Source organism: Acanthaster planci, linkage group LG10 (assembly GCF_054643075.1).
Source record: "Acanthaster planci isolate LZ-2023a linkage group LG10, COTS_SCS, whole genome shotgun sequence".
In the NCBI taxonomy this organism is placed as follows: Eukaryota; Metazoa; Echinodermata; class Asteroidea; order Valvatida; family Acanthasteridae; genus Acanthaster; species Acanthaster planci.
This window is the reverse complement of record NC_141786.1, coordinates 3,910,721-4,150,704: the sequence shown is the minus strand read 5'-3', so window position 1 is coordinate 4,150,704 and position 239,984 is coordinate 3,910,721. Positions and strand designations below refer to the sequence as shown.

General features: G+C 42.1%; 11 protein-coding genes across 35 annotated transcripts; 7 read left to right on the top strand and 4 right to left on the bottom strand.

The window, feature by feature from the left end:
• Positions 1 to 4,215: 4,215 nt before the first annotated feature.
• LOC110986479 (neural cell adhesion molecule 1-like) lies at positions 4,216 to 39,197 on the top strand. Of its 12 annotated transcripts, none has more exons than XM_022248365.2 (21): positions 4,216 to 4,390; positions 9,177 to 9,326; positions 10,112 to 10,267; positions 11,142 to 11,282; positions 11,933 to 12,073; positions 12,761 to 12,981; positions 13,135 to 13,332; positions 13,962 to 14,136; positions 14,741 to 14,946; positions 16,406 to 16,499; positions 16,864 to 17,046; positions 17,742 to 17,846; positions 18,655 to 18,813; positions 19,507 to 19,629; positions 21,466 to 21,593; positions 22,850 to 23,081; positions 23,649 to 23,847; positions 24,393 to 24,476; positions 31,949 to 32,005; positions 33,717 to 33,773; positions 35,650 to 39,197. In XM_022248365.2, exons 1-21 carry the CDS (start codon positions 4,339 to 4,341, stop codon positions 35,777 to 35,779), a joined length of 2,991 nt encoding a protein of 996 aa, XP_022104057.2. In that variant the 5' UTR covers positions 4,216 to 4,338; the 3' UTR covers positions 35,780 to 39,197. The 12 variants fall into 12 exon arrangements, with proteins under 12 accessions (XP_022104057.2, XP_022104054.2, XP_022104052.2 ...); XM_022248362.2 differs by lacking the exon at positions 31,949 to 32,005 and adding an exon at positions 27,406 to 27,504; XM_022248360.2 differs by lacking the exons at positions 31,949 to 32,005; positions 33,717 to 33,773 and adding exons at positions 27,406 to 27,504; positions 29,915 to 30,167.
• A 1,226-nt stretch (positions 39,198 to 40,423) lies between these two features.
• LOC110986513 (uncharacterized) lies at positions 40,424 to 45,496 on the top strand. Of its 3 annotated transcripts, none has more exons than XM_022248428.2 (2): positions 40,424 to 40,716; positions 42,555 to 45,496. In XM_022248428.2, the coding sequence occupies exons 1-2, from the start codon at positions 40,710 to 40,712 to the stop codon at positions 43,499 to 43,501; spliced, it is 954 nt and encodes a 317-aa protein (XP_022104120.2). In that variant the 5' UTR covers positions 40,424 to 40,709; the 3' UTR covers positions 43,502 to 45,496. The 3 variants fall into 3 exon arrangements, with proteins under 3 accessions (XP_022104120.2, XP_022104119.2, XP_022104121.2); XM_022248427.2 differs by lacking the exon at positions 40,424 to 40,716 and adding an exon at positions 40,933 to 41,069; XM_022248429.2 differs by lacking the exon at positions 40,424 to 40,716 and adding an exon at positions 41,099 to 41,441.
• A 911-nt stretch (positions 45,497 to 46,407) lies between these two features.
• LOC110986505 (uncharacterized) lies at positions 46,408 to 57,175 on the bottom strand. The gene is made up of 11 exons (XM_087142294.1): positions 57,031 to 57,175; positions 54,874 to 55,014; positions 54,000 to 54,085; positions 53,630 to 53,691; positions 53,343 to 53,475; positions 52,828 to 52,895; positions 51,853 to 52,090; positions 51,073 to 51,170; positions 49,471 to 50,602; positions 48,973 to 49,057; positions 46,408 to 47,759 (listed from the first exon to the last, which is right to left on the bottom strand). The coding sequence occupies exons 1-11, from the start codon at positions 57,173 to 57,175 to the stop codon at positions 47,404 to 47,406; spliced, it is 2,544 nt and encodes an 847-aa protein (XP_086998420.1). The 3' UTR covers positions 46,408 to 47,403.
• Positions 57,128 to 67,160, top strand: vps26c (VPS26 endosomal protein sorting factor C). 2 transcript variants are annotated; one of them, XM_087142296.1, is made up of 7 exons: positions 57,128 to 57,232; positions 59,732 to 59,875; positions 61,644 to 61,793; positions 62,327 to 62,482; positions 63,592 to 63,769; positions 64,527 to 64,652; positions 65,753 to 67,160. In XM_087142296.1, exons 1-7 carry the CDS (start codon positions 57,128 to 57,130, stop codon positions 65,833 to 65,835), a joined length of 942 nt encoding a protein of 313 aa, XP_086998422.1. In that variant the 3' UTR covers positions 65,836 to 67,160. The 2 variants fall into 2 exon arrangements, with proteins under 2 accessions (XP_086998422.1, XP_022104118.2); XM_022248426.2 differs by lacking the exon at positions 57,128 to 57,232 and adding an exon at positions 58,226 to 58,357.
• A 9,644-nt stretch (positions 67,161 to 76,804) lies between these two features.
• On the top strand, positions 76,805 to 87,771 carry LOC110986497 (cystathionine beta-synthase-like protein). Its single transcript, XM_087142840.1, has 12 exons — positions 76,805 to 76,973; positions 77,458 to 77,573; positions 78,513 to 78,647; positions 79,430 to 79,714; positions 79,902 to 79,993; positions 81,640 to 81,853; positions 82,535 to 82,640; positions 83,814 to 83,900; positions 84,382 to 84,516; positions 84,896 to 85,004; positions 85,251 to 85,335; positions 86,338 to 87,771. The coding sequence occupies exons 1-12, from the start codon at positions 76,867 to 76,869 to the stop codon at positions 86,436 to 86,438; spliced, it is 1,572 nt and encodes a 523-aa protein (XP_086998966.1). The 5' UTR covers positions 76,805 to 76,866; the 3' UTR covers positions 86,439 to 87,771.
• A 7,561-nt stretch (positions 87,772 to 95,332) lies between these two features.
• On the top strand, positions 95,333 to 111,612 carry LOC110986504 (MAM and LDL-receptor class A domain-containing protein 1-like). Its single transcript, XM_087142461.1, has 12 exons — positions 95,333 to 95,467; positions 97,083 to 97,214; positions 98,821 to 98,961; positions 101,976 to 102,122; positions 102,318 to 102,536; positions 102,734 to 102,874; positions 103,852 to 104,007; positions 106,574 to 106,798; positions 108,708 to 108,848; positions 109,524 to 109,679; positions 110,252 to 110,470; positions 111,260 to 111,612. The coding sequence occupies exons 2-12, from the start codon at positions 97,157 to 97,159 to the stop codon at positions 111,610 to 111,612; spliced, it is 1,956 nt and encodes a 651-aa protein (XP_086998587.1). The 5' UTR covers positions 95,333 to 95,467; positions 97,083 to 97,156.
• A 321-nt stretch (positions 111,613 to 111,933) lies between these two features.
• Positions 111,934 to 168,223, top strand: LOC110986503 (nephrin-like). Of its 2 annotated transcripts, XR_015426668.1 has the most exons (19): positions 111,934 to 112,257; positions 112,906 to 113,235; positions 115,253 to 115,582; positions 116,065 to 116,394; positions 116,555 to 116,884; positions 117,290 to 117,619; positions 117,880 to 118,209; positions 119,172 to 119,504; positions 119,789 to 120,115; positions 120,806 to 121,108; positions 121,936 to 122,241; positions 122,663 to 122,947; positions 123,431 to 123,763; positions 124,070 to 124,273; positions 125,108 to 125,236; positions 125,523 to 125,553; positions 125,969 to 126,027; positions 126,520 to 127,441; positions 167,713 to 168,223. XR_015426668.1 is itself a non-coding variant. In XM_087142144.1 (18 exons), exons 1-18 carry the CDS (start codon positions 111,948 to 111,950, stop codon positions 126,549 to 126,551), a joined length of 4,632 nt encoding a protein of 1,543 aa, XP_086998270.1. In that variant the 5' UTR covers positions 111,934 to 111,947; the 3' UTR covers positions 126,552 to 128,300. The 2 variants fall into 2 exon arrangements, 1 of the variants encoding a protein (XP_086998270.1); XM_087142144.1 differs by lacking the exon at positions 167,713 to 168,223 and having other exon boundaries at positions 126,520 to 128,300.
• Positions 135,747 to 168,223, top strand: LOC110986480 (uncharacterized). Of its 2 annotated transcripts, none has more exons than XM_022248373.2 (32): positions 135,747 to 136,130; positions 136,404 to 136,805; positions 140,323 to 140,463; positions 141,675 to 141,821; positions 142,036 to 142,257; positions 142,440 to 142,580; positions 144,506 to 144,661; positions 146,225 to 146,449; positions 148,290 to 148,430; positions 148,823 to 148,978; positions 150,051 to 150,269; positions 150,760 to 151,092; positions 151,428 to 151,757; positions 152,123 to 152,452; positions 153,534 to 153,863; positions 155,350 to 155,679; positions 155,838 to 156,167; positions 156,503 to 156,832; positions 157,086 to 157,415; positions 157,847 to 158,179; positions 158,450 to 158,779; positions 159,121 to 159,423; positions 160,075 to 160,380; positions 160,788 to 161,072; positions 161,557 to 161,886; positions 162,393 to 162,608; positions 163,511 to 163,804; positions 164,676 to 164,765; positions 165,372 to 165,500; positions 165,792 to 165,822; positions 166,200 to 166,258; positions 166,751 to 168,223. In XM_022248373.2, exons 2-32 carry the CDS (start codon positions 136,748 to 136,750, stop codon positions 166,786 to 166,788), a joined length of 6,993 nt encoding a protein of 2,330 aa, XP_022104065.2. In that variant the 5' UTR covers positions 135,747 to 136,130; positions 136,404 to 136,747; the 3' UTR covers positions 166,789 to 168,223. The 2 variants fall into 2 exon arrangements, with proteins under 2 accessions (XP_022104065.2, XP_086998269.1); XM_087142143.1 differs by having other exon boundaries at positions 136,230 to 136,805.
• Positions 167,319 to 195,277, bottom strand: LOC110986482 (cystathionine beta-synthase-like). Of its 5 annotated transcripts, none has more exons than XM_087142145.1 (14): positions 195,091 to 195,277; positions 193,148 to 193,348; positions 187,709 to 187,824; positions 185,635 to 185,769; positions 184,111 to 184,395; positions 183,079 to 183,170; positions 181,949 to 182,162; positions 178,237 to 178,342; positions 176,570 to 176,653; positions 176,308 to 176,442; positions 175,487 to 175,595; positions 173,625 to 173,709; positions 172,326 to 172,361; positions 167,319 to 170,438 (listed from the first exon to the last, which is right to left on the bottom strand). In XM_087142145.1, exons 2-14 carry the CDS (start codon positions 193,258 to 193,260, stop codon positions 170,338 to 170,340), a joined length of 1,611 nt encoding a protein of 536 aa, XP_086998271.1. In that variant the 5' UTR covers positions 193,261 to 193,348; positions 195,091 to 195,277; the 3' UTR covers positions 167,319 to 170,337. The 5 variants fall into 5 exon arrangements, with proteins under 5 accessions (XP_086998271.1, XP_086998273.1, XP_022104066.1 ...); XM_087142147.1 differs by having other exon boundaries at positions 193,148 to 193,334; XM_022248374.2 differs by lacking the exon at positions 172,326 to 172,361 and having other exon boundaries at positions 195,091 to 195,275.
• Positions 195,278 to 197,449: 2,172 nt separating this feature from the next.
• Positions 197,450 to 221,118, bottom strand: LOC110986518 (synaptogenesis protein syg-2-like). 5 transcript variants are annotated; one of them, XM_087142766.1, is made up of 16 exons: positions 220,963 to 221,118; positions 219,904 to 220,041; positions 214,205 to 214,351; positions 213,076 to 213,288; positions 211,653 to 211,985; positions 210,772 to 211,101; positions 209,917 to 210,246; positions 208,420 to 208,746; positions 207,748 to 208,077; positions 206,796 to 207,125; positions 205,277 to 205,603; positions 204,816 to 204,848; positions 204,333 to 204,458; positions 203,770 to 203,794; positions 202,640 to 202,695; positions 197,450 to 198,893 (listed from the first exon to the last, which is right to left on the bottom strand). In XM_087142766.1, the coding sequence occupies exons 1-16, from the start codon at positions 221,018 to 221,020 to the stop codon at positions 198,832 to 198,834; spliced, it is 3,165 nt and encodes a 1,054-aa protein (XP_086998892.1). In that variant the 5' UTR covers positions 221,021 to 221,118; the 3' UTR covers positions 197,450 to 198,831. The 5 variants fall into 5 exon arrangements, 3 of the variants coding, with proteins under 3 accessions (XP_086998892.1, XP_086998894.1, XP_086998893.1); XR_015426918.1 differs by having other exon boundaries at positions 198,827 to 198,893; positions 203,770 to 203,858; XM_087142768.1 differs by lacking the exon at positions 204,333 to 204,458.
• A 1,348-nt stretch (positions 221,119 to 222,466) lies between these two features.
• On the bottom strand, positions 222,467 to 237,799 carry LOC110986514 (sulfotransferase 1C2-like). Its single transcript, XM_022248431.2, has 7 exons — positions 237,644 to 237,799; positions 231,099 to 231,260; positions 229,565 to 229,701; positions 228,551 to 228,785; positions 227,128 to 227,222; positions 225,797 to 225,974; positions 222,467 to 224,329 (listed from the first exon to the last, which is right to left on the bottom strand). The coding sequence occupies exons 1-7, from the start codon at positions 237,669 to 237,671 to the stop codon at positions 224,223 to 224,225; spliced, it is 942 nt and encodes a 313-aa protein (XP_022104123.2). The 5' UTR covers positions 237,672 to 237,799; the 3' UTR covers positions 222,467 to 224,222.
• Between the last annotated feature and the right edge of the window lie 2,185 nt (positions 237,800 to 239,984).

The window sequence follows — 239,984 nt, the reverse complement described above, 5'->3', positions numbered from 1 at the left end:
AAAGGCCGTTGGAAAATATTTGCTGGCATATCAATTTATAGGAACTGAAAAATTACTTGGCCTAAAAGAGAAATATCATGCCAAAAACTGCCATCAATATTCATTAATTACTCCATGATTAAAATATATGAAGAACAATGCAATTCGGCGGTCTCGTACGCAAAACGTTTATGGAATGAAACTGGTAGTCTGTCTATAAAAGTCAAATAAAAACAGTTCAAAATAAGCTCGCATATGTTTATTTATAAGGTAATAAACTACTTTTATACGAAAGATTCTAATATTTTATCTAATCTATACTGAAAAGAACTGCGTCATGTCAACTCAGCGGAATCTGGAACCCATCTACTGCAGGCAGGTAAATCTTTGCAACGTCGCGTTGCACAATCTCGCTTTCCTGTAAGCATGGGGAGTGAAAACAAATGTGCATGAACAAAGAGACCTATAACTAGGAATGAACTGCCAGGTGCGAAAGGTCGTTAGCCTAATGAAATTTTTTTACCCATTTCCAACTGATATTACTTGAGGAAGACAAGGGTAATACTCCAACATGAGTGTTTCATGTATGTCTGTTCAGTTCTTCCAAACTTATCGAATGTGATAGGACGGCCCCATGTAAAATCCCCATAGGCGGACCGCGCAAGGGTTTTTGAATCTCGCTCTGCGCGACCTTTTACTTTCAGGTTCCATTAGAAAGTTTGCGCACTATAATTTCAATTTTGCCAATGAATATATGCGATCGCACTTTGCACAAGTTTTGCAGGTATGCGCCAAGTTTCCACATTTGTGAGAGTGCTGTAGCATTCAAGTTTTACTGCCTTGAGTTCTCAACCAAGATTTTGAGAAGTGTTTGGGAGGTAAACCTTCTACCCAACTGATCAAGTGGTACAGTGGTTATTCCGTCCAAACATGTGGGGTGTGGTTGCGGCACGCGCTAGATGCGTTCAAGGGCAGTTGGAATCAATTTTTAATTAATACAGACCTTCAATGCACCTTTGTGTCTCAGATAACCTTATTGTTTGCTTTTGTTTCACAGTCCCAAAGAGTAGTTTGCTGCCGTTTTGGTTTTTGTGCTAATGAATCACAGCAGCAGCCCATTCACTTGTCCAGGAGAGCATAATTTCAAGTGTTTGAAAAAGTGTACTTTCAGTGCATTTAACCAAATGGGAATGCAAAAGAGTTTTCATCCATTGAAGACGAGTACAAAATTTCAGAAAAAAAATGTGTCTAAAAATTCATCGTGGCTGCACTAATTAATTGGATTTATGCAACCCACCTGACCCCCAAACACGATTTTCTTCAGTTTTCTTTGATTTATATGGTCAGCATTTCTCTGTGACTGCATTATACCGACAAATATTTCTTCGCTTTGTAAATTTTTGTCCACCATGTCCTTCAATGTTTTCAACAATTATCTCAAACACCGCCCAACACATAGAGTATCCCGGGTGTCACTGACTTTGCGGTCAAAGGTTTCTGAAAAAACCGTGCGCAATTGCCCGATTTTTTTCGGGGTCAAAATAAAGGCTTTTGAGATGAAAACTGCTTGCATGTGTGCGTATACGCACTCAAGTCTCCTTCCAAGTATTATTGTCATCCTTCAGGGTAATTAATTATATCGGCTTTACCGTCTCAGATTGATTGCATTTCAAATTTAAAGGAATATTTAGAATGAATAAAATAATTCAGGCCTAATAGAATGGCCATAATTCTTGGGAACATGGACCTCAGGAAGCAGACATTTTAACCCAATAAAAAAGTCAAGGCCGGAATCCGCCCCCTCGACATTTTTTTCTTGATATCGTAGCATTGCCCTTTCAGGAGTTAACCCCTTTAGGACTTTTTTGGAACCCTTTGCCGTAATTTTGACACAAATTTTGCAAAATCAGACATTCTGTTCTTGCGCAGCGCCCACTTGCTGAAACCTGCAGGTTAGCCAAAAATGTATTCTTTTCTGTGCGGTGCTTAATGCGGGCTGGCGCTCATATAGCCTTGAACTTGTAACATTAACAACAAAATCACAACATTGATTTACTTCAAACTTCACCTTTGTACTGATAAGGAGTGTTGCATGCTAAGTCTAAAAACATTGAGAGCGGTAAAGCCAAGTTCTGGAGCGGAATATCCCCCGGGTGTCTGAGATGGGCCGCTCTTTTAAGGTTAGGGGTTGTTTCATATCGATTAAAGAATGGTCCACCAAAAGAATGAAAATATTATTGCGAAACCTCCATATTCTTATGCTTCATAAGATGAATGTCAAAGTTTGTTGCGTGCATTTAGGAACGGGGTTAAAAAAAGAGAAAGAAATTGAAGTCGTTCCTTACCGGATTAAAATGTGTTAATGAGTAAATTAAGGTATTTCGTTCTCTCAGTAAAGCCATCTTTAAGCAAATGACCGGAAAACAGAGTCAAACTTGAATTTTCCTCACTAAGAGAGGCTATTTTGTTTCCTTTAAAACAACCCATTCCCATTCTTTCTCTCTTCATTTGTTCACAAACTAAGTTCTGCGACAATCATGGAAGATAATGCGATAGTCGAGACCCCCCCCCCGCCGCTTACTGAGCGTACCTGAACCGCAGACAAAATCTTTTCAAGGTAGAAAGTGAGAATTTAACAACTCAAAGGGCTAAGGTTAGTGTCAAGAACAGACCGCCAGAACTTGACCTACAGCTGTGCCATAGTCGGGACCAATTAATCGTAAAAAATATTTACATAAATAATGATAGTGACTTGTGGCTTGTAACTCGGGGTATTCCATTCACAAAAACTTCCAACCTAGCAATATAGAGGCGGCAAGTGCGCAGTTCTACGTAATAGTATAGGGGCGCTTTTTAACTCCCAAAGTGAAAGAGCAGAGCGAGAATAAGGAGATGACGTCGAAACGTACAAAGTGTCTAGCCCCCACCCCAAAAGAAATTGGTCTGAAAACTGCGCCTGACTGTTCCCCTACGTCTCAGAAGACTACGTTCGGGAAGGGAGCCAGTCTAACTCTCCCAAGCTAGCTATAGCACTCAGAGAGGCGGGCAGCTATATTCAGAATCTGAGCGCATACTTTCACTGCTGTTTGCCAGAGTTTTAGACTCGAGTCACTTGACTTTGACTCGAGTCGAACTCAAGTCACTATTTTCGTGACTCGTGACTCTCTTGTAACTGTCAGTTTTTGACTTGTGACCCGACTTGGACTTGCACATTAGTGACTTGTTTAATACCAACACAGGTCTGAAAACAACCCAATTGAACCCGGCAATTGGGCCAAAGTTTTAAATTAGGTCAGTCAACTTTCGCCCTGCAGTGCGTAAAATGATCAGCGCAGGATTTCATTTGGCTCGGCGACTTTTACTTTGGTCTTGTTTGCCCAGGGCCACGTCGGACTCAAGTTGGCTGAAGTCACAGATGACTCCACTGTGGCCGTTGCTGGCTACTTACTACGCCGACTCGTGCGTAAATTTCAGGCCACAAACCGTACGAAACTTCGGACGCAGCCCTTCGTCAGAGCCATCTTCCTAGCTCATCAACAGAGCTGACAGTCCTGTAGATCATGTAAAATGATGGCCAGCATCAGGTATCACAGTTGACTGTACATTGTACATGGCTGCATGTGTAGTATACATGTACATGTATCTATGTAGTACGTGGAAAATGTTATGAAGTGTAAATAGTACATGTACATGTAAGCAAGTTAAGTTTATCATAAAACTACGCCAAGTCTGAAGTTGTAGTCGTACATGTAGTTCAACAGCAGAAGCGAAAGTGAAAAGGTGACGTCACGTGCTGACGGTCTAGCCCTCCCACAAAAACAGCTCTTGAACTGCGGCTGTCAAGTTGATGCCCCACCCCGTTTATTTATTACAGCTAGGTAAAATAATGCGCGACTTGACTAGTAGTTGGACTAAAAGACTTGTGACTTGACTTGTTACTGGACCAAATGACTTGTGGCTCGACTTTGACTTGTCACTTCACTTGGACTTTCAAAAATTAATTGCCACCACCTGTTTGGAGCCATTTTGGGGGAAGGGTGAATAACAAAATTCGTGTGGTTAACCCTCATAAAAACTAAACTTCTAGCCCTAACCTTGAATTTTCAATGAAACGCGAGGCCAACCTCCATAGTTTAACTGTTTTTCTGATGTTTGTGAACTAGCGAACGCAAAGTAGGAATTTGCGCAGAACCAAGTTTGCGCGAATAACACTAGTCTAGTGCCGGCCGCCAGCGTTTAAGTTTGTACGTAGCACAGTCGAGTCGAGTGGTGACTTTTTTGTACGCCGTGTTTCTGTATAGAATGAGGAAATTTCATTCGTTTTGATCAGCTTTTGATGTCGCATCTTCCCCGAGAAACATGTTATCTTGGAAATTAGTACTCCTAGCTTTATATGCCGTTGGATTTTCAGGTAAATTTTACCGATTGAAAGTAACAAGATCGAGATGTGTGAAACTATCACTTGGTTGTCGGTTATGGGGAAGCGGTTGTGTCGTTCTTGTCAACTCGCGTCCACAAAGGCTATGCAGTATGGGCCTACCGTACATGTACATTGGCTCCCTGTCAAAATATGGCGGGCGTACCGCGCCGGGGCGGTTGACTCAGTTGAGTTTGCGTCATTGGTCAAACGTACGATCCACGTCAAATAGGTTCAAGTAAAAAGTGGGTCCTGGTTCTAGACACTCGTCAGATAAAGTCTCGGTTTACTTGAGAAAGTCACTTGAAATTGAATTGATCATCTGATCGTGTTGATTGCTTAAAAATTAATGTACCACTACCAATGCTTGAGCCTTGAATAGGCCATGTACAATGTAGTAGGGCCTAGTACCAGGGCCCAGTCATGCTGATATTCCGAAATCGCCCCTACTATTACTACTGAGTACTACTACTCGGTACTAGCCTAGCGAAACATGCCGGATAAATTATATCCATGTCATGCACACCGTGCTATCTCTGGCTAGTCTGGGAAAAGAGAAAAGGAAACTAGGCTATTACTTGGACATTGACACTTGACAGCAGAGACAGATTACAAGATCGTAGTCATGGCACTTACATTCTCCACAGAGGAAGTTTACTCTCAGAACTGTAAGCAAATGGGGCTAATCACAGTAGGCCTATGGCTTTCATCTGTGGGTGACAGGAAAACGAAAGGAAAAGATTGGAGTTGTGTTGGGATTGGTCAAGCTGTCACATAGCCAGCCGACAGTTATTGAGGGTACATGCTGCCATGGCTGCAGATTTTCTGTAGTGTGGATGGGCAAAGTACTCAAGAATTTCACCAATTTAATGAGGATATAAAAAGGTGAATAAACCTCCCCATCTGATCTGAGGTTTCACTACACCAAATACGCGGCCATAAAAACAGTGCAAAATCGGACTGAAATATGTATCGCCGCCTGGTGACTCTCGTGAAGAGGTTGGCCTCCGTTTTTTCACTGCAAATTGAAGATTCGTGGTCAGAAGATCACTTTCCGTTTCAATTTCATAGGGGTTAGCAGCAAAAATATTTTTTTCCGTCTTTGAATGAAGATAAATGTACCCCCAAAATAGCAGTAAAACTAAGTGCTCATTTCTGAATGTAACCGCCCGCCTCTATCCAAAATAGGTCTGCAATTTGGAGCTTTTAGTGAAAGAAATGCCCCGAACTGGAAACTGTCAGTCCTAAATTCGGGATTTATAGAAATATTTCTATGATGCCTCCTGATTATGGCATGTCTTATTTTAAAAACCGTGTGGGATCACAAAATATCAATGAGCTCGCGCACAGAAATACAACTGCACCCCTAACTTTACCAAGAAGGCATGTATGAAATTTGGTTGCACAAATAGCTGTGATGGAAGGGTAAGTTGGCACAATCAAAACAGCCAAAATGTTCTTTGCAGTGTGTGGGGGCAGCCGTCTTTCTTTTCTCTGCCATCCTCAAGAAAATAAGATGGCAGTCGGTCGGGCTGCACAAGCAGGCCCAACTTTGTCGCTCGAATTTCCAGGCTTAAATACCATTTGAGAAAAATATTATACATTGAATATGATATATAGGAGCCCGGTTAATATCATAAGTATAAAATTTTAGCATAAATATGCTTTATTAACTTCTGGACACTTTGTTGACGCTTGTTGACGCTAAATAGCATGACCCATGATTATTGACGCTGAATCAGCATGACAGCCTAGCGCCTATGGTAACTGCATACATGTACAACATACATACATATACATGTCGATGTGTAGGTCCTACCTGCCGTCCCACACCGGCCTGCATGTACAGTGTCCAATATTCTTACATTTGCCAGTAGGAGGCTTTAGGAAACAAAGTGGATGCAAATTCTCACCTGAAAACAAAACTTTTTAACAGGTGACGGAGGCCGTTATCTTCCTTTTCATACGTCGGTTGCGTGCAAAATTTCACCCTCAGCAGTCAGTTGAAATACAATGTAAATGTGATTAATTAGTTGTAGGATATGTACATGTACATGTACGGTAGGAGCCCACTTCATTTTTCTGACAATTTTGTCTGCATAAAAATGGTAGTATTTGTTGACACTTTCCTTGATGCTTAATTCTGCATGTACACACTGTACGTACTGGGGACATGTAAATACCGGTAAATGTACATGTATGGGTGTAAAAATGCGAGGCCTTAGGGGCCATCCATACTTTTCATCATTTTCACGAGCGTACATTACAAACCGTATGGGGGACGCGGGTTAAAACCCCGTGTATGCTTTTTCTGAATATGAAAAACGATGATCTGTCAACGTGCGAATCGGGAGTCACTTTCCAATTTTGTGGGTGTTGCTAGCTACTGGTAGCTCCGGGCTGCTTTCTTTATCCCACATATGCAAGTTATTCACTGCTTTTCAAGCCTTGACTTTTCAGGTGTTTTAAACAACGTTTTATTTGAAATTTATATTTCTGTGAACCACAAAACATTTACATGTACATGTACTTAGCCTACCGTACATGTACATCATTGTATCCCGGCAATAGGGGATTTCGCCAATGGAGCTCCCCATCCATCATCTTGTTTTGCCCGCTGATGTACACTTTGGAGGGGGTAGGGTAGTGAAAATTCTACTTTTTGTAAAATCGTGAAAATGATGAAAATTATGGATGGCAATTTGAGGGTAGTAAAAGTGTAGAATCGACCAATACTACCAAAAAGCAACAGCATAACAAAAGTGGTTGTGTGAATTTCAGGGAAAAGGCTGATAATCAGTGAAGTACCGCATGTTTGCACTCACCTCTGAGTGCACGCGTCGGTGCTTTGAAGAGGTTTTGGCATTTTTTTAATACCAGTATCTGCAACATTTAAATATGTATGGTATTCTCGTGATTTTGCCTCGGGAGATTTTAAGTTTGATTATGCGTTTTGTCCTACATACTTAGTGCTTGTCCCGAGGCTTGTAAAAAATTCACAAGCTTACTTGGATGGGACTCGAACCCATGACAATTGGATGATTTTCATTTTGGGTTGTCTAATTGATTTCTGAACAATATTGCTGTTGCATTTCAGTAGAAAGTGAAGTTTTTGAATATGTAGCATTTTAAAACATATAAATCTCATCAGTAAACGAGGACTCGGGAATATGACAAAGGATATGCAAAATGTATCCTGTGTTTGTAGAAACTGTCAGTACTCATCAAAATGACGCTGTCATATAAGGCATGCAGTGACACCTCGTAAATGTATTTATAAATCCATGAATGTACTTACATGTACATGTACATGCATGCCTATACATGTACCTGCATTGCACATACATGTAGCTTTAGCTTTCATATATGTGTTAAAAGACACTGGGTGTCCATTTTCTGTCTAATATTGTGCATGAAGAATTTTCTGGTTAATTCCTCTCCTACAATAATGTACATGTACATGTACAGTGTAACATGGTCTTTCATTAGATGCTTTTGTGTACTTGTACGTGTATACATTTGTGCAGTTTCATTTTGTTCTTTCGCAGCTTTTTTGTCTGGTTTCTATTTGGCACTGGCATTGAACCATTATGCTTGTGCACAATGCACTTTGGAGTTTGCTCCTAAGCATGGAAACCAAATATTGCATACAAAGGAGACAGCCTGTGACTGACCGCTGTCTCTGTGTGAGGCAGAATGCTTGTGTCAACACTTACCTATGCTAGTAATTCCCGAAAATAGGACATTTTTAAACCGTATTGGAGTAGCGGCCCCGGCCAATTAGTCAGTTTACACATGTACATGTAATGTACATGTATTGTACAGTGTGCATGTACGTACATGTAGGGAAAAAGGAATTGGTTGGTCAGGCTATGCATTTTGTTTGTTTTTAATGCACATGTGTACATGACATGCATGATGCACATTGTACATACTGCACTGTACATGAGGAAATATAATTAAACATGTTGAAATGGGTTGCACCCAACATGCCCAATGCCAATATTGTATAACTCTGCACATGTAACCAGTACATACATTAATGATGAATGTGTAGTATTACAGTAAATTCTGATTAGTCGATCCATGGCAGCAGGCAACGTGACTGTATTGCACAGTTCTCATCAAACCCCTGGTAATGCGCTATTCTAACCATTTCCACCATTCTAACCTAATTCATTAGGGATACATTGAAATGTCTCCCTAATGACCCATTTGTAAGAATACTGTAGTGCATGCGCATAGGATAAAGATAGTCTTTGCCAAAATTGAATATGTTTACTTGTACCGGTACACACATACATGTACATAACATACGCACCTGTACAATGTGTAGAGCACCGATACCTGTATGCTTCCAGGTACACAAAAATGTAATGATCCCCTGCAGAAAGGTTTATCATGCATACATACATGTACATTTATGCACCGGTACATGTAGGCCTTACTTTAATTTGAACAGTGTTCAGTGTGCGCGACATGAATGCTTATACCAGTGTGCTGTTTGTTGTTTGCTACATGTACATGTTGGTTTGCAGGGCGGTCATATTTCTGTGACACAAAAGCAAAGTTTAAAGCACCGTATTTAGACCAATAATCATTGTCTATTCATTTTGAAGCTTACAGTAAGTACTGTACATGTATATGTGTACATCTTAATGCACCCATCAACCATGTCAACCAACCACAAGCTACAAGCTTACCGATACTGGCTCATGTAGACATATTGTTATTGGTTCCCTTCTGACGGCCCCAGTGTTTTTTTGTTTTTTTTTTACAGATGCTGCCTTGAAGATCGAGCCCATCTATCCCACTTTTAATGTTCCTGAATATGGAAGTGCCACCACGACGTGCACCAATATGGACCTGTTTGGCACCCAGCCAGAATGGGTAGACCCCTACGGTCAAGTGGTCGGGCCAGCGGGTGGAGGTTGGTAGCATTAGTGATGACCATTTGTCAACCTTTGTTCAATTTTCCCTGGTAACCTGTTCGTAGACTATGGTATCGGTACACTGTGTACCTCATAACATGTCCTTAGTATCCGGCAACAATTGACCAGTAGTTGATTTTGAAAATGGTCATCGCTCGGATTTTGTCCTCTAGTTTTCAAGCTTCAGAAAGCATTAAGAACTGCGCTCACTATGCTTTGTAAGCCAAAAATTTACCCGGCACTCAAATGGTCCTAGCTAGAACACTGTTTATTACCTAAAAAATTGGAGAAATATATGTACGTGTACAAAAGATAAAGTCTTGTCTGCTTGTGGTTCTGCAGTACACATGGTACATGTACTAAGTTAAACTATGAATTTATATTTGCCGAATGGGCGTTGTTGGCCAAAGAAATTAACCCCCAACATGGCCGAATATTTTGATTTTAAGTTTTACACACCTTAGGGAGTTAGGGTTGAGGAAACTTTGGGTCACATTTCCCTTAAAAAAACCAAAGGAAGACAAGTACATGTACATTTGTGCAGTATTGAGCTGTGTACCGGTATTTAAAAATCTGCTCGACATGCTCGAGAACCTGACCTGGATGTTTTCGAGAAAAAGGGTCACCGATGTGTGACTGGGCGGTCACACGGATACTTTACTATCAATCTCGATGAGTTGCATGTTCAGGAAAGATGATCATCTTATAAATGGTACTTGTCTGAAAATACTCGAATCGATCTGAACATGGTAGGCCCTAACCTTATTTGGTTGTATCTGTACAGGTGGTTCTAACGACAAGCAGGTGAGTTTTCACACCAACCCTGACACGGGCCTGAAGTACACCAGGATGCATTTGAGCAACATTCTGAAGGCTGCTAGCGGCGGGTACGTGTGCCGCGCCGACGGGGAAACCCAGAGCATCAACATCAATGTCTACAGTGAGTTGCCCTCTTGAAATCTTCCCCCGAAAACCGACTGAGAGAATGGAGGTCATGTGTTGCTGGCATCTCCATGGTGTCTTAGAGGCTGTTTGGTTATTTTATTTTAGTCAACAAATTTACATAAGGTTTACTGGAGCCTATCCCAATGATATAAAGCTTTTGTCCTCTGTTACATAACTAGAGAGAGAATTTCCCGTTTGAATGTTTGCAAAAAATAAAACTGTGAAAATTGCTACTGATGATTTTGTTGGAACAACGAAAAAATATTTTTAAGTAGTGTGTTCTAGTATTCAAGGCATAAAAGTACAAGTAAACTATCTGTAGCTTATGGAAGGGAAAGTCATTTTATAATGGGTACCAGTTTCATGAACGGAAATTAAACAGCAATCTATATCTACTGCATGTTGTTGAGTTTTAGTATTCAAAGCATTAATGTACATGTAAAATATCTGTAAGTTACGGAAGACAAAAATTCATTTTATAATGGGTACGGTACCAATTTCATCAAGGGCAATTTATGAACAGCAGTCTACACGTATGTGGTATACGTAAGTGCACTGCATGCTGCTGAGTTTTGATTCACATGTACATGAAACTGGGAAAGTAGGCATGAATTCCCTGCAAGAATCAGATCTCAGATCTTTTTGTTGAATTTCAAATGTACATGTTGGAAACAATGTATATGTTGGAAACAATGTACATGTTGGAAACAATGTACATGTATACATACATGTATATAGTCAGAGTACATACATGTATGTTTGTTTTCTTTGAAACTTCCCGGGTTGGTTGAATGTCAGCTACGGATTGATAATCCAAAATAATATTGAATTTCAGGAATTGGTTTCCTTTGCCCTCTTTCCCTGTGTAGTACCCGTGACTTTGGTTAACGAGGATGCGGAGAAAAGCCAGTGGATGACCTACCATGAGTCGGGGAGTTTGTTGTGCACGATGCGTGGAGAGGCCAACACTGTGGTGTCATGGGACGGACCCAATGGGCCCATCACAGACGGCAAGTCAATTCCAGTCATAGGAACAGACGTAATAAATATCAGCTACATGAAGCTGCTATGACATACATCAAACTGTATTCTGACCGTGCTCTTAGAGTTGCAGAAGAATCCCAAGTCATTCAACCAACTTCCTACTTTAACTAGTGCTTATTTCCTCACCTGTTGACCTGTTGACCGAGATTTGCTGACTGGCTCAAATCCATTGCAGTGCCGACATCAGCATGAGAGCAAAACCTGATATGAAATGAACATCCCTACCCCGTGCAAAACCCACTGACGTCATTGACCACTAGCGGTATCCGCTGCTACATTGGATTCAAGCCAACCAACCAATCCCGGCAGACTGGGTGTGCTGGTTGGTCTAGTGGTTAAGACGTCTACACTAGTAAGCAGGAAGTCGTAGGTTCGAATCTCATCTGAGCAAGCTTGGGATTTTTTCCACAGCTCTTGGACCACATTGAAAATACTGTGTGAATATACATTGATTGTTACGTAGGCACATTGGCAAAACCTAAATATTGAAAATAAACATACATTGGCACAAGGCCAATTAATCTGATTTGTGACAATTTTGTTAGGTTGGTTCCCACGGAAAGTATCAGTTGTTCCCTTTTCTTACGGTCGTCCTTGGATTCTTAACCCTTTACAGGAGGTCGTTACCTCATCACAGACATGTATGGCTTGACCATTGATAATGTCACACTGAATGATGAGGGATCTTACAACTGTCGAGGCTCTATACCAGACATTGGCGTGGCCACTGTGCTCACCATCCAGGCAGACGTCTACAGTGAGTTGGATTGCGCATTTGTGTTATACTTCACCTCATTAAAACAACTTTTTTTTTAAAATATGAAATAGAATTGCTCTGTAGAGTGAGGGTTCTGTGACATAGTTATCAGGTTATGAAGGCGTTGACTGAAGTCAAAGTTGAGAATTTTTTTCACATATGATATCAAATTTATATAACGGGTTTTGCTCTTACCCAACGTACATATTAATAAGCACTGTACGCTCAGTGCTTGTCCGAGAGCTTGCGAAAAAAGTCACAAGCTTACTAAAAAAAAAATACATCTTGAAAATATGATATCAAAGTTCTTTCAACTGTGTGGCACAAGGGAGTTTACATTCCATTGCCTTTGAAAGATAGGTGATTTTTGGGGTACTGGGGAATTGTGTTTTAAAGTGCATTAGCTACATGTTCCACTGCAGAGTGCAAATGCCTATTAATACGTACATAACAGCTCTTGGTACATGTACATAAAACGGAAGGTGTTGAGTTGTCAAAGATCATGATTTTATGGCGGCAATTGTGATCCTTGCGGAGATCTACGAAGCTGTATGCGTGTGGTATATGTTTGAGCATACCGCAGTCCTTTTTTTATTTGGCAAAGTTACATTTGAAGATGAAACTTTTCAGCCAGGCTCTGAATTTTTTTGACATGTGTTTTTTTTTGTGTGTGTAAACCTCTTTCAGTGATACCGAAGATCAGGTATCCCCCGATCAACAAGAACGCCACAGAAGGGACGAGCGCCTTCTTCACCTGCGAGGCCATCGGGGAGCCCCAGCCCGACTACACCTGGTATGACGGCTCGGAGGCCCTGGAAGACCCCGCCAAGTACCTGATTGAGGAGGACGGCAAGCGCCTGACCATCCTCAACTTGGAGAAGGATGACCAGAAGCGCTACACCTGCCAGGTCCGTAGCGGGAGTTTTCACATTCTCAGCAGTGTCTGAAAGCCTGTGTGTGGAGAATTTTCAGTAATGTTATTTTCGACGGTCGGGTGTAAAATGAAATCATTTACATGGTTGTTCAACTGAGTAATAGAGTAATACTTGCCGTGCGCGCAGGTCTCCAACCCGGCGGGCTACGATCGGCGTGACGGCGTGCTGACGGTGGACATCCCACCCACCCCCACCCGGGCCGTCACCCAAGAGAAGGACGAGCGGGAGAGTGTCACGTTCTTCTGCGACATCATGCGCGGGGACCGGGAGAATCTGGCGCTGCAGTTCAAACGCTACGAGAAGTGGCTGCCCATGGGAGTACAGGTCAGTGCACGGGCCAAGAAATCGCGGGAGACCTTTGGGCTGCGTTGTGGGTGGAGGAAGATGTCTGGGCACTAGTCTTGCGCAGATCGACGCTAAAAGCGTCGCATTGGGATCCCTCTGTTACAGTTACAAATTAATTTTAAACGGTGGTAGTCACAGCAAACATAATTTTTTTTAAAGAACTGTTAAGGGTACACATGTGCCAATACACTTTTAGTACTTATCTGTAGGTTTTATTCGCGGCAATATATAAGTGAAACATCATGCTTGAAACCACAGAAGTAAAACCTTAATGTAAAACTTGTGCAACCTCCTGTTGAATTTATGCATTCTTTCCAAAGCTTGCAAGTGGACTTGTGGGATTGCTCAAGCTTTTACCCTAAGGTACCCAGAAAACCATGTTAAAAAGTGATCAAACCTTGTTAAACCCTTGTTACACCTTGTCAACTTTTAGTTACCTACTGTTGAATTCAGGCATTCTCCCTTAACCCTGCAAGTGAACTGGCACGTGTACATGTAGAAGTATCCTATGATATTCTTGTTAACCTTATACTTATTCTTGTTCAACCTTTAGGTACTTGTATAAACCTCTGTATTGTTTGCATTGTGTATGCTTCCCAACCTTGCAGGTGGACTCACGAATCGTGATACAGCAGGAGACAGGGACGGGCCCCGATGCCGGCCAGCCAGGTAGCCTGTCCCTCACCATCACTGACATCCACCGGGGCGACGAAGGTGACTATACCTGCTTTGCCCGCAATAACGGTGGCTACGCCATGTCGCATCACTTCCTACATGTCAGATGTGAGTACCCCCCTGAGACTTTTTAAGCAGTTCCACGTGAACTTTCGATGACCCTGTGTCTTTGGCATGAATTTTGTAGTTTGGTTGGCAGGATTTTGTTCGTTAAGACATGGGCGTAACAGCATCGTGCTAAGTGTAAAATCTTATTGGCTGTTCCTTATCTGCTCGAGCAGAAGTGCACCCCCATTCGGCGAAAAGACAGACAGGTGGTGACAGGCGGGTTCTTGCACACATTCTGCGTGTACACAAAGACCATACATGCTGGAGTAAATTAGTTACACGTACTCAGTGTGCTCCGCGTCAAACGGGCATATACTTGCGTGCCTCGTGGCGCTCCTAGGCAGTGAGTACCAAAAACACGCCCTCTTTGTTCACCTCAGAGCCGATTGGCTCTCCACTAGCTGCTCAGGTGTCTTCAGGCCTGCAAGCTACGATGCCCAGGGCGCTTTTGAGGAATCCTTGGTGTCATTACCAGAAATAGACCCTGTGCAAGTGTTTCCTGATGCCAATTTGACAGATTGGTCCATGCAACTAGTTTTTCTCCAAATTATACCCCAGTACTCCTCCGCACTTCCACTTTCATTTCTCTCTCCACTTTCCGCAGATGCACCGGTGATTAATCTGGACTACAGCACCAAGAAGGTGTATTCTTGGATCGGTCACCAGCTGAATCTCACCTGCCACTGGTATGGCTACCCGGTGCCCATCGTCTACTGGTTCGTCAACAGCCAACCCCTCGTCGGCACCATCGGAGACGTTGCCGGGAATGCCACCATTTACGACTTCAACAACGGTTCCAGCTCTCTGTTTGTAAGTTGAAGACTGCATCACTTCATGCAGGGCCTGTTTCTTTTCGCATGGATCTGGGTCTCCGTCAGTGGTCCCAATGCCGGTTTTCTCCAACCATTAGGCGGATTTTTGGTGTCAGTGATCCAACAACAGATTACTGGTTGAGATCTGATTCCGTGCAAAACAAACAGGCCCATTGCTGCGATATTTGAATCGATTCTGTTATATTCTGTTGTGTGTGGCGTTGTGGTTAACGTTCACAACTCCTGATCGTAGCGCTTGGGGTTCTAATCCAGCAATGGGGCATATTTACCTCTCTCCGCCAAGGAGTACTAGTGGATACCTGTGAGAGCACAGAGGTTATCTGTGAGTGATAAACCTGCTAGCACTTGAAATGATTGCACCAAAGGTTGGTATTTTCTATGGGGAGTCGGGATTGTTTCCGAGCCCAGCGAGTAAGGATCATATGGTGTAAAAGTGTCTTGAGTATCCGTCTGTTCTGAAATGATAGGGGGGTCGGCGGGTTTTACATTTTATCTCAGTAACAACCACAAGTCTGGTATCATTGGGAAGAACGACTTGAGAAGTTCACTGGTATGCACCAGTGAACTTCTCGAGTCGTTCTTTTTATCATTATTCTTATTATTTATTTACCCACACTTCGTGAGCAATAAGCCAAATTATATGTGAGCTTACAAAATAAAGAAACAAATTCACATAATTTAAAAGCCATTAAAAGTAAATACTTACACAGAAAAATATATAAAGACACTTAAAAACAAACAATAGGAATTTCTTTACATTAATCTATAAATACATATAACTTAAAACGATATAAATATTAAAAAGACAGCCACGTAACAAGGAAATGTGATCAGCTAAGAAAAATAGAAATTAAGGTTAAAACAGCTTGTAGTACAGTGGCGTTATGACTCGTTGAAACATTCTGGTAACTAAATTAGATTTTTCCACTCTGGTAAATAAAAAAGTTTTTCCACTCTGGTAAATAAAACAGTTTTTCCACTCTGGTAAATAAAACAGTTTTTCCACTCTGGTCAATAAAACAGTTTTTCCACTCTGGTCAATAAAACAGTTTTTCCACTCTGGTAAATAAAACAGTTTTTCCACTCTGGTAAATAAAACAGTTTTTCCACTCTGGTAAATAAAACAGTTTTTCCACTCTGGTCAATAAAACAGTTTTTCCACTCTGGTCAATAAAACAGTTTTTCCACTCTGGTCAATAAAACAGTTTTTCCACTCTGGTAAATAAAACAGTTTTTCCACTCTGGTAAATAAAACAGTTTTTCCACTCTGGTCAATAAAACAGTTTTTCCACTCTGGTAAAGTTTTCTGCTCTGGTAGATAAATTAGTTTTTGTAGGTGGAGAGTTTAGGAGGAAATAGCAAGTACCCAAATGCGCTTTATATAAATCTGTGATGTCATTCTTCGATTCTCTTGCATTTTTCCCGCTTCTGATCAGATTGACACGAAAGACAGCGACTTTCGGCCGTACCAGTGTGACGGAAGAAATAAGTTTGGACGTGTGAGACACCACATACAGTTTGAGCGTGCCTGTAAGTGACAATAAGGCATGACATTGTGTAATGTCAGTTCCTTTCCCGATTACCTGTTGAGGGCATTGATGTGGGATCTGAACGTGCGTGATGTGTCATTCCGGAGGTTTCCACCCACCTGTAAAATTTGTAATTTTGTGTCGTCTCCTCTGTCTACGTTCCTTCAGGCCTCAGCAGTGCCCTTCAGGCATTCACTCTTGAGGACCATTTGGTTTCCTCACCAGAAAATAATTTGGAGTGAAGAAAATAAACCCACCTAGACCAACCGTCGTACAGGATGAAGCTTTGTGATGACCTTTATACCTATCCTCAGACACCCTAGATAAAAGGGGTTCATAAAAATCCTGGTGTGATCTGTCCGTAGATCGCATGAAGAGACCGACCAATGTCCGAGCTATTTCGGCCTCCTCGACTGCCATCGAGATCTCCTTTGACAACCCCGTCGAGGTTGGGGCAGATTTCCCAGAGTACCTCAGGATCCTGGGCTACGTGATTGGCTACAGCGAATACCAACAGCCGACGGAGATGTACGAGATTATCCAAAACAGTAAGTGTCAGATGAATGATATCGAGAAAGGCTGCGTCTGAATAATGTGGCTACGGCTTAAAACTACACAGGAGTGGCTAAAGATGCTTCTCATAGAGTTGTGCATTGTTTCTAGCCGTAGCCAAATAATTCAGACACCTGCTTGTTCATTATCCACTTGTCAATACTATAATCTCCCATCCAACTTATCCCACATGCTTTATGGTACCGTTGCTCGTTTGCGCTAGGAAGTCGCCAGGCGGTATTGGTCATACCTGATGGGGCGGCAGTGTTTTTTAATGGTGTGTGTGAATGTCCGTCGGTGTACAAAATAACGGTATGGAGCCGTGTGCTCCCCAGGAAATGGAGTTGGTGTCTGGGCCCGATGAGCAGGGGTAATACTGACGTGACATTTGATCACCAGTATGGGTAAATACGTACCAAAGTCATTTCATTTAGCTGTGAACCATTTTCTGTATACCTGGGCAGGAGGCTAGGATTTTGCTCAAACTATTTCGCAATACTTGACGAATGTTGGACATGCGGATATACATTGACACGTGGAATTACAGAAACAAGAATTTTGACGTCACTAGTCTTTGTGATGACAACGCAAAAAAACTGGCACTGCAAATGAGACAAAAAGAGGACTTCTGGTGGACTAACCGACAAAGTCCAGTGTTGCATGTGACAGTCTGCCTTTCCTATCCCCACAGTGTGCGAGCCAACAGCGTTCCAGTGTGGACTCCTGTGCATTGAGAAAGAACGGCGCTGCGACAACTTCATGGATTGCTTGGACAACAGCGACGAAGAAAACTGCAGTAAGTGTCCAGGATAAAAACGGGCCCTGACCGGTGCAAAGTACATCGCACGTGAACATGACTGACAGAATAACAACACGTGGGCATCGTTTCAGTGCCCAGTTAAGACATACTGTTCAGTTTTGACTTACAAACGTGTCAAAATGTAAGTTGAAAGTGCTAAGATGTAAAACGATATGTGTTAAATGGAAGATGGTAAAATAAGGGACACTGGCTTGGGTCAGAACACAGCGATGGATGTTTCGTTTTGGACGAGCGTTAGACTTTACCGAAGTTTGTGCTCCTTCTCCACGGGAAGAGTACGGTGCATCGTGTGCCGCCAGATTGGGCCTACCTTTTGGCGGTAAGCCATTGCCAGCCACACAAGAAAACCAACACGTGTGCACACTTTTGCAAGCACAGTATAGGCCAGAGTCTTGCAAAACTTTACTCTAGTTTAGCAGGAAAAGGTGGCAGGATACGGAGGTGTTTTTAGCTATTGATGTTCGTTATTTGTAGCTGTTGTTAGTCAGATCTAGCAGGCAGGTATTTTAGCCACATTCACCGGTACTTCTGCACCTACTTTATCCACTGTCGGCATCTCCTGCTCTGGTCAGACATCCCACTGGTATTCCTGCTTTACCCGTTTCTGGCTTGATTGTTCTAGCTACATCCACAGTAGGTCAGGCTTGTGGCAGGACGATTAACCCCCCAAAATAAAATAATCATTTCACTTCTGGTCAGCAAGGTAATAGAGTTCGGTTTTTTGTGGCTTCCAATTGTAATGTCTGTCCTTGATGTATCACTTTTTTCTCTCATGACCTTGTAGATCCACAGGAGGACTGCCCCGGTGGTTTCAAGTGTCCAGTCCGTGATGGCAACCTTAACCCTTGCCTACCTCTTGCCTATGTCTGTGACCAGCAGGCGGACTGTGTCGATGGTGCTGATGAATCTGAAGAGTCCTGTAGTGCCTACTATCGGCCCATATGTGAGTCCTTGCGCTTGCTGACCCTGGGTTGTCGCAGCTGAGACCAGTTACAATTCCGGCCACAAGGCCACTCACAAGACCAGTCACAGAGCCAATCGCAAAACCAGTCACAAGACCCAGACACAAGGCCAGTCTTAAGACCCAGACACAAGGCCGTCCGCAAGACCAGTCAAAAGGCCAGTCACAGTGCCAATCACAAGACCAGTCACAAGACCAAGACACAGGGCCAGTCTTAAGACCTAGACTCAAGACCATTCGCAAGACCAGTCGCAAGACCAGTCACAAGGCCAGTCACAAGACCAGTCACAGGGCCAGTCACAAGACCCAGACACAAGGCCATTCACAAGACCCAGACACAAGGCCATTCACAAGACCTGTCACAAGTAGCAGGGTGAACAATACCAGAGGAATGCTTGTGTTGTAGGTCATTTGAGTAACTTGTGACTTGCATTCAGACTGGAGGCCTTGTCCTGCTCTTGTGATGGTCTTATGGGGTCACAACCACATTGCTACTGGTGCCTGGTGCTCTACCCAAGGGCCTTTCATCACTACTTCATGAGAAACTGACAAGTACTTGTAAAGTATGGTGAGGATTGGGGGGAGACCTGAATGCAGTGCCAAAGATGTGTCAACTTGAAGGATGAGGTAACCCGAACAGTCTAGCCAGGGTTTGAGAACCTTTCTCTCTTTCAGTTTACGATATGAGGTTGAAAGGACTGGCTCCAGACCGCATATACCAGTTCCGAGTTGCCGTTATGAATGAGGTCGGTTGGGGAGAGTGGTCGTTCAACACAACGGAGCGCACACTCGATTATGGTAAGCAACCTTTTTATTTTTTTTTCATGTACAGATGAGCATACAGAGGCAAGCTATGGAGCAAGTTCAGTCAGCGACAACTTGTCAACCAGTGGTCAATTTTGACTGGTAACCTATGCATTAAAAACAAATATATATAATGGACGCCAGGGAAAATCGACCGGTGGTTAGCAAATAGTCACTGATCGAACATGTCCGTGACTTTGGGATGCAGCCAAATGTAACCCAAACTGGCAAAGTGAGCAGCAAGTCATCAGAGCAACTTTCAAGTGACAAACCTTTGGAGTGTTCTTTCTCCACAGAAATCAGTAGTACATGTAACTATCAAATTTGACACCCGCACGATGCCCATTAGGCTATTATTGTTCTTTCTTTAATGTTTTTGATGGTTTTTATCGGATTGTACCGCACCCTGTGATATGTTTTTACCGGGTATGAAGGACACTTAAAAAGAAATTATTATTACAGTCCACTCTCGGTAATACGAGCTCGGGTAAGACGAGACTCTGGTTTGGATGAGTATATTAGCCTGTCCCCACTGAATTGTGCACTTTCCTATGAGGGAACAAATGTGTAATACGAGCTCAGATGTTACGAGGTTTCAGTTAAGACAAGCATTTTTTGCACACCGGCCGAGTGCAAATCTATTATCTGTCTATTTAGCACAAGCTTTTTTGAAGGCAACTTGTCAATCAGCCAGTCCAGTCAATTTTGAAAGGCGCTTCCATAATTTATGCGTGTACAGTAAAACAGCGCTGCGGTTTTCCCTTAGCAAATCAAGCCGTTTGTGTCCGGTGCTGCAAGAGAGACAAATAATGGGCGTTTGCGGTTCCTGTACCCAACGTAGAAATTCTTTGTGGTGGCTCTCGTGCCGCTTGAACACAAGCGAGTGCCGCCAACAGTGCTACAATATTTAGGACAGTGGTGAACAAAAGAAATCTTTGGTTTGATTCCCCCCCAAATTCCCCCAAGACCAAAGTCCCCCCAGGAAACTACCGTATTAAAAATTGTGTTCCGTGACCAGACACCCTGCCCCAGAAAATGCCCATCTCCCATCAAAAAATTGTAACCCGCTCCCCACCGTAACATGAAAATATCACCCTGATTTTGACATTTCTGATTTTGACATTTCTATAAATTCTCAATTGAAGAAAATCATGACTAAACCGTGGTTTTCAGTCCCAAAATAGCTGGTTTCCCTCATTTTTATGTGCAACAAGAGCAGCTTTGGTGTGGGTTATCAACTAAAATGTTAATGTCCTTACGTTACATGTGTGCATGTGGATCTCATCACGGCGTGCGGGGCCAGAGACGTGTGATACGGCATCACTCCGAATCAACGTGACTGGTGGAAATTCCACTTCCTCCATTCTTACATTTTATAATTTTTAATTTTAATTTTTTAATTTATTACAAGTCTTTATTCATTAAACTGCATTTCACTTTCATAAACAAACTTTTTAAAATCAAATTCATTTAATAGAACGTTTGTGCCTTTAAACAAAAAGTTATGCATACCTGTACACACGTACACTTTACCTACGGTCGATTGGTGATACCCACATCGAGCAGGACAGCAGCTTTCGCGTATGACGAGGTCCGGATAATACAAGCTAATTAATTAAATCCCATGGCCCTCGTATTAACGAGAGTCGACTGTATCATTCTATCTGGATGCCAAGCTGAGTGATTGATTGACACAAAGAAGTCAATTCGTCCTTTCAAATGCATGCTAAAACAGAGGGTCTGAAAGAACGGTCTCAAGATTTCAGTCTGTGGGATCAGATCACACTTGTGCTCAGTCCTTGACCCCTGCTTTCCTCCTTTTATACACAGGTCCACCCAGCGAGCCCATGATCTTCAATCGTGAGCCTGAGAGAAACACCATGTACGAAGTGGTCTGGTTGGAGCCCTATGATAACGGCGGTTCACCGATCCTCTCCTACGAGCTCACTTACTCTCGGGTATGTCAGGATGGACCATGTCTGAAGATTAGAAAAAGGCATTTTTGTTTTGTCTTTCCTTTGACTGTGGCCATCCACTCTACTTTTGGAGTGATAAAATTCTCAAGCCGTGGCCACACAATGGCCAATTCTAATGCAAGCCAGTGCCACAGAAAAAAACAAGAAGTAATTTGGAATTTTCACATGTAATTGAAGGAGGAAAGAAGCTGCCTAAAGTCACACACCAGGAAGACATTTTGGAGGCAGACAAACATGTAGCGCACCTGTAATATTAGTTTTTTTTCACAGGTCTTCGCAGATTAACTGCTTCAGTCTTCAGCAGCTGTTTACACAGCTATCATGAAATATACAGCTATTTTAAAGAGACATGTGACCTGTCACCACAAAATGGGGTGAATGACGGAATTTTCAAAAGTTGAGATATTGGCCTTTTTTAAATTCAGCAGAAAGAGAGCTTTCCTCAGGTATGCACATGGAAGACTTAGTGTAGAAGTATAAGATGACAGTGTGACATTACTCTGGCAGTTTTGAGTCTTTGTTCCCAGCATTGTTTCAACATTTCAGACCTGGCACAAATGATTCTATCATCAAAATTGCTGAGAAAATGACATTTTTAAATATGAGATTCTGTGCAATATTTGGAATTAAATAGGAGACGGGTTATTCTTTCCAAATATTACAAAAACCTCAAACTGACCTCCACTTCAGTGTGACTTTGAACCCTCAAAATTGGACAGAATGGGATGTGACTTTACGCTCATTTTGTCGTGACGGGTCACGTACAGTTATAATGAAAACATGAAGCTGTTTATTTGAAACATAGCTGTTGGCATGAAAGAGACAGCTGTCGGCATGGAAGAGACAGCTGTTGGCATGAAAGAGACAGCTGTTGGTATGAAATAGACAGCTGTTGGTATGAAATAGACAGCTGTTGGTATGAAATAGACAGCTGCTGGTATGAAATAGACAGCTGTTGGTATGAAATAGACAGCTGTTGGTATGAAATAGACAGCTGTTGGTATGAAATAGACAGCTGTTGGTATGAAATAGACAGCTGTTGGTATGAAATAGACAGCTGTTGGTATGAAATATACAGCTATTCATATGAAACTGTAAGGAAGAAATTTTGATATTGTTCACCTCGTGCTAGTGTGAAAATATTTGTAGCAGTACTCATGGTTATTAGTGTGGACTACTTAAGGAAAGTGCTTGAGAAAAAGATAACAAAACCATCTTTTACTATACTGCCCTCGCAGGTTGAGACAGCCGATGCCAAAGAACACGGCCGAGACCCGTTGACAGTGCCCGCTAGCAAAGAGAGTGAAACTGCACCCGTCTTCCGCCACACCCTGACCAACCTGGAGCGAGGAACCTTCTACTTCCTGGAGCTGCGGGCCGTCAGCACCTGGGGCAAGAGCAGTCCGGGCACGCTGAACTTCCGCATGCCGGGCGGCGCACCCATCCCGCCCCCATCCAATGAGCCGCTTGGTGAGTTATATCTGCTCTTATTCCGTTGATGGGTCGAAAACTGCCTTTAACCCTAAAAGAGCTGGGGGGGCCCGGACATTTTCCGATGTCACCGCTGTGCTTTTTTTTTTTTCAGGAGCCGAGTCTTTTGGAGTGTTTAGAGTATCTCTTTGAGGTCATTTTGACACCAGTTTTGTGAAAATCAAACATACTGTTCTATCGCAGAGTCCATTTTTTCGAGACAGGTCAGCCAAAAAATGTATACTTTTTCACGCGGGTTGGCACATTGAACCTTAGGCTTCAGCCTTGAACTTCAAATGGCTGTAACATCAAAACCATGCGTCTGATGGAGATTCAAACTTGACATTTGTAGTGATAAGGAGTGTCTTTAATACGTGCATGTCACATTTTAATAAAAATCGAGCGTAGCACAGCCGGAAATTATCCACACCATAAGCAATGTTAATGTTGCTATGTAAATCGGCAAATGGGCCGTCTCGCTCCATTCTCTCTCTGACCCAGGCCGGATTAAAATTCTCACCCGTACATTTCTGAACCTCCACTCCCCCCTCCCTTCCACCATTGTAGGTCCTGGGCTACGGATCGGCGACCTGCCCTTGGCGGCCTTCATCGGCATCGTGGTGGGCAGTTTCCTGGTCATCTTGATCCTGCTGGACTGCCTGTGCTACTGCACCAACAGCTGCGGCCTGACCATGTGCATCTGCGTGCACCTGTGCGGCAAGCAGTCGCCCGAGGCCAAGGAAGAGATGGAAGCCGTTGAATACAGGTGCCGCTGGAATGTTCTTGCTAGATAATAGGGACTGATTAATACGTACCACATGTTGCTATATGTATATGGTTCCAATTGTGCAAGTTCGAGTGACAACCAGTCGTTGACCCCCCAACAATTTTGCTCGGTACCCAATATCAATGTTGTGCACAGGTTACCATGGAAACAATTCGATCCAGCAACAGTTGTTGCTGAAACTTGCCCAAATATTTGAAAAATGGTCCTTGGAACTGTACCTGTGGTCAAAACCATTATGACCAGAGAGAGAACAGGTGGATCTAACATCAAATGCATTTATTCAACGGATATAAGATTTGGAGACTGATAACCAATGATTTTGTTGCCACTGATTCTAAGCCGCTTGGATGCGACTTATCTCATTGTATTCATCATTTTTCATGCAGTCATCAAAGGCTGTTTGTAGATTTACAATGTTTATGTGTCTTTATATTTCTCATCACCTCTAACTTTTCCAATATCTCAACTTTCTTTAACTGTGTGTTCATCTGCTTGCTAACGATTTGATTTTATGTGACATTTAGCACGGCCATGTCAACAGCGGGTAACCGGATGGCAATGCAGCGATTGAAGGATTTTGAGACAGAAAGCCACGCCGTGTCCGACGGGTCTGTTGTAACTCTCTTTTTCTGTCTTTTTTTTGGAAAGATGTCATCAAGCTCTTCAAAGGATAGCTTAATTGTTAACAATCTGCATTTTTTTCTTGATTTTGTTGCCATTTTATAATCCAGCTCTTCTAGATATTTTGAGTAGCTTCCTAATGCTTCAAACCTTTCCGCCGCGCTGCATCCCAGCAATCAATGCCGTAGTTGAGTTAATCCATGGTCCTGTCACAAGTCAGTGACAAGATCAGCCAGCAGTGGGTTGAACAAGGACACTGGAGTGCTTTGGTCACAGTCCATTTTAATAGAGGCTTTGCGGGAGTAGCCATCTTGTGGGGCAGTTCCTTGGTTCCACAGGGAAGCCTTTTTTGTGCCTACCCAGTGGAACAAAAGCACTGGCCTGCAAGATGGCAGGCGCGCAAACCCTCTGTGATTTAATTGGTCTCAGACTGGATGACTTGTGATGGGCTTGCAGGGTCTTGTGGTGGACTTGACCACCGCACACTCCCAGTGGTGCATGCTCTGTGTATTTAAACTTTTCTGAAGGGCACCAAGCCCACTGCGTAGTCGCCAAGCTCTGCATTTCCTTGTCCCTCACAATCCTGCTTGAGGTTCCTGGAGGATTTTTGAAGAATCTCAGAACCTTAGTTAAAAGTTGATGAATGTGTAACCCAGCATTAGATAGCTTGACTTGTGTCACTTAACAGGAGTGTAATATTTGCATGTTCAAATAGTCGTGCTTTTGAAGGTTTCGGAAGCGGTAAGGGGCTCTTGTTGAGTGTGCTACCCAATATCAGTCAAATCTGCTGCGGTATCCAGGAACAGAAAAATCGTTCTGGAAAAAGAGCTTAAAGTTATGACCAGTTCAGAACATTCTCGGGAACATGGCAGTTTTTTTTTTTCACAACCCTTGCCGATAAACTCAAGCAGGCTTGATTATGGATTTCATGGTTGCGTAAATTAACTTTCGCAGTTTGCTTGCAGTAATGAGCCGGCTGACCGACTGCGGCATGTTTGAGAACAAAAACTATGCTTATGTACATGCAGTCCTTCAAGAAACACTGCAGCACGGCGATCACGTTCAACGATCACGTTCAACGATCAAGTTCATGTACATGTTGCTGTTTAGTTTAAGCATCTCTTAACAATTACCATACATTACTAGCCATGCTTTACCAGAAGTAAATACGTTTGTGCGTGTGGAGGTTTTTCACTTGATGTAACATGACGGGCCAAGGTATTTCAGGAAGGGTACGACGGCCTTGCAGGTGCATGTATGTTTGAGTCTGCGTATTTCTATTGGCAGTTTCATGCACAAAAGTATGTTGAGAGACTTCAAAGGCAGGCGTGTTTCCGTGCACATCTGTGTAAATTGATACTGACCGTCAAAAATCGTGTGACTGAGAATCCTTTATACACCGTATTCACCGGAAAATAGAAAAAAGTCAACAGACATCTACCAGAGACCAGGGAGAAACCTGAATGCAAATCACTTAAAGTCCCTAACGTTTCTTGAAGTAAGTGGTGTATTTTAGAGAATAACTTCAAGGAAGAGATCTTGAGTGCTTCCAAAACAAAACAGACAAATGAACAAAATGACATCAAAGTTATGGGAAATTGGGAAGATTTGAGGTGCAATATTCACCATGGAAACTAAAAAACTGTCAAAGCGAAGGAAACTTTTCCCTCCCATTTTCTGATTTATAATCATAAATATTAATCTCTGCCAGAATGAAAGGCCTATGATCTGATTCATACAAAGATGTGACGTTTAAGAAACACGAGACTTCATTCTCAAATCCAGGGTTACATACATGTATATTTGGTAACATCATCTCTTGCCTGAAAATGTCCTGCTTTCATTAGAGGCTTTGCGTGGTAGCCAACTGCAGGGAAGTGTCTTTGTTCTACTGGGAAACCTCCTTTGTGCATACCCTGTGGAACAAAAGCACTGGCCTGCCACATGGCAGTCGTGCAAACCCTCTATAGTGTTGTGTGCAAGCACATTCTTTGATTGAAATTATAACATCTGTGGTTAGTACACATACACTTACCATTTTGTTCACCTTGTAACATCATGGAAAAGTTCATTTTTAAAATCTGTCCGTTATTCTGCTGTGCACTGCAGTGCACAATGTCATAGGCTTCGTCTGCCAGATTGCTAGCTCTGTGAAGCATCATTCATTTCAGTTTTTAATTGTAGATACCGTACACCAACTAACTCCTCCCAGAACTAATCTCAGAGTGGCTTTGCATCCATTAATGTGCAAGTTAATCGGTTCACATGATATTACTTGCAAGTTAACGTGAAAAGTAATTTGCGCATCCTGTGTGGTTTACAAAGTGCGTCAAATCTTCAGTATTCTGTGCACTCACACTGTTATGACCTCACTACCTTTATGATCCCTGAACTTTGCTGTTGTCTCCCATCTTGTACTGTATATTGTGCTGCAGGGATCACCTTGGAAGACCAGTCAATATACATGTACTCTGCAACGCCTTGTTAACTCTGGTTAAACGTACATTTTATTTCATACTGCACATGAGTTGGGACTTTGGCGGAGCATTCTCCACAGTAATGACATTGGCGTACTTTTGCTGTCTGTCTGAAAAGAATATGCAAATAATTACACTCATTCCAGCATCTGCGCCCAGCCCTGGCCCTCCCATCCCCACTACAGCTTCCACTTAACTGAAAATTCCAGGTTATAGTAACACGACATGTTGATTTCCTTTTGGGCACATTTGCCTACTCAACCATTTCGAATGTTTCGTGGGCTAACTTGTATTGGTCGCATGCATCTCCATAAAGAGGGTCGACATTTTTTATCAATCCATCTCAATTGGGATATACGTGCAGGTCATTCCTCCCGTTGGGGGTGTTTTTTTTTTTTTTTTTTCAACTGGTCCCCCTCTCTGGTTTCCCCCTCCGCAGAGCCAGCCAGTACCAGAGCTTGCACACTAGTCGCTTGCCGGACGACCGCTGGAGAGTGCCGACGCAAGCCCCTTACGAAGCCGACAGATTGTTGCAGGGGTTGGTAGTAACGACACAAACTTATAACCCGAGTCAAAACCGGTTGTGCGGCCCCATTCTCGTTAAATTCATCAGAAACCAAGAAATTACCGTAGGGAGGGAGGGATATCAGTAGGCCTATTACTGACTCAAACTTGTAATCCAAGTTGAAAGGTTAGTGGGCTTGTTACATATCCATCAGCATTGGCCTGGTGATGCTATGGTCAGCACTAGTACCTGACATACGATTACTGGAGTAAGTCTCATTTTGACGTAGCTTCAATCTTTAGGACGATTAGTACCAGCAAGTTGAAAGATCAATATCTAGTTGAATAATACGCAGGAGGATGGATGTATTTAGGATTGTAAGAAGTTAAGCTGCAGGGTAATTGTCATTGCAATATCTGTCACTGTTATTCTGGAGGATTGTGCGTGAAACTGTAGGGAAGGTGGCCAGCAGACACCAAGCCAGTGTTGGCTCTCATTGTAGCTGTCATTAGTTTCAATTGTGTCGCCCTCTCACTTCAAATAGGCCTCGTCAAACTGAAGCATAAATCATCATTCTGTCACTGCACCACAATCCTTCCTTCTCTATTTTCAACACGCTGCCCATGTCTCGTCGCTGATTGTTTTGTGTTTTTCCAGTCCTGCTCTCCCCTCTCTCATCTCTTTTTATTCTTCCAAGTTTCAAACACCTGTTCTGTGACTCTTTTCTTCTGCCCAGTAGAAAATTAACAAGACGCGGGTGTGGGATCTTGCATATTTTAATCTTGCTTCGGAAATTTCTAATGCATAATTCAAATAAGTTGTTCCTTCTGCTTATGATATCCTTTTATGAAAAGGATATTAATAAGCAGATGGAACAACCGAGTTCTCTTTTGAATTGTTTGGAAGCACTCAGACCTTTTTGGTTCTCAGCATTGATATCCTACGTCTTGAACTCAAATTTTGAGATCTTCTGAGGTCCTTTTTTGTGTCTAGCAGCATTTGTTGCAAAAACACCCCAACGTGTACTAAATACAGTGGGCTTGTTTGCAATTTCAGATCTGGAATCTGAACAACGCTGCTCAATAATGTCTGTCTGCATTTGTTTTCAGAGAATTCTCCAGAAGACAGCATTTACTAATTGCATTATTAACGTCACTGCTCTCATTAATTTGCGGGATCTGGCTTTGATTTCTAGCGTACAGAGAGGGAATTGAGCAGCGGAGCTGGCAATAGGCCAAGTGAATAGATCAACAAGTGTAATACATTGATCTGGGCCTGATGTTACAGAGCTGCAGTGGGAAGAGATTATTTGACACATTTGTGCAATGATTTGGAAAAAGAAAAATTCGCTCGGAACATGTCCAAGTTGCTTCCATTTGTGTGATAAAGCAGTTTGGCCGGTAACCTAGCTCTGGTATTCAAAACCAAAGCTTTTCAGATTCACGTGATTTTACTCATTGGGAAAACGTGGGTATATGCCCCCTCAATGGGTAATTCCAGAAATAAGGGGTCCAAAAGTGTGACATTTTCGTCTCCCTGTTACATGTACATCTGACTTTCGCTATTTGCGATGCAAATATCACTGGAATTGATTTCAAACTATTACAATTTGTTTGGCAGGTAATTTGCATCAATTCATCACTCTTGGAAATCAGAAAATGTATTCTGAACTAACAGGATCACATGTCAAATGTGACAGGGATACGAATAAAATGGACCCCTAATTTCTGGAATTACCCAAGACTGAATTTGAAGTGCACTAAAAACAGTTTCTTTTGCAGCTCCTTCAAATTGGCCCAGAGCATACTGAATAAACCTGATCACTGCCTGCCTTTCTACTTGTATTATTTAAACCTAATATTATAGTAGTGCTACATGTAGTCAGCTGTTCAGTTTAGACTTGTGTCATAGACAAATCTGGCAAATTAGAAGCCATTGCCGGGGGCCATCCTCTTCGCACACAGATGGTGCGCTTGCGTTCCATTCCTCTTCGACCAATAGGGTGTTGAGACTTGCCAAAGCGCCTGCACGCGCTCAAGTTAAGACATGGCATGAGTGCAGTGGCCCTGCGGGAATGGCGTCTCGTCGGATTTGTCTGTATCGCTCGGCCGTTGTTTCTTTATTTGGCCGCACGGGAGCATTAGTCTTTCAGAGTGTGAACAGTTTGTCCCGCAGTGCCCGGCGTAGCCGCTTGGAAATCTATACTAAACTGAATCTAACATTTGCAAGCAATTTCCTATACCATGTTACATTTCCTATCTGCAACCTTTAAGCACACGTAGTACATACATAAATCTTCGAGTGACTTGGAAATTGACTGACCTTGATTCAACAGACACAAGACAACGTCTAATTCGATTCTGGTCAAAACACAGAATTTCCCACTTGGTACGAGAAACCCTCGTTGACAAGACCTCGTTCATCTTGTTCCCCCAATCCCCAGCACCACGCACCCCCTTACAGACCTGTCAACGCTGCCCGCGCCCATCTATGGCGACCTCCAGCCCCCTTCTGTCCCCTCCATCTACAGCGGGATGTCGGCTTCAGCTAACCACCCTTCCTACAGGGGCTACATGTACCCGTCCAGCGAGCCCACCTACGCAAACTCGGACCTGTTTGACAACACGGACCCCCGCTACCGCAATGAAAAGATGGAACTAGAGAGAGACCTTAAGAACATATTCTCATAGCGTTGTGTAGGTTTGTGGATGTGTAGTTGTGGTGGATTTGTGTTCTGTGGCACTGCATTGGTGTGGTTTTTGTCTGAATCACAGATGACTTGCATTCGGAATATTTGGGCATTTGTACTTCTCTAGATGTGCCGTTTCTGGTGATGGCTGAAAAAGCATGCTACCCCACATGTATCCATCCATCTGCAGTTGTGATATCGCAGAAACGGGCAGATTTGAAGCTACACTCATTGCCTTGACCCCCCTCTGGGCAGAGTGTCTACCAGGAATATCACTAGACTGTTGAAAGCAACAGTCAACCTGGTCATGACATCGGTGTTACTGTTCAACCTTACCGACTGTACAAACATCGGTTTCTGTGATGCTACAAATATTCCATTGAACGTCATATTTGTGATTCAGACATAGGATGGTCGGCTCTCCCGCAGACCTCTAGCCGAGTCCAAAATGGACATTGTTATCGTGGGCTACAGCTTATGCACTTGTAGAGCACCAGTTGTAAAACTAAAGCCGTAGGCATAGCCTCAAGACAGTTGACTGGGATATGGCTGCTCCTCTCTGCATGTTTTGTCTTGTGGGGCTTCGTGCTGTGTGGTGTATACTGCTTCTAATGCGCACTAATGATGTGCATGCGTTTTACATGTGTACTCTTTACATGTGTCTAAAGTGTGTATTCCTTGTGCATAATTTTCTCCTTTTCCGTACTTCTTGTAACCATTTTCAGTTGTTTGCAGAATTTCGGAATGTTCTGATTTCCCAGGGCCTGGGTGTGTTTCAAGTTTAACCCTCACTTCTTAACCGTTTCCCTTTGCATTGCAGATGGAGTGCCTTCTTATTTCACTTTTCTTTGCAATAGCAATGCATGATTGACACTTTCAGCACAGTGCTTTTGACCTTTCTTTCCTTGTGCACTCTGCACAGAATGCATTGTGGAGGTCGGTTCATGTCCTGCAGGAAAGGGTGTACGTGCAAATGTGAATTTCACAACGTGAACAATTGTGGCAAATTTTTTCGCAAAATTTAAATGTGTTATAAAACTTTGGCAAATTTGCAATTCAAGTTCTTTTTGTGATGTCACAAATTTGTGACCGTACCTCGTTCACACGTTCATGAACCAGACTTGATGCTTCTGTGCTATTTCATGTTGCCTCGCAACAGTGGATGCATCATGACAAAATCAAACGTAAAGCAAATTTGCGCGGACAAGTGAGATCTGAGATTTCTATTGAATTCTTAAAAACCGAGCGTGTTCCAAGATTTCAGCTTGCTTGATGTTAAGCTACACAATGCTCGATGGCAACAAAAATTCTTTGCATATTTCAGGAGAATGAGAGCACCAGCATTTGTCTAACTTTTTTTCCCATTTTTGTGCCCTCATTAATTTTAATGATCTGACAGGAGCAGTAGCGCTGTCAGCTACGAGAGTCCTTGGGGGCCAGCCTGTGTTCAAGGGAGCAGGGAAATTATAGCGAACAATTTGAAATTGCATCAATTTCATGTCCAAAATTAAAAAAAAAACCAGAGATTGAATCAAAACTTGCTTGCTTGATTGAAGTTCATTCTGCAGTTGGGATAACAGAGCAATCAGGGCTTGCCAGAGTCAGGCAAACCAGAATAGTCCCCAAATGAATGTCTCAGCCATTCAAGGCTCCCTCTTTAGATGCCGTAACCTACAGCGCCCTCTCTCAAGACAGCTACATAGCTCTAACCTGGTGGTGGATGTTCCCTTTCTCCCATCTTACATCCCGTTAACTATGCTTCTATGTTTTATTTCTTTTGCGGTGTAGTGATGGCGCTAACAGTGAAAAGATTCCAGCTACATGGTACCCTCCTTCCAATACCTTGTACGTTTCCTGTTTGCTTCTCTTGTTTGTCTCTCTCATGCACCCTTTTCCACCATGTACATGTACACCTAGGCCCATACATTATACTCGGATCTTTGGCTCAGCAGGGGGGAAAAATTCCACATCAGAGCCTCCCTCTGAGCTTTTTTGTTTGGAACTTTCCTTATAATTCATCCCCCAAAACCTCCACAGTGCAGCTGTGTTGTAGTTGAGACCATTGAAGATCAGACAGAAGATTAGATACGAAACCAATTACAAAGCCAGTCACTAGACCAGGAACAAGACCAGTCACAAGCAACAAGATGGACGGTGACAAAGGAATTCATTTGTTGCTGTTCATCTGAATAACCTGTGACTTGAATTCAGACTGGAGGTCTTGTGTTTGTCTTGTGATGGTCTCATGGGGCCTGACAGAGGTCTTTAGAGATGGGAACTACAACGTTGCTTCGCTGGATGCCAGTGACACATCCTGTCTTTTGCTGAACTCTCCATCAAGCCACAGTGTAAAGTAAACGTGGCTGAACTTCACAATCCTCAATCCTACAAAATAATTCCAAACTTTCTGATGGAGTTTGAAGGATCCCAAAGGATCTCCCCTAAACCCAATGACATGGATTCCATTCCACATAAACACCACTACCCAGCATATACACGTAGAAATGTGTGACATCATGCATACATCTTCACACCTTACTTTCTGCATCAGTTGGGGTTTTGCCAAACACCCTGAATGGTCTATTATCATCACCCATGTTCATTGATCTCTGTTATGGATTTCACCCCACAACTTGTGGTCAAGCACCCAAGAAGGGGTTGCTTCCAACACCATGGTATCCTGCATTCAGTACCCATGTAATGGGTAACGGTGACAGGCATCAGGCCCACGCCCAAGACTTGTTCAAAGGCGTGACCGATCGATGTACTTGAATATTATCCATGGAAGTACTTCTCCACACTTAGATTATGGACCAATTTGCATTCCGCCCCCTCTTTTCAAACCATTTGGTTTATTTAAAGATCACGCACCCAAGCCATACACCTTTTTCAACATGCTACATGTGCATCTACACTTTACAATCTATACTTTCTATCATTGACCATATTTATATATACATCTCAGAACCTGAGTTTCCATCTGATTTAGAGACTACCTTACTGTACCTCCTGTATTTCCCAGCCATGATGGGGTGTGATGTCTGCGCATGATTTGCCAAACAAAGTTGGGTACACTGGAAAAGCTTATGCATGTGCATAGTTCTGAAGTGCACCCAACTTTGTTTTGTAGATCATGCACAGGTATCACACTCCATCAACATGTGCATCCCTGCTCATAAGTGAACTGTACATGTGTAAGTGTTGACAACTTTCCTGTTCATCAGTGTCGTGGCGATCTTTTGTGCTCATTTCGCCTCATCCAGAAATGTGTTCCTCATCTAGTGTTAATTTTTCACTCCCAAATCCTCCAATTTCAGTACGATTTTACATACACCCTAGGGGGTTAGGGTTAAATACATGTACGTGTACACTTGAATATTCCTCTGCAAAACGGGTTTGGTACATGTATTAAAGAAGTGGCTTTCATTTACTGCCATAAATTTCTCTCTGTCTCGGGGGCTAACCTTAAAGCACTGTTGGTTGATGTTCCCCTTTCCAGTCTTGAATTATCCTGCTAACCGTGCTTTTGTGTTTTTAATCTTCTTTTGTGGTGTAGTGATCGCTCTAACGTTGAGAGGGTTCCAGCTACCTGGTCGCCTCCCTCCAATAACTTGTATGTTGCCTTGGTTTATCTTCTTTTCATCACTTTCATCTTTCACCTCTGGGTTTAGCTGCACCGTCAGGCCCTGAGCACAGCATTACAGTAATAGATAGATCCCACAATCAGATATGGACCATATTCATACATATACATCTCAGAACCTGAGTTTCCATCTGCAATTCCCAGCCATGCCTATCCAAACATCATACACGTAGAATAGTGTTTTCCAAATGTTAGATAGCGCTAGACAATTTGGCCCATTCACACTCGGCGTGTGCGTAAACTTTTCCCATGCCACTGAAGGTTGAAGCAAAAATGTCAAGACTCATATTCACCCCTGCAAACGTAACTTGTCACATACTTTGCTGTCTGCTCCAACCACCTTTTTTGTATTACATTCGTCTTCCATGCCAAATTGAAAATTGATATTACGCAAACAGAAGTCACGTGCATTTTTGTAAGTGCTAAACTTTCCATCCACGATGCTGGACTTTTCAGAAATAATATGCAGACACACCGATTCCTACAGACATGTTTTTTCAAGCATTTCATAGATGTCAGTCATTGGATGTTGTACTCATTCACCGTGGCATGATCTAAACAAATTGTACCAGTGAAAGAATCCTGGAAATGCTTTTGAAATCAAATTCATTCCAAACACAGAAACACACCCAAAAAAAACCCCACTTTCTCCTCCATAACAAAACCCCCAAAATATCAAGGACATAATCAGAATTCAATTAATACCGTGTCCGTATTTTTGGATTCGGCCCTTAAGTTTAAAATCTGAAATAAATTGGTTAGCCTTCATGGGGCCCATATTGCTCCTGCAACAAAATCACTCCCTCCTCCCTCAGAGGATGTTACCCAGATATTGTAGTTGTCTCTATTGTGGCAGTAAACACACAGCTGCGTTTGTGTGGAGTGTGTGTGTTGTCTTCGTTAACTTGCACTTTCGTACTTGTGAAACCTTGTGCTTCTGCCAATCCTGTTACTTTGTCCTCTCGTTCATTTCAAGCACTGATCACTGTCAGCACTGGCTTATTTCTACGCCTGCTTAAAACTTGAGTAGAATTTTCCAAGAATTTTCCTGTATTACAGGGTATTTTTTGATAGTGCTGTGAACAGCCAGAATGTAGTTTTTGAATCCTAATGTTGTAGCATATCAGAGTAACGATTTAAGAAGAAAACCATTTCAGGCCTCAAGAAAAATTACAGCGTGTATCCACTTAACCCCAGTCCTAGCATTTCAAAGCACAGTTGATAGTTATGGAATAGTGTTTAATTCTGCTGCTTAACTGTTACCAGTAGTTAGTTGGCTTTGTCACACCACATGAAAGGATAGAGCCCTTGGATGCACATTAGGAACATGGTTGTCTCACGTTTTTTTTTACAAATCTGGACTTCAAGCTCCAAGTGAAAAAATAGTGACCGGTCAGTGGTTTGGTCGCGAGTCTGTCAAACTGATGGAAAACCTTGTCACAGATTTGATTGGTTCAGGGTAGTTAGGTTTAGTTGAGGTGTATACACTGCATATCAGGTGTAGTTCTGTGTTTGAAAACAGGACCCTTCAACTTGTCCGTTTGGTTACCCCTCATGAAGGTTGCAATCTGATTCCTAACCATCAACACTGAGATCCAGTTATGCCACAGAACGTAAACAAAGATTAGCTTTTTTTTTCTGTAAAGGATTTACGATAGTCTTCAAAAAGAAAAAAAATCATCTCCAATACCAGAGCAGATTTGATAGTAATTTTCCCCATAGTCTCTGTTTTGTGTGTGGAAGTGATATCTTAGCTCACACCCAGCTTCATTTGTAACTGTGCTTAATCACCGAGTGCCACTTCTGATACCGTTTTCCCCGTTTCTCCCTCCCCTTCCCCCCACAGCCAACTGCAGCAGGAGTTGGATTCAAGGACACCCTCTGAGATACACCTGCAGGAGCTGCAGATGCGCAAGCTGGGACACTATGACTACGACTACGATTACGACGGGAGTGCCTACGGAAGTCGATGCTGAAACACTTCTGGGGGGGATAGGCAAATCTAAGCAAAAGTGGAAATTCGTCACGCTGTTACCAATCCCTTTGTTAACGGTAATTTTTAAACAGAAAGACATTTTTTTGTGTATGAATCTCAAATAATGGTGAGGTCAGCAACAGCATGAGCAATTTCTACTTTTGCATGGCTTTGCCCAAGTGCCTTCATGTTGCAGGAGTAGTTTCAATCGGCCAATACAGGGACCAGAATTTGGACTGCAGAAAAGCAGAACAAAGCCAATGAACATTGTGGGACTGACTGAAACTGTTTGAGGACTTTTCTAGTGCACAGACAGGTCTAGCAGGTATTTTTAATACGAGTATTTTTATCGTACTTGTGTGAATGGTCAGATATTTCACCCAGAATCATGATCTACACAGAGTAATGGCACTGATAATTACATCCGTCGTTTCAGCCTTCTTCCATCAAAGATTTTGATTATTGTTTATGAGAAATCATTCACGTGATATTGGAATCAAATCATCCACTGAGGCAGGTATTGCCTCCATGAGACATGTCCGCCATGCCCATTTATCAAAAGAACTGGTGCAAGAAACTAAGCTCAATGTTTAACCCTGACAGTTCTCGGTCCTCAGATTTTTTTAAATTATGAATTTAGATACACCCTAGGGGGTTAAGGTCACATGTTATTCATATACATGTGCATGCAGTCTCTTCACCTAACGTTTGGACTGTAGCCAGAGGCTCCGAGCCAGTGACTAGCAGTTACAGTCATTTTCCCTTGGATACCTTTGTTAAATGCAGCCACAGCCAAGCACTTACGACACGGCTTTATATCTCATCATGTCTTCCAGTCATTTAATAACTGAATTTGCAAGCAGCCCCTGCCTGGAAATGGTGTCCGAAAGATCTGGCATCATTAAAGATGCGTGTCCGTTGAAGCCACTGAAGCCCTTGTCATATACACGCATGCTTTGCCTAGCCATAGCCAGTGTTTCTGGAACAGCCTGGTTTTTGTCTACAGTTGGTAAGAAAGTCGCCTGATTCAAAACTGTTCCTGCTGGCATAAATTAGCCATGCATTAGCCGTTTAATCGGATGGGGCTCAAGCATCCGTGGTGAGGGAGAGACCTGGATGGAGCGATGGGGCAAGGGAGAGGGGAGAAATTATCAAGGTAAAGTACTACTCAGAAATAAGATTCCAATTGTAATTGTCAAGTAATCATGGTTTAGATTGCTGTTTTTAAGGATGAATTGTTGTATACGTACTGTAAATGTATTCCTACTTTATGCGTTTGCCAGCCACATTCTTTATGTATATATTTTGCAAAGTGTTGATAATTTAAAGGGAAATTTCCAAGTCTGTTAGTATTCAGGTTTAGAAGAGATCTGATTTTGCAGTTATAGCGACAGTACATAAAAGAAACCGAGTACTGAAACATTTCAATTGAGAAAGATTGGTGGTGGTGTGTTTGGATTTGAATTCAAACAAACACAAGGTGTGTTAATAAGCCCAGTGTCTTAGGATGTGTAGCTAGGAGCTGTCCATGTTAATTAATGCATTGCACAAGGTTGAGGATTGAGTTCACAAGTGGGGTAGAGAGTGAAAATGGAGTGTGCAACATTAGTCGTGAAAAAAGCTGGATGCCGCTGGAGGTACCGGGGGATGAATTTTGAAAAAGAAAAAAAAAGAAAAAACGGGAAGAAATGCAAGCAAGTGAAATTAAAGTGACGACTGGTTATGAAACTCGACAAACCTGTTTGAAAACCATCGAATTTGACTCCCTTTCACTGCCTGTGGTTTATCAGTTCGTTGCTGATGAGATATGAGCGCTTTGCAACCCCCCCCGACTCAAAACCTGGTGACGCTCTTGCAAAAAATTCCAGTTACGTGCCCAGACTATACCAAAGACGAGGGCCTCAGCACAAACACAGGCAGATCTAGACAGGGACCCTTATGAAATTTTGCATATCTTAAAAAGAATTAATTCAAAGGATAATAGTTCGTTTTGGTTGAACCAGCTTCGTGAATGTATTTTGAAGGTGTGGAAACAGAAATCGCTGAGGTAGCCTTGTGAAACATCATTCCTTCACCTTTTTATGTCAGTTGTACATGGCTTCACCTTTTTAACATACTTTTTAATAAACAAATTTAGATACTTGGTCTGTACATAATTGATATTTGAATGCGGTTTTATTATTTTAGGGCAGTTGAATGGACCGATTGCACCTGTTAAGTCAGGTCACCTGTAGTTGGTATTGAATATCCACAAACATTGCCTGCTCCCGGAGCAAAGTGTTTCATAAGTATTATTTACCAAAACTTAAAACCGGCGGTCGATACTCAAACTACTGATGTGCAGAGCACCATACCAAAAGACTTGAACTTGACGTTATTCTTTTGGTAAATGACACTTATGATGCATGTTGCTGTGGAAGGACACCATGTTTGTTGATGTTTGAAACCCACAGGTCACATGACTTAGCTGGCACAATTGGTCTGTTGTGTGCTGCCAAAGTGTCATTTATTCTTGGGAATATGTGCTTAAAATCATACAGAAACGAAATTTGTATTCGATTTTTAACAGTTGTGAAAAGGGGAAAATGTTCAGTAATGATATTGATTCAATATGCCAAAGATATTCTTAAATAAAAGTCAGGATTCCATTTTTATATTCGAGTGCTTTAGTGTACACTATTGAAATTCAAGCAGATTTACACTTTATCTAGAAAGTACAAGTCGTGCCCTCAATTTCACGGCACTGCTGATTGTTCTCGCGAAACCTAAATTTGCCACGTTTTGTTATTAAAGTGTTAGTTCTATAAAGAGAAATTGAATTTGATTGTTTAAAAAACTTACATCTTTGAAATGCTGCGGTAAATGTCAAGATGCCAAGAAATAACCTTGGTTGTCAACACTTGATTTTCTGAAAACATATAGTCGGGGCAAAATATGAGTTTATTACTTTACAATTTGAGTTCGTAAACTACCCTTTGCATTGTGTTCAAGAATCACGAGTACATCAATTTTGTTTAGTTTGTTCTTTTTCCTATCTGGCATCTCTTGTGAAAAGCCTGTATTTCTTTTTCTCGTTTAAGTACTGTTTAGTGGTCCATTGTTTAGCTTAAAAGCGTACATATTCGCATGACTGAGAAACTGTTTGGTTACCACATGAAGACGTTATGCCAGTTTTCGGAGTTCAGCTTTACTACTGATCTACACTACCTTGTATTTTTAGCAAAAGAATAGTATTCAGAAATTATACATTACTTTGTATGACAGCATGTACACTCTTCATTGTTTTCAGGAAATTTAGAAATTTTGTAAGCTAGGTTTCCCATCTTTCATGATACATGTAGGTCGCCGTTTCGTTTACTTTGTTAACAGTGTACATGTACACTGAAACCTATTGTAATAAAACAGTGTGGTGAATGTAATGCTTGTTTGTGCTATTGGACGACAAACTTTGCTTTGGTGTGTTCACAATTCTTATAAATGGGTCATTTGGAAGACATTTTGTGGTAAATTTTTCGACCTTAGGGAGACATCGGTCATTGGGGAGACATTTCACTGTCTCCCTTAATGCCCCAGCTACCAGGAGGCCGATTTTATTGTCCAAATTTTGAGAGATGATAGATTAGGGTCTAAATTGAAAACAGACAAAGTTTGGTTCAGATCAGATATGGGAATATTTAATTATGGGACAGGAAAGTTTGTGCACGTCCTTTTGGGAATGTCTCCTAAGTGACCCATGTTTGGTAAAATAAATAAGAGTAATTCATCTTTTTCCAGCGGTACAAGAGTTGTCACACCTACGTGCCCTTATCCCCATGGTCTCCCAGTGACGACTGTTTATTCCGGGGAGCCGTTTTGTCCTTGGGGTTGTACCTGTTTGGTTTAGTTTTCCTCAACTGGTCATTCAGAAACTTTTGAGACAATGTATCACAGTTCCCAGCTTGTATTTTCGGTATCATTACCAATTGGATATATGAATGTTGGAATGCTGGTCAACTTGTGCGCATACAATTCTCGACCGTTGAACCAACTCGTTCGTTGACTAACTCGATTTCAAAGTCGAGTCAACTCGACCATTTACCAATTCAATAGACAAACTCTTTCCTTGAAAAATACATATTAAAGGGGAAAAATAAAGATCGGATCGGTTCCGGATCGCGAAAAATATGGATGCTAATTTCGGCTCAATGAACCCACGAAATCAACTGAAATGCAATCATTAATTGAACCTGTCCCAATGAGATACTCCAAAATAATTTTCCCAATTTGAGAAGAAGCACGCACGCACGCACGCACGCACTAACCCCAACATCTGTCACCACACTCTGCGCAAGTGCACAGATCGGACATCACGCACAGTAAAAAGAATTACACGCGCGTTCCAGAACTAGGAAAAATGCGTTCCTTCTGTACCCTGTCATTGTTGTATGGAACGCCAAAGAGGCGAAAACCTGGAGGCAACACATCGATCGTTCTTCAACATCGATCGATCGTTCCCCTACATGGATCGATCGATCGTTCCCCTACATCGATCGATCGTTCGTTCCCCTACATCGATCGATCGTTCTTCTGCATCGATCGATCGTTCTTCTACATCGATTGATCGTTCCCTACATCGATCGATCGTTCTCTACATCGATCGATCGATCTCTTTTGATCGATGAAGAAAGAGCGATGAAAAAGAGCGATGACGAAAAGTGACATTTTGGCCATCATCTTGAATTTCCAGTGAAAAAAGGGAGGCCAACCGCCGAGAGTCACCAGGCGGCGCTATTTCAGTCCGAATGTGCACCAGTGTTCATGTTTTCTGTGGGCGCGTCCTTCAAGGGTGTAGTGCAATCCGAAAACGTCCTGCCCAGACGTCATACTAAAACGTTCCCGGCTCGGACCCAGTCACAGATTTTCCAAAGCCTTCAACGATCAATGGCTGTTACATGTACAGTATGTACCTCGCGCTAGGCGCTGCTTGCACGAACTAACTTGAACTTGTGTGAAGGATAATTTTAGATCCAGACGTACCTGATATGTACGGAGGCGTATATAGTACATGACTGAATCAAAAATTGGGCCTGCTATTTTGCCCGGGTGGATTACTATTTCGCCCGGGCGTATTAGTACATGTACATGTACATGTATTTCGCCCATGCGGATAGCAGGCCCAATTTTTTTTCATTCATGTCCTATACTTGCCTCCGTATTATGTAGGCCCAGGTTCTATCGAAGGCCAGTCGAGGTTGTATGAAATTGTACACGTACATTGTAAATGCTAAATGTAAGCATGAACGGCAGTGAAGGTACGTAGACACCCAAAGGATACCATTCTTCCGATAGTTTGATCAAAAATTTGATGGTTTGGATCGGGGTGTGATAAAGCCTGCACTGTACTGATGCGATTCTACAGCGTGCAGCCATGGCGTCGGGTCGCCGTTTCTGCGCCGCGCTAGCCGGCGCAAGGCTGCACGGTGCTCCCGGCCAATCAACTGAGCTTATTTATGATACTAGGCCTAGTGCTCTTACAATGTACCTAGGCCTTTGTTTCAAAAATAAGAACTGACCACACACGGTCTGACGGTTAACATCATGAAGTCTTGATGCAATCAGCAGTAGTACACCGTTAAGCCTGGGTTGATCGTTGTCGGGGTTGTCGTGACTGTAGGCCTAGGCATGTATGTATTGGAACACTTTGGACTTTAGTTTAAAGTTATTTTGTAAAGTATGGAAAACAAAGAAAAACAAAGACTTGGGACACAACGACCTGAAATTGTCCTTGTTGTTATACATGTTATAAATGTGACCATAACAACCTTGTAATAACACTTGTTAATAGTGCTCCTCTTGCTTACAATCACAATTTTTTCACGATGACCTTTTTAATATCTGTTGTGTTGGAATTTCCACCAATGGCCAATCACATGGTTTGCCAGTTGTTTCCTCCGAAATAGACCCACGACCCACGTTGTTTAAATGTTTTTGTGGATAGAGGTCACACAGCTAGAGGGTCTATTTGCAAGAAAAAAATAACAGTTAAACATAATTAAATAAATGACCTAGGCCTAGGCCTACATCTGCCGTGTCTTCATGTATACTTTTTTGAGGCTAATTACATGTACATGTGTAGGCTTACTACATCTGTGGGGTAGAGCTTTTCTTAACAGAGAGGGCTTTGCAAAAATGGTAGGCCCCTAGGCCTACAGTAAATTTTTTGAGGAGGGTCAACATTTTTTGTTTTAGGTAGGGGTCATCCCTTTGTTTATCATTTTCATTTTGTCCGTTGACAATTAGTGTACATGCTTTGCAGAAGTTATTCGAAAATGATGACAACACAGCATGTAAATTTTCGTTTTTTTAACCACTTAATTTGGCCCAGAGAAAGGGATCCAGAAAAAGTGCACTTGTATATCCTTGAGAATGAAAAACGTAGATGGCCCTGTCCGCCTTGAGCAGAAGCACACCCTCATCAGTTGAAAGAGCCATATTGGTTTGGAGTGTTCATGTTGTTGGTAGCGATTTGACCGATTTGATAGTTGTTTGTGAAACAGTGAAGTTTAGTTCTGACTGACTGAGCATCTGTTGCTAAGAAGATTGTGCCCTCTCTTGGTCCAGCTCGAGCTTAGCGAGGCGGAACGAGGAGCCCCATACAGTAGTTCTTGGGGTTGCCCCTTAGCATGACTCCATCCTCACACAATATATTAAAGGACCAACATAGAATTTTTGTGGAGTCTTTTAGTTTGAAGTTGCGATATAACATTGCATAATTTCTTTATTTACCTTTTAACCAGCATCCTCCTTAAAGAAGAGAAAAGCTGACAGCATCGTCAGTGACAGGACTTCTATGCCAAGGAAAATGTCAGTCCAGGAACTACCTGTATCTCCCACTCCAATGAGGTCTCAAGAGCAGCTGCCTTCATCGTCGCAGAGACATGGAACCAGTCAGCAGCCATCCACACAGTCCGACCGGGCATCTTTACAAAACTGCCCATTGCACTTGCCAGTCAGCGATGCATGCCAACGAAAGCCTCAGGTGTATTCATCAAGTATGTTGCCCTTACATCAACAACAGCCCCCCTCAACGGAAAATCAGTCGGAGTCCCCTCCGAGCAAGTCGCGCCAGGCCAAGACTTGTTTATTGTCTCTGCAGGGTCCCAATTCCATGTCTCCGCTGAAAGCGTCTGCGTGTTCCCAGTCCCAACCCTTGCACAGCCAAGGGCTGCCGCTTCCCTCTGAGACATCCGGACCGACACCACTCGTTCCGGACGCCCTCGTGGCCCTGCCGGCTGACCTCCCCGAGCGAACCTGTCCGTCCCCTCACACCTCGGGGATGGTCAACTCAGTCCGAGAGCAGTCACGGCGAATCACCGAGGACATCAAGGCCATCGAGGAGCGCTGCCAGTACTTCTATGCGGACCTCCCTCGCACCTGTGCCAAGCCGGCGGTCCCCGTCCAGTTCGCTTACCTCGAGGAGGGGACCAGTGAGACTTCCCTCATCGTTGCAATGATCGAGGCTGTCTTGAAGAAGATGAGCCGCGTGACGAGGAGTGTGGTCCAACTGAAGGAGCACATTTGTCACTGGGACAACAGCGGGGCCACTATGATAGACGAGATTCTGGCCGAGTATAAAAAGAATGCCAAAGGAATGAAAATGATGCAGGAATGCATTGTTGGTGCTCGCAAGGCTATAGATGAATTCTCTGAATTCTGGTCAGACAAGGACTCGGAAGATTCCTAGCCCCCCCCACCGGTCAGGTTTTCCCCGCACTCCTGTTGTTAACTTCAGGATCTAAGATATTTCCCTCTAAAAATCAGGTTAGAACACTGCTTGGCTTTGTTTCTACCTCAGTATAAACTGAAAAGTGTACCTCCTCTGTTGTCAGGCATGAGAGCTTCAGTCATTTGCATGCCCAAGTTTTGTGGGTGCCAGAAAATCTCTAAAAAACAGAGTAACCTGCCAAAGAGAATTTGAAATAACTGCGAAAGCACCTTGCTTGTGAACAGGTGGTATGCGTGTGTGAGACGCCTTTCATTTTAATAGGGTGTGCTCTTTTGACGTTATAGTCGTGGTTTTCCTACAAGTGGCTACTAGAACTGTGGTTGACTGTCGGTACAAAAGTGAAAGAATAATTCACAGAGTGGGAGATTCCACGCAGCTATCAGAACACTGGATGACAATACATGTACTGCTAACTTTTAAATGAAAATACAAACTAATTTTAAAACTAATGGGAAATACAGGTACAGGCACATGTACGTCAATTTTGAACAAATTGGAGGTAGAAGCAAAAGCCAACCAAGTGGTGATATTTCTGCAAAACTTCCCAATTTTTTTGGCCCTCCCCCCCAAAAAATTGGCTCTTCAAAGAGGCAAGACCATTTAAAAAACAAAGCACCTGATGTCACAGCAGTTTGAACGTTGTTAGCACATGCCTGCCAGTGTAGACGTACAGCTGCTCTAACTCCACCCCCAGGCTTTATTTGCAAGGGGCCCTTGTCAGTCCTCCAAAATCCTCCAATTTGGGGGGGGTGAAAAAATTAGATTGTCCCTCACTGCCCGAAATCCTCCAAAAGTTCTTGGAAATTTTACTTGGAGGTGTGCCTACTGCCTCAATCCTTCAAAATCCTCAATGGCAATCCCTGTCATTATGTGGAGGCAGTGCCAATGGCATTCTTGAGCAGTGCAGTTGACTCAAAGGAAATATCGGGCTGAATTCGTGCAAGACTAAGCAAAAACAGCACAAGATCTAACCCATGACCTTCATGCATGGCATCTTTTGCAATATGCCACACACTTGCCATTCAACCTCAATCCATCAAAACTGCCTGAAGGATTTTGGAGGATTGAGGAGGGTATAGGGCTAATAGGGCCAACCTTGTGCAAGTGTTGGTCAGGTGTAGCATTGTTCTTGAATGACCTCCATGTACATGTACTCCTGACAAAGAGGGCGCTGTTGCCATGATGTCACTCAGGGAAGACACTATAGTATTCAGTCCACAGTTGCTGTTCAAATCGTGAACCTAAAACATGGCGTGAAATTACGGTCGGACTTCAACAGTTACTGACCACTTTTATTTGTCTGAGGAAATGTATTGTTGAAAGTCTCCATCTAACCTGTATTGTTTTAACTCTGATTTTTGTCCTTGTGGTATTCAAAATGCCATTCATAAAGTAACATTCATCCTTCTCGTACATGCAAGCAATGCCAACTGCCACGCTTTTATGTTCCCTGTGGGAAATCATTTCTTAAACTCTAGGAACATTTTGACGAGCAACGCACCACAGATTCCCGAAACCTCCACTCCCTCAAAACTAAAAACAGTTTAATGCATACATGTATTTGCAAATAAATTGTCTTTTTTGATCAATGTAGTGGATCTTTAGCTTGTTAATAGTCGTAATAATTTTTTGTCGGCTTTCTATTTGAATTCCTGAAATAATCAACTCCCCCATCCTTTGTTTTTTACAATGTATTCTAAAACTCTTTCTAGACAGAAAATAAAGTGCATCGAAACACTTTATAAAATGAAGCAAGAGGTTTGCCACATTTCAGCTTTCATCACACTTTTTCATTTGGCACAAAATAAATTACAAGAATTGCATCAAGTGAAAGTGCATGTAGTTTTAATAGTCCATCGGTTAATCTGACCAGATTCGAGTTTACCGTTACAAACACGATGTACATGAACCATTTTGTTGAGGTGTTCAATAAACAGAAAAGTGGTCTTGAAACGTGGGACTTCCATCAGTGTCAACTTCATTGTAAAGTCAATTGCAAGGCCCCTCACAAGCCCAGTAGGACCAGTCAGAGGTCCTCTTTAAAGACCAGTCATAGGTGACAGGGTGACCAGAGACAAGGGACAGATACATCAAGCTTGTGACTTGGTGTAAGACTTGGTGACTTGTGATGGTTAGCAGTTAGTTCATTTTCAGTGCCTTCTCCGGCAGCATTAAAGTACTGGGTACCTTTCTGCGGGGCACCCTAGGGCATGCATTTTTTCCCAAGGGCACAGAAAGTCAAAATGGATACATTTCAAATGGGTCAGTGGAGCCAGCAGCCAAGGTGCACATTCTCTGGGAGGGGGGACATTGTGTCACCTATGCTTCCCCATAGTGGAGCCGTTGGCCTCGTCTCAGGTGTGGAGTATCATAATTTATTGATGCATACCCCTCCCCCCGGCAGCAGCCATTGTCAGCTACTGAATTTGGACATGAAGAGAATATGAGTGCACACTTTTAAACGCACATGTACACAGAGCTACAGCACTATGCCAGCAAATTCAAATGATACCAGAAAAGATTACAGCTTTTGTCCCATGTCCTATCTCCTCCTGAAGCCAGGCAGTATGAACGCATCTGTGACATTCCAATTCCATCAGGCAAGAGGGTATTGTGTACATGGTGAAATCAGCTTCAGGGCTTCATGCAGGTCGGCCCCTGTGCATAGGACATGTCGATGGGCTACGTTGTTTACCAAGATGCCTCCGAAAAATGGGTGTTTCATGAGAGTGGTATTTCAAATGTTCAAAAACAGGTTTCAAAAATGATCGCAAGACGACTGGAAAACTCCTGAAGGTTTAGTGCATCTGAAAGTTACTACGTAGTTAAGTGTCAAGTTCTGTTGCACTTTCACAGAAACTCACTTTCTGGGGTACGGAGTACTAATGGTTTATTATTCTCAGCTTCAATTACTTTGAAAGGGTTTACTTCCCATCCATTATGAAAGAAAAGGAAAAACATTTGTAAGGGAAGGAAGAATGCATTTTCTTCAAGCTGGCCCTTTTCAGCCCCAAAGAAAATCTTTCCTGACTATACAGTTCTTTTGATTTGAAAAAAACAAACTCTGTAGCTACCCCTCAGTTTTCCAAATATTCCTTCCTTCATGTAATTAGCCTCGAGTTCCTTAAATTAACATGATGACATTATTTTGGTAAGCAATAAATAATAACTGTTACTGCTTTTCTTTGCCAATGACACAGTCACGAAGCTTTGTCAAATTTTACAGCTGCTTACAAACCAAACTTCATTTTAAACTGTGAACAGCAAAACATGCAAATAGCGAGTGACTTTCCTCATCCGATCGATGCTGGAAAATAGTTTCATTTTTTTTGTTTTGACTAATCAATGCTAACACGTTGACTGCCACGCATAGTTTCACGGGACGTTTCCATTTGCCAAGCGATGTACGCATGCGTGCATATTTAATAAGTCAATTTGAGGAAGAGTATTTTATACATGTACCCTTAACACTACTAGCAACGCATCTGTTGTGTTCTCAGTGACGTCAGTGTATTCAATTCACAATACAAAAGCCTTTCGTTTCCTATAGGTATAATCAAAGTGGCAGAATCCGGTACACCTGTTGCTACGAGTATACTCGAGGTCGGCTGTCAACATGTTAAAAAGTTCATAATTTTGCTACATTTCAAATTTGGTTAAAAAATAAATTGAAAACCTCCCTAAGGAAATGGGTGAAAAGATTCCTTTTTAGCTGTCTGTTTATAATGTAATTAATGATTGAGTAAATTAATAAACAAACATACAGATTGGTTTCTAGTTTTGATTCTGAATACATCTGTATTTGTGATGACAGTAATGTCGGTCAGAGGTGGAGCCTTCAGTATTATAATGCAGAGTGTTCATTTTTGGATTAGTTTCTTGATTCTTGAGGACCTCCGCAGAATGGGCGCAGTTTTGGGACTTCGCCTCTTTCTGGAGCTGGTTGTAAGATCCACCTCCTTGATGACCTTGGGACTCGGGGTCTTCAGGACCAGCGCGGCAGTCTTGAGGATGGGCGTGGAGGCCTTTTGGCCGACTGGAGGGGATGACTTGGAACCACGCCGGGGCGTCTTTGAAGTGGGTGTTGCTGTTTTCTTCTTGCCAGGTGGGTGGGGTTGTGGACTGGGTGTTTTTAGGACTGATTGGGTGGGTTTCTTGGAGCCATCGAAAGGGATGCCTGGGCTGGACTCCAGCTGCTTCTTGTAGTCCTGGGAGGCTGGGCGAAAAAAACAAAAACAAGAAGTGGATATTGCAGGTCTTCCTGTGCCATTTACAGTGACATAGATCCTGCTGTGCCCCTTACAATGACGCAGGTGCTACTGTGCCCCTTACAATGACGCAGGTGCTATTGTGCCCTTTACAATGCTGCAGGTGCTATTGTGCCCCTTACAGTGAGTGATGCAGGTGCTACTGTGCCCCTTACAATGACGCAGGTGCTGTTGTGCCCTTTACAATGCTGCAGGTGCTATTGTGCCCCTTACAATGATGCAGGTGCTACTGTGCCCCTTACAGTGAGTGATGCAGGTGCTACTGTGCCCCTTACAGTGAGTGATGCAGGTGCTACTGTGCCCCTTACGATGCAGCCGTACTGTGTCCCTTACAATGACGCAGGTGCTATTGTGCCCTTTACAATGATGCAGGTGCTGCTGTGCCCCTTACAATGATGCAGGTGCTGCTGTGCCCATCACAATGATCAAGGTTTTACTAAGCCTATACCACAAAGCAGCAGGGAGTACATGCAGCATCTATTTTTGATCATTTTTTCCACTATCCACAGGCGACAGGACACTCAAATTCAAACATGATACAGTGTTTGTACATGTATGTAAAACCAATGTCAAAGCAACTGTGTTGATAGAGATGTCTGAGAATTCTCCAAATACATCACTTGTAATTCCCATGCTTAACTGTGCCTACAATCAACAACATGCAGCCATGTTACATCAGCCACGGGCTAAAGGAGGGTGTGACAAAGGCTGAAGGCGTCTGAGCTTTTATCAGGAAAATGACACCAGTGTGAAGCACCCAAGCGTGACGTCATGCAGAACCACTAAATGCCATACAAAGGAATGGAGAACATGCCTGCATAGCTGACCTGCTGGTTCTCGTGCTAATGCCTTCTACACATATTTGTGCATGTGACGTATTCACTTTAGTACTCTCGACACGTAACAATGCATATTCCACAAGTTTCACTACTTGTTACGACCAAACTCTTCTGCCGACAAATTCGCACTGTGGATCACCTTTAAAGTATGAAATGTATACACCAGTGGGATACAGGAATTATTGAACATTAAAAGGACATGTGTGCACACCAGCCTGATTTGGGGAAGCTGGGTTGCATCTTTACCACTTTCAGGCATGAAAAGCTAAAAAAAGGGTTTGATTCCATTCTCAGGCTGACTACACGAGACAACCAATCTTACCATGGGCTTTGTTCAGGCCAAGCGCTATCTTGACGCGTTTTCTGGGCGTGGGTTGGTCAGAGTCACTGTCATCGCAAAGTCGCGACTGTAAGGAAAAAAAAAAAAAGAAAGATTCTCAAATTTTCATGTCTCAGCCACGTACAAAGTTCCCTATCAGGCCACAATGTATCTTGAGTTATGCCGTATTATTGGGGATTCAACCCCCAGGCCACGTATAGATTGACAGATGTTAACTGAGGCGATCTGGAAGAAAACTGTGTGGTGAGTTGACAGGACTGAGGGTTCAAAAAACATTGTGGTGTACAACTTGACTAGACCCTTAAAAACAAAAGTCTTCAAAAAAAGCGCACAGAGAAATGTTCAAAATGATCCTGGAACTTTGATCAGGAAGGAACAAAGTCTAAAATTGTTTATCAGCGCCAATGATGATGATAACTGGTACCCATGTTATTCATTAGCACGCAGCCTTATACTGTTGCCATTTAATTTTAAGTATACCTTTGTTTTTCTTGGCGGTTCTGTCTTTGGCTCGCTCCCTTTCCTGACCGTCTTTCGTCTCACCAATGCAGGGGGTGTGCTCACTGCCTGGAATGCTGCGAATGGCTGCTCCACCTTTCGCTTCCCTCCTTCTGACACTGTTTTCTGGCTACCTGCATTCAGTTTTGGTGATGTGCTGCCGGTGGCTGCTGAAGCTTTGTCGATCTTGGAACTCTCTGTTGATGGGCTTGGCTCACTGACCTCGGAAACATTAAGCTGGATTTCCTCCTGAGAAGTGTTTGTTTCCTCCTTGTTTGTTCCATTTTGTGCACTGAAATCTGAAGACCCCTCTCTTTCTGATTCATCCACGCTTTGTTTCTGCCGAACCTGTCTTCCTTTAAGCTTTTTAGCGCCCTTTTTTTGGGACACTGGATTTGATGATGCCACGTCGACCACTACAACCTCGTCAGTCACCTTCACGCCCATCTTGGGATCTTCTTCAGCGGTTGTTTCTGTCTCCTGTGCACCATCGTCACTTGGGCTGGGCCCTGGGACTTCCTCTTCGCTGCCCCCTGACTTCCTTTTCTCCCCTCTCATCTTCTCCACGCTTCCACCGTCCGCCTCATCTGAACCTGGGCTGGGCATGGCTTCCAAGACATCATTTTCTCGTAATGTGATGCTTGCACTGACGACGGACTCCTTTACTGCGACGGTCGCTTGTTCAGACGGTGCACCTTCTTCATCAAGACCCTTCTTCGCGTCCTCCAATTCAGACGACATCTCCTTCTGTTGCTCGGCATCTGCTGGGGTGACTTCCATCGTCTCTCCTTCCACTTTCTTGGCCTTCTTCTTCTTCCTCTTGCGCCGCTTCTTCTTCTTTTGGTCCTCCTCGTCTTCGTCGGTCCAATCGTCCTCGTCCGAGACATCGGCGAAACGCTTGCCCGTGCCTGCCGCATCCCTAGCGGCCTGCAGCTTGACCTTGGCGAGTCTGCGTTCTCTAACCTGCTTTCCACCTCGACGGGTTGGCTTCTTCTTCTTATCCGGCGGGAGCCGCTCGCCAAAGATGCGCTCGGTTTCGTCATCGTCATCCTGGTAGTCCAGGAGGGAGCCCACATTGTAGTCTGGGAAGACGCCTTCGGTCAAATCTCTGAACCTAGAGTGAACAAAAATGATCTCTAATTCCTTGGGCACGTTGTATTTTACTGTCCATCTCCTTGTTGACAAAACATTGTGGCAAAATCCCACAATATTCCATCAACTCAATGCTGCATATCTTGAGCTGGCAACAATGAATTTCTTATCGCATTGGTAGAAGAGTAGATTAGACCACAAAGATGATGCCTGTACTGCCCGTTTGTTTGCTCAACCAATCAGACTGTTGCCAGGTAACACTCCACTCATTTTATTTGCTTCATACACTCCAACCCTTAGGCAGAGCACGCCATGCTATGCCATGCAAACAAACACAGTCCTCTGCAGGCTGCTAGAAGAGACTTTGTGATTGGTCAGAATGTGATGCATGCGTGATGTAATGGCCTGCCCAAATATGGTAATACTCCTGACTGAACGTGAACGCCACCATCAACACATGCACAACTTGTACTGAAGGCAATTTGGACTTACTTTTTCACGATGGCATACACTTTTTTTCGGGCCAAGCCTGGGGTGGACTGCTGGCTGGCAAGGGTGAAGAGACGATCTGCAATAGCTCCATAGTCATACTAGAAAGAAGAGAAAAGAAACATCAGAACTGTTCCAGACATCTTCCGATATGATTTTTTTCTTTCCTATTCTTCTTACTGCACGACCTTATTCCAACTTGGGGAGTCAGGTTGACTCAGTTATGTTTTCCTTCACTTCAACCTGAGCGACACGGGTTCGAATCCCACTCAGGTTGGCGTGTGGATCGGGTTTTTTAGTTCCACCCTGATTCCATGGATTTTGTCTTTTCTCAGTTGCTATTTCCAGGCTAAGAAGGTACAATTCCACAAACACTTTTAAGGTATCCTTGATATCATTGCTGGAAATACATGACAAACTCTACTTAGAAATAAGCACTTCCAAAACATCAGTGAAATACAGTGCAAATGGATGTGGTGCGTGTACATTTAACAAATTCTACTCTGGCACTGCAGAATACACCTTGCGTATTGCTTCAGAATAAAAACACCCACATGTACCATTGAGTCTACTTTGGGTATGACAAATCAAACATACCGTCATTTTTCATGTAGTGTGTGTCTGCATTATGTGCAGGAAAAACCGTTATGAAATCATGTGGTATGCAGCTGCAATTTGCATATAAGGAGGATTACCGTGGTACCGTTTCGCATGCTAAGTAAATTGCTTAATATCCGGTAGGGAGGAGAATTTAAGAATTGTGAAGCAAAACTCCAGACAAACCTTTAATTTGGGCCTTGGTTTGCGCACAAACTGCTTTTTCTGGTTGATTTCTTTTGGTCCTTCCTCTTCATCCTTCTCCAAGTCCTCCTCACTTTCTTTCTTCCTCTTGTCGCCGTCTCCCTTTTCCTCTCCCCCCGAGTCGATTCCCTCGTCCTCTGACTCCACCGGGAATCCGACGTCCGACTCGTCCACGATTTCCTGGAAGAAGCCGCGCAGGATGACCTTCAGTAGGGTCTTGCTGCAATGGAGAAAATGGTGACAAGGTGCAAATTGATGAGACGACCTCACAGAAATATCTCTGACAGTAGCGCGGTAATGAAAAGACCAGGGTTGTAATTGGACGTTTCGACCAGAATGCTCTGGTCTTATTCAATGCCGTGTATGTGTACGAATAGGGACCCACCTCTGTGTACATTTCTCGTTAAACGTAAGTTGATATTCACACTGGGCCAGTGAATCAACTTATTGTTACACACTGTAGCATATACATGAGAATTGTTCCGTAACTTTGGGGTCAAACATTTTGTCTGAACCTGTCACATCTGACATTATGATTTTGTAATGTTGCTGCCGTCCCAGGTGCAAATGGACAATCAAATACGAGCAACCCTCTCCGCCCTCTAAAGGTACCCATTTACATGCTCAAGGTCACAACATGTATCTAGTTACTGAATTTGAACCCCCGACCTTATGTTTGGGAGTTACAAGCCCTAGCCACAAGCCCACGTGCTTCCACTTCTACTATGGGACAGTGCTGAGGCCGATCGCAAGTCCTTTAGCAAGTCCCTTTACGAGTCATGAGTAACAGGGTGAACAGTGACACAGGAATACTTTTGTCACGGTTCATTTGAATAGCTTGCGACTTAAGTCAAGACTGGATAACTTGTGATGGAGTTGCAAGGACCGACGATGGATTCGACTTCAACACTGTTCTGTAACTATCCAAGGGGGTACATTGGAGATATGGATACTCACTTATGGGTTGTCGTCATCAGGACACAGAATGGATCAATGAGTTTCATGACTTGATCATTTGGAGTCAGCTATGATAAAAATATGAATGTATAAGAAGACTTTCAACCAACAAATTGAAATTGTGTAAGGTTGCTTGTGCTTTCTTGGGATGTGAGTTAAAGTATGTAGTAGCCTTGCTCAAAGAGCACATTTCTGTGCTGATAAGCTGTAATTTTCCATCTAAAAAGATGCCCAAATGGTAGGGACTTTGCCTACATGTAGGTGCCACACACATATTGGCAGTATTGAAATGTTGGCCTGGCACCTTTCTTTGTCACTTGCCAAAAAATTCTTCTGACAAGAGTTCTCAAAGAGAGGCATCTCTATTATAAGTCTGTAGCATTTTGTTATTCCGTCCCCCAGGCATGGTGTGAACCACTTTTGAACGAGAGGCGCAAATCCTGTTCTGCTTGCATTGCTTCATGTCCAATCATCCTATTCTTGGAGACTGAGTTTTGAAGGCGGTGGCAGCCTACCTCATCTCCCCCGCATCTTGCCAGCTCCGCCCGGTAAATATCGATGAAGTGATAGCGTAGGCCGTCGGGTGAGGCTTCCGGATCCGGGCTCAACGGCGTCTTACACAGCACGGCCAAGAATTGATCCACAAGGCTGCAAAATGGGGATACTAGTATGACCATATCTGGGCTACGTACTGCGACTGAACACATTGTCTTGGAAAATCACGTCAAGTTTATCAGAGCAAGTGGGAAGTCACTGACTTTACTCCCAAATTATTTCTGACCAAAATCTTGCCAAATCCTACCTCTCTTCCCAGTTGTTGTTCCTTAAAACAACCAGAACCTGACGAAAGCATCGTCTAATGAACTAACAAAAGGAAAAAGGACCAAAAAAACAAACTTGTGAATACGGAAAATCAGTACAATTAACAATACACTCACTTTTTGTCAAAGTTTTACAAGCAGAAAATGACTGATTTATTTTTCAGTTGGAAGCAAATGCAAAAATAGTTTGAGAAGTCTCAGAAGAGAAATTTACAGTACATTTGTCTGAAGCCGGAAATAAACGTGATTGTTTGATGAGGTTACAAGAAATGTATAAAAACGTCAGGCACTGTCATACACTTTGGACTCGACATCAAACATGAAATCATACAAATAACAACAACAGCTTACCATGAAAAATTTGTCCATTCGTAGCCTGTCTATTCCAATCCACTCCCTCTTCATTGTCAGGAGAAAGGCATCAAAGAAAGCCATTGCTGACATGGGGAAAAGCAAAACAGGCAAACAAGAAATGTTTAAACCTTGCTTTGATGTACGTGTATCATAAATATGACAGGAAGAATTTTTGAGTTACAGAGGGCGCCCTCACCCAATTCTGAAGCAAAAGGAGGTGGGTCATGCCAGAGATTAGAGGCCCAAAAGTGTGAACTTTTTGTGTCCCTGTTACATCTGACTTTTTATTATTTGACAGGGAAATGTCACCGGAATTGATTTCAAACTATTACTGTTTGTTTAAGAGGTTAACTTGCATTAACCCTTCTATGCTGAAGTCACTTTTGGGGTCACTTGGTGAACACCTCAAAGAGGCACAGCTGTGTTGTGTTGTGCACTGCACCAACTGTCCCTCACAGGAATATCAGATTGCACTTTTGTGCTGCCCAACAACTGTGCTTCACTGTTTCATGTGCATCATTGTGCAGTAAACCAAATGCAGTGAAGAGGACTGCACAAAAGACCCTGGGTCATTTTGTGCTGGCAATCTACTGTGTACACACTGAACCTGTGCATGTTTGAGTTCCATATAAAAAATACATGCTCACCAGTGACTGTGACATTTCTGCTGTAAAACCAAAGGAGGGTTAATTCATGACTCTTGGAAAATAGAAAATGTGTTCTCAATTTAAAAAAATCACGTCAGATGTGACGGTGACATGAAAAAAAATGGACCCCTAATTTCTGGAAGTACCCAGGTACATGTGTAAATTTTAACAGGTTCTACTCTGTTCATTTAACAGAATTTCTCAACTTGTTTTTGAGTGCTTACATCCCTGTGGTGTTGTGAAGCTGTGAACGAGGTCAGCGATTTTATCAGCCATCTCTTCCTGGATGACAGGCTTATCGCACATCCACATGCAGTAGAAGAGCCCCTTCCACAGCCGCATGAGCTCTGGCTCCATGCCAACATCTGAACAGCAAAGGATCAGAAAATCGAACAATTTGCAACAAAAGCCAGCATTGGATATCTGTTACTCTTTCTTTGATTTCTTTTACATGTGGGGTACTCGGTATGTGTGCCAATATCGGACAAAGACGGCGGAATTAAGTCCCAGACTAGAGCCAGTCACCTGGTCTTTATTTCTCCTTATCTTTGGCCTCTACACATGTACATGTACGCACATCTGTGGAACAGTGCCACTGGTTCATGGTTTAGCCATCAGAAAAAAATGATGACCATGTTCTAAAAAGGCAAATTTAGCTGGGATATTTATTAAAGCATTTTCTTAGAAAACAGGTTTTTTTTTTAGACCAGTCTCAAAGGGTGTCAAGTATGTGTAGTCATAGAAGTGGTGATCCTGGTGATGTCTGGACAATCTCAGGATTGAGACACAAATCGTAACTCAGAGACCATGAAGCCCTTTTCTTGGGAGACACAAGTCCCCTAAATGAGAGGCATTTCTCTCCCCAGTGGGCTTGGATTAAAGAAACCCACATGCTACGTGTAACTTTTATCAATTTTTGTTGCCAAGCACATGTATTTTCCGTTCATATAAGTTATTTAATTTTTACCGTACAGGTAGGTACATAATTTACTTGATCTCTTTCCATCGTTCTTTTTAAAAAAGAAGTAAAAAGATTTTACCAATACTTGGAAAATTTGTTCTGATGCAGTCTCTCACCCATCCTTTACACGCATTTTTGTACACGTACATGTAAGTTCCACTGCCATGATTGCAGACTCCTGCTTGTAATCTCAGAAGAAAATGGTAGAAGTTTTTAAATGGTAGCTTAGGGTGTTCTTTTCTGCTGAATTCAATTATGTACATATATGGCAGTGGTACATGTAGGTCCCCAAGACCACTAGAAAAAAACTGTCCAGATTTTGGGCGACACTCTTTCTTTCAGGGGGACTGATTTTGTCCCCGAATAAAGAGGCTTCTCCGGGTTTGAGGACAGTGTCCGAGTTGTGGTGTGGGATGTCTGACGGCTCAACTGACCATTTTCATGTACCCACTTGACTTGGAACAACTCGACCGTTGAGACAACATGGCTGTGGGAAAATTCCACCGTTTACAGTTTACCCAGTCATCCATTGAAGGCCTGAACAAGATGGAGTGCGGGCCATTTAACAAAGATTGCAAATGGATGTTTTTGTGCAAATTTGGATGTGTTGCCTTACATTGCAACATTGCAACTGGACTCGCCAGCTATGACTTGCACACGGACCTGGTGATACAGCATGCATTGTGTTGGCTGCCCCAACATTTGGGATCTCATTTTCTTAACAGGAAATTGTGATTAAAAATTGTCTTTTTCCACACCTTGAACATGTAGCTCCTCTATGTAATTTCAGAACTTTTTAAATTTTAAGTGTTCAACACCAGCATTTCATTCATTGAAATAAGGCCCAAATAAGAACAACGATTTTAGTTCATTTACCAAATCAAGCCTATGAACATTTAATCTTTCCAGTCAAAACCCACACTCATTTTTGTGTAAAAAATAGTTCTGGGGGTAGGCCCTATACAAAATAGGCCTAGTCACATTCAGTTTGCTCTGCATTACCATGAATTACAAGTGTACAAATATCATCCTGGACCACTGTAAAATATCCCTCCTTCAAATTAATTTTGCTGTGCTTTGCAGAGTCCAGTGGAATCCAAACTTAAAACAGCCTACTAGGTTAAAATGACATGTACTTGAGTATTCTCTTCAACTTTCAATATTAGTTCAAACCAAACACTAAAAAGAAAAAAATACTTAAAAAATATTAGCCTTCCTAGCGATGTAACTGTGAAGCGCAAGCCCACTACGACAACTGACCACTAATCCAACCAGTCGAGTTGTCTCCATGGTCGAGATGTCCCGAGTCAAGTTGGCATGGCTGGCAAACACGGCGACGGGCCGCGCCAAGCTGTCCGAGCCCCTTATCATGTGCCGCATTTTCCCTGTACTGTTCAGACAAAAAATACTCAGTGTTTACCTCCAAGTTTCAGAGATCGAGCGGCAATCCATCTCTTCAGTTTTTTTACTGTCCTCTCTCGTATCTTTGTGACATTTCCTGCTAGTCGTTGGGCGAAATGAATGTCCAACCCAAACTTAAAGTTGTCTTCAGTGGTCGCCGCCATCTTGCTATTTCGTACACGTGTGCTGTTTTTCGGATACCTTGTAACAGAAAATTAGAGGTGCACTCTGATTACGTGATAGCCATCATTTCCATGCATGAGTTTTCTTCAGCAGCGGCGTGGCTCAGGGGGAAGGAGTCAGTCGCCCCCCACTTGCATTTCGAAAACTGATTTTTTCCAACCCACGTTCCTAGTTCATAATGTTCACGATTATGTACATGTACGTGTATACATGTCCCACACCCCCGCCCCTTAGTGCTCCGAGTCGACCCCCCCTCTGCTGTGCTCAAAATCCTGCCTACGCCGCTGCTGGATTGATAAAATGGATGCCGACTGCAGAACTTCTTTCCTTTCAATTTAATTCACGCACATATCAATCCCCTCAATTGTATTTAATTTTTATGATAAGAAAAAAAAATTGGTTGCTTTAAAACAAGGAAACATCTGAGGAAGATGCTTGGCATTGAAACATCATTGAACCACTTTAAAAAATATTACATTCCATTGCATTTTGCATTAGCAACGAAAGATTTCAGCAAATTGACATAAAGAACCATTGAAAATCTGTTAGAAAGAAACAGCAGTTTGACACCCAACCAAACATATTAAAAGACCTAATTTGGCATTTGAATGGCCACAATGTTGATTATTTCCAAGAACTGAACCAATAGTCCTTATTCATTTTTGATCATGTTCCCTGAGTATATCTTTTTACTGTAATCAATAATCAAAAGGGTGGTGCCGGACCACTTTCAATTCAATGCCCCACTTTCATTTCATTCAATAGCACTTAAAACATATTATGTAATGAATCACAAAATTTTAAATTATGAATCGTCGGAAATGAAATTAATCTGTAATGAACCTTTCCATTGTTGTCAATTTTATTCTTAGGTATCAAAAACAAAAATGGTATTCGTTTTCAATTAAATAATGGCCCTTCATGATAGATAAGTTGACAAGCTTTCGCTTTAAAGATGTCGCAGACCTTCGGATCTATTTAGAACAGATCTTTTTTTGCATGTGCGCTAGAGACATGCTAGAGGGCGCAATTCAGGCTTAACAAGATGAATAATCAGCTACATGTAGGGGCGGTGTGGATGTGCGCAAGGGGTGACCAGCTGTCTGAAAATGGCATTTCTCGACATTCGGCTGAAGAAAGTCAACAAGATATACTACGAGGGGGTAAATATTTGTCTTAGTTCTTTTCTAATGTATGCAACAGTTTGCTAATTTCTGATATCGCCCGACCAATCATACCCAGCATTACACCTCACATGCTCAGCAGCCACGCCATGGCAAGTCGTCATTTTGCAAGTGAAGTACATGTAAATAGTCTTTACTAAATCAAGCATTGGTTAAGGGCATTTGAATAATTTGTGCCCTTGAGAGTTGTTCGAATGAAGTATGTCTTCTTTATTGGCTGCTGTCATTGTTGTACAGATTTGAGAACATCAAGATATTGTGCAAAAATCATGAAAATGGAACCAAACACTGGCCCCAACCATGACGTCACATCACATACAGCACAGGCTCACGCTCACAACTTGTGTGTTTTGGTTTTTTTTGGCACTAGGCCCACATGTACATGAAGACACAACTAGTAACATGTGGGGGAGAAATGTTTGGGAAGGAATTGTACTTTTAGTTTCTGCACATGAACCGGTAGAATAGATATTGGCACGATTGGTGCACCAAACGACATGTCACAGCTTCGCTTTTAAAGTGGAAATTTGCATCAGTAAAACCAGGCATGAGAATTGTAAGAACGGAATTTGAAGGTAAAATCTTTTCTCAGCCATTTGAATGCTCATTGTACTTCTGTTTTGCACTAAATTTCAGTCTGAGGAATGAGCCCAAAATACCTGATGTGCATGACGGTCTTTACCTTACCTCACCCATGTACATGTAGATGCACTGTAAATTTGATTTACTGGATGTCAACTTTCATGTCTGCATGTTCACTGTGTAGTATTTTCTTGAAAAACAGATTTGGGACTGCTGTTGTTGATAAAAAGAAATAGTTTTAAATTGTTGACAAACGTTTACAAAGACTATTGGTAGTTTTTATCACCGTGTAATTCACACATAATTTTCAGCTCCAAGCACAGTGCACTCGGACAAGAACTCGTACTCAGAAGTACTGGCGACCAATGCAAGCACTCAGGCTTGTAATACAGGCGATTCTCAACAGCACACCTCCAAGAGTTTGCAACATGTTGGCCAACATGTTGCACAAAATCTGTCGATCCCATGCGCATTTGGAAAGGGTCAACAGATTTTGCACATTGTGATTGGCCAATGTGTTCCAAACTCTTGGAGACATGCTATTGTGAAACGCCCGTATTGGAAGCTAAAGTACTTGTACTCACAATTTGGCAAAGTACTTGTACAGTTCACTTGGACTTGAATGGTAACCAGCAGTCCAAGTACTTGGCAGTACCTGGTATTCAGAAAAGAAGTGCTTTAATACACCACTGGATCTGTTTTGTTATTGACTACCGGGGATATTTGAGTGTGTTTTTTTCTGTCTTACAAATATACGTGTACAATATACAGGATGTGCTAGCAGGATTAGTGGTTGTACAAAGTAAGTCGGATGTCCAGCATCAGGGCATCACGCTGGTGGTGGACGGCTCGGTCAACCTACAGCTGAGCTCGAAGAACGTTGGGCTGTTTGAGGCTTTCTACAACTCAATCAAGGTAAGACTATAGGTTTAGGAATCACATGGCAAGAAGTAATAGATACGAGGCGAGTAAGACTTGAAGTTGTGTTTTAGCCTTAACCCTCCAAGGTCTTTTTGCTAGGTACCCTCCACAATCCCTCAAAAACCCTCCGGCAATTCCTGTCAATTGGTATCCTGGAGCAGTGTGGAGAATTTCATACATGTATGATGAGAGCATGAACTTAGGCATGGCCAAGTATAAACAACACAAGGTCTCTCCCGCAGCCTTGGCACTGTGCATCCTTCACAATCAACCACTTCTTTTGGCCAGTCTTCCTCCATCCTCTGAACCTCCCCAAAACCTCCTGGAGGATTTTAGTGGATCCAGGAGGGTATTAACCCTAACCCCCTAGGCTCCTGCACTAGACAGCATACTGAACCTCACAAAATCCAACAGGTTCATGTACTTGTCTATGTACTTGTACATTCAGGTTAGTGTACCAAACCTGATAAACTCCAACAGAATGAGCCCGTTGGAGTTTGAGTGATATGGTATGGATGGGTCTATGCAGTATAGGATGACTTGCACTGAACAGTATCAAACCTGACAAAATCAAGCACAGTCCAACAATTGGTACAGCAAGCCAGACACTGCACACAGTGACCCGTGTGTGTCCCAACTCACACAGAATCCAACACCATTTCCCTGGGCCTTTCATCCCAAGTCTCACAAAATTCAACAACAAGTTCCTCAGGTATGGTACCAAACCTGACAAAACCTCGCAAAACCTGCTGTTGGAGTATGGCACGTTTTGGGCAGTTAGGGTTTAGAGTTAGTGGTGTGTTCGAGTCTGTCATGTACATGAAAGACTCCTACGTTGGGCCACACTTCAGGACTGTCTGGTGACTAGCCCAGTGAAAAGTTCACCACAGGTCCCGTGTGGAGTGTGCAATTGTGGACAAAACTGTTTGGACACGTTTCAATAGCCAGACCCTTTGCAGGCTTCCCACTCCCCCAGTCAATGTTGTCTTCTCGAGCTGGAGTGCAGACCGTGCGCGTATTGAAAGCGGGGGCAGGGGGTGGGGAACCCAATGAGATTTGACCAGGATTGCAACTGGTGACACGTCTGGTCACAGACTCATGTACATGTACCACGTCGATCAAGTCCAGTTATTGTGTCAGTCACATATATGAATCTATATGTACATTTTCAGTTATATGGATAGCGTGGGAGGGACAGAAACCAATAGGTTTGTCCGAGTTCATTTGAATTTGATTAGCACCAGGTCCCAAGCATAACTGTTCTGTTGTTACTGTATCTCATGATTTGAAATGTAAAATACGGCTATTACGTCCCTTTCCACTTTTCAAGTTCATGGCACCGTCGGATGAAACCAATGTTGTGAAGCAACAGAGAGCCTTGCCAGAAATAGTTCCATAACTAACCTCCACTCATCTTCCTTTAGACTTGAAAACTATTTGAAAAGTGAAAATGTGGTGTGGAAACACTAATGAAGGAGTAAAAAAATACTTCAAGTTCTCTTTGAAAATACTTGATTGTCATGGCCCCGTAGACTTTGTGCACAAGTTCTAAGGTGGAGGTTTGTGGAGTTCTAAAAAGAAAATTTTGCTTTCCCCTTGATCTGCCGTAGAAGATTTGGAGAATGTTGTTAGCTGAGTGAGTAAGGCTATCCTGATTTTATTTTTCTATGTTTCCAAAACTGAAGGTCACAGTCTCACATACTGAAGTATTTCAGAAACTTTAAAAAAATGTCTGTTTTTTATTTCTGTGTAATATTTCCAGCCCATACAGCTCCTGAATTACGTGGTTAGCGTCGCCAAACCGGGCAAGATTCCAGCCGGAAAGACAGAGATCCCATTTGAGCTTCCCCTGAAACCCAAGGCCAATAAGACCCTGTACGAGACCTACCATGGAGTGTTTGTCAACATTCAGGTAGAACAGAAAATCTAAAGTGACTCCATTATCTGATGTCTTTCTGGTTGGGTTCAAGACATCACTCAAAAGCTCAATTTTCAGTACCTAGTCAGTTTACTCACTGTTTTAATGTGTATATTTTTTTCTGGTTTCAAGTAAAAACAAATCCTTGAGGGTTTGGAATGAAGGGTCAGAGTGCAAGATGCCAGTACGAATCCTGGTACGTGTATTTCAATATAAATCTTTTCGTACACGCAAGGGGATTAGGGCCGGGACAAATTCTGGACTTTAGTCATGGTGGCATAGTGCTACATATATTTTGGATCATGAATTAAAAAAAAAATTCAGTAGTAATGCAGCAGTAATGTGGTGATAGAAAAAAGTCACAAGTCTTGGAGACTGAAGTCATATTTCTTCAAACCCCAGTTAATCTGACCCTCTTAAACAACAGCACATAGCAATTAAACTGTGTCTTCATGTGTGGATGTGCAGATTGCAATGAGTCACATGCATGTACTATAAACCAGCATTCACTTGCATCAACTCTGCAGTACACCATCAAGGGGGAGCTGAAGCGCCCTCTATTGGCCAAGGACCTTACCAAGTCCATTGAGTTCATCGTAGAGTACAAGGACCAGAAGGAGAAGGCGCAGCCTAAGCCGGTGCCGTTTGCCATCACGCCCGAGTCCCTACAGAACATCAAAGATGTAAGTATACCTTAGAGCTGTATTGTCAATGACCCTACGGGATGCAGCAAAAGTCTACTACATGTATGTATGAAACAGTCTGGTGCACTTTGTTACACTGGGCAATGAACAGCTGCTGCACATCCTGGCTATGTTGAGAAAATGGGAGCTAGTCCCATTGGACAATGTCGCTGTTGGATCTTGTGGTGACTGGCAACCACAGACTCCCAGGCTGTCTGGCCTTGGGGAGGACTGGCCTGTTGGATCTCGCCTGCAGCCAAGCCACTTTGACAAACGATGCAGTCCGATGCGTCTGGCAGGGTTTCCAGCCCACATATACTGCAGGGTTAGGGTATTGCCCGCGAGGAGAGACTTGGACACCTGCTGATGGTGTAAAACACATGTCATAGGCAGAAAAACTCGGGCCTGCTCCAAATGGGTGATTCACATAATGTGCAAATCACAAGCATGGCATACATAAATGAGATGAAATCACTTTTTCTGTCAGAAATTTGATACCAGAAAAATCCTGTGTTCAATTCAAAGAGAGTGCATTTTCATTGGATTTCATGCATTGTTTTCGGTTGCACATGGCGTCCAAACTGCTCATTTACTGACTGTGCTGACACAGATAATCCCAGACACTTTCTGGGAGTGTTAGTTGCAACAAAGCTCAGCCATGGCACAGAGGACACTCGAGAGCCTCACATACTGCCACGTTCCTTGATTAGTTTGAGCCTTTGTGTGTGTCCACACACAAAAGAAATAACTTGAGCTTAGGACGAATATGCGCCCCGAGCTGGACCAAGAGAGGGCGCAATTTTCCTAGCAACGGAGGCTCTTTTGGTTGGAACTGCACTTTGCTGGTTCACGAACGACTAGAAATGCACTCGTTTTGCTTGCATTGCAACTAACAAAATGAACACTCCCCACCAACACGGCTCTTTTCAACCAATGAGGGGGTGCTTCTGCTCATGGTGGAGAGATGTCATAGGTTACGGCACATGCAGCTGCCAGGATGTGCTTGCATCTCCGCTTGGGTTTAACTGACACAGACAACCCCTGCCTGCTTACACACCATCCAGCGTGAAGCGTGGCTACAGCTGTTGCGATCTTTTCTTGTTTTACAGAAAGGTGGCCTGCCCCGCTTCAGCATCAAGGGTAAGCTAGACTCGGCCATCTGCTGCATTAAGAACCCCCTGACCGGTACGGTGGTCATCGAGTACTGCGACGCACCCATCAAGTCAGTGGAGATACAGCTGGTACGAGTAGAGACCTGTGGCTGTGCAGAGGGCTACGCTAGGGATGGTAAGGTCCCCCGGTCCCATTTTTCCCTAGCATGCTGTTCAAGAAAGTATTCCTGTATCCGAATTACTTGGCTGCGGCTAGAGATTACGTACAAGTCTGTGATAGCAGCCAAAGCCATTTCCTACAGAGTCATGCATAGTTTTAAGCCGTAGCCAAGTAATTTGGATGTGCTCAGTAGAAATCAACAGAGAACCAGTGACAAGCAGTTAATACGTGTTAAATGACATTTTGGCTGGTAACCGTTTTTTGTCGGGGCAAATACTGCACCTGATTAGATATGCGCAGCATCAGTTCAGTTGTCTCGACCAATATCACATGATTCTGACAGTCTCTTGTCATCACATTGCTAACTTGCTTTTGCCTCATTATCTCGGCCAATTCTGCTTGGTCACAGTTATACCATTCCACAAGTTGGTTGTAAAACATCAGTTTGGTGCAAGGAGCCCAGACTAGCGCTTTCCTGAGCGTTCATCCCAGGGTGCCTTATTATATGTAAAATGTAAGTTATGGAAGCAAGTCTATGCATAGCCGGGGAGTTGCAGGTTGGCAAGATTGCAGTAGGCTGAGGATTTTAGCAGCAAAGTAATGACACTAATTAAGCAAAATCGAGACAGAATTTTAAAAAAAGGGATGGTGAAAATGTGTAGAAAAGAATGAAAATGCCAATTTGCAACGTGCTAACAAAACCCTGGTTACCATCGGCATCTTCTTTCACAAAGTCATGTTTTTCTCCCCTGTACAAAATCTTCTGCCCCAGCAACGGAGATCCAGAACATCCAGATCGGTGAAGGCGATGTATGTCGAGGGATCACTATCCCGATGTACATGGTCTTCCCCCGGCTCTTCACTTGCCCAACCCTAGCCACGAGTAACTTCAAAGTCGGTAAGGCGGCTCGCTCTGGCACTTCAAAGGGTCCAGCCTGATAATATGAAGTTTTCATGGAAAGGAGTTTGTGTTACTTTCTGCTCATCTCAAATTTAGGGAAAGCTGTACAACTTAAGTTTCAGTAAAAAAATGCCTTTTTAAGCATTTTTAACCGTTTTTTAAAAAAGTTTTTCATGGCTTTCCTAATAATTGACTCTGCTGTGCTGTTTCTATGTAGTCATGACAGTAAGATACTGTTCATTTTGGGGATATCTTGTTTAAATTATGGACCCAAAATTTTAAAATAAAAAAATTTACCCCAAATATTTGTGAGAAAAACTTCAGTCACAGGCTGACAGTCATGAATTCAAGAAATGACAAATCAACAAATGAAACAAAATTTGTGACAAGAAAATATCAATTTCTGAGGCACATTATAGTGCAGAAATAGTTGTAACCTTCGAAGTTTCATGACATCACACTCTTTTTCATGAATATGCAAATGCACATTAGCATGGACATCAAAATGGTACCAAAACTGCCCTTAAAAATGCCACCCAAAAAAATTGAGTCGGGTTAAATAGGATGCAGAGGGCTGCATGGACACAAATTACACAACCTAGGCCCTTGATGTGCAGTATGTTTGAGATGAGTCAGTTGCAGATCTAGAGGGGTGTAGGAGTGGTCAAAGCACCCCCCGTCCTGCTCTGAGACAAAAATAGCAAAAAGATATGGGGAAAATAATAAAATTAACTACAGTATAAGTGCACCGATACCATTGTAAACAGTGTATGACGTGAATAATGTTTCATCATCATTTCTGCTTGTCTACAAAAATGAAACATTAAAAAAAACTCCAGTCTCAACCCCCCTGGAAAAATTTCTGGATCAGCCCCTGCTAGTCATGAACCACATAGCATGTTGCACATGTATATAAGATATGATTGTAACATTGAAATCTAGATGGAAATATCTGCAGGTTTGAAACTTATTAACTGTGCAAATATTCACCACCAAAGAACTCAAGTTTGTCTCTGAACCATTGGCAGATGGTGTCTTTACAACTCATGCTTGTTGAAGATTACTCAAGGCAACCTTGTGTCTGACTTCCTTTTCAGAATTTGAAATCAACCTGGTCATCGTCCTGCAAGATGACCACCTGATCACAGAGAACTTCCCTGTCAAGCTAACTCGCTTCTAGCCTCTGATGACTTACAAGTGTGGCTGTGGCTAGAAATAATGTATGCACCTATGGGAAGCCACTACCTTACGGCTGCGGCTCGTTGCCATAGAGGCATATGATACTGTCAGCCACAGCTAGTTGGTTTTGACAAAGCCTGAATTCTGTCCAGCACCTGCATACATAGGGGGCCTGCTACATGGGTGTTGCCAGGATTTTATTGGGGGGAGCCACATTTTTTGGGGAGGAGAGATTTCTTCGGGAATTGAAAGCACTCATTAGTTACTGAATAATAAACGACTGTGGGATAGGCGTTAATTTCAAGTTTTTTTTTCAAGCAAATTAATGATTTCAATTTCTTTTCTCTCTCTTTTCATGTCTTTCTCCCCCCTTTGTTTCCCTTTGTGTTTTCCACTGTTTAAGTCGTCTGGGGATGGGGGTGTAACTGCCTCCCTTGGGTCCTCTCGTGATGCCCTCATGAGACTACGGGGGCATAATTGAGCAGGCAAGGAAAGAGGGGGTTTATAATAGATTTTACACAACACCTGAATACTTTACTATTGCACACGTAAATCCTTTCTTAAATACAGGCCTTGTCTTGGATTGGTCATTGGGAGGATGATATGAATTCTGACTGAATACCACGTAAAAAAACAATCAGGACAACAGAAACTGTACTTGGTGCCCGATAGCACTGTTGACGGGGGATAACCCACTGAGACAAAACAATTCCAAGGCACTTGGGCCCCGCAGGCACATTTCCAAATGAAACCATCCATGTGTCTTAAGAGCGAGCATCATTTTGAAATTTTGTGCAGCTACAGTCGTGGTTGCACCTTCTTTATGGTATCTTTGTTATAAACAAGAATAAACTCGAACTTAAAACTAAGGAGCAATATACCTACCAGTCCAGTTGCACCGATGGAAATTTGTCCCAAACCGATGTATGATGACGTTCTTATCGACGCTCTGTGGTTTGTAGCTTTGCCCTTGTGATGTAAAGTGACTCATTCTTGTGGCGTTGCAACAATTGAAGAACAGCAACTTCTAATGTATATATTAATTTAAAATGTATTTTTATATTTACAGATTGTGGAACTAATGTTGTGTTTGTCAAGATTTATAAGTACAACAATTGATTTCTGTGCATCTTTGGCCTTGCCAAAATGGCTGGTCGACGTTGACATGTTCATGTGGAACGGGTCTTATCACATGTGGCAATTTCTTGCAAGGATATTGCGGTTTAATGACATTCTTAATTTCAAATTATCAAATTTCCAATATTACCGAAGTTTGTTCGTACAGTTTTATCGCTCACTGGAAATAAAGAGAAAGATACACTCGAACGTTTGGAATCTGCTCCTGAGAGCTTGAAGGGGGGGGTTATGTAGAATGCACGTGCGGTTGCGGACCAATATCGTTTCTGTTTAGTTAATACTTCGACATTGTGGAAGACGCTTTATTACGTAATGATTTGTTGGCATTCGAAAATCTTGGGCGTTAGTCAGTTGTGGTCCCTTCCTCCACTATTGCTCGACGTCCAAGACATGAATGCAGTCGTGCATTTTGTCGGAGGAGGGTTCATTGACCGTGAATTTGCCCCCCAAATAGCTTGTGATACCCATGTCTCAGCGCTATTGGGTGTGTCAATGCACGAATGTAAATGTGCACACACGCATCATTCAGGTGAGAAACGGGTTTCCGGTTACACCATGGAATCGATCTCTTTTGGGCGAGGTGTGGTTCTTAAAAGAACCGGTGAGTGTTAACTTGACGCTTCGGCCAGTGTGCTCTGGCCGTCCTCGGGAGAGTGTGCCGGACTGGAGTGGATAGCTGGGTTCTTTTAAGAACCACACCTCGCCCCAAAGAGATTGATTCCATGGTGTACCCGCAAACCCATTTCTCATGTCTCTTCCACCGTGCAAAGCTTCAAATCTTGCTCATCATCCAGTTTTTTATCAGTCTTGCTGCACCACGCATGCATGCACTGTATACGACAGGTGTTTGGGGACTTAGCAGTACCTACGGTTCAGTTAGCTTTTCTTTCAAAAAAACAAATTCTCCATAGAAACGATAACGGCCAGAGCATTAGGTGCTTTCAACCCCGTCACCATCTTTGGGTATGGGCGGGGCACTCTACCAGCTGGGGGGGAAATCACAGAACAATAGATAATTCGGATACGTTTGTTTCCGATAGGGGGTGCATACAGAGGCTTGTTAAAGGCCCCAGCCACACCCTTCCCGTCTCCACCCGCCGTGCGGACGGTCTGACTGCTTCAGTCTGGTTTTTTTTTATCCATGATCTGAATTTGCTCCGGAATTAAACCCTGTACATCTTGGTGCGGGCGCCGGGTGATCGGTAGGGCTCATCGTATGTACTGGTATCCATCCTTCCAAGACCATAACCACATCACAGCCCAACACCTGTTCGGTTTCTTGGCATAACCGTCAAGCCAGAGGCGTAAAGAGGAAACATCCGTATTAAATCTCGAGGCTGAACAAATCAAACGGTCATTTCAAGATCACCAGCATTGCTTCTGTATATACTATCTATATTCCGGAAAATAACCCCATACCCCGAAGTATATTACTGTCCATCTATCCCAAGCGAATGACGGCAAGAAGGAAATTCAATAAAGAAATTACGAGAAGTCAACAAAAATCAAGCTGTTTCTCTGGTATAAAGCCACTAGGCACAAAAGCATGCTCTTACTGACACAAGGATAAACAAATATTACCAGCTATATTGGTCACAGCTGAGGTTATATATCCGCCCATCATCAACCCCATACCGGACATAACTGGCTTGGACTATTTTTGTTCAACCGGTAAGCCTCACAAGTCACCAGAGAGGAAGTGTCACTGACTTGGACAGCGGCAACCTCTTCCTTCTTACACAAAACCACATGCCCTGCGACTAGTGACTATTAATCAGAACCTGTAATGACACAGGTCAGTGACTCGACTTGAGTCCCACTCGGGTCACAGTTTTTGGCTACGTGACTCGAGTCCCGACGGGTTAAATGACTGAATTTGAATCGAGTCACTCGGAGCGAATGACTCAAGTCCAGGCCTCCTCAAAAGACCCAACTCGAGTGAAAGTTCATAAGACTGTCGGGTCGATCCCAAAAGCTGAAGAAAACTTCTCTACTGAAAAAAATATTTACAATGACTTGCAGTGCGGGTTTTTAATGTTCATGTCATGCGTTATCATCACAAGTAAGATGTTTTAGGACCACAGTTTAGTGACCCAGAGATAGGCCTGAATTTAAAATGCCCCAAAATGACTTCCTCTCATGGTTTGTTATCCCATCCCATATTTGTGACTCAAAACTGACTTGAGCCAAGTATGATTCGACTATTTTGCCTGTTATGACTTGAATTAAGTCACAAACAGTAGTGACTCGTTACAACTGTGGCACAAAAGCTTGACCCATGTAAGGGCTAAGCTGGGTATACGAGTTAACTCGGGTGCGAATTGACCCAGCCGGGGTTCCAGTTAATTCGGTATCACTATACCTGTATTATTATTAACAGGACGTTTCGTACGAGCTTCCGCTTTATCACCCTTGATTGTGGGTACGCATAGCCCAAATTTCATTTAAATTACCTAGTCTGGATGTTCCCAAGAGGACCTGCATAAAATGAAACTAAACATATATCAGCCTGTATTCACTGATTTCACGAGGCGATTGCCGGTAGAATTTTTTTTTCCTTTGGGAATACGACCTAGGTTCTCTAAAGCTTTTTTCAGCATGTGATTGAAAACCACGGTCATTGAATTGCAGCCATAAGTCTTTGAGGCGATCGAAGGATTCGATACTTGCTTTTCTAACATTGGTCTTTTCATAGTGTTGGCCATCTACTTGGATATGACCACGAGCCACTTGATAAAGACACGTCGCGTCGATACATTGATCCAACCCCATGGACCTATAAGTTCCTATGCCCGGACTCAAAAAGTAGAGGTGCGGCCAGCGTCCGAGTCCTTTCTGACAATTCTAAGAGGCAAGCATCAACCATCGACTGTGGATCGAATGTTTTAATCAAACGTTGCCACATTCCAGTTTCTTGATCTTCCTCTAGTCTGACAACCTGTGATCATCAAGGAAGACCCTCCAAACGTCTGTTTAGTGACACAGTTTACCATGAGCGTATCATGATGTCAGATTGATCCCGCTTCAGGACATCTTCGAATCGAAGTCAACGTCATCCTCGGGGTCTGCACCCCTCCTGTGCATTGCAACATCGGATGTCTGGGTCTGTTGCATTTTACATGGGAGATAGGAGCTGGGATTTGTATCGAGCAGTCATCCTGTCTTAAATATGCTCACGATAAGACGGAGACATCTTGTGTATGAAATTCACTGAGTGTGCTTTCTCGGCGGCGATAGGTCAACCAACATTAGAACGCGTAGGGCAGCACACTGAATACACTCTCAGCGCTGAGCTTGGAAGTGACTTCCTCTAAACGAGTTCAGTCACGGCAAAGGACAGTAGCAGCCCTCCTAAGCCGTGTTGACATTTCGTTATCAAGGGAGTGGTTGGTATACTCAATACTAGTGTTGGTAGGTGAATGGTGGGTAGGTAGGTTGCAGACTGGGCCATAACAACAGTTTCCTTCAGGCTGATAGCCCAAACGTCTTGTATTATGAACAGGAGAGGCGATGTAGCTAACTCGCGGAAGCTGCATGAACTTAATGGCGTACATCATCTGTGTATTGGAACTCCCTGACAACAAACTCCTCGACTTTCGGCTGACAGATTTTTGGTATGCTGTGTACAGAAAAGGTGGGAGCGACTGAGAAAGCAACCTTGTTTCAACATGTCAAGACCAAAATGTAGCCCTACCTGCCAGGCTTGCCATGCCGTCGTGAAATCGTGACAGCAAGCAGCTGCAGAGAGTCGGGATATCCAGCCTTTTGCACAACAGTAGTGATCGGGTCAAAAGCTTTAATCAGTAATTATAGGTCAATAAAGGCTACAGATAGAGGGTTGCTGTTGTTCCCTGGACCCTTAGCGTACAGTTGATAGATTCAGAAAAGCTGTTGTGGATCAACCAGGAAGAATTTTTCAATGTTACTCAGTGTACACATTTTCATAAATTCTGAAGTCCTGACATGATGGGTGCTATAATTACCTGTCCTGCCACAAAAGTCAAGGGCATAGGGTGGTGGTGGCGGGGGGTTGCCGGGGGACGCACCCCCCCCCTTCGCCAGCAGAAGGGAGTTTCGCTTGAGGTGGTCATATTTCAACCCAATGGCAGTCTGCAAGACGGATCTCAGCTGTTGAGGAACACGGTCATGATCTGATTCAAGTGCTAACCTGAAGAAGAATATACATGTATAGTATTGTGAGGGGAAGGGACGGTAGCAATCTGCTTTTCACGTGCGCACTTGCCTTTGTTGTTTAAATGCTGGAAGTTGGAGTTGCTCTTTCTTGAAAATCGCACCCCCGGAGCCAAAATATTCTACGCTCCTGAATGTAGGGATAGGCCTCATAGGCCTCTTCACTAATAATTTATAATTAAGCACGCATGCGCACATATGGCCTTAGCGGCAAGACGTGTCAGCGGGCATATTGAAATGTACGGATGCGACTTCGATATCATTCTCTCAGGTTTTTGACCTCGTTCAGTTTTTTCTTCAGAAAATTCCATTAAATCGCTTACGGTATTAGTTTCTCATTTACATGGAATTTTTAGTGCTCCGTTAAAAGATTTTAAAATCGAAATTTTTCCTGTGTGCACGAGATCGTCGTTTCTTAGTGTGGCCCCCTTCTATCATAAGTGGTATAGTGTTGTTGGAACCAATCTCTGCATTTTTTAAAAACCGCGATATTCAAAGTAGGCCTACAAGCGTACTGTACGTACATGAATACAGCTTACAGTACCATTGAACCTGGTCATAGCTTGGAGTACTACCGAAAGAAATGGTATCCATTTGTTGTGTTAGGGGTTGTACAAGACAAAGTGCAGATTCCAAAGAGAAAGAGATCGGGTTGTTCAGATTTCCCAAATGTAGAAAACAGCCAATCGAATGGGTACAGTACTGGTACATGTAGGCCTACATTGAAGCTTGGAGGTAAATTTGAATTGTGATGGAAGGGGCCACACTAAGAAAAGGGCAATCTCATGCGCCCAGGAAAAATTACGATCTTACAATCTTTTTACAGAGCACTGAAAACTTCACCTAAATTAGAAACTAACACCGCCAAGGATTTAATGGGATTTTTTTCTGAAGCAAGAAACAGTGAGTTTAATAGCTCTGTCGTTTTAATTGTGCTTGAACCCGACGCTCGAGGTCATGGATATGGACCTACGGTGAAGGGTCACCCTTACATTGAACGTGTCACACGGATGCATCCGGTACGGTTCATGTCCAACTGTGCATGGGTAATTTTGCGTAGATCTATGTTCACCTTCCACGAAGCGTACGTGACCAACGTGTACTGATTACTCTTCGGAGTAATTTAGGTCCACTGCCGTATTCCCAGTCAGCATAACAATCAGACAACTTGGAACTGTGTCATGTGAAAGAAAGCACGCACGCGATACCAGGTGGTGCATCATTCATTCTTGAAGGTAAATGTATGTATTTTTTCCCACTAATTTTACACCAAACGGATTGTTGACATAAATCGTCGTCGTACCCACGCAATGACGGTAGGCTGAGGAGCTATTGGCCTGCCTATACGCTTTGGACACACCAACAATGATATTTTATGCCACTACATGCATCTGCCAATAAGTTTGCAGAAACACTGCCCTTGGTTTGTGTCATTATGTTCTCGTTATCAATCATTTCTGGTTAAGAAACCATAAAGATTGCTCAAAAGCGCCTTTGGGGCACTGCGCAAGCCTGAAGAAACTTGCAGAGATGAGACAACGAGAGGTTGTTGCAGTGTTAGGCGCGGGGAGAAACCCCAGAGAAATACGACGAGTAAAACCTATAGACTCAGGTACGGCATTATGTATGGAACCCAATCCACGAGTACACAGAGCCAGGATTCGAACCCGGACCACGGTGGTGGCAGGCGAGGAAAGAACCACTGCGCCATCTCCCCTGCCTTGGGTTGGTGTCCGATATGACCCCAAATTCAACATGTATGTACCTTATACCCATTACTTTTAAAAGGCTCCTACTTTGTTTTTCTGCTTAGTATAACGGCGTCATTAGTTGAAGTTTTGTTCGCTGCGTGATATTTTTAACACTTTTCAGTGAATTATTTTGCCTTTGCATTGAGGGCCAGCCATACACTCCTCGATGGTTTGGCCCGCCCACTGATCAGCAAGATTACTTGGACGTGGACAGAGCTTTCGAGACGGTGTAGACAGTGACAAAATCCCCCTCTCATTGGCGGTTCGGGGAGGGAGTATTTTGACCACGAAGAGGCCAGTTCTTTTCAAGGTTGTGAATGAAAGAGACTGTAGTCGTAATAAGCCATTTGCGAGTTAAATTTAAATAAAATCTGGTGCACTGAGCTCTCTGACTGCACATAAACATAACGATTAAATTTTGAATTCCCCAGACTAAAACCACTGTTGCTGTGCCTCGTGATTCGGGGCAAGCTTTTGCGAAGCGATCACCATCTCTAGAATGGACTGGTTCCTTTGTGCCCTTCTTATCTATTGGGAACAGTGTATTGTTGCATGGCGTCGCTTATGTAACTAAGCAAAGGTTGGCCCGAATCACGAGGTATAGCAAGGAAGTATTGTAAGTAGAATTCAAGTTGTTATGTTCACATTAATTTAAAGAACTCAGTTTACCAGATTTGGGTCAAAGTTAACTCGCAAAAGGCTTATTGGGACCTTGGTTGTCAAAAGTGTGAAAGCTAGCTGCATCAAGACGTAGCCTCACACCAAAAGACCATAAACGTACGCATAGAAATCCTTGCAATTCAGCCCCCCCTATAATCCGCCCACCCCGAAAGATTGCTTCTGGATCTGCCCAGATTACCTCCCACCCTTCAAAAACTCCCACGATCTGCCCCGGACAACTGCATGGTAACACAGCCGTATTCCATCACTTCAGGGAGGGGGGACCATAATTCAGGGCAGTGACTGTGATCATTTAAGTCAATCCTACGCCATAGACGCGAGTTGTTTCACCACCGGTCACCCTTTCTGGCAGGCTACTAGCGGACGTTTATTCGGCCCCGTGCGCACCGTATACTGTGGGTTTACCCTGTCGCCACGATCACTTTGACGAAAAGTTAGTGAGACCTATAATTCTAGATAATTATGCAGGTAGACTCAACTATTTCCAGTGATGAGTTTGGCTTGCCCATGGCCTCGTCAGTGGTGTGTAAAGACTGCAAATACGAAGCTTACTTTTGTGCAATTATCAGCCAGATATGTGCCAATCTACTGTTTGTTAAAGTGGCTCGATCGTTCACGGTTGCAGTGGTGCAAAAGCATTGAGGGAAACAATTAAATATAGCTTGGCTGGTGAATCGCAGGGATATCAGCCTACGTAAAAACGTCAACAAGAAGTTACTTTGGCTAAAGCAATACATTGTGTAAAACAATTGGGTTGGCGTAGTATTCTTAGGGGAAATATTCGAGTCATCCAAGTGATACATGTACTTTGTAAAGTATTGAAACACTAACAAACTGGTCTTGGCCTCTCGTTTCCATTTTGACCATTAAAGACTTTTTTGGTTTTGCACCAGGTATGGGTGTAAAAAATGCAAAGTCTTATTAGGTTGATGTCGCCCTTTGAAGTTAAAACGCTTGATGAGAATGGCTCAGTGTTTACTGATGCCTACCGGCCCATTTTCTACATCTATCCAATTTTCGCATGGGATGTCGTTGGTGCCACTGAAGACTTGTGAACCAGTTGGCTCCATCTTTCCATATCACCCACTGCCCTCTGACAGTCCACAGCCCGGACAGTCCACATTGATGTCTGTCCTTTCTTCCTCTAGCTCTTCCCCTTGCCTTATTTCCCTCCAATGTGCCCTGCGTGCACGCAGGATTATCTTGTCCAGGCCAAATGACCGAGAAACAGCCTTATACCACTGCGATTTATTTATATACGTGTTCTTCATCGTGTCCAGGATTTCCTTAAAGGTGCCTTTCCATGTACGTTTGGGGGATGTGTTGCGTTTATGCATTTCGCTTTCAAGTTGAAGGACACAAAATCGACCCAAAGCACACATGTTTGTTGCGTTCGGTGGTCAGAATCGCTCTGGGAGAGATTTTGACAGATACGCCCGCTTGTCGCGAGTGTTGACGCGTAAAAAATGTGCGTTCTTGTTGCGAACCTCCGGCTCGTCATTCGTCACATGCCCCAGATCTTGTGGCACCCAATTTTAATGGCTTGTATTATCCTGCTTAAATCAGCACCTCTTTGTGTGAACTTTTACACAGATTTCCACGACTGAAGTCCCAACATCGATTTCTCTTATCGGTATTTCATTGTCAAGTGTTATTTCGAGGTCAAAGTCTTAGAATTATGTACACGCAGTGGTGATGTAACGAATCCTGTATGTAACCGTCGCCTGCCACACTGCGTGCACGCAAAGGTGGCGTGTGCGCCCTGATGGACCTGCCCTACACGGATCCGTGGGCAGTTGTTCTGTCACGCGTCTGGCTTGAAATTTCTCTGTCTTCTGAGTCATTTCATCTGTTCCAAATGCATTCTTTTTTTATTCAGAGCAGGTTTACTTTTAGTAACTTCAACCCTTAATGAGCCGGGGGCTGGGCGGAATCCATCCCCTCTACTTTTTCCGATATCGCGGCAGTGCATTTGTTCGGAAGCTGCGCTTTCAGGAGGTTTTCTGGTCATTTTGACACAAGTTTTGTGAAAACGGAACATACTTTTCTTACATTCTTAGCAAAATATGTATACATTTCCACTGTGAAGCTCAATGCATGCGTGGCGGCACTCATGCAGCTTTGAACCTCAAATGACCCCTAAGAACAATGTCTGAGTGAGTTCAAACGTGTACATGAATGACCATCTCCACAATCTCTGTCGATAAAACCCAATATTACATCGATCATTTGCCAGTTTGGAACGACTTTACCAGCGTCCTTGCGTAAAGGTAGAAATTTGCGTGTACGCGTGGAAAATACGGAACCAAACAATTGGTAGCAATTACCGACTTGGCGTCAAGTCTATATTTACTTCAGCCTACTCTGGGCTGTCGTGGTATGTGCAATCCTGGAGAGTATCTCAGGTTTCCAGCCTTCATCAGTGGCAATTGGTCCCTGATACTTGAAACTAAACATTCTTTCATGCCTCTGACCGTCAATTCTGATTTCTGCCGTCATGCACTATTGGTCACCAACTTGGTCTGCCCATCACTGAATTTCAATACCAACAGCATTGGTGGATTTATTAAGGCACTTTGCTAGATCAGCTTGCTGCTGCTCCTCGCCTGGTAATTGATCGATATCATCAGCAAAATGTGGGTGGTGTTGCCAGTTCTGACCTCGAAACTGACAGTGCCAACCGTTAGTCTTGCAGTGACTCGTTCATGATGTTTTCCAGGAAGATTTTAAAGAGGGTATTGAGAGTAGGCTCGACACCAGTCCCTTTTGTTAATGAGGGCTTCACTCTAGTGGCCTTATCGTAGAATTATTCACTGACTCGGACCAAGCTAGCTCTGATGTGGTATCTCCTCATTGCTTACTCTAAGGTTGCATGCCAAAGCCTGCCGACAAGCCTTTATAAAGTCGATGAACACAAGTTAAAGAGCTGTCTGGTGGTGGGAATAATTGTGCCTCACACAAAATTCGAAGATTGGAGATCAGCTCTACAGAGGTTATCAATCCTGTCTGAAAGCCTGCCCATTCCTTAGCACATTGAATAAAGTTTTACACTATGCGTAACTGAAACACGACAGTTAAAATTAGCTGTGTTAGCCTATTTTCTACGGTAGGCTTCAACCGAGTGTGATTAATGTCACGTCAAAATAAAGACAATAAATCAATTACTTTGTTTGCTTAATTGAATAATGACTGGAAAATTATCAATGGAGTCACAGCTCTGCGCTTCAACGTTCTTCGTTGTCGGAGTTGAGTCGCTTACATCGTACGGCAGTATGACGTCATCTGAAAGAGAGTGGATCCCTCCAGATCAACCCTCAAGATGTACGTGGCATCTAGGTGTTGATCCAAAGACGAGCCCCCATCACCACGAGTCCAATGGGTAAGTGACGATTACAACGGACGACAGTAGCGTACCCATGGGGGTGGGGTATGGGCTTGGGGGCTGGAGCCTAGCTCCCCCTGATACTTTATGAAAAGCGAAGATACATGATACCGCCCCCAGCATAGGCACCCCTTCATCGGTTGGATCGGAAGTGTTCATTTTATTGGTAGCAATACGACTGCAGCGCTTGCGTTTCATAGTCGTTCGTGAACCAGCGATGTGCAGTTACTGCAAAAGCAGCCCCCGTTGCTAGGAAAATTGCGCCCTCTCTTGGTCCAGCTCGGAGCCCAGTCGGAGTAGGAGCCTGTTGTCGGAGGCCTATCCCACTAGGATAAATCCTGTATGCGCCGCTGTTGGATGAATAATTGTTCATGGTGCTCACAAGATCAGAAGTTTGTTTTCCTAAAATGTGAATTGCGGGATGCAAGTGATTGAAAAGGGTTGACTTGATTGAAATGCACTACAGTTGTCTTCTCTACAGCCAGCTGCTTGATGATCGGAAGAAAATCTTGCCAGATATCTTGAAGGTGATAGGTCACACACCTATGGTCCGAATGAACAACATCGGGAAGAGTGCCGGACTGAAATGTGAACTTTGTAAGTACATGTTTTTAATAGTTATGGTGACCTCTCGACTCTCGATACCAGGCTTCATTTTGCAAAGTCATCAAGTTTCAATCTTGCTATTCCATCAAACGCATGATCAGTGATGTTCAGTCATCAATACTGTCGATTTTATTGACTTTCAAGAGGATTAAGAATCAAAATGGAGTGGAGTGAATAAAGCCTGGGCCGATCTTAGGATGATGTGTAAGAATATTTTTAGTTCTGATTATTGGAAGAATACATGGGATTGATTTTCTGCCACGACGGTCGCATATTTTCCCCCGCAGTCAAGAACAGAACATTACAGGCTCTCTCTTGCAGTGTTTAGAAAAACCATACAAACTCTATTAATGCAGGATTCCTCTAAGGTTTCAATACTGTGACACATCCTGGTCTTGCACCCTGTATCCAGTGACGTTTTACTAGGGTTGGATGGGAAAAGAGAGGCACACATCCCGAGTTTAAAGCATCAAACTCCCCTTTGCCCTTCCTGCTCTGAATTTGGAGCAGACAGAAGGTACTTGATTGCTTAAAAAAATAAAGTGACGGAACCAAATAAACCGCCTTCCCAGGCAAATGGTTCCAACCCCATGTTGCTCCCTCATTTAGTTTGCATCTTTGGTTAAGTTCGAGAGAAGACCATTTGTACCGCTAGTTGGTTATCCTTGATAACCTGCGAGCGAAATATAGCTAGGGTACTGGGAAAGATCGGTCAGTAGACACTGTTATGCGTCCTCTTTGCTGGATACCTTTATAAGCCTTTCTTTAAGGCAATTGCTGTACCATGGTAAGCGATGTGAAACGAACTCATATAATTCCTAAGTTTTCGTTCGGAAATACCGCATGATAACCACCCCTCATTACCGGTACTGCTATAGTTATTCATAAGATAGCAAACCTTACATATTAATGTCACTTCTTGGAACACAGTGGCGAAATGCGAGTACTTCAATGCCGGCGGTAGCGTCAAGGATCGCATCGGACTGCGGATGGTAGAAGAATCGGAGAGGAAAGGCATCTTGAAGCCTGGGATGACCCTGATTGAGCCTACCTCAGGAAACACAGGTGAATAATTGCACCTGTTGAGTCCTCTGAATAATTTTGCTAATTGCACCTGTTGATCCTCTAATAATCATTGGCTGTCAGTACTTGAATTCACGTTTCAGACTTAGATTTCAACATGGAAGTTGAATCTGAGCGATTCAACTAGTACGCCTTCCAAGAGTTTACAACGCGGTGACCAATCACAGTGCCTGAAATCTGTCGACCCAATGTGCGTTTGGAAATGGCCGACAGATTTCGCGCACTGTGATTGGTAAACGCGTTGCAAACGCCTGGAGGGGCACGATTGTGAATCGCCCAATAGGCCTATGGATGCGCATTTGAATTTGACTCGACTATTTCATGCCATTCCATAACAACTTGTGCTATGTGACCGTAATTACGCCCTGTCCGAAACATTTTCTTGAAAACAGTATAAAATGAACACTTGGCATTTATTCTGACACTAACCCTTCTCGGGATGATTTACAGCCCAGTTACATGGACGGGCCCAGGCGCTAGCAGAAAGCGTTGCCGGAAACCGATATACAGTACCTCGAGAAAAAATAACAACTGGCATCTTCTGTTCGCGGAATTCAAAGTTTAACGTGAATTGGGTTTTCTTCCACTATTGAGCTGTGAGTAAGAAGTCTGGACAGGGGATGGAATAAAAATTAAAATAAAAACTACGTCAAAAAGACTTAACTGGGGTCGGCAAGAATTTGCGCCTGGTCGTGCAAGCCACTTGAAAGCGGGTATTACTCATTTTCCTGAAGACCTGAGAATATTCGTTTTTCTTCTGACAGGTATTGGCTTAGCCCTAGCCGCTGCCGTCAAGGGATACCGCTGCATCATCGTCATGCCGGAGAAGATGAGCAACGAGAAGGTGTACGTCTTACGAGCCCTGGGCGCTGAGATTGTGCGCACGCCCACCTCGGCAAGGTTCGACTCGCCTGAGTCACACGTCAGCGTAGCGCAGAGGCTCAACAAGGAGATACCAAACTCCATCGTATTGAATCAGTACAAGAACGAAGGGAACCCACTGGCCCACTACGATACCACAGGCCAGGAGATCTGGGACCAGTGTGAAGGTTCACATTGTTTGTTTTGTTTAGAGAAGCGTTTTCTTCTTCACTAACAGACTGCTTCATCCCCAACACTTTCCTCATGCAGCTGTGAGTTTTCTATGGAAATTTCAGTCAATATGATCTATAGTTTCATTTCAGTGGCGATATTCTACCGCCAATTTGACCGCTTTGTTTTCTTGTCATCGGATAGGAAAGCTTGACATGGTTGTCTTGGGAGCTGGAACTGGTGGCACCTTGACCGGGGTTGGTCGGAAGCTGAAGGAGTTGAACTCTGATATCAAAGTGAGTTGTTAGGGTACTAAACCTATCTTCAACACGACACCTGCTCGCTACGGATTGCTCTGAAGTTCCCAAAAGTAAACTTTTACTGATTGTTTGGCTAATGAGAGAGTGGTATTTACTCTCCAGATTTATTTCATTTATTTGAGTATTGATTTTTATTTTCCTAAAAATAACCTAGAGCGACAGATTTTTGTATAGAACCTTGAATAATTTCTCCTGACATATGAGGGTGTACGTCCTTATAAAATCATTAGTATGAATTTTCCTTTCATTAGCATCCGGCTCACTTGAGTCAAGCGAATGGCCTCTAAGGGTGCAGACCACTAATTCAAGTGAGAATTTCTGACCAGCTCATTAGCATTAAAAGTGCCCCCACAGTATCTTTTGAAAAAGCAGATTGTTTGGCCCCCAAAACGGTGAGATTGTGTAAATCGTTGCCAGGATCAACTTCCTGGGTCTTTGAGCTTTCACATGAGGGCAGAAGGGCTGAAAACTACGGTTGAAAAATGGTCCTAAGTGCCCGAGAAAGTTGAGGGTTGCCACTTGAAAAATGGCTGCAATCAGACTTCGGAAAAATCACTTTTTGGGGGGTGATTTTGTTTTGTGGGAATAATTAAAAATGTAATTGGTTAACCCACAAAAAATTGAAAAGAAATTGAAAGATAAGTGACCAGACAAGAATTTCATTTGTGTTTCAGAAATCTCAGGGATGTCGGCGTGCATGCTATTGGGCCCTGAACGGTGCTGATTTTACACTGTTTTCAATGGGGCTTGAATTAGTGGACTGGACCCCTAAGCCCCAGTCGATTTTTGCTAACTTCTTAATTAAATTTTCCCCCGTTTTTGCCTACCTCTGTTCATGCTGGACAGCAGAGTTTAGTCAACTTTAACGTCGAGGATTCCTCTTAAAAAAACCAAAAAGAAAAAAACTCGAGCCACCCTGGCCACATCCCATTGGAATGTGTATAGACAGCTCCACCACGTGGCTCCATGGGTTTATTTACACAGCCGGAGCCAAGGCTTGCCAGGGCTAGCCAGGTCCTGTTGTATATCCTGTCCGGCAGGCTGGCGACACTCTTTGATGCGTTTAGAGTCATTGACTGTCGGCTGGGATTGAGGATAGCTGTGGTTTGCCAATTGATGAGTGACGGAGGCTTGGTCTCTGCTGACCCCTCTCCCTTCAAACTCAGTAGGACTGGAAATAAAAGTAGCCTGGCCTTACTCTATCCTTTCTCTGCAGTTTGTAATAGTTCTAGGGGCTAGAATACACCTACGGAGCAGGTACTGATATATAGACCGGGCTATAGGGTAGAGACCAGCAATGACTCCAATTCAATTACTTATAGGTCAATTACGTCAGCGATTCCCTAGGTGAATCAAATGCACATCGAATCAACGACCACATAACGTTATAAATAAGCTAGACTCTACATAACTTTTAATACATCAGGTGCATGTACATGTATGCAAGATGAGGAAAGAAGCTCTCTTGTTCCTTTTGCTATATTAAATGATAATCAATCACATCAGGCTTGCTTTGACGACGGAACATTACAAGAGTATGAGCGACCGCTTTCGTCTTCAAGCGTTAAGTGTTGTGATGCATATGCATTATAAATTTGATTTCCTCCGAAAACCCTCAAAAGATCATCTCATTCGATCCCCACGGCTCTTCGCTGCAAGTGCCCTCTTTCGACGAGGAAACGGATCAAACGGTGTGCTTCGAGGTGGAGGGCATCGGCTACGACTTTGTGCCCACCGTTCTGGATCATGACGTGGCGGACGCCTGGCACAAATGCGACGACAAGGAGTCGTTCCTGATGGCTCGAAGATTGATCAAGGAAGAGGGACTGCTATGTGGTAAAATTGCAAACGGGGCAGGGTACAGTAACGGGGAAGTTCAGTTTGAGTAAGAATTTCGGAGATGTACTTAGATAAGAACGGTTTCCAGGGATCTGTACATCCAGAAGCCGGGGCAAAAGCCAGGATTGCATTTCATGTGATACATTCGGGATAACACAGTCTGTTATGGTAACAAAATGAGAGGTATTTTACCAACGTGGTTAGTTTTTTCATTGATATGTTAACCTTCATTCAACTTATCTCTTTGATTTGAACCGTGCCGTTCCGCGGCATAAAGAAGTATAGCCTACACGTGCTTGTATTCAAGTTTCAATTTCACTGAACAAGCACTTTGTATGCAGGCATAGTCGTTACAATTTCGCTTCTCCGTTCGTTAATCTACCTGTGTTCAGAAAGGCGAATGAAAAAGTTTGTCGGTTCTTATTGAATCAGAAAGTTGGCAAAAACAGTACACCTACGTCTGAAATTATTATAATTGGTTTCAAGACGTGTGTTAGACACCTAATGTATTTCGAAAACTCACAAACTAATAAAGCATTTCCGTGCCGTTAGAACATTGATTCAAAGGGTGTTTCGGATCCTCAGGGGAGATCGAGCCTTACAGATGATCTAAGATTTTTACCTTTACCCTGTGAGTGTCTATGCTTCGCCAAATTAACGGAACATTTGTCTCGACAGGAGGGAGTTCTGGTGCCGCAGTCTCTGTAGCACTGAGAGCGGCCAAGTCTCTGACTGAGAACCAGCGGTGCGTGGTTATTCTACCAGACTCTGTGCGAAACTACATGTACGTAATAAGCAAGCCATGACCGAGTATTGGGTTCATAATGACCTACTGGCATAATGTGCATGCGTTTTTTTCAATTGCACGGAACCCCTCGGTGCTTTTAGCTTTACTCGTACCAGCGTATTAAATCATAATACCACATTCCTTGAAATGGAGTCAAGTTTTTGAAAACCATAAAACGCATTTCGGTTGCCGGGAGTAAGAGCGGCATGACGTAACGTTACTCGACAATTCTGAAACATGACGAATTAAGTTTGAAGCAGGTGCTGATCATGAAGGCCTAAGCAGAATGGTCGGGAAACATTAGGCGATCAGAATTAATAAAGAGGTAGTTGTTGTCGCCATGGTTGACTGTGCACACAGTGTAAACAATTCCTTATCGCGGAGGCGTGTCTAAGTCTCTAGTTGGGGGGGGGAGGATTTTTCTAAACACAACTCTCATCTTTTATTTATATGCATAATATGAATGTCTTTCCCATGCATAATTTATATCCAAAAGTCAACCTACCCTCCTCTCCACGCTGGATTCGTGGTATCTGTGATGTCATATCCAACAGACTGTTTTGTAACTTTAAACTTCAGTTTATGTCAGTGGGCAGGCCCCATGACGTCAATCACAAGTCCAAACGTCTTCGACAAATGTGCGTTTGATGGAAGTGCATCGAAATCTGATGGTTAACCCCAACTTTTTTGGGGGGGAGGGCGGAGTCAACCACTGTCCAACCTTTATGTAGATCCATACGCACTGCCTGCAAACAGTGTGCACGTGCAATCGCTGTTAAAGCTTGAGGGGCTGATTGTGTTCAACGGTCTTCACATTGCCATGCAATTGCTTGTTTTTACATGACTCCTTACTAAAATTACACAGGATTGCTAAGCACGGAGCTTTGCGAGAAGCATAAAGTATTTTGCTCAGCAAAACAATTTACCAGCCAAGTATAGCATGCACAGTGCATTGTGTATAATTACATTACATTTTCCTTGGTCAGTTCTGATTTTTGTGACTTTTGCTCGGGCAAACTAACTCTATAAATGTGTTTCAAATTTGGCGGCTGCCTGGAAACCTTCGCACTTCGATTATAGGAGATTTAGATTGGCTTAAAGCTCTCTTGACATTCGATGGCATCACAGCGTTTGGACATCACAGATTTCTTTCGATTTGTTCTCCTAAAGGACCAAGTTTTTATCAGATGACTGGATGTTGGAGAAGGGATTTCTGGAGAAGGTGTACGAGTTGGGACACAACCCTGAAAAGGAATGGTTGGTCGTTATCAAATTACTTCGATCAGTGAACGCGTTGTCTTTGTCAGTCTGCAGGAAGGACTTCTGAAATCGGAGGAGTTTCGTGAACGGTGTTTATCAACATGCACACAAGTAGTACAATACCGTCGCAGAATATTTGCCAGATAAGAGGTGGGAATTTTATATTTGTATGTTTGGAAAGTGGCGAAAAAAAGGACAGAGGTGCTGCAGTCAAAGCCTGCTAAACGAACGTTTGCAGATATCATGAATACTGCTCATATGTACTGTGCGGCAGATGGTACGAAATATGTATCATATCAATATGACGAGGTAATTATCTCTCCACCCCATAAGTAGAGAAAAACATTGCCCATCGCTCAAAGCAAGTCAAAATGCAATATGTCTGTTCGCTTTCTCATCGTTAAAAAGGCAGCCGCACTTAATTGTAAGTTGAAAACAGTTAGTTAAATCTCTCCTTTCGCCGTTGCTTCTCTGAAAGGTGGTGGAATTTAAAAGTTTCTGCTTTGAAGTTCAACCCACTTTTGACGGTTGAGCCCACAGTGACGTGCCAGAGAGCGATTGGCATTATGAACAGCAAAGGTTTCCATCAACTGCCGGTAGTGGCGGAATCTGGGTAAGTTATTTCTTTTCAGAGTGTGTGTATAAACATAGCGTGTGGATTTGAATAGTGAGGTTCAGTCGTTCTGAAGCATTATTCTGAACAAAATCAGGCTTCAAAACTTCAGTGTGTTCGACTCTTTGCCTTCGGAACAGATACAGTGTTGCGTATATAACAGGCAGAGAAATACATTAAGACAGAAAAAGATTATACAAAATGCTGAGTAATATTGGGACTGAAATAACTGACAAGAATGTCAGACTCTTGCCCCTAAATATACAAATGTGCAATGGTGAGAACACAAAATTGCACGAATTGGGTAAAATGGAAAACAAAGGCGACTGACAAGAAATGCATAGACAGGTTTTTTTTACAACGAATGATCTCTGTGCAGGGAAGCTTTGGGTGTGGTCACCCTTGGCAGCCTTATGTCACACCTGGTCGCTGGCCGTATTAACTCAAGTGCGCAAGTTGATGAAGTCTTGTACAAGCAGTTCAAAAAGGTATCACTGACGACAGTTTGTTTTATTTGTTTGCCTTTCACATGTGTCTATACGAAGCTTTTCAATAATTATGTACAGTTTCCTGTCCTACTTTATAATTTGGTAAAAATGGCGTTAATTCATACAGAATTAAAAAAACAAGCAAATGATGCATTGACCTTTTCTTACCTTTTAGTTAAAAAAATTTGAGATGAAACGATGCTGTGTTTACGAGAAAGCTTGTAAAACTTGACCTAATCATTTCAGGTGACCCTGGACATCACGCTTGGCCATTTATCGCGCATCTTGGATACAGACCACTTTGTGCTTGTCGTACAAAAGCAGAACGTCTGTGAGTAGAGTGAAGTGCTTTCACGAAACAACTTTGTGATGAGTTGAAATTTGTAGCAGAAAGAAGAGGCTATTCAGCCTAAAAGTCAGTTAATTTAACATGGCTCATGTAGAGGTATGAGGGTTTTTTGTTTTGTTTTTGTTGTTTTTTAATCGAGATTGGGACAGAAAAGAAAACCGCGTCGCTTTTTCCTTTCGTCGGGTAGAGCCAGCTTGAAAGGATTCTAAAGCCCTACCGTTGTAACAGAGAAAATCGTAGTCTGTGAATTCAGTCGGTGGTCAGAAAAGAGTTTAATGTGTTTTGTCCTCCCATGATCCTTCCGCGGCTGTGGGAAGGAGATGAATGCATGGTTCATAGCAGTTCATTTGGTTTATACCATCTGACACTTTTCTAATCCGTAGTCTTCTTTGTCGAATGTGTGAATCAACACTTGCAGAATGCCAGAATTGTGTTATGGTGATTTCATACACTGCAAAAACTGTGGTGTTAAAAACGACGGTTTTTGTTGTTATCAGATGACAACACCATAAGGTGTTACTTTAATACCACCAGTGTTACTCTATACACCTACAAGTGTTACAGTGGCCTGGTGGGTGTTAGAAGCAACACCAAGAGTGTTGAAATAACACTGAAAATTTTAACACCTCTTAAAAGTGTTGGTGTTGTCCTCTGATAACACCGGATGTTAAATGTAACACCCCAGTTTTTGCAGTGTACGGTAACGCAAGCTCGGATCCAAGAAGTAAACTGTTCTGGCTTTGGGCCTGGCCAACGGACATTTTAATAAGTCACTCATGCATTGCGACCTGTGTAGAAGATTCTTCCAGGTTTGGATTTGATATGGGTTTTTATAAATGTTTTCCAAATAAAGGACACATAATTTCCAAATACCAAGAAACCAAGATCATAATTGTGACGCAAACGGGCAACAGTCGCAGGTAAGGAGACACGGTGTAAGAGGCGTGTGATGAGGGTCGTGTTTTCCTTTCTTTTGTCTTATAGGCACGAAGGACGCGGGCATCACTACCAAAGAGGTCGTTGTCGGCATTTCAACTCGCATCGATTTGCTCAACTTTATCTCGACCAACCAACCTTCAGGTTAAGGTTTTCCAGCGCATTTTCAACTTTTTTACATTTTAGAGACCTGGTAAATCATATCTTTGGCAAGATAACTGATTGCAATTGGGAATCACGTGACCTCAACTGCTGTCATATTGCCTCTTCTGCTCATGCTGCATCGTTCTCTTTATTTGCAGGAAGTTGGCCAAAATGTGCCAGTTACTTGATGAACTTTTCGTAAGGAGTTTCTATAATATAGTTTCTCTCTCATCGGTAACTAAAGTATGAGCTATGAGCTGAAAACAGTGACGTTGTTGTTAAATCTCTCCTCTCGCCATTTCTCCTCGTGAAAGTGATGGAATTTAAATTTTTCACATTTAGAGACCTGGCAAGATAACTGATTACAATGGAGAATCACATGACTTCAACTATTGGGATAACCGGAAGTATAACAATATTGGGTTGAAACTCAACAACGAAAAGATTTTTGTACTTCCAACCAAATTACATTACAAATAAATTTATTATTATATGATGAGCACTTAACAAAGATTGCTTACATCATAGCTTGAAAGGGCGACCTCTCAAAAACAGTATTTTCATATTTCAGATTTTGTTTGCTATAGTTCTACGAAAGCGGATGTAAACCACTTGTTAGACGTAAACGTTATTTCGTGAAGTTTCAAAAATAATGACGCCATTATCCCTCAAGTTATTGAAGGGACAAATTCAAGATGATCAGTTTCCTCTGACTTCAGTTTGATTTAGATAGACACATTCAGAGTTATGTGGCACTGAAATAATGATTAGACCAGCTAGACCGAAACTGAATCGATCAACTCGTGTTTGCTATATACCCAAACAAACGCGTGCCGTCTACTTTATAATGAGTTTTTGAAAGACGGGCAAATTACGTTGTGATTTTGGTACCACATCCAAGTAACTAATGTGAGGATTGAGGAGTTTATGGAGTCAGGATGTAGGCAGGACTTGAACTGTGGACAGTGAATTTCAAAGTGGCCCCCGTGGAGGAAAACACTGGGCAGTGCAACTCAATCACTGTGAATCGCGGCTACTAGTGTCCACAAATGGAAAATCGCATATACATCACTTCCGGTACACTACAGCGTCCACAGCTTGTCTGCAGGGTGCCTTGAGAAATCGTGGAAGTCTCCACTTAAACGCTAAATTAATGTAAAATCTGTTTATATATGCCTGCTTGAATGTCTCAAATAGATTTGAAAGACAGGGCACAAGCTGATGTTTAAAATCATCATATTTGATTTCCAAAAACTGCATACGTAGATGTACTTTAATGTTCATTTCTTTTCCAATGAATAAGTATAAATAAACAAACAAGTGAAAGTGGTTTCCCCAGAGTCTGTAAAGATGTGCTTACAGTCATTACAAAGGAGGTAGATTAATTGTGGACTGCTAATGTGTTACTGAAAAGAACAGAGAGCATTGCATGAGAAAAAGACCAGTTTTGTGTTTATCATTACCTGGTAAGTCCTATTTCAGTAATAGCATTAATGAATTTATCAACTTTCTTTACGAAGCTTTGAGTGGTGTAGTGTTGTGACAAATGCGGAATATTTGTGACGGACTTAACTGGGATATTCTGGGGTGGGGCTAAGTGGGAGTTGTGGAAGGCATATGGAAGTGTTTCCGTGGAGGGAGTATAAACTCCTGAGACCCAGCTGGCGACCAGTGGCGAAACTCTGTGCTGGAAATTGGGGGGATGTGAAGGGGAGGGGGCGGATGACTTGCCTGGCCATGGAAACTTCAAAGAAGGGGGAGGACACTCCATATAAACTGTATAGGGGCGATGTTCATGATAAAGATGTATATCTGTAATGTGTATTCAATTCCTACAGAATCTTACACCAGAATGGCATATTTATGGCTTTTAATTAAAATTTATTGCTTTGCAACGTGTAGCGGCTGTCCAACAACGTGTAGCAGCTGTCTAGCAACGTGTAGCGGCTGCCTAGCAACGTGTAGCGGCTGTCCAACAACGTGTAGCGGCTGTCTAACAACGTGTAGCGGCTGTCCAGCAACGTGTAGCGGCTGTCTAGCAACGTGTAGCGGCTGTCTAGCAACGTGTAACAGCTGTCTAACAACGTGTAGCGGCTGTCCAACGACGTGTAGCGGCTGTCTAGCAACGTGTAGCGGCTGTCCAACGACGTGTAGCGGCTGTCTAGCAACGTGTAGCGGCTGTCTAGCAACGTGTAGCGGCTGTCCAGCAACGTGTAGCGGCTGTCTAGCAACGTGTAGCGGCTGTCTAACAACGTGTAGCGGCTGTCCAGCAACGTGTAGCGGCTGTCTAGCAACGTGTAGCGGCTGTCTAGCAACGTGTAACAGCTGTCTAACAACGTGTAGCGGCTGTCCAACGACGTGTAGCGGCTGTCTAGCAACGTGTAGCGCCTGTCTAGCAACGTGTAGCAGCTGTCTAGCAACGTGTAACAGCTGTCTAGCAACGTGCAGCGGCTGTCTAGCAACGTGTAGCGGCTGTCTAGCAACGTGTAGCGGCTGTGCAGTACACTGTAATAAACCAAAAGTGAGTAACAATCTAATAAACGTAAATTTCAACCCTATACCCGTACACTCAATGTGGCGATCCAATAAAGTCAGACTACGCCCAAATATTCACCTTTTACCTCGCAAAATGCCCCAAGTTTACTTGAATGGAACTCTTTAAGGTTTATTTTTCATGATTTATAACAATTTATACCTAATAAATACCGATTCTGTCGAGTATTGGTGGAAATTACACCTTTTTCTGGAATATAACGTTAACCGTTTTGACAATGACATATGTAAGTATATATGCGCGACCCCTGACTTAAATTTTGTGAATGAACAAATGGGGGCGCCTTATACAAACTATGATAATAACGAATCTGGCAGGTCGACGTTATATTCCCATCACCAATGAATCAGCGAGTAAAATGTTCATTTCCAAAAAACCTTTGTAACGTCCTAACACAGCTTGAAACTTGAGGCTTAGTTCTTGGCGCTATCCACGAGGCATAGCTTGGTGATTGGTCGTGTCAAGTAGCTGGTACCGGTCTTGACCTCCACCTGTCGGACGTTGCCCTCACGGTCTGGGTAGGTTTGGATAATTCTTCCCACGGTTAACGACCACGAGACACATTTTCGTCAGCTACCAGGACCAGATCTCCAACTCGAAGATTAATTTGCTCTAGCTGGGTCCATTCTCAAGAAGATGCAACAAAGTACTCAAGCACCCAGCGTCTCCAAAATTGGTCAGCCAAATACTGAGCTTGACGACTGGCCAACTCGCCACTGCTTCCACCTTTTGCGGATCTGTTGCCACTCCTTCTGACGACACAACGTGCCCCAGATAAGTCACTGATTTCTGGAACAGGTGACACTTGGCGGGGTTCAGTTTCAACCCAGCCTTCCTCAACCTGTCCGGTACCACCCGAAGACGCTCAATGGTCTCCGTCCCCGTCTGAGCAAAGACAATTAAATCGTCAAAATAGATCGACAAAATCTCCCATTGCAAGCCGGCCATGACCTTTTTTCCATGAGCCGCTCGAAGGTTGCCGGGGCGTTGCATAGCCCGAAGGGTATGCACTTGCACCTGTACATCCCGTTTCTGACAACAAATGGCTACTTCTGGCTAGCGTCTTCATCCAGAGCGACCTGCCAGTTCCCTTACGCTTCGTCAAGTGCACAAAACCACTTCGCCCCTTTCAACGCATCAAGTGTTTCATCGATGCCAGGCACTGGATATGAGTCTTTGATGGTGGTTGCGTTGATCTTCCTGTAATCAATACAAAAGCGCTGGGATCCATCTTATTTTTGCCAACCAAAACAACATTTGCTGCCCACAGACTGTCACAGGGTTCTGTTACTCCCCTCTTCTCAAGCTCACTGACTTGCCTCTGAATTTCTTTCTGCTTACAATACGGTTGACGCCTAGGCCGCTCTTTCACCGGCCTGGCATCTCCCGTATTGATGTGATGCTCCACCACATCAGTCCGACCAATGTCGTGATCACCCCTGGAAAATACATCCTGGAAGTCGACCAGACACTTCCGGATCTCGCCATGATACTTCAACTTCTCAACATCCCCTGTGCACCTGGCATACAAGTCTTGCAAATGCACGGGAAGATCATGCATTGCGCTCACTGCCAAGTCCAAATCCTCTTGAATGGAACTAGTCTCAACCCGGGAGACAACACCCACCGTTGTCCCCTCACGGGCCACCTTTTTCTCTCCCCCAGGGTTAAACACCCTAAATGGAATAACCTTGGGATCAGCCTCGACCAGGGATCGGGCCAACACTAACCCCTTCTGTGCAAAGTCACCTCCACCTTCAATCGGTTCCACCATTGCTGGCCCGAGCAAGTCGGAACCCTTCCGGACAATTCTACCTGGGACTAACGCCTCATGGTTTGGTGGAACAACTGTCGTCCTGGAAGCTACAACTCGTCCTACAAAGGGTTTCCCACACCATTGGTGCACTTGATTCGCTCCCCATTCAGTCTCCATTCCTTCAACTGGAAGTCTAAACTTCCACCAGTGGACACCAGCAAATCCATGACCAGGATACCAGTGTATTTCATCTCAGTAAACAATGCCTTCACCTGGTGCATAATCTGTCCCAATTGCACCTCAACCCACGCTATGCCCAGCACATCTGATGGACTACCATCACTTTGTTTCACCTGGACCCCTTCTGTATCCAGAATTGGTCGCTTCTCTTTCGGCATTTTGTAGTATACCGTACTACTTATCAAAGTGTCAGTGAACCCTGTGTCGATTAGGAATCGACGCTTTGTCGCCCTGACCATTCCATCCACAAACAACCCATAACGAGGGCCCAGACTGAGATCAGGCAGAATATCGCTCGTTGCCCGACTCCTTTTCTGGATGTCCTCCACCACTGTTACTGTCTCTGCGTTGTCTTTGGACCCTTTCAGCCAGCCTGCAGGTCCTACAGGGGGCTGATTGCCGTTTCCCTGCTTCCGGGGTTCTGCACATTCCCGGGCAAAATGCCCTTTCTCTCCGCACCTGAAATATTTCAAGGCACCGGGATCGGTAGTGGCAGGCTTGCCTGTCTTCGGAGAAGCTCTGACCTGACAACGACTTTATCAATCGGCCATGGTCTCCAAAGTCTTGGCCTGTTTTATACTCAGACTCTCCTCCAAAGTCATCAACTTCTGCTCAGTTTCAGAGACCACAGCTCTCGCCAATTTGGCGGGCTTCCGGTCCAGCATCCGGTGCTGTTCAACCCTCTCAAAGTTTTCAGTTTCCAGGGCAGCCTGGACAGCTTCGTCCAAAGTTTTAGGACGGGCCCTATGGATGCCCTCTCTCACCGTATGGCTATCAACAGCATCTAAGAAGTGGTTCTTGGCCAACCTCTCCCAAGCATCCTCCTGTATCTCAGGGTATGCCCTCACCGTCAACGCATGGATTGCCTGCCCAAGTTCCTGCAATCCCTCCTTCGGCTTCTGCCGCCTATGTCGCAGCTCGACCAGGTAGTTTTCACTCTGTCGAGCAGAACCAAATCTCTCCTCCAGCAACTTTACCAGCGCAGTGTATGTGTGCTGTGGCCACAGTCACCTAGTAACCTCAAGGCATCACCTTGCACGCTTGCAGCCAACCATCGGGCAGCTTGCTCTTCATTCCACTGGTTCACCTCACAACATGACTCAAATGGCGGAAGTACTATTTCCAGAGCATTGTACCGGTCAGGAGTTATGTTCGGGCGCCGGGTTGTGCGCTCTAAGCTTTCCCCCCCCGACCTTCGTCATTATAGAGACGTGCCTCTCGTTTCAGTGTCCATGGACCCACTGACGAGCTGTTACCCTTTCTGCCTGAACCGTTGTCTTTCGCCTCGTCTGGACGAGTCGCAAAACAGTTCGCCGTGCACCTGCTTAGGGGTGCCCTTTCCCCTGTCACTTACGAACAGGTTAGCACTCTTCCCCCGTTCTGTTCCACCTTGCCCCGATAGGAACGTCATCAGGTCCTCCATGTCCTGACCCTCACGCTCCTTGGCAATCGGCGTAGACTCCACCCGGGGTTTTATCCAGGAGCTCTGCTCCCTCAGAGGTGTCCTCCCCTAAAGCTCACGTTTGAGGATCAAGTCTGAAACCGGTGGGGGTCTCGACTCCAGCCTAAACTCGGGTTCCTTCTCGGTCCAGAGATCACTCAAAGCGACCTAAAGGTTAAGGGAGCAGATACCTTTTGGTGGAAATATACCGCCCGTTATGATGACTGTGATGCTTTCTGCCAATTACACAATTCACAACAGCAAGGACACCTGAAAATTAGATTGCCAGTAACCTCAACAACAATGTGATTTATTCAGACATTCAACGAATAATTAATTGATTAAGTGATTAGAGATAATTCGTATTGGTTAAGCTTATTACAACTTCTATTGCTTTGCGTGGTCTTGAGGAGAGGCTATTAGCAACACACAGCTAATATGGCACTGCGTCGCGCCAATCAGCAACGCACTGACTAACGTCTCCTCGCGCAAGTCGTACATGCAATGCACAAAACAATGTCGCATCACATGAACGCTATCAGCAATGCACATTCAACGTTGCCAACAGGAGACCAATTACCAACGCTGGACCCAAGTAATCTCAATGTTGCACTGCCAAACAGTCAGCGCGCAGCACCCGTAAAAGCTGCTCCTTTCATTTGCTACGTATGCACGGCTGTCTGAATCATGCATACGCAATGAACTATGTAGTTGACTTTTCAAAATTGTATACCACCTTGTGTTACCTTTAAGAATGAACAGTTAAGATATCATTCTCATGTCCTTTGTAAAAAATAAAAATATTCGCAGTCTCTTTCGAAGGATATTAGCCGTAAACGTAGGCATTCTGTGTAAAAATGAGGGTACCAAAAAACAAACAAACTGGTTTCAGTGGATCCAACTCTGGGCCGGCAGAAAGATAGATATGTCACATATCCAGCCAAACAAAAAGTTTTTACTTTTCAAGTCGTTGCGAAACAGTCAAGTGCACCCAAAAATTTTTGTTATCGCAGGTTTAGACTTCGTGATATTAACCGAGAAAACTGCCGTTTGTGTTTCGTGAAAGACTATCTGTGATTGGTTGATTGACATATTCTCTCTAATTCTGGCCAAACAATTGACATCAGAGATACGCGTAAATGTGTGTGACCGAAATCGGGAATCCAGACTTTGCATCGAAGGAAACCTATTGAATGTTTGTCGTTCACTGGGGAACCAGTCTTACCATTCGTCTCGCTGAGTGAGTGGTGCATAAAACTTTATAATTTTGATTGGTCCGGCAACAAAAATGTTGGTATTAAACGGATGTTTAATCCTTTTCGTGACTCAATTTTATCCAGTAATTGCGAAACAGTCAGGTGCATTTAAAAAGAGGGGGCCTGCGATTTTCGTGAAAAACACTAAGCAAGTTTGGGTCCAAATAAATCGTTAGGAAATTGTCGATCATTGCCGAAACATAACTTTATTGATAGTGAAAAACGTGAACTATCTACTCACTAAGCCATTTCGACCCACGAATGAAGCAACGGATTTCCTGGCGGGTTGAAGGGACACTACTGTATTCTCGCTTTTTCTCGCAAAACACCATGTACTCGTGAAATCGTTTTCGCGTGCAAATGGAATTGCCAAAAATACTCATTAACGGAGGGGCTGCGCGCTTACTGTAAACAACATTGCATTGCGTAGCCCTGTGTCACTCTAGCGATACGGCTCGCATGCCCAAAGCACTTCGGCACCTTGGGCCCGACCCAATCTACTATAATGCACCGGCAAGTGAACAGCTGGAGCGTACTAATGCTACACGGAGACAGACTGCCTGAGCCTAGCATATAGCAGCATTCGCCACGCCCTATAGCAACACGCGCCACAGCGAGAGCGCCAAGAAGAACTCACGTCGATACAACTTCGATGAACTAGCAGAAACCCTAACAAAAAAAAACAAGCTCCGCCCACTTACGCGCTCGGTTTGAACACGCGCAAACAACAGAGCTTACTACCTACACGTACACAGAGCGCCACGCTCCGCCCATCCTGTTTACGTCACAGGAAATGTACCCACTACTACCTTTGTCTAATCCTCATTATCATGCACAACAAAAATTACGAAAGTTCGTACACTTTTCCGCCACAATACCTTCTAAACACCTACCATTTTTAAAAGTTAAAACAAGAATTTGATGTAAAACATATTCTAGAATTTATCTGAAAGTCGCCAAGGATCCTTTCCAAACCGTTGCCAAAATGAGCATATAATCTCTTAACAAACAGGAAGTTTAACCTATGAGTGAAGAATAGTATTTAATCATTACAACACGTTCAATTTAGAATCATTTTAATACTGCGTGCACAACAGATGTGGACGACCGTATAGACTTTGTTCATAACTTTGATTTTTCAAAAAATAAGCTTTGTATTTGAAAGGTAAGGAACGCATACACAACTGTACAGCATTAGTCCTCGGTAAAAGCTTCACAGTACTTTGTACAGTCATGGTCCATTCGTTATCATTCGAAACCTCTGACGTTGCTGCTTAGAAATCACCCCATTTGGGATACCTTCTTGTTGATTTCGAAAGTTACTCCCTGTCTCCATTTAAGATCTGTGGGCGTTAAGTACTTAACTTTAACACAAAACATCCCACAAAGCAGTCAGAAAACAAGACGCATGAATCAGTTAAAGAATAGTTATGTCATATTGGTCCGTCAGACACGAATACACTGCATGGAATATAAATTGTACACAAGAGTCAGGGTTCACCAAAAGGTGGTCAGCAATTATAGTTTGGTGAGATACTGGCTGGTATATCCTGCTCTGGTTTACTTTGGGACTGTACGGAATTGAGTGGGTGGAAATCACTATGGCCTGGTTATTTGGCAGGAAAATCAGCCAGAATGATTTCAAAGGCTTCGCAACTCCCTGGAGCACGCAGCCTCGTTGTAACACTACCGGAGGGAGAATGAGCGTCCACATTGCTAGATTAATCTCCAAATGTGATGCAAGTAACTGTAATGCACAAAAATTAAGACTGTTTGCAAGAGTAAAGGTAAGAAAAAACCCTTCAACTCGCTGGGGGCTGAACTCCTCTGGTCTTTTTGTTCTAATTTTTATCGGCCTTTTAGTTACTGTTTGTTGTTGTTGTTTTGAGAACGACAAAACTCCACTCTACCTTTAAAATCATGACATGTCGGGACTAGTACTACCCTTGAGTGACCGCGTGCGACTGTGGAAGAAAAACATGCATTGCAATGCGATCATAAGCGAGTCAACTGTCCGGGACACTTGAAACTTAAAAACCAGGTAAACAAGTGTTTAACTTTAGTTTTCAGTGGTTCAAAACCATATTTTTATTGATAGATTGCATAATGTATTTGGTGTTTATTGACAAGCCCTTAAATGGTTCGAATCTAATACTTGCATGTTCCTAAATTTAGGGTCAAAGTTGGTTCTAGTATGTCTGACTTCCACGATTTAAAGTATGGAGTTAGAAAATAAGCTTAAACTCAATGATTTGAAAAAGCGAATTTCTTGTATTGCCCTCTCCACATCAGAAACATTCTCTAAATGATGTCAGTATTAAAATCGGTAACACCAATATCCATCCTAGTGAATTTGCTCGCAACCTTGGGGCTGTATTCAATTGTAATTTGACTTTTCATAGGCACATTTCGGAGGTGGTCGCTGCTGTTAAAAAATTTTTGCCCAGCAAACTTCTTGTTAGCATTGTCCATGCCTTTATAACCTCACGGTTGGATTTTGGCAATGCGCTATATTATGGTCGTCCTTTGTGTAAGTTAAATCTTCTCTAGAAGCCTCAAAATCAAATTTAACAGGAACAAAAAGAACGAACATATTTCACCAATTCTTTACCGTCCACACCGTCTCCCTGTTCAGCAGCGGATTAAATTCAAACTTTTAATATTTGTTTTCAGAGCCGTTTGGGGCACTAGACCTGCTTGTCGAAGTCTCCCACTCCCACACAATGTCAATGACAAACTATAGCTAATTCAGCTCCAATTCTTGAATGGAAACGTCCAAAGAAAGTCGATTCCGGAAATACAGCGTGTAATGTCCGTGCCCCTCGGCTCTGGAATGACTTGCCTGTGTCATTCAGACAAATTACACTTTTCTCTGATTTTAAAGCCGATCTTAAGACCTATCTTTTTAATGAAGCATTTGGGATGTTTCGTTTGAGGTTTAATGTGTACGGTGTATTACGTGTAGTTTTTGTGCACGTTCTTATGGGAATGTCTCCCTAATGATCCATTAGCGGTAATTATTATTACATTATTATTAAGATGGAAAGCTTGCGGTAAACACCATGCAATATCTCTTTTTTGAGTCTGTGTGGTTCTGATAAGAACCGGAGAGGCTCAACATTATTATTATTATTATTGAATTTTTCTATCAAGAGAAAAGTAGCATTGCGAAATCTCCAGGGTTTGGAAAGCGACCTTTTAATACAAAACTGAGCGAGAAAAGTAACACAACTTGTCGATGAAAACGTCAAGGTGCACCAGCGAGGCCAGCTGAAGCTAGCTGATCATACCTTAGTCGAGAATAAACTTCTCCGACATTTTGTGGACATTTTGAAAGGCAGACATTGAGGGCAGGAATACGGACTTGGATACCGGATGTTGCCTCTTAATTTTGTTACTTAGGTCTTTTGAACCATAAGGAGAGAATCCCAGAAAGGCCAAGAACTTTGCAAGAAGAGGAAACCTAGTCATAGAAAATGGCATGCATCAGTCTGACGTGCAGTCTCATGCTTGGACTGTGGATGTTAGTAAGAGGTAAGGATATATCATAAACGGGACCTAAGTTTTGCAAGGAAATGACCTTATACAGAGATCAGTGCCAGGGACCACATGCTCTGGGTTTGGAGCTGCACAAGACGAGACAAGAAAACCTAAACAATGACAACAAAGAAAGATACAATAGAAGTATTCAAGTGTCGGCCATCTTGAATTGAAAGTGACGTTAGCTTTTCTTTTGGGAAAACAGAGTGGAGATACCAGCAATGAAACGAAACGTTGTTACAAATAAATGCTAGTGTCCCATTAGAATAATTTAAAAGTCATAATGAATTAAAACCTATATGTCTTCAGCAAATAAACACCTTGAAAGTTAGACTTTTACCTCAAATAGTCTGGCACCACCATGGATTCTGGGAACAAGATCAAAAATGGCTTCTCTGTAAGGTCTATTTACATTTTGCTTGAATTTTGTAAATTTATATTCAAAGGATGGCACTATCTGCGTAGCCATCGGCGGATAATGTCCAGTGGATATTGTCCAAAGGGGCTCCGCTGGCCTTCCGTTTCTTTAAAAGCAGAATTGACACATTACGTAGCCGGGGGAGGAGACCGGCCCTAACTATTGACCCTAACTCTCCTTAGAAGAGCCTAGCTACGATACTGAGTTTGCTAGCATAGATCACCATTGGGGGATTTCCACAGGTCAAGCCGTGTTCAAAACTATGGATTAAAAAATGCTCGCCTAACAGCAACTGTTGGGGAACAGCATTCCTCATGGCTATTTCTGTTAGCCTGTCAGGAGTGCATGTAGGCAAAACATTTCCTGTCCTCGACGTGACCGAACACAGTCGATGATACATGAAACAAGTTTGGGGAAACAATAATTTCAATTGTGCAGCCTTGGACCTTGCCAACCCCCGGATATCAACAGCGTGACCTCGATACTTCTGTTTGGCGACAGTTGCTGGCGGGATGGGCTGCTATGTAGGATTTGCTGGAGCAATTTTTTTCTGGCTGTTTTTCCCCATTGAATCACTGATCATTTATAATTTGAGCAATGGTGGTACTGCACACAATATTGCCTCTTTCCACATAAACAAAAGGAAATCAGCAACCAGAAGAATGCCAGTCCAATGTTGTCGTTTTTTTCTTTGTCATTCGTTATTTCAATATCGCCTACGAGTTTGAATAAGTTGACCTGATTGACGGGGTCAGAGCGGTATCAGGGAGTCTGGAAACAGAAAATCGGCAAAGGGAGATACGGTCCAAATCAAAAGGGGGAACTAAAGTAACCAGATTAAGAGCTGTTCATTAACTCAAAACAACCAGAACAATCTCATCATGTCAGTGGCGTAGCCTGGATGGGAGTGGGGAGGGACAATTGTCCCGATTTGGCCCCCTCCGGGTAACAGTATGTCATTTATTATCCAATATTAGAGATCCTTCAACCATTTTGTAAAATTTAATTTCATCAAACACTTTCACCGAAACAACATAAGGATCGGCTGTACTTTTCACGTGAAACAAAAAAAAATCGTGATCAGTTTAAGTAACCCTGTACTATACAGATACCATCTCAGCATACCTATTTTTTCTAATTTTTTTACAAACATGCTCAACGCATTTGTATTGTTTATTACAGCAAGCCTGGGTTTTGACTGCACGTTTGAACATGGCATGTGTGGTTGGAAGCAATCGTGGGACGATGCAGGTTACTGGATGCGACGTTCTGGGAGAAGTCCCAGCTACTACACTGGTCCCCTGTCAGACAGGACTCCTGGTTGTGAGTATTCACAAATCAGTCTGACGAGATGTCCTTTAAGATTTAACAATGCGCGACTGAAGGTTTCTTTTTGGGGGGACTAATCCGTAGTCGGGATCTAAACAAACGTAGTCATTGATTTTTGTCTCTGCGTTTAAACTAGCCGCTGTGGGTTACCAAATATCCCATGCATCATGTTTGGGCAGGCATGATTGAAATCTGCTGTTTCTCTATGCAAAAAAAACGTATTGTCATTTTTGAAAAAATGCGATGTAAATTGGAAAGACAGTAAATAATAGAGCGACATATCTCCAAATCATACATTTAGTGTGAAGCTAAAAAATACCCAGAAATAAAATTTCGGAAAATTAGAAAAATTTCAATCAACTTCGATCCCTGGGTAAATTACTAACATCCCAGACGGATAAAATGTCTATGCAATGAAATTTAAAAAGAGAATAACGGTATTACTTCTCCTCCTCTGAAGTTTAGGAAAAATAATTGACAGCTCTTTCTGGTTAATAGAGTAACGTCCACTGAGCGGTCTTTGACCAGACTGGTTGATTGACTTCCTGAAGTTGCAAATGTTGTAACGGGATGTTACACCGTATATACACACAAAAATATGTTTGTACACACACGACACGTCGTGTCGTGCCGCCGCCCGTCGCGTCGTGCTGTCTTGGGTCCTTTCCATGCTTTATTTTTCCGCCCAAACGTCGCCCCTTCCGTCGCCCGTCGCGTCGTACGTCGTGTCGTGCATTGCATCACCTATTACGTCGCCTGAAGCACAACACGACGCACGAAAAGACCCACGATGCCGCGACGCGTCGTGTGCTGTCGCCTTGTGCTTCATGGTGTTTATAGAGGGCGCCTTTACAGTTTTCTTTCAGTTCTCTCCCCCGTGCTTGCAAAGTAATATTAATTTCTGTCATATTTAATTGATAAAATGAAAAAAAAGCTAAAAGAAAATCCGCGGGTGTAGGAACTGCTCTCTCATAATAAGTGGAAGCCCAGAATTCGTCACTCTCTTAAACCCAGCCAATGATTCTTTTCAATGCGGTCGATGAAGTTCCCTTAAGCATCATTTAAACGAAGGCCAGATATCATTGAACTTTCTTGGGGGACGGTGTACTTCGGTCGTAACAGACTCGTCCCTCCGGTACCTGCCGTCCGACGCGCCGCGCCTCGTGGAGGAGGGCGCCCTTGCCTTCGTTGAAGGGGCGCGGCGCCACAATATATTAGGGCGTAGCTTGAAGACGATCTATTGCTGAAGTTTGGGGCTTATCTTGACGTGGCAAGTAGCTGTAGAGCTTGCAGTAGAAAGGATTGCATTAAAAAGAGCTTGAATGGAAATTGTGTTGGGCTAAGTGCAGATGATGTTTAGGGTTCAAATGCACAGTCTCAACTTCGGAACGGAATTCACGTGGCCCTGGTCCAGGCCACCCACTGTCCAGCAGTGTATGCATTTGTACCTTAATAGGCTCACTCTGCTGATGTCTTTGTCTAGAGCAGGACAGGGAATTTGTAGGTATGGCAGGTTCGATGGAAGGGGAAATCACAAAGAGACAACAGAACAGTCTCTGTTCAGTCCAGTAGCCAAGTGAAGTGGAAGGTCACTGCTAGGGAAGTTATCAGCTCCTTCTCAAGGACTCTTGTGGTTGGTTGCAAGTTCTGCCACCAACTGCCCACACGCGCTGCCACGCAACCGACACATTTCTAGGAAATTGTATGACCTAATTCTGGGGGAGTTAGGATTTCAAAAAGTGGGGAACCAAATTAATTTTATTAAATAATTATTAGAAAGATCAAAATTAGAGCAGGAAAAGCTAAAACAAAGTTGTGGCTGATGTTCCTTATTTCCTGGAGACAAGGCTGATACTTAGTCGTGACTCGCTTTCTAATTACATTTGATTAAAAAAACAAACTTTTTCTTTAACAACTCACACTGGGAATAATTTAAAATGTAATTGGCTAACAAACAGAAAAATGAAAAGAAATTGAAAGATTAGGATCAGACAATTATTTCATTTGTGATTCAGAAATCTCAGGGATGTTGATATGCATGTTATTAGGCCCTGAACATTGCTGATTTTACACTGTTTTGAAAAGGTCTTGAATTAGTGGACTGTGCCCTACAATGCAAGTAGGGGGGGCGGGAAATGAAAAAAAGCAGTAAAGGCGCCCTCTATAAACACCATGAAGCAAAGGGCGAAAGCACACGAAGCGACGCGTCGTGCTTGTACAAACGTAATGGCAAGAAGGCGCCAGTGTGACCCGACGGTACGACGCAAGTAATCCGTCGTGCCGTCGTGTCTTGTAGTTTTGTCGCCTGGATGGAGGCTAAAAAGAGAGAGAGAAATGATTTTCGTAAATAGTACACCACAATATAGTGACATTTTATATACAGGATACATTTCATTAAAAGAATAATATTTGCTCTCATACCTTGAACCCGAAATTCGTTCACTTAAAACACTGTTTTAAGAAAACTACAGTTTGTCTACTCCCATGAAATGAAATACGAAAACACAAAATCTCACATAGAAATAAGAAAAACACAAAGAAGAAAATTTTATACGTCACATTTCCAAATGTTGGTGCTGCAAATAATTGCAATATCCAGGTGTTTTCCTTGCATAGCGCCACACGCTTGCGTAATATATAATTTATATTTAAAAGTTGACTTTGCATTAGTATCAAGACAAAACATTCCCCTGCACACCCTTTGAAATGGCGAAAAAAACCTAAAATATTGTTTAAATTTGACTTAAAGGTGTATTATCGAGAATGTCTTTTTGAAAATCACATTGCGTTGACCCATCAACCTCTTCAATTTCAGAATAATATTCAGAAAAAAAAGATTTATTTCCGATAAATATTAAAACTGGGTGTAATTCAACTCAAAACAAGTTCAAGCTGTGAGTTTCGTACAAGTTTTGATTTTGTATTACTAAATGCAGTTCACTGGTCTTTTGCTCCTTTTGGGGATGTTTGCGAATACCTACACTGCAGTGTTATTTTTCCGTCTACAGCATCGACCAACTATTACTGCTACTCCAACGGAGGATCACACTCGTCTTCCAACGCGGTATTACTGAGTCCCATCGTCAAAGCCACAGATGTACGGCAATTTATATGGCGGTTTAGCTTTTGGTACAACATGTACGGCAGCGACATAGGTGCGTGTTTGGCTGGAGAAACATAATCAACAATGATGACAATCATTCGAAGGCGCCTGTTAATATTTTTCCCTAGCGGGTGCTTATTTTTGGTCGGTTATTACCCGGAAATTCAGACACAGCCTAAAGGTTTTGTCAGTTATTGATCTGTGCAAGTAAAAAAAACCATGTTTGAATGTTTAAAATCACATTCAGGTCGACTGAATGTGTACAAGACACCAGTTAACGGCCGACTGAGTGAGGGACGGGTGATCTTCAGCCGGCATGGGCAACAAACGTCAAGTAGTGAGTGGCTCGAAGGGGAGATCTACATCACCGATGTAGCCTCGAGTTTTAGGATAGCCTTCGAAGCTATTCGGCAATATTTGTATGATGATCTTGGGCACATCGCCATCGACGATGTGACAATCTCAGGTTTGTCTGCCTCAGATTTTTTTGAAAAGAACTGTAGTGTGTGGAGTTCAAAACGAAGAAGGACGTCTGATATTCGACAGGTGTCACGGTGAGAAAATTGAACTGACTCCAAGCATTCATAGGCCTAAATTTACAAATTACTTTGATCAGATTTTTTGGCTCCTCGAATAAAGATTCTATATCCTCTTCTACCTAAGGGGGCTCTAGTTTTAGTTGCACGTTTGAAAACGGTCTCTGTGGCTGGGTGCAGTCAAGTGACGATAATGCAGACTGGACTCATCATCGGGGTTCCACGCCAACTTCCCATACCGGTCCTGCATTTGACCATACCATAGGTGGTGAGTGCGATTACAGTTAGTGTCTAGGAAAATGAAAAAAAAAAAAAATCGCAAATGTATCACCGTCATAATATAAGGGATGTCACTTGTGATATACAAACGCATCCTGCTCTGAATGCTTGTACTTTAAAAAATCTGTGTGTCGCAACCGCAAAGTACATAGAGCTAATGTGATTTACAGGTGCACATTTTTGACGTTTTGTTTTGTACATCACTGATGTGTATTTAAAAGTTACTGAATAGTTTCACTTCATTTAGACTAGGCTTTTCAGAAGTTTTCCGGGGGGGAGAAGGTTCACGTTGCTTCCCCCCCCTTTCTGCAAAATCTCACGAAAATAGTAGTCAATTGACTTGTAAGGAAGTTATTATATATTAATAAAAAGTATAGAACGTTTACTTTGATAATTTTTATATTTTCCCATATTATCAGACCTGCCAACCTAGCCGTACTCCTTCTAGACGTCAGACATTACCACAAATTAGATTAAAAGCTATACTTTAGCTTTGACTTCTTTACAATTTTTAATCTATTTTGTGGTAATGCCTGACCTCAGGAAGGAGTAGGCATGTTGGCAGGTCTGTATTATGCATGAAAACTGCACAAATTAAAATTAAAGGTAAAATCCATTTTTGTACATTCGTTTTGCATTTTGTAAGTTTAATTTTTCATGTATTTTATTATTCCTCCATCCGCATTGGGCTAACTGTTTTGCTACAGGTGAACCACTGCCAGACCTAACTGACCCTAAATGGCTTTATTTTGGGCCTACAAGAAATCTTGTCAACTCCGAATATATTGATATGTTAAAAACGCGGACTGAACGAAGAGTATTCAAAGTACCACAGACACAAACAATGATGAAAATAGGACATATAAATACCCTTCTAAACAGGTGTCTCCACGGTAGTAGTTTCCCTTCGTGAGAAGTTCATTTCATGGGAAATAACAGTGGACTTATTACGCCTCTTTATTTCAGATAACAGTGGCTTTTACTACTTCTTCCATGTCGCCGATTTACCTACATATCAGAATACCAACGCTGTGCTTTTGAGTCCTGTTATCAACTATGATGGATCACAATCACCTATGCAGTGCTTCAGCTTTTGGTACAACATGTACGGCAGAGACATTGGTAGGTCAAACTTTCCAAGAATAGACTGAAGTTTCCGTAAGCTTGTGAACAACTGAACTTGTGATGTATGATTTAAGATGAGTCCATTTTGATGCAACTCTTTTCAACTACTGTTGGATTTTGGCCAAGTACCCAGGACAACTACTGGTGATGTCCTCGAAATTGCCCTAGCTCTCTTTAGCCTTTTAAAATTGAGGGACTTTTTGCTAGACCTAACAGAGTTTTTGGAAACGAAGAAAGGTGGCATCATAAAATTTTAACGCGTTGACAATGGGCCTCGAGCTATGCCAAGAGAGACCCTAATATTCCAAGAAACTTAGGTCGTTTTCCAATACTCAACTTCAGCTCTGTCTCAGGCTTCAAATTTTTTTTTCAACTGACTTTGAAGCTGTAAGTGCAGTAATTAATCTAAAAGTGCCACAAAACAGCAAATAAGATGCAATAGAACCAGAAATTATAGTAATCCAATGTAATTTAAACGCTTCAGGCACACAACCAGGGATTGGTTTTGGGAACGAAGCCTGCGACGGAGATGAAGTTGAGTATTGGAAAACAGCCTTAGGCCCCTTTGGTATTAACTGCGCATCGCTGGTTCGCGAACGACTATGAAGCGCAAACAATGCGTTCGCATCACTATGAAAACGCCCGACCAACATTGCTCTTTTCAACCGATGAGGGGGTGCCTCTACTCAGGGTAGAAAATTCTTCTATGGTAAAAAGAAAACAAGACAGGTTTGAAATCACTGATTACAGCTTGTTCCTTGACTGATAAAATCCCAAAACCTGGGTGAAATATTACCGGGCTAGCTTTTTCATTAACTAGCAGTAATAAGCTTCCCTTAGCAACTTCAGATCCCTTTTGTAGTTTAATGTGTTACTGAGTCTTATGCTCTTGAAAATGGCATTGAAAGAAGGCATCTTCTTGGGACATTTCTGCAATCAACTGTCAAATTTCTACCTTCGTCTGTACTCCCTAATAAGTGAATTGTTGGTGTCAATTTATGTGTAAGTGGATAAAAGACCAACTCCAACGATGTTGATTTTTCTCATATTGAATCCTAATCAGAAGAACCAAGTCCAATAAAACTGGCACATATCAATATCTCCCTTGCAACACAGGTTTTTGTGTTAATAAAACACAGCTTTTGTACCTATTTATCCTGGGAGTCCAGTCTGCAGTTGTAAAAATGGACGTCACGACTCTTTAGCATCTAATGAATATGGATTTCTGTGATGTAGTACCGTGGAGAGGAAATACCACAGTGCGCGCGCGAGGAATTTGCTTTTGCCGTGGCGCTTTTGCTTTCGCCGTGGCCCTTTTGCTTTTGCCGTGACCCTTTTGCTTTTGCCGTGACAGTTATAGGCCACCGTACTCTCTGCATCCATAGCACGCATAGCTGCAGACGACAGCACGAACTTGAAGATTGCTCTCATTTTTTGGAAACTCAAAGAACTTCAATCCGGGTCGGTTCTTTCGCAGAATTTCTAGTACGTCCACCAAGACGCACGATTTGGGCATTATTGTAAGTCATGAAGAAAGGAGCGCAAACTCTCGACCGAAAAGAGATAATGCAGCACAGTAGAGCCTGCACACAGATCGATCCCTGAGACGTGGTGCACGCACATGTAGCTCCATTTTCATGTATATGTACGTTCGTAGCGCAACCAGTCGTGCCTCGGATACCAATTTCAATGTTTTCTCCGGTATTACATTATACAAATTTCGTTTCTCAACAGCGCCACCAGTGGTCAGATTGTGGAAATTTTTCATAAAACTCCAAGGCAACGTTCAAAAGTTTTGGCAAATTTACAAAAATATAGACGCAATACAGACGTGATTTGGTAATGAAAATATGATTTATTAAACACTAAACGCGCTAAAAGTTTATTTTCAAAACTTGTAAAACAGTTGGAGTCGGTCTTTAAAACAGGGTAGTCTGAAAATTGAACTTTGTGGGGCTGTTCAACTATGTGGCAAGTGAAGAGGGTTTTGGGTAGACATGTCAAGAGAGAGAAAGTCTGGAATAGTCTCAAATTAAGCCTTGCGTCATGGTTAAGACACTTTTCAGAGATTCTCCACGTAGGAACTCTATTTGATAATCTTCTGAGCCCTTTCTGCGTAGCTAGATATATAGCTCTTTTTCTTGAAATTTTGCACCTTACACTCAAACACTCGTAGCTTAGTTCTTAGCAGCTCGTTTAACCGTCCTTACTCTATAGATCTACACACCGACAAAGTAATTGATAACTCAACATAAGCAAGTAGGAAAGCACAGATTAAGTTTACAATGGTACTTTGATCCACACGACGCTTTTACAAGCCATGTTGAGAAAATTGAAGACTGCCATGAATGTCAAAAATATATCCATGCACCATCAAACTTTACTTTTATTTTGTGAGTTTTCCTTTTTCCTCCTGCTATTACGTGAGAAATATGGTTGCTGTTGCTTGACAACATGCTTTGTAATTACCTGACCCGCTCAGACCACAACAATATACTCCCAGTGTAAAGAATTCGGCGCCAAAATGTGGTCATAATCTCTTGTTCGCATTCAAACCATGCAGGTACTCTCAAGGTCCACAAGATACCCGCAAGTGGTGTGCTAAGTGATGGTCAGGTTATCTTTACGAGAAGTGGTCGGCAGAACAATGCCAGAACGTGGCTTGCAGCTGAGCTTTATATCACCAATGTAACAAGCGACTTCCGCATAGCGTTTGAAGCGATTCATTGGAATGGTAACTACCGCAGAATACTCGGAGATATTGCCATTGATGACGTTCAAGCTAAAGGTAGATAAACACTTTGTAGATTCAAATCAGCAATTTCAGTTACTGAACACTAAAACAACCTGGTTTGTTTGAAGCGTCTCACAGCCAGAGGTAGGGGAGAACTCGGCTCTCAGTACAAATGTGATTTCTCCACTGAATCGGACTTTTAAAAGTTAAAGGCATCAGAATCCACCCCTGTCAACACCAATCCACTCTTGTCAACACCAATCCACTCTCGTCAACACCAATCCACTCTAGTCAACTCGTCAAGTGAACCGTTTAGGAGTTTCACCAACAAGATACAAGATGTTGAAGCCATTTTGCACGCGCCAGCCTGCAAATGGGTGTTGTACGAGAGCAGTTTGTGCTATTTTCACTAAATTGGTGTGAAAATGACTTGAAGGACTTATTAAGAATACTCCTGAAGGCTCAGCGCGTGAGAAATTAACTGCAACGATATCAGTGAGACAGATGTCGAGTGGCTGCCCTGGGTCTTTAGATTATTACACAATTAACAACAGGCCGTCGAATGCAAAAGCAGACAATTTCCTGTTAATTTCCATTCAGAGAGAATTCATTCCAACAAAAGTAATATATTCTCCTTTCGATTAAGACTAGGGAAATGAACAGTCATCTCTCGAATCTCAGAGGTCGAGATTGAACTCCTGTTTACACTGAAATTATAGGCATCCACTCTTTCGCATTTGTAAGGACCCTTTGGAAACAAAGACAGACGAAACCGTAATTCTTCTCTGTGCAGAAACAACAGAAAGATATCGTTTCTACTTACAGGGACGACATTCTTTTTCGTGGGAAAAAACCTAACAAGACGAATGAGTAACCAAAATTTGTTTATTTACATGTATAGGGCATAGATATGAGCCCCAAGCCGGACTGAGCAGATGAAAATTCCCCAATAACAAAGGCTTCTTTGGTGGAAACTGCACTTCGCTGGTTCACGAACGACTATGAAATGCACGCACTACGATTGCGTTGCTATCAGCAAAATGAACACTCTCAACTACATGGTTCTTTTCGACCGATAAGGGGGGAGGGTCTTCAGCTCAAGGCGGATGAAAATGAGCATCCTGAACACGCAGTGCACACACCGAAGAGCTGTGTTGCTGCTCCGCTTGAGCCCGTGTTCTGTCACGTTTGGCATGCGTTTCTGTATCTTTCCTCAAGCACGTGACCGCCCCCTCCATATAGGACCTCATGTATGCACACGTTGGCGATCTAGTATTTGCCATTCTATCCGGGTTGTGACTTCATCTTACACGCGCACGTATCGCTGATAGCAATTTCCCACTGAATGGGCTCTCAAGTTGCGCGTTAACTTTCCGGTTCCATGGTTATTTGCTGTGGGCGTGGGTTTAGCTGAAGTGACGTCACATTTGCAAGCAAGATTTCTATGATATATGGCCTTGCAGGTGTGCATTGTGAGCCAAGCTAGTCACAGTGGCAGTGGATGGAGACATCAATGGCGGCAACATCTCTAAAGCAACAGTAGAAACAGCAAAAGTAACGGGCTGTAAAGCGACAGCAATTGGCAAATCCGATCAAGGACCAGTACTCAACCGTTTGTCATTCAGACCGGGGAGGGGGAAGTGGGCGTAGGAAGGGCAACATCACAAAAGAAACATGAAAACGATCGTATACCATAATAGCGACAGTTTAAATTGGCTGTTTTCTATCACTTCTCTTATAACTGGTTCTCACAGCACTGTGTCATAAAAACAGCCACCCTCGATGGGCTGGTCGTGAACAGTCCACTAGGTGAGCCCAATCATCGTGGATTAGCGTGCGTTCAGTCAGAGTTAGTCGAACTATTTGGTTAGCTATGGTCCATGATCGAACTTTTTAGTGTTCTCGCTACAGTCTATTCTAAAATAGGACACAAAGGTTTTCAACAAATTTTCCGAATTTCCAGTCCCTTGTGCTGATTGTGACTTCGAGAGAGATATGTGTGGATGGATCCAGTCGACAGAAGACGATGCGGACTGGAATTGTCGACACCAGGGACAAACAAAATCGGGAGGCACTGGTCCAGAATTGGACAGGACCACAGGAGGTAGGCGCTGAATTAAGGGGTGGGACGCACCCGATCCGAATACCCACCGCTACTTCTAAGTGAGGCCTGTGCAGCAAAATAGCCATTCAATAATTGTGATGCTACTATATTATCGTATAATGCAATACAGTTGGCAACTTATAAGTGAGGCTAGTCTTCGTCACGAAAGTTTGCAAGCAGAGGGCACAACAAGCCTCACAAGTTTGCCAACTGTATTGCATCATACGACAACATATTAGCATCACAATTATTGCATGGCTATTTTGCTGCAAAAGCCTCACTTATAAGTAGCGGTGGGTAGTCAGATCGGGTGTGGGACGTCATATTCATAAAAAACGGAACGCTTAGAATATGGTTGGCTAGACCGAAAATTAGAGCCAGTTATCTTTTTAGTTTATATTCCTGTCGGGTATTCCCTGGGGGCAGTAGCATACATTCACGTGTACAAGTGCATACGCATTTCACGTAATTGTCTGGAGGCATCAACACTATATGACGACAATGAATGGACTTGCACGCAACCACACACCTGGTCAAAACTGGGGGATATATACCAAAATGCCCCCTGGGATCTATGCCCATGCATTTGGCACAGGTGATTTCTCATTGCTGAACTTTCAAGGTGAACTTTCCAGACAGTGAAATCTTATGGCATTCCTTTATTACACTTTACAGATACCAATGGTCACTATTGCTACTTGGAGGCGAGTAGTCCTCTGAGTGCAGGAGATAATGCCGTGCTGCTCAGTGGCATATTCGAGTATGATCCCAAATATCCCGGTCTAACGTGGTATGTCAACTTCTGGTACAACATGTACGGAAGCACAATTGGTATGTTTAATGTAAACTGGTAATTTGTGGGCAAGTTTTCACTTGCCTTATTTCCTTTATCGATAGAGTCAAGGGGATGGATGAGTTTACATAAATTCATGAAATTAACTTTTTCAAAAATGATGATTAAAATCGTAAAATCTCATCTCAGTAATAAGTAGTGCATTTATATAAGTGCCCATTGAGAAAGGCCAAATTTGTCGAAACGTAGAATGCCACTATAGTATTTCCATCCAAAGTATCATTTTCCTACATATAAAAACTACTCATGTAACATCTATGGTCGATAGGAGTGGAGTTTTGTCAAAGATAGAGGTCACCTTAATGGTAATAAGGAGCATACAATGATGAGGAAGACTGGGATTGGTTACGAAAAATGCCCCTTTCTACAGCTTGTTTCTAGAAAGAAACAATCCACATTTAATTTTTTTTCCTTGTGAAAGTTGAAGGTACTTGATATATATTGAGCTAATATCAATGTAGCTCTGATGTCTTGACTTTTCAATATTGACAATATGTGCCAAATACCTTATTTTCACGGGTATTAAGTCCAATGCATTCTTCACTTTTAGGCACACTTAACGTCTATCAGACACCGGTAAATGGAACCCTGGAGGTTGGGAATATTCTTTTCACGCGGACTGGTGAACAGACAAACGGAACAACATGGCTTCAAGCTGAGGTCAATATAACGGATATCAATGAGAGCTTCAGAGTAGCGATTGAAGCTGTACGAGGACGCGACTTTCAGGGAGACATTGCGATAGACGACATCACTACAACCAGTACTGGTAAGTATTAGTCTAGTAGCTTTCGTATTAAAGCTGGGAGGGAACATACGAAAACTTCTTCTTTTCACAAATGAGAAGTTCTGTCGTCTGTCGCAGAATGATGAATGCTTTTTTAAAGCTTGTCATTTGTAAAATCACATATCTTGTCGGGTTCATAACTTTCATTAACTTAAAGAGATTGTACTTGTTTGTGATGTTATGTTGGAAAGGCATCAATAGCCTGTCATATATGCCTTTTAAACATAACATCACAAACAAGCACAGTCCTTGTTATCCTTCCGTATTACCCACATTTTGCTCACAAAGATAGGAGTACAACACTTTACCTGCCTACACATTTAAATGGTTTTTCGGCCTAGAGCTCATTGATAGTTCGAAAGCAATACTTGTTTAAAGCACAGGAAAGCTTGAGTCAAGGATAAATATGGTTGACAGTGTGCAGGCGTGGTATACATATTGTGGACCTCTGCATAAAAGAAGTCCACCTAATGTAGGGTGGATGGAGTTGTGTGGACTCGCCCACGTCCACACAATGTTTTCCCCTCTCTGACAAATAGTTTCAAAGGCATTTTGTGGTCAAGGTTATCCGTGGGAAAATGGAGTGGAACAGTCCAAGAAATCATCAAAAATCCAGCTCGAAGGAGTTATCCTAGTTGGAGAAAAAGGAGCATTTTCCTCAAGTTTTCTTAACCACAGGAGAACAAAGAAATGTTCACACTTTATTTGTAAAACAGGTATGGGTGTGTTTTCTGACAGACCTTTTGGCCGGATTTATTTTGTACAATTTAGTACTCCCAATAAGCATGAACTTGTCTGACACCAATGGATACTATCTGACCGGTGATACGTCTCACCTCGTAGCGGGGACCGACCATCAGTTTCAATGCGAGGTACCAAACGTCGATCCGGGGGTATTGTTCGTTTGGACGTTGGAAGGTCAGGAGGTCATACAGGACACTACTATTCACATTAAGAAGGGAAATTTTTTGACCACCAGCACAAGCTTCGTCACTCTGTCCGTGTGCTGGACCATGCATAGAAAGTCGCTGAAGTGTCTCGCGTCAAGCCAGGACGGCCATTCTAGTTTAGAGCTTGTGGTTTACCTAGATGTCACAGGCAAGTGTTGTAGGTCGGGCAACTGAATTTCTAGTATTTAAAAATCCATGGCATTAGACTAAATTATGAAGACATAGCCACATATTTGACAAAAAATGGGGATTTTGACAATTTTTTGTCTTGGACACAAATATTTACTAATCAAATATTAAAAGCTGTAAAATCTTTTTCAATAGTAATTTTCAGGCAAAGACGCGTAAACATCCATTGTTTTTAGTTGTAAACATTTCAAATTCCTTTAATATCTTGAGCAAATAACCAACACAGGGAGAAGGGCTTAATTTCAAACATGATGAGCAAAACTCTACTAATGATATTGCAATACATTTTATGACAAACAGTTCCACCAGTTGCATCGTCTATGGCACTTTACGATTCTATGGGGACCCTGCTTGGACCGACTAAAGACGTCATGCATGGCATTGAGCGTAGCTATTCGTGTGAAGTATTGGACACAAGACCGGCTCCCACCATCGAGTGGTACCTCAATAACACCTTACGGCACACCCACAAACCAAACACCGAACCTGCAGACGGATTGGTCAATACAACAGTAACTTGGACATTTGCTCTCAATTGGACCAATCACGTAGGTGTTGTCAGGTGTCTAGCGAGAACTGCAGAATCACGCGAACCATATCCATCAGTTATGGTTATCCTTTCTGTCTTTGGTACGTACTTCTTTCCACCCACGAGCACTCTTAAAGTGACACCGTTAGGCCTTGAACCGTCTGCTGACCAGTTAGAAATGATATGTGGCTAAAATTCTATACTACACCAACCTAATTTTAAATATATTTCGAAAGAAAAACTATGACGCTAGGGATTTTATAAATAGCCGGAGTATTGTAATCTCTCAACCACAAGAAGGGACTTTGTGTGCAATATTTGGTGGTCATTATGCATTCTTCGGATTAATTCATGGGACCTTGTGCTTCCAAGATGACTTGTATTAAAGCAGTTCGAGATAGATATTACATATTAAAGAACTGCATGTCCGGTTTTTCCTCTTTGAAAGAATCTGAAACCCCACTGCAAAGAAAGCTTGAATTGCTCTATCAACAATGCTCAGGCTTTCAACTACTTACAATACGGCAACTAGTCTCCTTGAGTAGATGGGGGGGGGGCAACTTGCTCCCCCGCTAGATAGGCCTCTGGATAATCTTATACTTCTGTAAATTGTGTTTACACTTCATTACTTAGTCTCTATATCGTAAATAGCGACCTACTGAAGCAATCCAAAAGACTCCAAAACTCAGCCAGTAGAAGTTCTATTACATGTTACTTTCGTAATAGAAGTGTAAACTTTTGTCTCACAGCATATCCTACAAATATCACCCTATCTGACCCATCGGGCAGTTTCCCTCCAGTTGGAGGTACAGCATACCTGGTGGAAGGATGGGCACACAAGTTTACTTGTGTCGTGCCAGACATCGACCCAGGGGCTTCCTTCACGTGGACCATCGGCGGTAGGCACATCACAGCAAACACCAACGGTCACGTTACTGGTACCCACGGTTTGACCACGAGCACGAGTGTTGCTACCATCGTACCAACGGAAGCCTATCGCGGACTGATACTGCAATGCAAGGCCTCCAACGCAGACGGTCACCCTGGTATTGCTCTGAACGTAACGCTAGATATTACAAGTAGGTAACACTGCGTATTTCTAGTCATCGGTTCAGGAGTCACGTATGTTCCTCCCCCTCACTTTGTTGGTGCGCATGGGCACTGAAACCTACTACAGCGCAAGAAGCCAGTAAAATGGCTCTTGAGTCGGGCAGGTGGATCCCAAAAGTAATCGATCAAAATCAAGCTCAGATAAAGATGTTTGCCCCTCATTTCCATTCCGATTTGAATTTTAAACACTCAAAGTCCCTTTCGCTAACTCACACATGCACTATAAAATCCATTTTCTGCACAATTTTTCCCCGTCTTTGTCATCTACCTCAAAAATAGCAGAGTCGGAAGTTTGAAGTGAAGTCATCATTTCAGAGGGGATCTTTTTTTTTATTTTTCCAGGTTTTCCCTGACAGTTCTCTACTTGTGAATAGTGAGGAATATCATGAACGCTCTAATGAGAAAGTATCATACAAGAAGGAAACATTATGGTTGAAAACAGACAGTTTTTCTGTGTGCCTTTTAGTCAGGCAGTTTGACGTGATTGTACCCAAAATGCACTTATACCCAGGTATGTGTGTGAGTATGTGTGCAATACGCCCCAAATCTGGACATCTCATTTTTGACTACTGCCAAACTCAGTGCGGAAATTCGAATCTGCATGAAAAACGAACCGCATTTCAGACAAATGGCTCTCGATCTTGAAAAAAATAGCTGACAGATACAAACAATTTATCAGTCTTCCAGACAGCATCACTGATGATCTGAGGGAAATTCGAGAAAAGTTTTAAAAATGTGGACTTAGTCTAATTAAGGTGAAAAACTCAGAAAATGACGAAAATGGGCCCCAAAGAAATACAAAGTGAATTTAAAAAAATGAATTTTGCCTAGAAGTAATAAACTTTTTGTTGATAAGAATTACGAGTCTTTCAGGTGGCATCAAAGTCATTTGAAGGTAAACCCGGCAAATTGTGAAAATAAGACACAAAGTTAGGTAAAAACGTAATTTTTTTCATAATTATACTTTTGACATAAAATTGACATTTTCCACTTTCTTTGATTATTTTCCGGCGATCTTTCTCACTAGAAGCTATTAAATATCACCATTTGATAGATTCTACGCAATTTATACACACACACAGGGTCTTCAAGGGAAATGGCAGTACAAATCCCTCGAATGGGTCATCATCGTCTGAGAGAAATTTTTTTCAGGCCGACGACCATTATGTCACTATTGCACATGCACGATTAACTAAATGCATACAATCTATGGGGAATGATCAAACATGGAGTCATGTGGGCAGCAGACAGTCTGGTTTCTGGTAAACATGGCTGAGTACATAGTTTGTGCCGGTAATAATATGAACACCCAGGGAGTATGTTTCTCTTTTTACACAACTAAACTGTCTGGGAATACATCATGTACTCTCGTATGGGAAAATAAGTTTTGTGAGTCTCGAGACGAGTCGTCGAGGCTCTTGAAAGCTTTCCCTTGCCCTGTTGAAACGTATGACTTTACTTCCCTTTGAAAAAACAAACTCCTCCTGAGCCACGATGACAGCCTTGATTGAAAGCGGGTTTTCCCAACCCGTTTGCGGAAGAAAATCCCTGTAATAGCATACACAAACATGTACTGCAGGGAAACCAACACTGACAACAACCAGTCTGAAGGCTGCTAGATGTAGCAAACTGGCCAAACATGGCAACAAGAACATCAAATAACGTTAAGGCCACCGGGCTTGATGTGGCAACTATTTAGTTTCTTACACGGCAATCGTCGTGCGTTTAGAGGTGTTGGTGAAAGACACCAAGGCTTTTTTTTTAATATGTTCCTTGTCTCCAATGATGCACTATCTCTCAAAGGAACAACAGCGTATCCAGCTTTTGCTGGGGGTGGGATTCCAAAGCGAATGTGGCTTTAGGCTCATTGAACATGATGCTGGGCAGAAAAAAATTATAAGCCCCCCTCCGCTTGGTACGCCATCGCTAAAGAATGTACCCAAGATTATCTTATGATTAAAGTAACAAGGACTATGCTTTTCTTAGTGCCACCGAAGGTATCAGCCATGTCACTGCGTGATTCAAGTGGAACCATCTTAGGAGCAACAGCCGAGGTATACCAAGGGATACCAACAATCTTCGTTTGCCAGATGTTGATAGGACAAACAGCCGTGACGATTGAATGGTACCTAGATGACGTGCTACAACGTACCATTGTGCTACCACTTGCAGCAAGCGATGGATTCATAAACACCTCGGGCAACTGGTCCTTCACACCGCGTAGAAACAATGAAGGTCAAGAGGTCAAGTGTGTGGCGTGTACAGAAGAGTCGCGACAGCCGCATCCCTCGATCAAGGCTGTGATACACGTCAAAGGTATTAAGGCAATTGGTTCAGCCATAGATTATTCAACGTCATTACTTTTGTTCTTGGTAACCACAGAGTAAAGAAAAAGGCATCTCAAATGTCAATACGGGGTGTCCAAATCAAAAGATTACCGAGATAAAAATTACTGTAATGGCAAAAATACTTTATATATGGGAAGAAAAATGTATCTCTAGAAAGGGCAGAATGCCCTCTTTGCAATGGTACACGGCTTATGATGTTATTGACAACATATTGATTGAACAAACTAGACCGATTTTCAGAGTACTGCAATTAGCACCGTGACAAGTTTGAATATTTGATTCACAGGGCTAACCATACAGGGGTGTAGAATACCAAATGTCTTTGCTTTAAGAACACATTCCTGAAAATAAGGAATGTACCTAAATCAATCTAATCTGCTTTGTTTCGCTACTTACCTCATACGTTTTATGTGAGTAAAGGTATCGTGTCTGTATGTTTTTGTTCTTCAGTTCTTCCTACAATCATCATTTTATCGGATGTAACTGGGAACTACCCCATCACTGGTGGAATAGCATATCTCGTGGAAGGAGTTGATCGCGAGTTCAGGTGCATGGTGCCCGAAATAGACCCAGGGGCCTCATTTATTTGGACGGTGGGAAGTCAGGTGATCGGTCCAGATTACACCACAAATGTTACTGATGCCAATGGGTTGTTTAACAGTACAAGTGTCATAACCATATCAGCAACAGGGTATAACCACGGTGAATTGCTGAAATGTAAAGCTTGGAATGTGCTCAACCAACCTAGCACCAGTGTCAGCGTGTTGTTGGATGTCAAAGGTAACAAACGTTTCAACTGAAATTAATATAAAGGTATAAAGAATCCAGCGTTAGCATGGTTAATTAGCTTAAGCTTGTAAATAATATGAACACATAAAAAGTAAGAGGAACCCAGACAATTTATTGAAAGTTTATAAAGCATTGTTGATTTTTTTTTAAGTTCCACCAAAGGTGTCCTCCATGACCATGTATGACTCAAGTGGAGCAAGAATACATACCATCACCAAAGTGAAACGCATCACCCCGCAAACATTTACATGCGAGGTACAGGGTACAAGACCAGCCGCAACCATCGAGTGGTTTCTTGACGGCGAGTCGCAGCGCACTGCTAGTGCTCCCTCTGGAGGAGGTGATGGATTAGTCAACACGTCCGACACGTGGTCATTCACTCTAGGAAGGGTCAATCACAGTCAGCAGGTGAAGTGTGTGGCAAGTACGGCAGAGTCACGACGACCGTTTCCCTTTGTAGCCGTGACCCTAGATGTCCTGGGTAAGGATCATCCACCTTACTGTGTAATTTTGTTGTCCTCAGCTCTTGGGTGGTATTGATTGAAATATATAAAGGTTTCATCTCAGCTCTCTGCCAATTTTAAAAGGTGAATGCTTGCAGGTATTTTTGGGAAATGCTTATGATGTAAATTAGATGAAAGTAAGCTATGTAAAATATCCCGCTCATGAAAAAAGACATGAACACAAGAAAGTGAGGTCAAAAGGTGTAAAATACATTGTGTCATTCTGTATCCCTTCCCTTAAGTTAATTTAATACACTATGTGCATGATGTTTAGAGTCACCTAAAGTTTTTAAGAATAAACGAAGGGAATGAGGTCAAGCTAAAACTCCTATAAATTTGTATACATGTAATCTAATTTTTATTCCGTGTCATACCACATGCAGTTCCTCCGGAAACCATCCTCCTGTTCGACTCGACAACAAACGACACATCCTCGAGTGAAGTTTCTTACGTGGTGGCTGGTGTTGGCCACCAGTTTACATGTGAAGTCCCACACATTAATCCAGGTGTTTCTTTCCTGTGGACACTGGGTGGGCAGGAGGTCACACCAGATCGAAACATTCATATTGCCGGTGAAGATGGACTGACCACCAGTACAAGTATTACTACTGTTACCACCACTGGAAGCAACCACGGTGACACGCTGCAGTGCCGTGCTTCGAACGAAGATGGCGATCCAGGAATTGCAGTTACCGTTACTATCGACGTCAAAGGTACGAGACCTTCTTGTTGCGCGGCTAGGGTTTTTTGATGAAATATTTCTGCATATTTTTGATTTGCATCATTAAATTGCAGCAGTTAAAGCACAATGAATCGTTTTTTAATACTCGAACTTGGAGATTTGTATACTTTTTTTTCAAACCCTTATAAATGGAGAGTTTTGGAAAACCAGTATTCAGAAAACAATTTGCCTCATAGGTTAGTTCTCGATTTTCATGTAAATAAACATATTTGCCATTTATTTTTCTGTAAGTTCCTCCTGTAGCATCGCGCATGTCATTCTTCGATTCCGCCGGAATCCGGCTACAGTCTACGGTTGAAATCGACGAAGGCACAGCGCAAAATTTGACCTGCATGGTAGAGGGCACCAGACCAGCAGCAACCATCTACTGGTTTGTAGGAGATGACCCTCATGGTTGTGTCAGTCCAAAGTCTACAGCAGGTGACGATTTAGTGAATACCTCTGCTACTTTTACGATCATCCCTAGCCGGGTTCACCATGGCCAGGAGTTGAAATGTGTAGCCAACACACCCGATTCACAGCAGCCGTTCCCGTCGGTGGCTATTACACTTGACATCAACGGTATGTTGTTGCAAACTGCTTGGGTGAAGCGCGGCCTCTCTGGCCAGATTGCTAGCAGCGCACGTGCCACATTTTTTCCTCATATCGGGAGGTGGATTGGATGTTGAGTTTCGTGCCTTTTTGTTTGTAGGGATGACATTGTGAAATACTTAATAAACCCCTAAAATCGTTTACTTATTTGAGCCTTATCAATGACGCTAAATAAAAGCATTTATTTTCCATTCAACACTTTGTAAACTGGAGTTACGATCGGCAGCGTGTCGGAAATAGATGTAGTTCCATTTATTTTCACTCCGTAACGTTAACCATGTGCATGTATACTTATCAGCGGGTTAAGATAATTATTTTCTTGCTCTACTGCTGTTCTTTTTATGTTGATTTAGACTGATTAGAGGGATGGAACTACCTGTAGTATTTAGTCCTTTCGAAGTTATCCACCAACCGAACTGACATGTCATGTATATTGGGTGGCCATGACCACGAAATAAAGTTATGTGAACACTGCAACCAATGAATATTGGCCTCAATATTCTTCAATGTTCTTGACCAGGACTGGCAAAGTCACCAAACATGGATGCAAAATGCCGTTGTGTACATGTGGTCTCCCATTTCATACACGGTGATGCCTTCAAACGTACCAGTCCATTCATTCAACTTAACTGTGTAGTATTTGCACGAATCTTTTGAGTCTAATACTTAGATTTCGATACATTGGTCATTTGGAGTAAAATAATTGGTCTTTTTTCAAAATGTATTTTTCATTTCTGCGCTTGAGATCATCCAGACAGTTGAGAGTAACTTCGATGTTGGAAAGTGTATTTTTCAACGTGTATAATCCTTTAATTATAAAGCACTAAAGGACTTTTTGTTACTGCTTACAAAATGACTGACATCCAAGAGTTGATGTTCATATTTGAATAGAATTTTTCTGAATAAAAGTAACATTTGGTTGCACCTGCCAGCACCTCCAACTGGTCTTACCATGCTGGACTCAGCCGGCAGCTACCCCTCATCTGGCGGTGTAGCATACCTTGTAGAAGGACAGCCTCATCAGTTCACATGCAGTGCTCTTGACATTGACGCGGATGCGTCGTTCACTTGGAGGCTGGGTGGCCAGGAAATTGCGGGCAACAGCAGCAGCGCTGCCGAGAGCTCATCCGGTAGTTGGAGCAACCGAACAAGCAGCGTAACGGTGCTGCCTACAGAGAGCCATCATGGACAGATAATACGGTGTGAGGTGTCGAGTGAAAACAGTCCAGTGGATATTAGTACCAGCGTTATGCTCTGTGTTAAAGGTCAGATATTGCATGTGGTCCAGTAGTCATTTATTCAACAGTTATCAGTAATTCACTCTACCGGTATATCTTCTATATTTACTAATTGCTCAATGCAGTTTTGTATTTCAATTTGAGTTAATTAAGTGCCAGAATTTACACAGAGGTTTGGTTTTCGACCCTGATGAATTTTTTAAAAAAGATATCCACTTTTGCAAGGAGAATGGTAAAAAAACCCACAAGATTAATGTCAACCAGAAACACTTATACTGTATATCTAAATTATGTTTTGATTCATTCCTTAGTACCACCCAAGGTTTCGTCCATGGTATTGTCAGATGCTGGTGGTATCAGACTGTACGGTGATGTAGAGGTGAACGAGGGTACACCGACGACGTTTTGGTGTGAGGTTCGGGGTACCAGACCAGCACCAGTTATTGAATGGTTTCTAAATGATGTCTTGCAAAGTACCAAAAGCCCATCTTCAGGAGGAAACAGATTGGTCAATACGACCGATTCGTGGACGCTAACACCGAGCAGATTCAATCACAGACAAAATGTGAAGTGTTTAGCCAGTACGGCAGATTCAAACCAGCCATTACCGTTTGTGACAATTACACTAGATGTTAATGGTAAGACTTACTGAATACAAAAGAAAACTAAAATCATGTTTTTATAACCATCTATGCAAAAAGATTCTTCATTGGTATAAATTTGGCGAAGATCCAAAGTTGCAAAAGCATTAAAGTCGCGGCGACAAAAAACGTGTACAAACCAAGTGGGCTTTTGAGGAGAAGCAAAAGAACAAAAACAAAATAGAAAACAATGTTTTTTGCGCAAAATTGCGGGAAAAAAGAAAGACTTCTTCGCAAAATTGCGAAAAAGCCACAAAAGCTTTAACAAAAGCAATAGCTGTTTTGGCAGTACACCGAAGCAGCTAACTATTGATTTGGAATACCTTAGCCTAGATGCTAATTGTTAATGGTGTTCAAAATAAGGACAGGATTGCTTAAAATAATGTGAACAGAGTTGAACAAGAAAACACAATTTTTTATGCTCCAAAATTGGGTACATAATTATGTACCCAATGTACCCAAACAAAATGACAGAAAGAGAGTGGGAGGTTAGGACACTTAAGTTATTTATACCCTTATGTACCGTCAGAGACAGACATTTAAGAAGAGACCATACAGTTTCGTGTACTTACCGACGAGAATAAATTGTATTTCACCAAACGTGAGTCAACAAGTCAGCAAAGACGATGCGTTCTACCCAAGGAACCATAAGCCAACCAGAATGAATGAATTTTTTTTCAACTGTAGGTTCACCGGACTTGCCAATAATCATAGGCAGCCCTTCAATGATTGAGAATATTTCAACCTTCCTGGAGTGCCAAGCGTCCATGGGTTTCCCATCCGACTGGTCGCTGCATTGGTACAGTGGAGATGAGCCGTTACCTGCCAACCAGACAGCCTCAGCGCCACAGGACGATCGGTTTCTGTTCACTTCCTTCCTGAGGTTCACCCCAACGAGAGACAATAATGGTGATACCATTCGGTGTGTGGCGCACAAGGAGTCTTGGACCAATACACCGGAAACTTTCTTAGGCCCCCTGGACGTGCAATGTAAGCTTTTGTATTTAAATATTTATATGAACTTTTCAGCCTTGCGTTTCACATTTAAAACGTCCCTTTGCCAGGGAGAAAGTCAAACAAAGTTAAAAGGCGGTTTCTTCACACAGCTTCAGATTGTTTAGTGAGCAAAGTTGGCAATGTGCCAAAACCCTACAAAAATCGGGGCCTGTAAGAAATGTTTTCAGGCGCCCGTGAAAAATAGTAGTAAGCCATAAGCAGAGACGGACTACAAATGCTTTGGTACGTTTAAAAGAATTTTGGTGCATAAAAAGGTACAATTTCAGTGTATATCTAAGTGCATCTGAGTTGAAACAGAAAACGGATGAAACCTAGTGCACCCAGGGCCTGATGTCTACAGAACCTAAAGAAAACGTAATCTAGTCCTGCTAAATCAAATCGAAATTAACATCTAACTGGCCCTAGGGTAGTGAGAGGTGACTTAATGTCAGCACTGGACCATTTTTTGACTCTGTCCATACTAATCTACTACTTGCTGTGCTTTCCAAGTTGAAGAAACGAAGCAGTCGAGAAAAAAGCAATTGCAATGGGCTGCTATAGGTTGTGTATAGCATCATGTCAATAAAATATGGAGAATAAATGAATGTGGAATTTGTGAAAAGGTGTAATATTCTTGTGAAAAAAGATAGAGTATTGTTTGAATATCGCTAAAATATGGATATAAAGTGCTAAAAACTAACTCAGATTACACTGTGCGTATTCAATAATATTGTGCGGAACACAATATTAAGACAGCAAGTGGAAGGTATCACCCTTGCTCCCTGATTTAATATCCCTCCTTGTTTTCATTTTGTCCACAGTTTGTACAAAGATGGTCCATATCACTGGCTGCCCGCAACGGGTAATGTCAGGCAGAACTGTTTCCCTCAGCTGCGCGGCCGAGACTGCCAATCCATCGACCAACCTGACTTGGCTGAGAGAAGATGTGGAACAGATGAGCCATGCTCTGCCGGTATTGACGGATGGAGACTACGGAGGCCAAGTGACGACACTGGACTTCATAACGGGTGTACTGACAAAGAAAGACAATGGAGCTCTGTTGAAGTGTTGTGCAACCAGTTCAATTTGCAGTGAAGTGTGTGGAGATTGTTCATTAAATGTACAATGTAAGAATTATAAGAATGCCATTTCTGAAAAGTCACCTATTGAGCCCTTCAATTACCCTCGGAAATCCTCTCTCCACTAGCCTCCGTGAAACCAAATAGGAAAAAAACGAAGAAAAACAGGCAAAATAAATTGCTTCGGACCATAAAGTCCCTTTATTATCCATCAGAGTATACAGGTGCAAATTTGTCATGAACTTTCATTTCATTACTTTCAGTTTTGCTCTCAACATAAAAAGTACAGGGTTAATTAATAACTGGTATGAAAAATAGAAATTTCTGAATGGAGTATATGAGACTTTTCTTCTCAAAGATGACACTACTTTCAAGAGACACATTCCTCCTGTAAATGAGATGTACAAGACGGAAGAATATTATGTGGCATGTCTGTAAGGAAATTTTCATTTTTTTGTCATGCTGAAAGACCGTCCATACTTCTCCGAGCCGATCGCTACCCCACTTCGTCCGGTCGATGAGGGCGACAACGTCATTCTGTCCTGCAGCGCAGAAGCCAATCCCATGCCTTCTGGCTTCATCACGTGGGAGAGGGTTGGGTTTCCGGACTCCCTGTCGTCTGTACACGCTCATGGTACGAGCATCCTCACGCTACGCAACATCAGCAAGGACCAGGCTGGATCATACAGGTGTCGTGGAAACAACGGCGTACCACCCGTGGTTTATTCAAGCCAAATTGACGTAGCTGTTCATTGTAAGCCCTTACTTAATAATGACATCACATAATTGAAGTCGATGGACAGTTATAAGAAGACCCAAGTCTATTGCTGACGTTTTACCTAAATTGTTGAAAAATGAAAGGAGAGGTCTCACCCCAAATAAAACTCTAAATTGTTCTGGATTTAAAAGACATTATCTTTGCTAATGCACTCATTTTTGATAGAAACAATTTTCGTTTTCATAATACTAAAGATGGTTAATGTTTTGAGAGGTTAACTGAAAAATAAATGATATTAATTCAACCTAGGTTTAATAGATAAAAGAAGTGTTGAAATGGTTCCCCTGTTTCGGCATGGCAATTTGTATTTAGCTGTTTCAGCAAAAATTACATAAAAATGCAATTTGTTTTCTCTTGGTTTGTTTTTCGTCAGATTTATATTTTGAAATAATGACAAATTGAAAGAAATGCTATTGCCAGACTCGAATTTGTTTATGTATATGTCTGTTTCATTTATAGATGAAGTAAGCTTCGCGAACAAGAAACCTGACAACCTTGTCAAAGCCAACTTAGGAGAAGATGCCCTCCTGGTTTGCGTTGTCAATGGAAACCCCCTCCCCATCGTTATATGGGCTAATCCACTAGGAGCCTTGATAACAAACCAGACAGAGCCAGGCCGGATCTTTCAGGTCGATACATTAGTCGGTGGGGATGACGTAGTTGGTTACACAGTAAAGAGCATCTTGCACTTCCACGGAGTGACTGGTGAAGGAGACTACGGCTTTTACTCCTGTAGTAGTGGGAATGGCATGGGCATGGTCCACACGTTAAGAATTCAACTGATCAAAGGAAGTAAGATACGATGTTCGTTGTGGTACTACAATAGCCTTATGAATTAGGAGCATCAAACAAGTTAAACAGTTCCATTAAATCAAATTCTTTGGGGCCAGGAGTTGTGCAAGTTTGGCGTAATTTCCATGCAATTACTGGATAATGGCAATAATAGCCGTCACATGCTTTTCCCAAAGTGCAAAGGTACATAAAAATTATGCCTTTGCTAGGTTTGCACCAAAGACGTACAATCTGGGCGCAACATGTCGTGGAGAGAATAATTGTTATTCTCATATCTTCCATCTCCTCACTTTCGCTCATGTCAAGTTCCAGAAACAACCACATCCCCAAGTGATCACTCCGGTGAGATAGGCTCAACCTCCATACCACAAGGTGACATTCAAGTTGCTACATTCACCACCAGGGCTCATCAAACCTCAACATCAACATTAATTGCTAGACCAGCAACTGTTTTACCAGCTGTAGATGGTTCAACTTCAGCGTCACCAGCTGTCCCTTACAAAGCTAACGGTATGTCTGGATTGGCTGGTAGGAAATTGCTCAGTACCATCAGATATGTTAAATTTGTACGTGTAGCCAATTGCTTTTAGAGGACAAGGGTGATTTCATGTTACCCTTTCAAACGTTATATCATTTATTCATCACGATGTTTTGACAGGGTTAAGTGATGGTTAAAGTTGTGACAGTGGGTTATGCATGGAGCCTATGGCTGTACTTTGTTGGAGATCGGGCGACTCGTTAGACAAACATTGTTCAGATTGCAGAAAAATATGGAAAGGCTAGGTAGCACCGCGATCAAAATATTGACAAGAATATAAGATAAAATCAGTGCTCTGTAATAAGTAATTTCCGAGCTTTCGGTAACTGAGTACCTTCTTTAGGGCAAGCAGATTCAGTCCTGCTTGCCCTGAAGGAGGTACTCAGTTACCAAAAGCTTGGCAGTCACATATTCCAGAGCACTGATTTTATATTATATTCTTGTCGTTGTTCAGATTGCACTGTTTCCATTCATCGTTTGCACTTCAATTGTGGAAACCATGGTTTTGTTTAAATTGCACACCCCCCAAAAAGATTCTTTTGGAAGGCTTGGTTGTTTCAGATTTCCAAGGAAATCAATGCCATTATTTCCTCATGTGGAGCTCTTTCTTTAGGCTTAAGTCCATCTAAGCTTAGGCCAACCTAAAGATTTCTCATCGAGAACATCGAAGGCCCACAGGAACTGGAGTATTCCTCCTATTTCGGTTTTGAAAAGAACATAAATATTCAAAATAGGTCTACCTAATAATTACAAAAATAAATTACTCCTGAGTGTTTTTTTTTTAATTTTCTTTTCTTATGCTCCAGGTGTTCTGTCGAAAGACAACTTGGGCCTTGTTGCCGCTGTTGTGGTGCTGGTAGTATTTTTGCTGATCGTCAGTATTGTATTGGCCGTTGTTGTCTACCGTAAATACAGGACGGCGAACACTGACCTGAGTGAGAACATCCCTGTGGCTTAAGTCATTTATCACCAACTAGTGGATAATTATTTCATCCCAGTTTGAAAACCTGCGTGGTACCCTCACAAAATCAAGAGTTTTATATCATCGTCTTCAGTTCACTCATGACTGTGATCTTGTGAACTTTAATTTCTGCCAAGCTAAAGTTCTTTTTGAAATGGTGACCTTTCGTGAAGAAGATACGGAGGGTCACAATGCACACCCCTAATAAAGGAACCTTTCTCTAATACATATAAAAACTGCTGTGACTTTTTTCTTTACAGGTGTTCGAAAGCCAATGCTAAAAAAGTACAAGTAAGTAAAGGCCCACTTTGCCTATGTATTGTATTTGACGTACAGCTTATGCACTTCCGACAATTCGATGTTGGGGTTTGACCTTCACTGATACATCCTTAAAAACCGGTACGCTGACACTAAATTCCTCTAACAATCAGTTTTCGGAATGGAACAAACATGAAGAGAAAGCAAGCAAGCGAGAAAATCGTTTGATCGATCGAATCCAATTGAAGCCCTAAAATCAATCAAATCAAACCTTTCACTTCGAACTTTGTTTCGCTGTTTGCAATTCCAAATATTTTAAATTATGTTATTTTGAGACTGGACAAGTATCCGTACTTAAATTGTTTTGGAGGGGGAGGTGTTCAATATAAAAAAAAACACGCAGCTTTACAAGCAGGTGTTTGTCTTTTCCCTTTTTGTCTTTTTTAAGACCGAATAAAGGAAAATTGGATGAAGACAGCGTCACAGCAGTGGAGTTGAACGATTTGGGTAAGATATTTGTACAACACACAAATTATTTTGTAATCAGCCACCCAGATATTTGCAGTAATATGAAAAGATTCAGTTGAATGTTGAGATATGCCCCAGGAAGTCTGGCATTATACGTTCACACAGTACCTGGGAGTCGGCTGTTCTGTGGACATGATCTTAAATGAAATATTACACTCCAGCCGTTGACATCTGAATCTCCGAAATCTGCGCTTGTGATCCACATGTCAAACAAAACATGATATACATGTAATGTTACAAACTACTTGTAAGAATTTTTGCTTTGGACCTCTTTTATCCTATACAACACCAACTGCAAGGTGGTAGCATCAGCTTCATATAAGCCCCGATGGGGGTGGCTTAAAATACCGTATCTCTTTCTGGTGCGGGGCTCGATTTAATCAAAGTTCAAAACCATCCAAGTAGACAGACACGTGTGACACGTTTCTAATGATGTCGCACCGTTAAGACTCCTGTTTCTTTTCTTTCCAGATCCGGAAGAGGTCGTTACCTCGGTTGCTTGAGAAGCTGATCGTCACCAGCTTATAAACTTAAGTCAAAGTCAAAGTTTAAACCTAAACGAGCCGGGGGTGGAATCCACGGGCCAAAATAAACTGGCTCTTTTAGGGTCAAATCCGAGTGATGGTATCATTTTATTTTCTGTTAACTTTCGTAATTAATCACTTTACTTCTATGCGTACTCCTTGCAATTTGTTTTTACTTAAACGATGTAACTATGAAGTGCAGCTCAACTGTAAAATGCAATTTCCGCGGTGCATCTAGTGATTTGAATAAGTTGCTATCTGGCTTCACGCTCACGCAGTTTGATAGAATCAAATCTGCCATGACACAAAACCAATCAATGTTGAGTTAATCTGTAAAATGCCCCAGAGGGGAAGATGCAGCCGTAAAATTCGGATGCAGAACAGATGCCTTAACCACAGAAATATCCCAACCTGACTGCAAAAGCCTATAAACACGATTCTTTTATCAGCTTGATTACTGAAAAAAAAAGCAAATTTGATCCGTAGGTTCATGCCATGCAAGCTTTTTATTGAATGATTACATGTCTATATATTTTAGAGGCACATAGTATGCAACTACACGGAGCAGCTATACCAAATTTGAATGTAATTCATATATTTTTTACATCATAAATGAGCACCAGATTAAAAGATAAACATATTACTTGCAAAGTTTAAAATTGCCAGGTTGAACACAAAAAATTCTGTAACTAATAGAAACGATACACCTACGGGATAAGAAAAATATTCTACGAGGTTCAGCGGTACTAGCCCTACTCGACTGCTAAGTCCAAACTGGACTTCGTAACGACTAGGAAAAATATAAATAAATACAGTTTGCTGCTATTGTGCAGCCGACTGTTTTTCCCCCACATGCCAAAAATTAAAAAGTCTTTACTTCTGTTGAAGCACAAATTATTTCAGATCCACTTAAAAGTTCACCCCTTCCCATGTTTACTGATTCTGCGGTACGCTGATGGCTACTACGCATTTAGCTGTGCAACTCGTGTAATTAAAGGTACTTATGGTTTACCCTGACGTAATGCTACTCGTTAAAGGTGCATGGAATTCATCTCCGCCTTACATATGCGGCCAAGTAAACATAATCTGTATAATTTCCCATGTATGTTTCGGAAGCCTTAGTTTTAGAGCAAATACGAAATATACTTTAACAAGTGTGGTCGATTAGAAATTCAGTACCATACCTGTTAGCAGTACTCTCTGGTTTTTTTTTTGTTAAAGGTAATCGTCGGTAGGAAGGTTGGTACTAATGTCGGGGTATAGAGATATTTTAGAGTAAACGCATTTTTGACAATGTGAGTATGCCAGACCAAAATAAACTGAGATATTAGGGTAAATGACTGATGGTTTAACAGACTCTTAAATTTATAGGCGACACCACACATAGGCTGCATAATAGGGACGACACAATGGTCTAACAACTAGGAACCGACCATTTCCCGAGTGAATGTATTTGTGCTTTCTGATGACCTTTACCACCTTAGAAAAATGACCTACATAATATTTACAACTGTGACGACATTGTCAAAATCCTGTATTAAGTTTTTTAGAAAGTCAAGCATAAAACTCTGGAAGTCTCTTTAAGAAAGATAAAGTTCCGATTCGTTTGTGTCCTATCGTAAATAAATTCATGTCCTTAGCACTGTATTGTTCAACCTCACATGGCATAGCTGGAGCGGTTTGTGCGACACTGAGTAATAAATGATATCATAAATGTCTAAAATTCCAAGTGTTTCAAAGTTTGACAAAAGACTGCCATGCTGTTTTGTCACATGGACTCCGCTATTCAGATTGTTTGCCCCATTTTTGTTCATGCACATTGCACCCTAAGGAAACACTCCTCTGGCATCCAAATGTAAACGTCTCCTGAGGAGAATTTCAGAGGGACAGTCACCTCTTCCGTCCGTCCGTCCGTCTGTCCATCCATGAATTTTATTGTTCAGCTTTTTAAGGAATTTAACATAAGTCTCCAGTACGGATTTTACATAAATGATCATTGGGATCTTTTGTATGAAGACTTGGAGATTTCTTTTGTTACATTTATAATGGTGCAAAAATGTCTGTCTTGTGTGATACATCGAGTTAAACAGCGAGTTTAATTAGTAGGCGTATGGTCAACCTAATCAATACAACATTGGGCCTCAGGTTAGACAGAGATAAGGTAGCCAAGTTTGGCTGCTGTTCCTTGACCATGATAGTTTTGTGCGTAAAGCAGATAAACTGCAAAATCTGTAGATTGTTCAAAGAATTGTACATACATTGGGTGACTTCAGGTCAGACTTACACGTAGGCTTACATGTATCTTCTTATCTCTGTCGTGTACGCATACCGGAAAGTGGAAAATGTACTGTAGGTATTTGTCATGATAATTTATGCAATTGCAATTGTGGAGTCTTCCTCGGTTGTGAGGACCACGGAACTCAGTAAGTATCTCTGCATGAGCATTGTGAATGCCTATAAAAATGGAAATTAATTTTGGATTTTTGCCCAGCCCAATGTGTATCATAACACGGTTTAATCCATCCTTGGAAAGATGGGAAAGACTGTGAAGTCATTTCCAAACTCTTCAGAGTACCAATTTCAACTGTACCGTGCATTCTCAAGAAGTACAAGAAGTTCAGTACTGTTTAAAACATCGGCAAGTGTGGACAGAAGCCGAAGGTGTCTCCTCGTCTGGTTAGGAAAGTGTGCGTTGTTGAAAATGGGCGTCGTCCAAGAAAGACCCCCCCGTCACTTGTGGGCATCAAAAAGCTCGACTTGCATTGAGTCAGAGGCACCCGGACAAGGATCAAAGTTTCTGGTCATCAGTTATATGGTCAGACGAGATGAAATGGTGCTGTTTGGCCACAGGGCCGCTGTTTCCTTTGTTCTGCGCAAGAAATGTGAAATTCGACCCCTGAGACGACCAATAAAAATCGGCCTTATAGCGACCGAGCACAGGTTCCTGGTACAAATGGCGGTAACTTAATAGAACAATTACGTCGGGGGACCCGGGGGCGCACACTTTTTTTTTAAGGGGGTGCCAAAAGACAGTAAGCTGCAGCGAAATATAGGTGCATGGATTTCAAAGGGGGGGACTTGGGTATTCGCTGAGGGGAGGGCACATTTCGTCACTGAAGTCTAAAGGCTGGGACTTTTCAGTTCCCCGACCACGAATTTTAAAACTGTTCTGCCTCTGTCGACATTAATTTAACAGTAAATTCTTCCCACAAATCGAATTATTTTCACAGATGGGAAAATCAGCGATGGTCACCTCCCCCGTGGAGACAGTATTTTCTAATTACGTTGTCTAATCAAACGTGACTCAGTTGTGAACTCGCTCTCTTACTGCTGCATCTAAAGTGCATGCATTTGATACATTGATGTGCATAATATTTCCCCCATGAGACGACCAATTATTAAAGTAAAGATCCGTTCTTAAGCCGACCAACAAAAATCAGTCTTACGCCGACCAAACAGAGATTTATGGTGAACCAGTCAGATGGGTCTACTGCTGGAGTGTAAAATGCTGCCAGCAAATCTAATCGATTTTGCATACGCTCTTTCTGCACGGATACACTCTTATTACATAATTATTGTGACGCCGCACCCCTCTGACGAAGGCAAGGGCGCCCTCCTCCTCGAGGTGCGGTGCGTCGGACGGCACGCTGGAGAGTCCCTGAGCGGCTAGGGACGAGTCCGTTGGAACCGAAGTATACCGTCCCCCAAGAAAGTTGGTCTTCGTCGAGATGATGGCTAATCTGATTGGTCGAAACTTAATGACGTAACCCAGACAGACGTGACTTGAAATAAACTTTGCCTGGACACCTGAATTATATACAACAAGTAACAAGCGGCTGGTTTATTCATCAACACACTCAACCAATACACCAGTAGAGGGCGCTATTGACGGGAGACTGTGTGATTATACGTGACTGGACTTCGCCCAGAGCAGTGAACACCACAATTAATTGTGGGCATCCAGTGCCGAATCAGGGACTTTAGCAAGTCTATGGAGCTTAATGTCAAGGCTACGCTACGCGCAACTCACGTCACGAGATAGCAATCCGCCCTTGCATCGACCGCAAGCTCCTATCAGGAACTATACCGCACCACCAATCAGCCCCTCAACCTACCGAGCCCCTCAACAGCACACGCACCACTCGGACTTAGGCACAGTCACATTAGGCTTGGTGACTAGTGCGCAGGATTCTCGACCCTTACCTCAGAATCAGCCCTTGATCAGGACGACTAGGCCTAGCCTACGCGCGCCTTTTACAGCTTTTGCGCTGCTCTGACCACGCCCGCGCACGCGCTCACGTAACCAAGCTGTGACTTCCGTTGCCCTATCGCACAACGCACAAGGCGGAGCCTATGCGCCGCGCTTGCTTAACACACAGTTATGCGCGCCTAACATCTGCCTCTGTTACTGGGCAGGGCGCCATCTATAACTCTGCACCGTGCCTAGTGACTAGCGCCCTCTGTCACGTCACATTATTGTCTCAATCTGAATCAAAAATCAGACAGCACCGCCAAGAGCCGCAAGTTGGGGAACTCCGCAAACACACGCAATATCAAAAATGGACGGGCGCCATTCGAGCAATCAAGACACCAACAACTGCACAGAGTGCATGGTAGAACTTGCTGCACGTTGTACATGTACATGTACGTAGAAGGGAGGCACACACACGTACTTGATGTCAGCAAGCCTTGGGCTATGACGGTTGAACTCGATAGCGCAGACTCAATCGAGCATAAAATATGCCACGCGCTGATTTCCATTGCGCCCTCTCGTGACTTCATTTCACCAATCGACAGCTCGTTTTACCGTCTTGGTAATCTCCTACAAATTTTTTTTTTCTTTAGTTTTCCTCCAGATATCCGGAAGAGCCAGTCGGTGCCCAGAAAATTCCAGTTGAACCTGTATGTGATGAATATGGATCAATGACCTGCATCGCGTGACCTATTACGCGTAAAATGTACGTGTACAATCAACACTAGAGACGATCGCTGAACGTTCTACTGAAGTTCCAGCTCTGTCACCTTTGATAATGGCCACGGACGATGCATTGGAATAAGGACCAAAGAAATAAGCCTGTAAAAGTCTTCCCATAACAAAACTGAAGAAATTACAAGCTGACGCTATTCATGCAAACCTGCTCCAATACTCTCACGGTTTGTTTTGAGTCCTCTTTCGCATCCTAGGGTCAATTGTGAATATTCATATTAACCACTATTTTGCTTACTAAGACCACGCCTCAGTTGTAGGAGATTCCCAGGACGGTAGAACGAGCCGTCAATTGGTGAAATGAAGTCACGAGAGGCCACCATAGAAATTGGCGCCCGCGGCATATGCTCGATCGGGTCCGCTATCGAGTTCTGCCGTCTTGGCCCAAGACTAGTTGTCAGCTAGCATGTCGTCACTGTCTCGTCATTTTACTCACAAAATCGGCAGAACAAATGTCTTGACCTATGGTATTTTTGCTTTTCTGAAAAAAACAGAAAGGTCTGACCGTCTGACGATTTTTATCACTATTTAAGCTCAAACGGAGGCAGTTTTTTGAATGAAAGAGATGGGATTATAAATTTGGGGAAGCATGACAAAGGACAACCCCATTCACTGGTTTATCCAAAGTGTTTCAACTGAGCTCGGATGCCCATTTTCAAGATAATGGTGTTCAGTCATGCATGACAGGAGAGATACCATCAAGGTATCATTAGAAAGAATACTGCTTCTACTTTTCGGAGATCCTTATACATGTATTATAACAAAGCATCATTTTAATCTGTCTTTTACATGCATGTACCAATATAAAGTTGATTGACCTACAGAAATTGTCAATAATTAATATCGGGTGTACGTTTTGACGTTTCAATGTGTTGACATTTGAGATTATGATAGTGCATGACTATTATAATGCAATGTGTCTTTTCCAAACGCCGGACAGACACTCGCTCCCTTTATGGCTGACACTGAACGGTGAGACAGGCGTTCTAAAAAGGGTGTATTTGTGCGTTTAATTTCCCATGAATGCCATAGTTGTCGTACTTTTGTGGTTAAGAGCGTGTATTCACCCTCTGTACAACTGCTGATGAGCTGTACAGCCAATTGGACGTCACATAATTGAGATATTTTGTGCCCAAATCCTGCCTAAATTCTAGCGATCACATGTTCATTTGTGTGTGCGATCCACTTGTCCACTGCCACTGGTGTGAAGCGAGGGCGGTTCGGATCGGCGCTCGGGGAATTTATTAGGCTCGGGAATTTATTAGGTTATAGTATAGAGGATTTTATTATCAGGGATTTTACTTACTACAGGAATGTACTATTCCGTCCAGGATTTTATTATAGAGGAACCCATTACAGGGAACAGTTGGGACTTGCTCTGTCAAGTCTGTGTACAACTTTCTACATTTATAGTGTGATTTGGGTGAATAAGACTTGATTATAATTTCTGTTGATATAATCGAAGTGTGGTTGACTAATCATTTCTTGCGTCAGCTGTTTCCCTTTTGAACATCCGGTACTAATAACACTGGCGGACTCACCACAACAAGGTGTAATACCACACCACCCTGTCCTGATCTGTGAAATTCATTGAGCAATGTCTTTCCTAGCTGTTGTTGTGAAAGGATTTACGATTTTAAATGTTAAAATTAAGCACTGATCACTACGGTGGCCGTTCTTTGCCGTCCCATTTTTCAACAATATTTTAAAATTTACTGCTTAATTAATTTTTTTCCTCTGTGATCGCTCACTGGTTTAACTTGGCCATACTTTTCCCGCTTTTTATGTTCCCTGATTTACTCATTTGTAATACTGATCAATCTTGATTCTAAAAGAAAGTTAATATTGTTCTAAAATACACTTTAATGTACGTTTAAAATTAAAGTGAACTTTGAGTCTATGATTGCCACAGTATCCCACAGGGGGGTGACGGATAAATGTACGAAGAGCACGCAATCAGGGCGAGGGGTAGCAGCAATTCTATTCACAGGACTAGATAGTACATACCGGAGCTATCATCGGTATCATGGCGGAACTGAAGGATACGATCTCAGGTCCTAGTGCTGACGGTTGTTACTTTCGAAACGACTCTTGGAAAGAGGATAGTGACCTGAAGGAAGATTTAGACCAGTATGTCAAACAAATACTTAAAACGAATCTGAATGTTTCATTTGGTCGTGCCACGTGAAGGGATTTACAGAACTGTCCACATAAACGCCAACACCTTACGCCAAGAGTTGCGTATCCTTCAAAATCGCCCCCGGGGCGATTCTGATAGCCGAACACGATTTTTGTGTCCGTGAAAGTGAATCGCATGATGACTGCATCGTGTACGCAACGCACTATAAATACGTTTATATGGAAAGGTGTGTTAAGTGTTAATGCTGTTTCTGCTAATATTTAGGATATTTTGCTGGCGTAAAGCAATAAATCATTGTTTTTTTAAGTCCTTGGCAATAGACCAGTTTATTTTTCCCGGAGATGTTTTCAGTGAGCAGTCTCTGGTTTCAATCCTAAATACAACATTTTCAAAATTAAAAGTGCTTTCTTGTAATGGTAGTGTTTTTTTGTAGTCACAGCAGAGGCATCCTCGGGAAAAACATTGGAAAAAAATCTTTCAAAAGGTGCCTTTGTCACTGAGCAACAAAACTGATTTTAGATACGAAGTACATTCTTATGACTTTTACATCATGGCCCTTGAACTGTTAATATGCGATCACGTAGAAGTAGATCTGTGGTGAGGGGCACGCAGCAGTCCTTCATATTTCATTTTTTTGGTTTTGTTTTAGATCTCCTTTTTCTTGGTTTTTCCAACTGCTTATCTAATACATTTGTTGCTGGTTGTTTGCACTAAAATATGCCCCATTTAAATTTTACTGCCCATTTAGTGATACTTGTGTTGCGATGTAACTGTGGAGTTAAAGGGGCGGGGTCCGTTCCCTAATTAAAGGAGGAGGCTGGGAGACCCATAATACGTGCTTCCGATTCTGAATAAACGTTTTCCTGATTATATTGACATACAAAGTACAGACACAATATATCTATTGACCGACAACAGCAGGCGCAAGACAGTAATTTCAGGAACGGATTCCGTTTTGGAAAGCCCTCACAAACTTCTATAACTCACATCTACGGGCCATTTATTGTTGATGAACGACCGTTTTAAAAGTTAAAAAAGAATGTGATTCGAGAAGTATTTTAGAATTTATCTGAAAGGTACCAAGGACCCTTTCAAAAACGTTGCCAAAATAAGCATATAATCTTAAAATAAAACAGGAAGTTGAACCTATGAGTGAAGACTAGTATTTAAATCCTGAAACAAATAATATAAGGAAACTGACAAGGTGCTTATAAATGATGATAAAGGTGCACAAAGATATTGACTGGAGCGAGATTTGAACCTGCAGCTTCCGGAATACAGGCTTCTGGCTAGCGCCCCCGAACAAAGATATTAGTAAACGGAAACAGCCACCAACATAGGGCTGGATAGCTCAGTCGGTAGAGCACCGTTACAGTATTCCACCTAGTCAGTTTCCCCGTATAATTTGTTTCATAGTTTATGTTCAAAAAGCCGAATCCTCTCCGAGAAATTCCTGTTCACCACTTCCCAGGTTGTCCAGTGTTATTTGGGCGTGATCCCTGGCTACATGGTGTTTCAGGTCTAATGGCTTCTGGCTAGCGCCTCCCCCCCACAAAGATATATATATATTGACAAATGGGAAGAGCCACCAACACAGGGCTGGATAGCTCGCACCATTAACAAATACCAAAAGAAGCACAGCACGTTCATTGTGCACTGTGTTTCTTTTGTTAGATGTTCGCAGTGTCGTTAGAGCACCGATAAGGTATTCCGGAGGCCGCAGGTTCAAATCCCGCTGCATTCAATCTCTTTGTTCACCTTTATAGTGTTTGTTTACTATAAAACGTCCACCTTAAAATCAAATTAATCCCGCGTATTTATTGAAAGGTTCTGAAGGTGTGCAACCGATTCAGACAACCGTAGACTTTGTTCATAACTTTGACTATGGTAACGACCATAAACACAACTGCGCAGCAATACGATAAAATCTTCACAGTACTTTGTATAGTCATGGTCCATGCTTTTTCATTCGAAACCTCCGACATTGCTGCTTAGAAATCGCTCCATTGATTGTGTGCATGATATTTAACGACTTCCGCCTAGAAAATTCTATCATGAAAACATACGATACCCACGCGTGGATTTCGATAGGCACTGTCGGCCTCCATTTAAGATCTGTGGACGTTGGGGAATCACCAAAAAGTGGCCAGCAATTATTGTTTAGTGACATACTGACCACTAGCTGGTATATCCTGATCTAGTTTATTTTGGGACTGTACGGAGTTGAATGGGAGGAAATCATCATGACCCGGTCAGGTTGCAGGAAAATCAGGCAAAATGATTTCACAGGCTGGGCAATTCCCCGGAGCACGCAACATGGACACCCGTGGCGATTTGGCAGTGAACCCGAACGAGTGTCCACACTGCTGGATTCCTCTTTGAAAGTGATGCATGTAACTATAATGCTCAAAGACTGTTTGCGAGAGTAAAGGTAAGAAAAAGACTTTTAACACACCATGGACTGAACTCCTCTGGTCTTTTTGTTTTATTTTTCACTTTTTAGTTACTGGTTTTTGTTTGATGTTTTCAGAACGACAAAAACCCCACTCTACCTTCTTGATATGTCGCGACTACCCTTGAGTGACCGCGTGCGACTGTGGAAGAAAAACATAGTGCCTCGCAATTCGATCATAAAAGATCAAACCAGGTCGGCATGGTCCAAGTGTTTTAACTCTGGATTTCCATGGTTAAATTTCCCTATCAGGAGAAAGTTGGCATTGTGAAATCTCCAGACTTTGGAAAGCGGCCTTTTAATACAAAACTGAGCGACAAAAGTGACACGACTTGTCGATGAAGATGTCAAGGTGCACCAGCGAGGCCAGCTGAAGCTAGCTTATCATACCTAAGTCGAGAATAAACTTCTCCGACATTTTGTGGACATTTTGAAAGGCAGACATTGAGAGCAGGAATACGGACTTGGACACGGGATATTGCCTCTCAATTTGGGAGTTCCGCTTACTAGGAGGTTACTTCGGTCATTTGAAGCAGAAGCAGGGAATCCCAGAAAGGCCAAAAACTTTGCAAGAAGAGGAAACCTAGCCATAGAAAATGGCATGCATCAGTCTGACGTGCAGTCTCATGCTTGGACTGTCGTTGTTCGTAAGAGGTAAGGACATATCATAAACGGGACCTAGACGAGGCCTGGTCGTATATTTTGACATGATTTTTAATCTCTCTGAGTTTGTCTCCAGAAAGATGACTTTTATTTTTTCAAAGTAATCCTTAAATGAAGGAAAAAGGTAACAACTGTGCCCTAGATGTTGAGCAAGTAGTTTTATGAGGTGAAAATTATTATACATACATAAAGTATATACACAGACACAATAAATGCTTCGTCATTTTGACATTTCTTTTAATGCTAACCATGCATAACATCACAATGAGGGTTTTATCAATTATCTTCCACTGGAATTATCATGACAACAACTTTGAGTTTGTTTATATTTAGACCATTTGCTTTTGCTTGCGTGAAGGAACAGCTCTTTAATTAGCAGTGGTAATTATTCAGCATTCAAACATACACTCATAGCTCTCACGTACTGCATAATGTTAATGTTTTATTTTAAATGTGCTATAGTTTGCGGTAAATGCGTCAATCAGGATATCATGAAATTGTCTGCTTGTCAAAAGGACCGAATTCTTTGAAACCACGGTTTAACACAGACAACTGTGCTGCTAAGTTTTTCCCACTTTTATTTGTGTTGCCAATTATATGAGGTAGTTTCCCATTGGTCGTTGTCAATTGACATTGTCATCACACATCCTCTGCATAAATTGCCTAATGTCGGTTCCAACTTAACATGAGGATATACACAGGGTAAGCTGTGCATGCAGAGAAAACGCCTTATACAGAAGGTCAATGCAACGGACCACGTGCTCTGGGTTTGTAGATGCACAAGAGGAGACACGAAAACCTAAACCATGACAAAAGAGAGATACAGTAGAATGTATGCAGGTGTTGGCCATTCTGAAATAAAACGAGCTTTTCATTTGGGGAAACCGGATGTGGAGATATCAGCAATAAAATAATAGGTTATTACAAATTAATGCCAGTGTACGACAAGAATAATTTAAAACTCATAACCCAAGTAAACCTAAATGATTTCAGCAACATAACACCCTCTGACAGTTAGGCTTGTACCTCATACAGTCTGGCATCCCCCATACAAATTACATTAAATATGAAAGATTCCGGGAACAAGATCAAACATTGGCTTCTCTGTGAGTAAGGTCCGTTTACATTTTGCTTGGATTTTGTGAATTGATCCTCAAAGGATGGCGCTATCTGTGTGACCATCGGTGGATGATGTCCAGTGAGTATTGTCCAAACGGGCCTCGTTGGACTTCCGTTTCTTTAAAAGCAGAATTGATACATAGCGTAGCCGGGGGTGGGGACTGCCACAGGGAAACTATTGGCCCCTCTCCTCCTTAGAAGAGCCTAGCTACGATACTGAGTTTGCTAGCATAGGTCACCAATGGGGGATTTCCACAGTTCGAGGCGTGTTATCAAAATACGCAAGCATTAAAAAAACCTGCTCGCCTCCACAGCAACAATTTCCGCATTCCCATGGCTATTTCTGTTAGCAAGTCATGAGTGCCTGCACACAAAACATTTCCTGTCCCCGACGTGACCGAACGCAGTCCATAATACATGAAACCAGTTTGGGGAAACAATAGTTTGAATTTTGAAGCCCTGGGCCTTGCCAGGCCCCTGGATATCAACAGCGTCGATTCTCGTGTTTCACGTCTTCTTGGCCCCATTTGCTGGCGGGATAGGTTTCTGAGGTTTTTTGGAAAATTTTTTAGCTGTATTGGTATTCTTGCCGAAACAGCTCTTGTTTTCGTTAAAGTTGTTTCCCCCCCGCTTTTTTCCCTTTTCAGATTATTTCTTCAGCCAATCGACTTTGGTATCATAATAAATCCGATCGACTTGAAACTTGGCACAATGCTAAAACATTATCCAAGAACGACGGTTCTAGAAGAAATTTTGGCAATTGACTTTTTATATTATTGATTTTTTAATATTTAATTTTTGTCCCGTAGACTTTGTACACAGATTCGAGGCACCAAATTTCGTCACTTAGCAATCTCAGATCTTCATCAAAGTTACAATAAAAACTACCCTAAGGCGAAGAAGATACCAAAATAATGACGGCATGGTGACGTCATCACGTGATTTATTTTGAATTTTCACTATTTAATTTTCTCCGTAGGTTGTGTACACGTTTTTTCTACTACGCAATATTATCGATCTTAGTGAGAGTCGTCCTGAACTTCGGCTGAGGATTAATATGAAAACGAAAGAGAAATCCTTGTTTTCGTTTTTGTTTGGTTACTAAAATACCCAAGAGTTCAAATATTAAATAATATTTCATAATTTCTTTCAATATAAACGCAAATTACGTGACATGACTTTAAAGCTGAAGTTTTCTCCATAGGTTTTGTGCACGTTTTTCTGAAGTGAAAGACTGGTGCATTCATACATCTGAGTGACTTTGTATTGCGAGCATACATAGTCCATCAACCTGTGGGGCTGCCAAACTAAACTCGTCATTGTGACATCGTCAGGGGTCACGTGATACGAGATTAAATGCGTCTTCAAAACCTACGGAAAAAAGACTTCGTTGTTTTTACTTCGCAATTTTATACATCTTATCGATGGTTCGCCTGGGGATTACTTTGAGAATTGCAGACAAATCAGAGGAAACTTTCCCTTACAAAAGTGATAAAGCTGAAAAAAGAAAAACTCCGAAACAGCTCTGTGTTTGTCCACAAACACATCTCGTTTCTGGTTGTTTCTTCTCCCCTTTAAAGCACTGTTCTTTTATAATTGAAGCAATGGTGGTCCTGCACACATTTTTGCCTCCTTCGACTTCGAGTTAGAATAAGTTGACCTGATTCTCAATAGTGTAACGAGGTCAGAGCAATATTAGGGAGTCTGGGAACAAGCAAACCGCAAAGGGAGATACGATTCCTAATCAAAAGGGAGAACTAAACTCACAAGATCAGGAATGGGATGGATCAATGGGATGGAAATAAGAGACACTGGCGTGGAAAGTGGAATAAAGGCTACATATTTGTATTCGCTGTTAATTTATTGACTCAAAACAACTAACATAGTTTTATCATACGCGGCTGGGTTGGAGGTGGGACAGGCAGTTTCCCCGGCCCCTCACTCCGGGTTATCATGCTCCATGCAGCATTTGAAGCACGACATGAGACGGAGAGAACCCCCTGCCTTTGTGTTGGCCATTGTTTGATCGGAATCTCAGGAATTCTTGACAGACTTCTAGGGGGACGTGTTAAGTAGCAATAGTCTAGAGTGTGTTTCAGGATTGGACAGGTAAGGGGGGTACCCCTCCGTCCCATACCTTGCCTGGTATACCATGCAAGGTTAAAACTTCCGTCAAACATTCTTAAAAAATTTTAATCATCTTATGCGCAAACACGGTCATTGAGACAAATTACGGATCGACTCTACTTTTCAAGTTCAAAAAATAAACATTTCATCAAATTTACGCAATACTGATTTATACACATACAGCCTGAGCACCATCTTAACCTACCTATTGTTCTCGAATCTGTGAAAAACACACTCAACGCATTTGTATTGTTTATTACAGCAAGCCTGGGTTTTGACTGCACATTTGAACATGGCATGTGTGGTTGGGAGCAATCTTGGGACGATTCAGGCTCCTGGATACGACAGTCTGGGAGCAGCTCATGGGATTCCACTGGTATCCTGTCGGACAAAACTCCTGGCTGTGAGTATTCAAGAATTAGTCCAATGCGATGCCGCTGGAAGTGGGCAACCGAGGGTTACATTGTTTTGGGACTTATCCATAGTTACGATTTCTCTCCCTGAATAAATACTTATTTTCAAACAGAGAGTGGTGATTTTTTCTCTGAGTTTGAAGTAGCAGCTTTGGGTTACGAAACGAATCCCACACCCCATGCTTAGATATCATCATGTTTTGGCAGGCATGGTTAAATTCTACCACTCTTTATGGGGAAGTTGTTTTGGAATTTTAAGAACTTACAGTCATTATTTATTAGTGCGAAATAAATCGTAAAGAAAGTGAACAATAAAGCGAAATAGCTCCAAAGCCTACGTTTAGTGTGAAACTAAAAATACCCTCAAATAAAATTTGGAAAATTAAAATATACCAATTAACTTCGGTAAATTACTAATATTTCAGATGGTTAAAACGTCTATGCAATAAAATTAAAATGTACAGTGTAGCTCCCACTCATCTGAATTTTAGGAAAAATATTTGACGGCTGTGTTTGGTTACTAGCGTTAGTCTTTAAAAAACAACAAAAGATTCTTCCATGATTTTCCTAACAAATGGGGACCTGTTGCTATATGGTGGCATTTCATATACAGAAGATTATTGTTTATTGTAAGAATATTATTTTTTTGCTCAAACTATGAACCCTTTGCTCACTTTACAACATTGATTTGAGAAAGCTACTACTCCCATCAAATTAAATAAGAAAACATCCCAAAGGAGAATATTTCAAAAGTCACATATCCAAATCGTGGCAAATTTTGGTGCTGCAAATAATTGCAATATTCTGGTGTTTTCCTTGCACGGCACCACACGCTTGCGTAATATATAAAGTGTGTCTAATTTGTGTTAGTAATAAGACAATAAACGTTCTCCTACATACCCTTTGAAATGGCGAAACGAAACCCTAAGATATTCTTACATTGTGCTTAAAGTTGTATTTTCAAGAATATCCTTTTGAAAATCACATTGCATTGACCCTTCAACCTCTTCAATTTGAATATAATATACAGAAAAAAAGATACCATCCATTTCCGATAAAACTAAACTGGATGTAGTTCAACTCAAAAAGAGTTCAAGCTGTGAGTTTCGTACAAGTTCACTAAATGCAGTTCACTGGTCTTTTGCTCCTTTTGGGGATGTTTGCGAATACCTACGCTGCAGTGTTATTTTTCCGTCTACAGCATCGACCAACTATTACTGCTACTCCTACGGAGGATCATACTCGTCTTCCAACGCGGTATTACTGAGTCCCATCGTCGAAGCCACAGATGTACGGCAATTTAGATGGCGGTTTAGCTTTTGGTACAACATGCACGGCAGCGATATAGGTGCGTATTGGGTAGCTAAAATACGGCTGGAGAAACATAATCAACTATGATGACAATCATTCGCAGGCACCTGTAACTATTTTTCCCTAGCGGGTGCTTATTTTTGGTCCGTCATTACCTGGAAATTCAGACACAGCCTAAAAAAGGTTTTGTCAGTTATTGATCTGTGCAAGTAAAAAAAAAATCTTGTTTGAATGTTTAAAATCACATTCAGGTCGACTGAATGTGTACAAGACACCAGTTAACGGTCGACTGAGTGAGGGACGGGTGATCTTCAGCCGGCGTGGGCAACAAACGTCAAGTAGTGAGTGGCTTGAAGGGGAGATCTACATCACCGATGTAGCCTCCAGGTTTAGGATAGCCTTTGAGGCTACCAGGCAATCTTCATACTGGTATAGACGGGGACTCATTGCCATCGACGATGTGACAATCACAGGTACGTCTGCTTTTATGGAAAGAATTAACTGTAGTGTGGTGAAGATCATTACAAGGAAAACGAAATCTGATATTTGATAGGTGTGAAGGTGCGGAATGTGATGAACTGACTTTGAACACATGAAATTACTAACATCGCATTTTCTGTTTCACAAGAAAGATTGTACTCTTGTTCTACGTAAGGGGGCTCTGGTTTTAGTTGCTCGTTTGAAAACGGTCTTTGTGGCTGGGTGCAGTCAAGTGACGATAATGCAGACTGGACTCGTCATCGGGGTTCCACGCCAACTTCCTATACCGGTCCTGCATTTGACCATACCATAGGTGGTGAGTGTGATTATAGTTAGTGTCTAGGAAAATGAAAAAAAAACTCAAATGTTTTATCGTCATATTAGAAGTATCCTAACAAACGCATTCTGTTCTGAATGTTTATACTTTAAAGAATCTTTGTGTCACAACCACAAAGTACATAGAGCTAATGTGATTTACAAGTGCGCATTTTTGATGCTTTGTTTCATACATCACAGAGCTGCGTAGACCAGAAAGTTACAGCCACGAAGATATAGGGCACCAGGACCTTTTTCCTGAAGACAAAGTTGACTAAACTGGGGTGTAAATTGAAAAAATGATCCTGACGTTTGCATTCCTGTATAGCACACGCTTTTACCCGCTAGGGTCATTTGTGTGCATGCGCGCATGATTATAAAACTTACCAGTAAAATTGACCATTATCCCCTTTACACGTGGCGCTGTTTCTTAGCTGAATTTATGACAGCTTTACGGCGGTTAAAAACTGGATACCATAAAGCCATCCTTTCGGCACTGTGGGATGTCGCCTCCCCATCAGAGAGTCAACTAAATCAAAACATAACACCAAAGATGATATTTCCTGGTACATTATGTTGAGTTTTCTTACCTCTTGACCTTTGATACCTGTTCTCCCCCTTTTCACTTGGCAAGCATTAAAATGCTTCAATAAACATTAAAACATTTAGTGTCCCAAACATTAATTTGATTGCAACAAAGAAAGAAAACAGCTCAGACAGACATTTAAAAGGCCCCCTTTTAAAGTCCTTGGTTTGTTCTGAATTAGGGAGTCATCATGAGTCAAGTATCTTTAAAATACACCAGGGCATTCCTTACACAATAAAAGGCAGCATTGTACGTTTGCCAGTTACTGGCAGTTGCTTTATAGCAAGGCATGTTGCAATGTCCACCCAACAGCTCAAAAATGGATCGGATTTGTTTCAAGGTATACTGAAGTATCGTAAGAATAAAGACATGTTTGCATAACAGAGCCTATAGGAGTAAAGGTCGCGTAGCGGTGACCGTTAAGAGACCTCGTAAGAGGATTTGCATCAGGTTGCCTGTAATGTTTTGTAATTACTACCGGAAGCCACCTGAAGAAACATTCATGGCGGAAACCAAGTAAATTGAAGAAACGCCCTTTAGAGTTATGTAAAAAAAGAGATAATTTACGAACCTTTAACATCCATTATCGCTCCTAAGTGTCCTTGGTCGTATTCGCTTGTTTGGTCATTTTTTTGGTTGGAGAACGAGAATGTATTAATGGGTTATGAAGATTAACCCACTTGAAGCAGTTGGTTTCTCTAATATTAAGCCTAGATTGCATGTACCGATCAAAGTAGAGAGGGACAGTCAGCATTGCCAAACACTTCCTGACAGTAACCAGTCAGATGGAGACGCTTTATCACCACTCTTGAATTTTGGGCGCAGAAAGCCGGGAAAGTCGGATGTAGTACGCATGTGTATTAATAATTAAAACATTATTGAATGGTTTAACTTCATTCAGACCAGGCTTTTCAGGAGTATGTGTTTGTTATATTATGCTTGAAATCTGCATATATTATTACCATACGTTGTATGTCCATTATGTTTTCCATTCCTTTTATGTTTTCTAAGTTTATTTTGTCTCATGTATTCTATTATTCTGGCATCAGTAATGGACTAGCTGTTTTGCTGCAGGTGGACCACTGCCAGACCTGACTGACCCTCACTGGCTGCGTTCTGGCCTACAAGAAATCTTGCCAAGTCCGAATTTATTAAAATATTACACAAAGTGGACTGACCAAAGAGTATTTAAGGATCTCAGACATAAACAATGCTCAACATTAGAGATATGAAGACCCTTCCAAACAGGTGTCTCCATGGTAGTAGTTCCCTACGTGAGAAGTTCATTTTAACCGGTTTAAGAGAAATAACAATGGATTCATTGCACGTCTTTATTTCAGATTACAGTGGCTCTTACTGCTACTTCCATGTTGCCGATTTACCTTCTCATCAGAATAACAACGCTGTGCTTTTGAGTCCTGTTATCAGCTATGACGCATTACAGCAACCTGTACAATGCTTCAGCTTTTGGTACAACATGTACGGCAGGGACATTGGTAGGTCAAACTTTCCAAGAAAAGGCTGAAGTGTCGGCAACATAACTTGTGAACAACTTGACGTGTGATGTATGATTTAAGGAGAGTCAATTTGATCAAGCTCTTTTCAACCACTGATGAGTTTTCAGTTGCCAAGTATCCAGGGCACGTTTTTGCATAGGTTAGTTATAGGGATTAACTACTGGTGGTGTCCTCGAAATTGCCGAAGCTCATTTTGGCTTTTTAAAAATTAAGCTGTTTTTCGTTGGACCTGACAGAGTTTTTAGAAAGTTAACAAAGATACGTGGCATCATAACATTTTAAAGCGTTGACAATGGGCCTTGAGGTAGGCCAAGAGTAGGGCCTAAGTTTCCTAGCAACGGAGGCCCCTTTGGTAGTAACTGTGTTTCGCTGGTTCGCGAACGACTATGAAGCGCAAACAATGCGTTCGCATCACTATGAACACGTCCGACCAACATTGCTCTTCATTGCTGAGGGGGTGCTCCTGCTCAGGGTAGAAAGTTTCTTACTATGGCAAAAAGAAAACAAGGACGGGTTTGAAATCATTGTCTACAGGGTGTCCCTGGAATGAGAATCCCAAAACCCGGGTAAAATATGACCAGGCTAAGCATTTAACGACTATGTAGGTTTTTCATAAACTAGGGGTAATAACCTTCTATTAACAACTTCAGATCCATATTGTAGTCATGCGTTACTGAGTCTTATGGTTTTGAAAATGGCATTAAAAACCAACATATTTTGGGACACTTCTGAAATCAGTTATAAAATTGCTAGCCACGCAAGTGAGTTTGCGTTGTCTATTAAATTTACGTGTAAGTGGATTGAGAAAGGGTAGTCTGAAAATTGAACTTGTGGGCCCTTTAACTATATAGCAAGTGAAGAGGGTTTTGGGTAGACATGTCAAGAGACAAGAAGTCCGGAATAGTCTCCTTGCTTAGATTTAGCCTCGTATGATGGTTAGGACGTTTGAAGAGATTCTCCACACAGAGACTATCTTATAAATATTCTTCTGAACCGATTCTGCGTAGCTGGATAGAGCTCTTGCTGGGTTGAAATTTGTTCACCGTCACTCAAACACTCGTTGCTTAGTCGTTGGCGGTTAGTTTAACTCCCTTACTCTATAGACTTCTACACATCAACTCAAGAAAGGCTGAATAAACTAACAAATATTAATTAATATTCACATCTCGACATAAGAAAGTACAGACTAAGTTTTTAGTTTGTACTTGACCCCCAAGACGGTTTTACAAACCATTTTGAGAAAACTGAAGCATGTCATGCACGGTCATAATTATAATCATACATAGGCCCTAATAGGTATCAAACAAAACCTTTATTACGTAAGCAGCTTGGTCAAACTTTAATTTTGTTTGTAGATTTCCATTTTGCATTTGCTAATACGTGGAAAATATGGTTAATTTATTTGCCGTGGCTCTGAAACAACGCTTGATAATTGCCTGACCCACAGAGACCAAAACAGCGATATAAGTTATTTAAGTTCCAGAGTAAATATTTGGCACCAAAATGTGATCACAATCTCTTGTTCGCATGCAAACTGTGCAGGTACTCTCAAGGTCCACAAGATACCCGCAAGTGGTGTGCTGAGTGATGGTCAGGTTATCTTTACGAGAAGTGGTCAGCAGAATGATGCCAGAACGTGGCTTGCAGCTGAGCTCTATATCGCCGATTTCACAAGCGACTTCCGCATTGCGTTTGAAGCGATTCATCGTAATAGTTACTACCGCAGCAGACGCGGGGATATCGCAATTGATGACGTTCAAGTTAAAGGTAGATATGCCCTTTGTCGATTCAAATCAGCTATTTCAATTATTCAGCACTAAAACAGCCTGGTTATTTTGGAACATTATCACAGCAAGGGGCAGGCGAGAACTGGGCCCTCAGTTCCAATATGGTGTCTCAACTGAATCAGATATTTTTTTAGTTAAGGGCATCAGAATCAACTCCCATCAACACCAATCCGCTCTCGTCAACACCAATTCACTCATGTCAACTCGTCAAAAAGGACCATTCCGGAGTTTTATCAACAAGATACAAGGAGTTGAAGGCCTTTCGCACGCCAGCCCGCAAGGCCTTCAAGGCCATTGATCAGTGATCAGTGGGTTAACTATATACAGTTTTTGTGCTGTGTGAGAACGGTTAGTGCTATTTTCACTGAATTGGTCTGAAAATGACTTGAAGGACTTGTTACAAATATTCCTGAAGGCCCAGCGCGTGAGAAATTAACTGCAACGACATAAGTGAGACAAATGTCGAGTGGCTGCCCTGGGCCTTTAGATTAAAATTAAGGCATCAGCATTAACCTTATTATAGAATGATAGGTCGTCAAATTCAAAAGCAGACAATTCCCTCTTGACTACCATTTAGAGAGAATGCATTCCAGTGAAGTTATTATCTTCTCCTTTTGATTAAAACTAAGGAAACGAATAGACATCTCTCGAATCTCCTTGGTTGAGATTGAACTCCTATTTACACTGGAATTATATGCTTCAACTCTCTCGAATTGTTAGGACTCTTTTGGCAACAAAGACAGCTGAAGCTGTAATTTTTTTCTGTGCAGAAACAAGGGAAAGCTATCGTTTCTACTTGGACGACGTTGTTTTTGGTGGGAAAACTCCAAACAAGGCGAATTTCGTACCAAAATTGGTTGATGTACATTATGGCATAGATGAGCTCCGAGCTGGACCAAGAGGACGCAATTTTCCCAACAACGGAGGCTGCTTTGGTGGAAACTGCATTTCGTCGCTTCACGAACGACCATGAAATGCACGCAGTACGATCGTGTCACTTCCGGCAAAATGAATACTCTCTACCACATGGCTCTTTTCAACCGATAAGGTGGTGCTTCAGCTCAAGGCGGATTGAAATGAGCATCTAGAACGCACAGTGCACACACCAAAAAGCTTCACTGCCGCTCCGGTTGATCCTGTGTTTTTTCACGCTCACGTATCGATGATTGCAATTTTCAGTTGGATGAGCGCTGAAGTTGCGCGTTAATTTCAGGTTCAATGGTAATTTGTTGTGGGCGTGGTATTAGCTGAAGTGACGTCACACTTACGAGCCGAATTTCTATAATGTATGGCCTTGCAAGTGTGCATCGTGAGCCGAGCTAGTCACATTGGCAGTGGAGGGGGTCATCAATGCTGGTAGCATCTCTAATGCAACAGTAGAAATAGCAACAGTAACGGGCCGTAAAGCGACAGCAATTGCCAAATCCGATTAAGGACCAGTAGTCATTCAGACGAATGGGGGGGGGTGGGCGTAGGAAGCAACATCACCAAAGAAAAGTAAACATTATCGTGTACCATAACAGTGACATGTTTAAATTGGATGTTTTTCATAACTTTTCTTATAACTGGCTCTCTCATCACTGTGCCATTAAAACAGCCATGGCAGCCACTGATGCATTGACCAACCTTGATAGGCCGGTCTCAAACAGTCGCATAGACGAGTCCAACCATTTGGGACTATAGTGTGCGTTCAGTTACAGTTAGTCGGACTATATGGTTAGCTATGGTCCTTGGTCGAATTTGCCCTACGTGTTCTCGCTAATGCCTTTTCCAAGATACGCTACAAAGGTTTTCAACACATTTTTTTAAAAACTTTCCAGCCCCTTGTGCTGATTGTGACTTCGAGAGAGATATGTGTGGATGGAGCCAGTCGACAGAGGACGATGCGGACTGGAATTGTCGACACCAGGGACAAACAGAATCGGGAGGCACTGGTCCAGAATTCGACAGGACCACAGGAAGTAAGCAGTGAATTGAAGGATGGGATGTTCGAAAAAAAGCGGACGCTCAGAAAAAATGGCCGACTACACCAAAACTTTTTTTTAGCACTGATTCCTGTTGGGTTTTCCCCTGAGGGAAGTAGCATACATTCACGTGTACAGGTGTGTACTTATATCACACAATTTTTCTGGATGCATAATGTCAACACTATGCGTAGACAAGGTATGGCCTTGCACGCATCCACCTAGTCAAAATGGGGGGGGGGATATATCTTAATCCACCATCTACGCCCAGGCATTCGGCATAGAGAACGTAAAGTCGTAGTTTGGATTATACTCGTGTGATTTTTCATTGCTGAAGTGATCTTTCTAGAAAGTGTAATCTTATGGCATTTCTTTATTACACTTTACAGATACCAATGGTCACTATTGCTACTTGGAGGCGAGTAGTCCTCTGAGTGCAGGAGATAATGCCGTGCTGCTCAGTGGCATATTCGAGTATGATCCCCAATATCCCGGTCTAACGTGGTATGCCAACTTCTGGTACAACATGCACGGAAGCACGATTGGTATGTCTAATATAAACTGGTAATTCGTGGGCACGATTTAACTTTGCTTTACTCCTTTATCGAAAGGTGCAAGGGGGACAGATGAGTTTACATGAATCTTTGAAAATATAAGGCTAGTGAAGGGAACTTTTAAAAAGCACGATTAAAGTCGTATTAATTCTCTATTAATTTTTAAGTAAGTTGTTTTGGCATTTGGCAATTTTATACTTAAGCAGCTCTGTGAAATTGGGCCATGCATTAACGCCATTTGCTTATTCTTGATGCTTTTACATTTTACCTCTGAGTAGGCCTAAATGCTTTTGCTGTTGTCGGTGCATCAGAACTGATATTCTTTCTCTTGCTGTATAAATGTTGTACTTCTATGTTTTGCCAAGGAGGCTAAGATACATGTACACAGTTTTGGGACTAAATATAATCTGCAACCTGACCTAAACAGACTGATTTGGGAATGCTATGGCATATTTCAATAAAAACAATCACCTGCAAATTTAAAACACTTTGACCGACAAGTTTTACTATTTACAAAGATTTAAAGTACTCGTAGTGAGGTGTACTCGTAGTTAGAAGTACTCGTACTCGGAGTTAGCAGTACTCTTACTTGAAAATCAGTTCTTGTATTCGGCTGGTAAAGTACTCACACTTTCAGGTACTCGGAAATTTAAGTACGCGGCAGTACTCTGTATTCCAAAACCGACTACCTGGCTACAAAACTGAGAATGCCATTTTAGTATTTCCACTCACTGTTTCATTTTCCTACATGTAAAAACGACTCATGTAGCATCAACGGTCGATAAGAGTGGAGTTTTGTCAAAGTAGAGGCCATCTTAATACAGTGGTAATAATGAGCATGCAATGATGAGAAAGACTGGGATTAGTTACGAAAGAAAGAAAGGAAAATTAGTAGGAAGAAACAATCAATATTTAATTTTTCCCCTTGTGAAAGTTGAAAGCACGTGATATATATTGAGCTCGTATCAATGTAACTCTGATGTCTTGACTTTTCAATATTGACAATATGTGCCAAATACCTTATTTTCAGTGGTCTTAAGCTCAATGCATTCTTCACTTTTAGGCACTCTTAACGTCTACCAGACACCGGTAAATGGAACCCTGGAAGTTGGGAATATTCTTTTCACGCGGACTGGTGAACAGACCAACGGAACAACATGGCTTCAAGCTGAGGTCAATATAACGGACATCACTGAGAGCTTCAGAGTAGCGATTGAAGCTGTACGAGGACGCGACTTTCAGGGAGACATTGCGATAGACGACATCACCTCAACCAGTATTGGTATGTGACTCTAGTGGCTTTCGTAAAGCTGGAAGGGAACAGACGAACAATTCTTTTTTCTTCACAAATAACAAGTTTTCTGAGTTGTCTTTCGCAGAATGATGAATGCTTTAAAGCTTGCCCTTTTTAAAATCGTAAACCTTTTCAGGTTCATAACCATCTTTAACTTAAAAATATATTCTTTTGTGAAGTTGTTTGAAAAGCATCAATAGCATTTGAATGTGACCGTATTATCCATCTTATGCCCACAAAGATAGGAGTATAGCGTTTTACCTGCCCACACAGTTTAATGGTTTTTGGCCTTGAGCTCATTGACAGTTCAAAAATAACAATTATTAGAATCATTGGAAAGCGTGAGGAAGATGGAGGATGTAGCTGTGACAGCATGGCCTGTAGAGTGTTTACTCTTTAAAAAGTCAAGAATAAAATTTCGGTTGCCAGTGTGTTTTCTAACTGACTCTTTTTGCCTAATTTATGTTATACAATTTAGTACTCCCAACAAGCATGAACTTGTCTGACACCAATGGATACTATCTGACCGGTGATACGTCTCACCTCGTAGCGGGGACCGACCATCAGTTTCAATGCGAAGTACCAAACATCGATCCGGGGGTATTGTTTGTTTGGACGTTGGAAGGTCAGGAGGTCACACAGGACACGACTACTCACACTAGGAAGGGAAATTTCTTGATCACCAGCACAAGCTTGGTCACTCTGTCCGTGAACTGGACAATGCATGGAGATCTTCTGAAGTGTCACGCGTCAAACCATGACCGTCACGGCAATTCTGGTGTAGAGGTTGCGGTTCACCTAGATGTCAAAGGCAAGTGTTGTAGTTCGGGTAACTGAATTGTTTGTATAAGCATCGGTGTTACCTCTCTAGGTTTGTCTTTAAAAATGCATGACATAAGACTAAACTATGAAGAAAATAGCCACATATATAGAAAAATTAACATTTTTGGTCTTGGCCACAAATATTAAGAAATCAAATCTTATTTGAAATACAGTAGCCAAAGCAGTACATTTTTTTGAATAGTAAGAACCTCATGCAAAGACTTGTGAACATCCGTTGCTTTTAGTTGTCAAAACCTAAAATTCTTGAAATATCTCGAGCATTTAACCAACACAATAATATTGCAAAGCATTTTATGACAAAAGTTCCCCCAGTTGCATCGTCTATGGCACTCTACGATTCTACGGGGACCAAGCTTGGACCGACTAAAGATGTCACCCATGGCATCCCGCGTACCTATTCGTGTGAAGTATTGGACACAAGACCGGCTCCCACCATCGAGTGGTACCTCAATAACACCTTACGGCACACCCAGAACCCAGACTCCGAAGCTGCAGACGGATTGGTCAACACAACGGGAACTTGGACATTTGCTTCCAATTGGACCAATCACAAAGAGGTTGTCAGGTGTCTTGCGAGAACTGCAGAATCAAGCGAGCCATATCCATCAGTTATGGTTATCCTTTCTGTCTTTGGTACGTACTTCTTTCCACCCATAAGCACTTTTAAAGTGACACCGTCAGGCTTTGAATCTTCGAAAGAATCTGCAAACCATTGCAAAGAAAGCTGGAATTGCCGTATCAACATTGCTTGGGCTTAATACGGCACCTAGTCTCCTTGGGTGGGTGTGGGAGGGGGCAACTTGCTCCCCTGCTAGATAGGCCTCTGGATAATCTTACACTTCGGCACTTTGTGCTTACACTTAATTACTAAGTCTTTATATCGTAAGTAGCGACCTACTGAAGTAGTCCAAAAGACTTTGAAACTCAGCCAGTAGAAATTTTATTGCATGTTATTGTAAACAAAGTAAAGTTTCGAGGTGTAAACTTTTGTCTTACAGCATATCCCACAAAAATCACCCTATCTGATCCGTCGGGCAGTTTCCCTCCAGTTGGAGGTAAAGCATTCCTAGTGGAAGGATGGGCGCACCAGTTTACTTGTGTCGTGCCAGACATCGATCCAGGGGCTTCCTTCACGTGGACCATCGGCGGTAGGCACATCACAGCAAACACCAACAATCACGTCACTGGTACCCATGGTTTGACCACTAGCACGAGTGTTGCTACCGTGGTACCAACGGAAGGTGATCACGGACTGATACTGCAATGCAAGGCCTCCAACACGGACGGTCACCCTGGCATTGCTACCAACGTAACGCTAGATGTTACGGGTAGGTAATACTGCGTGAGAACTGCTGTATTTGTAGTCATCAGTTTAGGAGTCACGTGGGCAGCAGACAGTCTGGTTTCCGATAAATATAGCTGAGTACATAGTTTTTGATGGCAATAATACGCACATTTAGGGGGCATGTTTCTCTTTTACATTATGTACTCTCGTATGGGAAAATACTTTTTGTGAGTCTTGAGACGAGTCGTCAAGGCTCCTAGCCGAGTTGAAATGTCTGACTTTACTTCCCCTTGAAAAAATAAACTCCTCCTGAGCCACGGTAATAGCGTTGATTGAAATCGGGTTTTACCAACCTGTTTGTGCCAAAACGATCGTCTGCCTGTAGCATGCACACACGTATGCTACAGGGAAACCAACACTGACAGCAACCACCCTGAAGGCTGTAAGATGCCGTCTATAAAAGGAGAGCACTCTTATGACTGTGCTTGCTGAAAGTTTTACTGGGGAGAATGTAACTACTCTGACTTAGGGCGTTTTATGAAAACCACAAAATACTGTCAGTTGTGCCGGTGAGCCTATACACTTAAATGCAGTTACCAGTAGAGAAGTTACCAAAAAGGGGGAAATTGCATCTACATTTTTAATCTCGCCTGTCTTATGTACTGAATTATACTTGCCTTCACAACCTGCCTAACAAAACGTTTAACGTATGAAAGTCTCGTTATCACAGCATTTCAGACTAAGTAATCTTTAGCCTTTCAGTAGAGAAAGACGCAATAAACTGTCCAAACATGGCGATAAGAACATCAAGTAACGGATTAGATGTGGCAACTGTTTAATTTCTCACAAGATAATCGTCGTGCGTTTTGAGGTGTTGGTAAAAGACACAAAGGCTTCTTTTTTATATGTTCCTTGTCTCCAGTGATGCATCTCTCTACGGAACAGACGCGTATCGAGCTTTTAAATAAGGGGGGGGATTCCAAAGTGAATGTGGCTTTGGACTCATTGAACATGATGTTGGGGAGAAAAAAATCAAAAGCCCCCCTCTGCTGGATACGCAGTCCCTTAAGAATGTACCCAAGATTATCTTATGATTAAAGTAATAAGTACTGTGTTTTTATTAGTGCCACCGAAGGTATCAGCCATGTCACTGCGGGATTCAAGTGGAACCATCTTAGGAGCAACTGCCGAGGTATACCAAGGGATACCATCAATCTTCGTTTGCCAGATGTTGATAAGACAAACAGCCGTGACGATTGAATGGTACCTAGATGACGTGCTACAACGAACCATCGTGCAACCACTTGCAGCGGGCGATGGATTCATGAACACCTCGGGCAACTGGTCCTTCACGCCGAATAGAACCAACGAAGGTCAAGAGGTCAAGTGTGTGGCGCGTACAGAAGAGTTGCGAGAGCCGTACCCCTCGATCATGGCTGTGATACACGTCAAAGGTATTAAGACAATTGGTTAAGCCCTAGATTATTCAACGTCATCATTTTGTCCTTGGTAACTACATAGTAAAGCAAAAAGGCATGCCTGATGTCAACATAGGGTGTATAAGTATACCAAGATAAAAATTACTCTCATGGCAAAAATACTTTTTTATGTGGGAAAGAAAAAACACATCCCCAGAAAGGTCAGAATATCCTTTTTGCAATGGTATACAGCTTGTGCTGGTATTGACACTGAAATCAGACTTGTGGCATCTTTGATAAACAAGGCTCAACCATACTAATGTGCAGATACCACATGTCTTTTGTTAACTGCCCCTAAGGCCAGTTATAGGGGACGCTTTAAGCCACTTCACACAGACGCAGAAACAGGCAACACGTGACCATCAATTGGACTATCAACGTTTATTTGTCCCAATCATGTCTGGGTGACTACCTGTTTATCGTCTGGTGACTGAAAAAAAATAAAGGAAAAATACAAACTGGATCGAATGAGCAAAGGTTTTATGTGCGTTGTCACAGTTTTAGGAAATATAACCTTAAACAACTATACAGCCATAATCAAGTTTACCAACAATTAAAGTACGGTATGTTCAACAACAGATTTGGAAATTTGTCGAGAAATACCACTTTTAATTAGAGAAGAACATTTATAAGGATGCTCACGTGATGTGACTGCTCTACGCCTCAAACTCTGACATTCGGGCTCTTTGCTGACTTTGCTGTCTGCAACTGTATCCAAATAGTTAAATTGTTTTGGCACTGACAGGGTTCTCTTTACAGGTTAATACTATGAGTGTCTCCAAGCAGAGATGTGATACATGTACATGTATTTATAAATGAGCTAAAAAGACACTGTACTAATCAAAATGGATTGAATAAGCCCCGTGGTCTAAGTATGGCGTCCCCCCAGTTTTGTGTAACGTGGCAGATTCCACGTGGCAAGGTTAAAAATTTCAACGTGTAGGCCTATAACTACAAAAACACTACTCTATTTAGAACAGAAAATATAGCAAATACAACTGTAAGCTCACCAGTCAGCTACGACACCTGACCGCGATAGTTTCTTCTGGCACTCGGGCCCCAATAGGGACCTGAGATCTGGGTCAAGATTTTGGTCAGTTTTCTGGCGCCATGTGCATGCTGCATCGCCAACCTATCGTATATGCCCTGCGGGTTTTTGCGGGCGAAAGAGGGCGCACTAACATGAGAAGTGATCTAACATCTTTGCTTTAAGAACACGTTCTTGAAAACAAGGAATGTACCTGAATCAATATCATCTGCTTTGTTTTCGCTTCTTACCTTGTAAGTTTAATGTGGACACCGTGTATGATCTTCTAAATTTTGGCATAAATTTACACCACTGATGTGACTGTGTGATGAGATAAACTGTGCAACTCCTTCCAATAAAAGGCTCTTCCAACTGAAAAGGATGATAAAAATGACGGTAATGAAGGTATCGTGTCTGTATGTTTTTGCTCTTCAGTTCTTCCTACAATCATCATTTTATCGGATGTAACTGGGAACTACCCCATCACTGGTGGAATAGCATATCTCGTGGTAGGAGTTGATCGCGAGTTCAGGTGCATGATGCCTGGAATAGACCCAGGGGCCTCATTCATTTGGATGGTGGGAAGTCAGGTGATCGGTCCAGATTACAACACAAATGTTACCGATGCCAATGGGTTGTTTAACAGTACAAGCTTCATAACCATATCGGCGACAGGGTATGACCACGGTGAATTGCTGAAATGTACAGCCTGGAATGTGCTCAACCAACCTAGCATCAGTGTCAGCGTGTTGTTGGATGTCAAAGGTAGCAAATGTTTCAAACGAAATTAATACATAAAGAAATCCAACGCTAGCCTAAGCTTGTAAATAATATGATGCATTTCGATATGAACACATAAGTAACTAAAAGGAACCCAGACAATTTCTGGAAGTTTATGAAGCATTGTTGATTTTTTTTTGAAGTCCCACCTAAGGTGTCCTCCATGACCATGTATGACTCAAGTGGAGCAAGAATACATACCATCACCAAAGTGAAACGCATCACCCCGCAAACATTCACATGCGAGGTACAGGGTACAAGACCAGCCGCAACCATCGAGTGGTTTCTTGACGGCGAGTCGCAGCGCACTGCTAGTGCTCCCTCTGGAGGAGGTGATGGATTAGTCAACACGACCGACACGTGGTCATTCACTCTAGGAAGGGTCAATCACAGTCAGCAGGTGAAGTGTGTGGCAAGTACGGCAGAGTCACGACGACCGTTTCCCTTTGTAGCCGTGACCCTAGATGTCCTGGGTAAGGATCATCCGCCTTTCTGTGTAATTTTGTAGTCCTAACCACTCGGGGAAGTTGATTAAAATGTATAAAGGTTTACTTGGCTTCTCTGGCAATTTTCATCCGTGAATGCCTGCTAATGTAATTTAGATGAACGTAGGCTATGTAAAATATCCCTCTCTCGAAAAAAGTCATGAATAGAGGAAACAAGGTGTAAAATACATGCCGTCGTTCTGCATCCCTTCACTTAAGTTTACTTAAATTATGGGCGTGATGTTTAGAGTCGGTTAAAGTTTTAATCATATAAATTTGAATACATGTAATCTAATTTTTATTTCGTGTCATACCACATGCAGTTCCTCCGGAAACTATCCTCCTGTTCGACTCGACAACAAACGACACATCCTCTAGTGGCGTTTCTTACGTGGTGGCTGGTGTTGGTCACCAGTTTACCTGTGAAGTCCCGCGCACCAATCCAGGGGCTTCATTCCTCTGGACGCTGGGCGGGCAGGAGGTCACGCCGGATCGAAACATTCATATTGCCGGTGAAGATGGACTGACCACCAGTACAAGTATTACTACTGTTACCACCACTGGAAGCAACCACGGTGACACGCTGCAGTGCCGTGCTTCGAACGAAGATGGCGATCCAGGAATTGCAGTTAGCGTAACTCTAGACGTCAAAGGTACAAGAACTTCCCGTTTCGCGGCTGGGTTTTGTTGCTGAAACATGTCTGCATTTTTTCGATTTAAATTGCAGCAGTTAAAGCACAATGTGTGTTTTTTTAAATATTCGAACATGGAGAGTTGCATACTTTCTTTTGATACCCTTATTTCTGGGAAGTTTTTTAAAAAATTGTTAAAATTGTTTAAAAAAGGTTAATTTGCGATTCTCATGATTGTAGATAAGAAGAAATCTTCCCTTTATTTTGCTATAAGTTCCTCCTGTAGCATCGCGCATGTCACTCTTCGATTCCGCCGGAAACCGGCTCCAGTCTACGGTTAAAGTCGACGAGGGCACAGCGCAAAATTTGACCTGCAGGGTGGAGGGCACCAGACCAGCGGCAACTATCTATTGGTTCGTGGGAGATGACCCTCGAGGTTTTGTTAGTTCAAAATCCACAGCAGGTGACGATTTGGTGAATACCTCAGCTACTTTCACGTTCATCCCTAGCCGGGCTGACCACGGCCAGGAGTTGAAGTGTGTAGCCAACACATCCGATTCACAGCAGCCGTTCCCCTCAGTGGCTATCACGCTTGACATCAACGGTACGTTTTTGATCAGGACAGGCAAGGCCACCAAACATGGATGCAAAGGGCCGTTGTATACACGTGGTCTCCAATTTTGTACACAGTGAGGCCTTCAACTTGAGTCCTTTCATTCAATTCAACTTAACTATGCAGCATTCAAACAAATCTTTACATTCCAATACCTAGGATCCGATATATTGGTCATTTTGAGTAAAACAATGGGTCTTTCATTCAAACTGTATATTTCACTTCTGCACTGGAGATCATTCAAACAGATGAGAGTGACTTCGATATTAAAAACTGAATTGTTCAAGCTGAATAATCCTGTAATTATAAAGCACTAAAGGGAGTCGTTGTTACTGCTTACCAGCGATTGACATCCAAAAGTTGATATCCATATTTGAATGGAATGCTTATAAATAAAAATGATATTTGGTTGCACCCGCCAGCACCTCCAACTGGTCTTACCATGCTGGACTCGGCCGGCAACTACCCCTCATCTGGTGGTGTAGCATACCTTGTAGAAGGACAGCCTCATGAGTTCACATGCAGTGCTCGTGACATTGACGCGGATGCATCGTTCACTTGGACGCTGGGTAGCCAGGGAATTGCGGGCACCGGCAGCAGCGCTGCCGAGAGCTCATCCAATAGTTGGAGCAACCGAACAAGCAGCGTAACGGTGCTGCCTACAGAGAGCCAGCACGGATGGATATTGCAGTGTGAGGTGTTCAGTGAAGACGGTCCAGTGGATATTAGTACCAGTGTTATGCTCTTCGTTAAAGGTCAGATACCATGCGGTCCAGTAATCAATTATTCAACGGTTATCAGTAATTCACTCTGCCGGTATCTCTTCTATGCACGTTACTGATCGCTTGATGCAGTTTTATATTTTAATTTCGAGTTAAATAAGTGCCACAATTAACAGAAAAGTTTGGTTTTCGACCTTGATGTATTTTTTAAAAGGGATATTCACTTTTGTAAGGAGAATGGTGGAAAACGCAAGATGTATGCCTACCAGAAACACATATGTTATGTTTTGATTGATTTCTTAGTACCACCCAAAGTTTCGTCCATGATATTATCTGATGCTGCTGGTACCAGACTGTACGGTGATGTAGAACTGGACGAGGGTACACCGACGATGTTTTGGTGTGACGTTCAGGGTACCAGACCAGCACCAGTTATTGAATGGTTTCTAAACGATGTCTTGCAAAGTACAAAAAGTCCGTCTTCAGGAGGAGGAAACAGATTGGTGAATACAACTGATTCGTGGACGCTAACACCGAGCAGATTCAATCACAGACAAGAATTGAAGTGTTTAGCCAGTACGGCAGATTCAAACCAGCCATTGCCGTTTGTGACAGTTACGCTTATTGTGAATGGTAAGACTGACTAAATACAATGGGCAAAGAAAAACACACACAAACCGTAGATTTGAAATACCTTGGCCTAGATGCTTACTGTTAATGGTGCTTTTTATGCTCCAAAATTGGGTACCTGTAAATGTACCTATTGACAGAAAGAGAGTGAGAGGTTAGGACACTCAAACCATTCATACCCTTATATACCGACAAAGCCAGACATTTTAGAAGAGACCATACGGGTTCATGCACTTATTGACGGTTATAAATTGTATTGCAGCAAACGTGAGCCGGCAAAGGCCCACCCAAGGAACCATAAGCGCAGAAAAACCATAACAAAATGAATTCCGTTTCCACTTCAGGTCCACCAGACTCGCCAATAATCATAGGCAGCCCTTCAATGATTGAGAATATTTCAACCTTACTGGAGTGCCAAGCGTCCATGGGTTTCCCATCCGACTGGTCGCTGCATTGGTACAGTGGAGATGAGCCGTTACCTTCCAACCAGACAGCCTCAGCGCCACAGGACAATCGGTTTATGTTCACTTCCTTCCTGAGGTTCACCCCAACGAGAGACAATAATGGTGATACCATTCGGTGTGTGGCGCGCAAGGAATCTTGGACTGATCCGCCAGAAACTTCCTTCGGCCCTCTGGACGTGCAGTGTACGCTTTTTGTATAGAAGTATTTTGTATGACCTTGGTATATAGCGGTGTATTTCACAATTAAAACGTTCCCTGGCCAGGGAGAGAGAATGTCAAACTAAGTTAAAAGACGGTATCTTTCACAGAGCCAGATTGTTGAGTGGGCACAGTTGGCAATGTGCCTAAAACCTACAAAAAGTGGGGCTGTCCGGGCAGTTTAAGGGGTCCTGCGAAAAATACCACAGTAATAAGCCATCAAACAAACACGGACTATAAAAATGCCTTGGTGTCCATACAAATCCACCATTTGCTGTGCGTTTTAAGTTGAAGACTTCATACAAAGCAGTCAGGAAAAAAGCAATCGCACGTGCTGCCAAAACCAATGCCGTATAGGTTGTGTATCATATCAGTATAATAAAATCTGGCGAATAAATGATTGTGGAATTTGTAAAAGGGAGTGATATTATTGTGAAGGGGGATACAGTATTGTTTAAAACGACTGATATTGCGAAAAACCATACGGATAGAAAGTGTTGGAAACTTACCAAGCTTACACTCTGCATACTCAATAATGTTAACGTGCGGAACACAATATTAAGACAGCAAGTGGAAGGTATCACCCTTGCTTTGTGATATCACGTGTCTCCATTTTTTTTTTCATTTTGTCCACAGTTTGTACACAGATGATACATATCACTGGTTGCCCGCGACGGGTAATGTCAGGCAGAACTGTTTCCCTCAGCTGCGCGGCTGAGACTGCCAATCCATCGACCAACCTGACTTGGCTCAGAGACAATGTGAAGCACACGAGCCATGCTCAGCCGGTATTGACGGATGGAGACTACGGAGGCCAAGTGACGACACTGGACTTCATAACGGGCGTTCTGACAAAGAGAGACAGTGGAGCTTTATTTAAGTGTTGTGCAACCAGTTCAATCTGCAGTAAACTGTGTGGATATTGTTCATTAAATGTACAATGTAAGAATTATAAGCATGCTATTTCTGAAAAGTTGCCCCCCTGAAGCCTTCACTTTCCCTCCGAAATTCTCTGTCCAGTAGTCTCTGAGAAACCATGTAAGAAAAAACAGAAAGACTAGCTAAATAAATTGCTCCGGAGCGTAAAGCACAGCGCTGTCTATTTAATCACCAAAGTATACAGGTGCAAACTGAAAATTTCATTTTATTGCTTTCATTTTTTACTCTCAATATTCAAAAATGCAGGGTTAATAATCGAAAATTCTGAAAGGTTTATATCAGACTTTTCTTTCCAAGGATGACAGTTACTTTCAATAGATAAATTTCTCTTGTAAATGAGCTGTCAAGACGTAAGAACATTATCTGGCATATCTATAAGGAGCATTTCACTTTTTTCTTCATGCTTATAGACCGTCCATACTTCTCCGAGCCGATCGCTACCCCACTTCGTCCGGTCGATGAGGGCGACGACGTCATTCTGTCCTGCAGCGCAGAAGCCAATCCCATGCCTCATGGCTTCATCACTTGGGAGAAGGTTGGATTTCCGGACTCCCTGTCGTCTGTATACGCTCATGGTACGAGCATCCTGACGCTACGCAACATCAGCAGGGACCAGGCTGGCCCATACAGGTGTCGTGGAAATAACGGCGTACCACCTGTGGTTTACTCAAGCCAGATCAATGTAGCTGTGCACTGTAAGCTCTTTCTCGCTATTTAAACATGAAGTGGAGACGGTGGACAGTTTTAACAAGACTCAAGTCTCTTGCTGATGATATACTTATATTGTTGAATAATGAAAGGAGGTCTCACCTCAAATAAGACCCTTAAATTATTCTGGATTCAAAAGAAATTAATTTTGCTAATAATGCACTCAATTTTGATAGAAACAGTTTGTGTTTTCATAATACTAAAGACTGTTAATGATTGAGAGGTTAATTAACGGACAAAAGAAATAATATTAATTCAACCTGGTTCAAATTTATGAAATTAGTGTTAAATTAGTCCCGCATTTTGACATGGCAACTTGTGGTCAGATGTTTCATCCAACATGACATCAACAGAAAGCAATAAAGTTTAGTTTGCTGCCACATTTATATTTCGAAATACTGACAAATTGATAGAAATGCTTATGTCAGACTCTTTTTTGTTTTATATTTTTATGTCTGGTTCATTTTATAGATGAAGTAAGCTTCGTAAACAAGAAACCGGACAACTTTGTCGAAGCCAACGTAGGAGAGGATGCCCTCCTGGTTTGCGTTGTCAAAGGAAACCCCCTCCCTATCGTAATATGGTCCAGTCCACTAGGCGCATTGATAACCAATCAGACAGAGCCAGGCAGGCTCTTTCAGGTTGATTCACTAGTTGGTGGGGATTATGCCTGTGGTTACACAGTAAAGAGCATCTTACACTTCAGCAGAGTGACTGGTGAAGGAGACTACGGCTATTACTCCTGTAGCAGTGGGAGTGGAATAGGCATGGTCGGCACATTAAGAATTCAACTGAAAAGAAGTAAGATACGATGTTCGTTGTGAGTCATTAAGATAGCTTATGAATTAGGAGCATCAAACCAGTCAAACAGATTCAATAAATCAAATTCTTTGAAGCCAGGAGTTGTGCAGTTGTTGGCGTAATCCAACGCACTGACGATAACAGCCATCACATATTTTTTGTAAATGTATATTAAAATGATGCCTTTGCTGTAGGTTTGCTCGAAAGAATCTGGGCGGGACGTTAAATGTTAGTTCGACAATTGTATTCGATGTGTGTAAAGTGTGTATGGATGATTTGTTAGAACATTTACGTGCTTTATAATGTGTTCTAATATCGTAATATGCTTTTATCCAGTGGAGTCAAATTTCTGTGTTTTTACGAGAACAACACATTTAAATCCAATCTAATCCAATCCAATCTTATCCAATCCAATCTAACCCAATCCAATCCTATCCAATCATGTCTCGGAAAGGATAATGGTCACTTCCCATATCTTTCATCTCTCTTTCACTCATGTCAAGCAGAAGTTCAAGAAACAACCACATTCCCAAGTGATCATTTCAGTGAGATGGGCTTAACGACCACAACTCAAGGTGGAATTCAAGTTACTACATTCACCACCAGAGGTCATCCAACCTCAACATTAACATTAATTGCCGGGCCAACCACTGTTGTACCAGCTGTAGATGGTTCAACTTCAGCGTCACCATTTGAAGTTTCTTCAACTACGACAGCACCAGGTAACTTATAGTTAACTAAATATGATATCGTCATTGTCCTTGCAAAGCTGACCCTTATATACTGTAGTCTTGGGTCCAAGACGCCTTTGCAGTGCTGCAAGTCGATATGCTTGTAGTGTGTTGCGCGCGATTCACTGTGACAAGGCTATCTGTAACAGTGTACCAACTGCTCAAATGTTTAGGTTATCTGCGCTCATCTTACGTTCTTGGCTGCTGTCCCAGACTAAAGAGGGATATTTGTGAGTGCTTAACTTCGGGTGTTTGAAAAAAAACCTTGTTGAACATGATGTTGGATGATGTTTCAGATTGAAAATATAGTTCGTAAAAGTGAAGCATTATCGATCACCTCCGGTCGTCGTTCACATGATACGAATAATGCATGTCCTTATTACCGTAGTCTGTTGCCGGCCCGATCAAAGGAAATATCCAAGACCTTCCTGAGATACCTGTGACAGCAGTTCATCTGATGATGGTTTGTATTGCGGAAAAAACTACATGAAGGTCTTGGAACCAAAACTAGCCCTAATGATGACACGTGGAGGCTGACTAAGTTTAGTTTTTATATTTGTGCGGCAGTCTTCGAAGGCTGTGGATTATTTCTTTTCTTGAAGCAGACGCTGTGGATCTAAAATATTGTTCAATTTCAATAGATTGTATCTCTCTTCCCGAAAGAAATTCTAACTAGTTATAGGTAAACTGTCATTAATTCAAATGTCCCAAGTTACACCCTCCATTAAGAGCCTGCAGTGGGAGGTTTTTAAGTTACCGGTAACTTTGATCGTTATTTATCGTAAATACTGAGAAAAAATGGAACAGAATATTGTTTAGAGAACAATCCTCCTTATGCACTAACATTCTTATTAACATAACAGAATCAAAATTTAATATATTTGTTATAACAGTTAAGCCATTGCCTCCTCAACACGTGACCATTGATGGGAGGTCACATGACTCCATTACAATTACATGGATCCCTGGGAACGACGAGAGAAGCGCTCAGTGGTTTTACGTCAATTACCGCGAGGTACTTACGACAACAGACTTCAACCCTAGCACTCGAAGTAAAAGACTCGGTCATGACGTCACCGAATACACTCTGGTCGATTTGCGTGCCTACACCGTCTACGAGATCGAGGTTAATGCAGAGAACGACGTTGGCTCCAGTGAAGCCGCTAAACTGATTGTTGCCACTTTACGTAAGTTCCTGGGCTCACAAATTCTTTTCTAAGCCGCCAATCGAAAGTGTGTCCAGCTATAAATTATTATTGGTGAAACACAATATCAAGGTCCCATACCCAAAGGTTGGGTGACTCTAGCTATTTTCAACAGAAGAGGCTGCAAAACAATATGAAGCGCTTTCAGATCGCTCAAACGCATTAATTTGGTTTCCACTTTTCAGGTTACAAATTCCTAATTGCAGATTTTATTGAAAGGAATTCTTTTATCACTTAAAATCAGACATTCCAAGGAGCTCCAAAGAGTTCATTTGGTAATTGGTCGTATTTGGAGAAACAGGAAATATTATTTTGTCAACGATGCCAAAACTCTCAACTTCCGAAATGTCAATATAATTACCAATTAAAACGTATAGTGTTTATCAAAATGCTACTTCCGAACTTTATCTAAGAAATTTAGACTAGAAGACGATTTTCCAGACAAGAAGTACACAGAATAAACATTGCTTTAAAATGGGGCTAATTGACAAATGCCAGAGTAGGCGTGGGTACCGTGCGGCAAATGTCTAGTTGAAAGTGTCGTGGTTGAAACTTTCCTTTACTCCTCATACGTTGGGGAATATTTTGCCCGATGCGGGTTATACCGGTGAATCGCTTGACTGTTGGGTAAAAAGCGCATAAAACACTAGGTAAACAAGTTGTACTACAAATGACATTTCCTACAACTGTTGGATAAGTTAGACAGGTTTACCCATAACTCAGGAGAGATTAGAGGATGAATGCGGTTAGGTAATCCGTTTGCTCTACAGTGAGGCGTTTCACCTGGTACCCGCCTTGGGCAAAAAAAATCCCAGGCAGAACAATATATATTTTTTCCTCTTATTACCACCAGGAAAACCGACTGATCACCCACAGTACGAGTCGATTGGCGAGAAACCTACTAAAACTCCTGCTAAACCAGCTCTACCTTACAAAGCTGACGGTATGTCTGGATTGGCTGTAGGAAATTGCTCAGTGCCATCAGATATGTTAATTAAATATTCTTAGTTTTTTTTTTAGAGAATTTGTGATTTCAACTTCGCCTTTCAAACGTTATATCGTTTATTCGTCACAATATTGTGACAGAGTTTCAGTGATGGTTGAAGTTGTGAAAGTTGGCCTATGCATGAAGCCTATGGTTGGTTGTACTTTGTTGGAGATTGAACGATTTCTTAGACAAACATTGTTCCGATTGCACTGTTTCCCTTCGTCTTTCTTGCATTTTAAATGTGTGGAACGATGGTTTTGTTTAAATAGCACACCCCAAAACTAAATCTTATCTTAGAAGGCTCAGTTGTTTCAGATTTCCAAGGAAATCAATGCCATTATTTTCTCATGCGTAGATCTTTCTTTTGCCTTAAGTCCATCTAAGCTTAGGCCCAACCAAGAGATTTCTCGACGAGAACATTGAGGGAACAGAAAACGGAGTATTCCTCCTAAATTTCGGTTTTGAAAACAAACACAGAAATATCCAAAATAGACCTACATGATAATAACAAAAATAAACTATTCCTGAGTGTTTTTTAAATTTTCTTTTCTTATGCTCCAGGTGTTCAGTCGAAAGACAACTTGGGCCTTGTTGCCGCTGTTGTGGTGCTGGTAGTATTTTTGCTGATCGTCAGTATGGTATTGGCCGTTGTTGTCTACCGTAAATACAGGACGGCGAACACTGACCTGAGTGAGAACATCCCTGTGGCCTAAGTCATTTATCACCAACTAGTGGATAATTATTTCATCCCAGTTTGAAAACCTGCGTGGTACCCTACACAAAATCAAGAGTTTTATATCATGGTCTTCAGTTCACTCATGACTGTGATCTTGTGAACTTTATTTTCCGCCAAGCTAAAGTTCTTTTTGAAATGGTGACCTTTCGTGAAGAAGATACGGAGGTTACAATGCACACCCCTAAAACCAAATTGAGGAACCTTTCTCTAGTACATATAAAACTGCTCTGACTTTTTCTTCACAGGTGTTCGAAAGCCAATGCTAAAAAAGTACAAGTAAGTAAAAGCCATACCTATGTATTGTAATGACGTACAGCTTGGGGTTTGACCTTCACTGATACATCCTTAAAAACCGGTACGCCGACACCTAATTCCTCCGACAATCGGTTTTCGGAATGGAGCAAACATGAAGAGCAAGCAAGCGAGAAAATCATTCGATCAATCGAATCCAATCGAATCAATCAATCAATCACATCAAACCTTTCACTTCTCACTTTGTTTCGATGTTTGCAATTCCAAATATTTTTATTGTTATTTTGCGACAGGACAAGTGTGCGTACTTATTTTTTTTTTGGAGGGGGAGGTGTTCAAGAAAACAAAACACGCAGCTTTACAAGCAGGTGTTTGTCTTTTCCCTTTTTCCCCTTTTTAAGACCGAATAAAGGAAAATCGGATGAAACCAGCGTCACAGCAGTGGAGTTGAACGATTTGGGTAAGATATTTTTACAACATTCAAATTATTTTGTAATCAGCCACCCAGATATTTGCAGCAATATGAAAAGATTCAGTTAAATGTTGACATATGCCCCAGGAATTCTGGCATTTTACATTCACACGGTACCTGGGAGCTAGCTGTTCTGTGGATATGACAAATGATATATTACATCCCAGCTGTTGACATTTGAATCTTCGAAATCTGCGCTTGTGATCCACATGTCCAACAAAACATGATATACATGTAATGTTACACGCTACTTGTTAGAGTTTTGTTCCGGATTTCTTTTATCCTTTACAACACCAACTGCAAAGGGGTAGCGTCACCTTCAAATAAGCCCCGATGGGGGGGGGGGCTTAAAATACCGTCTCTCTTTCTGGTGCGGGGCTTTAATTTAATCAAAGTTCAAAACCACCCAAGTAGACAGACACCTGTGACACGTTTCTAATGATGTCGCACTGTTAAGACTCCTGTTTCTTTTCTTTCCAGATCCGGAAGAGGTCGTTACCGGTACCTCGTTTGCTTGAGGAACTGATCGACAACGGCTTATAAACTTAAGTCAAAGTTTCACCCTAAACGAGCCGGGGGATGGAATCTGCCCCCACCTCAGCGGCTGTGAGATGGGCCAAAATAACCTGGCTCTTTTAGGGTCAAATCGAGTGATGGCATCATTTTTTGTTCTATGCCACTTATTTTCTGTTAATTTTCATAACTAATCACTTTACTTCTACGCGTGCTCCTTGAAGATTTTTGTTTACTTAAACGATGTAACTATTAAGTACGGCTCAATTGTACAATACAATTTCTGCAATGCATCTAGCCATTTGAATAAGCTGCTGTCTGATTTCACGCCCACGCAGTTTGATAGAATCAAATCTGCCATGACACAAACCAATCAATGTTGAGTTATTTAATATGTGAAATGCCCCAGATGAGAACATGCAGCCGCAAAATTCAGATGCAGAACAAATGTCTTAACCACAGAGATATGCCAACCTAGCCGCAAAAGCCTATAAACACAATTATATTATCGGCTTGATTACTGAAACAAAGCAAATTTGATCCGTAGGTTCATGCCACGCAAGCTTTTTATTGAATGATTACATGTCTATATATTTTAGAGGCACATAGTATGCGAGTACACGGAGCAGCTATACCAAATCTGAATATAATTCCTAGATTTTTTACATCATAAATGATTACTAAAATAAGAGATAAACATATTACTTGCAAAGTTTAAAATTGCCAGGTTGAACACAAAAAACTCTGTAACTAATAGAAACGATAAACCTACGGGATAAGAAAAATATTCTACGAGGTTCAGTGGTACTAGCCCTACTCGACTGCTAAGTCCAAACTGGACTGCGTAACGACTAGGAAAAATATAAATAAATACAGTTTGCTGCTATTGTGCAGCCGACTGTTTTCCCCCACATGCCAAAAATTAAAAGGTCTTTACCTCTGTTTAAGCCGAAATATTTCAGATCCACTTAAAAGTTTATTCACCCCTTTCCATGTTTACTGATTCTACGGTAAGCTGATGGCTACTACCCATTTAGCTGTGCAACTCGTGTAATTAAACGTACTTATGGTTAATACCCTGACGTAATGCCACTCGTTAAAGGTACATGCAATTCTTCTCAGCCTTACATATGAGGCCAAGTAAACATTATCTGTATAGTTGGAATTTCAGGCTATTCATAGTTAAGGACAGCAACAGGAGGAAAGGCTTGTCGTAGCACCGTGCGAAGGAATATATCTCCCTCATGAGTATGTGTGGTTCAGAAAAGAACCAGGAGTATACTGAACGTTTCGGACTGCGTGCTCAGTCCGTCGTCAGGAGACTGAAGAGATAGTCTGTATAATTTTTCATATAACAAATATATGTTTCGGAGGGCTTAGTTTTAGAGCAAATACGAAAGACACTTCGTACAGGTGTGATCGATTAAAAATTCAGTGCCACCCCTGTTCGGAGTACTTTCTTGTTTTTGTTTTAATGGTAATCGTCGGTAGAAAGGTTGGAACAAATGTTGGGGTAAAGAGATATTTTAGAAACGAGTCATTTAGGAGTAAACAAATTTTTTGACAATGCCAGACCAAAATGAACTGAGATATCAGGGTAAATGAGTGATTGTTAAGAGACTAATTCAAACGCGACACCACACAGTGGCCACACAGGGGCTACCTAACAGGAACGACAGCATAATCCGACTAGAAACCAACCTTATCCAGGTTAGTGGGTGTATCTGTGCTTCATAATTCCGAACAAACGTCTTGTTTTGAAGATACCGACTATACTATCAAGGACAACTAAAATCAACCGTTTTGATGACCTTTACCGACTTAGAAAAATGACCTACATATATTTACAATTGTGACGTCATTGTCAAAATCATGTATTAAGTTTTTCAGAAAGTCAAGCACAAAACATTTTCATGCACATTACACAGTAAGGAAACACTCCTCTGGCATCCAAATGTAAACGTCTCCCGAGGAGAATTTCTGAGGGACAGTCACCTCTTCCTGTACACACACATATATATATATAGTAAAGGTTGTGTGCACAAAAGGCACACGACCATTTAAAACGTTTTGTCTCAGCTGGCGTCAGGAAACATTCAACTAAAAAAAAAAAAGTTGGCCACAGATGTTTAAAAAGCCAAGGTGTAAAGAGTTCATGCATGACGACCACAGTGTTCTCTGTTTCAATAGCAGGAACTGAATACGCGCACAACCCATGCCACACAAATAATGACTTTTTTTCCCCTTGCAAAATAATCCCGAAGACCTGGTGGGATTATGCTACTCTCTTCACTTTGACCATCACAAGGAGACAACAATACGAACATGTAACAAAAAGAAACAGTGCACTTACAATGAGCGTCTATTGTTATTGCACCGTGTTTCTTTGGTTAGGTGTCCATCGGGCCCGCGGGGTAACCTTGCACCCAGTTGTGCTCGTGGAGCACGAGTACGATCACTGTCTCTGCTGCTGTTTCTGTTAATTAAAAGACTCGTGCTGTTTGTCTCTTCTCGTCTGGTCTTCAATCTTGAAATTCAACCAGCCTACAAAACCCCGGTGCTTTACGAATGCCAGGTCACTGTAGTGGTAAACCATTTTTTACAAATATTAGACCCCTCCAAAAAACCAAACCAAACAAAAAAAGTCAACAAAGGACTTCAAAATCAATAATTTTCCTTGTAATTTATATCTAGTTTGCTGTTCACGTGTTGCAATTTGTCAGAGAGTTTTAATTTATCTTGCAATAAAAAAGCATATAGAACAAATAAGACCGCTCCAATCTATGCCCCAGGGTACAACAAACCAATTGTTGCCTGCTGTGACAGGGTCCATGGGTTTTGTACACCCTCAAGGGCAAATGGCACCCTCGGCTTTGCCTCGAGTGCCGTTTGCCCTCCTCAGGTGTACAAAACACCATGAACCCCTACATCGCAGACAATAATTTCTAGGTGGACCCTTTCTCACTTTTGTTCTGTTTCCCTAATAAATGTTTGTGCACTTCGTAATTTCCCACTAACATTTGTTTTGAAATAGATGACTCATTATTCAAGACTAACAGGATGTAACACCGGAAATCCCCAAGAACAAACAGGTTGAGCAACAACTGAGAAGTGTGCACTGCGTTTGCGACAATGACGTGCACCCTGTCAAATCACAAAGAATCCATAATAGGTGTGAACGTCAATGAATGAACAGTTTATTTTCAACGCTGGCAAAGTGTGGACCCTGCTCATGTTTACAGAGTCGTGCAACAAAGTGCACTCAGTCAAATCACAAAGAAGAAACTCTACCCAAACGAGTGTGAGCGCCAATGAATTTGACAATATTCAACACTAGCAAGGTGTGCACCCTGTTGATTCCAAGAAGTCAAGCAACGGTGAAAAACCATTCTGCAGACTCTCACAATCACAAACCAAAGTGTACCAAGTACAGCCACTAGAATCTTCCCCATAGTTTACTCTTGAAAATCAAAAGATGCATTACCCTGCCTGAACAGGGTAATGACTGCAGTCTCTGAGCAATTTTTTTTGCACAACTCGACACTCTAAGATCATTAAGATGAGGGATGGGTGTTCGTGATGTAGTTCAGCAGATCGATGCGAGTTGAAATGCCTACGATGACCTCCTTGGAGGTAAACCCTTCCTCACCGGAATCTGTAAGAGGAAGGACAATGACCATCAGTGATGAGCAAGATGTGATAAAACTTTGTCTCATCAGTTGTTGAAAAATCGCAAATCTGCGGGGAAAAGACTAAGAAACCCTTGACGTGAAACGTGCACGGGGGTATCCACGATCATACTGGCAAATTATCAGTGATGTAGTCGAGTACTTTTCGAGAACCAAGTTCTCTACCAAATATTTAACTAGTTAGAAGGGAACAAAGCTGAAGTAAATCGGCATTTGATGGTACATGCATAAAGGTAAGATTACAAAGCAACATAATGACTTCAGACCGTCACTGTTTGATTAAAATTAACTTTTTAGGACAAAAGTACTCGGAAAGTACTCGGCCGAGTACTTTTCTCCTTGAAATTTAAATTTTACACAACTCGGAGTGTCTGAAGTCTAACATTTATTTTGTAATCTTACCTCTGCACATTTACCATCAAATGCCTGAGCAGTCTGGCTTTATTCCCTCTTACCCAGTTCAGTATTTTGCAGAGAAAGTTGGTACTCGGAAAGTACCCAACTACAACGCTGCAAATTATTTAATTAAAATGGAGCAATTGCTCGTGAAATATCTAAAACTGCAAACTTTTCCCATTGATGAGCCTGATGCACATGAGTTGAAGTGTTAAGCCATAAACGGTAAATGGTCACAATGACAAATTCCTAGGTCAGATTGAATTGAAATTTCACAGATGCATGCCAAAATTCAAAAAAGATCAGGCATGGGACAGTTGACTGAGCCCAAGATCTTCGGGGGAAGGTTCCATCCCCACCCTTAATGAAATATAGTGAAAGACTGTGCATGTACACATGTAGAGTGTCCATGCGCACCCTGACACCTAAGCACGCCCGTATGCACACATACACCAATAAGTGTGCAAGAAAATGTAATCAATTTTGGATTTTTGCCCTGCCCGACGAGCGTTACAACACTGTATACTCAGTGTTTGCCCCAGAAGGCTTGTGAATAAACCCACAAGTGTACTCAGGTGGGACTCGAACCCACGACCTCCTGCTTACTAGTGCAGACGTACTAGTGCATGCGCAAGATAATGTACATATACCCTTATCACATTAGGGTGATTCTGTTACACGTACATGTACATGTATTATACACTCTCATCTGGGGAACAACCAACAGTCCTCAACAAAAGCTGCATGAACCTCATCTTTAATTATAACTAAAGTGAGTTTAAAAATAGCTTGTACGTTGTGGGTATGAACACACAGCGGTGAATGTACATGTACGCTGTATTACATAAGCATGTGCATGTATGCGTAATTCATAAATGATGATCCTTATCTAATTGTGACTTCTTCTCTTGCAAAACAAACCTCACACCAGATGCTTCTGGATGGTATCACACATTTGCCTGATATCAAAATGGTGAAAAAACTGAAATCCAGCACATGGAAACCAATGAAGCGGGTTCGTATTTGTAACCTCTCACAAATGGTACAGGTAGGCAACTGACCTAAAAATGAAAGCCAGAATCTGCTCCCGCTGGAAACAAGTCAGGACATGTTTATGCATAATAATGACAGCCCTTTGGAATTCACAGGTTCGTGTGCATTTGATTTGAGGCATACCGAGCACGCGCTGCCAATTTGCGTTTGAACGTACTATCTTCCTGCCACCGCTGTGCGTGAGCATGAGCCCGCCTGGAAAAACCTCCCTCCGGCCCATCTCCGCCGGGCCGGTGAGGGTGGACTTCAACTCGGGATGGATAGCAGGATGCTATTCCAATGGAGTGAATTTATGTCCATCTAACAGGTTCTACCGAAGCGAATAGTGCCCTGCTTGTTTTTTTTTGGCTTTGATGAATTCGGTCTAGGAGGCCTGGAGATGCAACTCAAGGAAAGAGACGCACCTGTCGACGGCCTGAGAGGAGGATTCTGCACTTTGGCTGTAAATGGATACAAGTACCCGATTATCATCAACAAGTTTAAACCTTTCAAAACGGAGCCTCATGATGTCCTTACCAAATATAGAAATATCACAAAAAACAAATCGTTGTGTGCCCGACAGAAGGTTGTAAGCGCACTTACGCCCTTTTGCCCAGAAGCATGATCACTGTAGAAAAAATGTTCCCGGTAAAAGGGCATAACAAACACACTCTCTTCATTTAAGTAAAAACGGATAACATTTACTACAAAATCAACACAGGCTGTGCAAAAAGCAACTTTTGAACATCTTTTCAAACGACTTGGGAGATTTTTTGGAACTATTTGCAAAGAAATCTTTATATTCATTAAAATAAAACAGTTGCATACATACGTCCTTTTGCCGGGAAAAAATTTGTTGGCAGCTATTATGCTTCTGGCAAAAGATCATAAGCGCTTACGACCTTCGTCCAGGCACACAAGAAAATATAAAAAGCAGTGTACATGTGCTCGTTCTCGACTTGCTAGCTGTCATAAAAGACATTTCCAAGCAAACATTTTGTAGTTTTGAGTCATTTGACTCGGAAGGCGAAAATGGGAGTTTTTCAAGAAACTGCCTGCTACACTTGAGGGAGACAGAATCTAGAAGAAAAATCATCCTTTTTCATACGCTATCCCCCCCTCCCCGAGCGGAACATAAGAGGGCGTGCTATTTTTGGTCCTCGCTGCATAGGTGCACCATGAGGCGTGCATGTACATGCACGTTTGACGTGAAGCACGCTGACCACGCGCACTCCAACATGTATGGTCTTTGCATACAGGCAGAACGCATGCAAGAACCCACTTGTAACCACCTGTCTTTCTTTCGCCGATCGATGGTGCATTACAACTCTTGGCGGATTGCAGTTTGGACAGGGCTGGCAGCAGGAGGGTCAATGTCTCATATTCAAAACTGCATCCACCCCTCCCCCCCGAATCCAAAGTGGCAAAACTGCATGAATTTCATAGTGATCAGAAATAACATGCTCTTTAGCATCACCATGGTGATATGCTGCTGATCATTAGAAGAGAGGACTTGAATCTGGCAGGTGGGGGGGGCCAAATTTTCAATGCAAAATACCCGTACTAAATCTGCAGGTCCAACTATTGGTCGCTGTTGTTGTTAAACATACATGTACAGTCGTAAATATTGGGAGACGATAGCTGTCATTCTGAGTGACTGACTGCCCGTTTTAAACACTGCTACGACTAAGACATCTGCAAATCTGAGCCTTAGTGATACTCACATAGTTTCTGGTTGTGAGTGACCAACACAAAGTGGTCGTGGTCCAGAATGCGAGACAACTGGCCGAGTGTGCTGTCAAGGGTCACCTGCAGGGGGTAAAGGTCAAAGCCTGGTTGAATACTTTGACTGCCAAGTAGTCGTTATACACATGCTCGTTCCGCAGTTATATTATGACAACCCCAGACCTGCCAACCTTGACAAATTTTTTCGAGTACCACATCGGTGAAGCGGCATAGACCAGAAACCCAGTGCATGGCGACATAACCAAGAAGCCTTACTACTTGTACTGTTGTTGGCACAATGCTTACACTCAATCAGAAAAAAACAACAACTATGGACCACTTCACTGTAATGAACTTGTATGTACAATTATAACATGACTCTTGTATTAACAGTGCTCTTAGTAATAAGGTTCGACTGTACTTCATGGATTTATTGAATAAATTTTCAAGGATTAAGTTATTTCTGTATACAGTGAGGTGCTTAAACATTCTGCATACTTTCAAATCTGCTGTTATGTACTCATTCTGTGATGAAATTTGTTTCACCTACACTGTACCATCAGCTATTTTTAGCCGTTCCATTTGACAGCTTTGCCTCATAACTTTTTATAACTAGCAAGAACCTTCTGTGGAGCATGGAATCTCATTTTCTTTTCAGGTGGATCATCATATCGATGGGGAAAGCACTCCCCATCTATATGATCCGAATCTGACACTGATCGGCCTCTATGTTGCCTGCAAAACTATGGTGTAATCACAGCAGTGGCGACAACGACACGCGCACTGGGCCTGAGTAGCTGTGTGGCCGGTGTCACACTGAGATGTACTTCCAGAGCTTTGGCTACGTCAGCACGTCCCTGCGTATTTTCAATGGGCGCAGGCCTAGACCTAGCCCTAAACAGCCGATTTGGCTCTACGCCCCTGAAATGAGTGTGGTTCTTTGGGGGGTTAAAATGCTTTTAACTGTGTCATATGGGAGTCAAGGAACCAAGCATTATTTTTGCAAGCTGGCTTACAAGGGCACCCTCTGTTGGTCATTCGGTCTCTATAAATGTAGATTTGGCATTTTTGCGCTTTATCGCGTACATTTTGCATTAGATCTCGTACCAGCGTACTTGGATGTCAAAGTGCGTACATGGTACGCAAAATGCGTAAAGGTTGGCAGGTCTGCAACCCAGTGTTGTACAATTGCTCCTGTGTGGATCAAAAACAGGCAACATTTTGCCAGTGATGAAAATCTTTGCGATGCAGTTTGTGCCCAGATGTTGAGGATTCAGAATTCCAGACATCAGCAACATACAACTGTCATGTCAGCATCTCTCGACATGCCAAACATCTTAACTTATGGCAATGATCGATGAAGTGCTTTGGATCAATGTTTAATTTCTGTATAGAAGGTGCTGGGCTAATTCTTTGTTATCTTGTTAATTTTCAAAAACATCAATTTCTCCACCACCTGTTTAAAAATACATTTCTACAATTCACCACCGAGTTCATTTTATTCTTGGAATTCGATTATTCATGTCTGTGGAGGACTTTAGATGCACGGAAAAAGCCCCAGAGTTTTCTGGTACCTGACTGATGATGTACAGTATGTGCAACAGTTGACTCCCCCCCCCAAAAAAAATTGAAACAAGTGCACAGGGCCACAGCAACATTGCATAAAGGACGTTACTCCTTCGAATGGACCCCTAGCTGGACCAAGAGAGGGCACGATGTGGTTAGCAATAGAAGGTTCACCACCATGGCTCTTTCAACAGACGAAGGGGTACCTCTGCTAAAAGCGGCGAAGATTAACTAGAGGAACTCAAGAACAAAATGCCCCCAATCCAGTTTGGGAAAAATAAATTCCCCTTCTGACCTTTTTGAACTGCTTGTAGAGTATTCCTTCCACCAGGGTGGTCGGCTTGACACGGCCAGCAATCATGTGAGACATCAGACTGCCAAGGGTGACCACCCCTAGAACCTCCCTGTGTGGAAACACATAGACAAACATTGCTTTAACTAGCTCATTGGTGGTTTTATTCCGTGATGTGGGACGAAATAGGTCAAATTTAGGTCAAGAATTGTCCTGAATAATTTGTGCCCGACCGTCTGGCATACTGCAGTATATTCATGCCAACTCATGCACATGTGCACGCAAGGTGAGACTCAAGCTTTGAATCATGTACTGGGATTTCATTATAGGGTTGGCTCCTCATATGCACAGCAGCAGGTGTTATGAATATGTCCTACCACCATATCCTACAACCATACGGCAGTCCAATTGGGGCATGGGGACAGCTCACAATGCACTCTTTTTTTCTGGCCATAAAAACTTCTTCTTGGACAAAAATAAACATCTGCTTGTCAACTCTCTGCCAAGTTTTGATTTCAATCCGACTCGTTTTTTAGGTACGTTCCTTAAACACGTGGCTAGATGACGACCCTACATGTACGTGGCCTCACTTGGGCTAATGTCCAAATCCTAGCTATTTCCAAGCTCAGGTCTCCTCTCCACAACCACAATCAGAGTTGGAGGTTGACCATCTTAACCAAATGAAAATACACTGGACCAGGGCCTCATAAGTGGACTAAAGTAACAAAGCCTAAAGCCGAACAAGATTTCAAAAGGTTTCACAGTCCCTTGCACTGGAACGAAAGGGTTTCACGAGTTGATTGCTTGGAATTCTCCAGCCTTACCCTGACTCTCCTACCACTGGCAGCTGGTCAAATCCCTCCCGTTTCATAATATTGATGCCCTCCTGACAAGTAACTGTTGGCAGGACGGTGAGAGGTGCATCTATCTTCAGCACAGCCACCTTCAAATTCCACCACCTTCGCAGACAACCACAAAAAAAAGAGGTCCAGAAGAAGTAAAGTAATTGACCAGTTTGACTGAACACACAGCAAATCTGAAAAAATGCAAGTAAGTCACTGAATGAATATTCATTGTGGACTGTACCATTCCTTCTCGGGGTTGTGTCCTTCATGCTCCACGTCCATAAAACCCTTCTCCACCATCCAGTCATCAGACAGGAATTTAGTCCTGGAAGAACAAATGTTGACAAACTCAGGCGCATTATGCAAAAAACCACTTTTTCCCTTGGCACTTTAACAACATGCCCTCACAATTTAGGAAAAAAGTTTTCATCAATGGAGCAGCTTGCCAGCAAAAAATGTTGCATAATGTACATGTGCACTGTTTCTGATAAGTTCTGAGCTTAGAGTTACCGCTAATGGGTCATTAGAGAGACATTCCCATAAGAACGTGCACAAAATTTTTCCAACTTTACTGTCCCATAATTCAATATTCCCTGATCTGATCTGAACCAAACTTTGTATGTTTTCATTTTAGGCCCCAAACTATCATCTCTCAAATTATGGACGGTAAATTTTGGCCTCTTTCTGGTAGTTTGAAAATAGGGAGACACTGAAATGTCTCCCTAGAAGCCAATGTCTCCCTAATGCTGAAAAATTTACCACAAAATGTCTCCCAAATGACTTATTTGTAAATATTTCTACAACACTTGATTATATTTGCTGTTATATGACGACAGTTAACGAAAATGCACAGGTGCTTTTTGCAGTATACATGTAGTCTATCAGTGATTAACCATGGTACCAGTGTTATCCAAAGTACATGTACATGCACATGTATGCCTACAGGTGCATTGTAACATCACGGGACACTGTAATCCAAATATGGGCGGTGCATGAAATAGCAATTTTCAGAATACTTGCAAGCTGAGTTTTCATTGGCTGTCGGTGTTCCTTCTGGACAAGCTCTGAGGAACGTGGCCCAAGTCTTTAAGTGTGGTTTGTGCTAGAGATTGTGCGCATGAACAAGAATGGGAGGTCTTTCATCAAGCAACACATGGTCTCCCTTGAGGTAATGCACTGTATCGGTATTCTTGCTCCGAAATACACCACTATCAGTGGTACGTATTTATCCTTGTTGATGTCCAGCATATGGCTGCAACTGTGTTAAACTGTCCCCTCAAGGTTCTCAGTTATTCAGCAGTGGGGTGAGAGGGGGTTAATCAAGTAAGATGACTACATATTGTTGCCGCCTCTCACAGGGGTGGATGGCGGGGGGAGGGGGGAACAGGAAGGGGAGGAGGAGTGCTAGGGGGTCAGGGGAAGTGTTGTTTTGAGCAAGGATTCGGTACGTCCACCTACATACATGCAGGACTGAGTCTGGTCACCATGAGCCTTTGGTCACACCGACAGAGTGGGGAGGAGGCATAGTTGAGATTGGGGTGTTTTGAGTAGAGCGCCACCAAGCGTAACTACATGAACCTGTATTTCCTTTATGAGTCTGGTAGGATGATGACACATCACTGGCCTTCCACCGCAGACTAGGGCTGGGTGGGTTGAGGAAAAGGTTAGGGGCATCAGCGGAAGGGCCAGGGATATTGCGGCATACAAATGTACATTTGGCAGGGTAGAACGTTGTCTTGATCACTTGCTGACATACTGTACTCCCAAATAAACTTGTCCAAGGCATGGCAGTATCTCTTATCTAAGGTACCAACAGCATTTTCAGAGAAGTGCTGCCCTTACAGGAAATATCGTTGTCTGTGATTTTCTCTGCGGTTGTTTGAGCATCGAGCCAGCACGCCTACTTACATGTAGTTCCGGACTGAATCTGGAAGGATGACGACGCAGCGCTGGCCCTCAGTCAGTGACTGGGCTGCCCTCAGAGCAATTGAAACCGCCGCTCCACAACTGCCACCTGCAGAAGATGTCCAAACCATTAAATGACTACATGAAAGTCACAACTGAAACTTGCTCCAACAGCAAAAACATGTACTGTACATGTAGGTGGGCTAGAGTTTGCATGAGAGTGGTGTAATGTGTACATTTCTTCAAATCATTTTATAATGTACGGTAAATGTCAAATATTTGTTATAATTACAATGAGTCAATGCCTTATGTACAATACCACTATACATGTACATGTATGTACACCTGGCACGCCTGGCACATCCCGTGCATTTCTGCTGCACTGACATGACTGACAAAGGTACATGTAATCCTTCCCCTATACATGCATAATTTGGTTGAGACCAATTATGACCCACACTGTGAAAACGAGTCTTAAGTCGCTAGAGCCACTTTTGAGTAAAACGTTCTTTAGAATAATTTTGCACAGTGAAAACCAATAGGAACCCACAGCATTTTTCACCATGGAGTATCCATTTTCATCAGGATGCCAAACTGAGTGATACATCAAAACAAAAAACTCAATTTGCTCTTTCCAATACAAATGAAAACTCACAAAGTGGCCCTGGCGACTTATGACTCATTTTTGCAGAGTGGGTCACAATTTAGAATGACTATAAAACAACAGTTACTATACATAAAACATGAATAGGGACATAGACCCTAATATTTGTTACCAGGGTATGCAGACCACATTGAATAATACTGAAAAGTTTATGAGGACAAATATTTGTGCCTAGAATGCAGGTTCAAATTTCCCAATAAAGGAATTTGTCCCTTTAACCCAGGGAAGGCCCTTTCTGGCAAACATTACATAACTCTGACCAAAGAAAAAAGCCATCTCTAGGAAGTATAAATTCAACACCCAAACAGCTACTGGTATTCAGTGCAAAGCCATTTCTGACTTGGTCCATTAAACCACTTCATGCTCAGTCATCGATGACGGAAATTTGGATTGTCATAATGAAACAGATGACGGTTAACATGTAACAAATATTACATAACTCCGACCAAAAAATCCATCTCTGGACAGTATACATTCAACACCCAAACAGCTACTGGTATTCAGAGCAAAGCCATTTCTGACTTGGTCCATTAAACCACTTCATGCTCATCTGTGACGTCATCTGTGACGGAAATTTGGATTGTCATAATGAAACAGATGATGGTTAACATGTACATGTACAAAAATAATTAGTCACATTCAAGAAAAAACAAATTTACAAGGCGTCTGTGTTTCCCTTTTTAAGGCACCCTTTTTTTTCAAGACTGTGTCGGGACTTTACACGACCATGGGAATCCTGTTATAATACATGTGAATGTAAAACATGTGCGCATCTGTACAGATAAACAGAGCTCTGTTGCCTACGGTACCCATATTTTCAGACATGGTACTGAATTCTTTTGATTGAAACCATATGGCCCATTAAATTTAAACAGGTACAAACATGTACATGTACGTGTACATACATCTATGCAGTGTACCGGTGTTCATTAGTTGAAAGTCAGCACAATCAGCATATAAAACAGATGTCTTCATTATTTCAATATTTGAATGCATTAGGCTTTTAAAAGAGGAGATCCAGCTGATATTTGCCGAGTTTCAAAATACGGTACCCATGCTATACATGTAAATCTCATTTGTAATCCAGTACATGTGCATAATGAATATGTACATGTACAGTACTTATAGAGTTCTTGGGATTACAGACCGCACTACATGTATGTGCCTCCAAATTCGGACTAGTACAAAAAAATTGTTGATTTTCTAGGTATAAAGCTTTTTAAATTATCATACAATATTCTGCATGTACTTTGGCATACATGTACTTTTTCAATAACGGAGCAATAAAATACAACATGAAGAAAAAAGACAGATTCTAGAACTAGTTAATGTACATGTAGATTTACTATCAGAGGAGGAAATTTTACCAATCAGAGTGGAAAAATATGTACGTAAACAAACAATATTTTGCTGCTAATCTGCATTCTTAAAATGTTGTGTACTGCATAACTGGAAGTTGAATATTTATGCTATCGTTGGTGCTTGGTACATGTGTACAATGTATACGATCTGACAACATCAAATTGAATGCTTGTGCAGTTGCTTGTATTAGGCTGTGTGCCTTAAGTGATCATGTGCAGTCACTGCCCTTGTCAAACGCTTTCTTTTGGAGTTGTTTTGTGAATAAATTTAACCGATCACGGTGCCCCCTCCTTCTATGATAAATGGCCATTTGTAATCATGCCCCCCAACCCCAAAGACCCTTGTAATGGCATTTAAATTGATTTGAGGGTGTCTTTGGGTGTTGACCAAAACCCACAAATAAAAAAAACCCAGAAAAAAAGGTCAGAATGCAGTCACGGTACCTTTTATCCAGTGGGGGGGGGGGCCACCAAGTCAACAAATATGTGACACCCCCCACAACATGAAACAACCCAGACAGCTGTCTAGACAGTTAAAGGGTCTACCCACTCATTGTCGGCGGGTTTTAGGGGCTGAAACACCTCCAGTCAATTTATGTCCCAGTGATTCTCTTTGTTGGGAATTTTCCAGTCGCCAAATCTTAAGAAGAAAAATCACTGTCCTTGTACATTTGTAAAAGTGCCAACACTGCCGAGAGCGGCGTGCATGAATTCTTGAGATAGACAAATTTCGCAGTGAACAGGTGCTCCAGCGACATGATCAAAGCTCTTATGGGTACCCTTTGGAGCGAGGAGTCTGGGACAAGAGTAGTATTGCTCCTTATTTTTTTACATGTATATTCAGAGCTTGGGAGCTTCGGGCATGTCGCATAAGCACCCGTCTGCTGCTAATCTGCATAAAGATTTGTCACTCGCAAGAATTCATGCACATTTCTCGCGGCAGTTTTGACAGGTTGACAATATTTGTCTTCTCAGTGTTCCATAGTAGTGCTGTAAAAAGTTTATTTTAGAATCTGCACAACCAATTACCTTGGAGATTATACTTTTTACGTAGGCACCTTGAATGTTAATTTTTCGCATGTTCCAAGCACATTTCCAAGGTACATAACGCGGTCTACACTACTGCACATGTGATTCTCACGCATCAGTAAGCATTACCACTTGTAGCTTTATTTGTTGCTATTATGGAATCAACAGATGTCATTAATCTGAAAGTGTGGATACTGCAAATGACAGAAAAACACTGTCAAATTTGATTCAAATGTTGCAGACGCCCCTAGTATGTTAATGGATGTTCATCCAAATGCTTCTGGTTCACGTACATGTATGACGTGCACGCACATGCTACAGTACCCGGTGCGTCCAGCTGACAAGAAAAAACTTAAACGTTTCGGATAACGAATGAATTACAAGAGTGTTATGAACACCTGTACAAGGTTACTGTGTGGAGAATAATGACAGCTTGAACAACAGATTATGGCATACCGGTAAATTTAATACCCAATTACATACATGTACGTCAGGTGGTGCAGTAATTATGCTTTGCAAATTGGATACGAATAATATGGTTGTCTACATGTAACGTTCGGTTTGATAGCACTCGTCAGTCTGACAAAAACCTACATGTGCAGTAATGCCTCACTCTAGCTCATCTTGACTACAGTTGCACTGTGGACTGTTCAAATCTTACCACACAGGAGCCCTTCCTCCCTGATCAGTCGTCTGGCCATCAGAAACGACTCCTTGTCGTCGCACTTATCCCAATCGTCCACCACCTGGTGGTCCAAGACGGTTGGGATGAAGTCGTAGCCGATGCCTTCCACCTCGTAGGGGACGTTGGGCGTGGTGGGCTTGTCAAAGAACGGCGGCTCCAGAGTAGAGCCGTGGGGATCAAAGGACACGATCTGGACCCCCAAAAGAGAAAAAGATTTGTGATTCTGATACCATAAACCTGATACCCCCTATAGAACAAGCTGTGCTCAGTAGTGGGTCCATGCAGATGAGGGTGGATCAGCATGTGGAGTGTAAGTAAAGTACATGTACTTATACATGTACATGTATGTACTTGGTACTCTGTGGTTAAGAAGTCCAATTACAAGTTCTGTTACTTGGTTCTTAGAATGACCGACTTTGACCGCAACTCACTTTGAATGGTCATCCAAATCCACACTCAGGCTTTGCGCTGTCCCGGTATAATAACACTGGAGTGAGGACTACTAACCATTCATGTGCTGGTATCAGTAAACATGCGAAATGGGGCTGGACGTAGCCTGAAAATTTGTGTGCGATTATGCCAGTAAAAAGCGTGTTGTTGGAGGACAATGTACCGATGCAGTAGATGGAATTTGATTTTGGAGAAAAACAGGAAGGATACTGGCAATGTGAATATGTACCTGGGGTCCTCACAAGTACATGAGTGAAGAGTAAAAAACAAAGTGTAAGGCACACATTGGCCTGGGCCAACCTTGTTATCTTGTCAGAACAAATGGGTGTACAGTAGTTTAAGCCTGGGTATAAACCTTGGGTGGACTAAGCCAGGTCCATGCACATTTGAGAGGCATTTTGGGGGATTATCTCTCACAAAATAATGAGGATTATTCAAGGAAACATATTTGTATAGTGTAGGTCCAGCTTTAATGGAGTGCTCATGGCATGAGAGAAATGCAGCCATTGTATGTTGAACTAAGGTCCACACTATGTCTGTACAGGTAAACTTTAAATGTGGGTAATGAACATGTACACGTGTGAATATAAATACTAGTACAATTATGCATTGGTTCTACTGGTAAGTCCTCCTGGGTCTAGCACCTGAACTCTCACCTTGATATCTGGGTTTAAATGCTTGAGCTTCCGACCAATGCCCGTCATGGTGCCACCTGTTCCCGAGCCCATGACAACCATGTCAACCTTGCCTGCAGAGAGATGAGTGGTGACCAATAATGCAGTGAGCAGCGTGTCTTTAAAAAGCAAATAGCACGGCTAATCCTCTGGGACAAAAAGTTCATCTCATGAAAGAAAACCCTTTAGAAAGTAAAACAACCGCAGGCAATTTAATAAGTTTGCTGCACTTTTGTCAACTCTTAGTACTTGCAGCAAACATGTTTTGTTCGATCACGTTTCAGTTACCATCCATGGCACGGTACTCACTGAGAGGAGGGTTTTTCTGATCAGTACTTTTGCATGTACAAAAATGGAGACTTTTTGAAGGAAAACATCAGGGGGGGGACCTCGAAAAGAAACTTTGGTTGGTCCACATTTCCCTTCACACGTGCCCCATATTTGCCACTAAAATTGCCTGAATTACGACTTTTAATAACAGGAATAGACATTTCTTATCATCGTCCATGAACATAACCCTTGCTGTCAGTTGAGATTGACAAAGCTTGACAATATCGGAGATTCTGCATGCGTGCGTAGAGTATTCATGTATGTACATTAAACATACAAAGAGAGTACCAACACTCTCTGTTTGCTGGAGCAAACAATTTTTTTAATGATCTCCAAAATATCTAAAATGAATGATGTACCTGGTATCGCCCAATTTGTTGTTACATGAAGCAAACCAGACTGGGTACATGTACATGTACTTTCTTCTGGAATTTATAGAGAGCAGCACAGTACAAAGCCTGCTAGATATTGACAGAAAATTGCTGTCCTCTAGATTGCACTTTGACTCTCCTGGTTGATATAACCATTTCTGGTTCTAAGATCTTGTGGCACCTCTTAAACATGTTCCTGGATATTGCTTTGACGTCACAAACATGCCTCTGGATTGGGGTCTTGAAAGCATGCCCCTTTTAGCAACCACCATTTTAGCATCGGGACTTGCCCATCATGAGGCGGGGCACCAACCTTCGCACTGGTCCCAGATTTCCTGGGCTGTGGTGTCGTAATGGGCCAGTGGGTTTCCTTCGTTCCTGTACTGGTCTAGTATGACAGAGTTCGGTATCTCCTTGTTCAGCCTCTGCGCTACGCTGATGTGTGACTCGGGCGAGTCGAACCTTGCCGAGGTGGGCGTGCGCACGATCTCAGCGCCCAGGGCTCGTAAGACGTACACCTTCTCGTTGCTCATCTTCTCCGGCATGACGATGATGCAGCGGTATCCCTTGACGGCAGCGGCTAGGGCCAGGCCAATACCTGTGAATGAGGCACAAACATCAAGAAAATTAATATCAACCTAACCATCCTCAATCCTTCAAAATCTTCCAGGTGGTTTTGGAGGATTTTGGAGGATTGAGGGCGCATGGCAAATTGCATTGCTGACTGCAAATGATACATTGTCTCAAGGTTGTGGGTTAGACCTTGTGTTGTTTATGTTCAGTCGTGCATAAATTCATGCCCACATTATACAGGGTGTCCCAGAAAAAACCAAACCCTGAGGAAAGGGGTTAATATGCCCAAACCATGAGATATGATTATAATGTATGACGATCTCCGAAAGTAGAAGCTTGTATTCTTTCTAATGATACCTTGATGGCATCCCTCCTGTTATGCATGACTGACCACCATTGTCTTCAAAATGGGGCAAAAGTGACAAAAGGCAATCTTCCCTCATTAACATGACCTTTTGTTTTCCCTTCCAATCAGGACAAGCATAACATTCACTGGTTTATCCTAAGTGTTACAACTGAGTTCGGATGCCCCATTATCAAGACAACGGTGTTCAGTGATGCATGACATGAGGGATACCATCAAGGTATCATTAGAAAGAATACTGCTTCTACTTTGCGGAGATCCTTATACATTATAATCATATCTCATGGGTTGGGCATATTAACCCCTTTCCTCAGAGTTTGGTTTTTACTGGGACACCCTGTACAAGTACTGATACGTGAAATTCTCCGAATTGCTGGAGGATTTTGAGGGATTGAGGCAGTGGGCACCCCTCCACAGAACATATGGAAGAAATGTTGGGGAGGATTTTGGAAGACTGAGGCTGTATTCAATTTTTTTTTCATGGGGGGGGCAGTTGGAGGATTTTGAAGGATTGACGGTGCATGTACATGTATGTCCTACATGTAAGGTAAACATTTCAACCAGAGTTGTATTTGAGTCAATCACAAGTCCAGTCACAAGTCCCTTCACAAGTCCAGTCACAAGTCCCTTCACAAGGCCACTTGTAAGTAACAGGGTGAACAATGAAAAAAGAATGCTTTGTAACAGCTAATTTGAATAGCTTGTCAATTGGCTTAAGATTGACTGACTTGGGTTGGACTTTTGATGAACTTGTAGGGACTTGTGATAGACTCAAACACATGTACAACGCTGATTTCAATTAGATAAGAGTCTTCATGCGTGGACATGTACATGTATTTGGTGTATTCAAGTGGATCCTTCTCCCAAATTGTAAAATACAAGTTGCTTAAAAGAAATCACCTGTGTTTCCTGAAGTGGGTTCAATCAATGTGAACCCAGGCTTCAAGATGCCTTTCCTCTCTGCTTCTTCCACCATCCGCAGTCCGATGCGATCCTTGACGCTGCCGCCAGCATTAAAGAACTCGCATTTGGCCACTAGCAAGAGAACATGAAAACGTTTGGTTGAATGATCCTGGACATCCCAGAACGTGTGACTACCCTATGAAGTTTTTCCGTCTTCAAAATGCAGAAATGGTTGAAATGTGATGTCAGAGGTGGAACAGTCTACAGCCTCCTTGCAAGACCAGCCATGCCAGGAGAGGTCACTTCCGTAACTAATATTGATCTTTTATGGCGTGGAGATACACGCACAATGTATCTTGTACATACATGTACATGTATACCAGCTTATTCATGTAATGCAGTGCCCAGAGTATACACAACTACATGCACATCTACATGTACATTGACTGTGGCTTCGACATTTACACGACTCAGTGGGAAGGGGCTGCAACCACTACATAGACCAGTGGCGTAGCCACGGGGGGTGGGTGGGGGTCCGTGGGAGGGGCACATGCCCCCCACAAATTACTGATGCCCCCAGGTGCCCCCCCACTGAAAAAAAAAACAACGGAAGAATGGATATTGAACAAGGCTGACAAAAATTTGCCCCCAAAAACACACCGCTGAAAGCTGGTGCCCCTTTGTGCCCACCTACTCAGTAAAACCCTAGCTATGTGTACGCCAGTGCCATAGACTCGTACGTGTATATCAAGCCAAAGTCAAGTAATTAGACGTACCGGTAGTATAGCCTTTTATTCCTCTCATTACAGAAAGGCTTGTGGAATTTATGTCATACGTCAAAATATTGTTCAAAATGTGAGCTCAATCAATCTCCTCTTTGTCAACACAGACAAGTTTAATTGCACAGGGTACTGGAGCTCCAAAACTTCCACACCATCACTGTGGGATGAATGGTGCGCATGCCCAAGTGGTAGAGTGCCTCCAAACCCTGGGCCTCACAACCGTGCACAGTCAAAAGAGGAAGGAGGTCTACCAATTGTTTTCTCGAGATGCATGCTTTTTTGTCCAGTTTGTAACAACAATGACATATACATGTACCTTCCCAGCACCGTCTTACGAGGTGGAAGTGTTTATTTACATTGTATTTCTGTCTCCGTGTGCATTACAGGTGACAAGTTGAAGGCCCTAATATGAAGCATGAGCAACACGCATATCAGACTTCTGGGAGCATAACTTATACATTTGATCTCTACCATTAGCTTCTGTCCATGAAAGTGTGTACAAACATAGTGAATTTCTGCTGGAAATGTCCCGCTAAGGAGATGCAGCAAAAAGTGTCAACCAGTGGTCTTTTCCAAGGGGACAAAAACTACACGTTTGTCAAAAACCGTTGGTTTACATGTACTTTCACAGTCATCTTTACTGCAAGTGGCTGTGGCATGATTTCATATGGGGCCAAATTATGGGGCTAAGAAGAACTGTATGTGTAAGCGTAAGACCATGTCCCAATTTGGCTCAATCAAGACACAAAAGCATGGGGGATATGGCTGCAGATGACAGTGGCTTCCATACATGTACATGAGGTGCACAGCCATAGCCAAGCCGTATGAACTAAGCCTTAACCCTAACTGCACAAAACCTGCCATACTCCAACAGCAGGTTTTGTGAGGTTTTGGCAGGTTTGGTACCGTACCTGAGGAACTTGTTGTTGAATTTTGTGAGACTTGGGATGAAAGGCCCAGGGAGATGGTGTTGGATTCTGTGTGAGTTGGGACACACAGGGTTCATTGTGTGCAGTGTCTGGCTTGCTGTACCAATTGTTGGACTATGCTTGATTTTGTCAGGTTTGGTACTGTTCAGTGCAAGTCATCCTATACTGCATAGACCCATCCATACCATATCACTCAAACTCCAACGGGCTCATTCTGTTGGAGTTCATCAGGTTTGGTACACTACCCTGCATGTACAAGTACATAGACAAGTACATGAACCTGTTGGATTTTGTGAGGTTCAGGATGCTTTCTAGCGCAGGAGCCTAGGGGGTTAGGGTTAAGCTCAACCTTTCACTTACCTAGTTCACATTTCAGCCCAGCACTCTTGCCAATGTTGTTGATCCGCACCAAGGGTGTGTGACCGATCATCTTCAGGACATTGGGCAGAATTGTCTTCCGAGCTTCGAGCAGCTCCCTAATACAAAAAAAACGAAGCCAATTGGCAAAAAAGGGAACACTAAGATGTCACGGAATTTGACGATGCAACTCTAAGAAAGTCTGCGAGAACTTTGAAAGAAGAGTTTAGTTACATGTACATGTACAGCAAGGAAACCCTTGCTTCCAAGAAAAGTATTCCAGTGGATTCATTTGTACATGCACTGCACATGCACTGGTACACACGTACATGTATGTCACACATGCACATGTCTAGTACTACGCACCATTTACTGACAGCCAGAGAGGCACATGTGCTTTACGCACTACTTGTAAAACAGCTTTCCCCCAATGTTTTCAAGGGAAAACATCATGTACATGTACATGTACCTGTACATTGTACCAATGACTGACAATGTGTAAGGTACACGTACATGTACATATATATGTACCACTACATACATGTACATGTACATTCTGAAAACACAATGTACATGTATGTACATTACATACATCTATCTTTTGATGTGTCTCGAGACTTTCTAGAGGAAACATGCCATTCAGCCACTTCTGACACATGGAAGATCACACACAGACACGCCCAGTGATAAAGTGTCCAGAATGACGCATATTGGTACTACTCATAGTACCGGTATGAATCAATGAAGATATGTTCATGTAGGCAATGTACATGACCAATGTACTGTACATGTTTGGGACAGGTCTGTGAAGTGAGACGTGATCACTGCAGAGATGACTTGAAGTCATAGAGTTCATGGAGGCCAAACTTACATGAACATGCATGCGCTGGTGAATGTTTGGATCACTGCCAATTTTTCCTGAAGGAGACCAATAGTCTGGCTCCCTGCCCAAAGATTCCCTGACAACTCTTGTTAAAAAAATCTTAGATCAGTCATCACCCACTGATATACATGTAAACAGATATGATGCAAGGGTCAGGGGTCACTAGTTTATAGCCCCGGTGTTTTCGATTTCATCAGTGGCAACATCTCAAAAATGAGGCTTTTCCCGTATCCAGTGGGCAATACTGCAAGTGCAGCCCCACTGAGAGCACGTTTCAGGCACAAAGCCACATTGGTCAAAGAAAGTATATTCTTCATAAATTTTGCCTGGCATTGATTTCGGCCAAGGCGACATTCAATTTTAGTGTAAAGTCAAATATTGTAGGATCAACAGCTGCCGTTGGGATACGGGAGTTTATGTTCAACAGCTAGCCTACCTACCGGTACCCGGCCGGGAATAACCGAAAATCAACGGTACCATCTGAACATGCTGAATATACCGGTACATGGGACAACTTTGGAATATTTCTGCTATTTCCAGACAATAATTCCTCCAGTCTTGGTCATGTGGACGTTGGATGGGTGATACCAGACCCTTGATTCATAGATAAGTCAGAAACATTGAGTCTGGTATCCACACTAGGAGAACAACGCACTATGCTTCCTTGTCCAGGTTTAACGGTATTGTACATGTAACTTTTTTTTTCTATTTTTATAACTGTGCCACAACTAACCGCACTGATAGTCTCATTTCAGGACCACATGTACCGGTAGTGCAGGGGCTGAAATGACCATTCTTCATCTGCCTTCAATAAGTGGAGAGGGGGAGGCGGGATAGAAAAAAAAAAAACAGAAAAAGAGAAAAAAGGGAGCAGTATTAAATCGAGCATTTTTCAGTCTGAATGCTAGAAAGTATGTACATTGAATTTGTACAGTGTACATGTACATGTACAACAAGTACTTGTACATGTATGCCAGAAATTAGATGTACATGTACGGCAGGAATGAGTTCTATGAAGGGATTACATGTAGTCAGTTGGCAAGCCACACTCTGAAGGCATTGCTATCTGATTCTATAGTACGAACGGGTGGTTTATGGGCAAACCGCCAAGAGATCTTTGACAGAAAAAAGGAGAGACAGGTAAGAATTATTTTCAAGGATCATGGATCACCTCAGGGGTTCAACTACCAAGTGTATTCAAGTGCGAGGCGGCCTTTTCAGTTCAACTGAAGGAACTTGAAATGACACAGAACAGGAACAAAACCAGAAATGAAAGTGTCATCACCGCTACACACAAACTCAATACATCGCACATACATGTACATATACATTTCACCTACATACATGTGGGTCATTCCAGGGTTCAAAAGTGTGAAATTTTCATGTCCCTATTACATTTGACCTTTGTTATTTGACACGGAAATATCACTGGAATTGAAATCAAACTACAGTATTATGATTTGTTTGGCAGGTACTTGTACCGGTAATCTGTATTATATGTACCTGCAATTCATCATTCTTGGAAACTAGAAAATGTGTCCTGAACTTACAAAATCAGTTGTCAGATGTGACAGGGACACGAAACAAAATGGACCCCTAATTCCAGGAAAAGAAATAATAGCATTTATAAGTGAGAAGTACCAACTGTTACCTGCTGTAGCAGCACGTCATTTTACATACTCCTGTACATGTACATACTGTATGGTGCCTTTATGAATCAGGTACAGGTACACAGTATGCCAAAGGGTGCACTTGTGAACAGTTGAAATTTATTGAGTTGTGACAAATGGCAACAAAGCACGACTTAACATATATGTACCGGTAGCCAAGGGTGAATAGCAACCGGGGTGCCAGCTGCTACATGTGTAGATTTTTATTTACACAGCACTGCTGTCACCATGACATCAGAAAAATCATGGAAACTTTCACTGAATGCAAGTAAAGTAAAGCTTTTCAAATATTCAACCTGAAACCTGTTGAGTTATCACCTGGTTATTAACTTTTAAAAAGGAAAGGCATTAACCATAGTACTGTAGGTCTATACTTTAGTGTCAATGCTGTTGATGAGTGCGGAGGAATATTGATTGGACATTCATAAGTGACAAGTCCGTGTACTGTTAGAAGACCGGTAATGTACATGTATGTACCTATACCAGGCTGTACACGTACGCATGTACAGTAGTACTACTGTAGCATGCCAGCTCTCAAACTGCCAATATCCTCATACACTAGCTCGGAGCATTTTCCTTGCCACTGATTTTCTCGTGGATCTCTTTCTTTGCATGAACTCTGTGTGTCTTCTTCACCCTGCTGCTATTTGTACACCATTTTCAAAGATCTATGCAAGTCATGAATATTAACCCATTCTTCAACCCCCCCCCCAGCCTTTCTAAAGCCAGAGGAAAAAAAAAATTCCGAGGGGGATTTGTAAAAAACAGGTAAAGTGGCATCTGGGAAAATGTTTACAACATGTACAGTTTACATGTATCTGGTCTGAACTTGATAAAATGTTGGGAATGATCTGTTTTCCAGCACAAATGAATCAATAATTATTGGCTATTGCAGTGGGTGGGGATTTAATCAACAACAGCTGGATGGTATCCATTCTACAGCATGTGTGTACTGTGGCACAAACAGTTGGAAATCAATAAGACTGTTTGTTTCTTGTTCTGGACCAAAGAGATAAAATGTGACATCACATGTACCTGTACCTGTACCTTTTTCTGTTCTCTCATTGCTATTTATTTTTGTTAAACTTTTTAAACACAAAAATGTTAAAACTGCTGATACATCAGTCGACAAGTCTGCAATGGGCAAGGTTGTCAGGAATTAGACCCAACCCCCCTCCCACACCCCCACACATTTTTTTGTCAATTGACAGGGTTGCAGGTATGCACTGTCAGCCGTCTTAAAGACAATATGAACAGCAATTTGGGGGACAATTGGAATACGGGCAGAAAAAAATCAACTGCTCAAATAACCAAATTCACAAAATGATTTTACCAATAAAATGTATCTCACCACAAGTGGATGGGAATTTCAAATCTGGGGAAATCGAAGCAGGTGTGAACAGAACGGTGACCAAGAAAATAAAATTGATTAGCAAATTTGCTGATCATAATGCCATTTGATTAGCCTTATGATGAAATTGGCTGGCAAAAAATAAATGGGCGTAATTCAGTACCATGGTATACAGTGAAACAACACACAGGTGTGGTATAGCATGGTTGTTGGTTGTAGCTCTGGCCAAAAATTGGGTGGAGAAGCAATTTTTTTACAGAATCAAGGGCAAAATAAACAAAACACCCGCTGTCAGCGAGTCCCTACTCATGATTTTTTGGGGTGCCATTTTAGCTCCTGGGATATTCTACATTTGACCTAGATCGGTTGGTGACTTAAACATTTTTAAACTATTAAACAAGAAAGGGAAATGGGATACATGTACCTCACTACACATTGCACTAATCAGCAGTCACTGTAAGTGTCGGTGCTTTATTGAGATCTGATGAATGTTCTGCAGAATCTCAAACGGCTTTGGTTTTGGCCTCTTGCAAGCTACATAACTCACAGTAAAAGACGATGTCTTCCGACTGATTCTTTTGTTTCAGCCATGGCACATCTGTCTGCCATTTTTCAACGTGGGGCTGGTTTCCGATCCCCGCCGCGAGCTCGCCGCATGCATGACTTAAAAAAGAAATTTCCAATCACAAAAACTGCACATCAGTTTCATGTTTGTCTCGCTTTCTGCGCAAAATGTATCGCATTTTGCAATGCGAATCCAGCCATTTCCATCACTGTACATATATATGGTTCTGACCTGCGAGGGATAGTAAGTGGACTGCAGGATGATATTTAAATTGAAGGTGCAATGTACATGACATTGTAGTTATCTTATCTTCCCAAAGTACTGGAAGTTGACTATTTATAAATCGATGGTACCAGTTCCCAAGCTCCAATGGGGGAGGTCATAGTGACTGTAACCCTGATATTTACAAACCAAATTTTATAAAGCTTTACCACACTTCTTACACATGTGCACAGACAACAGCCAGCGCAATTTCAGGCGTCAGAAACAGTAATCCTGCCCTATTTCATGTGCACATGTTAATGGGGGCAAAGCTCCCCAATGTGGGCTTCACCCAGGGAACTGCTCCACTACAACTTAGGCTGCATCTGAATCTGTTGTCTAGAGCTATTGCTAGGTCTAGGTCTTCACTCCATTGGAAATACCAGGTAGTGGAGATGCGCCACTAGACCTACCGTAGCCGTAGCTATGGAAGCCTGTTTCGGACACAGCCTTCCTCAGATTTCACTCCCACTTGCATATCTACCGGTAACTTGAGTGTAGATTTTCATGTGCATGCCTGGTACGTGGTAAACAGCAAAGATGTAAGCAACTGGCACGTGATGGTGGGTGAAAATGTGGCACATTATCACACCAGACAATGCCAGAGGCACTGTAGGGTCACACTCTTGTTGAAACCGCAATGGAAAAAAAGGGCATGATTACATGTGCATGTTTGAATGAACTCCACTTGTCCTGGTCACCATAAACTTACGCATTGGACTGATGATTGTGTGGACTTGTCTTGGGATCGACTTCCAGATGCCAGGTGCAGCGTGATGGTAGATCGGGTGCAATCCATCCGTTGTCATTACTACCAGTGGGCATGACTGCTTGTTGATACACGGGAAGGCTAAAAAACCAAACACACTGCCGGAGGCGAATAGCGACTGTAGCGTTTTCTGTGGATGATTGTCTACAAAAAAAGGCATGTCATAATAACAGCAAATGTCAATTTTGCTAGAAATCCCAGAGCATACAAGTTTTTTTTCTCCCCAAAGAAATTCTGCAATGTCACTTATACGGATATAATGTTATTCGGAAATAACTGAAAGAGAAGATGTAGTTAAAAACTGAAGTTTTTGGTGCATTTTTGATATTCACAAACAATGCTTGAACCTAAATGAGCAAGTTTGGTACATGTATTTCAACAGCAAAAGCACAATGTACATATATCGTACATTATACATGTATATCACTGTCTTAGATTGGTGTCCAGCCCATGAACAAATTATATGTACATACCCATGACAGTTAGTCTTGACGCTTCTGCTTGGCCAAAACTACATACATGTAACTCATTAATATTCATGATCTTAGTCCATGACAGAAAAATTGTGTTCTTGGAAGGAATTTTCCGGAATTTCTCTCTCTGGTGAGCTTCACAATTTGAGTTTTGTAATTTATGTTGTGTAATTCTATGTAGGCCTACATGGACATGTACATGGGATGGAAGTACATGTATGTACTTCCATCCCATAAGTACCATGCAAAACTATCTGAAAAGGACACTGTGGTTTAAATTGGAGAATGTTCATGTACATACATGTAATAGAAGGCCTTGTTTATTGTCAATGCCATCTGGAGCGGGTTTTCCCTACCGCCCCAACTTTTTTTGCTATTTGACATTTCCAACTTAATTTCAAGCCCTTTTCAGCCTTGTAGATGTGTCTGAATCACAAAAAGGGTCATGCGTTTTTTTTAATTCTCTAGTCTTGCCCTCAACCATGATTGATTGATTTGATTATGCTCTTATGATATGGAACACTCCAGTATTAAAATAGGGTACAAGAAGGTATATTTAGAAAAGTCTCGAAATACCGACTTGAAATATCAACTATCAAATATCAAAGATCAAAGGTCCCCCCAGCTCAAAAATACAACACTGAGTGATGATAAACGAGGAATTAATTTTAATCGGCCCAATGAAAACTGACTCATATGTCTTGCAAGATCTGTACATGTAGGCCTACACTACATGTAACTTCCATAGGGTTGTACATTAATGCCTTGTCAATGCGTTATTCACACCGAAAAGATATGTCAGGAAGGTTTACATATTGCCCAATTTCCAGAGGCCACCATCTGTGAATTCCGCACTAAATTTCATGACACCAAAATTGCTAAAAAAAGCTTCAATTAGCATGCATTATGATTACTACCGCTGTTAATGTTAAATTTGGAGTCTGAGGTTTGGCAACACTGCATCAGCAAGGGAAACGTCTACATGTGTGTGCACCATATGGTCCACACTGCTGACCATCGAGGCATGTCACGGTCTGGCCACTGGCATGACTGGGCAAAATTTTACGTTAGCCGAGTTGCAGCTGTACCGAGACCATGGAGACAATCGACATGATCGAGTAACACTAAACTAAGTAGTAGTCGAGACCACGTACTGTAAGACCTGCACAAGACCAACACAAGATCTCCAAACTGAATTGAATTCAAGTCGCAAGCTATTCAAATAAACTGCAACAAAAACATTCCTTTGGCTAAAGTTGTCATGCATGTCATGTGTTCTTGTTCCTCCATTACATCGGTCAGTCTTGTGATGGTCTCGACTACAGCACTGCCGAGTAGCTAGTGTATCACACCTGTCAGTCCAAGATTACATCTTCAAGAAACTGCCTATCATCGATTACGTGAAATACATACCTCTGACAGTTCTCTGTGGCTAGGCTCAGAACATGGATCACGTAATCGTAATACACACCGTAAAAATTTCACGTACAGTGTATTTGGATCACCATCATTCTACATGTACACGTGTCCCACACCAGCAACGATCGCGATATGTCCACGTAAGCGCACGTCTAGTCTCGCGTTGACGATGAGCTTGCTGGCTGCTGGACTCTTGCTCGCCTCGAGAGTGAAACTAATTTAATCGAATACTTTAGTTCGAAAATTCGCACTAGTGAGAGTCGATAATTTTCCTGAGCAAGGTCACGTGCCACTGATGTGAGGGAATCGGTAACACTTATTTCAATACGTCTCATTTTGTCCAGTCCTGCAAGACCGTAAAGGGGAATGGTGGAGGATGGTTCTGATGAACGGCGCACTCATTTAGCGAAAAGGGAGGGGAAATGTTAATCCCCACTGCTCTAATGAAGATGCCCGCCCTACGTACCGGCACACATGCATGGTGTCCCCTGTTAAATTTGGACTGACCAAAAACAACCCGCTGTTTACTTGTTTCTGTGCCCTCGAAAAACTCACAGTAAATCCGCCCACCCACTGGCCTTTTAAATCCGCCCACCCACTGGCCTTTTAAATCCGACCCGCGTACCTGGTTAGCGGCCCTCGGGTCCAGTTGACAGGAATTTACCTGGGGTCATTTACTGGAGAAGGGTACACAACGATGGGTTGGTCATACAGCCGTTTCTGTTCAAGTTTATCTTTCGCTTTTCCCGGCCTACCGGAGGGGGTGGAGCAGCGTGGGGCAAAACTGAAGTTGCCCGCCACTGTCAGACTTAATTAAGTCCCATTAAAATCAATATAGACTGGACATCTCTTTGTCGAGTCTGGAGATGTAAATCGATTCTCTGTGGTATCATTCTTAGTGATCGATATACAGGAATCTGCCATAACCTGCGGAAAGTTCGGGAACCAGCCAAGTGTTCATTGATACAATCTTAACAGAAGCGTGCCCTGCACAAGTCACTGGTCCCCTTCGTACTGAGGGGAAACCATTGGTCAATTGTGGAGGCGCTGTCCAAAATATTGAGCCAATCAGTTTCGGGGTGTGCCTTGAGGGTCGTACTCTTAATCTTTTAAGATCGCAGATAAGCTGTTGAGAACAGAAAAACTACCCCCACTTAAAAATATCAGGAAAAAATACTCATGATTCTCAGGTGTTCGATGTAGGCCTACATGTGTTAAATCATAGCTAATTTTCTCATCTTTCATTTCCTTTTTAATTAATTGGTATCTTAATCGAAGTACTGCTGTCGAGACCTCGTAGGCCTACATAGACCACAAGTTTGAAATCAAGTCACCAGCTGTTAAAACGAATCTCGTGACGTCAAATTCGCTTCGGTTTCACATTCGCCTGTAGTATGAACCGGCTTTATTCGTCCGTAGGGGGATGAGGGTGTGCCCAGTTTAGAAGGAGCGATTTTGATGGATACGAAGCGTTTGGCGCAAGTGTTTACCCGCATTTGGGAAGGCCCCTGTAACACCGCCCGAACGATGAATTGTTTGGTCTATAGTCGACCATTTGGGAGCAAGCCCCAGGCCACGGTCTCACCGCTGGTTAAGAAGCAGTTTCATTTTGTCGACCCAGTGCGCGTTCAAAAAGGGTCAACAGATTTCGCGCATTGTGATTGGCCAACGCGTGGCAAACTCTTGGAGGCGCACTATAATGAATGGCCCGTATTGCCCAAGATTTCAGATACCATGTATTTTGCGAGAATAGAATCGCATGAAACCAACGGTGAAATGTGAGTAACGATGATATTTCAAAAATAGACCGACTCGGGTGGTTCTAGTGTAACAGAATTCCACAAACATATTGTTAAAAAAGCAATTGACTAATGGTCGAACTGACTACTGGTCGAACTATGCTACCGGTGTAGTTCTAGTTGGCGCCCGAATTTGCCCCATGTTGGTGGGAAATGTTCATTTTGTTGTTAGTGATTATGCGACCGTGCGCTTTAAAATTGGGCTGCTGATGCCTTTGACTTAAACAGATCTATGGGTGAATACTAAATCCCAGTACCCAAGAGGGGGCACCAAGTATTCCTTGGAAACCAACACCACAGAGAGAAGTCTTGTGCAGACTGCGTATTCAGGTGAGAGGGGAATGCTAGTGCTTTGTTATGATCTTGAGAGAGGACAGCACAGAAACGAATGGTGGAGACCCAAACTCTGCCTGGACTCAGGAGACTTTGCTGTAAGTTGTAACTATTGAAAATTCAGCTACTGAAATGATTGTAATAGGCCATATACAAACTTTTCAAACTGAAAATCAGCCCAGGTCAAGTGAAATAAGAACACCCAACAATTTAGAGCAAAATTTACTCAGTCGAAAGGTTCAAATGCAATATTTATTCCGAGTATTTTCACAACTGGTTTTGCATCAAGTAAATTCGAACTTACTGTTTTATCATAATTTGTTTTTTACCCAGGACATTTTGTTGCTCTTTATAATCGGGTCAAATTCAACTAAATACAAAATAAGTATTACTCAAGACTGTCTTGTAACAGCTTAGCATGCATTTTTGAATAGAAATACGTAATTTTCATGGACTATTTGATGACAGATTAACAACTATTTCAACTGTGATGGGCACATTTAGATCTACAATCTAGTCTCAGTCTGCCTTCGATACAGTAGCAAATGGAATGCGTGACGTAATAGTTTTCATACATTGATTATAAGAGAAGAGTATACAGTTGCAAAAAGTAATAGTGCAACACCTCGTGGTCCCTTTAAAGATCTTTGGAGCACTGTGGCATATCACATGCAGTTAACATCTTTGGAAACTGCCTAATTGCATTTCCACGTGGTTTGGCATTTTCTATATTTATAAGGAAAACTGGTCTTTACAAAGCCTATTCTACATTACAAACAGATATTACATGTACATAATTATATGGTAAAAGGGTTTTACAGTATTCATAACGTTGACCAATTAACGACAATGTGTGACTTAACAAATTAAGTTGAAAGTTGTCAGTAAGAGGTGCGTTTGAGTGTAAGGCCTCTTATAACAACCTAGCACAATGTTAGTCCATGGGCGCTCAAAACCAAATTGACAAATGAAATAAATACTACTTTGTTCTTTCGAATGCACATTGAAAAGTGACAATATGGCTTTCAAATTTACTCTGTAAGATGATCTGGTCATATATTTGTATATCTTTTAGGATCTTTGATTTATCCTAAGATGAAAACACGGAGGATTCTAATATACACGTAGTTGCTTGTGTTGAGTTCAAAGTTGCTGACAGTATAGCTAAGACGAAACTTCGAATGGCAAATCTCATAGGACTTTCCTGACCCGAGATAATGTATACATAATAATGAAAAAGGATAGAATTTATCATTCTTTTACCGTTATTTATCATACTTTCATCAGTTCATTGTACCACTATCATTTTATGTGCAGTGTGCAATGGATTCTTTCTAAAACGCATTTGTATGATTCGCGTAACGTATTGCATTACGTGAATTTAACACAGGAACAACTGCCTTGCTTTTAAAATACATGGTTCTGCAATAGGACATAAAATGGAATCTGATGCCTTCCGTCTGAGTACAGTTAAGGTCCAGCCCCAACAGTAAACATGGCTAAATATATACAAACCACTGGATACGAGAATCACGGTACAAATGAGGGTAAAATGAGAATTCAATTCATAAAACAACTCATCGACAGAGCACAGGAAAAGGCTTCACTCAATCCAACCACTTGGCTCTATCCCTTCATCAGAGGTCATCACTTGCATAGGAATTTCTGAAACGGAGCAAAAGCGTATATTATGTGATATGGATATATTCTTGTCAACTTCATTTTGATATATCAGAAAGAAATTGTGAAGAGAGATTTTTTTTTGTGAAACTACACTTTAAAATCATCCGGGTCAGATTGACCCAGAATGGTCAAATAATTTGACCCAGAAAAGGGTTATACCGAATGAGACCCAATTCTGGGTCAATCTGACCCAGACGTTTTTAGAGTGTAGGCGGGGCGTGTTTGTGTAAGTAACATGAGATGATCGGGCGATACGGGTTTCCCATTATTACGTTGAAAATGAACAATTTGTTACATGTCATGGGAATTCCATTTGAACTGATCATTTGTGGAAGATAACTCTGAAGTAGGCTACATGTACACCCTACAAACTCCTGGGTCATATTGATTTCGGGTCGTATTTGACCCTTTATGTGTCATAATTGACCCAATTCTGACTCAGTCTGACAGTCTAGAGATTCCACTTTGACAGAGAATGGAGCTTTCCCACATTTTCAGGTTTGATTAAAAAGGTCCAGCTTTGCTCCTTCTAGACATACATCTTTGTTAGAAGCTGTTCAAACAAACTATGGACTCTGTGTAAAAACTGAAAAGGATCACGGGATTACGAAATCGGACATCGCTGAGAACGGACCAAAATGCTGAAAGAACCAATATTGTTCAAAAGGATACCAGTCTATTCAAAATAAGAAAGTAAGAAAGAATTCCGTGTGGTTCTCATGTTCCAAAAGAAATATTACATTAACTGGTTAGAAAAAAGAAAGAAAAGGAAAGCAAACTAAGGCGATCGATCAACAACGATCTATATTTAACGGAGTTCAAAAATCATCAAGCTAAGAAGTCCAGCATGGACCGTGTTAAGTCTTAGTTTATTTATTCCATTTCTTTACCCTGGGTATGCCTAAACAGTTACAAACTGGTTTCCAATGGGGTCCAGCGATCATAACAAATTAACAAAATAGTTAGAAACTCACGATTAAAAGTAAAATTGATAAATACGAAAAACATTAATATTTACAAATACAAACCACTAAAACATCATACACATGTGAACATTTAAATAATCAAGGCATTAATTAAATTATGATCACGGGATGGGCGAAAACCCCGCAAAAAACCTATAGGGAAAAAGAACATAGGGAAATTCCTGATCCGGCTCCAATGAACATTGGCAACCAAGTTAACAACTCCATAGATCAGCATTTGGGAATACACGGCATTGGTCATGGCGTTCCGTAGTTCTGATTTGACTGTCCCTATGGAGTCTATACTTCCGAGTTGATCTGGCAAATTTTTCCATATTGTTTCATCTTTCACCGCAAAACTTTGAGCGTAGCCTTCTCTTTTGGCTAAAAGGACTTTAAGTGCCTTTTTAACTGAGTATCTTGTTTCACGAGTCTGTGTGAATGGCATAAACAGATTTGTCATATCCATAGGAACCAATTTGTCTAGACATTTAAAAACAAGAAAAGTCTTTTTTTTTATCTAACTCTCTTGGAAAACTGTACCCAATTCAGCGTAGCAAACAAATTTGCCGAGGGGGTGAGAGGTGCATTTGAGGATTATCCGTGCAGCTCTTTTTAGACATTTGTTAAAAGTGGTGTCATGGGATATGTATTGTAAAGTTGGCAGAACTAAGCTAATGAAAAGTGTGTGCGGCTACTTTGTCCGACGTAGTTCCGGATTCTGCTTAACATACCTAAGTTAGTAGAGAGATGGCTTACAAAGCCGGAGACAATGGGGAGTTTTGTAAAATGAACATAATTTTTTTTTTCAGAAATGAATGTTCCACTTCAAATAGAAAAGAATTCAACCCAGTTATCCAAACATTAACTCTCCAATAACGTACATGGATGTTGTTTGTTCTTGGCGTTCGAGCGGTCGACCCTCGAACAACAAATCGAACTGTTCGTGAACATACGAGAACGAGCCGCCTGAACTTACCCTATGGTCTCTGCGTACTCGCAGAACGCTTGCAAGAACCCACTTGTAACCACCTGTCTTTCTTTCGCCGATTGGGGGTGCACTTCAGATCGGGGCAGTATCTGTACAGTATTTTCAACGTCATCACGTGCGCGTCCGCGCAGTGTGCAAATGTTCTTTACACGCTTGCGTTCTGATCCACACACGTGGCCTCAAAATACGACGCAGCTGATGGACGTAGCGAAAATTTGAAGTGAAAAAAAAATGCCTGTCTAAACTGGCAATAGAGTACCGAAGTGTGACGTCAATATGAACCAGAAAGTGCAGTGCAAACGAATGGAGTACGCGCGCGTTGGTTCACGCGCTGGTTCTCGCGCTAATGCCTTTTACACTCTAATTGTGCGCGTGACGTATTCACTTCGGTATTCTGTAGGGATGTAGGATGACGTGGTCGAGAGAGACCTACAGATGTAGAGCTATATATAAAAACTAGAGCACCGGCCCACGTACAAAAGGATTCCTGCTGGATGCATCCATGATTGTGCAAACACCTGTGGAAAATTGTGTACGGCTTTTGTATCGCTGTTTACATATCTGCGTCTGCCATAGCAGTGGCTAACAAAATCTAGAAATTTTCTGTGCACAAATCAGTGCAACACTGAGATTCAGTGCCTTGCATGACATCATAGTTCCGCTCATGAATATGCAAATAGCATTAGCATAAAACCAAAAAAGCATCAAATATTGGTTAAAATTGCGAAACAAAAATATAAAATGAGGTTAATTGAAACCCAAAGATGCAATCTCCAGGGTTGCTAGTAAAGTTTATAAAATTATTTCTATGTCCTGGTTCCTTTAAAAGATACATCAACAAAGCCGATACGCAAACAATCTGAACGCAAAATCAGTGAATGAGCGTTTGTTTTGTTCGACTCAAACGAGAGCGTGTATGCCCTGCACATGAACTTTGCCGAGACGTTCTTTTATTCGGATTTTATCTAACCCGATGGGCACGGCAACTCCTGCCCCAAAGCCGTCAACCCACTTAACACTGACTGAATTAACGATTTTTTAATTCAGCTGAACTTATTCATCGAAAGACAGCCACCGAAAGACATGCATACGAAGCTGGACGACCTTGCTTGAATGTTAGGGAAACATTTGTTTTAAAAGAATCAGCTATGGATGTAAATAAACAAGTACCAATGACTGTTCTTTACGCGTGCGTCTTATTCAAAGGATACGCTGACGTTTGCGTATGTTGTACTGGCGCATTGTATCTAAGATACATTATTCCACATTAAATCTATCTGATTTCGAATGTTCTTCAAACACACACATGGATTCAAAATATCTGCAGCCACTACCAAAGATTATATAGCACCGCGTAGCGGCGCAAGATGGGTAATTCGGCCATAAAGGTGTTATCTCCATGGGCGCCCTTGGGTGTCTTAACATGCACTGCGCAGTCACAGTCCAACCAGAATGGCGCCCATGTGATAACAACGTTTTACGCGTATTCATGGTGAAGTTCCCCATCTTGCGCCGCTACGCAGCGCTCTACGATCTTTGGCCACGACGGCGTCAAAATTCTCTGCTCGAAGAATGGGAAATTAGCGCTCAAGTTTTTATGCCCACGGCCCATTTGCTAAACTAGGGTGAAAGGACACTCCCCCGTTCAACATTTGAAAAATTACCTTCAGTGAGTGAGTTCCACTTCCTGATAAAGTCCTGTAACATTTCTTGTCCTTATGCCAATAAAGACATAAGGAGGTCATTACGTCAACTTTTTCCTGTGCACTTACCAGCTTTTCCACTCCCTTCTGTCGGGATATCTTTTTCTTCTTCATCCTCAACAGATCTACAGTAACGAATGCAAAGCACATTTCGGAAAAACCTGACAGTTTCAACTCGAAAACATTTCTAAATGTTTCTTTGTGATCCAAAGAGAATAGAGGGCAGAAATCCTCAACATTTTCTCAAATATCGCTGCAATATTTTTCACACACCAGGCGTCAAGAAGTTTTTGTAACATCTTGCCGTCATTTTGGTCAGGTTAAAGGAGTGATTATCTTTAAAGCTTGAAAGGCCAGGTTCCCAAAACCTCAGCCGTCCAACAATATTTGTCGTTGGAACTATACCAAAAATATATATATATCAGTAATTAATAAATACTTCAGTCTCTCTATTCAATAACGTGCAAATTGACCGTGTATTTACATTTGTTATAACACACCTCTTCCTTGTTCTTTATCTCAGCTGGGAGAAATACGGTCACGTGTGGTTCACTAATATGGGCTAGTACGTGAATTTGGCGTCAGCGTGACTCGACAGGCGCCTAGACACTGCATGTGCATCAATTCCAGAGCAAGTGCCCGGCATCGGTCTCCAATATAAATGGAGATCAATGGTGTCCAGTCAGGTACTTGTGTAGAAAGTTTTTGACTGGTTATTGTGCCCACTGGAGGTTGCAATGGCTTATTTAAACAGTTGAAACCTTTTAAGAATTCTTTTCCTTGTTGAGATTTGCAACTCCAAAGTGGCTGTGTCAAGGGACACTAAAATGAGCCTTCAATTTTTTTTTCTCAAGTTTTGAAGTGCTATTGAAAGTCTGTCCCCTCAGGCTCAGGCCTGTGGCGAGCCGCGTGCACACAGACTCTTGGCCAATCAAAAAAGATTAAACTGTCTTGCATCCAGGTGCCAGTGCGTGATTTAGGCCTTTGGCCTCGGGAAATAGGACCCTTGTTTGGTCACTCACAGTCACAGTAGGGGGCACAGTCACAGTTGGGGACATAGAGGCGCACTAGTGACCTCATTGCCAGTCCATATGTTTGTAATAATGTCCGCTGAGAAAATAAAAATGAATAAACTATGATTATAAGCTTGCCTCTATCCAGTTCATTAATTCACTGATTCTATACAAATCCGTACTTACACTTCAGGTGTTGCGTCCTTGCGTCCTGAAAGATTGACACAGGGTAGAATAATGTTATTTGTCGTTCTGCGTATGTACACGTGATGTTCCTGTGATAAGAATTCTCCATATTAAATCTCCATTTGCGTACCAAACCGCTTCAAAAAGTTCTTGTTACAAAGCTATGTGTCGATCGGTGATAAAGATTGGGGCAATATGTTTAATCCATAATAAATTGACTCTTGCGGATCGGGCCAAATTCTTTTATAGAGTCAATTGAACCAATGGTCACAAAAGAACATTTAAGCATACCGATAAAGAGTTTTGTCGGGACATCCAGCCTAATGTGGCCCATCCTCTCCTATATACGCATGGTCTGTTGAAGCTACCCGATCATTGCTAGCTCAGTTTATATTCAATGAAAAGCTTCTGTAAGGAAGGTTTCTTGACGCTCTCGTTTTCACACAAGCATGTACTTATTCACTTTCAAGTAAAGTTGTTGACCAGTGCACATAATTATAAATTCTGCTGGGTGTGAACTAAGCCCCCCTCACATGATGATAATGAAAAAAATTCCAGCTCACCCTGCGTAAGGTTGGCTGCTGAATTTCGGATGTATATGCATCTAGCTATAATAACGATGCTGACGACAGTTGCAACCCCAACGATTACAATGCCAACGATTAGACCGGATTTGATCGATTGAACGTCTAAAATTTCAAAACAACACAAAACATAAACTTAAACAGTTCACATGCTAGTGGGAAGCTTGGTAGGCCTATATAGACTTCTCCTAAGCATGCAAAGGGAAGAGATACCAAAGGGCATCTTTCCTTCTCCTACCAACTAATGCGAGTACATCAAGAATGGTCATGCTTTATAATCATATTAGCTCACTTCCTTTAAAACTGTTATAAATCGTTTATTTCACTAAAGTAAATCAACGAAACTCGACTTTCTAATTGCAAGGCATGATTAAGAACCTACCAATTATCGACTCTAAAAAATAAGAAGTTGTTCAGACACGTGGTCATCAAGTGTGTTGTACGTAGGCAGGATCTACTTACCTGCACTTAAAGTATTCTCAGACTTCTGTCGGGCTGGATAGATGTAAACAAATGAAACAATACGGTATAGGGATGATTTAAACTGTCACGACCAAGATGCAGCTTTTTTCAAAATAGTGAATATGATCATGCCCGTGTAAATCTCATATCAAGGACAGCTATTAGTGCACCATCAGCACTTAATGATAGAGAGTTTACCACGTTCCTGGACTATCTTCAGTACGGTGTATAGGTTCCAGTTCACGTGGAAATATACCACGTGCATGACTGTTTGCAGTGAGTGGTTTACCAGTAGCACGTGTTCTGTGCTGATATCGGGCTGGTTTTTATTCTCTCAGTCGTGGAATCCATGGTTGTGTGGGTATTCAGCCGAAAAATATTGTCGCGCCCAATAAATGCTCGTCTGATAGACTCTGGTGTGAAGGCCAAATAGGTATACCTGAAAGTTAAGTTTCTCTTACCCTTTACATCCAATACCACGCTTGCGCTACTACCCATGTGACCTTCCCTGTTTATGGCACGGCACCGTAAAACCTCTCTGTGCTTTACCACCGTGGGTAAAATTGTGAGGACGCCTGTACTGTTGATCAGCCCGTTGGTATCCACAACTTCATGGACCTTGTTCGAGTTAAGCTCCTGATCGCCCAGTGTCCATATGAACCATGCTCCTGGGTTGATATCCTGTACTATGCACGCGAACCAATGATCCACTCCAGCTATGAGGTATGCAGTGTTAGCGGAAGAGAGGTTTCCCGAAGCATCAAATAGGAAAACCCTCTTGGGCAAGACTGGAAATAAGAATATAAGGCATACGCTGTTAAAACCCACTTCCCTCTAATACTTCCCAGGATGCTTCCACGAAATTAATTACACATTCCGCATGAGTTATATTCAAAAACAGCAACGGGTCTAACAATGTCGACCCAGAAGCACAGGCCGTGGAACTTGAGGTATAATGGCCGACATGAAAAGAGATTTTCGCCCCAGTCAACCCTCGATGGAAATTAGAAAAAGTGACTCCAAAAACGAAGAACAACAAAGAGACAGAAATCTGGCGCCTCCACAATACACAGAGATTTACCCCCTACTCGCCTCTCGGGTGTGATAGTTCAGTTCTTGCTTCGTTGCTTTAAGTGAATCTTGATTGAAATGACAAGTACATGTACAAGTAAACGCTTTAAGTGAATCTTGATTGAAATGACAAGTACATGTACAAGTAAATGCCTTTAGTTGAACTTATTTATAACATGTATACTGCAATTCTGAGGACTGCACTAACACAAACATGGAAATTGTTATTAAATCCCCCATCGGAGATATTAGATGTAGGATGGAAGAGAATGCTGATTTTAAATGAGGATTCACAAACACCCCGTTGAACATTTGTTTATGGAACTCTTTCATTGCTACCTTAGACTTGGGACTATACCCAAATCGTCTTCGCAACTAGGATCCGACTAATTGTTTGCAGACAGAATGAGACAGGAGTGCAGGATGATGCTAATGCGTAGTGATGATAGAATACATGACACAATTGTGCTGACAATTAGCGCAGCCAGTGCACTGATTTCAAATGAAGCTGATTTCTTGGATAAGGAAGAGCCTTTGGGGAAGGATGCAGCTTTTATCCCCAAAGTGACTCTTTCCAAGGAGAACTGAGGAGATCAAAATATCCAGAAAGGTTTCGTGTCGTGCAAAGTTAGAATGTCCAATTTAAAGGATGATACTATTCTTTCCTTCTAACCATTTTTCACACGAGCTCAAACGATCCCTTTTTTACTCTGTCCCTCCTCATGAATTCATCTTGGTTACCCTATTAAACGTGTTGATGCATAGTACAATTATTACTGGCATGACTAAAATGCCAATTTTCGCTGTAAAAGCCTCTTTGATTTTAATTACGCTGAATGCAGTTACGATACTAATCAATGTATGGTGCAAAAGTGGTTTTAGAATGTAACCATAATGGTTGATACTCACCCAAAACATTTAGACTAACCGTCCTTCCTGGAAATGGCTCCTCCGACTCTGGTGTGCTGGCTGTGCACCTGACCTCTTGCCCATGATTCTCTTTGGCTGGTGTCAGAGACCAGTTCCCAGTGGTGTTGACCAATTCGTCCACTTGGCCATCTGTGGGACTGACTGTATCCTGCAGAACTCCATCCAGGAACCACTCAATGGTGGCAGCTGGCCTGGTAACCTGCACCACACACGTAAAGGCGTATGTGATACCCTCATCGACGTCCACTGAATCCCTGAGTTTGAATCCTTCAGAATCCAGCAGAGATATGGACGATTTCTGCGGTGGTACTGGATAAATTAAGGGTAATAACATTTGATATAAGTTAACTATAACAACTGTAACAACTTAAAGTTCCCTCATACTTGTATGTGAAGAAGTGATGGAGGGTTATATATATATATAATATGTATAATATATATAATATATATATATCCAATATATCCAATGTAATATCCAAAAGGAAGACTGTGAAAATGTAGGTCTATCTTAGTCAAAACAACCCTCTCAGCGCATGCTTTCCCTTCCTTTCGCAGTATAGTTTACTGAAATAGAACAAGGGTCTGGATGAACTGAGACAGGGCCCATGCCAACGTCTTTTATCCCATTCATCATTGGTCATTCCTATGCCTTACACACGAAAAGCAAGATTCGATCACTAGATTCGTTTATAATTGCCGTAGTTTCCAAGCCTCCATTTCAATATTTTTCGTATTAAGTTGGCTTAAAACACTTTCGTACAGTTTTGCAAGTTTAATCACAAATTTGAATATGTCATCAGAATAGACTGGTAGTAATTTGTCATAGGATTTCATTTCATTTCATTGATTTTATTTCTAATCTCAATATTCAAAAATGTTAAATTAACCTCGCCTTCAATTTCAATTTCTCAGAAATTCTTTTGATACTCACCATTTACATCAAGTGTAACGCTGGCATTCACCTCGCGAAATCCATCAACGTTGGAAGCTGAGCATTTCAGAACCTCTCCGTGATACCCCCACGAGGGCAAGAGTTTGACATAACTTGTGCTGGTAGTTAGTCCATTCATTCCCAAGAGGTCCTTGTTGCCAGTTGATTCGATGGTAAGGCTACCCAGGGTCCAAGTGATTGATGCCGCAGGTCTAACATTCGGTACTTCACAAGTAAATGTGCTTTCCACTCCCTCGATAAGAAGAGATTTCTCGCTTGTGTAGGTGGCGTTTGTGGTGTTCTTGTAAATAGATATAACTGTTGGCAGAACTGAGTTATTGAGAAATAGTATACAAGAAGTTTGGTGATCAATTGTCGCCTCGGATGCGTCTCAAAAATCATGTTTTTATGACTTCTTATAGCAAAGTAAAAAAAAAAAAAGGAACGAAATCTTCGGCCATACTTACCTTGGGTGCAAAAGGCCTGATTTGACACTAGATAATGTGAAACTCCTCCTGTACTAGATTTACCTGGGTATTCTTTATGAAATGTTTTTGGGTAGGCCCTCATTTTTTCGGACACCCTAAGTGCAGTACCTACGGCCCATTTAATAATCCGGCCCAGGTGAGGCCAAAGTCGTGCAGCCCACATTGCCAGATTACGACTCCTTACCTTTCACATCAAGCGTTACAGCTATGTCACTGCCTGCATGATCTTCTCTGTTTGTGGCCCGACACCCCAACAACTCTCCTTGGTTAGCCCACAAAGGTGACATCGTAACCAGACTGGTACTGGTGAGCAAACCATTGGTGCCCGTGATATCACTGACGTTGCTGGATGGAAGCTCCTGATCACCAAGTGTCCAGGTGAACAGTGCTCCTGGGTTGATGTCACGTACCATGCACGTGAACCAATAATCCACTCCTGCGACCAGGTATGTAGTGGCATTGGAAGAGAGACCACCCAAAGAATCAAATAAGACTACACGTTTCGGAAGAACTGGGTAATCAAAACGAAAGAAACATTATTCCACGTTATAATAGCACAAATATTTTGTACGAATCATTTTAATTCATTCATACATACACACACATTTAGTAGGAAATATTTCCTTGATTTCCAAATCCAGCATAATGGAAATATTTTGGAAATTTAGTCCCACAAGCCCAATACAGTCACATGACACTTGTCTCCAGGAATACCAACAGAGAAAAAATGATAACGGAAAGCCTGAGAATAAAATGGAAATTAATTAAGCAATGATGCATTAGTTTGTAGAGAAGAACTGCAGATCGTTCTAATAGCTGGACAGAAAGGTGAGTGTTTTAATTTTCAGGAATCCTGGAAAAGAGGGAAGGTGATAAAGAAGATTTCCAATTTCGTCAAGGAAACAAAAATGTGTACTTCGTATATTAGACCGCCACGGAACTGTCTCATGCCCCGTTTATTGGCCCGAATTATAGAGTGGTGTATCAGTTAAGTAGCATATATTTGTTGCTGGAACCAGGGGTTAGATACGCATATGCATTAGGGCTGTACCCAACATCTGAATATACGATTATGCGATTTAATTTCGAACATTCGAATACTTTCCAAATTTTCCAAATTTGAATATTCGAATGCAAAAAACATGAAAAGGAAAGGAGAAATTCTTTAGTTTTAAATGGCGAAATCCCACTGATTGAGGTTTGTAAAGCAGACTCAAGTGAAAATGGACATAATAATGTATCTTATGATTCAAAAAGCAAATTACTCATTAAAAATTAAAAAAGGAATAGAAGCTTTCAACAGGGACAGGAGTATTGTTCGTCTGCTACATCTTGCTAAATCGTGCCCGGAGATACTCCTGCAAGTGGGAAACTATTACAGTGATTATAATATACAATCGTGTGTATCATTGCAACTGATTTTGCCTACGGTTTGTTCAATCTGCCGGTTGGTACGACCGAATATTCGGATATTCAATCAAATTTGAGGTCGAATATTCGAAAATGGACTAATCGGAATTGGCAAAACCCCAATATGCATGGCATTTGCAATTCGAAACGCTGATAAGAGGCGAAGAAAACATAATTATATTTAGAAAATGGAGGAAAACCCTTGAGCGAACCCCAGTCAAAGATGGTAAAGTCTGAGCTTTTAAAGTCTGCATGCGTTCGTCTAACTAACCTCTGACATTCAGAGTAACAACCACCGATGGAAATGGCTCCTCCGACTCAGGTGTGCTGGCTGTGCACCTGACCTCTTGCCCATGATTCTCTTTGGCTGGTGTCAGTGACCAGTTCCCCGTAGTGTTGACCAATGCGTCCGCTGAGCCATCTATAGGGTCTACTGTGTCCTGCCGAACTCCACCCAGGAACCACTTGATAGTTGCAGCTGGCTTGGTATTCAGTACTAAACACGTAAAGGTGTATGTGTTACCGTCATCGACGTCCACTAAGTCTGCCAGCCTAAACCCTTCTGTGTTCAGTAGGGATAACGACGATTCCTGCGGAGGTACTGTGGGTATAATAGGGAGTCAAATTCTGCTCCATTTGACTGTGAAATGACTCAGTAAACATCAACACACGTTGAGACGCCATATTGGATGCAAACCCAGTTTGAAGCCAGTCTAGAGAATTCTCGTTGATTGGGCAATCTGTTCACACCTTGTTTCTCTACATTTCTTCATACTCGTGTCTGCAAGAGGTGGTGACAAGTATTTCCAATACTGTAATGCAATTTGGAACATTATCATGATTATGATCACGCAGATCTCATTCTGTTCCATCCTACCTCAACGCATCACCTTCCATTTAATCGCAGCAGAGAGGAGTTCTTTTTCCTGTTCTAGTAATGATCATTCATTGAGCAGGGAAAATGCTTGGATATAGGTAATGCCCATTCCAACTCACTCGATGCAATTTGGTCACATGAAATTGCTATACTTTATCGGCCCAAGGACAAAACTAAATTATCCTCTCCTGTTTGCTGCGTAGAAGCAGTATGGTATTAGGTTTACCAACAGGGTCTTGTAATACTCACCGTTCACTTCAAGTGTAACGCTGGCATTTACTTCTCGAAAGCTGTCTACGTTGGAAGCTGAACACTGCAGTACCTCTCCGTGATTGTCCCACGTTGGCAAGAGTTTGATATAACTTGTGCTGGTAGTCAGTCCATTTGGCCCGAAGATGTCTGTGTTGACACTTGAGTTTATGGGAAGACCACCCAGGGTCCAAGTGATTGATGCAGGAGGCCTAACATCCCGTATTTCGCATGAGAATGTGTGTTCCAGTCCCTCGATCAGATGAGATCTCTCGTTGGTATGGGAAATGTTCTCGGTATACTCAGACATTGATATTACTATCGGCAGAACTTTAAATTTAAAAAAAGTGCCACGAATCAGTTGTCTATGAATTGTTCCATTCTAAGTGTTTTTTAAACTAAAGGCTTTGATGAGGCAAATGTCATAAAATTTTGCTGTAGTTTATTAGCTTGAGTTACCAAGGTCTCATAAGAATAACATTGAGCATTTCTGGCTATGATGCAGAACATTCAGGTTGGAGAAATTGTTCAAAATAAAAAGGACCATGCAATGATGACATCATAACGTCACATGTGTGGAAACTTTTAGATTAAAATATGTTTGTGGAAATTCCAAATTGGTGCCATTATTTATCTTTAGAATCATTGTGAAGTGTTTTCTAAGAAGAGAACAGTGGAAAACGCACATAGAATTAGAATTACGCAATCAGAAACTTCAGACGGGAATTTCTTCATTTTTGTTCGTTGGACGGTGTATTTCATTATTTATTATTATCTATGATACAGGCAGTTACGTTTTCGATTTTTTTTGTCTGAGAAGCGTCTCTATCTGGCTTTAGAATTGTGATGTCTCTTTTTAGAAATCTATTTGGGGCTTTTACCTCTAACATCGAGTGTCACGTCGATGCTCAAACCAGGATCGTTATGTTTATTGGAGGCCTGGCACCGTAGCGACTCCCCGTTGTTACTCCACATCGGAGAGATTGTCACCACACTGATACTGGTGATCAGTCCAGCTCTGGGTGAAGGGACATTCGTGGCATTGGTTGAAGTTAAGACTCGACCACCTAGAGTCCACTGGAAGGAACTTGCAGGATCAATATCCGGTAGCTGGCATGTGAAGTTAGAATCCACCCCCTGTATCAGGTACGAGAAAGCGTCAGCGGATGGAAGCACGCCATTCAGGTCAGACAATGTGATGGTTGTTGGGAGTACTATATTCATAAAGGAAAGAGAATAAAAGGCCAGAGTACTAAATCAGCATTAAACAAGACTGGCCATGGCATTTTCTTGTATGTAATGTCCCCGTTAAGTGACTTTAACAATCACAAAAGATGAATATGGCACGAATCACCCTGACAACATAGCAGAGTAAACTGAGAAATGCAGTGAAGTTCAAAGTTATTGTCGATTACTTTTCCGAGACAACATGAAATTACCATTGGAGAATAGTCCCCCAATCACCTAGTCTTTGATGAAACAAATAAAACAAAAATTCTGTGATTTACGTAACATCTGTATTTTTGAATTTTAGGTATATTTCGGCATAAATAAACTTTAACTTTCCCTAAGCCAGAAGTAAAGGTCAAACGACTTTACCCATAAACTAAATACGACCAGTTTCAGGATCTTTCAGGTTTCAAAATATGAACACTTGTACCTGCATTTGTCACAGATGAAGCTGAGAGAAGTCGGTCTCTCTTAAATTACTATTGCTTGTAAATTCATGTCCAATGACGTCATCATTACATCACACATTCAAGACTTTGCATATATATACAGATTTAGGAATCAGAGCTGTTTAAACGTCCTGAAACAAGGGGAGAATCCTGTGAAATTAAAACAAGGCCAAATTTCAACCCTAACAACCTTATAGCATCTTTATTTCACTGTTGACAAACGCCACATACGGGCTTTATTTGCGAGGTGACCATTTTGAATCATGATACCCGAACCAACCCAATGAACCAAATTCTCTGATATTTAGTACATCAAAGTAATAGAAAGATATACTGAAAAAGATCCAGAAAACCTTTAATTGGCAACCTGGCATGGCACTTTTTTTTCTGTTTTACTTTGTTTTCAAATGTTTCTCATCGTTTTCACAGATATTCGTTTTTCTCTCGTAAATGTTACTGTTGAAAATTTTACATATGTGAGGCAAGATATAAATTAGTTTGCCATACTACTTTTACGATCAATATAATTACTGGCAATGAAGTTGCATAATAACAGCAAACAACAAGAGCAAGACGATGATATTTTTCTCTGGTTTAACGAATAAACTTACACTTGTATACGTACCAAATATCTCTACGTCATCAATGGCAATATCTGACTGATAATCGTTTCCCCGGACTGCCTGGAAGGCGATTCTGAAATCTGAGGAGGCGTAAGTGGTGCACACTTCGGCCTCAAGCCAAGTTGTGTAGTCCGTTTGTTGTCCACCCCACGAGCGCAGCAAAGAGCCTTGATTAATGTGCCGGTTGACTGGTACTCGGTATACTCTGAGATAGCCTGTAAGATTTGTATTTGGAAAAAATGGATGGTTGTGAAATACGAATGTTACTCTGGAAAATATACCTAAACTAAAGAAAATCTTTGGACTATCCCCCGATTTCAAAAGCTCTTAGATTCTTGTGGTGCACATCGATAAGCGCCAATCAGATTTTTGTCGGTATTACTTACATGTATATCGTTTCATGGTGGTTATGCTGTAATTTCTGGAAAAGTTATTAACGTCTGTGTTTGACAAATTTACGGAAGGTGCTGTGAACAGGATATTTCTGGAATGACATTCGACAGCAACAACGCATTACAACAAAACATCAAGGTTAAGATAAAATGTGATATTCGACCCAATGAAGTGGGATGAGAATAGGCAAGCAATAGCCCACAAGGATTATTTTGGAGCAACTTTGCAAACTTATACAGTACATTAAAATTTACACATCGATAGTGGGACTTATGTAACTTCTTTTATTTTTGTGTGTGCACTTTTATTTTTATGTAACTACTTTTATTAATGGCTGTCCAAATAAAGAGGTCGGGAGGTGTGGATTTCAGGCCCTCTTGAACACATAGATCAACAAACAAACCTCAAAACTGGCGCAACAACGCATTTAAATGCCAGTCTGATGAATGTGACCGAAAGACCTTGCTGAAACACCCAAATCGACATAAGGTGACAAGCCAGCCCAACTAGGTTCATAGTGGGTACTGTTTTAGATTGTATCAGTGATTGATCCGGTAATAACGAAAAGAAGGGCCCTACAAAAACATGGGCGAATGAGTAAGGCACATTTTTCTTGTGTGGCTGAAATCTATGTATTCATATTTTTTTTCAAATTATAAACAATGGTTGGCCTTCTCTAGCCATTGTGAAAGATACTGTAAATCAATAAGGTGGCGAAGATGTTCTCGTGCTACTTACCCATGGCGCTTCCATACATGTTGTACCAGAAATGCACACACACTCTCTGTTGGTTGTTCTTGTGTGGGAAAACGGGACTAAGGAGCACAGCTGTGTAACCCTGTCGCCTGCCTGAGGTTTCCAGATAGATGTAATAGCCACTGCTATCTACAAACAAAATGTCAAAATCAAATATAATGAGAAAGCAGTTGCATTTGCTTTACGTGTTAGCATAGCGATGATTATAGATGTACCCAAGCAGTGCACGTTTTGCTGGGAAGCGAAGAGGCAAACGTAAAAGCTATACTTTGAAATAGGACTTTCAAATGCATGAAGTTTTGTCCTGATAAATGGGAGATATCACAAGTTGAACATGCTACGATGTCATAGTGTGACGGCATACCGCAAATTAATGAACTTTGTTTTGAATCGGGCTGGGTGGTCTAACAGTCTTCAAAGTCAAGTATGACGGAAAGTGTATAGACACAGAACCGGTCTGATGTTATTAATGAACTGAAGTAAATGTGTGAGTGCACGTACCTTATTGGTCAACTAGGGACTTGGATGAGTTAAGTGACTAGGTGACGTGTACTGGCTGGGCGGAGCAAAGTGCCCAGTGGCATGCTAGTGTATGCACATGGCTTAGGGCCAGAGCTAGCACGTAGGGAGTAGCGTGCCGTACTTTGGTGAGTGATTCCGTAAGTTGGAGAAGAGACACGTATGTTCACGCCCCTCACTTAGTTGGTGCACATACGCACTGAATCGCACTACAGCGCCTGAAGCCCGTAAGATGGCTCTTGCCTCGGGCAGGTGGACCCGAAAACTAATCGATTGACATCAAGCTCAGATAAAGTCATTTGTCCCTCATTTCTATACCGATTGAAATTCGACAAAAGTGTGAAAATTGGGCACTAAGTAAGGTGAAAAACACGGAAAATGACGAAACTTTGTTTGACTGTTTTGTGGCTCTTTTGTGAGTATTCATCATGGACGTAAAGTTTTTCTATTTCAGTCTATGAATATTTTAGTGATTTCACGTTTTTGATGATTTTTAATTTTTTTTAATGTATTAGTTGCTTGAGCAGACTTGAGTACAAACGCAATGGGCTAACGATTTTACGGACACTGGCCCCCTTTCATAGCGGAGAGCAGTGGATCTATGTAACTGATTACCTTTATTCTCATTTGGTATGCTACTTCTCATTAGGTTTATGCTGCATATGTTTGATTAATGCATGGGGTCGTGCCGTCGTGACATCAAGTCGGGACGTTGCGTCACCCGTCGTGTCACGTTGTCACGCGTCGCGTCGTGCCGTCGACCGTTAGGTCGTGCAGTTGGGTCGTGCCGTCGCATTGTACTCCCGCCTTCGCCTCATTAGTGGTGGAAAGGGGGGGGGGTGTTGAGACGGAGCTTAGTTCAAGACTAATAGATACCATTACATGATCACATCTTGTAGGCCCTATGCACGCACATTATTATTTCAGGACTTGTGACATAATCACTGCATAGGCTGTGATGCTCGCCAGCCACATTAAGAAAGAGTAAGGCACGACGCGACATCATGACGGGGGGACGCAATGGCCTAACCAACACTGCATAAAACAACACAGTGACAGACGACGCAACGGCGCGACGGCACAACGGGACGATGCGACGCTATTACGGAAAGATGCGAAGTCACTAAATCACGATAGGACAGCCAGACGCACTGGCACGACGCGACGGCATTAACTCCAATGTAAAGGTAAATTTTGTTGGCTATAGTCCAAATTGAGGGATTTCACATTAGCGTCGTCTGCGCATATCCGCATGGAAACCGAGGCTCTCTGTGTTGAACCTCCACGCGTGCGCCCGCGGAGCCGACATAGTACATGCAGTATCCGGTACGTAGGCCTAAGTGTGACGCCACATCAGTTTACACCATGCCCACTGCACATGCGGATACACGACCATCGCAGGTATGTTAGTTCGCAGTAAATTGCTGTTATTTTTTTCTTTTGATATTACGTGTCGAGTCATCCTGACGGACTCTTCTACAAAAATGTGTAGCCTAAAAAATCTGAATTTAACATACCTTTATGTATTTTGTGTCTTGACTCCTTACTTTCAATCATCTAATCGTATTGAGAGTTGAAGCTGACACATGCAGCCTCTTTCCATCTTACATGCAGCCTCGTTTTCAAACGCGTAAGTGCGCCGATCGACGCTAAAAGCGTCGCATTGGGATCCCTCTACAGTATGGTGTCCGACAACATTCTGTTGTCCTTCCGTCTTGCCAATTTTTTGCCTAAACGTCGCATCTTACGTCGCTCGTCGTGTCCAACCGTTGTTCGTCGCGTAGTAGGTCGTATAGTGCGTCCTGTCACGTATTACGTTTTCTGAAGGATGTTGCGACGCATGACGACACGCGTCATGTGCCGTCACCTTTTCCCCAGGGTGTATAAAGTGGGAGCTGCGTTTCCCGTGCGTGGAAAACATATAAAACGTGTTTATTCATTTTGAGCATGCTCAGGACGGAATTTACAGTTTCGTTATTTCGGAACAAATCATGTTCCACTTACGGTTACCGCCTATCATGACTGTCTACTGCCTTACTGTTACTGTTCAAATTACTCAGGCTTGCATCCATAGATCAGTTCACTGATAAATTCTAATCTACATGGGCATAAAAGCTAAGTGGATGTAACAAGCTTGAGCGGCCCATTGAAAATGTACAGGGGAACAAATTCAATTTTTTTTCTCATTTTCTCCAAGCTCCTGTATTGTTTCACTTTTGTCTTTTGAAAACACCCTTAAATCATTTCTCCTGTTGTGTTCCATCCGGCGTCTCAATCTTGTACCTGCCAGCTGCCGTGGCCCGCCGCCGCGGTACCCTGCCCCCCCCGTCACCACTCGTCACCCTACTTTCTCTTCACTTAAAATCACTGAAAAATACATCCATATTTCCATTACGAGGCTATTTGCTCTGAGTTCCACCTAGCAGAAACTTTTCAAACTTTTAGGCTTCAAAATGTTATACAATATGTCAAGTTGCGAGATAACTGTAAATTGTTTGAGTGCTACCGGTATAGCATCTCTGGCTCAAACTATTAAGGCGTACTGGAACCTTATGCAAAAATGTCACGGCAATCTGTAGCCATCTATTCTCATTTTCACACGGAACAAATGTATACAGAATAAAACCTCTGAAAGATATATATTTCCGTTTCTCAGAAGAGTCTACTTTGAAGTCACAAAATAGTCCAGAACAAAAAATTCCAGAACTGCCAAAACTATGGTTAAGGAAACCACAATGTTTTGTGTAATACCTCCGGATAAATATTCATTAATCAAATCAGTGGTAGGAGCAGCCACACTAACCAACAGCAACTCAACTGGCGTCCCGCCCATCATTTATGGGTGCTGAAGATCACATAGTATTAGTTAATCAAAATCTATACCTGTTCAATGGTGATCAAAGAGGTTTTAAAGTAACCAAGCATCGGTAATCTTTTATGGCTTATTAACTTGCAATACATAAAATGTTGCGTCTATTTTTCTCGACATTAAACATTCCCTGTACAAACCTATGGGAACGTCAACTGTGTCGAAAAAATCAAACATTCACTGTACAAACCAATGGGAATGTCCAACGTCCAATACCAGCCTACGTTTACTGTCATGGCAGCGCTGGGTGAATATACATGTACAAGAATGATTTGGCACAGGCAGTGTCGACTATATGATAAAAACATGGCCGTGGTACAATCACAGTGTAGTCATAATCTTCTCACTAGGTATCACTGATCACGTGTCTTTTGGCGATATGTTTTCAAATTATTGGTTAGCTTGATCAATTTTGAATGAACAAATCAAGTATATTGAGAATGTTTTTAGCAATAAGGAATAAAAAGAAACAAAAATGAACTGATAACCGCCGCCTGTGTAACGCATTGAGCGACCTCACGCGCCTGGCAGAAATGTACCTACAATGCTTTGCGCGTCGTTAGCTGTGACCCCAAGTGACGTATTTCCTTCAATAAAATATAATATCACTCCCATAAGTTTGCAGGGGCCGGGGGCTAAAAAAAAAAACTAGTAGCGTATTTTTGCACACAGAGAGTGTAGCCAGAGTTTGCAAATTGTAGTCAATGTCAAATTGTTTGAGAATATATACTTTGTCTTCTTATCGAACATAACTCAATTGCCCCCAGATTCTCCTCATAAAATTAAAAGGTCCAAATAGAAACTTGTATCATAAATATAATTATACTTAATTATATAGAACCAAATAGATCTTCATGCAGCTGCACAATCAAATCCGATAAGTGTAATTAACCCAAGTAGCTGACTCATACTCGAGTCGCTCTAAAGTCGCGATTTCTTTTTTTTTTACTTGAGACTTGACTTGGATTAAAATGACTTAGACTTGACTTGAATTGAGATAACACTACTTGCGATTTGACTGAATTTGACTTTGCGACAAACTAGTGTTAAAAACAATCAACACAAACCTTTGGGTGTTGTCACAAGTTGGATAAAAAAGAGTGCTCATTCAACGCCAACCGTTTTAATGTAGGCTACCTAGTGCGAAAGCAAGTTGCATGGTTGTCCGTGCGTTGCGCAGCTGGGCCCGTGCGTGCATGCCACAAGCTGCGACCTCGAGGCGTTCGTATTCTTAAGGCGCCCCTCCACATGTACGTGTTTTGAGTTCGTAACGTAAATGATGCGGTAATGCGTTTCACTTCCACTTTCACGGACATAAAATTGGACTCCATTTACATAACATGTGTGTTGCGTTTTGCCGTCAAAATCGCCCCTGGAGCGATATTGACGGATTCGCAACGCTTGGCGCAAGTTTTGACACGCATATGGAAAGGCACGTTTAACGTATCATTTTGCCATTTAGCACAGAGATTTTTCGTTTAACAGCACACATACGGGCGGAACAAATGTCTTTAAACGGTTGGGAAAGAACTACTACGTACCCCCATAGGCCTATATAACAACTGTGACTTAGGAAAGCCTGACTTGGCAATAATTAACTTGTGACTTGATTTGGGAAAAATGACTCGGTAACAACGCTGTCATGTTGTTCCCTTTTTCTTGGTGTTTGTTTTATACTTTAATACACTATGAAACTAAGAACTTTTAACGTGTTTATAAACTAAACACACAATTGAACAAGCGGTGCGCTTAGACGTGAACGTGTTTAACATATAAAGAGTTCGGGACATAAAACGTCTGTTTATAACGTGAATTCCATTACTTTTCACCAATACTCTTTAGTGCCGATGAAATTGAAATCTCATTTTGTAAGTGGTTAAGTTAGGCAGATTATATAATACATATGTACATGGATGTAGAGTGGATTATCACTTGATTATCACACCAAACATAAACACCGTGCTTAGAAAATACGTTCAGTTATACCGCGCGACATTTGAGACAGGTGCTAGGCAAATAAACATGTGGTATGTGTTTATTGATAAACGTGTCAAAATGTTTGAAGAGTGTTAGAGATTTGCGTTTAATTTGCGTTTTGAAGTTCCCTGGACGAAGCTTATACACTGAATGGCAGTTAAAAGAGCACCTTACTAGTCAGCTCTTCCATACAGTTTTCATAACTGGTGTTCAGTTATGGTTGGACTTAGAAGGCCAGCGTGTCATTTTTAATTTATGAATGAAGCTACTGCAACAGCTTTTCTTCAAAAAGCAGGTAATACTTTAAAAATCCTACCGCCATATGTCTTATCATACATGGGTCCAGTATTCGACGATGGCGTTGGACCTCTATGTCGGTCCCAATCGTAGTTATCACTGCTTGACTGTGTCCATTGGCAAAGTCCTGATTGGAAGGTACACAGACTCCCATGACCTAGGAAAAACAACACAAAAACAGAAAATTGAAATTTATTATTTAAAGTTGTGTGCTGTATTTCGTATGGAAGAAAGAATACTACTGGGCATTATAAATTGCCCTTCGACTTACAAGAATTAAACCCCGTAGCCTTCCCTACTTGAAAAGCGGCATTTTTGAAAACTATCACAAAGAGAATTCATCCTGTTTAAAATGAAGCCAGCCAGCCGTCCAGCAAGCTTCAGATCAGTATAAACGAAACGCAAAAATGCAAACAATACCAATCGATGTCTCAAAGTAGGATGATAGGTGAGGAACAGCAACGCATTTTAAAAGCTCGTCAATGCTAATTAATTTTTGGATTTTTTTTGCCCAGCCCAATGTGTATTATGAGACTGCATACTCAATGTTTACCCCAAAGGATTGTGAGAAAAACCGCAAGCGTACTTGGGTGGGACTGGAACCCACGACCTCCTGCTTGCTAGTGGAGACGTCTCGTTTGAGTCTTACCCGAGTAAGCTTGTGTTTTTTTCTACAAGCCTTCAACAAGACTTAATATACAGTGTTATAATATCTGTCCGGCAAGGGAAAAAAATCCAAAAAATTAATTAAAGTCTCCCCGGCGCAAACCCATCCTTGGAAATAGTTGTTCGCGATACCCGCTGTTACATCTGACTAAAACCAACCAGCCCAAACCGGCAAGCTTGGTGGTCTAATGGTCATAATACATGTCGTGCAGCGCAAAAAATCCCCCAAAATTAAGATCGTCAATATTTTGCCCCACAGCGAAACTTGCCACACTTACTCAAAGGTCATCATACATGAAGTTGTCTCATCCTGGTCAAGTTGATGGGCAATTTAAATTTGCGTGGTCACATTTTAACTATTGGCAATGTGCTTAAGAACTGTACGCATGATGGAATCGACTGCTTCGCTTACCTTGAGAAAAAAACAATGATGCAAACACGAGGGACAACGTAAACGCTGGGAGTTCCATCTCGCTCCATGAATAAATTTCTAAAGTCTTACGAGTCAAACCTACCGTAGTCAGGTTCTTAGTTTGTCTGACGTGCTTCAGCTGAATTTGCCTAAGGCAATACGAATTCCAGGCAGCCTGAAAACCCTATGAACATCTCAGCTGTACGGGTCAAATATCATGCAAGCAACAACAATGTCAATTTAATCTTTTGGAAATTAGAGTATTGCTCTAATGTTTTCACAACAGGAAAGAGGATTTAGCGTGGCTCGGTAAAACAACACTTTATTTCCTTGTTCTTATATAAGCATCTTTATCATGGCGACCAAATGTCAAAATTTTTGCTGATACTATATGAAGGCAGAAATCTCTTGTATCGCTGTAACAAAGACAAAAGTCAGCTTGTTTTGAACGACACTCTTTTTCCTGTTAAGAAACGGTTTCAATAAAATTGATTCTGCAAAATTTGATTTGCTTGATCTATACAGTTGGAAGCAATGGAACCATTTTCTGTCTGAAATGGATAATGATTCTGACGTCTTGCTGTAAATCTTTCTACTCCAATTTTATCTTGGGAAAAATGTTGATTTTGGGAAAAGTAGTGGATTTAAAGGTTTATGTAAGCCTTTCTAAAAACAGAAGCAAGTAAACGTCCACATTTTATCGGGGCACCTTATACCACTTTTGCTGAGCCTTTGATGAAGTTGTTTGTTACTTTATTTAATATTCAAAAAATCTATTGTCGAGACATTTACATTAAAACCAACCACACCACACTCAATAATATCACTGATCTGCGGGATTTTGTAACTTATATCAGGCTATTCTAATTATATCACGTGTCCAGGGTTTTCCCAAATCTCCGCTTCGTATCTCTCTTTGAATATGGTGTCTTTCTTCAAATTTCGTGGATTTTCTTTGATTTCACGCTTCTTTCGCTTTAGGTACCTTCTAAGGTTTAATGCGGCTCCATTTCAGCAATAATGACATCAAAATAGTTATCTAATATGAAGAATTGTTGTTGTTTAATTGTTGAACAATGGACATGATGGAGTCAAAGTGTACCCGAAATCCCAAATTGGACAGGAACGATAATTAATGTCGAAGAATTTTTGAGGTGATGATTTAGAAACCAGGGCTTGGGATACAATAAAAACCAAAATGCATGGCGTAAGTTTTTGTGGCATAGCAGTGGCGATAGACTATATAGTCTAACGCTTGATTCCTCAGGTTGTATATGAATTTACTAAATTCAAACTAAAATTGGTATCATTATATCGAGCCACAGCGATCAAGTGCGCCGACTAGAAGAACGATCCATTGCTAAAGTGCCTACTGTGCTTTACATTGTTTCAAAGTTTTATCTTCCAGGTCATCCTCCTTGTGGTCTCACACATCGCTTGTGGTCGAGACAAAAATCTTTGCAAGATCCATAAACACAAAATAAATTTTCACTGAAGATAAACCTCAAGATGATTTGGTATATTCTTCTCTTTGAAATCACACACATGGGAGTACGTTACGCACCAGTAGAAATTGAAAACAAATAAAAGGAAATACAAGTAAAACTGAACAAAACCAAACGAAACACTCACTTTATAAAATACAATTAAGGTTTGATTAACTTGCACAGAATTATGTAAATCAGAACGGCTTAAACAGTCAAATGCCATGCTCTTTGACAAGCCCTTCGCTGCTGGTTGCTTTGGGCAGTTCCATGCAGCTGAGTGCGCGCGTTTGGACCTCAGTGTATTGAACTTAAAGGACTTGCGGGCAAGTTATTGAAATATCTTGAGACAATGCAACTGATACAGGAAACGCTTGAGTCGTTCCCAGTGAATCTTGCAAGCCAGTCCCAAACTCGATAGGCCCGAAATATCACAACAGTCATTGTATTACTGTAAACGCACGGGTTAAATGTCATATTGATCTTAAGGAACTTTAACATAGGAGCTAATATTACAGTAACCCGAAGCAACAACATGAGATGATAGTTTCAGTTTGATTAATCTTGCGTCCCCCCCCCTCCAAGAACTCGTTTCTCATTCTACACAAGGCCCTTCAAGCAAGTGTATCTAGTTAATAGCCCTTTTACTAAATACATGTTTCAGTAAAATGATTTGGAATGGACGTAACTTACTCTTTGGGTGGCCAGAAAAATGCAAAATTATACCACAATTATACGCTTTTTATTTGTTTCTGAAAGAACGTTTCCGTAGTAAAATCGATTTTCTGAACCTGATGTTTTATATCTAGTAACAGCAACGAGAATCAATCCGAGTAATATCAAAATTACATAATGGGGGGGGGTATTTCGGAGTAGCTGGTTGTGAATCCCAGGGGATGGGGGTATATCCCCCCCCCGCAGTTGGAATGGGCGGGGTGGTCATATAGGGTCATCCGCAACCCGCCCCAGTTTTTTGTAACAAGAAAAAATAATCATATTAATAATATAATAATCACTCCTGTGCAATAAACTAAAGATTGATATATTTACAAATGGGTCATTAGGGAGACATTTTGTGGTAAATTGTTCGACCTTAGGGAGGCATCGGTCATTAGGAAGACATTTCAATGTATGCTTAATGACCCAGCTACCAGAAGGAGCCCGAATTTTATAGTCCAAATTCTGAGAGATGATAGATGAGGGTCTAAATTGAAAACAGACTAAGTTTGGTTCAAATCAGATTAGGGAATATTTAATCATGGGACAGTAAAGTTTGTGCACGTTCTTATGGGAATTTCCCCCAAGTGACCATATGCATGCCAATACTTGCGCCAAGCGTTGCGTATCCATCGAAATCCCTCACGGGGCGATTTTGACGGGCGATCGCAACGCACACGTCTGTTGTGTCAATTGAGTCGATTTTTCTATTTGTGAAAGTGAAACGCACGAACGCATCGTGTTCGCAACGCACCCCTAAAACATACATAGATTGGGCATTCATCGTGCAACCTTAGTATGATACTGTACAGACCGATAATACTAGGACATTTCAGAGCATTGAAAAATACATGGATCCTGTATGAGGGACACTCGTGACGGTGACACAAGAATTCTACAACTCGCCCCACCACCCTCATCACCAGTCTTTCTTCCTCTCACTCGCCAACATCAATTTACACCACTGAGGAGCTGAATATGATTGATTTGAATACTTATATTATGCTATTTCATGGTCAGTGAATATGGTAAAAGCAGGCGATCTAAGCACCTGATTGGCTAGTCGTCAAAGGTGAGTCCGGTGCCATGCAGCTTCTCCTTTATGAGGGCATCCATTGCCTCATTTTGAGCGACAGTGAAGTGTTCCTTCCAACCCCCGACTTTCCCTGTAAGGTAAAGAGACAAGTTGCGTAAGAACAATCCGCCACTTCCGGGTGGAGTAAAGTCAGCAACAAGGAAACAATCTTTTAAGCAACTGCTTTTGACACGAAGACCTAATCGTTTTCTTTTGTACGGGACAAGATAAGAGATAGAGTGCAATTGACACGCAATTCAAAAACTACTGCGCAACAGGTTTCGGATTTCATCCTCTCCTGGGCTAGAATTGTTGGAGTTGCCTTGCAAGAAAAGCCGTGTGTTTGCTGACACATTTTGAAGTGGCTGTTGTTAAAAAAAACCTTGTCATTGTGTTGGGTTTGATGTCATTGGTCCTGTTGCTTTCTTCTAGTGACACAGGCCTTCCTGCTATTCGATTTGTTCCATTGAATGGTAAAGATCTGTATAACCTGCGTAACCAAGGTTTCCTAGAGCATGAATCTTTGTCAGCGTCGTATCGACTGTAACACCATTGACCAATGATTCACCTTAATTACCGTTCTACGTACACCGACAGGATAGCGCATGCCAATTGCTGTATATGCACAAAAAGAAGCCCCCCTCAACTAGCCATTGAGGTCTCCAAACATGCATGCTCACCTTATTTGGCGAAGCGATCGAGGACTTCAGCTCCTTCAAAGGTTTTGAATAGCATCGAGCGATAACTAGACGGCTAATGATATAGGAAATGTTTACTTTGATACCCTCTGCGTAAAAGTTACATTAAAAAGTGAGCCCTCGCGAAACAGCCGGTAAACAGTCATATTATCACTGCCAATTTAACCCCGGGACCTTCAGAGTCCCTGTTCGATATTCGGTGGCGCCCTTGAGAACGTCTTGGGCCTCCAAAGATTGTGCGTGGGAATCACTCCTTTGGACACTATGAATCGACTGCGGAATTGACAATTGGTCTAGTCTTTCAGGCGAGCCTTTGCCATGTTGGTTCACTGTATTGCCTTTGTAACAACGCAACATGCTTCATTCTTCCAGAGGAGAACGCCAACGTCTGCCAGAAGAACCACGTTACCCAAGAAACCTGTGTCCATGTGAAAGGGTTGTGAAAGGGACTGTATACACACAGAGCAGAATTGCACTTACACTTAAACGTGTAGTGCATCTTCTGATCAGGGAAGATGGAAATTTATTGCTAGCAAACCTTTTGGCAATTTTATTATTTATATTGAAGAAAATTCTCTTTCTAATGATGCTTACATAGAATGACGTGTTGCACTGGAGTGTTTGGGCATAGTGTGTATCCCTATGCCGCTGTCTACTTTTGCGCATTCTCAGTGGACACTGCCCATGCACTAAGCAAGCTGTATGCGGGTTCACGGGAAGGTGCCATTATTCTTCACGCACCTCTCCAAGGGCAGATTCGGAACGAACATTTCGAGAGGAGCGAGTTGTATCGAAAAGGAGTCAAAAGAACGGGAGGATCGAGGACCCCCATTGGCCCCGGCATGAATCTGCAGGCGTACCTTTTCGCATGAAGCTTCGTCCAGACTTTGTACTTTCTGGGTACAGTACGTCATGGTTGGCCATTGGGTTGGCCTTCATGTTGGCAAACTTGCAGTGCTCAGTGATTTCGTCCAGTTTCTTGGCTGGAAGGTTCTTGCCCAGAAACAGACTGATCCTCTCGACATTTCCTCTTAGATCCTGCACGTGAACAGAGTGGAAACAACACAAAAGTCGTCTTCGGTGCAGTCGACAGCTGGCTATTACCTTATATACCATTGTCGGACTTTCAGGTGTTCTTTTTCCCGAACACCTGACAGTCTGCCAATTGTCGGAGTTGGAGACGAGTTTTAGTACTCTGTACATTCCACCTTCCTTAACTGTGTAAAAAGCCCCCAAATGCAGCTTCATCACTCAGAAAAAGGTTAAAGGTTACATAAGGAAATTCCCAATTCGGGGGTCATCCGATACCCCACCCCCCCAAAAAAGCAAATAGAAAATAGTTTTATAGCCATTCTGGTTCATTTTCTACCATAGTGTCTTTGGTTCAAATCCAACATGAAAACATGAAGATTGGGTTTTTCGTGGATTCCCCGCCCTTTTTGTTCACTAGAGCCCACTTTTAGTAGTGTTTTAGGCTTTTCGCCAAAAAGTTCCTTGCTAGAAAATAATGAAGACATTCCACTGCGAAGGGCGTGCGGCACAGGGGCATAGGAAAGACGTACCTTCAGAACAGCAAAAGCGATTGCAAGACTACACTTTCAAGAAATATTCCATTTTAAAACCACGGGAAAACCACCCTCTCGTCCTAAGGGTTACTCTCTGTTATCTGACGTCTCTTGGTATTACAATGGTTGTGTGCTGTGACGTAGCACGAAAATGAGGGTACATGTAGAGTGCATAAATCTGTAAAGAAGGCAAGAGGCATCTATGCTGAAACGGATGGACAGTTCTTTACACCGGCCATCCCAATTACTCAGTAAAGGGCAATATCTGAAAGTGCGCTTGTGAAAAGGGGCACATACTGGTACACTGGTACAACAGCACATGTGCAAAAATGCACTCACTTCAAAAATGTCACTCGTTTCACAGTGTTGAGGTTAAAATGGTAATAACCGGGAGAAATACCAGATGCTACAAAACATTCAGCGGGAACGCCCCTAACCCTACACGTTATGACACAGTTCTTCCTTAATAATAATGCATATTCTATCGCCATTTCCGTAAACTTTGAGTCTGTGATTTGTGTTTTACAGAAACATCATTCTAAAGTTATCACAAAGCACAATGTGGTCTAGTTTCGTTTCCTTGTTGCCATGTCTGTTATTTCTTATTGCTCTCCCAACATACTCACTTTCTTTAAGTCTTCGTATCGCAGCAGAAGGATATTCGGCTCGTGTCTCCTCTTCCAGAAATACAAATAATGAGACCACCACACGCCGTACATGACTTCGATCAAATAAAGAAAAAGAATAACATTTAGAGAGGTTTTGGAGCATGTCATGGAAGTCTCGTCCACCAGAGGCCTGAAATGTATAGTCGCGATGTGTACGGGTGAGCAATGAGACAAACGCCCTCAAGTGTGTATTTGCCTGCAACTGGGGACCCTCTATTGTTCCTCTTTTGTTTGTACTTTAACTTTATTAGAAGACCACCCATATGTTTTGTACACAGTTGTCAATCGGGGACCCTCTGTCAATCGGGGACCTTATTGTCCTCTATTGTTCAGGGCCCCCAATTGAGTGCAGAAACAAACGCCAGTAGTATGGGAAGTATGCATTAAAATAACGTGCCTGACTGAATAACTAGTCCAACTTGTATAGGTTTTAATCAGCGGAAGGTGTGAAATGGTAAATAAAGAAATGGTAACAATGGTAAATAAATCCCTGTCGTGAAAAATAAATTGGAAATTTCAACGTCTGACATAACAATATTGACATTACACTGTAAAAAAGGTTGGTCAAGACAGTGTTGGGCATTTGTTATTTGCCCAACCTTGGTTAAAGCTACCACATTGTTGGTCAATTTTCCGTCACTATTAGTCAAACATTGACCAAATATCGGGAAGAATTTGCCCAAAGGTTGCTAAGTTTATATTTTAACCAACATTGGGCAAAATATCATCCCAAAATTGACCGACCTTTTTACAGTGTATGGCATACGCTGCCTCACTGAGAAGCACTTTTCCTGTGATGACGTCGCAGTTGTGTCTTACAGTCATAACTGACATCACACAGCATTAAAAGACAGGCTAGCTGTGCAATGGCGCTAAATAGTGTTACGTGGGTACTATGCACCTACTGAAAAGCCGCTGGCACCCACGTTTCCACCCACACAAATGTTGCCACATACCAAATATGGCGTAGGCTCGGAACAAAATAAGTTTTTTTTTATTTGCACCCATGCGATTCTGCCCTGCCCAACACTTGAGCCCACAACCACAGGGGTCTGGCACCCGCACTGTAGCTGTGACAGAATCCGGTAAGCCTAATCAAAGATTCTTTTACATAATCCTGACGCAAATCATGCCAAATGAGCTTAGCAGCCATTTATTTATGGTCACACCCATGATTTGGGTTGAAATGAACTGAACGTCCAGTGTTGTGATTGAGTCCGACTTAACTTCCCGTCACAGGTCATTCAGTCTTAAATAGGATTTCGAGCTAGTCAAATCAATTGTAGCAAATGTATTGATTATATCACGTGATATATGCATAGTCTTGTCTACGTGTGTCTAGACTTGGAATGGGGTCGAATACAAGACTGGTGGTGCCTACTGTTTCCACTGTTCGCCCTCTCCAACAGTTCCCCGAAGCTTTGTTCCTTCCTCTGCGGATCAAACATCTTCTCGAAATAATAGTACGACACCAGCACGTCTTTGGGGTTGCGGATGATGTAGATGATCTTGACCTTCTTCTCCCATAGCTGGGGAGGCAGGAGCTGGCCAGGGAAATGGCTTTTGAGGACCCGAGGTGACGGCATCTCCTCAGCAATCTTGTGAGGTGGTGGCATCTGCAGGTAATAACAAGGAGGTCGGACAGGTGACAAAAACAATCAATGTTGTATGCAACACCATTTATGATTGTTCACAATAGTCTTCAACGGGCTTAAAATGATGACCTTGACGGACAGGCTATAAACCAGACGCTGTAGCTACCGAAGCTACCGGTACTATTGAAAAAAAAAAATCATAAATGCTTATTCTACTCCACCAGCGGAGTTGAGGCAAAATCGTCCTGGGTTTTCGTTTTCCTTGATAAAAATAAAAAACAAAGCAAACTACAAAGAAACCAGGAAACCAACTAAGCAAACTCAAACTAAACTAAAATAAACAAAACAAAGCAACATGCCTGGGAGTCTAACGGAAAAGAAAGCGGCGAACGTTTTATTTCCATGGGATCCTGATTTTGCTGGACAACTATAGACTTGTTTTCACCAACGTGACTGGAGTGAGCTATTGGACCGCCGTGGCCACGGTGTTATTATTATGGGCAGCTTCAACCACAGGCAAGAACATGTGCAAACGCCGCTAATAGTTTTGAAAAAGTAGATTACCACCACAACACATCACAGTCCAGCACGATTGTTATCGACATCACACGATAAAGGTCTATACAAAAAGCACTATTTAGGGAAATAAAAGTTGAATAACCGAGGACAAAATGCGCCCCATGCAAACACAAATGTTGACATTGCACTCTGTCTTGGCTTGAGTCCCGACCCAACTCAAACCTAGTCAAGCTTAGGCCTAGTCTTGAAATCTACTTTTACTCCAGTACGGGCGTGCGTACATTTTTCCATCGTCGGGCTCTCTCAGGAATGGTCTGGTCAAGGTATGGTACGCGAAACACGGTGTGTATCTGTGTAGCCGGGTCCAGGTTTTCATCATGCATCAGGCAGGACACAATCTCTTGAACCCAGGTTGTACCTTTGAATGAGAGAAAAAACAAACAAACAAAAACAAAAACACACTACATCGATTTCCAGAGAAATGTAGATTAAAATCCGGATAGATCCTATATAATGCCATTACAGACTACAGAGGAGGAACCTTTGCGTCAAGAACACATGTAGACCTAGGCCTATATGCCGTGTGTGCTTTCAGTGATTAATGCACGTGTTGTTTCACAACATACATGGCCAAATAGGCTCCAGCCCAATTAGTTGCCTGATAGAGGGATCCCAATACGACGCTTTTAGCGTCGATCTGCGCACTTCCGCGTTTGAAAACGAGGCTTGTATGTGTCAGCTTCAATTCTTAATACGATCAGACGATTGAAAGTAAGGAGTTAAGACACAAAATACATACAAGTGTATTAAATTCAGACTTTTCAAGCTGCAAATTTTTGTTGAAGAGTCTTTCAGAATGACTCAGCACGTGAAATCAAAAGAAAAAACCAATGGCAATTTACCGCGAGCTAACGTACCTGCGATGGTCGTGTATCTTGTGCAGTGGGCGTGGTTTAAACTGAAGTGGCGTCACATACGAACCGCATACTGCATGTGCTGTGTCGACTCTGCGGGCGCGCGCGACGAAGTTCAACACAGAGAGCCTCGGTTTCGATGCGGATATGCGCAGACGGCGCTAATGTGAAATTCATCTATATATCATGATTAGAAACAACAAGGTCTAATGAGTACCACAGGCTATTAAACCATGGATCTCAGACGCTGACCGGGGGGGGCAGGGAATCAGCCCCACCCCCTCTCTAGGGGTGGGGAAGTGCACCAATACCATTGTAAACAATTAATATCGTGCAATGTTTCATCATATTTCCGCTTGTCCGCAAAAAAGCAGACATTAAAAATATCTCCAGCTTAACCCCCGGGAAAATTCCTGCATCTGTCCCTTGATCTTTAGCGACTCAATATAATCACATGACTCACGAGCCGCCTTCTCTGATTTACTCCAACGACAATGGGAGAAACTGAGTAATATTTCATTGTTCGTTGCGTGTAGTTGTATCATTTACTCTAAACTGTAGAGATCCTTTTCCAGACGGACTGTTTACATCTATATTGATTGTCCTGAGAAATCCTTCAAAATGTGGCTCAATACGAAATCCTTGAGACCACTTCATACTCTGAACAAGAATGGGAGTTCGTGGTGTCTAAATATAGTTTAGGATGCGAATTTGCAAATTGTTCAAATTAACCGAATTCTGCTGCGAATGTTTTGTGTCTAATCCGAACAGATGAATAAACTGGCTTTAAAATATGTGGGGGGGGGGTCGTGGTGTGCATTCAATTTCTGAGGTCTGAGTACTCTAATTCTCCTCTGCCTTTTCGAAGATCCATTCTCCGTATACATGTACTCGAACAAACCTGCTTTTGGATACGTCACCAACCAACAGTCATCCTCCCTGACCTCATACGTCTTGAAGTCTTCGGCCACCTTATCTACCTCTGGAGCAAGCGCCACCCCTTCGTACTCCCGCAACTCGCACGGAAATTCCGGTGAAAATCTTCGGCTTAGCACTTCAGCAACTGCAACAACAGACGTGCATTTGAAAGGGAGAGAAACAGGATAGATTCAACAAAAGACTGCGCTACCATGCTGTTTCATCAACAAGGCCACACTTGGGCTGCACCGACGCAAATACTGATTTTTATGTAAAGCAGCCAATTATTGTCGTTAATCATCCATCTCCAAGCAACATTTAAACAGATTTTACCTTGGATAGGAGTAGCTGAATGTGTGGGAATGTTTTGTGACCAGCCAGACCGTACGCTGCCTCGCACTTATGCATACATTTAGATTAAGACTTGATTAAATCATAGCACGCTATTGCACATTGTATGCGCTCAATCCAGCTGGTACTTTGCGCCTAAGTTTGTATTGTAAATAGCGACACCACAACTTACATGTTCATATGAATTCACTGCGTGCGCTTTGTCAGCGCTGCCCTCCTGTTCACAGCGACATAAGTGGTAGAATCACACAGCACGGTAATATCGTTGTCACATAATAGTCTCATTTTGCAAACAGCAACCAATTATAAAGGATAATAAATCCTCAAAGTTTACGACCACATCGATCGTATATGATTATCCCTAATACATGTCAGAACTTAAATGCAGGAATCAAGGTTTCTGAGAGAATCTTCGACTAATTCTTGCATTCCCGTGGTTCCCTTGTTGCATGGAGCGCGTTCGTAACCCTGCATGTCAGGAATCCCCTCCTCATTGCGGCTGAACGTGTGGAATTTGTGGACAGGTCTTATAATCCTGTTGTTATCATATTTCTGAACATAGATTTAGTTCTAAAAGGTTTCAATCTCATACGTGGATGTCCTTTGTACCCTGGCCCTGTAAATAATAAATTGGGCCCGAAATATTTTTTAAAGGTATGGGGGGTGTTGGGGGTGTCCCAACTGCTGATCTGAAATAGCATTTGTTGCATGACTGAAAACCCAAACATTTCTTCCTGTCTTTTGAGTTGAGCACACGATTCCACATCCTTGTAATAGAACAATTTGAAAGCAAAGTGTAGTTCACATTCATGTATTCAAAAATAAATAGAATTGTCAACCAAAAGTAACGATCAATAATAAGTACAAGATTTGGCTAAGGGGTTTGGAAATTATAGCACAAAAAAACGCAATAAAGAAAAGTGTACGCCACAACACACTAGGCAATAACAACTACATGTAATACAATACCCCAACCTTTATGGTGACAAAACCAGGCTGTTTGGCATGAAAAGAGGTAGGTTTAGATGGAAGGTGATTGCAGTTAACCGTATATTCTTTTTTTTTAACTAATTAGCAAAAACTGATTCTCAAAAATCAATCCCCGGATGCCTCCATGTAGGGGGTTAAGTGTCACTGGACTTCACAGCGTGTTGCTAAACATACGCCCTGCTGCACCGTTGTTATTCGTTGTGTCACATGTGCATTTTATAGGCCGTGTTCGAAACGGGCTTCAAGAGCTACGGCTAGGTCTACTGTCTGCGCGTCTCCACGCATTTCCAATGGAGCGAAGACCTAGACCTAGCTCTAGACAAGATATTCAAATGCAGCCGTAGACTTCCTTGTGCACGTACATGCGTACATGTTTATGTATGATTTATTTTGGTTGGAGAAGCATGAGGTACGGTGTGGGGCCATCTTCGTCGATGACTTCAACAACATGCTAGCGTTTGTTAAATTGTTCCTTTACATTGTTGATTGTCGTGAATTTGTTTGTGAATTTGTTTAATGCACGGGACAAACTCCTCGAGTGGTTTAGTCGTTTGGGTTTAGCAGCCTTTACCCTCGTATCATGCAGAGCATGCACTGTAGTTTTTACCTGGTACTTCAAACCGTAAGCATTACACGTATATATCCTCGCAGCAATCTTGACATGCATTAAAGATAATTTAATGCGGTTGATATGGTTTTAAACTCTGAAGATTTATTATCCTTTATTTCTAAATCTTAATTTTCTTTCTATCCAAACCTTTAAAGAGTCATTGATTGGATCTGTTAATTAATTTGGGTCAAATATTCGTAGCAATGGAGAATTTGACGAATCATATTACAAACTGCATGCTTTACAAAAGGTGTAATATGTTCTCCTAAACATGTGTTTCAGGAGAAAAAATTATTGAAAGACACTGAATATTTTAACTGGAGCATTTGGCTTGATTGCTTGAGTAATCCCCGGCCTGAATACAAATAACCTTCAATTATACGCCTACATCTGTAACATTAATAGCAATGAGTTTACCCAAGTCATGAATTGTATGTAGTGGATGTAACGAAGAGCCCAACGAAGTTTTCTGTTTTATGTCTTACATATACAGATAAGGCAGTAAATAAGGTTATCGTTTATTTTTGTGAGAGTTGCAGAAAAATATTGTACAGTATACGAACTTACATATCCCTTGTGACGGAGAGCAGAATAAATCATTTTGTCTTTCGTAAGAAAGAACTTGGTCATTGACTCAACTTTATTGTAGCCTTTCCCCTACGGTTACAGTTTGAAAGAGATACATGTAGGTTCCCCCACATTTAAGTGAGGAATCGGGGACTAACGTGTAGAGTGACTACAAAGTGCTAAATACCCAAGCATCTTTAAAGCTTTTACATGGAGATGCAGCCTCTGGTATACAGCTTTATAAAATCCGAGTCTGTAGAAAAAGTGGTACCATCATGATAAAAAAACAATCTCATGAAAAGTTATGTCAACTGGAAAAGGAAAAAAAAAAGAAGGATAAACAAATTGAATCTGCCAAAGGATACACACGCAATGCTGTACATGCATAGTGTGCACTTCAGATCCAGATGTTTAATGCTTCTCTTCTTGTTCATGTATACAGCTTGATGCACAGGCACAGATTGACTACAATAAAATTAAAATCAAACAGAAATCAAGAGTACGGTACATCCGACGTCTAGGCGATAATAATATATGTATGTGTGCCCACTTTGAACATGTAAATATACATGCACCCAATGTTTACCTCGACCTCAATTGTTACTTGCACTTAGGTGTATCTAAGTGACACCAATACATGTATCTAAGTTCCCCTAAAAGAGTATGATGCCCAATATTTAAGTTAGACAATACGAAACCCCATAACTTTGACCATACCTCCAATATGTAGGCCCCCATGTGCATCTGTATTATTTACCGTTTACAATAAAGTATTCCACCGATGTAACAGCATGGCCTAAATGAGTGAGTTTCGGCTTATACAAGACTACAAATAACCCAGTAATTTTTTAATCAAATTCTTTAATTTAATATGAGAATCCTGAGAATAATGAGCTCTAACCGTTTAATAAACTTCGGCAGGATGGGCGAATCAAAATCTGTAAGATGCAAAACGTGATGGAGCCATCTTGCTTTCAGTGCTGTTTTTATGGTCCCCGCTTATAGCGCCCTCAATCGGTTAGAAATCAAAAATGAGTTTGGCCGCTACACGAATAGAGGTTTCAAAATGTGCTAAGAGACTTCAAGCTGTGGAATTTGCTCGGGTATCGTATAATGAGTTCTACTGAATAGATCTGAGCAAAGGCTATCATTATTTGCAGACTGTTCTTATTTTCTTTACCATGTGATCAAAGTATGTTAATACAACTGTATCTGGCATTGCACACCACAACCTCGAGAATTCACATTCATGACTGTTTACCCAGTGCTGCCGGTGTATCAATTCAATTAACAAACGGGATGGCATACTATGACTGGGTGAACCCTGTTCTGGTCCCGTCTCTAAATACGACTACGGCTTCGAATTTTGTTCAAAACAGGCATCAGCGAAAAGCCATAGCCAGTGCTCGATATATAAGAATGCCGTAGTCTCACATGGAGACGCCGCGTGGCGCGTTGCCAACACAGAATGCAACATGTAAACCTTTCAAAAATATTTCTTGTAGGAGTTTCCTGAAGTTATACCCCACATATACATTTGCACAGGACGTTAGTATAACGACATACATGACAAACCCAAAAGTGCAGAAGTTCCTTTAAAAAGTTACATTACGTGATTTTTATGAAACACCGTCATTTCATGCCCAAGGGAGCTTTTATACCAATACTTGATATGTCATAACTGATTTTAGCCACACCATTAAGCCCTACTGAATTTCACACTAGGCCTGTGCGAATAGTAACTGGACTTTCGGTTAGTGACGAATAAAATATCACTGGGAGAAGCAGATTGAAGTTCTTGAATCTGGCTATTAAAAAATAATGACTATCAGGCTGGCTCTCATTTCAGTGCTGGCTTCTAGTAAAAACCCTGGGTGCAACAATGCCGTTTTTTAGCATGAAAGAGGAAATCAACGAATTATCACTGATCAAAAGAGGCTTACAAGAGATCATTGAATATTCACAAACATAAAAACTCGCTCCCTGCAGTGTACGGCCTAGCAGAACAAGCACAACGTGCAGTATGGTAACACTGTAAGTCATTCTATACAAGTCAGGTCACTTTTTTTCACGAATCAGGTGGCTAGCCATTTTCTCGCGAGTAAAGTGTCTCGTCAAAAATTGGAACGAGAGTCTGTCAGCTAGTAGCCCGAGTCCGAGTCAGCAACAACTCGATCTAAACTGTTACCTGTGACGAAACAGCGTGTATAAGTTCGGTATCGCTTCAATGTTTGCCATTCACCCCGTTTTTGACTTTTAATAATAATAATTGAAAATTTATAAGGCGCCGTTTACATAAAAATGATCAATGGCGCAGTACAAGTTAACCCTGCGATTTATTATTTATTTTTTATGTTCATTTAAGAAATGAAAGGATAAGAATATATGAATAAGGATAAATGAATGAATGTCACCCTGATGGTACCCAAACCGCAGTATGGGGATACGTCTGCCCCGCTAACAAGGAGAATCGGTGAGGGATCGATCTTTCCCGGGGACAGACGCCTCTAACCCTACCTGCGATAAAAGAAAAGTAACTATACCAGACACGGTGACACTAAAATAACAAATCACAGCTAAACCTATGTTAAAATGGAAAATAATAATAACCCTACTAGATAAAATTGATAAAATCACGAATCTGGCCGTGCAATATATCACTCTACAGATGCAATATTAAAAAGGTAAGTTTTCACTTTATATTTAAAAACAGCAAGGCTTTGCACCCAACGTACATGTATATGCCAAGGCAAGGCATTCCATAATTTAGGAGCAACCATTGAAAATGCCCTGTCACCACGTGTGGGCAGCATTTTACCATTAGGGTAACTTAACAAAGGACCGTTGCTTGCTGACCTGAGATGATATCTAGAATCCTTCTTAATGATGACAAGATTCATTAAGTATCTAGGAGCAAGACCGTGGATGGCTTTGTGTGTTAACAGGGTGATTTATTTTATTTATTACAGTTAATCCTGTACATAACGGGTAACCAGAGAAGATGATACAATATTGGTGATATGAGTTGAAACTTGGGTGTATTCGTAAGACGTCTAGCTGCAGCATTCTGGACTCGCTGTAATCTCATTATCTGTGCTGCCGTCAAACCATACAAAAGACTGTTACAATAGTCCAGACGGCTAGTCACAAATGCGTGCATTAACACTGAAAGCGAGTCGGGAGAGAGGAATTTAACTGATGCGCCTAAGATTGTGAAGGCGGCCAAATGCTGCACAACAAGCGTCAGTGATGTGGGTGTCCATTGTCATTGCTTAATCAAACCATGATCCCAAATTCCTGACGCACGTGGATGGATGGATCACAGAATCATCCATCATGACATTGTGACAAAAAGAAACCTGTCCAGCAATTTTACGCTCAAGGAACTAATTAAAGAACGGTTGTTCTTTGGAAATGGAAAATTGTCTGCCTGCAGAAAAAAACTAAAACAAACAAAACAATGAGCTTTACCAGAGAGGTGTCTATCTCTGAAGAAAGAGATTTTGTCTAAATATTGCTCTGTCTCAATGGAGATGTCCCGTTTGTCTTCTGCGAGTATTTAAATAAAAAAATATAACTACATAGATAAAGATATCCTCTAATTCAATGTAGACCTATGTCTTGAAGCAAGCATTTCCCTGCGAAGTTTAGACGTCGTAGGTGACATTTATTACTGACGTCAATGGCAAACAATCTATTCTACAACCTCTCATGTCAAAGAACAAAGAGCAAAACATATTGCTTGTACAGTTTCTCTGGAGAAAATCTCATAGACATACAAGGCTACTACATGTACACGTAACTATAAGACAAATCCATCGACATTCCAAGCAAGTCCTTGAAGTCCATCACAAGTCATCCAGTCTAAAGCCAAGTCAAAAACACTTAAGCTAGGCCTATATTCAAAATAATGATCGTAACCCCCAAAATATCAGTTCGCACCCATGCATGTACGTCTCCTGGGGTACGTACCGGTGCAAATAATTCGTGTGGAACATGTAAGTACTTACATTCTTCAACAGTGACATACTTCTCCATGACGCACGTCGTTGTTGGGCTTTACAGTCACGTCTCTCCATTTCCACTACGACAATGGCCGCCTTGCCCCTAACAATATCGCCCCTCACCATTCCGCCCCATTACCCACAGCCTATGCCCAATCCGCCCCATTCGCACATTTGCCCTGGCCGTGTCGCCACTTCGCCCCAGAGTAAACTTTTTATAATGATTGTTAACCTGGACAAAGACTACAACGTGAAGGATTCGTCTGCCAGTCAACTATTAAAGGTTTCATCGCAAGGCATTTTTCCAATTGGAAAGTAACATGTTACAATTAATAAGCATGCATACTTTTCTCTGAAATGTTAAATGACACGTGAACATCGAGGACAGACTCCATGTTGTCATGTCTGCCTTCAAGTGAGAGTCACGTCTGGTTGGACTCGAAACGTTAATGACTCAAACATTGAAGTGTCTTTATTGACGAGAATAATACGCCGTGGGGATCCAAATCCAGGGGAAACTTTGATGAAAGTTAAAAGGAATAATATCTGCTTCTTTAACTTTTGCAATCTTATTATCTAATCCATTGTCACTTCCACGCCACCAACAAAAAAGCGGTTTATTCCTCATTCAGTATAGTTTCTATTCAGAACGCAACACGGTCTTCCAACTGATGCCTTCCAAATTCCAACTGTCAACTTAAGCACGCAGGCTGGGGCGAAAGTGGAAATGGGGCGAAGTGGTTGGGGGCGAAGTGAAGTTGGGCGACGTCAAGGGGGCGAAGTGCCCGACACCTGTGGTTAGGCTCATCAAAAGCAAACAATGTGCGGTTCCAGTGGCCCAGGGGTAGTGTGCACAATACATGTACATTGTACATTGTATGTTTTCATAGTGCGGTGTGTACCAGCTTGTAGGCCTATGGTCCAACCGTTATTCCTCCATGTTTCAACAGACATGCCCTGATCTTTCTCACCACCAATATATTACGTAACAGCATATAATGGATTTCACATTAGAGCCGTCTGTGCATATGGATCCGCATCAAAACCGAGCCTCTCTGTGCTGACCTTCGTACGAGTCGCGCTCCCGCGGACCCAATACTTGGGTGCGTTCGAGCGAGCTACTCGCAGTAATGGGTAACCCACGAGTGTACCTGAGCACTCGAACGGCTGGAATTACGTACGAAACGAGGGGTCAGCGAGTATACTATCCCTAAAGGGGGAGTGTACTCCTGTACCCGAGTGTACTGCGCACGCATTCTACTGGGTTAACATGAGTAACCGCGCGAACGCACCCTGTATGTGCAGTTTCCATGCAGATACACGGCCATCGCAGGTTCGTTGGTCAGTGGTAAATTGCTGTTATTCTTTTCTCGAGATGTTACGAATCTTAGATTCTGGCTGTATACACAAAACTCAAAATAAATGAAGCCAGAATCGGTAGTCTGCGATGAAATTGTCAAGATACTGCCGTGAATTTTTTTTTAAATTTTGATGTTCAATTTTTTTGTCAAACGGTGTGCAATGCGTGTGACTATTAGCCAGCTTGCGTTACCTGACTATTAGGCCTATGCGTTGTTAATGTAAACGTACAGTTAGAAACTAGACAATTTCGGGGTTCCAAAAATAAGACCTTGCCGTTTTCTAAATTTAGGCAAAGTGTATGTATGCAAACAGTCGGCTGAACATTTACGTGTACATATCTGTCAGTTGGGCAAACCTAAGATTTTGGTTTAGCTGCAGTGGGAAATCATATGCGAGGGCCTTAAAACTAAGGCACAGATGAGAGAGTGGTACTTTCAAGTTGGATGCTGTTAGATTCAAAATGTGTGTTGAGGTGCCTACTGCCAGCAGTGTTGTAGATAGCAAACAAACAGCTATTCCTGGCAATTAAATTGCATACCTTATTGATTTTGGTGTTGCATCTTGCGTGGTGCTACATGTGTTTGAAACAATTTTTTATAACAATTTATTGAGAGAAAATCAAATCACATGTGCATGTGGATAGAAAACTGAATCAATAGGCTTTAATCGGAACAAATTCAACGAAATTAAACTGCACTGTAGTAACTGTTGATTACTAAAACATGGCAGATGTCATGTCTCACTTGTGTAATATTTTCACATGCTGTTTAAAGACTGGCTTTTGTTCCCATTCCCAAAGCTCATATTCATGTAATTCACAAAGTAGTAATGATCTGCATGAAACTGTTAACGTGTGAGCCACCTTACATGTATCTGTCAGCAAGAGTACCGAAGCCTGGTGTCGGTGGGAACCAGAAAGTGTAGTGTAAATGAATGGAGTACATGCATATGTTGGTTCATGCACTGGTTTACATGGTAATGTGTT

Bases quoted from the DNA above. Each gene is read 5' to 3' on its own strand.
- LOC110986479 (XM_022248360.2), top strand. From the start codon at position 4,339: ATGTTATCTTGGAAATTAGTACTCCTAGCTTTATATGCCGTTGGATTT. The intron at 12,982-13,134 runs GTCCGTAGCGGG...CCGTGCGCGCAG, and splicing joins AGAAGCGCTACACCTGCCAG to GTCTCCAACCCGGCGGGCTA. The intron at 23,848-24,392 runs GTGCCGCTGGAA...TGTGACATTTAG, and splicing joins ATGGAAGCCGTTGAATACAG to CACGGCCATGTCAACAGCGG.
- LOC110986513 (XM_022248427.2), top strand. From the start codon at position 41,039: ATGCTAAATGTAAGCATGAACGGCAGTGAAG. The intron at 41,070-42,554 runs GTACGTAGACAC...CCTTTTAACCAG, and splicing joins AAGCATGAACGGCAGTGAAG to CATCCTCCTTAAAGAAGAGA.
- vps26c (XM_087142296.1), top strand. From the start codon at position 57,128: ATGAATGTCCAACCCAAACTTAAAGTTGTCTTCAGTGGTCGCCGCCAT. The intron at 59,876-61,643 runs GTAAGACTATAG...TAATATTTCCAG, and splicing joins CTTTCTACAACTCAATCAAG to CCCATACAGCTCCTGAATTA. The intron at 62,483-63,591 runs GTAAGTATACCT...CTTGTTTTACAG, and splicing joins CCCTACAGAACATCAAAGAT to AAAGGTGGCCTGCCCCGCTT.
- LOC110986505 (XM_087142294.1), bottom strand. From the start codon at position 57,175: ATGGCGGCGACCACTGAAGACAACTTTAAGTTTGGGTTGGACATTCAT. The intron at 52,091-52,827 runs GTGAGTATCCAT...TCTCCATTGCAG, and splicing joins CTGATGACGACAACCCATAA to CAAGACCCTACTGAAGGTCA. The intron at 51,171-51,852 runs GTTTGTCTGGAG...TCTTCTTTCTAG, and splicing joins AACCAAGGCCCAAATTAAAG to TATGACTATGGAGCTATTGC.
- LOC110986497 (XM_087142840.1), top strand. From the start codon at position 76,867: ATGACGTCATCTGAAAGAGAGTGGATCCCTCCAGATCAACCCTCAAGA. The intron at 76,974-77,457 runs GTAAGTGACGAT...TCTTCTCTACAG, and splicing joins CATCACCACGAGTCCAATGG to CCAGCTGCTTGATGATCGGA. The intron at 85,005-85,250 runs GTATCACTGACG...TAATCATTTCAG, and splicing joins TGTACAAGCAGTTCAAAAAG to GTGACCCTGGACATCACGCT.
- LOC110986504 (XM_087142461.1), top strand. From the start codon at position 97,157: ATGGCATGCATCAGTCTGACGTGCAGTCTCATGCTTGGACTGTGGATG. The intron at 102,123-102,317 runs GTGCGTGTTTGG...AATCACATTCAG, and splicing joins CATGTACGGCAGCGACATAG to GTCGACTGAATGTGTACAAG. The intron at 106,799-108,707 runs GTAGATAAACAC...CCGAATTTCCAG, and splicing joins TGATGACGTTCAAGCTAAAG to TCCCTTGTGCTGATTGTGAC.
- LOC110986503 (XM_087142144.1), top strand. From the start codon at position 111,948: ATGGCACTTTACGATTCTATGGGGACCCTGCTTGGACCGACTAAAGAC. The intron at 117,620-117,879 runs GTACGAGACCTT...TTTTTCTGTAAG, and splicing joins CGTTACTATCGACGTCAAAG to TTCCTCCTGTAGCATCGCGC. The intron at 122,948-123,430 runs GTAAGCCCTTAC...TTTCATTTATAG, and splicing joins AATTGACGTAGCTGTTCATT to ATGAAGTAAGCTTCGCGAAC.
- LOC110986480 (XM_022248373.2), top strand. From the start codon at position 136,748: ATGGCATGCATCAGTCTGACGTGCAGTCTCATGCTTGGACTGTCGTTG. The intron at 142,581-144,505 runs GTGAGTGTGATT...TCTTTATTTCAG, and splicing joins ATTTGACCATACCATAGGTG to ATTACAGTGGCTCTTACTGC. The intron at 148,979-150,050 runs GTATGTCTAATA...CTTCACTTTTAG, and splicing joins CATGCACGGAAGCACGATTG to GCACTCTTAACGTCTACCAG.
- LOC110986482 (XM_087142145.1), bottom strand. From the start codon at position 193,260: ATGCCCACTGGTAGTAATGACAACGGATGGATTGCACCCGATCTACCA. The intron at 175,596-176,307 runs GTAAGGCTGGAG...GTTTCCACACAG, and splicing joins CCAGTGGTAGGAGAGTCAGG to GGAGGTTCTAGGGGTGGTCA. The intron at 170,439-172,325 runs GTGCGTCTCTTT...TTCCTCTTACAG, and splicing joins TCCTCTCAGGCCGTCGACAG to ATTCCGGTGAGGAAGGGTTT.
- LOC110986518 (XM_087142766.1), bottom strand. From the start codon at position 221,020: ATGGAACTCCCAGCGTTTACGTTGTCCCTCGTGTTTGCATCATTGTTT. The intron at 208,078-208,419 runs GTAAGGAGTCGT...TCAATAACTCAG, and splicing joins TGTAACGCTTGATGTGAAAG to TTCTGCCAACAGTTATATCT. The intron at 204,459-204,815 runs GTAAGTAGATCC...TTGAAATTTTAG, and splicing joins TGAGAATACTTTAAGTGCAG to ACGTTCAATCGATCAAATCC.
- LOC110986514 (XM_022248431.2), bottom strand. From the start codon at position 237,671: ATGGAGAAGTATGTCACTGTTGAAGAAT. The intron at 229,702-231,098 runs GTTTGTTCGAGT...TCTCATTCAAAG, and splicing joins GGTGACGTATCCAAAAGCAG to GTACAACCTGGGTTCAAGAG. The intron at 225,975-227,127 runs GTGAGTATGTTG...GTTCACGTGCAG, and splicing joins GATACGAAGACTTAAAGAAA to GATCTAAGAGGAAATGTCGA.